The 288,358-nt window shown below is 36.0% G+C and overlaps 1 protein-coding gene across 2 annotated transcripts; it reads right to left on the bottom strand.

The window, feature by feature from the left end:
- Positions 1 to 3,726: 3,726 nt before the first annotated feature.
- Positions 3,727 to 165,729, bottom strand: ARID2 (AT-rich interaction domain 2). 2 transcript variants are annotated; one of them, XM_032420868.1, is made up of 21 exons: positions 165,503 to 165,729; positions 165,294 to 165,387; positions 164,131 to 164,228; positions 80,492 to 80,625; positions 73,670 to 73,888; positions 70,285 to 70,352; positions 60,961 to 61,027; positions 60,620 to 60,870; positions 60,202 to 60,298; positions 59,896 to 60,105; positions 58,877 to 59,044; positions 52,658 to 52,739; positions 50,638 to 50,772; positions 49,805 to 50,001; positions 46,670 to 49,533; positions 38,184 to 38,332; positions 20,946 to 21,084; positions 20,767 to 20,852; positions 18,316 to 18,439; positions 18,137 to 18,228; positions 3,727 to 7,188 (listed from the first exon to the last, which is right to left on the bottom strand). In XM_032420868.1, the coding sequence occupies exons 1-21, from the start codon at positions 165,592 to 165,594 to the stop codon at positions 7,044 to 7,046; spliced, it is 5,511 nt and encodes a 1,836-aa protein (XP_032276759.1). In that variant the 5' UTR covers positions 165,595 to 165,729; the 3' UTR covers positions 3,727 to 7,043. The 2 variants fall into 2 exon arrangements, with proteins under 2 accessions (XP_032276759.1, XP_032276760.1); XM_032420869.1 differs by lacking the exons at positions 165,294 to 165,387; positions 165,503 to 165,729 and adding an exon at positions 164,329 to 164,532.
- Between the last annotated feature and the right edge of the window lie 122,629 nt (positions 165,730 to 288,358).

Here is a 288,358-nt window from a genome sequence, read left to right on the forward strand (position 1 = left end):
TAGACATTTCTAAAATTAGCGCTGTAACATGGCTTTTTCTAAATCATTTCTGGAAGTCTTTCTTTTACACTTTAATAGCTGATAGCATGTCCTCCTTAGCTCTAGCAAGTGCAATTATGATTACCAATCACAGCAGCAGGGACTAACACCAAGTGCTTCTTACTGTCTCTTCATAACAACCTTTAAAGTAGATCCTATTATTAACCTCATTTGTCAAATGAGGATGAGGTTCAGTTACTTAGCCAGGATCACTCAGACCTCACAGAGGTGGCTGAGTCCAAAGTCTATGCCCGTAACTATGTCCCAATGCTGCCTCTTGGCTCATCACAAGATCTACCCAACCATATGTGCTCCACACTTACTCCTACTCACTCAACATACCCAGTCTGGGCACCAAAAATGGCTTGTTCATACTCACTACTTCTATTGTCCCTCTCCAGGGTACATGAAGTTCTTATAATCACTCACCTACTCAACTGTCTAACCAGCTGGTCCCTCTATCTAGTTAGTCTCCTCTTCCAGTTCATCCTTCAGACTTCTTTTAACCATTTAATTCCATTAATATTAAATACTTGGTCTGAGCAGTGTAATTCCCATATGCTGTATTGCCAACAAACTTTTTACAGAACACCTTCTAAACAAAATCTTGAACCATTATGAATGGGTCTGCCCAGGTTCAGGTGAAGGCAGCAAATCTGCTAAGCCACCTCTTGCCCATCCCCCAACCCAACTGACTTTGTGGCATCTTTGGATAGTTCCAGGATCTCTTACCACTCAACACGGACTATATCCATGATTTGCTAACTCTTGTAGGCTGCTCTGTGGTAGTATCTTAATAGATAATTAGATACAATTCCACAGCTAGGAAAATGGTCAACAGAAATGCATTCCCAAGTGCACCAAGAGACAAGGATAAGGATGCTCATAGTATCGTTTGTAATAGCCCCAAGGTGGAAACAACTCAAATGCCATCAATGTTGGAATACTATTCAGCAATGAAATAAAGGAACTGTTGTTACTTGCAACCATACAGATGAATCTTACAGCCAAGTTGAGTGAAAGATGATGGAAACAAAAGAATACAATTCCATACTGCATTTCTATATTAAGTTCAAAAATAGACAACTATATTATAGCATTTACAGATCTATACTTAGGTGATTAAAAAAAAAACTTTAAAGGAAGTGATTGTCCTTAAAATCAGGAGAGTGGTCACTGGTGTGGGGGAGGGAGGGATGGTGACTGGAACAAAAGCCCTCTGGGGAGGAGGGGAACTGCCAAGGTCTACTGCTTGGTCTGGGCAGTGGTTACAGAGCGATTTGCTTTACAGTAAAAAAAGCTCTACTTGTTATTTTATGCACTTTGTTATATGCGTTTGAGGTGGGGATTTCACAATAAAACTTTGTGTTAAGAAAAAAAAAGGTCAACAATTAGCTCAGAGCCCTTGTTTAGATTTGTGGTATTCAATCTACCATTCTTTATCTTTTCCTTTCTTTCAAGCCAGTCCCAATGGGGAAAGAAAATCATATGGGGGGAAAATTGCCACTGAAATAATTCTGCATCACATAAAGTATCCTTCTGTTTGGAACCAGAAAAATAGAGCAACAAATGTGCCAGAGCCTACTCCGTGCAAGAGTGAAGTCATTGTGTGTATACACTTAAAATTGTGCTTTCTGTATTAGATTGTGGCAGCTTTTGTTCTTTTCTTTCAGTTATTATTTTAACAAACTCTGTCAATTTTCAAAGGTTGCACAACTCAGAAAGTTGCCTGTTCCCAGTCCAACAAGAGTGAATTTGTTTAAAGGGTCAACCCCAAAATTAGTCATTATCTTTCACACAGTTTAGCTGTAAACAGGGCCTATCCCATCATTAAAATCAGTAAATCCTCCCTAAAGCCAAGGCTAAACATTTCCCCATCAGTTTAGGGAAACCATAGAGTACAGTCCAGAGATTCTGGAAACCCTCCCCCACCCCCCACCCCCCACCGAATGTGTTTCAACCTATTTGTTATGATTGATTTCCAGACTACACTTCATGAAGCCCTTTAGGTTCTCTGCTTGGTGGCCAAAGCATTTCTCTGCTTTAGCAACATCTAACACTGCCCCATTTAATCTATAACCTCTCTTCTTGAACAAGACCCCTCCAAACTCAAACACTCGCTCATCACTGTTAGGTCTGTCAAATTTCTATCAGACCTGAAAGTCTCCAAAAGACATTTTTCTTTCTCCACAAAGCCCATCCCACTTTGCCTTCCCCACTCATCAATTAAATGAAGTCTACCGCATGACTGAACTCATGAAACACTTTATAATTCTCATAACAGCCTGTGTTTTACCTTTGTTACTGGGCAGCCTTGGGAAGCTTGTCTCAGCTTCAGAGCAGGACTGTCTCCTTCATCTTCCGAACGAACAGCAGAGGTACTCCATCAATGCTTAAGCTGAATGAGATGTAAGGGAAGTATAAACAGAGGAAAAAATCCTATTAACATCCTAAAAAAGTTTAGAATAACTTTATCCAGAAGAATGAGCTAACAGTTGTTCAAATTATACACCAGAGTGGATAGTTGTTGGTTGGAAACTGTGGTTTCAGCTTACTATAAACCGTTGTCTTAGTAATGTTCCTTTGTTAAGGGAATTCCCCGAAAGTTTTTCTGGCTCTAAGAAGTTAAGTGATGCCAAATTAATAAATGGAATACTTGGGGAAAAAATCTGAGGAATTATAGAAAATCTTAAACAGTCAACATACTGCATAGGAAGAAAATATTTAATAGAAACAATGCAGCAAATAAAAAGATTTGTACCAAAAACAAGTGTCTCATGTCTGACTCCTCCTGGAAAGAATTCTAATTACTCTATAATTAGCTTCATGTGTGCTCATTAAATAGCTCCACTTACTTGCCATTTGACTTTGGTCAAGGTAGTCAGTCATCCCAACCCTCTCTACCCACCTTGTAACATTAGCTAACATTGGGTTTTTATAAAGACTGAGACAATACATGTAAAATGCTTAGTGTAGTGAATGACAGGAATTGTGTTAAGCAAATGTTAATGACCAGCATAATTAAAGTTTGGAAACAATTTAAATATCTGTCAATAAGGGGTCCAAATAATAAATCATGGTGTACCCATACAAAGGAGTACCATACAGCTGTAAAAAAGGACATGAGCGATCTTTATATACCAATATGGAAAGGTCTTAAGATACTAAACATTTTTTAAGTGCAGCAGTGTTTGTGGTATAAAATATTTTGCATAAAAATTACACACTCATATTTGCTCTTTTGTAAAATCAATACCAGAGGTGTACTTAAGAAACATGACCAGCGGTTATCTGGAAGTGGGGGTGGGAGCCAGGAGATGGGAAAGATGTGGGAGACTTTTCAGTGAATATCTTTTAACAACTGTTTGATTCTTGAATTGTACGGTAGAATTACCTATTCACAAAAGTTACTTTTTAAAAGCAGTTGATCTTTTGAATACATGTATCCAGTGAATTGTGTCTCAGACTGAAATCCACAAGAACCAGGACTTGACTTACCATGATAGCTTTTTCTCTTAATACTCAAGTGTACTCAGTATCAGAAGAAATGGGTCTGCTTACCTAGGAATATGACAATGTGCCTTAGCCTTTCTTAACTTGCACACAATGCAGTCCTGGACTAATTGTTACCAAGAAGCATCTGTTCCTTTCCTTCATGAAAGGAGAATCTAGGAATCCGAGTAAAGAGTCACAAATACCAAGGGAATGGAGAAAGTGAACATTGGTTGTAATGTAACTAGAAAGTAACACTGTCTTCGTTTTGCTGCCTCAGAAAAGGTAGTGAAAATTTTGAGTATTTCAGTGACTAAGTACTCTGAAGACAGTTAAAGTAAGATGAGCATGGCAAGCTCAAATTTCCCTAGGATAGACACTGGATTTTTTTCTCTTTCACCTTATTACTGTTTGGCCAAGATGATCCAACAGTCAAGTGTCAGGTGCCCCATGTGGTGAACCCGGTGACCATGCTCCTGCTTCTTTTCAGCTTCTGTTTCAGAGATGAAGAACGTCGTGTTTTTTGTTGGGTGTTTGATATTTGAATCACTGTGATTAAGATCGGGACAGAACACTTACCCAAAACATTCTCATTTTAAAAATCATTTTTATTGTCATTTTCTGGTTAAAAAAAAACATACATGGTATGACTATAAAGTAATGAGACGAGTTTTCATGTGTGGCTTATACTGCGGAGTCTCATTAGTATATAGTCACATCCTGTCTAGAGCTTGGAAGAAAAATATGCCTTGGCTATATGATTATCGATTTTGTTACTTAAAATTTATTGAGTGCCAACAGAGCACTAGGCACATATATAACACAGAATTGTACAGTCTCTATGTTGTAGACTATATTATTTACATAGATTTCTCAAAGATAACATTAAAGCATGTATTTACAGAACTTTAGACAAAATAACAATACTGGAAATCAGCAAGTTTCTGTCTAGCGAGGAGCACCTTTTCATGAATGAGAGGGTTATGCAGAACTTACTGTGCAAGAGCACTTTGATTCCATTACCCAGAAAGTCCATGTTATTTCATTATATAATAGTTCTATAAAGCTATATGAGAAAAACTTAAGTGGGAAGCCATAATTGGTTTCATTAGGTCAAATACATTTAGAAAATTCTCTGCTGAGACCAATGCTCAAAGGGACTACAGACATATTTACATATCATAGCACAGAAGCTAGAACTACGGCATGCAATTCCAATGAGGTGGATGAATGGTGAGTGTGAAAACCATTTTTCTGAGCCCGGAGTTTCTTCTCTTTTCTAATTACCGTGCAGTTTCTTATTTTGCAAAGAAACATGTACCTTTAAAACATACATTGATGTTACACAAAATTATTTTAGAAAAATTTGAGATTTTTTAGAGAAGTACAATGAATACTCTCCAACTGGTATCAACAACTGGGAGCCTTTTAAGTTTGGGGGAGTTGAGGACCATTTTAGTGTTATCCACATGATCTCTGTGGCATCTACTGGGTAGCCCCAATCTTGGGAGGTGGGCCAAGAATAAACCCCACAACCCTTGGAAATGATGGTGGCTGAAGTTGGCTGACAAAGTCTCTTTAGCGTTCATTACTACTCGGCAGAGTGTAGCTCCAGGGATCCCCCTGCAGGGAGAAATTAGATTTTCTTTCACTACCAGTTGAATCAAACTATTAAAAAAATTTTTTTATATCCAAACTGAGATCATCCTTTTACTCTAAGAATCTGCCCCTAAATTCAAGTAGAAGATTTGGTTGCGTTGTGGTTCTGAATGAACAATCAAAGAAACACAGTATCAAACAATAACCTGGCTCTGCTTTACATCATAACAAATGGAAAATACTCTCCATCTCCTGCTATCTCATGCAAATCTGTCATGTAAAGGACCTCTTTTATCTGTTCTCTATTTAACGTATCATAAATGGACATATAATTAAATAGGTGACTGCACCTTGTCTTCAGCTAAATTTGGGATTCTCTCTATATTTTTAAAGAATGTCTTCAGCATACTCAGAAATGAAGGACTCAAGAAAATGTTCAGTCTTTTATTTAAAAACTATAAACAGTCACCAAAGTAAATAAAGCCATTCTATAACATAAACTGTTAGGTCTATATTTTTTACTGCACATCCTAAGGACACAGCAGAAATGGTGGTTGGGAGGCCTTCCACATTTTTGGATGCTAATAGAACAGGCAATAGGCAGTTATAAATGGATACATTTCACGCTGGGGGGGGGGAGAGAAGACAATTTAAGGAAGTGAGCAGTTTCTGAGCAGGAATGTGGTACAGTATTAAGAATGGAAGAATAATACGATAAAATTCCACACTATATTAAGATAGAAAAAGTAGTGAAGAAAATATCATACCTGCACATAATGCATATATAACACAGGAGAAAACCTGTATAAAATTCCATGTATTTAAACCAATTTACAAATACAAAAAATTCTGTCCAAGCTCTGAGCTTGCACATGACAAACGTTTACAGTGGATACATGTTAGGGAAAACCAAAAAATACCTTCAAATAGTTTTTCTTCTACAAAAATGACATGAGATATATTATTCCATACTCTTTCAGCCAGCAAAATGAGTTCTACAAGGTGTATAATACAAAACAAAACAAAACAAAAGAAAAAAAAGGAAAAAAAAAAAGAAAAAAAATCACAGTTCCACAAAACTGTTTTGACTTTACAGCATCAGTACCTTTGCAGAAGTATTTACACAAATTTAAAGAACATTCATCCACTGCGTAGAATATATCACAATTACTTACAATTGACAGGAAAGTCTAGAAAACTTTAGAACCTACCAATAATGCTTCTAGGACACCACAGAATGTACTTCCAGTGGCTGCAGTGGCATGAAAGGTGTTCGTTCTATTCACAAATATTTACAGGATCTATTCAGACTGGTAAATTTTTATGATAATAAATAAGTGAAAATATATTGGCTCAAGTAAGAAAACCAAGCTACTGATTTCTAAACAAAACACACAATCCATAGTTAGATATTGGTGGCCCCCTCTGAGATCAGGGGGTATAGGGTGTGCTGAAATTTTTTTTTTTTTTAATTATTCAAACCAGCTTAAACGGTTTTGTAAATATAAAAATGTGCTCCTTTTTGGATATAGATAAAAATATTTAATGCTTCTATTTCATCTGCTCATGTAGGTTTTACAATATTCCATGTATATTCCAATGTGGATGGTACTGAATTCTGATCATACCAGTCTCCATCAGGATTTATCAGATCTGAGAGACATCCTGCAGATAAGCTGGTTGACAATCCCACAGCAGTTTTTTTTTTTTCTTTTTCTTTTTAGATTTTTTTAAACAGAGAACAAAGGGATTCGCTCAGAGATCAGAATACGAAGCTTCCTCTCAGCATCATGGGAGGAGATAAAATAATTCATTCTATGGTCTCTGTTCCATTAAGACTTGGTGCTTTCTTCAGTAACAGTATGTGAAATGTATGTGACTTTGAGTCCCCACTACAGAAGTGGAATTATTTTTCACTGCAGCATTTCTGAGTCTTTTTCTTGTTCTTTACTCTGAACTGTAAAATTAAGTTCATAAAGGCATTTGGCAAGGGTGGAGGAAGCTTCCATGTTACTAATGGCTAGCACTGATAAGTTGTTTTCATGTCTCTTTAACAATCTGGAAAAAAAAAAAAAAAACAGAGAGAGGTTCCAAGGTCAGTGATGATTCTTATGGACTTTGCACATTTAAAAACTAACATTTTTTATTTCATTGAGATATTTATTTCATGTGTTCAGCACACTTTGGTGAATGGAATACACTATAAACTTACTTGGATAAAAGATGTTTCCAAGCGTGACAGAATTTCCTTGTATCCATGTAGCGATTTTTCAGTGAACAAATGTTTTTACCACATACCACATACTGCTGCTGTTAATACACTCGGAGAAGTCGCATGTATAAAAGATGGTTCAAAGAATGCTAGTAGCAATGTGGTCAGTTTTCAGACCAAAATGGAATTAAACCAGGAATTAATAATAGAAAGTTGACTGGAAAATCCCCAAGTCCATGACGTAAACAACACATGGGCAACACAAAGTTATACATGGGTCAAGAAGAAATCTCAAAAGAACTTTAAAAATATTTTGGATTAAATAAAATAAAAATACAACTTATTAAAATCTGTGGAATTCCGTGAAAGCAGTGCTTTGAGGGAAATCTATAGCATTAATTGGATGCATATTATCAGAAAAGAAGATCTAAAATCAATAATCAAAATTTCCACCTTAGGAAACTAGTAACAGAAGAGCAAATTAAATCCAAAGTAAGTAGAAGAAATAATTCAAGCCAAAATCAATGAAACTGAAACGAGGAAATCAATGAAACCAAAAGTTGATTCTTTGAAAACATCAATAAAATCAAGAAGTCTTTAAGACATGCTATCTAAGGAAAAAGAGTGTGTATATAAATTACTAATACTGGAAATGAAAGAGGGAAAGGTACCAAAGATCCCTACAGATCCCATGGGCATTAAAGGCAATAAAGAATTAGTATGAATAACACTATGCCCACAAATTTGAAACTCCAGATGAAACATACCACTTCCTTGAAAGAAACAGGCTTCCAAAAGTTACACAAAGTGAAACAGACTATCTGAAAAGGCCTATATCTATTAAAGAAATTGATCAAAAAATAATAACCTCCCAAAACAGAAAGCACCAGGTTCAGGGGTTCTCTGGTAAATTCTGTCAAATATTTAAGGTTCCTCAAAAATTAAAAACAAAACAAAACAAAACACCATATGATCCAGTAATCCCACTACTGACTATTTACCCAAAAGAAATAAAAAAGCTAATTTGAAAAAGATATGTGCACTTCTATGTCTACCGAAACATTATTTACAATAGCCAAGGTATGGGAGCAACCCAAGTGTCCAACCACAGATCAACAGGTAAAGATGTGGCATATAAACAAACAGAGTATCACTCAACCATGAAACAAAAGAATGAGATCTTGCCATCTGCAACAACATGGATGGACCTAGAGGGTATTATGCTAACTGCAAAGTGTCAAAGAGAAAAAGACAAATACATGATTTCACTAATATATGGAATCTAAAAAACTGAGAAAACAAAACTCTATATAAAGTTTTTAAAAAAACAATACATACTTCCGCACCCAGTAATGCAGGAAGAGGAGGAATCTGGGAAATGACTAATTTAACCTATTCAATTTACAGATGAGGAATTTGAGGCTATCTTGAGGCACACCAAACTGAAATGACTTTCTAGCTCAACAGTAGTAGCAGAATTAGGGAAGATCATCTATTTGACTTTTCTCCGTGGTACATTTCTAAATATGGGAAGACTGCCAGGCATAATTCTGTAACAAGCTTCATGCATGCTTCCAGAAAATTCAGATCATGTTTCTACAGAAGTCAAATTCATAGAATCAAAGAGTGAAATGGTGTTTACCAGGGGCTGGGGGAGAAAGAAATGAGGATCAATGGTCATAAAGTTTCAGTTCAGCAAGATGAATAAGCTTGAGAGATGTACAGATGCACTGTACCTACACTCCACCATAACATATTATACACTTAACAATTTAAGAGGGTAGATCTCATGTTAAGTGTCCTTGCCACAATAAGGCAAAATTAAATAAAAATTCAAATCATGTTAGAAAACAGCTGGAGAGAAATAAGATGGTTGCTTTTTTTAAATTTATTTTAGAGAGAGAGAGAGAAACGGTGAGCACGTGTGTGTGTGGGGAGGGCCAGAGAGAGGGAATCTTCAAGCAGACCCCCTGCTGAGCATGGAGCCCGATGCAGGGCCCAATCCCACAACCCATGAGATCATGACCTGAGCTGAAACCAAGAGTCAGATGCTTAATCAACTGAGCCGCCCAGGTGCCCCTAAGACGGCTGCTTTTATATGAAAATAAAAATTATATTCTAGAGATGATTCAAGTTTCTTTCCCTTCATTAAGTGAAGCTTATCACCTGAATAAGACATTACTCATAAAAGCAGCTATTTCTTTTTAATTTGTAAACTTAAAAAAGAAATTTTCTACCCCTAAAATTACAATACTGATGTGGCTATGTATATAAAGAAGAGAAATTATAAAAGTGAGAACTGTCCAGCAAAAAACCAGAGTGATGCTGAAGGGTGGAGGAGAAAAGGTAAAAATAAGCCCAAAATGGAAAGATGAAATACTTATAAGAAAAGTATAGTAAAATGTCAATAAAAAAAGCTAGGTGATTGGTATATATAAGTGTTCACTGCAGAATTATGTCAAGTTTACCTTATGCGTGAAAACTTTTACGTTAAATGTCAGAAAAATGTCAGGAAAAAAAAAAATCAACCAGCATGAGATTATCTAAGAACTGCAGTGCCTTCATTAAAATAACCCTGGGTAAAAGAAACTGAAGAAGAGGGAGGAGCTTGACTTCTACATTTTGAACAAACATTGTAGGGAAACAATTTACGGGAAAAGACACAGAAATTCAAAGCCAAAATGAACGCATGGGGATTGTACCATTTTTGCCATTCGAAAGCAAAGGAAGAAGTAAAACACCTGTAAAAAAAAAAAAAAAAAAAAAAGGAAATTGGGGCCCTTGGGTGGCGTAGTTGACTAAGCATCCAACTCTTGGTTTCAGCTTGGGTCATGATCTCAGGGTCATAAGATCGAGCCCTGCGTCTGGCCCCCCACTCAGTGTGAAGTCTCCTTCAGAGGCTCTCTCCCCTTCCCTTTGCCCCTCCTGCTCATGCTCTCTCTTTCTCTCAAATAATAAATCAATCTTTTAAAAAAAAAAGGAGATTAAACACAAAGGAGTTGAGCATCTTTCATGTTTTTTGGTTATTTTGATATTTGCTTTTATGTAGTTTCCATACTGTAGATACCCCCCCCAATGGCTAAAACTAAAAATTAAAATTATACCAAATGTTGGCAAGTATGTGGAGCAACTGTGACTCTCATACATCGCTGGAGGGATTATAAATTGATAAAATCTCTTTGGAATTGTTTGGCATTATGTACTCAAGTTATAATATCCTATGAATCACCAATCCTTCTTAAAAGTCAACAGAAATATATATATATATGACCAAAAACATGTATAGAATGTTCATAGAACCACTATTTTTAATAGCTCCAAACTGAAAACCACCAATATGCCTACCAAAAGTAGAATGGAAAAAACAAAATTGAGTATATTCTTAGAACAGAATTCTATACTGCAATAAAGGAACAACATACTGCTACATGTAACATGAATGAATCTCACAAATAATGCTGAATAAAAAAGCTAGTACAAAAGAATGTACACCATATGATTCTACTTATATAGAGTTCAAAATCAGGCAAAATTCTATGGTGTATCATCAGGATCGTGGTCCCATTGAGGAAAATGGGATAAAGACAGGTGGAGAATCAAAGGGGTTCTGTGGTATTGGTGTTCCTCTATTTCTGAACTTGGATGGTTGGTTATGTGGGTGGTTCACTCTGTGATAATTCATTGAGCTTTATACTTCTGTTTTTTAATACTTTAGGTATGATCTACTTCAAAAATTTGTTAAACAAATTTTTAAATGAACTATGAAATTTCTACAATTTTTTCTGGAAAAGAAAAAATAGTCCTATAAAACTTGATTTAAAAATAACTTACATAATTTGAAAGATACATGCACCCCTATGTTTGTTGCAGCTTTATTTCCAATAGCCAAGACATAGAAGCAACTCAACTGCCTATCCACAGATGAATGGAATACAAAGATGTAATGTGAGTGCATGAGTGCGCGCGCACACACACACACATATACACACTGGAATATTAGCCATCAAAATGAATGAAATCTTGCCATCTTCAAGAATATGGGTAGACCCAGAGGATATAATGCTAAGTAAAATAAGTCAGAGACAAATACTGTATGATTTCACTCATGTAGAATTTAAGAAACAAAACAAATGAACAAACAAAGAAAAAAAGAGACAAACAAAAAACCAGACTCTTAAAAACAGAGAACAAACTGGTGGTTGCCAGTAGGGAGGTGGGTGAGGAAATGCGTAAAATAGTTAAAGGGATTAAAAGTACACTTATATTAACGAGCACTGAGTAATGTATAAAATTGTTCAATCATTATATTGTACACCTGAAACCAACACTGTATGTGAACTAACGTCAATAATAAAAACAATCACAAAGTGGGATCAAATTATTTTCCCTCTATAATTAATGAACATTTTGAAAAAGAAAAATCTTTCAATATGAAAAATTTCAAAAATTACAATAATTTTTCCACATGTTAAAAAGTATTCTTTTGGGCACGTGGGTGGCTCAGATGGTTAAGTTTCTGCCTTCGGCTCAGGTCATGATCCCAGGGTCCTGGGATTGAGTCCCACATCGAGTTCCCTGCTTAGCAGGGAGCCTGCTTCTTCCTCTGCCTCTCTCTCTCTCTCTTATGAATAAATAAATAAAATCTTAAAAAAAAAAAGTATTCTTTTATTTTTATGTCACATGGATAAAACTAGAAGACTAAATTTAAATCACCAGGATGATTTTAAAGTAACAATTTCTTTTTCTTTCTTTAAAAAAAAAAAAAAAAGATTTTACTTTTTCTTTAGTAATCTCTACGCCCAACATGGGGCTCGAACCCACAACCCTGAGATCAAGAGTTGCATGTTCCACCAACTGGGCCATCCAGGCACCCCATAACAATTCCATTTTTGATATAAATTAATATCTTCTACTTTTGGGGGTTTTAAAAAATAAGCACTCACTAGATAAAATATGCCTCTTTTGTTGTATAAAATGGTATTCTTTCAATTTCAAATTTCAAGGTTTTTTTGATATGTTTAATAAAGGATAAACATTGTGTCACTTTAATACACTTAATAGATAATGAAAAATAATTTGTAAGCATTAGTGAAAACAATTTAAGACACAAATTAGCAGTCTGAATGCAGGTTTTTCTCCTTTCCCTCCCAAAATAGTATCAAAATGAGTTAAAGAAAATTTTCTGAAGAAACTAAACCAGAAAGGCAAGGTGTAGGACATACAGTGAAGGTTGGGGGTGAGGGATCAATCAGACAAAAAACAGGATTGGGTGAAAGTAACATACTTAACATGGTAAGGTCCTCTTGGTCCCCTCTCCCATTCTGTTTCCATAACAGGATTTTACACTGACCCTCCTCCAAACTGCCTACGTCCAAAGGCAAGAAAATCAGAGATTTTTCTCTGGAGAAACAATCTCTCTCTAGAGACTGACATTTGAAGGACTTCTAATAAACAAATTGGTTCATTAGGGGTCACCCAAAATGGCAATCACCAGTGACAAGTGGAGATCATGCACTCAAAGCTTCTAATTGGCTTGCTGATATTTTATTCTTAATATAGAAAATGAAGCCCAACTGCTCATTTGAGGAATTTAGAGGAAACAGCAACTATACTTAAAGGGAGCAGAAGAGCAGGGTGTAATAAAATAGCAACAACTGGCACTCAGAAAGATCTCTGAGAAATGAAAGTAGGATAGCCTAAGTAAAAATTCAATAGATTTGAAGATAAAGTCAAGGAAGTTTCCAGGAAATATATTAAACAGACAAAAATGAAAACTAAGAGAGAAAGGAAAATTAGAGGATCAATCTAGGAGGGTCTAGCATCCAAACAACAGAAATTCAAGAAATGGGGAATAGAGACCATGATTGGCAGAGAATTATAAAAAGAAAAACATTCAAGAAAAATTCCCATTATGGAAGGACTTGAATCTCCTGATTGAAAGAATCCACTGAAATGAAATGCCCACTTGAGCGATCACAACAAAACACCTACACCAAGACACATCATCATAAAACGTCAGGATATCAGAAAGTAAGGTTAAAAAAAAAAAAAAAAGATCCTAAATGTTTCTAGGGGAGAAAATAGATCACAAACACAGGAAAGGGAACCAGGATGTTATAGACTTCTTAAGAGCAAAGCTGCATGCTGGAACACATTAAGAGCAATGCCCTCACAGACTTAAAACAACAACAACAACAACAACTTTTCAGTCTAGAATTCTATATCTAGCCAAACTATCATGAGTAAAAATAAAAACATTTTCAGATATGTGGGGTTTTAAAATTATTGGAGGATATGCTTTAGTATGATGAGGGAATAAATCAAGTAAAGGAAATAGTTCAGATTTAAGAAAAAGGGATTCAATATTGAAGGAATTCCCAAGATTGATATACTGTAAATGGAATTATTCTCTTTATCTCTTTATGTTCGTTATCAGTGTATAGAAAAGTACCATTTGATTTTAAATAAGATCCATGTATTATTTTGATAAAAGGTATATAAATCAAAAGGAGGAGAAATATATTGCAATTCTCCAGAGCTCAAACTTAATCAGAATGGAGATAAACTGGATTTAAACATTTTACATTATTCATACAATCAGATTCTGAATTCCAAATTTTAAATATGCTCACATTTCATATTGTTCAGTATACTATACTACAAGAATGAAGGTAAATTTCCATATATCTTCCTATCATCATGTAATTTTCTTATTGCTAACAGAGCTGGCTTTAGTCTTAAAAAAAAACAACATACCCTGTTACTTATTCCATTCTCATCTCTGTTGAGAAAGAAATCTCAATGGGGAATTATCTTTTGCAGCTATGTGATTTCCTACACTCTCTTCTTCACACATATGTTTTGCCAGATTCTGTCAGTATTCTTGCTAAGCAAAACTCCACATCACTGGAGATGTCTGAATGAAGTTCTACAGTTCAGCCTTCACTGGGAGGATGAATGGTAAGAATTTAATGGATTGTTTTCATTCTTTTGATTCTGCTATTCTAAGATCATAGTAACTAAAGATACCAGAAGACATCTGGAAGGTTTAGAGTTAAATATAAAATAACAAAATCAACAACAAAACAAAAACAGTAAAATGAAAACTTCTGGCTCAATAATTACATCTAGACAAAGTGGCTCTGCTATAAGCCTAAGAATGTGCAATTTGAATGTGAGGAAAAAGTGCTAAGAAAAAGTTATAAAATTACTTTTAGAATTCCAATTATCTATACAAATTCCAGATCAGAACTCTAGAAAAGAGTGAATTTGTGAGGCTTCTTTCCTTCCATCTATCAATAAAATACTTACTGAATTGCTAGTACATTTCAAACAAAATGCCAGGCACTGAGGACACAAAAATGAAAATCAATATTCAATCCCTGCTTTCAACTATCTCACCATCTAGGGTGGTAATATGGAATATGTGAGGTGGTAGGGAGTACCTATGGCACCCTAGGTCATAGGCAGGCTAGTGAGGAAGATGTCAGGAAAGGAAGAGGTAACCCCTGAGTTGAATCTTAAGGATGAATAGAAAGTAGAGATTATCTACTACATATTAAGTGCTGTGCTAGGTGTTCAGGCTACAAAGATTACTCAGACAAAGTCTACACATAGGTCAGCAGGAGAAAACAGCCATATATAAACTATTTTAAAGATTATTTATTTATTTGAGAGAGAGAGAGAGCAAGCAAGCAAGCCTGTGCATAGGTGGGAGGAGGGGCAGATGGAGAGAATCCCAAGCAGACTCACCACTGAGTGCAGAGCCTGACATGGGGCTTGATCCCACAACCCATGAGATCATGACCTGAGCCAAAACCAAGAGTTGGACACCTAACTGACTGAGCCACCCAGGCACCCCTAAAAACTATTTACAAAACGGTAAGATTAATGTTATATCTCTTCAACAAATGGTGTTGGGAAAACTGGACAGCCACATGCAGAAGAATGAAACTGGACCACTTTCTTACACCATATACAAAAATAAATCCCAAGTGGGTGAAAGACCTAAATATAAGACAGGAAACCATCAAAATCCTAGGGGAGAAAACAGGCAGCAAACCCTTTGACCTTGGCTGCAGCAAATTCTTACTAGACACGTCTCTGGAGGCAAGGGAAACAAAAGCAAAAATGAAATATTGGTGGGACCTTATCAAGATAAAAAGCTTCTGCACAGTGAAGGAAGGAAACAAAACTAAAAGACAACCAACAGAATGGAGGAAGGTAGTTGCAAATGACATACTGGATAAAGGGCTAGTATCCAGAATCTATAAGGAACTCATCAAAATCAACACCCCAAAAATAAATAATCCAGTTAAGAAATGGGCAGAGGACATGAACAGACACTTCTCCAACGAAGACATAAACATGGCTAACAGATACATGAAAAAATGCTCAACATCACTCAGCATCAGAGAAATACAAATCAAAACCACAATGAGACACTATCTCACACCTGTCCGAATGGCTAAAATTAGTAACTCAGAAAACAACAGATGTTGGTGAGGACGTGGAGAAAGGAGAACACTTTTGCACTTTTGGTGGGAATGCAAACTGGTGCAGCCACTTTGGAAAACAGTGTGGAGGTTCCTCAAAAAGTTAAAAATAGAGCTACCCTATGACCCAGCAATTGCACTATTACGTATTTATCCAAAGGATACAAAATGCTGATTCGAAGGGGCACCTGCACCCCAATGTTTATAGCAGCACTATCAACAACAGCCAAATTATGGAAAGAGCCCAAATGTCCATCGACAGATGAATGGATAAAGAAGATGTGGTACATATATACTATGGAATACTACTCAGCCATCAAAAGAATGAAATCTTGCCATTTGCAATGACGTGGATAGTACTAGACTGTACCACGCTAAGCAAAGTAAGTTAGAGAAAGACAAATACCACACGATTTCACTCATATGTGGAATTCAAGAAACAAAACAGATGAACATAGGGGAAGGGAAGGAAAAAATAAGATAAAAACAAAGACGGAGGCAAGCCATAAAAGACTCCTAACTGTAGAGAACAAACTGAGGGTTGCTGGAAGGGAGGTGGGGGATGGGCTAAATGGGTGATGGGTCTTAAGGAGGGTACTTGTTGGGATGAGCACTGGGTATTATAAATAAGTGATGAATCACTAAATTCTACTCCTGAAACCAATACTACACTATATGTTAACTAACTTGAATTTAAATTTAGAAAAATAATAAAATATTGAGAACTTCCAAAAAAAATGTTACAAGACAGGTTACAAAAATACAGAAGAATGAACTCGATGGGGAAGGGGAACACAGCATAGGAGGCAGCACACAAAAGCTACTATGTGAGCTGAGTCACAAAGGGTTTCCAGATATTCAGCAGGCCAGCACCCCAGGGAAAAGGGCATGCTAGGCAGGGAGAATAGTATGAACATTGGAACCAAAGGTACAAAAGTGTGACCTGAAAGAGTCTAACTTGATTAGGAATCTGTATGTGGCTTATTTGGGCTGAAACTGCAATGTAAACTATGAAGCACAAGGAAGGTGGAGAGGAAAATACAGTGAGAAAGGTAGTAAGAAACCATGTTATGAATGAAAAAGGAAGATGCTGGTGTTCTTGTACGGTGACTAAACCTTCATACTTCTTTCTTTCTGAAAAACGTTGCTTATTTTTCTATTTGAATGTTAAGAATTTTTCTTATTCACCTGTGAGAACACTGGATAGACTAAATACAGTAACTTTTGCATTGCAAATACTGTTTTTTAAACTTCAGTTTTAAGTTTTATTCATCTTTAATTTACAGAAGTTTGATATACTCAAAATCATTGCTTTTTTTTTTTTTTCTTTTGTTGGTCCACCGTTTTCATGGTGGGAAAATTCAGCTGGAAGGTTACCGCAAGAAACGTAAAAGAACTAATAAGGCAAGGTACAACTGGGAGTGGGGGAGGAGAAGTAAGGTAGATGGAGGATACATCTAGGAGATGGGACTATTAATATGTCCGAGGAGAGAAACGCAGAGAGAAAGTCACTAGCCAGAAGGCAGGATGTCTCCAAGGACAACTTCTCGACAAAAGAGCCTAAAATGAGTCAGTTGAAGATGTAGAAGGAATACTAGAAAATTAGAGACAAGCTCCAAGGGAGACAAAGTCCAAAAGGCATCAACAGGACTTTCCACATTTGCTCTCTCAGGATTAGAGTTATAGTTTCTACTTTCTACAGATGTATAAAATCCTGAGTTTCTCTTGCTTGATTAAATCCATTAAAAAGTATGTTTGGTTGTTTTGGAGCCCAACATGGGGCCTGAACTCCTGACTCTGAGATCAAGACCTGAGCTGAGATCAAGAGTCGGACACTTAACCAACTGAGCCACCCTGGAGCCCAGAAAGTCAGTTTTAAACTTGAGAGCATTATAGTGAATCTTAGCAATATCTATGACTTTGATGGCTTCATGAAAATGCCATCACCAGACTAAATTCCATCCTAACTCCACACGATTCAAATGATACACATTCATTTTCCCCAGAAACTTCTAAGGTTTCTCTTTAGTAAATCTACTTTTTGCTCTAAATTCTATGGTCAGCAAGAAAATTAACCTAATAAAACAAATTAAAAGATCACCTTTTGGTTGTTTTAACTTCTACTTCTTTGGCTTTTAAGAGATTATGATGGCCTGACCTTGGCATAAGCTTTTGGACATATTCACAAAATTGATGAGAAAAAACAGTGAATAAAAACACAGATATCTAATCTTATTGATTTACATGTAAAAGTAAGATAATCTAAATTCACTCTGGCTATGGAAAATAGATTACTCACCTGCGACCACATTCTGAATATTTACCAATATTTTTTAATATTAAGGCAGCTGTTAGTCGGATGTGTTTAGTTATTGGTCCCTCTTTTTCATCCTTAAAAAGAAAGGAAAAGAAAAGAATAAAGATCTAAATCATACAGTGCTCACACCTTTACAGATAAGGCTTTCAAGGCTTGCTTACTGTAAAATCTCGAAAGACAAGGTTTCTTGATCCTCTCCTAAGAGCCATCAGGGCAGCACTGGGATGATTCACAATGGCCTTCTGTGCTCTAGGAGTTGAGCTTGTGCCCCCTACAGCAGGCTGCCTAAATTGAGGAGAGAGTGAGAGAGAGAGATTGTTGCTACATGATGCTACAGAAAGACTGACCAAGGATGACCAACCTGCCAGCCCCTAGGGTGGTTACTTTGCAATAAATAAAAGCTCCCATTACCCAGCATTAATGTTTACTTTGTGTCAGCCCAGCCAAAGGGGCTCTTAGTATCAGGGTGAAGTTTCAAGTCTTTTATTTTCCAATCTAACAACTTTAAAGCAAACAACAGCTGTTCTAGTGTAGTCCATCTTTTAAAGTTACTGTGCCAGTAAACATGCAATCAAAATCAATACAACATGGTATCAAAGCTGTGGAGTTCATATCTTTGAATGTAATGTGAAGATTTTACCAAAGAAGAAAATAGTCTACAATTTCAGTTGCAAGTTAGTTTTGCTAAACAATATCTGAGAGTAAAATAGTATTACCTAAGAATGTGTTGATACAGGGATAGGTCATCCAGGAAAAGATAACCTAACATGATAGTAACAAGAAATTATGCTAACCACTGTATTTCAAACTATTACTTTGTTACATCATCTTATTCTTCATCGTTATTTGACAATATCAATCAATCCTTTCAGTATATTTCTACTGTCCTTTATGAAAGATACAGAATGGAGGGAGTACAGAGACAGATTTTATATAAAAGATTCAAACTATGCTAGATTTCCTTGGTCAAGGAGAAAAACTGCATCAATATCCATTGTATTCTCATGAGGCAATGGTGGGAAGAGCAATGACTCGCACATGAGGAAATGCAGTCTATTTCTGACACTCTAACTACCTGTGTGACTTCGAAAATTTCCATTTGCCCCTCTGTGCTCCAGGTTTCGCGTCTGTAACGTGGGGCAATTTCTGGCACTTTTAAATATAAGTAAACTAATTCTGAATGTAAAGCAATCTTAAAATTGTAAACCACTTCACATCCATATCTAGATATATGTCTACAGATACGATTATCTATATATAGATACAACTGTTATTGGATGTTAGGTATAAGTGACAAAGATTTTTTATTTGATTGCAATTGAGATCCCAAATATCTTTTCCTCCAAATTTAAGCAAAACCAAATACACTCCAACATATTCTTATACACTACATAATATATACAAATTAAGTACAGTGAAAATTATAGAAAAATACATTTGGCAGAAAAATGACTTTCCCTGCCTTTAGGGTACAATCCAAACTCATGACTATGGCTAATGAGACTCTCGGCTAATCACTCCTCATTCTTGGAGTCTCAGTTTGGATGCACTTTCTATCAGAAAGCCTTCCCTGGTCTCCTACATTGGTTGGCATGGGTCCTCACAGTGTCTTGAGCATGTCCTCATTTTAGCAGTGATTACACTAGATAGTAAGAATTACTTATATCTCTCATTTGATCTCTAGACACTGAACAGCAAAACGTACCTTGGGCACAAATACCTCATACCATACTTTAGTGCCTAGCACATAATAGATGCTCATTAAATAGTAATGGTATGAATGAAGTGTGTAAGCAGCTTGTGTTCTCATACTTCTAGTTCTTCTTCTAGAAGTTCAGTTCTGTGAAGTTATAAGACTAGATCTTGTTCTTAGACGTCTGTATCTCTGGCACAATGCCAAGTACACAACTCTATCTCAATAATGGTGACAAATTAATATCTCTTCACATTTTTTTTTTTTTAATATCTCTTCACATTTTGAGAGTTAAGCATATTATTTAGGTTACAGAATCTACAACTAAAGGTCTCAGTTAGAAACAGAATAGGAGATAAAAACTGTGTAAATCTAATAAGGCTCTTACAGGAATCTACACCCCACTAGAACTTGACTACATGCCTTACAAGTATGTGGCTCATGAAATAACAGGTAAATGAATAACCATACAGTAAATGTAATATGTATACAATTCTCACATGACACCCTGGCTTGTCCTCAGAGGAGTAGCTGTAGGAAGAAATCTCTTTGCCATTATCAAATACATACTCAATTACTCTCTCAAAGGACAAAGAACCATATACACATTTCCAGTTTACAAAGCATTTCTCAAATATCATCTGTCATTACCTCTAATGACTTGTCTACAAATTAGAATCAAAACATTACAGCTACAAAGTCCTAACAGACTATGCGTTCTAGCCAGAATGAAAAGTTATGCTTGGAGAATTTAAGCAGTTTGAACAGGGTCACATAGCTGGTTAATGGTAGAGCTCAACTGGAATCTAGGTCTTGGTCTCCCAATATGTTACGCTGTCTTTCACTGGTACTATGTTTTGCCTAGTTTCCTGACTTTTCTTTTTGTATGTGCAACGGGAAGTAAACTCATGGTCCTTACTTGGTAGAAGATTTTTGACTTCCTGCTTGTCCTGGTTCATCTTGTTTTAATCCTGCAAGCAGGGCATCTTTTGAACAGTGCTTATCCTTTTTGAGAAAGAGGAAGTAAAAGAATATGCATCAAGATCTTTAATGCAGCCAGGTGAGTTACTGACCAAATAGTATGAAGAAAGTATATACCTGTAAGTGGGTAATAAAAGAAAACCTCTGTCGCTGAAAAGGCTCACAACCTTCCCAAAGACATTGCCCTGGATATACATCTTTGCCTCCGTGTTCAGTTGCTGCATGGTAGAAAACCTGTGAGGGTGTCTGAAACCATCTACAAAAAATAAAAGTAGTAGAAATTTTCTGGCAGATTTGCATATATTCTTTAAATCAGAACACTTGCTCTCCTAATACAAAAGCCCCAGATCAATATACAAAAATACTACGCAAAACAGTGTAGGCAAATCTCACATTCATTTTATTTCAAGGAATATTTTGAAATTATTTTAAAAATTTGTTTATATTTCTAAATCAAATCATTCAACTATACTGAAGACTTTTGGTAATTTCTTTTAAGTTTATTATGTTTCATTCTCAATTCCCTACCTTCAGTGTAAGTCAGCTAAGAATCTCTTGAAAGTAAGTAATACGTCATTTTAAAACACAACAGAAAACTATTTTACAAACAAATACCATATTCTCTTATACTTTTAGAAGCTGCTTAAACATTTACTAGACCTCATATTACATATAATAAATTCTAGCATATTAGATCCAACAATCTAAATGCTACAAATTTTGGTTAAGTCTGGCTTTTTAGTTGAATTCACATTATTTGTCCATGTTTAAGAAGCCACAGCCCTCATTTCTCTAACATCATACCCTACTCATTCACACGCCTGGGGGCTTAACAATGTACAAATGTCTGAGTGGGTACGTGGCCAAGGACACGACCTAAAGAAAGTCAGATACTATTTTCCCTTATTAATTAGAATATATGGCAATAAAAGAGAATACTGGATTCCAGACAGCAAAAGGTTTCAATTATTAATTAGCAACTCAAATATTTGCATAATCAATATCCTTAAAGTTTACGGCAGAGCTCTCTTAGGACTTGAGTTTTTATGGATGTCATAAAAGTATGTCTATATTTAAGCCAGTTGTTGATGTGCAGTATATATGATAGAAATTTTAAAATAAATTTTAATCAAGAGTAATTGAATATTGAATTATAAAAGACAATGTCAGAAATCATTATACCATTCATATTCACTTATACAAATACATATAAAAGATTTATTGTGAAGCTGTCATGGCTTGGAAAAATTCATATTGTTACAATGTCCAAACTTCCCAAAGCAATCTACAGATTCAATACACACCCTATCAAAATTCTAATGGCATTTTTTGCAGAGAAAGAACAATCTTAAAGTTTATATGGAAACGCAGAAGATTCGGAATAGCCAAAGAATCTTAAGAACAACAAACCTGGAGGCATCATGCTGCCTGATTTCAAATTATATTACAAAGCTCCAGTAATTAAAACAGTACGGTATTGGCATAAAGACAGATACATACAGATCAGTGGAACAGTATAGAGCCCAGACATAAACCCACACATATATGATTGATTAATTTATAACAGAGGAGCCAGGAATATATGATGGGGAAAAGGGAAAGGACAGTCTCTTCAATAAATAGTTTTGGGGAAACTGGACAGACACATGCAAAAGAATGAAACTGAATAACTATCTTACACCATACACAAAAATTAACTCAAAATAGAGGAAAGACTTGAATGTAGGACCTGAAACTATAAAACTCCTAGGAGAAAACAGGTGGTAAGCTCTTTGCTTTCAATCTTAGCAATGATTTTTTTTAATTTGATTTGAAAGCAAAGGCAACAAAAAGCAAAAATAAACAAGTGAGACTATATCAAACTAAAAGCTTCCGCACAACAAAAGGAAAAAGCAACCTCTTGAATGGGAGAAAGTATTTGCAAATCATGTATCTAATATGGGATCAATATCTAAAATATATGAAGAACTCATGCAACTCAATAGCAAAAAATAAGCAACCCAATTAAAAAAGGGCAGAGAATCTGAATATTTTTTCCAAAGAAGACATACAGATGGGCAACAGATACATGAAAAGATGCTCAACACCACTCATCATCAGGGAAATGCAAATCAAAACCACAATAAGATATCATCTCACACCTGTCAGAATGGCTAGTATATTAAAAAAAAAAAAAAAAAGACAAGAAACTGACAAGTGTTGGTGAAGATGCAGAGAAAAGGGAACATTCATGCTCTGTTGGTGGGAATGCAAACTGGTATAGCCACTGTGGGGAAGAACAGTATGGAAGTTCCTCAGGAAATTAAAAATAGAACTACCATATGATCCAGTAATTATACCTTTGGGTATTTATCTGAAGAAAATGAAAGCACTAATTAGAAAAGATATATACCCCCTATATTAATTGCAGCCTTATTTACAAAAGCCAAGACATGGAAGCAACCTAATGTCCACTGATAGATGAATGGATAAAAAAGTTGTGTTCAATGGAATATTACTCAGCCATAAAAAAGAATAAAATCTTGCCATTTGCAACATCATGGATGGACCTAGAGGGTATTATGCCAAGTGAAATAAGTCAGAGAAAGACAAATACCATATAATCTCACTTATACATGAAATCTACAAAAAAACAAACTAAGCTCATAGATAAAGAGAAGAGACTGGTGGTTGTCAGGTGGGGGATGGTGGGTGGACAAAGGAGTAAAGGGGACAAAAGATATAAACTTCTAGTTATAAAATAAGTCATGGGGATGTAAGAAAAAGAAGAGCTTATTGTGTAATTAAAATTAGTTAAGTACATTTTTAGTTTTGGAATCTCTTAATTTTCAGTACAAACAATGCTATTTCATTAGTATGAAATAAATATGACTGGAGCTCTAATAACTGTCACAAGGGGGCATTTCTTATTGTGTTTTTAATATCTTACCTAAATATTATAAATTATTAATTGAAAGGTAAAGCTGTTTGCACACGCACACACCAAAATCCAAATGTACTACTACTAGTCACTAGTCAAAATGATACCTGAATTCTAAAATATTCCAGTATGTTAAATGAATCAAGTTTATTTACAACACACAAAATTGATGAATTTACCAGTCACAAGAAAAAGGGATGAAATTAGTGCTTCTTTAAATCAAATTACTAAATATATGAAACTGTATATATGCACAGTTTTAAGATCACAGGGATTTTTTTTTAGAATATATATATTTTTTAAAGATTTTATTTATTTATACGAGAGAGAAATGAGAGAAGAAACACAAGCAGGGGGAACGGGAGAGGGAGAAGCAGGCTTTCCGCTGAGCAGGGAGCCCGATGTGGGGCTCAATCCCAGGACTCCAGGGACTCTGGGATCATGACCTGAGCCGAAGGCAGACGCTTAACGACTGAGCCAACCCAGCGCCCCGATCACAGGGATTTTTAAGTGTTCATCACTTTACCAGCCCAGCACAGAGTCTATTATTTCCCTCTTATCTACTAGCTTTCCCCTCTGAGTCTGTTTACTATTTGTCTAACTACTCAAGTCATACAAACCATTCATTGACTGGTGATAGTACAAGTTCTAGTATAACTACGAATGGAGCTGGTTGTCATGATCATATAAGAGTAGAAAATAGTTTCCAAATACCTTAAATGGAGTATCTGGATTTTTAAAGCTTAAATGCAATTCCAATGCAAAACAGATACTGAGTTTGCAGAATGTTATTGATTTTTCTGGAATGGGATAGGGGAAAAGAAGAGGTGGGATGCCACTACTGTATACTAGTATGTCTAGAACTATTTTCCTTATTACTACTACCTTTCCATCAATAACCTACCCCTGCCACCCAAAATAACAAACATGTTCATTTAAAGAAAACAGAAAAATTCAAGAGTATCTAAATGAAAATAAAAATTCCCTGTGACCCAGACTGTTAACATTTTCGTGTATTTCCTTTAAGCTGCGCGCCCCCCCCCCACGCTGTGTGTGTGTGTGTGTGTGTGTGTGTGTGTGTTTACACAAAACTGGGACTGTTACTCATAAAATTTGATATACTGCTGCCACAGTAAGGCTATATGGTGCAATTAAAAGAATGCCCTTCACTAAGATACTTTACTGTTATCTGCTGAAAAAACATTGTAATAAATATACAATCTCTGACATGTCCAATGTGAATGGCACACGCCTCCCCTCCAGCTGCTGATGTGCACAACCACAGGTGGAAGCACCAGACAAGTAACATTTCTGAAACTCATTTTACTTACTGGTAATCTACCTTTCAGGGTGATTGTGAGGCTTAAATTTAATGATACGTGTAAAGCCATTTGGCAAATATCAGGCCAACGATAACTGAGAGCTACTACCATGATCAGTAGTAGTAGTAACAGCAGTCATAGCGGTGGCACTAGTAGTCTCTGTCTTTTCACCTGGTCTGTCCTACTAATCACCTACCCGGAGACTTTTCCCACAACTATTCCAAACTTACCAAGCCTTGCTCAGCAGTCTACCTCCAAGTTAATGCTCCCGATTATCAAGGGATTCTCATCATTACAACTTATTTTATTAATTTCTGCTCCTGAAAACATTCCCCACAAAACTGCTCCAAACTTTACAACCTTTTGTTAAACACTAAACTTCAATCTGATTGTTTCAGAGTTTGTCTTTCCCTATATAGTGTGAGTTTGTAAATTTAGGGATACTGCCTTATTGTTATGCATCTGAAAAAAAAAAAAGGCTTATTCCTGAAAAAATTTAAGTTTATTCTATTAGAGCTGCCCTAACTTCCTTTTTCTCTGTATTAAATTTTCTGTCATTATTCATAGTTCCCCCTTCTCTTGGATCTTGGCCGGAAGTAGTCACTATTTCCAGGGTGAATTCTTTCACTTATATTCTGGAATCTGTTACATACCTTCGTAAATTACCTCCTCCTTTGCATCTTCTATCTTTTCCTTTCTACTGAAGCCTATACTTAAGTATAGCAACATACATGCTACTCCAACTAAAAACAACAGAAACAACACTTTTCCTTTGATGTCATTACTGTCACAAAAGACAGGAACTAGATTTACAATATCTGGCAAAGCAATGATAAATTTAACCAATATTTAATACATTTATTACAGTAACTATATCTGACAATTTTTTCTCCATCATTGGCCATCTTTCAAAGGAACATATTATTTTCAATTATATCATCAATACAATTTATAATGGCTAGTCCCCTGCTCTTTACATAAGTAGTTGCAGCTAAAGCTCAGGATTAGCTTTTATTCCTTTATTTAAATCCCCTTCACCAAATTCTTTTTTCTTTCAGCTGTTTGTTTCAACTGAACAAATTATTTGCATAAGGTTACTAGGTGCAAGTTTGTGGACTCTAGTTACCCTAAGCAGCTGCTTAAGGCTACAACACTTTCCCCTTGAAAATAAAGCCAATAAGCATTACTTTATTGGTGTTAATTATACAATGATTATTACTATCACTTTTCCTACGGTCAATCAATTTCTTTGGCATCATAAACACATAAATAAATGAAGTAAATAAAGCACTTTTCCTACTACCTTAAAGATTTTATTATGTAAAAGCCTGCAATCTATGCAGGTTATATATATTAATAATACATATTATGATATTTTAGTAATTCACCATATTTAAAAGAACAATTTAGAAACAAACATCTGCGGCTACAAAGCTATGACTGTTTCCTTTGTTCTTAAAACATAAATAAAAGGGTTGAAAATGGCACTTTAGTTCAGATAGTTTCATTTAAAGTTTTCTTAGTTGTTTAAGTTCTTGAAGGCTGTTTTTCTTTAATGACCAAAAAGGATTCCATGTCCCTCTTAATAGCCCTCCTGCTGCAAAAACATTTAATTTGACTTAAAACACATGGGATGTATATTTTTTAACAGGAAAATTCTAGTTTAAAAATAAGATGTGCATTTACATGTTAATAAATGCACCTAAATGATAGTACTATATATCAAAAACCTGCAAAAACAGCTTTTAAAACAGTTATATTGTTAATTTAGAACAATTAACTTTTACTTCAACCCTTGACATTTAATTGCTTTACACAGATAACATTCTCTGGCCGAAGAAATCCCAGAGGTATGCATTATTTTATATTCAAATGAGATTTAGTAACAAGCTGATAAAATCTGGGGGGAAAAGCCCAAGCCAACACTGATGCTGGCAGACTTACCCAATTTTATTACATATCTAATTGTAGAAGTCCAAAATGGAAAAACAAAACAAAAAGACAGTAACTTCATTATTAAAAGAAATTAATTTATTGCCTTTACACAGGACTAAAAATTACAAGTGCAAACTGGACAGCCCCAACCAGTACTGGTGCCCTTGCAAAACGACATACTGTGGCTGCTACAGCCCTGTCTGCCATCCTCAGTCCAGATTCAAAGCCACAGGTAAGAGCAACTGATTGACTGGCTCAGCTGCCGAAGGTAATGGGGGAGTAAGCAAGTATTTGGCCTTTTTCTTTTTTTTTGGCTTTTGTAGAGAGAGATATGTCCTGCCTTCTAGTAAGACTCAAATTATGGGAAATATCTCAAACATAGGAAGGGAGTTCGGATGGAAGATAGTCAAAACCAAATGTCTTTGGCTCTATCTCCTTTCCTTCTAATAATAATATTGATAATATTATAATATAAATAATAGTAGTAGTAGTAATAATAATTACTAGAGGAAAGGACTTCTGTTTTTGCTTTTGATCCTCTAGCCCCAGCTCCTACTAACCTACTGGTCTGTGAAGCAGTCACATATTTTACACAGCAAAGTCGGAAATATATTCTCGGGGACCTTGCTTAAATAAATATGTTTTCAAAATCTGTACCCTCCACCAAAATTTTAGTTGCATCTGAAAGCAGTATAGAAGGACATATGCACAATTTAGGCATTTCAATAAATGTTATACTTAATTAACTAAAATAAGCTTTGAGATAAAATAAAAATGAATGATGATGTGTGTATTTGTCTGTTTTTAATGAGACAAATATAGCATACAAATGAATTTGAGACTGGATACTCACCCGGACTCCTTGAAAGATATGGCAGTATATCACTTCACACTGTTCCTGACAAAGCTACTCACAGCATAAAGTTTACCTCCCTACCTGAACTTCTGTTTGCTCATTACTTACTCTGTATTTGGTATATTTACAAACATCATCTTATTTGATTTCTATGATGGCTCTTTGTTAAAGGTAAAACTATCCCCACTTTACTGCTAAGGAAGACAAGCTTTCAAACAAGTAACTTTCCAGAGCATACAACTATGTGGTGGCAAGAGCTGGGGTTTGAAACCAGATATGTCTAAAGACCTTTTTTCCTACTCTACTATAACACATGATTGTTTACTTAGATGATATGCGTAAGTTTATGCCTAGGTAAAAACTGAAGTATCCTTTTATACACAGTATCTATGATGCTATAAATTTTTCCTTATTTTTAATGCTGGCAAATTCTGAAAGCATAGTAGGTTTAAGAAGTTAGCACTGGTACATAATTTTCTTATTCTGTGCACAATTTCTAAGGAATAAATAAAGTTTATTAGTAAACTGCAGGCTAGATTTTCACCTTAGTAAATTCTATTCCCAAATATTTTAAATAACTCTAAAAAGGACTTCAACATGATTTGGCAAATTTGTCTCATGGTACATAACCTTTTGGTTTTGGGTACCATCTTTAAAAACTCTTTGGTATCCGGTGTTTGGAAGAATGAAGTAAAAAGTTCTCCCATCAGCTGTGGAAGGAATTAAGGCTTTTCCTAATAATATATTTTTATGCATTATTAGTTAAGGCCCAAGGAATATACCTTAAGCTGATGCTACCAAAAAGTATTACATAATGTTAATCTCAGATTTATAAAGGCTTATTAGTTCAAACTTCAAGTATAATAATATTAACAAAATACCCATTGATTCTATAGCTTTTACATAAAATCTTTTATAAATGTAGAAACAGCAAGGTGATGGGCTGTTCACAGTTGAAAAGATAAGATGCCAACAGGCTAGGTCAGCAAAGAACTGCTGACTATAGAATCAAGCCAATCTTCATTAATTTAACTCACTCAACAAATATTAATTAAAAGCCCTTTACGTGCCAGACATTGTACTAATATGAAAAAAACTCCAGGGTGCAAAGCATCAACCCTCTGAAGATATCTTCTGGTCTTATGACCCCAAAATTTAGACAAAAGATGCTATAGAATGAATTCCAGGTTGTCAAATAATCTAACTACTGAATTAATTTCAACCTAAACTGGCAATTTAACTAGAATTAAGCAGTCACTGATATATCATGAATTTTAGTTTCTACTCTGAATATCTTACCCTATAATATTTGATATAGGGTAATATTTGATATCAAGATGGCAGTTTTATATATCACACTCAACTGATCTTTAGAAACTTCTTTACCTTAAAATAAATGTATAAAACTGCCATCAGTTTTTGTTAAATATTTTAATTTTTTTCTTAAATGAAAATTTAAGAAAAATTCCTTTAAAAATCCTTAACCTGACTACATTATTTCTGAAATTTCAATTACTAGAAGAAATTAAAGATTTACCATGGACTCTGGATGATACTTCTGGAAGAAGTAAAAGCACCTTTACAGAGAACACAAATTCTAGTTTTCATTCATTGGTCACCTATAGTGAGGTTGATGTTTCTTGTTGTTCTCTGTTATTTCCCATGAGACCAATGATTATTCAAATCTCATCTTGATGCAAAAGTATCTTTAAGGATTATAGAGTAGGAATAACGAAACCTTGTGTTAGAATCTTTAGGAGGAACTACAACTCTACACCTGCAAAGGAACTGCAGTAGGAACCCAGGAGTTTGAGCCTCAACATCACTTGAGGAGATTCCTAGGTGGTCAGGGAATATATCAATTTTATTAGTGCAAATAAAAGTCCCTAAGTTTCTAGAGAGAACAGCTTCCACACTGGAAATGTTTACTGAGATCCTCTAAATTCTGTTTGACTCTTTAATGATACAACTCTAAATATAAACACAATATAGATTATATTCTCCCAAAGGAAAATAATTTTCATCTTTTCTATAATAGCTATTAGCTAGATATCGATGAGAAACAATGTATTCTAAAAGTGGCTTTCAAATGTCTTTTATAGCTGCAGAAGCATCTTTTCAAACAAAATGTGACTTAGAGTCCTTATACATAAAGTAAAAAGCAGAGATCCTATGGTTAAAGGTAAGTTGGAGTCCTCTCTCAAACGTCCCCTTTATCCCAACATTGCTTATTCAAAGAACACGGTGGCCAAGAAACAGTACTAAAAACAATGAATGTAAATTCTTGGTTTACCAGAGGCATTGAGTCCTTTCCTCTAATTACACAGAATTAAAAGAGCAGTTCATGGATTTTTTTTAATTATAGAGAATTTTGGGGGTCCCATTTCTTAAGGATCAAACACAAAATATAATCACACATTACTTACATATTTCCGTTATAAACTAACAGTCCACATCATGCTGATGATATAAAAACAAGAATAAAGGACAAGGACCTTCCAAGTTTTTGTTCAGACATATAAAGAGTTTATAAGTTGTCACTCCCATCCTCAGAACAAGAAAAAAGCTGAACTGAAAATGAACAATTCTTAAATCCATCAGAGAACTGAGGTCACAAGGCAAACTGCCTCCCTGAAAATTGGAGACAGTCGAATATAGAGAATCACAAATAACTTCCAGAATCAATAACTGTTAGGAATACTTAAGCAGAAACTGATGCATTGATGGAGGTCTAGTATGGATTACCCTGAAAGATAACAACTCTGGCAGGGGCTGGGGGTAGGGAGGTGAGGGGTGCGGCTGCAGTCTCTGTAGAGAGCCCACACTTTTTTGAGTTTTTACCTCCAGGAATTTTACCAGGGTTCTACAGTAAAGACTGGAGGAAAAATTCCCTAGGGCTTTCCTGCAGAGGGAGAGAGAAAGCAATGAATTTTAAATATGCCCAGTGTTCTTTTCTCCTTACCAAGGGCCTGCCCTCAAGGAAAATTACTTTTAACAAAGCCTTATCTGGCCTAGGGGAAGGAGCAATTAGGTAACTCCGAGCCCTCAGATTCCCAGTCTCACATCAGGGGAGAAAAATAAAGAAAATAAAAGAAACTCGTCTTAAAGTCACAGCCCTTAGACTCAAGCCCACTAAAAAAAGTTAGATTTAATCATGAGATTACAGAATGCTTCCCATCTGCAATACCTTATCACCACATCAACAAGGCCCAGTATAGTAAGAGTGGATTACGACTGAGAGAGCTGTAAGATACAGACTCTATTTAAAAATGAGCTTTGGGGAGCGTGCGTGGTTCAGTTGGTTGAACATCCAACTCTTGGTTTTGGCTGGGGTCATGATCTCGTGGGTCTTGAGATCAAGCCCTGCATGGGGCTCTGTGCTCAGCAGGGAGCCTGCTTGAGATTCTCTTCCTCTTCCCCTCACCCCATAGGCACTAAAATAAATAAACAAATCTTAAAAAAAATGAGCTTCTAGCAAATCCAAAGACAACAGGGGAGTGGGAAAAAAGGACACTAGAAGAAACTGAAGCCTCTGACACCTATAGCTACAGCAAACATTAAATACAGCACAATTCCTAAGCAGGTAAACATAAAACTTAACACTAAAGGTCTCTTTACCTCAGTTCCTATTAACCAATACAACATATCCCGCTTTCAACAAAAACTTACAAAGCATGGCAATGTAAAGAAAAAAAAAAAACCCCAAAACCAACCAGAAACCAAACACCAAAACCCAACAATAAACCCAAAACGCAGTTTAAAGAAACAAAGCACGCATCAGAACCAGACTCAGATATGGCAGAGATTTTGGAATTATCATAATGCAGACTTAATATAGTTATGATTAATACGCTAAGACTCTAATGGAAAAAGTGGCAACACAGAAGAAGATATGGGTAAAGTAAGAGAAATGGAGATGCTAAGAATCAAAAAGAAATGCTAGAAATCAAAAATACTGTAACAGAAATAAAAAATGCCCTTGAGAAGTGGCTGGCTCAGTGAGTGGAGCATGCCACTTGATATCATGGTTGTGGGTTTGAGCCCCGTGTTGGGTGTAGATTACTTAAAAATTAAAATCTTAAAAAAAAAAGAATGCCTTTGGATGGGATCATCAATAGACTGGATACAGCCAAGAAAAGAATCAGTGAGTTTAAACATGTATGAATAGAAACTTCCCAAACTGAAGAACAAAGAGAAAAAAAAAAGTAAACAGTTAAGAACTGTGGGACAGTTACAAAAGGTGCAACATATGTGTAATGGGAATACCAGAAAGAGGAAAGAGATAAAATGAAGAAATATCTGAACTGAGCATTTTCCAAAATCAATGACACACCAAACCACAGACCTAGGAAACTCAGAGAATACCAAATAGGATATATGTAAAAAACAAAACAAAACAGAAAAACAAAAAAAATCCACCTAGGCATATTATATTCAAATTGCTAAAAACCAAAGACAAAAGATCTTGAAAGTAGCTAGCGGGAAAAGAGCAAAAACAAAACACCTTACGGATAGCACAACAAAGGTAAACTTACACTGGATGTCTCTTGAGTAGAATGAAATATTTTGAAGTTAAAAGAAAAAAATTTTACGTCTACAAAATTATTTTTCAAAAGCAAAGGAGAAATACTTTTTCAGACAAAAACTGAGGGCATATCTACACTAGAGCTGCTTCCTTATTAGCGAGCAAGGAGCCCGCTTCTCCCTTTGCCTGCCTCTCCCCCCACTTGTGCTCTCTCTCTCTGACAAGTAAATAAAATAAAATCTTAAAAAAAAAAACAACATATATATATATATATATTTCAAACTCTAGAACAACCATAGAAAGTTTTTAAAAGAAGTATAATTGATATGCTAAGAGGAACAAATGGAATCATAAATTACTCAGCTAAAACCAAAGAAAGTAAAACATGTGAAGACAAAAGATACAAAACACAAGTGAAATGAATAGAAAACATTTATAAATATGATAAATATTAATGCAACTGTATCAATAATCATTTTAAATGTGAAAGATCTAAACATATTAATTAATAAAGAGACTGGCAGAGCAGATAAACAAAACGAAACCCAACTATATGTGGTTAGATATAAAAACACAGATTAAAAGTAAAGTGATGGAGGTGGTTGGGGGATGAGCAAAATAGGTGAAGGGGATTAAAAGGTACAAACTTCCAGTTCTAAAATAAATAAGTCACGGGGATGAAAAGTACAGCACAGGGAGTATAGTCAATAATATTGTAATAACTTTGTATGATAACACATGGTAACTAAACTTAGCATAGTGAATGTTGTATAATGTATATAACTGTCAAGTGGCTATGTTGTATGCCTGAAACAGTGTAATATTGTATGCCACCTACACTCCAATTAAAAAATTTTTTTAAAGGCAGTTAGCAAAAGGACTGACTTTTATGAGGAAAACCTAGGGGGAAGAAGAGAAAATCATATTCAAAGTTGAAAGCTGGGGACTAATAATATTAATTTGAACATTAAAATCCATTTTATACTCCCTCCACCCCAAAAATAAAAGGACGGTGAAAGATATACCACACTAACAGTAATCAAAAGAAAGCTGGAGTAACTATACTATTGTCAGACAAAGCAGACTTCAGAGTACGGTTACTATCAGAAATGAAGAGGGACATTACATAATGATAAGGAGGTCAACTCTTCACAAAGACATACAATTCTTAAGGTCTGCACTCCTAACACAAAGCATCAAAATATGAGCAAAATCTGATAGAACTGCAAGAAGAAATAGAAAAATCCACTAATTATACTTGGAAACTTAGCACAACTCTATCAGTGATTGACAGATCTAGCAGGCAGAAAATCAGTAAGATGTATTTGAACTAAGCAGCACCATCAATCAATTGGATCTAACTGACATTTATATAACACTTCAACAACAGAAAAAAACATTCTTCTCACGCTCTTGTGGAACATTCACCAAGGTAGACTGCATTTTGGGACATAAAACACACCTTAACAAATTTAAAAGAACAGAAGTCACATAAAGTATGTTCTCAGACTACAATGTAATTAAACTAAAAATAACTAACAAAAAGATAGGTGGACTATCCCCAAATACTTGGAAATTAAACAACGCACTTCTAAAATATTTTGAACTAAGTGATAATGAAATTACAACTTACCAAATTTGTGGGATACAGCTAAGGCAGTACATAGAGGGAAAGTTATAGCATGAAATGTATCAATTAGAAAAGATCTAAAAATCAATAATCTAAGCTTCCACCTTAGAAATCTAGAAAAGGAACAATATGAATTTAAAGCAAGAAGAAGAAAAAAAAAAATTAAAGTAGAAATCAATGAAATAACAACAGGAAATCAACAGAGAAAAATCAACGAAACCAAAACTAGTTGTTTGAGAAGATCAATAAAATAGATAAACCTCTAGCTAGCTTAACCAAGAGAAAGAATGAGAAACGACACAAATTACTATCAGAAATAAAAGCTTCTTTCATTGCTAATGAGCCCATGAACATTAAAAGGATAATAAATGTTATAAATAACTCTATGCCACAAATTTGGTAATTTATAAAATGAATGGATTTCTCTAAAAGATACAATCTGCTAAAACTCATGCAAGAAGAATAATCTGAACAAGCTTATAACTATTGAAAAAAATTGAACCGGATTTATGGTTTCCCTGGTGAATTTCCCCAAACATTTAAGGAAGAAATGATACCAATTCTCTATAGTCCCTACCAGAAAATAGGAGAGTACATTTCCTGATTCATTACATAAGACCAGCATTACCCTAATACCAAAACCATACAAAGACTGAACAACTATAGACCAGTAGCTCTCGTGAACACAGATGTAAAAATCCTCAAAAGGGACACCTGGGTGGCTTAGTTGGTTAAGTGTCTGCCTTCGGCTCAGGTCATGATCCCAGGGTCCTGGGATCGAGTCCCGTATCGGGCTCCTTGCTTCTCCCTCTGCCTGCTGCTTCCCCTGCTTGTGCTCTCTCTCTCTGACAAATAAATTAAAAAAAAGAATCTTAAAAAAAAAAAAAAAAGCAATTACAACGAAAATGCCAACATGCTTTTTTTGGGATCTCTAGAAACATTCTAAAGTTCATTTGAAAGGATAATTATCTGTACATGTACCACGTCCAATTTATAAATCACTCTAATTTCAAAATCTAGCATAGTGCCTGGTATAAATGCTTGAAAAAAATTGAGAAACACCCTGAAAAAGAAAAATTAGGAGGGGGATCTTGCCATATCCAACATTAAAATTTAAAGTGATGGTATAGGGGCACCTGGGTGGCTCAGTCAGTTAAGCGGCTGCCTTTGGCTCAGATCATGATCCTGGGGTCCTGGGATCGAGTCCTGCATCAGGCTCCCTGCTCAGCCAGGAGTCTGCTTCTTCCTCTCCCTTTTCCCCTCCCTGTCGCTTGTGCTCTCTCAAATAAATAAATAAAATATTTGAAAAAAAAAAAAAAAAGTGATGGTATAATAAGGACAGAGACCAGTGGAGTAACAAGTAATTCAGAAATAGACAAAGCATACAGGAATTTAATATATAACAAGTGTGGAAATTCAAACACCCAAGGAAAGATAAACACCAATATGTTAGCCATTTGGAAAACAATAAAGCTAGATTCATACTTCACTTTATACATGAAACTAAATTACAGATGGATAAAAAAGTTAAAAAATTAAAGTAGTGGAGGGCAACAAAATGTGTATTATGTGATCTAAGAGCGGAGAAGATCTTTCTAAGCATGAAATAAAAACCATTAGTTTTTCTAGTCTGTCCACTAAAACGTCTAGAATAATAGCCAACTCAAAAGCAATGGATACTCCCTGGAACCTAGACTAAATACCATTTCCCATTAAAAGACCTCCTTGGACAAATTTGATTCCATGTATGTAGCAGGAACATTTTGTCTAACAGAGAACAAGGAAACTGTCAAAGACCTATTAAGATCTGCATTTTGGGACATAAATATGGGACACTTATATTAAGATCAACCAAAGGAACTGGGAACCAGCATGAATAGGCCTTTACTGGCTAAAGACGGGACAATTTGAACATCAAGAAATAATAACTGCAATGGACTAAAATACCTCAAATATTTTTAAATTCATAAGTTCATTTATAATGATACTAAAAACAAAAACAAACAGAATCCAAACTTCATGGGACACCTTTGAAGAATACAAGTAAATAATGCAATATTTTGAAAATTGGTAAATAAGAGCTATCATAAATAACCTATCTAGCCTTTTCTTTAGGAACTTACTATTTCTCAGAGAAATCAAAGAGTTGGTAAGAGGGGAACATTTACATTTTACAACTCTTAATGGAATGATGGATTTAGGTGATGACCCTCAATGGCTGTTGACATCACAAAAAAAGAGACAAGATATTACATATCTCCTGATGGAAGTACACAATGCCACTTTTAAAATGCTCTTCATAAAACTGAAATAATTGCGAGAAGAGCAAAGGGAGAGAGAATCTGAAGCAGACTCTGCGCTGAGCGCGAGCCTGATCCACAACTCTGACCGAACGACCACGAGATCACAACCGAGTTCGCCGCTTAACAGACTGAGCCACCCAGGTGCTCCTGTACTGAAACTTTTCTAACCATCCCAGCACTGCATTAACTGTCCGCTATGCTGCCAACTATCTTTTTATAGCACTTATTTATACCATAAATTTGTTTTTGGATGTGCTTCTTTAAAAGCTGAGAATGATCTTTTTTATTTCTAACTCCAAGCACATACACCCTCCTAGAGGGTACTTGGTAAATATTTGCAGAATCAAACTGAATTAAAATTGTAGCATCTAAAAATGGCTTTAAAAAATGACAAGCTCTGGGAAGCCTTGCTGAGTCTTATTCAAAAAAGACTTCCAAAGAGGAGGCACAGATCAAATTTTGTAGCAAGACGGGAAATCGTGTTGTGCATTTAGGCTCATTAACTCTTCCAGCAACTTTTTCTCTTGAAATACTATAAGCGCTTCATCTAAAGCAGCTATTCTCAAACTTTTTAGTCAACAAACAGTATTAGCTGACTACCTACTCCATCAGCTTCCATTTACATGGAAAGACAAAAACAAAATCTGAAAAAAGTAAAGAATACAGTTGACAATGGTGAAAATAGTTTCAAATTAACTTACAACATAAACAAAACAAGATGGTCAAAACAAACAAATCAAAGAAATAATCGGAGACCACCGAAAGCACGGACTTGTAAACTACCTTTTGACAAACAGATTTTACACTATAATCTAGTACACACCTGCCTATATTATATACATATGAAACTGAAAACAATAGTTACCTTTACTACCATGATGGAATCTGATATATTTTATTCATTTTTTTTTTATTGGGAACAAAACAAAACCAGCAAAAACCCGCAAGTAGAGATCTGACAAAATGATTTCATGACACCACTACTGGGTTGAGATTTAAAGTTTGATGAACACTGTCCAAAGAAATTGTGCATACTATTAATAATCCCTAAGCTACAGTGATAGCCAGAATCCCACAACAAACCTGTATATGAAGTTTACAGTAAAGTATGTAGTATATCACAAAAATTATGAATAGCAAATATAATTTTTTAAAGAATATGGTAATTTCTTCTATCAGCTAAAGTGAAATGGAAATTTGATATCCATAAAGTGAAGGGTATTATGTCTATTAAGACAAGTGCCTTAGTCCTATACCTCTAAAAAAGTGACAAAGCAAAGGGTCTTGGCTGAGCACTGTTAAAAGAACTATTTTATTTAACCAACATTATTCGCAAGTATTTTGCAAGTGTAAGAAAGCCCTATTTTAGGAAGTTCAATTCTACTCATTGTTCATCTTAGTTATTAAATTGTAAGATGATACGGCTTTAAAAATAATTTTCATGGGGTGTCCAACCCAAACTCAAATTTAAGACTAATCAGTCTTCCTAAAAGATTATTATCTTTAAGTTGCTACAATACAGAAATTCAATAGCTGCCACCAACAACAAAACCTATCTCTTTTCATAGTCAAATATGAAATCAAATGCTTAGCTGATTTTCTTTTGTTAAAAGCTAATACTGAAACACATTCCCCAATAACCTACCATTAGGCAATGAAGCTCTTTCTACCATTTATATAAATTTCTTAGCTTAGGTACCACTGGACCTACATAAACATCCCTCTTAACAGGAAGTATTTTTGCTAAAAGACTTCAGTGGTTTCAAAAGAAAATTTTCATGAAAGTATAGATGACAGAAATGTAAATATAAAAGCATTCCAGAACAAAGAGCATTTATGTGTATCAAATAAAATTGCCATTTACTTTTTACAAGACTGCCACAGACACATGAAGTTGTGTCCAGGTTTTCTCACTGGATCCCCTTGCTGACTAGATGCACTGAATGGAGAAGGCTGGGAAGTGTTAGGCTGGCTCTGCACTTGCACAGCTGGTGAAGGCGTCAGAGGAGTGTTCTGTGAAAAAACACAACCACGTAGTTTGTGAGGTGACACTGAAAGACATTCGTATTTTATAGTATAGGCATAAAATGATTATAATGACGATTATATGATTACATTGATAGTTATGCACTTCTAACATAAAATTTACATTTGTAGTTAATGATTTTTTAAAAATTCTTTAAAAAAGATAATTATTTTTATAAAGATAATTAGGAAGTCAGGTTCTTTTATTTCATCTGAACCACAAAGGCAAGATCACATTGTTATTGTTACAGGATATACATTATTTAGAATTAAGAATTTTTAGATTAATAAAATTAGGCAGAAACACAATTATAGATTAAAATGAGGACTAAATCTACTATAAATGCACCCATTTGATTTACTTACGTACATTCTGCACAAGAACAAATCAATTGCAAATTATTATTTCTTAGCATATTTTTCCTTTTAGATTTTTTAATGACTACAACATAAAACAATCATAGCAAAAAGCAAAGAAAATTTCTGATGTTAAAAATGAAGTAACCGTAAGCAGAATGTTGTAAAAATTATTTTATAGTAAGCCATTTTAACTTTAGTCTTTAAAGTTGTTCAGTTACAGCTTTTGATGGACAATACAAGTAAAAATCCTAATTGTACATATAAGTCTTTTAAATATAAGCTATGTTTTCTTCTTCTGTATTCCATCCCTTTCTCTCTGAAAAATACATAATTATAATAAAGCTTAAAAGAATTTGAGGCAAATATTTTCTTTGAACCTTAACTCAGATTTTATTCATTAAAAAAATGTATCACAAAGGGAAAAATAATATTGAATTTTTCATATAGAAATGATAGCATACCATTTTCAAAGCACTTTTTAATGGCAATAAATTTAAACTCTGGAAAATATTAAATATACTTGTTCACTTACAAGGTAATATTGGTTGCTGCAAACGTCAGATTAAAAGCCATAAAAATTAGGAAAAAGACAAAACACAGTAAGGCTAGAGCATAAAAATGAAAAAAAGGAGAATAAAATGCTGAAAAAAAGTTTAGAAATGTGAAGTCATAAGAACTTTTGAGTTCCAAGCTCTAAGAAAAAAAAAAATCTACTTTTGGGATGTGATTGAAGTTGTTTCCATAACAGGGTCCCACCCTTAAGATTTTTCAATATGGTCAGTGAGAAAACATATACATGCATATACATGCATGAAAAACAGGTGTCATGGATATGATGTGGACTTTCTAGTTTGACACATCAGTACTCAAACTTTCAATTTGCTCTTTAAACTAGTTATGTGACCCTGGGCAACCTGTTTAACCTCTGTGATCTTCAGTTTCCTCACCTATAAACTGTTAAGTAATGAAATCTAGGGTAAGGAATGGTGGGAAGAGACTAGAGAAACTATAGATGAAGAGCCTAGTTCTAGATTCTCAACAAATGGCAACAGTTACTATTATTATTATTACGCTAGAAGTCCAAATAGAGAAGGGAAACCATACTTTGGAGGAAAGATAATGAGTTTGCTTTGGGGACACTGACAGATCACCAACTACAAATGTCTATTAATAGAAGTTAATGCTGGAAACACGTATCTGACAATCGTTCACCTGGGAATTCTTAAAGCCATAAAAACTGATGCTGAGAAAGCACACAGAAAAAAAAAAAGGGGGGATCAGAGACAAAGGAATGGAAGGTAACATTAGAATTAAGTCTATCAAAAGAATTACTCAAATTGCTTCCCTGAAATGAAAATATTCAATAAAAATCCAGGAAATGCTAATAAGAGGGAGTAACCAAGAGGATCCATTTCAGCCAAATACAAATATTAAGAGAGTAACAAGTTACAAATACCCCAGAATTTTCATTAAAGGGTAAATCTGCCAGAAGCATCAAATTCCCTCAGATTGAACCTTTTGGTTCCCTATACTATTACTGTTTAAATTAGGTATTTTATTGAATATCTTGTCATGTATTTGTAGATTAAGCTTATTTTTATTTTCATAAGTGCTAACAAATCTTTATCCTTTTTTTTCCATTGTGGAACTCTTATTTGGTGTCACATAGAAAATTTAACAAGGAATCACAAGGTATTTTGACCCCAAATGTGAATGAGGGATGTGGCAAGGATGACTGAAATTAATCTAAGCTATTAAATTAAGAATGAATAAAGACGCATTAACCAAATGCAACGTGTAAAAAACTTGTGGATCTTACTTCAAACGAGTTGTTTAAAAAAAAAAAAAACAAAAACCATGTTGTTTTTAAAAGACAACTAGAGGGGCGCCTGGGTGGCTCAGATGGTTGAACGTCTGTCTGCCTTCGGCTCAGGTCATGATCCCAGGGTCTTGGCATGGAGCCCCACATCGGGCTCCCTGCTGAGCCGGGAGCCTGCTTCTCCCTCTTGTGCTCTCTTCCCCTGCTTGTGCTCTCTCTGTGTCAAAAATAAATAAAATCTTAAAAAAAAAATAAACGACAACTAGAGAATAATGAACTGGGTGTCAGATAATATTAAACACATTACTATTTCTGTTGGATGTGATTTGGTATTGGAGAGAGAGATCTAAATAGTTAAAAGTACTCAACTATTTGAGAAATGGATTCTGAATTATTATTGGCAAAATGCAATAATGTTTGATATTTGTTTTAAAGTACTCCAAGAAAAAAAAAATGATAGTGGTGAAGAACAGATGAAACTAAAAAGGCAAAATGGTAATAATATTTTAAGCTAGGTGATAGATACATGAAGACTTATTAGCTCTACTTTTGTATATGTTGGGGAAAATTTTACAATAAAAAGTAAACAAATGACAAAAAGAATTAAATAGGTCTAAATATATCACTGAAACAAAAAGAATTAAAGTACTTTTTTAAAAAAAAGATTTTATTTATTTATTTGAGAGAGAGAGAGCAGGAGCAGGGGGTGGGGAGAGGGAATGGGAGAGGGAGAAGCAGGCTCCCTGCTGAGCAGGGAGCCCGCAGTAGGGCTCGATCCCAGGACCCTGGGATCATGACCTGAGCCAAAGGCAGACACTTAACCAACTCAGCCACCCAGGTGCCCCAAGAATTAAAGTACTTAATAGAACATACCAAATGAGAAATTCCAAGAGTCATATTTCCTTTGACCGCAGGGGTTAATATTTTTAGGTTTCCTCTTGTTATTAAAAAATTACATATTCCTGGGGCGCCTGTGTGGCTCAGTCAGTTAAGCATCCTACTCTTGATTTTGGCTCAAGTCATGATCTCAGGGTCGTGAGCTCCAGCTCCGCAATGGGCTCTGCACTCAGTTCGGAGTCTGCTCAAAAGACTCACTCTCCCTCTTCCCCTCTGCCCCTCCCCCCAATAAATAAATACATACATAAATAAAAATTAATTAATTAATAAAAAGAATTAGGTCTTTTACATGATAGTGCAAAATATAGTTCTTTTAGGATGTGTAAGTTTACTTTTTCTTAACCTTATTATTGACTATGAATTGCTAGATCATTAGCCATAACCCTAACTCAAATGTAAATGTAAAAGTAGGTTTCAAAGTCAAAGTTTTTGGAATGATCCCTCTTGAGGAATATTCTCATCCACTCTATTGAGGAAGAGCTATTTTTTTTATATTACAGGTTTTTTTTTTTTTTCAAATCAAAGCCACAAATCCAGCAGTGAGTGACCAGAAAAGTAAAATTACACAAAAGATGCAAAACAACTATGTGATTCATTCTGCAATGTAATTAACTAAAAAAGTTAACGCAGCAGTTTTATTAATGCTCTTTTTGTTAAAAAAAGAAATTTTAACTTTGCTTTCTTCTATCATCTTTTCAAGAGTATGCTTTCCTCTGTCATCTTTTCAAGAGTAAATTATGGCTAAAAATTCTAGATTACAGTGATAATATTTTTTTAAGATTTATTTATTTGAGAGAGAGAGAAACCACACAAGCAGAGGGAGGGGCAGAAGGGAAAGAATCCTCAAGCAGACTCCTCGCTGAGCACAGAGCCCCAAGATCATGACCTGAGCTGAAATCAAGAGTCGGATGCTTAACCGAATGAACCACCCAAGCGCCCCTAGAGTGATAATATTTTCTGATCTAAGACTTGGGATTTGAGGCTCTTAAAGCCTTACGTTCTTAATACTAAACTTTAAAAACCTTAGAAAGATGAAAATTTAAACACTTCAATCTGTGTTAGAAGATACAAATTCATAGTCTCGTCTCAAAATTCTTTACTAGGTAGTAATGAAACACTGTGTTCAATTCTAGCTACATTTTGAAAGCCACTTATAAAATGGAACTCACTGAGATAAATAGGATGATGAATAAACCAGAACCCTGACACCTAAGATCCAACTGAAGAAACTGAGAAAGTATATTCTAAAACATAGGCAAGTAAGGAGAGATACTCTGAAGACGTCGTAGGGAACAAAAATTTGATTTACTCTAAATGTGACATAAAAGTGATTACTTAGTCTAAATGTACAGATCTTTTAAGAACAGAATTAAGGCAATTATAGAAATCACTGGAAAAGAGATCTTTGTGAGTGTGGGAAAGCAACTTCAATTCTTAAAAATGAGGGTTTGGGACAAGATAATATCTAAGATTCTTTCTGCTCTAATATTCCCTCATGTTCTTAAACTAGCAAGTTTTTTACTCTTATGAAGTATAAACCTCGATAATCAATACATACCAAGACTGGCTTATAAGGACACATTGAAATGCAAACAAAAAATTATGTTTAGTGGTAATGCCTTTCTTAGTTTTTACAATGTGCTACTACTCTACAAATCTAAGCAGTAGTACTCTTAAGAAAATATTGAAATAATTCCTGTGGCTCTTGCTAAAATGATCTTGGCTATGACTAAATGCTGCCCCCTTGAGGCTACAGATCTGCTTTCTGATGGGTTGATTAACTTCAAGCTCTTTATCAAAGGAAGGAAGGGACCAGGAAGATACCAAAATTGAGTGTCACACAGAACCGTATCAGCAATGATTCCTATGTGAAGGACACGGAACTGAGGAAAGGCACATATAAAACACCTTAAACAAATACATCCTTAAGTAAACTATTTTTATATACAAGAATTTAGCATGTCTTCAGATCATGGGATTAACAGCTATTGTTCTGTTCTGTTCAACATGTGTTTTACATGCTCCTGAAAAAGGCAAATCTTTAGGTAAATATTTATAATTATTTTTCTTTTTTTATTCATTTTTATTTTTTATGTGCCAATCTAGTTTTATGCCTCCAGAAGATACCAATTCATGAACAGATATCCTACAGCTTGCAAATACAACAGACTGAAAATAAGCAGCTACAAATAAAGAAGTTTGCCTTGAAATAGGTACAATTTATTTTGTATGTATTTATACGTACCACCCAGCTAAATACTACTTAAACACAAAATCTGTGGTTATATCATTTGCTTTCATAGATCTGTCTCCTTTTCTGTTAATTTTTTTTTCTGTAATGAAATTAATATAGCTGATTAATGGGAGTGAAAGGAAACAAAATTGAGAAAAGAAACATGAAATAACATGTTCAATGGTAGTAGGAAGGATTACCTGTTGGCCATTCTCAGCAGGGACATTTCCCTGCAGTCTTTCCAGCCCTGAACATTCTGCAAGTCTGAAAGTCCCTCCTTGGGGTCCAGGTGCCTCCTTAACATCCCTAGACCCCTTGCAATGGTAGAAATAACAAGCTTTGGCCGAAAAATCACATTTAAAATCCTCTATTTCATCTACCCCTTTAAAGCACCAATTCAAATAGTGAATAAAATGGTGTTAAACCAAGTTCTATATAAAAGAAACCTGAAGAATCTGGGCAATAATAGAAATGGTTTTCTATTAGTAGGCTCTTAAGAAGGCCAACAGCTGACCCTTCAAAAGGAAATTTATGATCCTACCTTGAACAGTTGATCTTTTTTAGCCTTTATAAGTACTTTATTCCCATATATGAAGGTAAAATACTGCTGTACTATTACTGAGTGCCTAACTATGTAGCAGTCACCCTGCTAAGTGTTACACGTAAGAATCCCAGTTTTTAATTCTCTCTCTCATAGACACACGCATGCTATCTCTTTTTTCCTTGCAAAGTTTTAAATTTGTACATGCCAACCAAACACTAATTTTAAAAATAAAGAATGTAGCCATTTTAAATGGACTATATTCTTCGGGACAATATATATTAAAAAACAAATTTTTCATATTAGGAATAAAATGTAATAATTTTTTTTTTTAAGATTTTATTTATTTATTTGACAGAGACACAGCGAGAGAGGGAACACAATCAGGGGGAGTGGGAGAGAGAGAAGCAGGCTTCCCGCGGAGCAGGGAGCCCGATGTGGGGCTCGATCCCAGGACCCTGGGACCATGACCTGAGCCGAAGGCAGACGCTTAACGACTACTGAGCCACCCAGGCGCCCCTAAAATGTAATAATTTTATGGCTTGAATTAGATACATATATGTCCAATGTGTAAAGAAAAAAGTTTTAGCATTCATGTCCTAAAATTATAATTTAATGCTACTCACATTCTGTAATATAATAGTTCAAATAATCAGTATGTTATATATAAAAGGGCTTTCTAGAACTTTTCAATGAAATCTTGTAAAATAGTGGAGAAATGGGTTAAGAGAATGAATCTTTGTTTCAGACACACACCCAAGTGGTTCAGTCCTAGAACCACTTCACATTAGTTGGTGACCTTGGGTGAGTTATTCTGTAGCTTGGAGCCTCATCTCTAAAACAGTAATAACAATTTTTACTTCACAGAGTTATTTTAAGGATTAAATGAGAAAATGCTTTAGTACCAAGTTCCTAACACAGGTCCTAGTCTTAACAAGTATTGTTGGTTCTTAAGTATCATTATTGAATATAATCACACTGGAAAATTAAGGACACACAAAAAAATGAGGGTTGATAATTCCACAGTAATGGAGTTTTTCTCTCATTTGGCTTAGTCTATAACTATTTAGGATTATAAGAGAATCTGAGAGGAAAAAACAGTCAGGAACATAATCAAGATGAACTGAGAAATTATAAATATAGGAAAAAAATACATAAAAATCAGCTTTACTGAACGCTTACTATATGCCAGACACTGCACTACTTTAAAAAATTTTTACTGTGTTTAATAAATGAAAAATTCAACTTGTAGCAGTTTGTCTGAGTAAAATTGCCTTGTTTTTCGCTAAAACTCAGTCCTAATTATTGCCATGTACACATCAACTAAAGAATACTCAATGTATTTAGGTACCTTGCAATAAAAATAAATCCAAGCAATACAGTACTAATGTATGAATTAAAATCTCCTTATGCCCCCCGACAGCACTGTCCAGTTTTATCCACTCACATGAAAAAAGATGCACATCAGTGGATGAACTGTTCTGAAGCAAGGGATTCTTTGTTCTTTCATCTTTCATTTTGCTCCTCCCTCCACCCCCAGATTTGGTACTATTGCCAACAATGGCCATAGATCTGCTGTAAACACCAAAAGCGCAGAGAAGAAGCCCAAGTCAGAAGAGTGCCAGCAGAGTTGGCAATAGTCACAGAAGGCTCTGGCTATGTAGTACTTAGGAAAGAGAATGAAGGAAAAGTCATCCAGGAAATTAGGTTAAAGACAACTGTTAAGCAAACCCCTAGTTTCAGTGGAAACAGCACACAAGATTGACCTGAAAATCTTTACAGGCAGAATGAACCCTCAATTCAGTAGCACTAGTCCTAGAAAACACTTTTATTTACTACAGGGTACAACAGAGATTGGATAGACTATTAAAGAGGGGATAACAGAAACATGACAGTAGGGCAAAGGAGTAAGAAACACAAAAGCAAGAATATCAGAACAGCTGAAAGAAATTGAAATTATAATACTTTTTAAAGAATAAAGGCAACTAAGTCAATATAAAAATATAACAAGAAAACACCTGATAAAGTACTTATGGGATTCATCTTTTTTACAAAAGAATGGTGAAAAGAGCCAGAAAAACACACTCGTGTCAAAATCAAATACAGAACCTCTGTTCTGAAGTGCTCTTAGTATATCCCGCACCACCCCCAGCCCCCCAAAGGAGACCAAAGGAGGCTAACTGACAATTAAAAAATTCTCCAAAAGATGTCAGATTAGCAAGTGCTCCTCTATCTTGGGTCTACAAAATTACTAATTTGGGTCTATAACAAAATTTAAAAGATTCTTTAAACCATGTGCTAAAGTTAACAACTGAGACGATTGTTTAATATGACAAAAAACACCGAAAAATAGGAGCGTGGGAGTCCGAGTACACTGGTGAGCTGACACAATTACCTTTTCAAGATGAGGCAAAGACCCAACAGTGCACATTCCCCTAAAATCCTATTTACAATGTTGACAGCAGAACGACTTACCTGTGGGACCACATTCTGTCCATATGGCGGCGGATGTTGCTGCTTTTGCTGAGCAGCACTTTCTATTGCTACTTTAGCTACCGTGCTGGGATCGGCTCCTGCCGGCACGGCAACCATTGTTGCGCTGCAGCCAGCATTGTTGGGGTCACTGATTGTAACAATCCTAACTCCTACTTTATTTGGAATTCCTGTGACTGTTTCCCTATCGTTATCCTCTGCCGGCCTCTTGACAGTTTTGCATTCTGCTGTGCCATTTGTAGACCGAACGTCAGATGACAGGGCCGGAGAATGGGACACTCTTGATCCTGAGTGGGGAACTGCTATGATCTGATGCCCCTGTATAACAGAGGTTGTAGAATGTGGAGAGACAACTACACTTGGGCGTTGCTGAGGCACATCTGAATTCAAACTTGAAGCTAGAGGTCCGTTAGGCAAGTCAGTACCACTAAACTGCGGTGCTGCCACATTTGGAGCCTCCTGCATACTGCTCACAGATGGCGAACCACCCAAAGTTAATATAGGTCCATTCGAAATTCTTTCTAGTTGATCACCTTTGGCAGTATCTTGCTGAGTGGCATCTAAAGTCCCTTGCGGTTCCATTGGAGATATCTCACCATTTCCTACATGATTGGAAGTTTTGTGATTTGGAATGTTTTTGCTTAAATGAGAACCATCTCCCTTATCAAAATCACAGATTCCATTAACTAGAGGTTTTTTCAAATCACTTTTGATATCCGGCATATCCATTTGTTCTGAGTTCTGTTTTCCAGATGTTCCATTCTCACCTAATTCTAACGATGGCCCATTACTGATTAGTGAGCACTGATTAGCCTCACTTTGAATTTTCCCTGAGTTTGAAGGAGGTAGACTTGAGTCACTGTACTTTCTCCCATTTAAAAGACTTCCCACCTGCATTTCATTTTCCTTTGTATCCCCATTGCTGGTGTTTGTGGTTCCTCGTCGGCAGGACGGGTTCTCCATGACTTCAATTTTACGTTCATGAACATGTAAACCTGTTGCTTCTTTTGCTTCTTCCTCCTTTTGGCAAATGATCTTATCACCTTTGAATGGGGGAGTAGCAGTAGTACAGGATGATTGTCCAGCTGGAGATGTCTGAGTGGCTGGAAGCGTTTGCACCTGAAGTCCAACTCCTGCCTGTGTTCCACTCATGGTAATTCCTGCTGGAGCAATGAGCTGAGTTGCATTTCCCTGACTCACAGTTGCAGTTGCAAAACTTGTATTTGGCACAACTGTTATGGTTACCTGGTTGCCAGAAGTCCCTTGGAAAATGGTGGCTGGGCTGTTCGAAATCAGTGGGCCTGGCAATATTTGTAAGTTTGAGATGGGCACAGTTTGCACTCCCCCTGTGGGTGGCATTGCACTTTGGACCAACTGAACGTTTTGCTGCCCAACCAACAGCTGCTGAGCTGAAGACTGCCCCTGTACGCCAAAACCTGCTGCTTGGTTATTGGCCACCTGGTATACCACCTGAGGGCTAGGAGCTCTTGCGTTATTAGGAGGAGGAATCTGTGGAGCCGGGAGAATTAGCTTACCGCCCGGTGTCGAAGGACCACGCTTTGGAAGCAGCAGCTGTTTTATCAGACTTGACTCACCAGAAGCAGGCTGACCAACACCTGCGTTCGCCTGCTGTGGCGGGACTTGCATCTGTACTTGTTGGGGCTGCTGAACCTGTACTTGTACCTGCTGTGGTGAGGGTGCTGGTGAAAGCTGCTGCTGCTGCTGCCTTTTCACGGACAGCATCTGACTGACAGTAGGAGGTGGTCCCTGTGACTGAGCGGTGGAGGAAGATGACATGGCAGTAGGGACTTGGTTATTAGTAGCTGGGACAGGTGATGGCGAGGATGATGGAGTTAGGTTTGGTTGCCCAGTTAGCTGAACTGTCTGACCAGCTGGAAGAGCTGCTGGATTAGCAAGAACAATTTGGTGAATGGCTGGTGCGTAAGTCTGACCTTGTTGAGCTGGCTGGCTTACAATCACTACACTTTGTTGGGCTGGCTGCTGTGGTTGTTGAATGGGCTGCTGTACCACCGTTGATGAAACTTGCTGAGAAGGGAGAGGTTTTGGTGCAATGTTCTGAAACCCTACCCTTGAGGGCTGTGGACTTGGGACACCAGCAATGGTAACCATCTGTCCCGTAGCTACCTGAAAATTCTGTACTGAAGTTGCTGAGACAATATTGGATGCAGAAGTTGTCACATACTGTGAAGGTGCTATGATAACAGTGTCTTGCGGCTGGCTACCAGCTGATGTCTGTTGAGATGAAGTTTGCACAGGTTGGGGTGATGTGGTGATTAACTGTTGACCCTGTGAAACTGTAGAAGTACACGCTGGGATGTTTTGTACTCTGCCAAATATATGACTCTGTGGGACAGCTTGCTGAATTACCGTAACAGGAGCGCCCGAAGGTATCTGTCCTGGTACCACTGTGTGCAAGGGAGACTGCTGTGGAATTACAGACGGATGATGAAGCAATGTCTGGGAATTTACCACGGTAACAGGCTGTGGCCCTGTGCTGTGGTTCTGAGCCACAGAACTCGGAGCAGCTCCTCCTCCCACAGCAATGCTAACAGGAACTGCTGTCTGGGAGAGAGAATTCTGGATTACTGTAGCCTTGACGACTTCACAAGGAATTGGAGCTTTGTTTTGAATGACAGTCACTGGAGCACTCTGCTGCTGGTGGGTATGAACGGCAGGATTCGGTGGGATTCTTGGAACAGTCTGCGCCACAGTGTGAACACCTTGTACTGGAAAAGACATTTGTGTTGCAGTCAAATTTGAAGACTGGTTGGTAACAGAAGTCCTCTGAAAATGGTTTCCTACAGTTTGTGGTCCATGAGGGATTCCTGAAAATAGGAGGGAAAAGTCAAAATTCATAATGAAATGACTGAAAAGCTGCATGTAGGCATTGTATTGGTTAATACAAGAAAGAATCGTTTTAAGAAATTAACATCTAACAACTTTGCATCATACAAATATGATAAAAGTAACAGAATAAGCAAATAAGCTACTGGAAACACGAGGAAAAATTATACATTTTAAATTTATACAATATACAGTCAGTTTCATTTTGCTTTTTTGTTAAATTAGTAATACTTAAAACTCAAAAATTAATACCTGCAGGTGAAGGACTTGGGGATACATCAGGAACAGAATCAACACGAACAACAGGAGTAGAAACTGGTTGCTGCTGATAGTACATCTGAATGGGAAGTGGTATAGCCCTCCGTTTTACTCCTACTACATGAATATGTGCCTGCCCGTTGCTACTAGAATCCTCCACTCTCTTCACTGTATGATTTGGAAAGACCGTTCTGTAAAGTACACACATACTTAGTTTTCTTAACTAGCACACGAGCAAAAAACAGACTTCTAACATTGTTTACATGAACAGCAGTAGTATATTTTATTACTACAAATGTACGAACCAGTATGATTCATACTGTTATATTCTGCAAAGGTGGGAAGCAAAGAAAAAATATAAAAGATCAGTTCTCCAATTTTTAAAATCATTATTTATTAACATTGTTGGGTTTTAAATAATTCTATACTCTATATAATTAACAAAAAAGCTGCATCTAGGTAGTGTCTATTTTATGAACTGCAAAATATCAAAAGCCTCGATATTTGAAGAGTATTAGTTATAGACTGTTATTCAAGATTAAAAAGGGCAAAAGTCATGTCTTTAACATATTAAAGTAGTGTAGAAAAAAGTTTCTCCCTTCTCTTTCTTTGATAAGCCTCATAATGTTCAAACACAAACACCAGGTTTGATTTCCAAAATCCCCTTGTATTTAAATTTCTATCTTACTATAACCTAGCCAATACGAAATTTCAAGTAGTAGAAATATTTAAAACTAGATAGATGGTTCGTATTTTCTCTAAAGAGCAAGAGATGCTCTAGGTGATATAAATCAACTTTGTTTAAAGTCAACAACTATGCATCCTACCTAAGACATTTATAAAATCCAGTTGAAGTTAGGATTCCACCACGAGCTAATTTACTGCACGTTGAGAGGTACTCAGAATACATTTCTGCTCGAGAGACAGAACAATCTGGATTTACTTCAAAATGAGCATTTAGCCTAAAAAGGAGAAAAATAAATGGCATTATGCAATATATTATAGGAGATTTTATATTTAAGTATAGTAAAACCATTTGAAGGCAATGTCTTATAAAATAATATTTATGCCTGTTAATCAAATTTCACTTTCTCATATTAGCAAAAAATGCATGCTAGGTTTTAGACTGATGAAACCAAATAAAAGGAGATTAACTATTTAATCATATTTATTTTAGTATTAAAAAAATCATTAACAACAAATATAAAAACTGTGTTCACACCCCAGTGAGAACAGGATTGGTCTGTTGGCAACAAATATTCTACAACAAATCAATATCTACTCAATTTCCTGTCTTGCAATAATTAAAATATAACAGAAACTCCCAATAATGAGCTATTTCCATTGGAGATGTGGAAAATGGAAGAAAAACTGAACTAAAATTAAACTTTTGTTGTCTCTTGGAACAAATTCCTTAAGAAAAAAAACTCACCTAAGCTTCTCCCATGCCTCACACTTCCATTCCCCCATTTCAGAAACTTCTATTCCTAATGCATTACAAATTAACTCAAACTTCAGGTTGTCTTTTTCATATCGTGACTTCCATCCATATATGTTAGGACTGGAGGCCGAATTACCTTCATAGGATTCTTTTCTAGGACTTACTATACATATAACAGGCCAATTTACAGCTGTTTATATAAACCGAATCAAATAATACTTATGATTAAATAATTTTAAAATGATTCTCTCCTCCTTCCTCACTAGAACTGGCAGAAATGTGCAAATGGGATTTAGAAGACCAAATCTATACCTAACACACACACATTTTACTGTGCATGTGGTACAAACTTTTTCAAACTTTCATAATTCTTTGAGTACTGACTTTTCAAAAGACTAGGTACAAAAAACCTTTTTTGGTTTTAGTGTAGAAGATAAACATTTCCAAGTATTACTGGAAGAGATTCATCAAGTATAAGGTGTAAAAATATAGAAGGGGAGGAAAAAGCAAATAATTAGAGATATTTAAAAATATAAACCCGATTTTAGGCAAAGTGGAAAAGTCTAGAGAAAACTGCCACAGGAACAAAGATATGAAAGCACCAAAAATATGGAACACAGAATGACAGGAACATGGAATGGGAGACAAATAATGTTAGAGAATGGGAGAAAAGGGATCAAAGAAAGAAAATTTTTAAAGTAATACATCATCAGAAAGTGATCTTTTCTATTCAATCTGTTAATCTTCTAAAGAATTTAAGCTGGAATTCGTAACTCTGTGGAAGCTACTATCCATGAGAAAATGAAATCTAACCAAGTCTACAATTTATTTTTTCAGGAAGTGGCTGATATATGACTAGTCAGTCTTCTCAATAAAATATTATTTTCAAGTTGCTTATTTCCATGTAAACCCACTAGCTATTGTATCATTTGACTCATTTTCCCTTACTGCGCCGAAAAAGGAAAAATTAACTATCAATGAACAAGAAGTACTGCTTGTGATGAAAAAGAAGGGACATTTAACAACAAAATCTGGTTTTATTTTCTTAAAGACAGTCCAGTTCAGTTTTAATAAAACATTAATTTAAGAAATAAAAATCCTATAATCTGACAAATCTTATTTTCTACAAAGTCAAAGATAACGCTTTAACACAAATTTTACTCCACAAAGAAGTTAAGTGGTGTAATTTTAATTCTGAAGATTCTGATGAACACTTCTCTTTCAAATTATTCTAAAATGCAGGTGAAATCGTTTTACATTGTCCATTCTTTGTGTAAATGATATTCTACTCTGACTAAAAAGAAATACAGAATAAAACATTCCGGATGACTGTTGAAATACATTTCCTTTTCTCTTTCGCTTTATTCTTCCCAAGGATAAAGCCTTAATAGAAATAAACCACTTACCACTGACAAGCAAACTTCTCACTATCTATTTCCACTATTCCTGGAGGTGGAGCAACATGCTGTGCTACAACTGCTCTGGAAGCTAAAGAAAAAAATACATTAGCTACATCATTTGTACAAACTTAGTCACTATATGCCATGTTTAGCTCATGGATACTGAAACAGTTAATATTCACAATGAGTATCTTTTAAAAAGGGTATAAGCATAATGAAAATATACAAATTTGAGAAAGGAGCACATATTATACCAGGCACTGTCTTTGATGCTTTATATAAACTCTTTACAATCATTCAAATAATAACAATAATATGGATTATATAGCTAATATAAACTTTTTTTCCCATGGGTCAGACACTGAGTTAAATACTTTATATATGAATTCTTCTGTGAGATGGGTACACATAAGGAAACTGAGACTCAAAGTGATTAAAATAACTAGCCCAAGGTCACACAGCTCAACACATCAGTAAATAAGAATCAGTTTGGTTATAGAAACAGATAGTATCAGAAAGAATCACTTCACTTCTGAATTTAAAAGATTAATATTGGGGCACCCAGGTGGCTCAGTCGTTAAGCGTCTGCCTTCGGCTCAGGTCATGATCCCAGGGTCTTGGGATCGAGCTCCGCATCGGGCTCCCTGCTCAGCGGGAAGCCTACTTCTCCCTCTCCCACTCCCCCTGCTTGTGTTCCCTCTCTCGCTGTCTCTCTGTCAAATAAATAAAATCATAAAATAAAAATAAAAATAAAATAAAAGATTAATATTAAACTCTGAAAGTGGCATATATATAACATTTCTGGGAAAGGGTGAACAAAAAGTCTGAACTAATTTAAAGTCCTACATTCAAGAAAGGATTTTCATAAGATTATTCTTCTGGGGAAAAAAAAATCTGTTGTAATAATAGTTTTCAAGTATACCTTTTGTCCTAAGAGAGGCAAGATGGTTGGGTAAAAATGTACTAGCTATTAATCTTAAAACACATACCAACTTCTGAGATTTTGCTTATGACATATTTTAAAACAATTCAAGTCCAATGTATAAATCATCTATTATTTTCTAACAAGTTGAACAGATCTGTAGGAAAATAAATGTTTTCTTTTCTGCTGTATATAAAGGAACTAATGAAAATATAAAAATATGGTAATATAAACTGTCATATTATGATAATTTAAATATGAATCTTAGATATTTATAAAATTAAAAATTATACTGTTTCATCAGCATTATTTTATAGTTTTTAAACTTATAAAATGGACCATTTTTCAAATAACATTTTAGCGAAACTCAGAATCCTCAAACAGAACAAATGTATTTCTAAACTATTGTTCGTTTTAATCTTATTTATAGGCCTAAATTTAATTATTCCCATTTTGCTAATGAAGAAAATAAAGCTCAGAGATTAAGTTTACAAAGGAACACATGATGGAAATGGCAGAGCTGTGTATAGCTGGAAAGCCTTCTTTTAGGGGTATTGGGATTTGAATCCAGGTCTGTCATATTTTAGACCCCATACTATGACATGCTATTTTTTTACAGAACAAAATAATTATAATCAAAACTATTTTCCTGGTGCAACCCCAGCTTATCTTTTCTTCTCCTAACTTGATGACACCATTAGAGAAAATATCTAAGCAGGGCCTGAACCTACTTGGAAATCTTCCTCCTTTTTCTTCATCAATTGTACTACGAGAGAATATACCCTATTCAGACTGAAATCTCCTGAATCAATTGATGACCAGTTGAGTGAAATATTAGAAATTATGTTGAAATGATAAAAATTTTACGAATAATGCATAAAGAAGAATAAAGCAGCCACAATTAAATTAAGAATATAAACTGGAAACATAGAATTACTATAAAAGTGGCTACAAACTGAGAAGCACTGCCTTCAGGAAAGATACCTAAAGACTCATTCTAAATGATTCAAAGGTACTTCTACTTTAAAAGGAATCAACTTCCAGGGGCACCTGGGTGGCTCAGTCAGTTGAATGTCTGACTCTTGATTTCGGATCAGGTCATGATCTCAGGGTCGTGGGATCATGGGATTGAGCCTTGAGACGGGCTCAGAACTCAGCGGGGAGTTTGCTTGAAATTCTCTCTCTCCCTCTGCCTCTGTCCCTCCCCTACTTTCTCTCTCTCAAAATAAATAAAAATCTTTAAAAGGAATTATATCCTAGATGCTCAACCTTTTATATATTCCTTCCTTTCTAAAACTGCTCTTCTCCCATTTTGGAACAGAAAGTTTTAACTCTCATCCATCCTTTATAGCAATGCAGGTATGATTAAATGCATGGCTCTCAAGCCAGAGTGGCTGGCACCAGAGTTCCAGCACTTACTAGCTGTGTAACCACGGGCAAGTTAATTAACCTGTCTATAAAGTGGGGAAAAGTAACAGTACACTGACCTCATAGGTCATTATGAGGATTAAAGGAGTTTATATATAAGCCACTTAAAACAAAGCCTGGCACATAGTTAGCACTATATAATTGTCAGCTATGATGATGATGATGATGATGATGAATGATGTAAAAACCTCTAGGACACCAAAGGGAGAATTAGAATCATTAGAATCCACAAAGCTTCTTTTAACCAAGGTATTATGGTAGGGCTTCCTGTCTATATTTTATGGTGTTTTATGTATTATAGTTAAGGGCAATGTTGGGCTTGAGGTATTGAGTATTCTGGCCCTTTGGTGTGTTCTGAATTCAGACAGAGAGTGATGACAATTTTTGCTTAATGTTCTTTCCTCCTCTATCCTTTAACTACTGTTAAAAAGGGCATTACTTTTGAGGCAGAATCTTGTATAAGTAAAGCACAGAGAATTTTCTTAAAGAAGTAATGAAGGTGGTGGCATCTTATTTCATTCAGATGACAATCTCATGGCTAGTTTAACTATCTTAGAATTTTGAAGTAAGGAAGGTGTCATGGGAACACCTATTAACCATACTTTCTTGGAATGAAAAATAAAGTTGGACTTTTTCTAAGTAATGGAAAGTGAGGTTGATTAAGAAAAATACTTTTGATAATAAAGACTAACTTTATCAGGTTATGTGGGAGACATTTTCTATTGCTAAAGGGGAGAAATCTGCAGTTCTAAGGTTTTGACAAAAAAGTACTCAAAGCACATGATAAAAGCACCTTATCAAAAAACTGTACTGGTCTTGAACAATATTTCAATTTTCCTAACCCAGTGGTCCTCAAAGTATAGTCCCCTGACTTGAAGCATCAGCATCTCATGGGAACTTGTTTAGAAATTAAAATTCTTCGGTCCACCTGAATCAGAAATTCAGGGTATGGAGCCTAGAAATCAGTGTGTAAGCCCACCAGCCAATTCTGATGCACCCTGAAGTTTGAGAACTGCTATGCTAATATTTCTTGACTATATCAGCTTAAACAAGGTGCATCTAAGCAACAGTCAGCAAGTATATTTTATAGTCATATCTTGTTAATATCTTTTTGACATATTGCCGATAAAACTTAAAAGTAAATGTAATGACTGGGCAACAAATTCTTTATGAGTCACATGTTAGTTCTCTGATTTCAACAAAATCAAAGAACTCAGTTGACAGATCGTTAAATATAATTTTAATAATTTTGGATAATTCTGAAGCTCAAAGAATTGTAAATTCTATCCTTAGCTATTCATTGATGTGAGCTAGATTTTCAAATTAAATCTATAAAAAGGAAAAATGGAGATAGGATTGATGTTGAACCCAGTTTCACTCTAGCAGTTAAAAAATATTCATTTTGGGACACACTGGAGTAACACTTTCCAGAGAACCACCTCATTAAGAGATGAACTTCCAATAGCTACTTTGTCATGTACTGTTGTTTCATGTAATTTATTTCAAAAACTTATAATGATAAAATTTTAAGCACTTAAAACTTTATAGAGTAAAAGGAAATTGAAAAAGTTAAATTAAAATGTCTACATTTATAGCTGAGAAGTACTGATAGGGTGGAGGATATGAGTTAAAGGAGAAAGAGGGTACCATGAAATTTCTGATATTAAGAGTCTGTGTATTTTTTTAAAATGGATGATGGAAAATATCAAGATTCCACTCGATACAAAAAGTATTTTTTTACTTTAAAATGTCAATTTAATATACACAAAAAATTTTATTTACAACTTTAAATTATAATGAAGAAATTTAGATGTCAAACTAAAAGTGGGTGAAAGGTTACATAAGTTTTTATCGTGATGAGAAGTGAGCAAAACTTTTGAAGACGACCATTCCATAAGAAAATGGTATTAAACAAATGATGGGGGGTGGGGGGATAAACTATAAATGATAACTAATCAAACAATTAAAAGTTGTCATTCATGATGAGCAAGTAATAAAATGCTCACCAGTTCAAAAGTTTTAGGTCCTTAGAGGTTTATTCCCACCTCTATCAATAAATTACTATTTATATGAACAAGTCACAAACTCTAAACATTTAATTTTGTCCATTTGCCAAATGAGGGTGAAATCTTAGTTGGGGGGGGATGGGTTCATTTGTTGAGGTCACTGGTCAGTGAGGAGGCAAAATCAGTATCTTTCATTAAAATTACCCTTAAATATCCATCAAATGGCCCATTTTATTTCAGTGTATTACTGATAATTTATTAATTCCTCTCTTTGTTGAGCAGAGTTTCTCTCTGGCCCTCAGTTAATTTAATCCTCAATTTCTTCTTTGAGGATAGGAATATACCCCTACCACCCACTTAACTGGCAAAAAGAACTCTTTCATTTCTTTGTCAAGGCTGAGAAAACATTACTATTTGACCACTGACTCCCCAGTATGCTATTACCTGTGGATGAAAGCTACTGAGTAGGTTAGTAGTCAAAATTACCTATTTTTTTCATGCTTTGTTTGTCCAATTCTGTTAGTTGATACCAAGGAAGTTAAACACGCACATGATACAACTCTACCATATACTTCAGAAGGACATAGTGGAAATCAACAAAATATGTGCTACATATTACATACTTGTCATGTGAATAGAGTATATAATTGTGATCCTATGAGTTAGTAACTCAATAGAGGAGAGACTGGGGCCATGATTAAATGAGAGGAGAACAAGTAGCTGAGAGATGTGATGGAAGTCTAAACTGAGGCATTGCACTGGCAACTGAAGAAGCCAGGGTATTTAGGAAGACTCAACAAGATTTGGTGATTAGATGGATGTGGTAGTTAAAGGTAAAAAATAATGAGATTTTTGAATTAAGGGTAGTGAGGGAGGTTGATGATCTAAATGTATTTCTAGGCTGAAAGGAAGAAGTAAAGAAAAAGAGGTTTGAGATATAGGAACGAGGAGACTGATACTCAGAGCACAGATTCAGAAGCTGACATCTCTGAAGACAAGTGGAAGTTGAAGGAAAATGAGTTCAGATGCTAATAAGTTTGTAAGTGAAGGGTTAAGAAGTTAAAGAAAATCATGCCACATAGCTTCCACATTAATTGCAAGTGAGAGGTAATAAGATCAACTGAGAAAAAGAGTATCCTCTATTAAAAAATACAAGGAAAGAGAAATGTCTTGGGAATGGTGGGAGGTGGAAAGAGCAGGTAAGGGGAAAGATGGATTGTTTTGTTAAGACAAATGAAGGTAGAGAAAGCACTCCCAGAAAGGCTGAGAGTGCTAAAGTATAAAAATGACTCCTAATGAGCCAGGAGAAAGAAGTCCAAGGACTGAAGAGAATACTCATTATTAGACAGCTATGAATTCTAATTAAAGACATTTGAGTTAAACAGAATTGACCCAAGGGACCCTAAGAAGGGTGCACAGGTGCAGGTACACATGCTTATATGGCTCTGATTCTATGGTTTTTGGTTCAAGTATTAGGAGATATTATACTTATGTACTTGGATGACCAGCTGGAATTATAAGGTCATATATGATTAACTTATTCTTGGCATATCAATTTCCAATGACCAAAATCACAAATAAGTTCATCGGGACACTTCATACTGCTCTCACAATTGTAAATATCTAATCCCTCATATGCCTCTAAATGTTTTTTAAAAAATCTATTATACTATTCTTCCTCTGTGCTCACTTTGGTCCTACTGCTCCTGTTATGTATAATATCTAAGAAATTAAAGCTCATACTCAAGTTCTGCTTTAGCCTATTCCACTATGGTATCAGTTCCCTGTACTGCACATTTACATTTATCTTTAGTATTAAATTTTACACACCAGTAACCATACTGAAAAACATTATGTAAAAACACTAACCTGGGGCAGATGCTACATGGGTCTGGGTTTGGACTTGTTCTACAGCTTGTGGCCTAATTTCAGATAAAACTTGATGACTGGAACTTGGATGTTCGACGAGTTTTACTGCAGCTAGTGCATCAGGGCCAAACATCTGAATATCCATAGAAACCAGACACACTAACATGTCTAAAATAAATTAAAAACCAATAGTTATTAGTAATATTATTAAACAGTGACATCGCTGAAAAACACATGCTATACAGAATAAGTACTTCTCAGATGGCAGTCCATGAATCATTGTACATCAGAATTATCTGTGGATCTTTAAAAATGATTTTTAGGCTCAATCTCTGAAGTCTGACTTAGTAGCTCTGGGATGGGGATTAGGATCTTTATTTTTGAAAAGTTTCCCAACTGATTCTGATGTGTAGCCAGATTTAGGAACCACTGATATGGAAAGTGACATCTTAATTTCTCACTAATAATTTCAAGCCAAATCTCTATTAACTCTGGTTTTAGTATTTATACCAAAGACAGAAATCATTCTAGTCAATGAGTAAATGTTAACGTGACATACTTTCATAATTGTGCTTAAAACTGACAACCCACTAAAGAGGTGGTAAGTTGATTAATTTTAAGACTAATACCATTACCAGCAACTTCTAGGAACACAAGGAAACATTTTCACTCAGCTTCAGTTGCTTAATAGTAGCAGCTGACCATTTGAAACAGAAAGACCTGCTCCTCAGAGTTATAGCAATTTTGTTGGTTGTTTGGTTGGATTTGATAAGTAGTAACAGAAATAAAGAAAGGAACAGGAGTTATTGATAACCACATACACCCTGGTCTCTATATGACAGAAGTTTCTTGCTAACCTAAAACAGGCAGAAAGAAAACACAAACATGTATGTCTGAAAGGGTAATGACTCCTCCAAATAAATAGTACACCCCAAATATCAATTGTGATTTAGTACAGCATCCCATCAAATATTTTTTCCTCAATAAAGAAAATAAATATTTCTTTCATTTAGTCTTACCTATGCTCTTTTCTACTTTTGCAATTTTTGTGCAAGCAACATCTCCCATTTCTGTGAGCATATATAGCACCTCGAGTGTTGAGATCACGAGCAGCACATCAGGTAAAGTGAGATGACAAATGATCTCTCTGTATGAGTCCTGATCAACATATTCACAAATCAAAACACCATTATCTTCTGCTTTGCAAAGATTTCCCAAAATTTCCATGCCTGAAAAGCATACACACACAAACATGTATTTATTTTTTAACAGATGATAAAAAGTCTGTGCATGTTATACAATGAGAAAATTAAGTAAGCACTTACCCCTCATCTTTAAAAATCTATCCCTTGACATTAGGCATTTTGTAACAGTATGAAACATCAGATGAGTAGTTTTGAAATCGACAGGGTCCAATAGAAGCTGGAAAAAAGAAAGGACACTACTGTTGACATAGCCCTCTTCAGTGTTGTATATTTCAGATTTAATAAAAATTAATAGAACAGTTTGCCCAAGTTTTAAAAAATGCTATTATTGTGGGAACAGCCATCACTAAATCTGGAGCATTATTTCAAATATTTTTTCCAAAAAAGTGTGTGATACCATACCATGTTAGGCAAAACTATATATAAGTCTTTCATATTCTGTAAGTATAGCAAATACAATAATGCTACATGCTAAAAATTTAAAGTAAATATCACTGCTAACTATCAAAACTGTTTTAAGTTACTATCACATGCTTACCTCAGCTGCAATATTTCCTAATGTGTCAAGGCCTAATTGCCTTAGAGAAATAAAATGACTATGTGCAGAAAGTAATAGGAAACGAAGACAGGTACGATTAGCTGCCAAGAGCTTAACATTGCCCTCTTCAAAGGAAAGATTTCGCAAAATCACTGCAATCTGAAGTACCCGTTGTCCTTCAATATCATTAATGCCCAGCTTTCGAGGTGGATGAAATAAAGATTCCCAAATCCATTCTCCTGATGTACCTTCTATAATAGAAAATATACATTTTACTCAAATTGATATTTCATTTATTATTGATATTTCGAAGTTATTTAAAATGTTTCTTATTGCCTTACCATGAGACTTGTTTCTGTCAGAAATGAGGTCACGTACTTCATTATCATCAACAATGTCTTTCCAAAACTGTAATTAAGAAATTATTATACTTAATTCTGACATTTGAAAGAACTATTCTATTACTTTAAAAAGTCACACATACTATAAAACTATAAAATTTCTACTGTTTATTTATTTATAGAGCAGGAGAGAGAGAGAGGGTAAGGAGGGGAAGAGGGAGACAGAGAGAGAATCTTTTTTTTTAAAAGAGAGGTGGAGAGTGGAAGGGGGAGGGGCAGACAGAGAGGGAGAGAGAGAATCTTTTTTTTTTTTTTAAAGATTTTATTTATTTGACAGAGAGAGACACAGCGAGAGAGGGAACACAAGCAGGGGGAGTGGGAGAGGGAGAAGCAGGCTTCCGCCGAGCAGGGAGCCTGATGCGGGGCTCGATCCCAGGACCCTAGGATCATGACCTGAGCCGAAGGCAGACGCTTAACGACTGAGCCACCCAGGCACCCCGAGAGAGAGAATCTTAAGCAGGCTCCATGCCCAGCAAGGAGCCTGACGCAGAGCTTGATCTCACAACCTTAAGATCATGACTTGAGCTGAAATCAAGGGTGGGGCGCTTAACCAACTGAGCCACCCAGGTGCCCCTAAAACTTGTACTTTTAAAAACCCATGTAGACATCAGTATGTGCTATATGTTTAATTAGTTGACATAAATACTTAACTTTCTATAAGTTTAAGGTACTTATACAATAAGGTATTATTTCAGACTAGGGATTCTTAACCTGGGGTCCACAGACTCCTAAATGGTCTGTGAAAGAAATTAGGGCATCTGTGAAATTAAATGGAGGGAAAAGGTGATATCTTTATGTTCATTAACCTCTAACTAAAATTTAGTATTTCCTTAGCAATTTCTTCAATGCTGAATGTTAGACAAAAAACCATAGTAATATTAGCAGTACCTGTGATAATGTCACCAATATGAATTACAGATATTTTCTGATTATTTTACAGCTATGGAAAATATCTAGAAATAATGTTTATGCTCATTAGTATTTGAAAATTATGATAATCATTAATCCTGTCATTAAACAGCACACAATCACAGTATTTCTGTTTACAGACATGCCTGAGACATTGCTGGCTAGCTACTGAGTAAACCTACATCTAGAATAAAATCAAATAGTAAGTGGTGAAGTTGTGTTCCCAAGTTTTTAACCCAGATATTTAACTTGCTTTCCAGTATTCCATTATCTACAAACTGTTTTTGATTCAAATGTGAGAAGAGATGAGTCAAAATCCACGGGCAATGTTCTTTTTCAGGCTAAGAATCAAGTGACTCTATACTATATAACTATACAAAATGAACTATAACTTCAACTTGTCTATGATATTTAATTGTATTATCTTGTTACTTTTCTACTAATAAAGAAACACATGGACTATTAGTTCACTTTTTTCCCCCTAAATATTCTGGTGTGGATATTTCAAAGTAACTGTATTTTATTTTTTGGAATTAAGATTCTTTTACATTTAAAGCCACTAGTCTGAGAAAAGGTCCACCAGCAAAAGGATCAATTGCTCAAACAACTCATGAAAAAGAATGGTAACAATAAACAAGAACTAGGCATACAAAGAAAAAAAGACAATGTTCAATAAATAAGAAAAAAGAGCCATAAGAAATTCAAATAACAAAGATATCAGGAATGGAATTTTAGATGATCATGGATAATAAATTCAAACAAATAAGAGACCGAAAAATTTGGCAAATAAATGAAAACTATAAGAATGAAATAGAAATTCTAGAACTGAAAAGAAAAACTCAATTTAATGACTGATTATATACAACTCAAGAAAGAATTAGTGAACTGTAAGTGCAGAAGAAAATACAATTTGGAAACACAAAGAGACAAAAAGATGGGGAAAAAAAACACAAGACACAGAACATACAGTGAAAGGTAGTAACATAATAACGAGTTCCTGAGAAAGAAGAGAGAGAATGGGCAGAAACAGTATTTGAAGAGACCGGGCAAAGAATTTTCTAAAACAATTCAAAGACATTAACCTACAATTTAAGAAGCACTCCAAACAATGAAAAAAGATAAATAAAGGTGTGTAGGAACATCAAAATAAAAGAATAAAATTCATGAAAAGCAAAGGCAAAAAAGAACCCCAACTCAAATGCAAAGACAGAAAAAAGAACAGATACTCTTAAAAAGGACAACAAACTAAACTGACAGCAGACTTTGTAAAAAAATAAAATAAAATAATGGAAGCCAGAAGACAATGGGACATTTTCTAAGTGATGGAAGAAAATGTCTGCCAAACTGAAATCTTTAAACAGTGAAACTGCCCTTCACTGGAAATGAAAACTGGCAAATGAAAACTGAGAAAACTCATCATCTACAAACCAGGACTGAAGAAAAATACATGAAAAGAGAGATGTGGTTTAAATCAAAATAAATAATGAATGAATAAAATATTTAAAAAATGTTTTCTGAGGTAAAAATATGCATAAAATTAAAATCTAAGCCTGGAAAAAGCTTTTGCTCAGGCCACAACGGAGTAACTAGTACTTTGGTAGTCATCTTCCTATCATAAACCAGTATGTATAAAACAACTGTTTTCAGAGACTGGAAAACATAATCACTGAAATATGGAAAACAACGGAAGTGAGTCAATCACTGCCCCATAGTTTTACAGGACACTCTAGACTATAAATCCAGGGACAATAAATCCAAGAGATCATAGTGATTTCTGAGCTGAGGAAACTGATCAGAGTTCAGCAAGGCCATCAGAACTAGAATTTGAGAGCAAATTTGCAAGAAAGAGGAGCAATGAAGAGAAAGAACTCAATGAATCTGTACAGTAATGCCTTGAGCTGATTGCTGAGTACTAAAACTATGCATATGCAAGGCTGAACTCCAAAACCCCAAGCAAAAAAACAGAGAGAACAACTAATGAGGAGCTATAACTGAACAATTCGCAAAATAGAGAAAACTCATTAAATACCCTAATTCAGTAGAAATCCAAATAAAGCCATGCTTTAGGAGTAGCGATAAACTGGTGCTAAAGGCTAATCTATCTCAATCATAACAAAGCTTTAAAACAACATTCTAAAGGATCAATATGTCACAATCCATATGCCAATTAAAAGCATGCCAGAACAAAGTCCTACATTCTTGAAAGTCACCAAAATCCAAACACTCAATAATGCAATATTCTCAATATTCATATTTAATAAAAAATTACTGCATGTACAAAGAAAGTAGGAAACATGACCCCTAACTAAGACAAAAATAGTTTCAACAAAAACAGACCTAGAAGTAATCGAGATAATGGAATTAGCAAAGATTTTAAAATATTTTTGAATAAAATTTTCGTTTTTTATTAAATATGGGTGAAGATTTAAAGGAAAGTATGAGCATAATTAGGAGAAAAATGGGATATGTAAAAGAGAATTAAATAGAATTTCCTGAGCTGAAAACAGTATCTGAAATTAAAAAGTATGATTAGATGGGCTTAACAGGATAAGAGAAAATGAAAACATTACAATAGAAACTATCCATGAAGTACACAGGAAAAAAAAAGGTCTAAAAACAATGAACAGAACTTCTGTAGGCTGTAAGACAGTAAATGGTCTAACATCTTTATAAACATAGTCTCAGAAAAATAATGGGAAAGAAAAAAATTTGAAGAAATAATTGCCAAAACTTTCCGATTTCATGAAAAATACCAAAACAGCTAAATAAATCCTAAGCAAGAAAAGTGAAGAAAACCTCAACAAAGCATATCCTAACCAAAATAAAAGTCAATGATTAAGAGAACACCTTAAAAGCAGTCAGAGAAAACACATCACACACAAGGCAATAAAATTAAAACTGACTTCTTTTCAGTAACAATGCAAATCAGATGGCAATGAAACATTACCTTAGAACTGCTCAGATAATACCCTGAAAACACAATTTTATATCCAGCAAAAATATCTTTCAAACATAAAGGCAAAATAAAATTTTCAGGAAAATAAAAGCTAAGAACCAAAATTCAACCACACCAGTAACTTCATAAAGTATAAATGGCCTGAATACACTGATGAAAAGGAAGAAACTGCACAAAAAGCAAGTTAAAGGAAATAAGATCCAAGTATAAGCTGTCTTTAAGAAACTGTATATAAAACCACAGATGAAAAGGGGCGCCTGGGTGGCACAGTCGGTTAGGTGTCTGACTCTTGGTTTCAGCTTAGGTCGTGATCTAAGGGTTGTGAGATTGAGCCCTGCGTCAGGCTCCATGCTCAGCGTGGAGTCTGCTTGGGATTCTCTCTCCCTCTCCCTCTGTCCCTCCTGCTCATTCTCTCTCTCTCTCTCTCAAATAAATAAATCTTAAAAAAAAAAAAAAAAACAAAACCAGAGATGAAAACCATAAGGATAGAAAAAGATATACCATGAAAACATTAATCATAAGAAAGCTGCTGTAGATAAATTACACCAATGAAGAGACTTCAGGAGATGGGATATTACTAGAGGTCAGAGGAATATTTTGTTATAATAAATAAAAGCTAAGTTATCAAGAAAATGTAATAATCCTAAATGCATATGCAACTAATAACAGAGGTTCAAAATACACAAAGCAAAAACTGACTACTAAAAGGAGATACAAACATTCATACCGTTGATGATTTTAACACTCATGTCTCAGGAAATCATAGAATAATTATATAGAAAAGCATAATAATACAATAATCTTGAACACTGTCAAATACCTTGCCTTGTTATTAATAAACACTGCACCCAACAATAGAGCATACATTGTTTTCAAGTGTGCATGAAACATTCACTAAGACCATACACTAAAACAAGTCTTGATAAGTTTAAAAGACCTTATATAGGGGTGCCTGGGTGGTTCAGGTGGTTAAGCATCCAATTCTTGATTTTAGCTCAGGTCATGATCTCAAGGTCGTGAGATAGAGCCCCACATCAGGCTCTGCAGTGGTGATGGAGCCTGCTTAAGATTCTCTTTCTCCCTCTGTCCCTTCCCTGCCCCACTCAACCTGCTCATGTGCATGCTCTCTCTCAAAAAATAAAAACTAAATAAAAGAACTTATATAAACTTACGTTCTCTAACAACAATGGAATGTGATTAAAATGAGTAATAATAACAATACTAATACTATTAATACTAAAAGCTACTTAAAAAAACCCCCCACAAATTAAACAGCATACTTCTATATAAGCCATAAATCAAAGAAGAAATCATGAGACATGAGAAAATACTTTGAACTAAATGATAATGAAAACTCAACATAAGAAAATTTGTAGGCTACAACTCAAGCAGTTTATAGAAGGAATTTATAGCTTTATGTACTGGCATTAAACAAGAAGGAAAGTTTAAAACCAATGATCTAAGATTCTATTTTAAGAAGTCTAAAAAAGAGCAAAGTAACGAATAATGAGAGCAGTATATATAAGTCAAAAGTGAGTAAATGGAGATGAGAGTTGTTCTAGTGTCCCTGCATTATCTAAAAAGTGGTAAAAGTACTAATCCACTAAATTAGTAAAAATTAAAATTATAATCCCTAGTGTAATCACTAAGAGAATAGAAAAAGTATATAAATACCAAACTAATAGTAGGCAGACTACTGAATAATAAACAATACTCAGTTAAATCAATTTTTAAAAACAGGTAAGAAAGGAAGAAGGGAAAAAAACAAAACCAAACAGGTAGGACATATAGAAACCAATTCAAAACACTGCAAATTTAAACACAATTATATCGAAATTACATTTAATGTAAATTGAATAAATGCACTAATTCAAAGACAATTTTTCACACTGGGAGAAAAAAAGCCCAAGTATATGTTGTTTATAAAAAAAACAAACACAAAATCATCTAAAATACAAGGATAAGTAAGAAAGGTTCAAGGCAAAAATATGAGCCATATAAACCACAAACAAATGGAAGATGATATTATATTGATAGAAGACCAAAAAAAAAATAGTAGACTTAAAAATAAAAAGGATACTTTATATGTTCAACTGACCAGAGAGATACAACATCTGTAATGTGCACTATATATCAGTCTTGAAATATAAAAACACAGTATTACAGAACTATAAGGAAAGTCACACCCCCAATCATACTGGGTGTTCTTAACACACCTCTTTCCATAAATGAAGAAATGGACAAAACAGCTAGTACTGATAGTAAATACAAATATCATGATTAACCATGTTGGCCTGACATACATAGAAATTTATACCCAACAACTTCAAAATATATATCATCTTCAAAAACAAATAGTGTTTATAAAATCTCATCAGTGCTAGGCTATGAAATAAATAAAAGTGAAAATATTTCAGAAGTTTAAGATTATACAAAGTATATTGTTTCTGCATAGTGAAATTCAGTTCACTTTTTTTACATTGTTCTTTTTTTTTTTTTTAAGTAATATATATAATGTATTGTTTGTTTCAAGGGTACAGGTCTGCGATTCATCAGTCTTACACAACACCCAGAGCTCATCACAACACACACCCTCCCCAATGTCCATCACCCAACCCTTCCCACCCCCCACTTCCCTCCCCTCCAGCAACCCTCAGTTTGTTTCCTAAGATAAAGAGTCTCTTATGGTTTGTCTCCCTCTCTGGTTTCATCTTGTTTCATTTTTTCCTCTCTTCCCCTATGATCCTCTGCCTTGTTTCTTAAAGAAAAATAAAACTGGAAAAACTGTATGTTTTTTGAATATTAAGAAACTTCCCTTCAAGAGAAGATATTTGCAAATGACATATCTGATAAAGGGTTAGTATCCAAAATATATAAAAATATTTACACAACTCAACACCCAAAAGCAAATAATCCAATTAAAAAATGGGCAGAAAACATGAATAAACATTTTTCCAAAGAAGACATACAGATGGCCAAAAGAGACATGAAAAGACACTCAACATCACTCATCATCAGGGAAATACAAATCAAAACTACAATGAGACATCACCTCACACCTGTCTGAATGGCTAAAATCAACAACACAAGAAACAGGTGTTGGTGAGGATGTGGAAAAAGGGGAACCCTCTTGCACTGTTCGTGGGTATTCAAACTGGTGCAGCCAGTCTGGAAAACAGTATGGAGGTCCCTCAAAATGCTAAAAATAGAACTACCCTAGGAGCCAGCAATTGCATCTAGTAAGTACTTACCCAAGGCATACAAAAATACTCATTCGAAGAAATACATGCACTCCGATATTTATTTATAGCAGCATTATCTACAATAGCCAAATTATGGAAATAGCCCAAGTGTCTATCAACTGATGAATGGATAAAGAAGAGTGGTGTATATATCCTTCTGTATCTATATCTATGTCTATATCTCTAAATATGTAGATTATATACATACAAAGGAATATTATTCAGCCAACAAATGAATGAAATCTTGCCGTTTGCAATGACATGGATAGAGCTAGAGGGTATAATGCTTAGCGAAGTAAGTCAGAGAAAGATGAATACCGTATGATTTCACTCATATGTGAATTTAAGAAACAACACAAACAAGCAAAGGGGAAAAAAAAAAGAGAGGCAAACCAAGAAACAGACTCTTAACTACAGGGAACAAACGGATGGTTATCAGAGGGAAGGTGGGTGGGGGTATGAGTGAAATAGGTGATGGGGATTAAGGAGCACACTTGCTGTGATTAGCAAAGGTTGTTGTATGGAAGTGCTGAATCACTATACTGTATACCTGAAACTAACATTGCACTGTATGTTAACTAACTGGAATTTTTAAAAAACTTAAAAAAAAAAAAAAAGAGAGACTTCCCTTCAAAATAATCCATGTATCAAGAGGATGTCATAATGGAAATTATAAGATACTGTAAGCTGAGTTATAATGAAAACATGAAATATCAGAACTGGGAGAATAAAGTTAAATATATGCTTAGAAAGAATTTTATGGCTTTAAATGTATGTATTAAAATGTATGTATTAGAAAAAACAAAAACAAAACTCAATGATCTAAGCACCAGCCCAAAAGATTATAAAAAGTGCAGTAAATTAAACCCAAAGAATATAGTATATAAAAAGAAATATAAAGAGCAGAAATTAATGAAAACATGTAAGAGAGGTGATCATCTAATCATCTTCAACATATTTGTGTCTTCTAGATTTCAAGTGATTAGCAATTATACTGACAACCCCCACTTCCCATTGTGATTGCATAAGTAAATGCACAATTTGTGCATCTTACACTTTAATCACCACTTTTCTGCAGTTAAGGAAATTATCTGCCTAACTACAACCAAGAGGCTTGGCTTTTAATGGATGGGGTGAGGACAGAATATAGGACTTTGGGTGAACCTGTGAAGTGGGGAATTAATATGCAACTCTGTATCATGGTGAGAAACCAGAAGGTCTAATACCCTCAAATAAAGAGAGCTCAAATAAAAGGAGTTGACTGTCTCTACTTGAGTTTGAGTTAAAAACAATTTCCTAAATATTTCACAACTAGCCTGCTCCACAGCCCCCATGAGTTTGGTTTTATTACCAGAATCATCAGAAAATCTCCAATAACAAAATTAATATAAAGTCATTCTGACCAGTTATTTCTTTTCAGGTGACTGGCAAATGCCAACAAGAAGTGAAGAAATGAACTCTCCATCCAATCTATACAAAAATCCCATAGAAAAGTCTGCTAAAATTTATAAACCAAGGTTATAAAACACAAAGGAATAACCCACCATGAGTCAGAGTGACTAGAATTAGAGTTGCAAGAGGCTTACATATCAGAATTGTCAGGTGTGTGTGTTTTTGTACACATAATTTTTGATTTATGTTTTATATATTTACATTTGTATATATTTAATATATACATAATTTGAATATTATTAAAGTATATTATAAATATATATTATTTGAATTATTAAAAGTATAAAAGATCAAAAGGGCACGAATTTGAAAAAAATACAAAGAGAAGTTCTAGAAATTAAAACACACATTTTTAACACATTTAACAAATGAGTCAAGTGAAATATTAGACACAACTAAAGAGTGATTAAGTGAACTGGAAAAGAACCCTAAGGAAATTAGCAAGACTACTGCTCAGTATCTACGTATTCTCAGATTTATTGCTTTTGTTATAGATTTATCATTTTCAGAAATCAATGTACAATAAAAACAGAATTTTATTTATTAGCCATTCTATTTTTTTACTAAGTCACAACTTTTACATAGGTATCTTTATATATCACATTAAGATTAAAGTATAGGTGGTATGTATATAAAATAAGCAACCATGGATCCTTGGCCCTTGGTGACACGTAATTCAATGATTCAATATTTTATGTGAGTTACCTTAACAAAATCTCTATCAGTCTTCTCCTTCCATTCTTCACCAAATACAGTAGAAAAGGATCCTAAAGCTAAAAGAATAAATAGTATATTCAGTAAAATGGAATTATTCTTTCACTTAATTCCTTAATAGACAGATGTGGAAAAAAACAGTAAAAATACATTTAAGTATCTTCTTTACTAAAAACTATTTCATAGTAAATGATACAAAGTCATGATAATCTCTTTTGAAATACAAATTAATTATAAAATTTAAAGAAACTTGTCTTTCTATAAAATAAAAATACACAACTCATTTTTATAATATTTATACAAACAATAGAGAAAAGAAATGAAGAGTACTTTAACAGTTACTCTGCATTAGGTTTCATTTGTAGAGGAGAAAAATATCAAAAAGTCAAACTAATGCTATTGCTATCAGGTTGCCAGATTTTTAAAATTTTAAATCTTTATATTAATTTCAAAAATAACTGTGTAATTCATATTTCAAATAATATAGGGCAAGGCATTCTTTGGAAATAATTCCCACAAATGAAATCTCCCTTAAGAAACATACTCAGGCCTATAGGTTCTTTACATTTGATAAAATTGTTTAGGAGAAAAATCAAATCATTCAATTCAAAACCTTAATAACACCCTACCCCCCAGTCCCCCACAACAAAGTCATAAGTACATGTTGTATCATTTTTTTTCTCCTTTATGTTGCTGGCTCATATTGTCAGTTTATGGAACCAGACAGTTAAGCAGTATGATACAAATGTCTTAAACTGTGACACAATAAGCATCTGCCTTTAGAAAATTGGGGAAGTGCTTTCATCAACCATGGTATTAATTCTGTAATGAAAGCTACTTCTTTTGGAATACAGAAAGAAAAGTATATCGTGGCATTTGTTAATAGAAAAACTAGTTTTGTGAACAAAATTCTTTAAAAAACAAAAACACATCCTTAATGGATATGTTGTGACCACCATAACAAATGGATATATTTTCTGTTGTAAAAAGATTCACTGAATCTTTATAATCTTATTATGCCTTTAAGTACAGACCTAATATTTCCTTAATATTGAGTAAAATAAAATACTTTATGAAGTATTTAGATTAGAACAAGAATTTTCATTGAAAAAATATTAAAAAGGATGAGGAGTAAATTTTAACATAAGTTTATCAATGATATTAATATTGATAATAGGGTCATGAGGAAATGATAAAAGAACAGATGTGAAAGTTTTTAATAAATAAAGTGACCTAAAGAATTTCATAAAATATCAAACTTACATATAAGTAGCAGCTTAATTAGAAAAATGAAGCCCACATACCACTAAAGAGAAACAAGGTTTTGTTTGTCCTGAAAAAACCTTATAAAGAAAAACTTCACTGGGAAAAGAATACTGGATGGAAAATAAGATGAAAAAATTAAATTTTTCGTCAAAGAGAATTTTTATTATACTTCTTCAAACACACAACATAAACATTCACACCTTATAAAGGAAGTATCATCTATGTTTATCTCATTAAAATTCCATGCCCTAAAAAGTAAATCAAAACCTCTAAAAAGCCTAACCAAATCAAATATACTGACAATCCTCAAAGTCAAAGGATTTATTTTCCTAATGTAAATCACTGCTTTAAGTATAGGTTCTTCATAAAGTCCCTATGTACTCTGGAACTCTAAACTTCTGACTGTTGAAATGATAGTAATATTCCTTAAATAGCATTTGCTAGATTGATAGTTTTAGATTGCTACACTGCATAATGATTAGGCTTTTAGATAAATAAAGGTGACTAAAAAATGCACAAAGATAAACTAGGTCTGAAGGATGTCATGCCTCAGTATACCAAAACTGGTAAGATAACTTTTATCATATATATATTATATATATTATATATATATATACACACACACACGTAATCCTTATCCAATGATTAAATGGTCAAGACTTAAATTATTCTGGTTTGAGAATATTTAATTTTTCTAAAAACTTCATTTTAAGGTTTCTAAATGTGAAAATTTTAAACTTTATTCTATATTAAATGCTGAAAAATGTCCTTAAAAGATCAAAACAAAATATTAGGAACCATAGAACATGAAAGTGAGACAGAAATCTACCAAATTTAGATCTCCAAAGTTACAGTACAAACTGAGAAGTACTTTGTTCCTCCCTCATGTAACCAAGGAGACTTTCAGGCAGGGTAAGAAACTAATTTTCACTTTTGTTTAAACATTTCAAAACTGTCTTCATAAAACCTAAGTACCTGTCAAATTCTAAGGAATCCTACTTAGACAATCCCAAATAAAATTATGTTTAAAGAGTATACTACTTGACCCAAATCAAATTGCAGAAAAATGAACTCATTTGCAAACACGTTGCTATTTAAAGATAAAAACAATAACTGTCATGAATCTATAAAATATTAAAGAAATTCTCAAACTATCTCAACTGTGCTATACACATAATTTCTATATGATAAAATAATTTCAATATGTCAATACCTTACCCTTTTTTTTTTTTTCCCCATATATCTGAATTGTTGAGAAGACATTATGGGCAGTCTAGTCTTGAACTGCTCTTTTCCCCAGGCAGTTTAGTCTTGAACTGCTCAATCTTAAATCCCTCTCTCCCTGTGACTATGTGCACCCAGAACCTCCTTTTGATTCATGCTATCTACCCTTTACTTTAACCTTTAATAGTATATACTTCTGGAAAAAAAGAAGTTACAATGGCATTGGAATAGAAGGAGGGTTGATTAGCAAGAAAAAATTTTATATCAATAGCATTCAGCCAACATATTTAAAAAGAAAAACCATGAGCAGGAAAAAATTTCAAAACATATTTTCTAAATTCCTTTTAACTACAATTAGAGAAATGAGCAATTTAGTCTTAAGAGTAACCTAGACTTAATAAGAGATAGTCATAGAAAATAAAGAATTTGACTTATACAAATCTACTAGCAAATCCTGTAAGTAAAAAGGATGTGAAATATTTGATAACTCTTATTTTATTTAGTCAGCAAATTTTTAAATACGTTGACAAACTGTTTAATTAAAAATTGTAACGACACACTAGGAAAAAAACAATTTCTTCCAGGTCCTAGGTTTTTCTATCAAGATTTTGTATCAAAGCATCTTCTAACATCAAGAAACCCTTATCACTACTCTAAGAAAAAACCCAAGATTTTTATTTCAAAAGTTTTACTGAGATCATTACTATTCAAATGTTTAAGGTTAAAAAAACCCCACACATTATCTTAAATAACACATTTAATATAATAAAAGCAAATAAAGAATGCTATATACCAATAAAAAGTATTTTTCTCCTTAAAAACCTTTTTTAACAATTCCTAACACCTTTATAGAATGATCGTACAATAGGTTCAGCTTAAAACTTACTGTCATCAAACACCCCGGCATTAGCAAGTAATAAAGTGATGATTTTAGGGTCTTTTTCAAGTTGCATGACGTGCTTGCTTTCATTTGATAGAAGAGTGCATACATTAATAGCAAAGTCCACTTCATTTGGGAGTCCAGATAACAGTGAAAGCACCAATTTATTATAATCATTTGGCGAATTGAAGTCCATAGATAGCCCATAACTTTGACGCAGATAATCTAAGATAAAAACAAAAACACCTTAAGTATATCAAGGATTAAAAACCATTATCATTAATATTTTACAAATCCAGGACAGAGGCTTGTTTTCCTTTATAAAATTTAAATTGAGTAGAAGTTTAGAGTTCAACTCTAAACTTAAGTTAAAATTAGTCTTCAAAAAGTATTAAAATACAAAAAAATGTACTACTATTCCCTCTTGGATATCATTACCAAATTATTAATGTATCATTATTTAAATTTACATACTCTACACTTCCTACTTTTTTTTTTTAAGATTTTATTTATTCATTTGAGACACAGAGATACAGAGAGACAGAGAGAGAGAGCATGAGCGGGGGAGAGGCAGAAGGAGAGGGCAGAAGGAGAGGGAGAAGCAGGCTCCCTGCTGAGCCAGGAGCCCGATGTGGGGCTTGATCCCAGGACCCTGGGATCATGACCTGAGCCGAAGGTAGATGCTTAACCATCTGAGCCACCCAGGCACCCCTACTCTTATACTTCAAGGGACTGTATCTGGTTTTTATATATTATAAGCCAGGGACACTGGTTCCTTTAAAATTTTTTAACAATATCATGATTTTAGAGACTTTGCCTACCTTCTTTACCAAACCGTATGAGAATTACTACTTTTTCGGTCAGATTTATCACAATATAATTAATGCAGTAAAATTCATGCTTTTTAGTCCTGAGTTTTGACAAATGAAATCTTTTATTTATTTATTTTTAAGATTTTATTTATTTATTTGACAGAGAGAGACACAGCGAGAGAGGGAACACAAGCAGGGGGAGTGTGAGAGGGAGAAGCAGGCTTCCCGCGGAGCAGGGAGCCTGATGTGGGGCTCGATCCCAGGACCCTGGGATCATGACCTGAGCCGAAGGCAGACGCTTAACGACTGAGCCACCCAGGTGCCCCGCAAATGAAATCTTTTAAAAAACCACAACCACAATGAAGATAAAGAATATTTCCATCACCCCAAAAAGTTTCTTTATGCTCTTCTGCAGTTAAACCCCTGTTCTATCCACATTGATCTACTTTGTTTCTACAACTTTATTTCAAAATGATAAATAAATGGAATCATACAGTATGTAGCCTTTTATATCTGATTTCTTTCATTTAGCAAAATGCTTGAGGTTAATATCTATGTTGATGCATGTATCAGTAGTTTGTTTACTTTTAATGCTATAGTAAGGGTATAATACAATTTGTTTATCCATTCGCTAGTTGAGGGACATTTGGACTGTTTTCATTTTGGGGGACTTATGAACACAGTTGCTATATATAAACATTCACATACAGAACTTCGTGCAGAAATATTTTTTTATTTCTCTTGGACTGCTGGACCATATTTCTGGGTAAGAAATTCTGCAAAGTGGCTTACAGCATCTTGCATTTCCACTGACAATATACAGAGTTCCTGCTGCTCTTCATCCCTGCCAGCATTTTAATACTATCCATTTTATATATTCTGAATGTGAGTTATTTACCTAGTGTTTAATAAATATTTTCTCCCAAACAGTGGCTTATCTTTTTACTTTCTTTTTTTTTTTTTTTTTAAGATTTTATTTATTTATTTGAGACAGAGAGAATGAGAGAGAGAGAGCACATGAGAGGGGTGAGGGTCAGAGGGAGAAGCAGGCTCCCCGCCGAGCAGGGAGCCCGATGTGGGACTCGATCCCGGGACTCCAGGACCATGACCTGAGCCGAAGGCAGTCGCTTAACCAACTGAGCCACCCAGGCGCCCATCTTTTTACTTTCTTAAAAGTGTCTTTGAAGAGCACAAGTTTTAATTTTGATAGAAGTCTGATTTATAAATTTTTACCTTTATGGTTCATGCTTTCGTGTCCTAAGAAACCTTTGCATAAGCCAAGGTAACTAAGATTTTCTGTAGGACAATTAATTAAAAACATCTTCAAAACTTTAAAGGTAAGGACGATGGGCTTGCAGAACACTAATATATTAGAGTATTATAATATATAAGAAAAACGTCATATTTCTAGAAATACTGACTCTTAATTGGGGTAGTGCAGGCCTTGGTAGCTATGCCCTCAGACATAAACCCCAAGTACACTTTTCTTTCTTTCTTTTTTTTTTAAAGATTTTATTTATTTGACAGAGAGACAGCGAGAGAGGGAACACAAGCAGGAGGAGTGGGAGAGGGAGAAGCAGGCTTCCCGCCGAGCAGGGAACCCGATGCGGAGCTCGATCCCAGGACCCTGAGATCATGACCTGAGCCGAAGGCAGACGCTTAACGACTGAGCCACCCAGGTGCCCCCCAAGTACACTTTTCACATAAAGATTAATAACTAGTTTAATGGGAAGAGGCAAGAAAACAAGAGAAAGAAAACTTCTAGAGGACACATTTCAGAAATACATGAATTTTTTAAAAGACTTTTTTTTTTTTAAACCTTGCTAAATGGATTGCCAGTAGAAATCTATTGTCACAACATGCCACAAGAGAAAATCATATAGGTAAGAAATTTATTTCCCACTGTAGACAACTGAGATGACCAACCTCTTCAATTCTTTTTTTTTTTTTTTTTTTTAAAGATTTTATTTATTCATCTGAGCGAGAGAGAATGAGAGACAGAGAGCATGAGAGGGAGGAGGGTCAGAGGGAGAAGCAGACTCCCCGCTGAGCAGGGAGCCCGATGCGGGACTCGATCCCGGGACTCCAGGATCATGACCTGAGCCGAAGGCAGTCGCTTAACCAACTGAGCCACCCAGGCGCCCCCAACCTCTTCAATTCTAAAATATTCTAGGAATTTCTCCCTAATATAATGATAAATAAGTTCCACAACAGAGTAATAAATTACTATGACACAGATTCTTTACATCATTTCAAACTGAATAATATATGTTCATTTTCTATAATCTTGATAAATAAAATTTCTAATAACAGAAGATAAACATAAAATCTGGAGAAATGGTAACAAAACTTCTGTGAATATAGGAACAGATTTTGATATTTCTATACTGTACACTGGAATTGATGATGAGACACCAAGTCTCAACAATAGTTAAGTTTATAGCTTCCTTGAAAATTTCAGACAAATCTCTTTAATAGAAAAAAATTGGAACCCACATTCAACATCTGTCACAGTCTTGTTTATGTGGGTTCAACATGACCTTAGAATTGCTGTTGTTTGCTACTGAAGAATGAAAGATGCCATCAGATACTCAATTTAGTGCATCCTTATCTGAGTGACTTTGCCAAAGACATCTCTAATTAAAATAAAATAAATAAATATGATAATTATGAAAAGTCCTTTAATTATATCAGGCTTGGTAAAGATTTCTAACATAATGTAGGAGAAATTGCTTATAAGATTTTAAGATCTTCCCTTCCCTTCCCCAAGGAAATATGACTGAACAGCTACAATTTTATAATTGGTATGGGATTAGAAATTTATTTTCAACATTCTTGACTCAAAGTTTATACAAACAGATCACTGCTGACAAACCTAATCTGAGGCAATCACTTCTCTTTGTTTTCAGTTTAGAGGAAAGGGAGAATTATTCCTGAAGTGCTGTTCACACTGTAGAGATTATACAATACACTCTTTCTATTATTGGCAGTGATTATCATAGTCTGTCTGTTAGAATATGGAGGATCTAAAGGAAAATCTTTGCCTAAATAAAACCGATAAAATTTTTTTAAAAACTTCCTGTATAAAACTTTTCCAAATTTAAGCACCAAAACGGAAAATGGACAGAGTGCTTTACCAAACAGATTAGACTGGTTTAATGATCACTAATATCCTCGCTAGCTTGGAAATTCTACAATTTCAATGAGTTGTCATTTGTCAACTTTGCCTTTCACAATTTTTCTACCAAATATATTGCATATAAGTTTCTAATTTTTATTTTAACTTAAAAATTAATTTTTTATTTTAATTTTAAAATGTAAGAGAAGATGAACAAAAAATTCCTTAATAATCTCCCTATAATTCTGCAGAACTGACTGCATCCAAATCAATACCAACAACAACAACAAAACAGAGAAAGAAGGAAAGCAAAGAAAGGATTAGGTATTTATGGTAAGGAAAAATATGAAAAACTATGCAAATAAATGACAATACTGTCATATATTGATGCTAATAATAATATTAGTGTTTAATAATCCTAAACTCCAGGCAAAATCTGCTCAACATTTCTTGCCACTTAAAGCCAGAGTAAGTATCTTTAAGGAAAATCTGGTCCCATATTCTATCAATGTACAATATTATAACAAGTAAAACTGCACTCCATGCCAAATGTCCTAGAGCTACTGTCAATCGAAATATATTATTTCAAAATATTGTTTTAGAATAGTTTTTCTTAATATCAACAATATAAATGTCTCTAGATAAATACACTGATCCAAATACCTTTGTCCAAACCTACAAAGAAAGTAAGGCTGTATGATCAAAGATGAATCACAAATCTATAGGTTCTAATTAAAATTTCCTAAAGGCTCTTAATCTACCACTATGTAATTCTAATTTGGTGATTATTTGAAATACACACACAAATTGACAGCTATGAAGCTTACTCTATTTACCTTAATGACAACTGAAAAGCATCTTAATAAAGGACTGGTTTTGTATACTGATAATCATATTATTTTTCAGAACACTGTCATAATGTTGCTATGCTTCCACCTAAAAAAAAGCACCTTCTGGGGCGCCTGGGTGGCTCAGTCGTTAAGCGTCTGCCTTCGGCTCAGGTCATGATCCCGGGGTCCTGGGATCGAGCCCCGCATCGGGCTCCCTGTTCCGCGGGAAGCCTGCTTCTCCCTCTCCCACTCCCCCTGCTTGTATTCCCTCTCTCGCTGTGTCTCTCTCTGTCAAATAAATAAATAAAATCTTTAAAAAAAAAAAAAAATAAAATAAAAAATAAAAAAAAGCACCTTCAAATTCATAAGTGCTGCCCTATAATACTACCTCTTTTCAGTTTGAATCAGATGTATTATAGTCTGATGATCCCTAGCAATTCCTTCTCTCCTTCCTTTCATTAGCCCCCAATCCTGATTTTGTTAAACATGCTACATACTGCTTAACTGCTCAGATTCTCCTTTTAAAAAGACACATACCTGACAGTGTATCAGAAAGGAGTTATTCTAACACCAAGTTAAGCAATTCTGTCATTCCCTTAACTTGTATAATAACTCTATCAATGACTTTTATTAGGCTTCTGAAAGACCAGAATTATTTCACATCTTTTTTCTTGAGGTAATCAGTTTAATTAGGGGAGGAAAGGAAAGAAAAAAATATCCAGGAAAAATTTCATTTTAAACAAGATCAAAAGTAGAAATGGGTCAACTTGGGGAGCTGTAATAGCAGACACCAAACTATATTAAGCTACAAGAATGAACAGTTCTGTTATTACTGTAATATAGGAAAAACACAGAGTCATAAAGTTGAAAATGGTCTTAAAGGTCATTAGTATAATGTCTCATTCAATGCAGGAATACCCTGTATAATATCCTTGAATTCAATAATGGTCATTAGCCCTTTTTAGGAACAGAGAGTGTATCACCTAACAAGTCATCCCATTTTATTTTATCAGCTTAAATTATTAGCAAGATTTTCTACTTGGTGACTTAAAATGTTCTCCTTTAATCTTGGTTCTTAAGGTAATAACTTCTCATTAAAAATAAAGTGAGGTTTGGTTTGTACTCATCACCACCAACTCCCACCCCCAGTATACAAAAGCATCAGATGATGAAGCCTCTTCTAGTAATGATCAGATTCTAGGAGTTATTACAGATTGGGGAAGAAATATGGAGTCAAATTCAACATGAAAGAAACTTTGAAAACAGATAATGGAAAATAAAATTAGTGAAACTGACACAATGAGAAAGCTTAAATCTAATGACTGATTATCTATAAGAGACTGGGACTAGCACCAATGAAGAATAATAAATATCTAGAAAATTGTAAATTTTGTCAAGAAAATACCTTTAAAAAAGAAGTACCTCCTCTTTTTTAGGCCAAATGTTGGTGAATGAAGAAAAGACATGCTTGTCTTTTCAGAGCCCTCTTCCTAGTCATCACAGTCCCAACACTCAAAGCTACTAAACAGAGGAACCCCTATTGACTCTGCCTCAACAACCTTCTTATTAAACTCTCAACCTAATTATTTTCAATTTGAGTCCTGCTCTTTTTAGCTGCAGACTCCTCTATAATTGTTATAGGAATGACTTAAATGAAAAAGAAAAATCTTATCCTTGGTACCATAGAAAAAAATACTCAAATAGTCAGAAATATTTCTGAGGAATTCTGATGCTGGAAATTCCAGTAATTGTAGAAAATCCAGTAGATGCTATCTGAGTATTCTTTGCCTCCCTAATCCTACACGATCTCCTTCTTCTCATTTTAGTGACTATTCAAATTAAACTGACCACTAGTTAAAAAATTAAGGAAAAAACTTCACTTGAAAGTACTGGTATTTGTAACTCTGAAAATTCCTGCAACTAAAAATCTTATACAGCCTATTACAGAAAGGGCCCTGACCAATTAGATGTTGATATTTGAAAGTTGCATGTGCAAAGTAAAGGATTAATTCATTGGATGAGGTCTATTTTCCTAATTCAAAGCTGGACAATCTCCAGTGATATTTACCTGACACACTGTGCTGCTGGTAATTGTAGGAAGATGGAATTGCACCAATAGGAAGCTGTGGCTTTGGATTGCCTGGTGGTACCTCATCATCATCCTCCCCAAAATGATGAACTTTCTCGTACTTTTCTAGGTAACTGAAATAGAAAAACAACACAAGAGAGTTTTACAAACAGATTTACATCTTATTTTTTAACTCCTACCACATGTATGTTTTCTTTCTCCAGAGGCCCTAAATAAAAAATAATAAAATACCACAAGCCTCTTATATTAGTGAACAGTCACTTCAACAGTGATACTGCAGACAGACTCAATGCAATGCTTCTAAGTGTTTTATATTTTCAGAAAAGACCACACCACTACTCAAATAAACATACAAAAGTAGGTAATATCAAAGGACAAACACATGTACATGAACGGAGGATCATTTGATTGATTAAAAATTATACACAGTCATTTTTTTTTTTTAAAGATTTTATTTATGTGACAGAAAGAGACATAGCAAGAGAGGGAACACAAGCAGGGGGAGTGGGAGAGGGAGAAGCAGGCCCTCTGCCGAGCAGAGAGCCCGATGCGGGGCTCGATCCCAGGACCCTGGGATCATGACCTGAGCTGAAGGCAGACGCTTAACGACTGAGCCACCCAGGCGTCCCTATACACAGTCATTTAAAAGCCAAGCGAAAATGAGAAGATTCTCTAACCCTTGGTCCACCTTTAACCCCCAGTCTCACTCACCAGAGATAACCACTCACCAAGTTCACGTGCATACTGGAATACATATATTTTCTGTGCCTAATTTAACAATGTATTTTAGAGATCTAAGTATGTCAATTGGTTAGTACTGCCTGTTTTTCTTAACAGCTATATAATATTTGATCCTATTCATACATCATAAATTAACTAGATCTCCAGTGTACATTTAACTACTTTAAGTTTTGCTTTCTGCTATTACAAATCATGCAGCAGCAATAAACTTAATCTGTGCACTTGTCTGAATATTTTCTCCGGACATTGGAAATGGTATGCTAATTCTAAATAAATTCCCATCCAAAAGTGACGGCCTAATACATTTTAACTAATTTATAAGATAGTTCCTGTATCCCCTACTGTATTAGCATTACTGGATATGATTAGTCCTCCTTTTTTATTTTTTATTATTTTTTAAAAATTTTATTTCAGAAAGAGAGAGAGAGAGAAAGAGAGAGATGGCAAGAGAGTGTGTGCATGAATGGGGAGGGGGAGGAAGAGAGGGAGAAGCAGACTCCCTGAGCAGGAAGCCTGAGGTGGGCTTGATCCCATGACCTGAGCAGAAGGCAGAAGCTTAACTGACTGAGCCACCCAGGCACCCCTAATCTTCTTTTTTTTTTTTTAAAGATTTATTTATTTATTTATTTGCGAGAGAGAGACAGAGAGAGCGCGCAAGCAGGAGTACAGGGAGGGGCAGAGGGAGGGACAGAATCTACAAGCAGACTCCTCGCTGAGCGCAGAGCCCCTGGCTGGCTGGATCCTACCACCCATGAGGACATGACCTGAGCCAAAACCAAGAGTGAGACACTCAAAATGACTGAGCCACCCAGATGTCCCTAATTAATCCTCTTGACATCAATTACAATTAAATTTCCAAATTCTCAATCTATCATCACCTACCAGTTTATAACAAGATTCCCAGGTAAACTTTTAAAATAGTGAAACGGGTCAAACTCCTGTCAAATACAACACTGTAGCTAACAAACTTGTTACTGTACTTCACAAATCAGAAGTTGAGCTGATTAATACAATGACTTATATTTACCATAGAAAAGTTCTAGATGTGATTATTTTACAGATCACCCCTTTTACCATTCCTGATTCAAGCAGGAACTAAGTCCGTTAGTAGCTATTTTCAAAGTCCTACAGCTACCCACCCCTTTGGTTTTTAGTTACAGACAGCTGAGATGAGAAAGGGGGGTTATCAATGAAGAATTACGATGATTACAGAAGTATTATTTTGAGTACCAAACCTTAACTTTCAAGGTGGGATAAGTGGAAACTATAATTTTATGACACGGAAAATTGTTACCATTCCTTATTTTCCCCTTTCAGTTTTACAAGGCACAATAATTCACATCTTTGAGGCTGGAAAGAAATTGAACCGTCCCTTTCCATTCCTTCTAAGTTCTCCATATAAACTCAATTTGAGCAAGGAACTCTTTCCTAGCTGGCAGTTTGATAGCTAATGAATCCAACGCTTTTCTTTACTGTTGGAGATACAGCATACTAAAGCAGAGACATATGTGCAGATATAACCCTTGAGCATTGAGGAGAGTACACAGCTGCACATTTCACCCTGATCCTGGGGATGTCCCCCAGCAGATACATTTATAGTCTAAAAACAAAAAAAAAACAAAAGGATGATTAAAAAAAAAGCCATCTCTCTCCAGGATAGACCCACAATGGACTTAAATAGGTAAAGAAATCAAGCCTGTTCTTTTTGGATTTCTAATGCAGATATCATAAAAAGAAGAGCATATATAACTTTAGACACAAACAGCTGCTCAAAAATTACGTGACATATTTTCTGCAATTGAGGGATTATCTACATCACTTAGGCAACAGTACTGACAGAGGTATTTAGAGAGTAGTCTTTCGGAATTGACTGAACTCACTGTGGAATGGTTAAAAAAAACTAAAGACAAATAATCTTTATTAAATAATCTTTATCGAAATATAGTCAAAACAACAATGAAGATACAGAATTTTATAATAAAAATCTTCATTTAGTAATATGTTTAAGATACTTTCTATAAATTTGTTAGTCATAATAAAGCACAGCAGATTTGAAATTTGTTTTTTATTACAGCCGGGAGAGAAAACAATATTACTAAAAGAAGGACCATAAATATGATTTTTCCCTCCCAAATACCCAAAATGGAGTGCAAGCAATATGGAGTGCTTGACAACAACACAAGCACTATATACTCATAATAAACAGTGTATTATATACATGAAACCCTTTACAATTCAAATTTTCTTAAAATATTAAAAATGACCTCTGGTTCCTTGACACATTCTACCCTTATTCCTCTAAACACATTCTTTACTTAATTTCACTCCTCCAAAATCTGTGGTTTAGGCAAATTATTATGATTTTTGAAATTTTTATGTTCCTGGTTTGAGGACCATTACTTGTTCTGTCATGATTAAATATTTCTAACCAAGACTCAACATTTCTTAGTTCAGCTAAGGTTTTGATATCGTATCTCTCTCAATAAACAAGCACAAAGTATTTGGCTTTTCAAGGAGTTATATACTTCTAAAAACTAAAAAGTACTAATAGATAAGAGAAAGCAGCTAAAATACAGAGTTACATTTCAGAGTCTAAGTTTTCTGATATAATTCTCTATCATGACCTTGAGCTTATACACTGAGAGATATCTGTGTTCACTCATTAAATTATAAATGCTAGACTGTAAATTTCACTCTCTTGTCAGAGTCAATGACATCACTTTGAATAGTTAATGTATTAATCAAGCAAGTATTTACTGAGCTCTTACAGTAATCTGCCTAGTACATTACATATTTAACTCCAGACTGGCAAAATACCAGAATCCAGATAGGAACAGATTCAGGTGGGATGAATTTTATCTTCTTTTTCTTCAACTTGGCCTTAACTTACTTTATGGTAGATTCTATGTCACAGGTTACAGACTTAGAGGAAGGCAAATATGAAAAGTTGGCATATAATACAGAAATTATTTTAAATGGTACGGTTTAATTAAAAACCTTAATAAATGTGACCGATACAAATATAATGCAGAAGGGTGGGTTGAGTCCATTTAAAATAGCATCAAGTAATATGGGTAGTATTATTATGAATATGGGAAAATTTAACCTCTTACAATATCTGGCAGATTAAGTACACAAAAAAATTAGGTTGTAGAAAATTTGAGTATAATCACCAATAAGATTGATTTATTAGACATACAATGATTTTCTTTTCAAAACTCCATGGAAATTATAAAACTGATCATATATCAGTTCACACAGAACACCATAATAAATTTAAGATTAAATATTATATAGGCCACATTCTCTAACCACAATGCAATTCAAAGAAAGTTTTTTCTAAGAAAGAAATTAAACTCTTGGAAAATTAAAAATAACTTTCATGATGTAAAATTCCAAACCCATATACAATTATCTTCACAATCCTCTCTTAGATTATTTTAAAGTAATTCCCAGATAGCATGTAATTTCAACTGTAAATATTCCGGTAGAATTCTTGGAAATTAAAAATGACAGTAACAACAACATTTAAGAAAACTCTTGATTATTCTTGGATCAAGGAAAAAATCAAATGTGTATGATTGGAACACTTCTATATAACAACTTTTTGAAATGTTTTTAGTTAAAGATGATAGTTCAAGGACCCATATTCATCTCTTCCCTTAAATTTAATTGCAATGACATTTAAAGAATAAAAATAGAGGAATACAGCATTATTTGTAAGTTAAAAACTTTTAGAATTCTGGTCCATTAAAAGAAACTTCAAGGATCCACAAGACTAAATTGCAAAACACTTCTTGAGAGAGTAATGTGATCTAGTGAAAAGTGGAGGAGATCCTAGGCCAGAAAACATATATAGGAAAGTCCAATTTGGATTTCCTTCAGCCACTAAGGGATGAATAGAAAGTGAGGGCGTGTCTGATAATGGGATCCAGAGAGTGTTAATTATTTAAAAAAGAACTTACAGAAAGTTGAATTGAGCTCAGTGGTTATGCAGGGAGGTAAAGTCCTTTATAAATTTCACCTTATAGGGCACATGCACCCCAATATTTAGAGCAGCAATGTCCACAATAGCCAAAATATGGAAAGAGCCCAGATGTCCATCGACAGATGAATGGATAAAGAAGATGTGGTGTATGCATATGCAATGGAATATTACTCAGCCATCAAAAAGAATGAAATCGTGCCATTTGCGACGACGTGGAGAGAACTAGAGGGTATTATGCTAAGCGAAATAAGTCAGTCAGAGAAAGACAAATACCATATGATTTCACTCATATGTGGAATTTAAGAAACACAACAGAGGACCATAGGGGAAGGGAGGGAAAAATAAGATTAAATCAGAGAGGGAGACAAACCATAAGAGACTCTTAATCATAGGAAACAAACTGAGGGTTGCTGGAGGGGAGGTGGGTGGAGGGATGGGGTAGCTGCGTGATGGGCATTAAGGAGGGCACTTGATATAATGAGCCCTGGGTGTTAATGCAACTGATAAATCACCAAATTTTATCTCCGAAACTAATAATACACTATATGTTAAATTGAATTTAAATAAAAAATTAAAAAAAAAATAAATTTCACCTTACAGCTTGTCAAAATGAACTCAAAGACACCAGGGGTGTGGGGTACCTATGAAAAGCACCAGCATGGAAAGACTGTCATCGAGTGTTATCAGGTAACTGGATCTCTACTGATATGCTCTATGAACACAGCAGGTACAAAATCAAATGTGGTGGCTTGGAAACTATAAAGGTAATGAAATTTTTTTTGCCCAGGATTATGCCCCCAAAAGGAGGACATGAAAAAATAGATAGGACAATGTAGAAAATAAACTGGGTAAGGAAGAAGGCAAGCTTGAGAAACTGTTCCGCATGGAAAAGAAAAAAAAAGAACTAATGAAACTGATGGATAAAAATGAGATATATATTATAAACAGGAGATCAAACAGAAATCAAAAAACAAAAAACAAACAAAAAAAAACCCCACACCTGGTGGTCCTGAAGGAAAGACCAGAAAAAATGGAACGGAAGTGATAATCACTGACATAATAAAAGAATTATTTTAGCTAGAATGTGTAATGTGTACATCAAAGAGCTCTCTGGAGTTGGGGTGTCAGGGCACATGAGTCACCAGGGAAAAATTAATGAAAAGGGAAAAACAACCAGGTATATTCTGATAAAAGATTTAAGCTTCAAAGATAAAGATTCCTAAAAGTTTTCAGAACCACTGCCACTCCCCAAAAGTTACATAGAACAGTTGGACTATACTTTGACTTCTCTTCAAAATTAGTAGCTAGAAGATAATGAGCAAATATTAGAATTTTGAGGAGGAAAGTTATTTCACAAGAAATCCGTACCTAATCATGTTGCTCAACTAAGACAACAGAAACTCATTTTCAGATACGTAAAGACTCAGAATAAAGCAAGAAAGCCCTCTGGGAAAAAAATACCACTCAAGTAAGTACAACTGACCCATGAACAACAAACACAGGGGTTAGGGGCATCTGCATATAACTTCTGAATTCCCAAAAACTTAATTACTAATGGCCTGTTGACCGGAAGCCTCACCAATAACAGTAGATTGACACATTTCGTATATATGTTATATACTGTATTCTCACAATAACATAAACTAGAGAAAATACTATTAAGAAAATCATAAGAGAAAACACATATACACATATGTGTACAAAAGATACACATATAAGTGGACCTGTGCAGCTCAAATCATGTTGTCCAAGGGTCAACTATACTCTAATGGATAGATGAATCAAAATTAAGAAATGGTTAAATAGCAATACAGGTGACTGATAACATGTACAGAAACTATTTAAAACATTAGTCTCAATCATAACTATTACAGTACCAAAGAGAATACAAATGCCACTGGTTACAAAAGGAGAACATAAAAAATGTAAAACTATTAAAATAATTTGAAAAACAGTACTCCTGATACGAAGTTCAAGAAATTTAAAAGAGAAAGAAGGAAAGAAAGAAGAGAAAGAACTTTAAGAGAGAAAGAAGTAGAAGGTAGGAAGAATTAAAACTTTGCTTATACTGAAAGACTGAACAAAATGGGTTAATTTTCACTGTTAAAATTAAGGAAAATATGTTCTTAGCTGTGTTTCTAATTTTTTCCAAGTGTTTAACAGCATAATTAAAATCAGATTAATTACTTTCCAAACCACTATAGGGAAATAAAAGTTTTAATGTATATAATATGCAGAGAAAAGGAGAAAAGAAAGATCACCCTGTAATGCAGCCAATTACATTCTTAGGCATATAGCCCAGTAAAAACTGGAAACAACCCAAATATCCATTAATGATAGTATAAATAAAAACACTGTGGCACATTCATGCAATGAAATATTATATAGCAGTGAAAATTAGTAAACTAACATGGATTGATTCAAATGGCCATCAACAACAAATTGTTAAAAAAAAAATCATTTCCAAAGATTACATTATGATTCCACTTATATAAGAGTCATAAACAAGGAAAAAACTTCAAATACATTATTTAGCAATAAACGAGTCCTAAAACCACAAAGAAAAGCCATATAACAATTATCACTTAGAAAATAAATTAGGGTTTATCCTTTAAAAGAGAAATGCAATAAAGAAAGAAACACAAGCAGCTTCAAAGTTATTAGTAGTTTTGCTGTTGTTGTTGTTTTGGTGTAGATAAACCTGCATATATTAAGCTTTTTTGTGTATTTCACAATTAAAAAAACTTTTTTTAAACATCAGAAAAAAAGTGTTATGACTTTCAAATAAAACAAGTATTTCCATTGCTATATAAAGTGTTTCCAATTATAGAAAAAGATTAGAAGCTCCCTAAAAACTGTAATCTAGCAAAATCTGACAAACTTTATAAAAACTACAGGTAAAAAAGACTACATATATAATGGAAAAAGCCATCTATTAATATACATTAAACACACACTCAAAACAAGATTTTGTTACAGAAATCCAGTATTAGTTTAGTATTAAAAATTTTATAACACTAAACTCACAGATAAAGAAAAAATGGTATCTAAACAAAGGATGCCAAAGGTTAGTTAATAAAATGAAGCATCCATACTTCATTGAAAAAAAATTAATTAATGAAGAATTCTAGAATACTGCTGCTTTTGGATTCTCATATGGCCCCTTTGGTTGTACCATACACAACAAAGAATTTCCAATCTACCTCCTTTATCAATACAGGCTTTCTCAGAATATTATACCTCATCTTGACCTAGGGTACTTGCTTCTGTAGAAGAGTACCCTTCAGAATGGGGCACATAAACAAAATATTCCGATAGGGAAAGATATTTATTTAATTTATGGATCCACACTACCTCCTCCCTCCCTCGCTCCATTAACAGTCCTTATGTTACTCATCTGCTATTAGCCAATGTGGAGGAGCTAAGAGCGGAATCCTCATTCATTCATTAGCCTTTGACATTAGGTGCTAATAATGTTTATGTATATCCAGGTTTAGGGAATTTAAAGATAATATTATCTAATTTTAATTAAACTATCTCTCACAAAAAAGATAAGATTAAATAGATTTCTTCAAAGAAGCCACAGTTTGAATAATGCAGCAAAATAAAACAAGAAAAAAGCAAAGCTGATACTTCCAATATGAACTCACTGTATTGTCAACAATACTATCAAGTAAAAACAATGGCAATTCGATCAGATATAAAAGAAGTAGGCCAAAAAATTTCTAAATTATCAAAACAATAAATACCTTAATGTGGATTAACATTGATGATGAACCTTGTCTTAGGTTAATGTTACACTTTTTATGTTACTGACGATTTCAAAGATGTTTAAAACTCCAGAATTTGAAGACAAGCCTCTACATTTTTCTCAGTAATATTTTTCAAGTCACTGAAACTTAAAACTTTTTAAAATTTAAAAATAAATATTATTTCAAGCAAGTGTACTGATAAATATTTGTAAGCGTCTTTCAATGGCCAAAATCCGTATCACTGGGGAAACATATCTTCATTTTCTCATGATAAAAATGGCTAAATTAATACATGGAAAGTATGTCAACAAAAGAAATACTGTTGGGAAATGGTAAGAAAACACTACTGAGGAGTTGAAAAAACAAGGATTAGAGCAAATTATATTGCGTGGGAGGTTTTCTATATAGCTGAATTCAAGTACAGATGTTTCTAACATATCTGAGCTTATGAGTATTTCCTAGATTCTCTTTCAAAAATGAAATTCACAAAGAACTACTTTTTGGTGAGTCATTAAAGGAAAGCTGTACCAGAGAGGATATATTCTCAAAAGCAAATGATTTTAGAAAAAAAGAATTTCAGGAAAACATGTTAATTCTACTTAAAGCCAAAATGAAGAAGCAGCTGCTTTAACTGGGAAAAGGAAGTAGAAGTAGGGGGGAGGGAACTGAGGAAGATGAAAGAGAAAGCAGGCAAAGGGAAGGGAAAAAGGGAAGATTATAAGACCTGTAAAAAGCATTTATTGCATCATTTACAGGCAGGATAATGCAGCAAAGAAGCTGAAGTCAGAAGTGTCAAAAAAGCTTCAGGATGATTTCAATGGGGTCAATTATATAAAAACAAGGTCTTTGAAATACAGAAAAATCTTCAAACATATTTCATGAGATGTGAAGTGATTAGGAAAAATATTTTGTACCAGAGAGGTTAAATGGATATCTCAGTGAAAAGTACTTAAGAGTGCTGCCAATCTTGAGAGTTATACACTTCACTTTTTAAAAAGTCCCAAATTTGCTGACTTTTCTCATGATAGCATTAGGTGATGAGCAGTTATCTTACCTAACAGATAATTTAGAAACAAAACAAAACGAAGACACGTAATCAACCCTTTAAAGTAAAAGAAAAATTTTAACAATGAATAGAAATTACTTTAAAAAAGAAACTGATGCTATGGAGAGAGCATTTTCTTAAAAAGGATGCTTTTTATTTTATTTTATTTTTTTAAAAGATTTTACTTATTTGAGAGGGAGAGAGAGAGAGCATGCACTCGCATGTAGGGAGAAAGGCAGAGGGGGAGAATCTCAAGCAGACTCCTGGCTGAGCAGAGAGCCTGCTGCGGGGCTTGATCCCACAACCTCCAGATCATGACCTGAGCCGACACCAGGAGTTGGATGCTTAACTGACTGAGCCACCCAGGTGCTCCAAAGGGATGTTTTTTTAAAAACGATTTTCCTTCCATGATATGATCTTGTTGAAAATATTGTGCATGTGTCATACATTAAAACTCCCATATCTACACTGCAGTAGGAAAAAGAATTTTCCAAAACTATTAAAAAAATCTCCACCAAACTCTGTGGGCTTTGAACCCTTAAAGACAACTTTTATATTGATATAATTCCATACTTAACAGTCATAAAAATACTACAGAATTCTTATGTCCTCAATCCAGATATACCAATTGTTTATATGCTGTTTATTTGCTTTATCATATTCTCATTTCTCAATCTCTCCTCCTCCCTCTGTCCACACATGCACACACCCACAGCACTGCAACCCTCCCACCAAGAGTTTTTCCTGAACCATTTAAAATTAAGTTATTGCTCCTTATTTTTAACAAGCTTGACTTTTTTCAAGAGTACAGGGCAGTTACTTTGTAGAAAGTCCATCAATTTAGGTTTGTTTGAGGTTTCTTTATAATTAAATTAGATACAGAGAATGCATCTTTGGCAGAAATACCACAGAAATACATACGTATCCTAGTGCATATTATAAGGAGGTATATCATGTCCCATTGATGGTGTTGTTAACTTCAATTACTTTGTAAACTTGGAATTACTAAGTTAAATCACTAAGAAGTTACTCTTTTCCTTTCGGAAATTAATAAGTAAGTTAAGGGAGAACACTTTGAAGCTATGTAAATAACCTGTTCCTTATCAAACTTTCACCCACTAGTTTGAGCATCCATTGAGGATTCTTGCCTGAATCAGATTATTACTGTAATGGTGATTTTTAACTCCATTATTCCTTCCACATTTATTAGTTGGCATTCATTCTACTATAAGTGAACTCTTTCCATCCTCTCCCATTTATTCATTTATTTATAACATCATGGATTATTTCATAAACATTATATTCCTATCATTATTTATTCTAATGCTCAAAGTGTCCCAGCTTTGGCCAGTGGGAGCCCTTTCAGGTCAGCTCCTCTATCTTTTGATGTGTCCCTATCATTTTTTGAGCAGTTTCTTGCTTTATAGCTTAAGACATAACAGGCTTATCTTGTATTTTCCCTGCTTCTATACTAGCATCACCCTTTTCTCCAAGGAACACTGCTTCTTTTTAATGAGGAATGGTATTTAGAAACCAGTATCTGGACACTAGGTATGCTCACTGCTTACAGAGGTATCTTTCTTCCAGGGCCTTTCAGTATATTTATTAGTATGTATACAAATCCATTTTTGTACCTCTATAAAAGGATGAGATCATACTTATACCTCTACTGCCAATTCAACACCACAGTTCTCCCCTTTCATATTTTTAACTTTCTTCTCTGATAGTGAGAAATCTAATGTTTTTCCCAATAAAATTGCACATTTCCTCAATCCTATAGCAAACAAAAGCTAGAATTCAAAATAATTTTTACAGTTCCTTTTGACTTTAGATCAATATCATTTGAAACACAGGTTCATTTGCTTCTGTTTGTATTCCATTTTAGGTTTATTCTTCCACATTCTTGATTTTATTAATTTTAAACAATTATTATTTACCCATTTTTATTAACTATCTATGAATGTATTTTCAGTATGAAAACTAAATTAAAAAAAAAAAGAAAACTAAATTTGTGGGTTGTAGCTGAAGCAGTGAATAAAGGTAATTTATGTATGTGTTTTCTTTGTTCTTTTGTTTTTAAATTGCTTTTGGCATTTAGGAAGGTCTATGTTTTTGTTCCATTGGTTACCTTTGTACTTACACATTTACATGTCTTAATGTCATTTTCTTATTATCACCAATATATCAACTTTCAATGGTATCTTCTCATTCCCAACTACTGCTTTTACAACAATCAATAAGCTTTTCCTACTTTCCTCTTTACCTCCTCCTTTAGACTTGCATTATTTCTCCTTTGTAAGAATACATAGGATTTACATAGTATTCTTTCACCTTTGTTGTCACCTATGTTCAGTCTTAGATCTCTAATTATAATATACTTAATAATAACCACGGATTCTTCTGCAAATGTTTTCCTACTTAACTCTTTGTTGGATAAAGCCCATCCTCTAGTGGATTCCTCAAGAAAGATTCATGTGTGTAGTATCCTGTTGAGTCATACATGTTTAAAGTATTTTTCTATTCTTGGGGTTTAAAAAACAGCTTGGCTTTTGTTGTTGTTGTTGTTTCCACAAAAATACATTTAATAAACTTGTCCTATAAAATCAGACATTTAACATTTTCAACATTTTATCAATTCAAACTCACTGATAAGTAACTGGGACTTCTTATATTTTGGGAGATTATCTAAACTAAAAATACATTACATATTCACAACACTTCTAAATATAATTGAAGAGCTACCTCAATTAATGTTAAATTTCACAGAATTCTAGAGATTTATAGGCTAAAATTCCCATAAATTTGTCTGCAATCAAATGTACTGTGCTAATTATGAACGTCTTAATAACTATTAAAAAGAAAAAATATTTGGAAGGAAATGGTTGGGTTTAAAGTTCTGCGACAAACTCCTAGAAGATAAAAAATATGTAAAATCAATTCAATGACCAAGATTTATTTATTTTTTTCTTCGTTCCTTCTTTTTTTTTTCTTTCATCAAGATTTCTTAATGAAGCCCTGATTGTCATTTTTGGCAGCTCAACCCGGTCTGTTGGGATGGCAGTGTGCTACATGCTGTTGGGAGCCCTCCACTGTTTCATCAAAGCCATGCTACTAAATGCTCTAAGAGCCCCAGTCAAAAGTAAGGAAATGATAACAACTCTGAGTGCTGTACACACCTTTCCCATGTAAGAACAGCTTGGCTTTACATAAAATTTTTGGTTCACCCGTTTCCCTGTAGTTTCTTGAAAACACTGCTCCATTGGTACTCTGCTTTGTATGTTTCTATTAATAAGTGTGTGCCAATTTAATTCTCTTGCCCTATCAGTTGTTTTGTTTGTTTACCTGGAGGTTCTCAAAGTTTGTTTATCTTTCAAGTCTAACACTTTTATAAAATATGACTCAAAATTGACTATGTACTATCAAGTTTCCCAGGTACTCTATGGTCCTTTCAATGTGTAGATGTAAGTCTTTTATTTCTGGAAATTTTTTTTTTACATTACAGTTTTAAATATTACTTGTTCCCATTGTTTAGTTTTTCTAATTCAATTATATATATATATGTCGAATCTCTTTTTGTCTCATTTCCATTACAACCACTTTCTCTTTTACCTGTTTTACTTCTTTAATTCATTTTCCTTTTCATGATTGTGTTTCTGACTTTCAATAGCCTTTATTAAATTCCCAGTTGAGTTCATTCTCTTTTGGGCATCTTAGAATTTAGAATTCGTTTCTAAGATGATTTTTTTTTTCTTTTTCTTCCATATCTTTCTTGGGTTCAACCAACTCTCCTCCCATTTCTTCCTAGGTTTCTTTGTGATTTTACGGGTTTGGGGCAGGGGATAATTTCTTTTCTGCCCCTTTGTTTTTAAATTTATGGTTCTAGTTGGTTTTTCATATCTGTAAATGTTTGTTCAAGGGTATTTCAGCCAGTCTGGAGAGCTGTGTTACAGTATTCTTCCACTGCGTGGTTGTTTTCTTTCTTGGATACAAGGGTGTTCATCTACAGAGATATTTTGATTCTTATGTTTTCTTACAGTGGTGACTTTCCATAGATTTATGAGACTTTCACCTATTGTGACTTTGAAGTGGTTCACAAGATTCCTATTTCAAGAGCCTCTCTTTTGTTAGTGTACCAAAGTATGGTTTCTTTAATGGATGATTTTTTTTTCCTAGTGGTGATGTTGAAAGGAAGGTATTTGTGCATCCTCTGTTTTGGAGAAAGGGGTTTCTATTTTATCTTGCAGGACCTTATATTCCTCCTTTTTGCTTCTTTTTTCCTTCACTATCCAATATCCAAAGGGTGCTTTCCTCTTCAACTTTCTTTTCCCCCAGAAAAAATACTTTCCAAAGACTGCCACCTCAAATCACGTACATTATATTAAGCCCAAAGACCTATAGTCAGTGCTCTGATCTACCAGGACTCTAGTACTTAAGATGTGGTTTCTCTTTCTGATGGTGATTTTAAAGCAATACTAGTTTCCTCCACAGTTTTTCAGAACTGCCTTTTTTCTCCACAAATGCTTGTGTCAGGGGAGAAAAATATCTCTGCTGAGATTTGGTATTTATTTTTCCACTTACAGGAAACTTGAAGTTTGTAGCATTCAGTCTTCTAGTTATGTTGAGAGTATGGATTTTGTACAGTTTTAGTTGTTCTTCTTGTTGATCTTTACTGATTTTGGAAGATTTATGGACAGAGTTGGATTTATCCTTACGTATCATTATCCTTACTTGCCCAGAAATTGATTTGAATCCTTATATAAAATGTGTAAAAATGTGACAGTATCCCAGAATTTGAAGAAAAGCTGATTTCAGGCAAGATGGAAAAATGTTAAATAAGTTTCAACAGAAAAATAATGCATAACTGACAGATGGACTTTTTTAAAAAGGAGGATCATAATTTATTGCTTTATTAAATGTACACAATGATGCATTTGTTCTATTTTCATCCATGTATACTTCTTCCACTATGGAAAAGTATCAAAATAAACTGAATATAGAATCAGACTTTTGAATCAATATATGACAAACTATTAAACTGACATTAAAAAAATCGGGGTTTAGGGTGCCTGGGTGGCTCAGTTGGTTAAGCGACTGCCTTCGGCTCAGGTCATGATCCTGGAGTCCCGGGATCAAGTCCCACATCGGGCTCCCTGCTCAGCAGGGAGTCTGCTTCTCCCTCTGACCCTCCCCCCTCTCATGTGCTCTCTCTCATTCTCTCTCTCTCAAATAAATAAATAAAATCTTTAAAAAAAAAAAATTGGGGTTTACTGCTCTCATTAAAATAGTATTCAGTCATTCATTAAGCAAATACTTATTAAACATTTACTACATGCTAGGCACTGCTCTAGATGCTTGGAATACTAAGTAAACAAAGCAGACAAATATCCTCATCCAAATGAGACTAACATTCTCATGGGGGGAGACAAACAATAAAATAAATACACTTTTAAAACACCAAAGCTTTTTATATGTTAATAAATAAAAATTTAAATATATTTTTTCACTATTATCATCATATTAAAAATTAACTTTTTGAACATTTCTATCTAACTATACTCAGGTTATATATTGGGCAGTATGCCCCCAACTTACCATTTTTAGGAATATAATCATAGTCTGAAGAACAGATGTCTAGAGAACATCACCAAGAGATCCTGAACTTACGGCTAGAAGGAATAACTTATGAAACATTGGGTTGTCTCTCCTTGGAGAGTGGATAATAAATACATTTACAGACACAAGAGAAATCATTCCAATTTATTAGGTGTTTATTGTTTGAATCAATTGTATGTGTGAGAAAAGGGACTGTATTTAGATATTAAGCAGCCAAAAATGAGGACTACAGGAAATGTTTGCTTGCTGATACCCAGCATTTAAGAACCCTACTAACGGGGAACTCCCCAAAGTGATAAGGAGAATATGACCTCACTAAACTTCCTAAAAAGGTGAAAAAAAGGTTTTTCTCTACTTCGTGTCACCTACGACATGGACATACAAATCAGTTTTGTCCAAACTGAACTTTGAATTTTTAGGGGTAACAAAAATGGGTTATTTAAAGTAGTAGCAGTAGGAGTTGAGAGATTTGCTCTTCCTGACTTCCTACAAATTCCTTTTCTTCAGAAATTAGGCAGGGCTAATTTATATTGTTTGCAAATAATTACAGTTTACAACCCAATAATTCCACTTCTAGAAATTTATCCTACTCTAGATTCTAGAAATTGCATGCTGGCAGATAACAGAATAAGGATGTACAATATTACTATAGTTTGTGACAACAAAAGACTGGAAAAGAACCTACATTTTGAAACAACAGGAAACTATTGTTTTAAATTCTTAAAATGGGCTACTATGTAGCTGTGAAAATAAGTTATACACTATGTAGTAAAAAGGATATCAGCTATATACTTGCATATGAATAAAGTATTCTGGAATAAAATAAAAGGACTATAATAGTGGTTACCTTCATTGTGGAAACTTTCTCAGCCTTTATGTTATTTGAATTTTCTTTTTTTAAAACAGTGCTCTTGATTACTTCTTCAATGAAAAGGCTACTTACAAATAACAAATCTATTAAAAGGTATAATATTAAAAATGGAATGAAGAGATAAATTAATGTAATAGGAGATAACCATTGTCCGATATAAAGAGGTAGCATTTCAAATAACTGTGGGAAACAAATAGCATATTCAATAATTAATTCTGAGACAACCAATTCATTACTGGAAAACAATTAAAAATTTTGCCTCGGGGCGCCTGGGTGGCTCAGTCATTAGGCGTCTGCCTTCGGCTCAGGTCATGATCCCAGAGTCTTGGGATCAGGCCCCGCATCGGGCTCCCTGCTTGGCGGGAAGCCTGCTTCTCCCTCTCCCACTCCCCCTGCTTGTGTTCCCTCTCTCGCTGTGTCTCTCTCTGTCAAATAAATAAATAAAATCTTTAAAAAAAAAAAAAATTTTGCCTCATATTACACAGACCAAATTAATTTCCAGATGAGTTAGAGATTTAAATGTAAATTTAAAAATTAAAGAAAACACAGAAGAAAATATAAGTTAATATATTTATAATATTAGAGTGGGGAAGGCACTGCCCAGCATGAGAGGAAGCACCCACAAATTAAGAGTAATGTTTATCTCATGAAAATTTTAAAACTTCTAATAAGGCAAAAAGTAACACAACGATAAATGACAGACAATAATCTGGAAAAATATTTCTCACACATGCATATATGTACACACACACACGCATGTTTAGATCTTAAAATATTTCAAGTCATTATGATCAATTAATTGTAAACACCACTGCACTCGGACCAGCCTCAAGTCATTATGAATAGTACCGATATTATAATGTTTAAAAATGAGCAAATGATTTTTTAAAAAAGAAATATTTGACATGAGAATTGCAAATTGAAATGCAAAAGGAGTTTAAAAATTATAACACCCAATTTTGGCAAAGTTTTGGGTAAGCAGAAACTCATACACACAGTAGAAATACATAATGGTCCATCTTCAGCAATATTCATTAAAAGCATTAAACATATGAGTACCATTTGATCTCAGAAATCTTTCCTCTAGCAAATTACCTTAACTAAACATATTATTCAAAAATGTATTCAAAGATATATTCAAAGCTGTCCATCACCATTTATAAGGATGAAAGACAATCTATCCAATTGGGCACTGGCACACTAAGTTTTAGGCATGAGAATTCCATGCAGTTCATAAAAATTGTGTTGCAAAAGAATACTTAACATAAGAATATTTGAGATGCTATAATAAAAAATTAGAAAATGCACTGGACAATTTTATTTGTTTAAAATACACAGTTCATAAATATATGCAAAGAAAAGTCTTAAAGCATATACAACAAAATGTTGAGAGTAATTAGTGTTAGAAGTAAAAATTTTTATTTAAAAACTGTAATTTATTTGTACTTACTATATTATCTACAGTAAATATGTTTTGCTTTTATTTTATGATGGAAAAAATAGAGTACAGGTATAGAAGCTATTCCTTCTAGCTCTAGAGTGAGGAGAAAACAAGTTAAGATATAGATCATTTTGAAGTGGAAGGAAAAGTAGTTTAAAAACAAATCATATATGCCAGTTTTCATTTTTTTAATATATTAGAAGGATATCTAAAAAGAGTATAGGGGCGCCTGGGTGGCTCAGTCGTTAAGCGTCTGCCTTTGGCTCAGGTCATGATCCCAGGGTCCTGGGATCAAGCCCCACATCAGGCTCCCTGCTTCTCCCTCTCCCACTCCCCCTGCTTGTGTTCCCTCTCTCACTCTCTCTCTCTCTCTCTGTCAAATGAATAAATAAAATCTTTTAAAAAAAATAAAAAAAATAAAAAGAGTATAGAAGGCAGCAGTGCAAATTGCAGAATTCAAGCTAAGTAATAAATTACTAAAATAGCTTTTTTAGAAAAAGAGAATGTGGCCATTTCTTTAGGTGGTACCCAAGGAGTAGCAGTGTTATCTGAGAAAGAGAGGTTTTAGTTTAAACTGGAAGGAAGAAGATTTGGGAAGATAGGAAGTACATTGGACAGAAAGAGGAACAGAAAGGATATGAATGGAAGGAAAAAAAAGTATAGGAAAACAAAGAGGAAATGGATGAGGAGAAGGGAAAAGGGAAGAGAAGAGAGAAAATGACTTAGGAAGTATGAAAGATGGGAGGGGGGTAAAGGAGTAGAAGGGAAAAAAAGGAAGACCAAGGAAGAAGAAAGCGGAACAGAGTGCTCTAAGAAAAAGCTGAGGATATTAGCAAGTTTATTACAAATGAAATGGGTCATCTAGAGACTGCAATGCAGTGTTGTAGTTAGCTAGAAAGCAGTGATTGCATGAGAATAGACTTGAGGTAGCTATACAGTGGGTAGAAATTATCCTTTACAGGATAAGGTTCTAGATGGAACTTTGATACTGGTACATGAATGACGCACAAGATGTAATATATCCCTAAACTAAAATACACGTACCTTTATAAATATCTGGACTTATTCCTAAATCATTACAGAAGATAATATTTACTTATGTTCTTAAAATAATCTAAGAACTCTTCCAGGTTTTAAAACCCAGTAGAATATAAATATTCCAAGGAAAAAAGGATAGAAGTAGAATATTCTAAGAAAGTAAGTTTTAGACTGAAATGGGAAAAAGACTGGGACTTACGGTGAAAAGTCCCCTGGAAACTAAGAGAAGAGGGGGTAAATATTATCATGTTAAATTATTCAAGACCAAAATACTATCTAAGTAGGCAGAGTATTATGGAATTCGTTTTCAGAATCAGTTCTACCATATAATATTTAAATTAATCTCATTACTGAATAACTGCACTTTGTTTACTGACCTAAGACAGTGAAAACTGACCAAATGAAGAAGAAAAGTCTATTATCCTGAAGAAGAAAAGTCTATTATCCTTAGGGGAACCTTGCATGTTTAACCAATTAAAGTACACAGGAAAAATGTCCCCAACCATTAGGATAGCACCATCAGAACAAAGAGCATACCTGGAGCTCTCCCTGGTGCTGCATCTGGTCCTGGCGATCTGAGACTTGGCTTAAAAACTAGGTTTTTTAATTACTGAATCCAAGTTTACTATTTGTATGCTGAGCTATCTGTATTCTCATTAGTCTTATTTCAGCAACTTACACACTCAACTGTGCCTCTGTAAGTCTATTATTCCAAATTTTACTAGGAAATGCATAAAACATAGACATAGAGCAAAGAGTTGTATGCTAGGTCATTTATGTAAGATGTTTTCTTCATATTTCCCAATAATTTTTTAAAAGTAATTAATAACCCAAAAAATAAAAGCATACTAGTACTAGTGGACCCATAAACGTATCCTGTGTGTGTGTGTGCGCGTGTGTATATGTGTGTCTGTGAGAGACAAAGTAAGTCACTAGATTAATCATAGGCTATATTTCTAGAGCTATAAGAGCTCTAGAAATTAATCTTTCTAGAAAAAAAATTACTTTTGAGAGCTTACTTCATTTTATTGGTCTACACACTCTCACAAAATCTGTAAATCTTTAAATGCTTTTCCCCCTTTCTGATCTATAATTAACTGACAGCAATTATTCCACTGTCTAAATAGTATACATTTTATTACACTTATTTCTTTAAGATTTTGTTTATTTATTTGAGAGAGAGCACAAGCAGAGGGGAGGGAGAGGAAGAAGACGACTCCCCGCTGAGCAGGGAGCCCGACTTGGGGCTTAATCCCAGGACCCCGGGATCATGACCAGAACCAAAGGCAGACACTTAACAGACTGAGTCACCCAGGCGCCCCTATTACATTTATTTCTTAACAAAAAAAACAAAAAGCCTCACATATTAGGAATCCCTCCAGAATCTAAGCACCTAACATGAATTCCTTTAATCACAATGTAGAAATCACCAAGATTAACTGTTTTGAATTTAGGAAATAGTTACCATTTCTTTTTTAGGGGAAAAAATAGATGGTAATTTTTTGTTGCATGTTGTGCAACAAAAGTACAACCCACAAAGAAGATACTATAATGTAAAACTTAGTCTACATGACTTGGGTATTCCAATAGACACCATGGTTTTAATAAAGTTTACAATGGAAACCTTACTGAATTAATAAACTAATAAAATTATTAAGTTTACAATGGAAACAAATGTGAATAAATAGGTTTAGGAAGGACTGACTGACCTATGTATAATTCTCTTCAAAGAATTCTTTGAAGAAACAATTCTCTTCAAATTCATTGTTTCAGTTCATATGACCTATTAGATAATTTAACTTTCCTCTGAACAATTAATACTCTACATACTACCTACTAGTCTAGAAATTATATGTCAAAAAACTTTTGGACATTTTTGTCATAAGCCATGTTTCATTTTTTAAATCATCTATTCCTGTTAAGAGTGAAGAAAAAATGATATAACTTCTGACAGAAAGAGTTCTTGTCTGAAAGCACAGCTTGTAAACAAGTAAAAGGAAAATTACACCTGCTAGAGAATTCTGCCCACTTCTCCTATCCCAATACCATCTCCTTTGTGGCTTAAGGTACTTTTGCAGAACAGTCAGCAGCTCCCTTAAGCAATCTGAAAATTACTGCCTTAACAATAGAACATTTTAAGTTGATTACTGAAATATATTATTACATAATGAATCAGAACAAACAGCAACAAAGGTGAATAGGCATGTAGTGCTGAAAAGCAATAAACATATCCATATCTAAGAATTAAAATTCTGTGAGGCAGTAAAAAGCTACTGTAAGAAACTGGCTGATCTAATTCAGTAATTCTCAATTCAGGGTGATACCATGCCAGAGACAGTCTGGAAAAGTGTGGGACCATTTTTGTTTGTCATAATGACTATGTAAGCATTATTGGTAATTATGAAGCAGGAGCCAGGGATGCTATACATACTACAAGGCACAAAGATTTGTAACATCCCAAGTACCAATAGTGTTGCCACTGAGAAACACCTATCCAATTACACTATAAAAATAAACATTAAGAATTTCCAATAAATTGGGAAATTCCCAATGAACATTTGACTCATGAATATCCTTTCTTAACAAAAGAAATGGGGACTCAAGAGTCCAGAGGCCTTGCCTCCAATGGAAATAAAAACCTTAGCATAACCGAATCATACCATCTAGAAAATGACTATACATTCTTTTATGCAAAGTTTAACAAGATGCTGCTTCCTAGAAGTATCTCTTTCCCAATCCATCCAAAAAAAAACAAAGCAAAGCAAGGCAAAGCAAAGCATGGTAGGAAGGGAGGGAGGGAAAGAAGGAAGGAGGGAAGGGGGAGGGGGAGGGGAGGGAAGGGGAGGGGAAGGAGGATAGGGGAGGGGAGGGGGGAGGGAGGGAGGAGGAAGGAAGGGAGGAAATAAAACACCCCATAAAGAATGAAGGGAGGAAGAGATGTGTATGCTAGCAACTGCAGGAAGAACTTAAAATACTTTTTCCATTAGGAAGAATGTTATTTGAAGCTGAAATTCTGCCACAACTAGTTAATAAGTAAGCATTGGAGGCCAGCCTAGGAATTATTATGACATTTCTATCAGAAGCTTCACACTTATTTCCAAGCAATTGATTACAAGTAAAGTTACCAAATAAAACTCATTTATAAACCGACTGCTTTTTACAGTGGCAAAGAATAATTGTCTTTGACTTCGAAATGATGATTAGATTTTTATATGTATAATTCTTCAGTTTGAAGGACAAACGTATTTACCATATGCTATTCTAAACCTGTTTGTTATTCAAGTGAGTGTGTAATCTTTTAAAAACATTTTGAATATATAGAAAAATAGTATCAATTACTGATTATTTTGCCTCAAAGTAGGAAAAAAATAACTAAATCCAAATATATCCTTGTAAGCAGTTATGAATTATGAAAAAAACTTATTGGAGAACTGTTAAATCATTAGAAAGACTGTACTCTGCTGAAAAACTGAGTACACATTGTCATACAGTCATATTAGTAAATCAATTCACAATTTCTCAAAATTAGAGTAGTGTTTGATAAAAGAAACCACTAAAATGAACATATGCAAAATTTTAAAAAAATTTATTTGAGAGAGGGAGATCAGAGCAAGTGAGAGAGAACATGAGTGGAGCGGGAAAGAGCTGAGGGAAAGGGAGAAGCAGACTCCCCCACTGATCAGGGAGCCTGATGTGGAGCTCAATCCCAGGACCCTGGGATCATGACTTGAGCTGAAGGCAGACGCTTAACCGACTGAGCTACCCAGGTGCCCCCATATGCAATTTTTTTACTATTACTATTTTATACATTAGACTTCTTTCAAATAAGATAATGAAAGGATATATTAAACTGGAAATTACAGATTATTATTTAATCAGAAAATGTTATTTAACTGAAGTGTCAAAACACTTGAGGGTGGGATTTTTTGTTTTTTTAAGAAATGCAAGATCTGAAATGGGTATTTTTACTTCCAGAAATGGTTAACACAGGCCATTTAAGACCCATGCTCCTACAGAGAACCAGAAAAGCTGAAAAATATGAATATTCATTTTTTATGTTGCCCAATGGCATCAGTGAATGAGAAAGCAGTAAAGACTTATTGGACCAAGATCCTAGATTTCTAACTCCTGTCATAAGCAACTACCAAAAAATTCTGGAGAAAAACAATATAATTTCAGGTCTCAAATTATCCCTATAATTGGTTTTCAAGTACAATCCAGTATACAATCAAGAGACAACAAGAAAAATCAGGAGGCAACAGACAAAAGAACCAATCAAAACAAAAGTCAGTAAAAACACAGTCAACTGAGCTTCATATATTGGGACTATTCAAACACAGACAGTATTTTAAAAAACTCGTACTTGCTTATCACATGTAAGAGTACTGAAAACCAAAGACAAAAGGAATTATTAAAGGCAGTCAGAAGAAAAATAAGACAGATTATACTCGAAGGAGCAAGATAAGAAATACATCCAAGTACCCACTAGAAGCAACAGAAAACAAAGGTAATGGAATTATATTTTCACTGTGTTCTAAGAAAATAAATACAAATTTAAAATTCAACATCCAGAGAATAAATCACTCAAAAATCAAAACATTAACTGATAACCTCTTTTGCAATGTCTGTCTTATTCATTGCTTCAAAACAAGTATGGTGGTTGGCACATGGTAGTGTATAAAGTTAACTCAGCTAAATTTAATTATTCCAGTCAGTAATTTCTCCTCTCTGTATTATTTCCACCAAAGTTTATATCCTATTGATACTCTGTAGTAACAATGGGGAAGAGCAGTAACATTCTGAACACACAGTAGGTATTCAATAAATGTCTGCTGAGTACAGAAATCAGGTTTTATATTTATTTTCTAGATTTAAAAAAATCTCAATTTCTCTAGTTTTTCCTCATATGGTCTATTATACAAACTTGGATTCTTTTAGATTCATTCCAAACTCCCCTTATAGCATTTTAGTTCTCCCCAAATGAGATACTATACCAACCCTGGGGTATCTAAATTTAACCTATCCACAAACAAGAGATAAAACTACCGAGAAATTCTGGTATTTTTATACTCCATTGAATATAAGTCCTATATAGAAAGCCATAAATACTTCTATAGACAGAATATCTTCAGACAGTATAATCCGCTGCCTGAGAATAAATACACAATTAGAAACAAAGTATTGTATTTCTTTTGTTTTATACTTTATTTGAGGCTGACTAGGTAATAATGATCCATTTCTAATTAAATCAAACAGTGATTATTTGATATTATTACAATAGTTCACATTTTCTAGTATATTTTGAGCTTTGACTATTATTATATTTATGCTTTTAAAATCAAGATACAAAATGATAAAGCAACAAAATATTAGCTATAGAAACATGATAACAATGTTCTTCTACAACCCAGTTACAGGCATAATTCTTTTTTCCTTCTTAAAATCACCCAGCTAGTGATTTATTGGCTAGTAAATGTGGCTAGTACAAATGACCAGCAGGAAAATAAAATATTCTCAATTTGATGTTAGCATTTCTTTGCCACCTCTCCAGCTCTAATCTCCCTTTTAACAAAGAGTAAATACCTAGGGAATGGGCTCACTGTTGCCTTTTCACTCTACTGATTTTTAAAGTGCTCTTGTTTTCCTGGTAGGTGTTACTATTTAATGTGACAATGTATTATTTACACGTTAAATACAGTTACTTAAGTAATAAGGGATCTAACTTAAAGAAAAATATTAAGGAAATAAGAGTAGAGGTGACAGAATAAAGTAGACACTGAATCTTCCACAATAACAAAATCCTCCAATTTTCACTGGTCACATGCCATCAGAATAAAGAATATACTTTCACAGTCTCCTCATTCTAGGTGTGGCCTTGTGCCTAAATTCTGGACAATTTAAGATCTAAATAAAGTTACCTATGGCAGCTTCCAGGAACCTTCCTTAAACATAGCTGGCATTCACCCTCTCAGCCGTCCTTTTTTTCATTCCTTTCTCCTTCCTGCTGGCTAGAACACAGATGATAACTGAAACTAAAGAAGCTATCTAGGTTTGTAAGGTGACCTTGGCAATGTCGGCTATGCATGGAAGAGTAATGAGATAAAAGCAACTTGGATCCCTGAGTACTTCGTTTAACAGAGCTACCATACAGCCCTTTTGAACCTACTTTCAGACTTGTAGGTGATGGCAAAATAGACTTCTATATTGGTTAAGTCACTGTTGTTTGGGGGGGGGGGGAGTCTCTGTTGTTTGAATCCAATTCTAACCCTAACTGCAAAATATGGAATATGAGAGATATTGTCAAAATGGTATGTAAATGATTCAAGTAGGAACAATGAACTAAGGCACTGGAATGGATCACTGTCAGTCCCTGGAATTTATCAAGTGATCCACTAGCTATTAGCAGTTTGATAGGGATGGCAATTTTGTACATATATATCACAAATTTGAAATGTAAAATTATTATTTCCACAGAAATCCTATTACACTCCATGTTCTTAAATGTTGAACACATGTTACAGTGACAACATTTGGTTCATCTTGACTATATTCAGAGTTTAAATTTATTACTTTTGGTTAAATTTGTACCTTTTTCATTATACCTGTTGCATTTCATTATCCCCATATTATAAAATTAAATGGTCATCTGAAAAATCCTTCACTGAAGTATAAAAATGTTGATGAAAACAGTACCAAACCCCACCACAGAGATTAAGAGAATGAATGTCATTAGGGAATGACTCTAATGATAGAGAATATGAATACTGTTGAGATAAACAAATCTTTAAGTATGATGATTTCACACACATCAGAAAAGAAAAACGTAAAACATAAGGTACAATAATTTTTAAACATTAGATCATATTTAACTGACTATCCATATGCCCCTAGAGCCCACTGTGTGGTCAGTAGTGACACTTGAACAAATAGTGAAATAAAGCCGCTGAAGCCTTAGTCATTTTCAAATCAAACAGTGACCTCTTTGTAAACTAAATTTCACCAGCACAACTCTCCACCCCCCAATCCTTTCCAGATGGAAATTGGCAGACTTTGTCTAAAAAACTGAGGAGAAACCAAGATTAAAGAGGCAGCCTTTGAAGTTATACTCCTCACCAGAGAAACAAGCATAATTTACTCAACTGCCAAGAAGTTTTTAAATTAAGCACATAATATTTGCCTCTTAACAAATATTGTGATTTAGAGAAAAACCAGAAGAAACTACTGGCAAAAATCTCCTTATCAAATGACACTATATACTGGCATATAATATCAGTGACATAGGATTTGGAAGAGCAACTACTAACCCATATGCATATCTGTAGATATATTAGAGTTTAACAAAACTATTGAGGCACAAAGTATGAATCAACTCAGCATACACAGAGAACTGTATATGAAAGAGAAATGCACAAATTTCAATTCTATTTGTTACTGAAAACCCAAGCTACAGAATAAAATTTCTTTATTTAGTACGCTGAAAACAGTTTTAACGTAATACTATGTTCAAGTGTATCAAGGAGGCTTCACATGAATTCAATTCCAAAATCTGCTTTCTTTCATAGGATCAATTAGAAACTAACAATATGTCTTTAAAAATTATTAATAAGGTAAAATTCACATAACATAGATGTGAACATTTTTATGTATACAATTCAAAGGTATTTAGAACATTCTTAATGCTGTGCATTCACCTCTATCTAGTTCCAAAATATTTTCATCACCCCAAAAAGAAACCCCATACCAGTTAAACAAGTCACTCGTATTTCTGTCTTACCCCTGCCCCACGCAACCACTAATAGGCTTTCTATCCCTATGGATGTGCCCATTCTCCATATTTCATATAAACAGAATCACATAATGGGTAACCTTTTGTGTCTAGCTTCTTTTACTTAGCATAATGTTTTCAAGGTTCATCCATGTTATCAATACATTCCTTTTTTATGGTCAAATAATATTCCATTATATGGTTATATTACATTTTGTTTATCTATTAGTCAGTTGATAGACATTGGGTTTTTCCCATCTTCTGCCTGTTCCAAATAGTGCTGCTATGAACATTCATGAGCAAATTGTTTGAATACTTGTTTTCAATTCTTTTCCCAACCTAGGAGAGGGATTGCTGGGTCCTAGGATAATTCTATGTTTAACCGTCAAAGGAACTGCCAAACGTTTTCTACAGTGATTGAAGAATATGCTTCTTGAGCTCAAATCACTGTTGAAGAAAACAGTGAAAAGAGTCAATCTGATCAATTGTGACCACTCAGCATACATCATGTCAGTGTTGTTTTCATAAAATGGCAATGAATAAAGACTTCACTTTTCTACACTTAAATGTAATCTAGCTGTCAAGGGAAAATACATAATATTTTGAAATGGTTACAAATCATTTAAATTTCATAATATTCCTAACTGTAAAATCATTTCTATGGTTTTATACATTGTTCAAGTATCATACCTTGGGTGACAGATTGAATATTTTGAAATGTCTAAGGCTGATATACCATGATTTTTAATGCTGAGGTTAAGTTAAAGATGTCTTAAGAAGTCCCAATATTACGCAAGGAACTTTAAAAGATAGCTAAAGTTAGTGCCGGGTCTGTAGTAACCCAGCACAAATCTTTTTCCAAGAAAATGATTCAGTTTAGGCACCTGGGTTTTCTGAATAGTAAAATAATGATGATGAGGTCATAATCAAAGATAACCAAACACACATGAAAATAAACCACCAGGAGTGCTGCACAGCATAAACAATAACCAATTCATCAGACATAAAATATAAAATAAACATGTAGAGAAAATTTAAAGAAATAAAATGTGGTGTCAAAAAATTGAGCAAGCAACAAGAAACTATAATAATAGTGTCTAAAACATGCCATCAGAATCCTCAAAGGATAAAATAAGTAATACAGCAAAAAGAGATTTGAAAAGATAATGGCTACAAATTTTCTAGAGCTGATGAAAGACCCAAATGATACAAGAAGAAAACACACACCCGGCAAAATAAATAAAAACAAATGCATACCAAGTACATTGTAATAAAACTCCACAAACCCAAAGAAAAAGAGAAAATGCGGATCACTGACAAGGGAATGGCATTAGATTGAAATAGACTCATCACCAATAACTTCAGGCAGAAGAAAGTGAAATGGTATCATCAAAGTTGTATTAGAAAATTATCAGTCATAGACACACATGTCCTCAGCAAAACTACCTTTCAACATGGATTAAAAAAGGATTTTCAGACAAAAAGTTTATCACCAAAAGACCTACACTAAAGGAAATGCTAATGGATGTACCTCAAGAAGGAAAACAATGCTAGAAGAAATGTCTTAGAAGGCCAAATCATGGTGAATAAACTGGTAAGCCAGCAAGCAAACAGAAAAACATTCAAATGCTCAAATATAAAATAAACAAGGACCTCTAGGTGATGGTTATACTTGAAATATTATATAGACTTTAAATATTATATATTGAGCTGTATACTCATGCTTTGTGTACTGTTTGTGAAATGTTTATTGACAAACGTTTGCTCAAATAATTAAATATTTCCCCCAAATCCCCATTGTTCATATAAAATAATGAAAATATCTTTTTTTAAGAGTAGACCTGTGCAAGAATAACAGCATTAAGATCCAAAAAAAAGGGAAGCCAGAATCAAAGATCTGAACAGAGATAATGAGAGTGAAAGTATGTTAAGATCCTTTTATTGTTCAAGAGCAGAGGAAGTTATAACTTAAGACTCTGCTAATACATATGGTAACATTTCCAGAGAAGCCTCTAAAAATAACAGAAATACTGTACAATTTCTATGCCAGCTATGTTTATAAATGGAATAAAAAACAAATGAAACATATATTATTTTTTAAGTCATACAGAAAAAGCAGGAAAAATAAACAATTTAAAGGTAGTTAAAAAATTCCAAATATACCAGTAATCACAAATAATAAAAATGATCATTAATGAATTCAAGAGTTTACAGCCAGATAATAAAACTGAATTAAAAATCAAAATAGAAAGATATTATTTATAAGATACCAAATTCTTAGGTATAGACAAAGGTTCAAAGGTTATACCAGTTATATTCTAACTATATAAACTGGGAGTTGCTATATCAGAAGAGACTAATAGGTTTAAAGCAAACAATATTACTTGGTTTATGGAGGGTCACTATATAATGATAAAAAGTTCAACTTACTAGAAAGATATGATAATCCTAAAACTAATACACACTAATAAAATAACCTCAAAATATATAAAGCAAAAGTTGTCAGAATTTACAAATTTACAAACACAGAGAAAATTACAAATCTACCACTGCAGCTAGTGAGATTTCAACACATTTATTTACTGATAGCTCAGACAGACAAAAAAAAAATAAAGATCTAGAGGGGTAAAACCATTAGCAAGCTTAATCTAATATTAGAGAATATACATTCTTCTCAAGCACGTGGGGAATATTTATAAAAACTGACCACATACTAAGCCCTAAAGTCTTAACACATATAAAAAACTAGGATCACACAGACCACCATCTTTGACAACAGTGCAATTATATTAGAACAACAAAAAATAATTACTGGCCCAGTGCCAGGGCTATAGTAGAGGAACCAGCCTGAAATCCCATGTCCTAACTTAAATATAATCTAAAATGCACCAGTCTTCCACTGGGCAAACAAAAAATTAACCTTACACCACCACTCCCAGGGGGTCAATCTGAGGAGGGAGGATGGTGTTCAATTTGGATTATAAAACAGTCATGTTGTCAACTAATATTTTACAGATGAGGAAAGTGAAACTTAAAATAGTGAGTTGTAGAGCCAGGATTTGAATCCAGGTTATCTACTGAACCCATAAACTTATCCACTATTTTGAACTTTGTGGTAGGCATTTAATAAGTGTTTGTTGAATAAATGAATAACAAGGTTATCAGGCTTGTTTGAAAATCAGACCAGTAGAATTGATTGAGAGCAAATGAACATAGTAGTTAAATTTTTGATGGGTGTTACTTTGATTGAGTTTGTAAAATGGAAAATTCCTTTTGATATCATACATAGTCCGTTGTTATTTATTTTTAACTTTTTTAATTTTTTTAAGATTTTATTTATTTATTTGTCAGAGAAAGAGAAAGCACAAGCAGGCGAGTGTCAGGCAGACAGAGAAGCGATGCTGGACTCGATCCCAGGACCCCGGGATCATGACCTGAGCCGAAGGCAGACGCCCAACTGACTGAGCCACCCAGGCATCCCACATAGTCCTTTTTAAAAATGGAACTATTTCAGGGTGCCTGGGTGGCTCAGTCGTTAAGTGTCTGCCTTCAGCTCAGGTCATGATCCCAGGGTCCTGGGATCGAGCCCCGCATCGTGCTCCCTGCTCAGTGGGAGGACTGCTTCTCCCTCTCCCACTCCCCCGTTTGTGTTCCTGCTGTCGCTCTCTCTCTCTCTGTCAAATAAATAAATAAAATCTTTAAAAAAAAAAAGGGAACTACTTCAAGATAGATGATTCTCCATCCAAACTCTATCATGACTTAATCATCAGATGCTGGGAAACCTTCAGTTTAGAGAATACAAAAGAAAAGAAATTTCCTTGAAACCTTTCAGTATGTGAGTATTGTAAGCACTCATACTCTAAACAAAAAGAATAAATGAAGAGAAGTTTCTAATAAAAAAATTAACGAGTTTCCTCTACATGTATTTTCTTGAAACTTTTTAGAGAAGTACTAAAGTTAGTTGATTGTTCCTGATAACACAGAAGAAGCCCTCTTTAAAAGAGAGGAGAAAAGAACTACATAAAGGCATGAATTCTGAATTCTGGTATTTGGCCAACAGCGGTATTGTGACAGGGAAATTTCAATAAGATGCGATGCATGGCATGAATCAGTACAATTGTCTTCTTTCCAGGTATTACTGGAAAGAAACTTCTAGGCATTAAGACCTCCATTAGAGATTTATCTGTAGTCAATACTTGATTCTCAGGAGTGCTATTAATGATGCCATTCTAAACAATAAATACAGGTTTTGTACAATAACTCCAAAGTTATTCTTTCCTCTTTTTTACAAATATCAAGTAACTATTATGGAAACTATTTTTGATTTTCTAAGGAATATAAAATGTCTCTGAAGCTTGTCTCTCTCTCTCTCTCAAATAAATAAATTAATTAAATAAATGGGGTACCTGGGTGGCTCAGTCAGTTAAGCACCAATTCTTGATTTTGCCTCAGGTCATGATCTCAGGGTCCTGAGATTGAGCCCTACATCAGGCTCTGCACTCAGCATGGAGTCTGAGTCTGTTTGTCCCTCTCTCTCTGCTCCTCCCCCCACTCACTCTCCCGTAAATAAATAAATAAACAAACAAACAAATAAATAAAATCTTTAAAAAAACAAATGTCTCTGAAGCTGATGAGACTTTTCTTCCAAAAGGAACCACAATGATACACTGTTCACATTCTTATGCATTAATAATCAAGCAAGCAAATGTTAGCTTTAAGAAAAGTTTAAACAAAGCCAAACATATTTAACCTCAAATGGCTGATCATAAAATAGCTTTATTAACTTATAAAACTGAATAAACTCAAGCATTAAAATACAGTATAAGGGGACTTGGTGCTCCATTTTATAGCTCTTAAGAAGAGAAAAATTTTTACATGAAAAGATATATATAAGAATGTTCTAACTATTGTTCAACTCCTAAGGACAATAATCCTTTTTCTTAATCAATGATAGTTAATTTCCTAATCAAACTCTAGTTCATTTCCCTGGCACATATTTGTGTATGTGTGTGTCTATAGAAGTAATCATTACCAATTATTTGGAAGACTTATATTACCCAGAAAGATAATGCAGAGAGAAAAAACTTAGAAATTTTTATATAGCTTATCTCCTGAAAGATTCCATAAATTTCTCTATTAAAATACAGACATATGGGGGCCATAAGAATACAATGCTTAACTATAAGCATGGGTTATGAAATTAAACCTAGATTTCAATACCAATGTGCCACTTAGTAGATATATGAAATGACATATATAATTTAACTTGTCTCATCCTCAGTTTCTTTATATGTAAAACAGATAGTATCTACCTAACAGTATTGTTGTAAAGGAGACGGCATACTGAGCTAAACACATGGTGCTATGCATATAATAGGTAGTAGCTGGTAATATTATGTTAATGTTCTCAATGGTATCTAATAAAGTAATGTCTTAGAACAGTAAAAAGATTATTCACCACAATAAGGTGATATTTATTCCCAGGATGCAACAGTGGTTCAATATTCACAATTCAATCAATGTCATATACCACATCAACAAAACAAAGGATAAAAATCATTATAATCAGCTCAATAGATGCAGAAAAAGCATTTGACAAAATTTAACATTCATTCATGATAAAAACTAGCAACAAAATGGAATTTAGGGAACATACCTCAACATAATAAAGGCCATATACAAAAAACCCAGAGCTAACATCACCCTCAATGGTAAAAAATTGAGAGCTTTTCCTCTAAGGTCAAGAATAAGACAAAGATGTCCACTTTTGCCACTTTTATTCAACACAGTACTGGCAGTCCTAGCCATAGCAATCAGGTAAGAAAAAGAAATAAGGGGCATCCATATTAGCAAGAGTTAAACTGTCACTATTTGCAGATGACATAATACCATAGATAAAAAACCTTAAAGATTCTACCAGAAACTACTAGAACTGATAAATGAATTCAGTAAAATGGCAGGATACAAAATTAATACCCAGAAATCGGTAGTGTTTCTATAAACTAACAACAAAGTTGTAGAAAGAGAAATTACAAAAACACCACCATTTACAATTGCACCAAAAAGAATAAAATACCTAGGAATAAATTTAACCAAAGAGGTGAAAGACCTGTACTCTGAAAACTATAAAATATTGAAGTAAATTAAAGATGACACAAATGGAAAGATATTCCATGCTCATGGATTTGAAGAATTACTACTGTCAAAATGTCCGTATTACCCAAAGCAATCTACAGAGTCAATGCGATCCCTATAAAAATACCCACAGCATTTTTTACAAAACTAGAACAAATAATACTAAAATCTGTATGGAACTACAGAAGACCCCGAATAGCCAAAGCAGTCCTAAGAAAGAACTAAAATTGGAGGTATCATAATTCTGAATTTCAAGATATACTACAAAGCTATAGTAAACAAGAGTATGGTACTAGCATAAAAATAGACACACAGATCAATGGGACACAATAGAAGCCCCAGAAGTAAATCCACATTTATATGTCAATCTATGACAAAGGAAGCAAGAATACACAGTGGGGAAAAGACAATCTTTTCAAAAAATGATGCTGGGAAAACTGGACAGCTACATGTAAAAGAATGAAACTGGACTACTTTCTAATACCATACACAAAAATAAACTCAAAATGGGTTAAAGGCCTAAACATGAGAACTAAAACCATAAAAATCCTAGAAGAGAACACAGGCAGTAATTTCTCTGACATCAACCATAACATTTTTCTAGGTATGTCTCCTAAGGCAAAAGCAAAAATAAAATATTGGGACTACATCAAAATAGAAGCTTTTGCACAGCAAAGGAAACCATCAAGAAAACAAAAAGACAACTTACTCAATGGGAGAAGATATTTGCAAATCATATATCTGACAAGGGGTTAATATCCAAAATATATAAAGAACTTATACAACTCAACACCAAAAAAACAAACAATCTGATCCAAAAAATGGGCAGAGGACCTGAACAGACATTTTTCCAAAGAAGACATATAGATGGCAATAGACCATGAAAAGGTGTCTAACATCAGTAACCATCAGAGAAATGCAAAATAAAACCACAATGAGATACATCTTACACCTGTCAGACTGGCTAAAATCAAGAAGACAAGAAACAAGTGTTAGCATGGATGAAGAGAAAAGGGAACCTTTGTGCACTGTTGATAGAAATGTAATGAAATATCCAGAAATGTTAGTGTAGCCACTATGGAAAAAACAGTCTGGAGGTTCCTCAAAAACTTAAAAAAAGAAATACTAATATGATCCAATAATTCCACTATTGGGTATTTACCCAGGGAAAATGAAAACAGTAATTTGAAAAGATATATAGCATCCTTATGTTTACTGCAGCATTACTTACAATAGCCAAGACATGGAAGCAACCCAAGTGTTCATCAATAGATGAATAAAGAAGATGTGGTATGGAATATTATTCAGCCATAAAAAAGGATGAGACCATGCCATTTGAGACAGCATGGGTGGACCTAGAGAGTATTAAGTGAAATAAGTCAGAAAGACAAATACAGTATGACTCCACTCATAAATGGAATCTTTAAGAAAAAGAATAAACAAACAAAAAGCAGAATCAGAACTATACATACAGAGAACAAACTGATAGTTGCCAGAGGGGAAGGGGGTGACAGGTTGGGCAAAATGGGTATAGAGGAGAGATACAGGCCCTCCAGTTATAGAAAGTTTAAGTCATAGGAATTATAAGCACAGCATAAGGAATACAGTCGATATCATAACAGAGGTGTAATGGGACAGATGGTAGCCACACTTGTGGTGAACATAGCATAATGCATAAAAACTTGCATAATGTAAATCACTAAGTTGTACAATTGAAACGAAAGTAACACTGTGTCAACTATACTCCAATCAATCAATCAATCACTTAGGGCAGAAAAAAATGTTATAGAAATCAAGCCACATATTCTCTCTAAAGTTTCAAGATTTTGTTTTTGTTTTTTAAAGATTTTATTTATTTATTTGACAGGGAGAGACAGCGAGAGAGGGAACACAAGCAGGGGGAGTGGGAGAGGGGGAAGCAGGCTTCCTACCGAGCAGGGAGCCCGATGTGGGGCTCGATCCCAGGACCCTGGGATCATGACCTGAGCCGAAAGTAGACGCTTAACGACTGAGCTACCCAGGTGCCCCTGAAGTTTCAAGTTTATAAATGCTTGCTCAGATCAGAAAAGCAAGGTATATAGAAATAAATTCTAATAGGCAGGGTAGAGAAACAAGAATAGAAAACTTTGGAGTAAGTTAAACCTTATTTCAAATTCTAGCTTTTTAATCCCTTAAAGTGATGTGGCTTTGGGTACACAGGTTAAAGGGGGATAATAATCTATACCTATTCTATTCTATTCTATTCTATTCTATTCTATTCTATTCTATTCTATGATTATTCTGAAGCCTAATCAGGGTAATACATACTAAAAGCCAAGCTTTATATTACATCTATTCATTTAAAAATTTTCCAATCTAAAGAGAAAAAAAGTGAACTTCACGCACCTTGAAAATTTTTAAAACTAATATTGGTAGAAGTATAATAGCAATGATATTATAATTACATTAATGTGAATACTATGTGGATCAGGAATCAAAGGTATACAAAGTTGACTCTTTTCTACAATTATAAGTTCTTAAACTTTGTACATTTTTTAAAAAATTAAGTTTAAACTGCTCAACAAGAAACAGTGCTAGGAGTACTCTGAGTATTTCAGAGCACTGTAAGGATTAAATGAGACAATATATTTTAAAAAATCATGTGTTAAACTCTTAAGCACTATACAAATTAAAAGCATTACTATCTTCTTTTGGAAAGACTGAGAAGTACTACCATTGCTAATATCACTTATACTTGACAGTAATTATATCTTCCATATTTTATAGGGCAATATTGATTTCAAACATTAAATCATGCTGTCATACTACATCAGACTATGTATCCCAAGATTTGGTTTAAAGAGTATGGTCACCACACTTACACAGATTAATCAACACCCTTTCCATTCTATGCAGCTTTCTGAAGGATTCTTTACTTCAGGCTAGATTCTTCTTATTTTAAGTAACCAAAAGGATCAAATGAACTTGTGTATTATCTTTATTTTTCATTGGTGATGAACTAGAAATAGAAAAGGTATATTTTACAGAGCAAAAAATATGTATAGTACATATTTATAAATATGAATTATATAATAATATATAGTTATAAAGGGTTATAATTGTACATCCTTTATGGTGACTCAGAATTTGACAGTATTCCTCCACAGAGCTATGTGATATCAGGCATTCAATGTTTTTTGAAATAGTTTTTATTTTCACAGCCCTCTCTATATTATAATCATATATGTTATATATTAACATCCATTATCTCAATGGATCTTCATATTAAGATGATATTTCTATTTTAATGATAATAAAATAGAAGCCCCAACTACTAGTAATCTGCCTAAGTAAGGTTTTTCCCACTAATCCAAGGCCCTTGAACTCAGGTCCTCTTGAATCACAGATTATCGCTGTTTGCTATCGCATAAATTAGCAGGTATGATCATGTTCCCTATGAAACATGGAAAAGAGGCAAAGTTTCCTATGCCTCTGACAAAGAACTCAATTCTAACTGAATCCTCTCACTTAGTACAAGTAATGATGATGATGATGACACTAGTTACCAATTATGAAACACTTGCTATGAGGTAGGTATTACTAAAACCATTTAATAAGTTAGAAAACTAAGACAAAAGTTAAATAATTTGCCTGAGGTCAAAACTAGTTAAGTGATAGAATCAGGGCTTAAACTTGTTTTAACTTTAGAGCAGTCTACTGCTTTTATTTCTATAATTGATTGCCTTCATATCATCTTCCATTACCTCCATTCTGGGAGAAGAAATAAAGAACACCAGAAGGCAGGCCTAAAAGCCTGAGAGACTTACAGGAATTCTCTGGTTAGAACGTTTTCCCTTCTTATGTCCATTACAAATTTCAGCTGTTTACTCTTAATTAGGTAATCTACTGTAATGGAAAGATCTAGGCTTCAAGTACCAGCTTCTTAAATAACTAGTTGTATGGTATGAGGCAAGTCACAACCTTTTCAAGCCACAGTTTCCCCAGCTAAAAAAGGAATGAAATTATGGATAATACTGACTTATGGGGATTAAGTAACATTTGTGTGTAAACTAGCTGTCTAAAGAACATTGAGTTTAAATAACTTTTCCTTCCTATGTAGTTCACTTTTGAAAGAATCAAGAATGTTACAATCACAAACAAAACCATTAAACACAAATATATACAAAAATAAGATAAATATAGAATGGATAACATTTCATTTTCTTGCAAAATAGCAAAAAAGGTTAGTATTAGTAACTTTATCAATTCAGTATTTAAACTCATCAATATAATTTCTAATGCTGCTAAGTTCTTTCTATATCACATAACAACCTATGTTCTTTATTAAAAAATTAATGTAGAATACACCAAACTCCTTTAATTTCATAATTTCAATTTATAGCTAGTCATCTTTTTAAAGCTACTCCTTTTTTTTTTTTGGAAACTTACTAGCATCCTCCCTTCATCCTCATTTTTTTTCCTTTAATTCCCTACAACTTCTATGTTAATACTTTTTACATCTCTCCTCCACTGGTCATTTAGTAATAATGAGGAAGCAGGGTTTCATCTTATTATTAGAGTAGTACTTCCAAAACTGGTCCACAAAATATTTGGTCCTCAAGATCTTAATAGAAATTCTACCAAAAAGGATTCCATGGTAAACTAACTTTCAGATATCGGGTTAAATAGTTTTCTTCAGCTTAGAGCATTTAATATGCTAATATGCATAGTGAATCTCTAAGTAGGGTACAATATGCAGCTTTTCTCAGATTCACAAATCCTTCTGGAAATCCCCACCCTCGAAAACCAAGCATATCTTGCAGGGCAATTTGTGAAATGCTGTGCTGGGAAATTTAAGGCCAGAAGGAGGTGAATCATTAAATCTGCAGAGATCACCTCCATTTTTAAATCCTGAAAACCAGAATTACGAATCCGAAGTATAAAGCACTTCTAAGAAAAATGAGCTTGTAACAGCTGAAGCAGAGGTATCTTATCTTGTCTGAAAATATATCCATTAATCTTCTGTACTTGCTACTTAAATGAAGGCTAGCAAATACTGATTGCTGATAATGTAAACTTTTTCAAATTTTAATGAACATTTTATACTTTAAAGGTTTAGTTTTATTGGGCAAAATATTCAATTTTGATAAAATTTAAGACCTGAGAGCTATCCTTACTTAAAAAAAAAAAATTCCAGAGAAAATTCAAGGTAAAGCAAATTTCAACTATATGAATTTTATTATCTCATGTGTGTTCACCATGAAATCAAAGCCACCTCAAATAAAACATTCTCACCTAGGAGTGGAAGAATTTGTGTACTCAAGTTTAAAAGCTCCAAGAAAAGTCATGCAGACATTTAGGGGCTAAACATACTCACCCCTAAATTTTGCATCCCTTTATTTCAGTGTTATGCCAAGAAATATACCTTTTCTATATGCCTTCAGACAAGCACGAATTTATAAGTACATGTCTTTCTTACATGCTTACAAGTATATCTGCCTTAAAAAAGTGCCTTTCCCATATACCAACAAGTTAAGTCCCTGCATAGTGGTACAAGTTACAATCAAGAAGACATTTCTTTTTAAGTTTTAATACGTTGAAAACATATAGAAAGTTAAAATGTAAAATACTGAAAATAATTTGGTAAATTTAAAGTTAAGCATTAAACATGAAAGCATGGGACAAAAATGTATGCCTAAATTTGAAATTCTATTAATCACATTTTTGTTATATGCTATACTGACACTTTGTCTTCTCTGAAACTAGCATATTACATCTAACTTAACTTCAGAATTAATCCAGTAAGTGCATAATTACTTATAGATTGTGTGTGTATATATATACATTTTAAATTTCAAAAGTAAAATTTATGAAATATGTAATCCAATATATAATGGCATTATCCTGGCAGATTAGTTATCTTTTATTAGGTCTTCTTTCTATTACAATTTTGAAGGTGGTTTTTCATGTTTGATCAAGTGCAGTGGTATACTAATTAGTTCTTTGTAAGAATATTCAACACTTCTCTATAATAGTGACTCTCCACTAGGGCCGATTTTGCCCTATAAGGTGCATCTGACAATGTAGAGACATTTTTGGTTATCATAACAGAGTTGGGGTGTTACTGGCATCTAGTAGGTAGAGACCAGGGATGTTACTACACATCCAACAATGCACAGGACAGCCCCGCAAACAAACAATTATCCAGCCCAAAATGTTAACAGTGCCAAGATTGAGAAACCCTGCTCTGTATAGCAAAGTAGTGTGTCCATTCTTAAAAGGAACCATGGTTACATCATTATACAAAAAGTACTCTATTAAAGACCTATTACTCTTCTGTTTAAGGCTGCTGTACTAAAGAATGTAACCAAATTATGAACATTTATAGCACAATACTTGAAATAACTTGAGCTAATGAAGGTGTCTTTGCATTAGGAATCTTCAAAAGTTAGCCACCAATCCTCCTGCCCATACCGTGCTAGTGATTTTGCATGAAGCTTATGCTCTAGTAAAATTCTTCAGGAATAGTGGATGGGAGCAACAATCCCTGAGTTTTCTACGTATCAATAAAGATTTTTCACAGCTTTCACACTTCAAAGTAATTTTGCTAAAAATAAATCCACATATCACCCCTTGACTCACATTTTCTTTCCTTGAGTATCTTAAATATGTTACTCTATTTTCTTCTGGAATAAAGCATTACTGCTAAAAAGTCTGATGACAATACGCACTTTGATTTATAGCAGCATTATCTACAATAGCCAAACTATGGAAAGAGCCCAAATGTCCATCAATTGATGAATGGATAAAGATGTTGTATATATAAACAATGGAATATTACTCAACCATAAGAATGAAGTCTTGCCATTTCCAACGACAGGGATGGAGCTAGGGAGAAATATGCTAAGCAAAATCAGTCTTAGAAAAACAAAGACAGTATGATTTCACTCATATGTGGAATTTAAGAAACCAAACAAGCATGGGGGAAAAAAGAGTGAAAGAGGCAAACCAAGAAAGAGATTCTTAATTATAGAGCACAAACTGATGGTTACCAGAGGGGAGAGGGGTAGGAAGATGGGGGAAACAGGTAATGATTAAGGATTGCACGAGTTGTGATGAGTACTGGGTGATGTATGGAAGTGCTGAATCACTCAATTAAACACCTAAAACTAGTATTACACTGTATGTTAACTGGAATTTAAATAAAAACTTAAGATAAATTGGAAAAATAAGTAAGTTATGCTAACAGACAAAAAAGTCTGATGACAATCTTATTTTAAGTTAATCTTTATGCCTGGTGCCCATAGGTTTTTTTTTCTTTAAAGTTCATTGATTTTACCAGCATTTATATCAGTTGTCATTGTTCTGGGTCAATATTCTTGGGTATACAGTGTATCCTTTCAATATGCAGTTTCAAAGAAAAACTTTTTTTTAATTCAGGACTTCTTTTGCATTAGAGCTTTTAGTATTTCTTCAGTTTCCCTACTATTACAGGGACGTATGTTATTCATATATTGGATTGTCTTTGTTTTCAATATCTGTCCCTTTCTCTTAAATCTTTTATCAATGTTTTTTTTTCCTTTTCATCTTGTATCTCTTTACACATTACCAGTGATGTTTATTTACTCTTAAATTTCTTCTGGATTACGGTTCATTTTTGAAATTTTATACTTTTATTCTGATTTTTCCTGAGTTCTATCACCTAATTTCTGAGTTTTTCTAATTCCAATTTATGCTTTCCTTTAATATATAATTTTTAAAATTTTATTCAGCTTGTTTTGAAATAGATTATAGTACTTATCTGTTGTGTGGATACATCTTCCTGATTGGCATTTATTGTCTTTTAAGAGGTCATTTTGCTCCTTATTCTTTCTCCTTTATAATAACTTTGTTCAGTATTTTTCTTCTTTATTTTGTTATTCATGTTTAAATGAAATTACTTTTCTTCAGCTTTTAAGGAGGCATGGTTCAACAGGGTTTTTCTAACATCTCCAAGCTCATTACGTTGTTTTTGTGTGGTGTTTTAAGTTAGCAGCAGCTTGCTCAGGGTGCCTGGGTGGCTCAATCAGTTAAGCTACTGACTCGTGGTTTCGGCTCAGGTCATGATCTCCAGATCAGGTCCAGAGAAGGACTCCATACTCAGCACAGAGTCTGCTTGTTTCTCCCCCTCTACTCCTCCCTCTGTGCACTCCCTCTCTCTCTTAAAAAGAAAGCAAGCAAGAAAGCAAGCAAGCAAGAAAGAAAGAAAGAAAAAGAAGAGCAGCAGCTTGCTCTCTCAGATCTCCTAAGAACCCTCCCTTGCTTTTATCTGAATCTTCTCCTTTAATCTCTATGGTCTCTGCACTGCAGTTTGGACTTTTTTCCAGCAATTTCCTCTCAGTGTGGGTTTGTCCTGGAAGGGAGCTTTGGCTGCCATTTTGCAAGTTCATAATGCCTAGATGATCCAACCACTTAAACCTTACCATGTATCATTTGCACCTATTCTTTTTTTTTTTTTTTTTTAAGATTTATTTATTTGAGTGAGAAAGAAAGAAAGAGAGAGAATCTCAAGCAGACTCTCTGCTGAGCAAGAAGCTGACACTGGGCTTGATCTCACAACCCACAGATCATGACCTGAACCGAAATCAAGAGCTGTTTGACACTCAACCAAGCCATCCAGGCACCATTCATTTGCACCTATTCTAGTTGCACTTAATTGTCTCAAATTGGTCTGTTGCATTTTCTTGTAAATACTTAGAGAATATTTTGATTTGTAGTGTATTTTAGGGTTTTCCAATTTCCAGTCTGTCAGATGATCCATTGTTTCTCTATAGACTCACAGACTGCTCAGTTCTTATAGTTGTGATTTGACCACAGCCTCTGGTATTTAGGGCTCATGAGAATATCTTATCACTTAGTTTTTCATAGATGCTGTCCATGGATGTTTTACTTTGCTCTCTATGGTAGGCAGCTTCTAAAAAGACTCCCAATGATTCCTGACTTGTGGCAGTTATTCATGTCCCTGTGTAATTCTCTCTAGTGTGGACTAAACTTACTACTTTGCTACTAAGATCAGAATACAACAGAAGTGAGGGGATATCACTTTTGAGATTAGGTTACATAAAGACTCTGGCTTCCATCTTGTTTACCTTGTTCTGTTCTCCCACTTGCTTGCTCTGATGGAAGCCAGTTACCCAACTTTAAGCTGCCCTATAGAAAAGCAAGAACTGACGGAGGCATCCAGCCAACAAACAGTAAGGAACTGAGGCCCTCAGTTCAATGGCCCATGAGGAACTGAATATTGCCAACAACTAACCACTTAATTTGGAAGCAGACTGTCCTTGAGTCAAACCCTGAGATGACTGTAGCCCAGGCCAACACCTTGCCTGATGTCTTGATCGAAACAGACTGACTGTGAGACTCTTAGCCAGAGTATACATCCTAATTGCATCCAGATTCAGAACCCACAGAAATTTTAAGATAATAAATATTTGTTGTTTTAAGTACTAGGTTTTGGGATAATTTGTTATGCAGCCATAGATAACTAGTACATTCTCTTCCAGCTCTCTATGGGATTTAAATATTCAAAACTATCTCATAAGTCATTTTAAAGACAAATACTACTCTTAAAAGTAAATATTACATTTCTCTCTCATTTTCAAGACCAATTTTATAACACTGTGCTATTAGCTAAGCAAAGAAAACTAATACTTTCTATTTATATATTTCAAAATATACATGTACTCAGCTGTTCAGTTTTCAACAACGCAATTCCTTCTTCCTTTCTCAAAGAAATACTTACAGCATCATTAATTCCAACATGCATTACCATAAAAATTAGATGCTTTATTTTCCAGCAACTTGAGTTTGCCAAGTAAAGGAAAGCACAGATACTAATCACATTATGTTGCAAGTGAATAAAAATTAAACAGAAAACAAAACAAAATAGTACAAAGGTATTCCACCCTCAACAGACAGAAGTCATTCTTTGCCTATTTTAGTTATAGGGAAATTTATTCATATGAAGTCATTCATTCCAAGTTTCTAAAACTCTCATTTGTAGTTATTCTATATTATAAGGTATTATCATCCCTCTTGCCCCTAATTACACTATAATTTTCATTAGGGATTTGTTCATTTGTTTCATGAATGTATCCTCAATGTCTGGAAAGTGTGAGGCATGCTGTAAGTGCTCAACAGATATCTGTTGAATAAATAAATCTATCAAAATCTGCCAAATAATAACTAGCATTTATTTGGCATTAACCAACTGCCAGGCACTCTGCTTTGTACTTTACACATACTATCTTTTATAATCCTTAAAAGAAATTCTTTTTAATCTTCATTTAATAAAGAAACTGAGACCTAGAGATTAGATAATTTATCCAGTATAAACATAGTAAGCAAGAGCCATAATCTTTTTATTTTATTAAAGATTTTATTTATTTATTTGACAGAGAGAGAGATAGCGAGAGCAGGAACACACGCAGGGGGAGTGGGAGAGGGAGAAGCAGGCTTCCCACCGAGCATGGAGCCTGATGCAGGGCTTGATCCCAGGACCCTGGCATCATGACCTGAGCCAAAGGCAGACGCTTAATGACTGAGCCACCCAGGTGCCCCAAGAGCCATAATCTTAATAAGATACTAAAGAATCTAATTTCAAGGCAGTGCCCTTAAAGTCCTATGTTATTATAGCTATTCCCAAAAGTTGATAAACAGCAAGCACTTATTTTTTCAATGGTAGAAAAATATCTCCTCAGTATACATTTCCTCTTGCTTTTAGCTGCACTGTTTCAATAATAATAATAATAATAATAATAATAATAATAAGATGGTTCCCAATGACCCTCAGACCATTATGATGACCCAATATTTCCAAATTTCCTACTGCTGACAATTTTCTACTACATTACATTCTCGTTCAAATTGAGAAAGTCCAGGTATGGTTTTTCTAAAGTCCAATTAATCTACTGTAAACAATAACATAACAGTAACTTCAGTATTTGACAGTATTTAATAGAATAAGATATGATTTTTCATGAAGAAAATGGACAGTGATTTTTTAAACGCAGTAATACCTTGTGCTGACAAGGGTATTCTTTATTAGGTATCTTATATACTGTTGGTGAAAGTTAAACTGGATCAATGGTTTTGGATGGCAATCTGGCAATACACATTAAGAATCTTGAAAACATTTATATTCTCTCAGTAATTCCCAATGTAAGAATCTGGAAGGAAATAATCAGATACAGATAAAAGACTGACAGATTTATACAGATAAAGATTTATGAACAGGAAAGTTCACTGCATGATTTTTATAATACTAAAGAAAAATGTTAAATGTTTGACAACACAGAAAACTTAAATTTTGATATAAAAATACTGCTATTAAAGTTAAAGACTTAAGTACATAAAAAATTTCTTGTAACTACATTAGATTAAAAATATAATAAAGGTTATTAATGATCTCAATTTTAAAAATTTATTTTTTAAAAGACTGGGAAGAAATATACCAAAACATTCTATGTGATTATTTCTGAGTGGTAGAATCATCTTCTAAATAATTTTTCAAAATTTTCCATCTTCTAAATAATTTTTCAAAATTTTCCATCTTTTCTATAATTAACCAGTGTTAACTTCAGGATGAAAAAAGAGTCCATTATTTTTTAAAGCATTAAATTTGGATGATTAAATAAGAGTCTGAATTTTAATTTTGAACCACAACAAATTATTATTTACTAAATGAAGTCATTTCATTTAATAAAAAACTATTAAGTTCAAATACTTAATAAAGTACAAATCCTGAAAAGACTAACATTCTTACTGAGCTAAATACATTGAGCAATAAACATTTACTATATATAACTTCAGAGCAAATACGGATCAATTCAGACCCTGTAGTCTTTTTAAGATATTTCTCTCTCCCTCCCCTTTCCATCCTCCCCATCTCTACAGCTCTCTCTGCCTTCTCTATGTACATTACTAGTATCAAAACCAACTCGAAGTACTAACAGACATTCAACTTATGAACATTCTTTTTTATACTGAATGTAAATATCCTTGGCCTCTATCCAGATATGGAGGTTAGATGTCCCAAAGTAAAATGAAAACAGCAAATTAACAACATACAAGGTTACCCCACCCTGCCATCTATATCCTGAATCTATAATAACGTGTTCCCTAAAAAAAGAAAAAAAGAAAAAACAGGCTGTATCTGGGATTTTTTTTTTTTTTTTTGGTGCCCCTTTGTGTGGGATTTTAATCACTTATTAGCAAAATGACTGAAGAGTCCAATTTGTTAAAACCTTATCTGTGAATATAATATAAACTTTAGAGATAAAAGTCTCTAGACATAGGACCTAACAATTTAAGACCTCATGAAAAAGGCTAAAGTATGAGCTAAACTAACAGTTAAGATACGTATTAGTTCATCAACAAAGATAAATAAAACACAATACACATGGCACCTCTACTGAAAGAGAACTAGGGGATAAACTCAAGTTGGAGTTTAGTAGTACAATCTGCATATGAAAAAATATTAACTTACTGAGAGAAAATTAAGGTGGCTAGTTAAAATACCTCAATATTCATGCACTGCTTGTGCAATTAGAAGCCCAAAGATTTGGAAGCTACAGATAGCACAGCTTTGTAAACTCAATGTTGTTATATCTCCTATATTTTATAGGTAACAGACTATCATTTCAATGGTGATTCAGTCATTATGAATACATTAATTAGAGCATTAATACTAATTAAACTACAATTAAAATATAACTATCCTCAGATAGGCTAGCAGTGTTATGATAGGTAGCCAAATCAGAATTTTTACCTCTTTTAAAATAACATCTCTACACTATATATATTTACTACACCATGACTTTTTAGAATATAGTTTAAGACATTTTTTTCCTTATACAGTTACAGATTTCAGCATACCCCCTCTTTGATATCTATTATCATCACCCTAATTTCCATTTTAAAAGTTACTATGGGAGCATGTGTGGGTTTTTTTTTAAATATATATTCCTTGATTTTATGTCTCAGAAGTCTGTTTAACTCAGCAGTCCCTGAGTACCAAACAATTATATTCCCACAATGCAGGATTTTGAATTAAATCTCTTGAGGGCTTTACTTTATGGTGATTTATACAAATATCTATCTTGATCGCTTGAAATAATATTTCTCAAATCTGCCTAAGAAGTCCTTCTTTAAATACTTTATATGTGCTCCTTGAGTTTGGTCAATAATTTGGACACCTTATCTTTCCACAAATAATACAGGTTTAAAATGTAATAAGAACAAAAAGAGAACAAGTGCATTGCATTTAAAATCAAGTGAACTAATTCAATAAGACACTCTGTAGAGCAGTTCCCAAACTTTACCAAGTATAAGAATCACCTGGAAGACTTGTTAAACAGATTCTGCAACCCCAACGTGAGTTTCTGATTCTTGTGGGTCTGAGATGGTCTGAGTGGGTCTGAAACTTGGCATTCTGACAAGCTCCTAGTTAATGGTGATGCTGCTGGTCTAGGGGTCTCACATACAGAACCACTGCCATTGAGTCTCACGAACTGTACTGTCTGAAATAAAAATTTTAACTTATGTGACAAGTTCTCTAATTAGAACTAAAATACAAATCTAATATTTGTAAGCAAATACTGTTGCCTAACTGTATTAATTAGTTACTGGAAGTAAATTCTTTCAGAGAAGGATGGTATCATTTGAATTTTCACCAATCACTACTATAATAACAGAGGTTAATAACATTCTTCAAAAAGTTAACAGTTTACCTGTTAGATATTACTGAGATAAACACCAGCAACGAAGTACTTGTTCAAGCAGAAGATACAAAAAAAGAGTCCTGAATAACTTACAAAATAAAATGATTAGTTCTTTAATATATTTAAACTATAGTTGCATCTACCTGATAGAATACAGTATGCTTTTTTACTTTTATTTTAAAGATTTTATTTATTTATTTGACAGAGAGAGAGGGAGAAAGAGAGGAGAGCGAGCGCATGCATAAGCAGGGGGAGCGGGAGAGAGAGAAGCAGGCTCCCCGCTGAGGAGGGAGCCAGATGTGGGCTCAATCCCAGGGCCCTGAGATCATGACCTGAGCCAAAGGCAGATGCTTAACCGACTGAACCACCCAGGCACCCCACAGTATGCTTTTACATCGATATAGCTAAGGCTGAATCATGCCTTCACCAAACCATTTAGTTCATCAGACATTGGCTAAGCTAATATGACTTAATATCACTCTCCTGCTTCACATGCAGACAGTTCCAATATGGCAGAGCTTTGTAACACTTCATAATGCCTTCCTTCCATGAAACTACTGATGTTTAAAGAATCAAATTATAAAAATAGGAATGAGTAAATTTTCCTAAGCAGTCAGAAGCCTCTGAGAGAGAAGAAACTGAAAACCTAAAATTATTTTGTCCCTTGGATTCAATGATTAAATTCCATCAAGTAGGGAAAAAATTCCATCAGGTGGAAGGAGGGTGCCCTGACCAAAACCAGACAAAAGACAGCAATGAGGTCCTGGATTGAATCAAGTCACTCTGAGGGCAGAAACAGATATTTTGGTAGACTGGGTCAGGTATGGAGAGCAATGATCTAAAAACAGCTGTTCTAGGTTTTCCCTGAGATAGCACACACCTAAACCTTTCCAGAGCTAAACATTCTGGTGGCCAGCCTATACCCTGAGGAATACTGACCTGAAAATATCATAGTTGAACCAAATACTAGAAGAAAGTATTGTTTTTCCTCAGACCTTCAAGAGTCACTGCTCACAAGGATGAAGGCAAAAATCACCTTAGCCCAGGGATTCTCAGCCTCAACACTATTAACAATTTGGGCTAGATAATTTGCGGGAGGCTGTCATGTACACTGTAAGATGTTTAGCAGCATCCCTAGCCTCTACCCTCTAGAGGCCAGTAGCACCCACTATGGCAATCAAAACTTCCAGACACTGTCAAATGTTCCCTGGGGGCCAAACTTGCCCCTTCTTGAGAACCACTGCCCTAGCTTAAGATCAAGAACAGCAGTAAATTCAGAATCTTTTCAAATAATCTAGGTTTTAGCTAGACAATTCTCTGACCATATGACACTTATATACTCACTCAGTAAATGTTAGCTGTTACTATTATTACTTTGCATAAATTGGTTGTATGTGCACTGGCAACAATTACAATCTGAACAACCAGCTTCCTATAATCGTTAACAAAAAGGTTTACTGGCATGTGGAAGAGAAGGGGCTTCATATTAATCTAAAGAGTTTCAGCACTGCCATATACTGAAACACTAATAGAAAGCCACTGTTTATATTCCAACTGGTAAAAAAGTATGCCACAGTTCATACGTTTAAACACATACATTCCAAACATATGCACACATATGCATACATACACACGAAGAGAAAAAAGAGAATAGCTGACCTACTAACCTCAAAATTTTGTGAGACTCAGATGAGATAGATACAAATGATTTTTGGCAAATATGCTACATAAACTTAAATAAGGTCCCTTGGAAAAAAGTGTTAAGCTAGGATGTAAAGAAGAAAACACAAATGGAAATAAAAAAATCAGCAAAGTCAATCCTAGCTTATACTGTGCAACCTTACCCAAAATGATGCAAGGAACACATAAAGGAACTTTATTCTTTTTTTTTTTTTTAAAGATTTTATTTATGTACTTGACAGAGACACAGCGAGAGAGGGAACACAAGCAGGGGGAGTGGGAGAGGGAGAAGCAGGCTTCCTGAGGAGCAGGGAGCCCGATGCGGGGCTCGATCCCAGGACCCTGGGATCATGACCTGAGCCGAAGGCAGACGCTTAACGACTGAGCCACCCAGGCGCCCCAGGAACTTTATTCTTATAATAGATCCTAACATCAAAAGCTAGATCATTAAAAACCTGAAAACAGAAAATTTACTAATGCTGTCAGACTGATATTATAAAATTAGAACCAGTAAGTACAACTAATATTTGTTATTCTCTTGTAACGCAAAACCTCACTATTTGGAAATAAATTCAGATTCATTCATCAATGATTCTGCCTTCAAAGGGTTTGCCTCATTCAGGCCATACAATATTCTTTAAAGACCTGTATAAATTGAAGTCTTATAAACCAGACAGAGCATAATGAATCCACGAGGCCACTATATAAAAAGAAGTTTCTAATCAAAGTAGGGATGCATAATGCTCCCTCCAGTCATAAGAGAAACTAAGTATCTTACTACACTGCCTTTCCCTTGATGCTCTTGTCACCCTCTCCACTTCAAGTGTACAGGGTACACATACCCCCAACTAACTCTTATTTTCCACAAGAACTTGTAAAGAACTGGTATTGATTTTTCTTTTAATGTTTAGTAGAACTCACTAGTGAAACCATCTGGGCCTGGGGTTTTCTTTGTGGGTAGTTTTTTGACTACTAATTCGATCTTTTTACTTGTCATAGATCTATTCAGATTATTTTTCTTGAGTCAATTTTGGTAGTTGGCATCTTCTTAGGAATTTGTCCATGTCATATAAATTATCTCATTTATTGGCATATAATTGTTATTCCTTTACAATCTTTTTTATTTCCTTAAGGACAGCAGTGATGTCCCATCTTTTCTCTCTCATTCTGGTAATCTGTGTCTTCTTTTTTTCTTAGTCAATGAGAAAAACCTTTCTAGCTAAAGGGTTTGCCAATTTTCTTGATAATTTCAAAGAACCAGCTTTTTGGTTTTACTGACTTTTTCTATGGTTTTACTATTCTTTATTTCATTTAATTTCTGCTGTAATTTTTATAATTTCCTTCCTCTTCCTGGTTTAATTTTCTCTTTTCCAGGGTCTTAAAGTAGATTAGGTTACTGACATCTTTCTTCTTTTTAAGTATAAAGTTATAAATATTCTCTTATGCACTGCATTAGCTGTAGTTATGTTTTTGTATGTTGTGTCTTCATTTTCATTCATCTCATAGTATTTCCTAACTTCTGATTTCTTTTTTGACCCATTGGTTATTTAAGAGTATCTTGCTTAAGTTCTACACATTTGTCAGTTTCCCAGGTTTGTTTGATATCTAATGTCATTCCATTGTGGTTTGAAACTATGCTTTGTATTAATTCTATCTTTTTAAATGTATTGCAGTGTTTCCTGGAAAATGTTCCATGGGCACATTAGAATACATACTCTCCTATTACTGGGTAGAGAGCCCTATAGATGTGTTAGGTATAGTTGGTTTATAATGCTGTTTAAGACAAATTTTTTCATAATCTTCTGCCTCGTTGTTCTATCCAATAGTAAAAATGGAGGTGCTGCAATTATTGTCTGTTTCATTTCTGTCAGGTTCTGCTTCATCTATCAGGGCTTTGTTGTTAGATGCATATATGTGTAATTATTATATGTTCCTAATGAAGTGACACTTTTATTGTTATCTCCAATGACATTTTTTTTTAGATCATTTTAAAGTCTATTTTGTCTGATACTAGTATTAACCACTCCAGCTTTCTTATGGTTGCTGTTTGCATGATATTTTTTTTGCCTTCCTTTTACTTCTGATGTATTTGTATCTTGCATCTAAAGCATGTCTCCTATAGAGAGCATATAATTAGATTCTGTATCTATTTTTTATCCATACTGACAACCAATGCCTTTTGATTGGTTATTTAACCCATTTACATTTAATGTCATTATTAATATAGTTAGATATATGTCTGCCATCTTACTTTTTGTTTTCCATGTGTCTCATGTCTTTTTGTTGCCCTTTTCCTCTTTTACTGCTTTCTTTGGCATTAAGTGCATATTTTCTAATGTATTATTTTAATCTCTTTAGTGATTTTTTTAAAGTTATTCCCTTCATGCTTGTTCTAGGGCTTTCCATACATATTTTATCAGATTCAGCTTCTGATTTATACTAACTCCAGTAAGATATAAAAACATTATTCCTATATAGCTCTATTCCCCTTTTGTGCTATTGTTATATTACATCTATAAATGTTACAAACTCAACAATAAAATGTTATCACTCAAACTATAAGTCTTATAATTGTTATAACTGTTATAACTATTACCTCATATAATTATGACCTTTAAAGAAGAGAAGAAGAGAGAGCAAGCATATGTTTATAGCTTTTATTAACCTCACATTTATCATTTCTGGTTCTCTTGATTTATTCCTATGGATTCAAGTTCCACGTGGAGTCCTTTCTTTAGCTTAACACAGCTTTGCTCCCATAAATCTCCTTTATGCTGTAATGGGCATATATACTACATTACTATGTGTTACAGGTTCAAAATACATTATACACCTATTGTTTTACACAACTGCTTTTAAAATAAGTAAACAGAAGAAATATTTCTTTTATTATTACGTAATTGCCTTTACTGATGCTCTTTTGCATGTGTGTGTATTAGAATTACTGCATGGGGTCAACTGCTTTCAGCCTAAAGAACTTCCTTTAGTGTTTCTTGTAAAGCGGGTCTGAGCAACAAATCCTCTCAGTTTTGTTTGTCTAAGAATTTTTTTATTTAGTCTTCCTTTTTTGAAAGATAAGATTCTTGGTTGGCAATTTTTTTCTTTAAGCACTTCTGATTGTGTTATCCCACTGCATCATATCCTCTGTCTGATGAGAAAGTAACTATTAATTTTACTGGGGTTTCCTTGTAAGTGATGAATTGTTTTTCTCTTCCTGCTTTCAAGATTTTCTCCTTATCCTTGACTATCATCATTTTAATTTTGGTATGTCTGTGAGTCCTTAAAATTCATCCTACTTGGAGTTCATTGAGGTTCCACAATATGTAGATTAATGTTTTTCAACAAATTTGGGAAGTCTCACCCATTGTTTCTTAAAGTACTTTTCCTGCTCCTTTCTCTCCTTTTCTTGATACTTCCATTATGTGTATGCTGGGACATTTAATGGTGTCCTACATTTCTCTGAGACTGTTCATTATTCTTCATTCTTTTTTCTGTTCTTCAGAATTCATAATCTGTATCAATATAACTACAAGTAGACTAATTCTTCTGCCAATTCAAGTCTATCACTGAGCCCCTCTAGTGAATTTTTCATTTCATACTTTTCAAACTCAGAATTTCCAGTTTTTTATAATTTCTCTTTATTGATATTCTCTATTTGAAAGAAGTTGTCATTATACTTTCCCTTACTTCTTTAATCATGGTTCTTTAGTTCTCCAAACATATTTCTAACGGCTAATTTGAAATCTTTGTTAAATCTTATATCCAGTCAATTTCACTGGCAGTCTCGGTTGCTTGCCCTTTTTTTCTGGTGTATGGGTCATACTTTCCTGTTCCTTTCCAAGTCTTCTAATATTGTTGGAAATTTGACATTCTAGATATTATACTGTAGCAACTCGATACTGGCTGCCTCCCTCTGGGGTTTGTTATTGTTATTTGTTTACTGTATTTATTCACTGGCTAGATCATTTCACTGAAGTCTATTTCCTCATCCTCCCTCAGTGTGAAGCCCCTGATGTTCTTCATCAAGAGACACAGCCTTGGGTATTCCCAAAGTTACCATAAGATGACAGCAGTTTTGGCAGGGCTCCCTGTCTCTTTCCCTGACAAAACCCAGCTTTTAAGCATCACTACTTGTCAGCTCACTGCTCTATTGTTTTCAATGATGCTCTGAAGCATAAATTGCTCCACAGACTGATCCAAACAAATCTTTGCTCCTTTGAAGAGAGGTCAGTGTTTGAGATTTAGTCTGACCCCAGGAGGTCTCCTTCCAGCTCATTATTTCCCTGGTTCCCTCCAGCAAGCTAGCCAAACTGTAGTTTATTTATCTCTAATGCATCTACCACTCTCTTCCTCATTACCTTTCACAATCTCCACTGTTTTTGAGAGTACTCTTAAGCTTGGACTTTTCCACAAATTGTTGCAAATAAAGTTAGTTATTTTGGAAAGAGATGCAGAATTCTGTTTTATAATGCTCTGAGCGATGGGTCTGGGGGCGGGGACAGTGATGCACTATAGAATGACAACCCAACTTTGAGACCAAAATGCCTGGTGGAGTGGAGGGAAGGGAACTGTAGCCTCAGGTCTTCTCAACTTGTTTCTTACTCCCAGTGTGGAACTGCTACCTTAAGAGCTGAGGCATGATAATTCTCAAAGGCACTGCATACAAGGAGAGTCTCTGTGCCATGAGTGGGATAACAGAAGTAAGCCCCTGCCTCTCAGCCCCACCTGCCCAGAACTTAGCCTCAGCAACAAGTAGCTGGGGGCAGAATGAGAAATCCTGACATCCTGCTCCTCTCAGGAAGATACCCTTCCAACTAGGCGGTGGGGAGAGAGGGAATCCTGTGTTCTTGGCTGCACCAGTCTGGAATGGAGTTTCCATCTTGCTGAGCTAGAAAAGGGGAGAGAGGAAGCAAGTCTTGGTTCAAATACCACAGACTTTGGCTGTTCTTACCAAGTTTTAGCAGATTTTCTTTCTTCATCTGTGATATACCCTTAGGACCATTTCCAGAGACTTTAAAGGACTGCTATAAAAAGAAATAATTTTAACCAGTTTCACTGGGAAGTGGGTCCACAAGGATCCTTATGCTGTCCTTCCAGAAGTGGGCTGTCCCAGCAAAATCCATTCCTCAACTGTCTCTTAATGATTTCTTAATGCATCTTCCTCACCATCCCCTTCCCCTAAAACAGGAGAGGACTACCAGCAACAGGGGTAAAGAAGTTTTTTCCACACACTGCCAATGAGAAAGATATATGAACTATATTTCCACAGATACATCCTATAGCACGTATCACCACCCTCCCCAGAACCCAGTTTGTTGGTGTTTTTAGTGATTTGTCATTCCTGCCCAATCATTAGAGATTTCCTCATTTACTGGATTATTCAAAAGCATGGAAAAATCTTATCTTAAAGTAACTCTAGAAGAAACCATTTAAACAAAAATTAAAGTTATACTCCCCTAAATAGACCTCTTTTGTAAATAGAGGTTTTCATCCACCTCATTTCCCCAAAGAAGAAAATATCCATTTATTGAAGCCAGGTTTATAGGTTGTCTTTAAGTCATTTAAGATACAATCATTTGAATTTAATTACTAAGGGAGATCTTAAATATATAAAACTGCACTTTGTATAATAAACTAGTATCCAGAAAAAAAATAAACTAGTATTCATTTCCACTAGAAATTCCAATTTACCAAAAGGACCTAAATGATCAGCAAAAATATATTCAACAGGATTACTTTTCTGTATATAACAAAGGGAGAGGGGAGGGAAAACAGCAAGGATGTTATTTTGAAGCTGAAGTGACACATTAGTCTTATGTTAGAATATTAGAGTTAGCTGAACTTAGAGTTACCTACAAGATACTAAATAATTTCAGTATTGAAATATTAAAAGCAGCAGGTAAGTATATACATCAAGGAATAAATCTCATTCATTTACACTATCTTTAAAGAATGAAAACTATCTTTAGATGTATGATGTAAAAATTCTTGGGGGAAAAAAACCCTAAAAAGTATGCAGTTAGGGCATCTAAAAGTATATTAATTGAAGCCCATCCATTAAATTGTACATCATAAATCCTCAAAGCAAAGAGTGGAAAAGCTGGGACTTCTAATTTCAGCCAAGATAGAATATAGTGGTCAGAGTTTATGGAAATCTGGATCTACAACAAAAAATAAGAGAACTGTAAATGGTAACAATGTGAAAAAATACATGAGAGTTCTAAAAAAAAAAAAAAAAATTTAAGTCTCTTTAAATATTTACATCTTTTTAAAAGATAACTTTTTAAAAATTAACTATTATGAGTGCTTAGTTTACAACATAATAAAAGTAGAATATAAGAAAATAAAAGTACAAAGGCCAAAAGAGGAGAAATGGAAGTATACTACATGTGTAATACTATTAGATGGTAGACTACAGAAAGTTAAAGCAACCTCTAAAACAAAGAGTTATAGCCAATATACAAACCCAGGAAATAAAACTGAACCATAAAAATACTCAATTCAAAAGATGGCAGAAGAGGAAAAAGAAAACAAAGAGTAGGTGAGACAAAAAAATCCACAGCAAGATGGTAGATTTAAACCTAACTAGATCATCAGTCACATTAAATGTAAATGGTCTAACTATCCCAAACTAAAAGGCAGAGATTATCAGAATAGGAAAAAAAAGGACAACCCAACTATACTGTGCCTTTGAGAAATGTACTTTAAACAAACAAACAGTTTAAAAGTAAAAGAATGGAAAAAATATAAATACCATGCTGACATTAGTCAAAAGAATGAGGAATGGCTATGTCAATATCAAAGTAGATTCCAAATCAAAAACATTACCAAGGATAAAGATCATTTCTTGGTCATAAATGGGTCATTTTACCAAGAGGACATACAATCAGAAACACCTATGTGCCTATTAAGAGAGCTTCAAAAATACATCAAACCTACTAGGATAGCTAAAATTAAAGACTGATCATCAAATGTTGGCGATAATGTGGATCAACTAGAACTCTTCTTTTACATTGCTGATTTATGTAAAATGTTATAAAAACAGTTTGACATAAAAAGTTAAACATACTTATTACCTAGCCATTTACCTAGTCATATTAGCTAGCCATTACCATATTATCTAGCCATTTCACTCCTAAAGAAAGTATAAATCCATTAAAAAAAGATCTATATACAAAAGTTAATAGTGGCTATACTCATAATAGCCCCAAAGCAGAAATAACCCAATCATGGCATATGGCATAGCCATATAATAGAATGCTACTCAGCAATAAAACAAGAATGGACTTTGATACACACAACAACACAGATAGATCTCAAAATAATTTTGCTGAAAGAAGATAGACAAAAAAAAGAAAAGAAAAAAGTAATAGTATATGATTTCATTTATATAAAATTCTAGAAAATGCAAACTAATTTGTAATTTTTAAAAACTTAGTGGTTGCCTGGGATGCGGGTGAGTTGGGGTGGGGAGGGAAGGATTACAAAAGGGCACAAGGAGACTTTTAAGAGTGATGGATATGTTATCTTGACTGTGGTGATGATTTCACAGATGTATACATATGTCAAGGCTTACCAAAATGGATACTTTATACATGTTCAGTTTACTGTATATCAGTTATTTCTCAATAACTTTTAAAGAACACACCGAAGACAGAATAAAAAAACAAGCAACAGTTTGTGAAAAAAAATATGTGCAAATCATGTATCTAATAAAGAATTTATATCCAGAATAAAGAACTCAAAAAATGCAATAAGAAAACAACCCAATAAAGAAATGGGCAAAAGACTTAAACAGATACTTCACCAAAAAGGATATACAGATAGCAAAGAAACATGAAAAATGCTTAACATCACTAGTCATTTAAGGAAATGCAACTTAAAAGAACAATGAGAGACTATTACACATCTTTTAGGATGGCTAAAATTAAGAAACTAACTAACAATAGCAATCCCTAGCAAGGATGGGGGGCAACTGTAACTCTCATACATTGTTGATGAGAATGTAAAAATGGTTCAGCCATTTGCAACAACAGTTTAGCAGCTTCTTGGTATTTACCCAAATGATGTGAAACTTCTATTCACACACAAGCTTATATGAGAATGTTTATAGTATTTCTAATCACCAAAAACTGGAAGGAAAAAAAAAAAAATCTCCCTCAACTAGGAAATAAAAGATCTGCAGTATATCCATACAATGTAATATTACTTAGAAATGAAAAGGAATGAACTATGGATACAGGCAATATATGTGAATCTCAGAAGCACTGTGTTAAGTAAAAGAAGCTGGCCTGAAAGGCTACATATGGTATAATTTTGTTAATACAATATTCTTAAAAAGAAAAAATTATAAGGGTATAAACCAGATCGGTGCTTAGGACAGAAGATGGAATGCTAGGCTACCTACAAAGGACACAGAACAATTTTGAGGGTGATGGAAATGCTCTCTGTATCTTCATTCTGGTAGTGCTTATACAACTATTCTCATGTGTCAAAACTTACAGAGCATAAGAGTAACTTTTACTGTAAATTATATTTAATAAAAAAAAAACAAAAAATGGTTGCACTGCTTAAATAATGTCAAGCAAAAAAAACTCTAACTACATAATTCCAGTAATTTTCTAATCTGTATGTCTTTTCTTTTTCATTTAATACAATCATTGCTTTGGGTTCCACCATCAATTATAATCAGAAAGTACAGACTCTGAGGCAAAGGCTAGGATCTAAAGATTTATTACTAAAAATAAATTTAAATAGTTAAGCACACTAGTCTTTCAGATAAAACTAGATGAGAAATAATGATCACTTAAACTGGTTTAGGAAGCTGGAATGATTTATTTTCTATTATCACATCTGAGTGCAAAACACACAAGCATACAGTAAATAGCTGTTCAGTGATCATTTCTATTTGTAATATTCCACAAATATTAAATACTCTAAAAACAAAAACGTTCTGTGTAGTCATCCCAAATATACCCCCCCCAAAAAAACCTGAGAAAACTCATGAACTATATAAAAGTGACAAATTCTGTCTCAGTTCTCTCATTAATAACAATCTCTAAGTTTCCTTCTTCAGTTATTTCCCTACTATTCTGCAGGCAAAACATTTTATGACTTAAATGGAATTTACTGTTGTTAAACTATGTGAGTATAATTTTTGTCTTATAGGGTCAATAGTAATCCACAATTCTCAAAAACCTATTAAGTTAAAACTTCCCATTGGAGAAATTATCCTGGTCGTTCCCCCACAGTACATATATAAAACACTTAAGTGTACTACCCAGGACACAGTAAACACTCAATAAATGGTAGCTATTATAGACCACAATATGTTAGAAATCAATTATTCTATTATAAATGGTATTCAAAATGCGAAAGACTTATGCGATCTGAAAATGCACTGTAACCAGAACAGCACAAGTTTATGCATGAGGAAAGAGACATAAATTGTTAAAGATACATTTATTTTCTTCTTATCTATTCATAAAAATACTCAAATACTCTAAGATGTTCTGAGAACTTGAAAGAAATTTAATAATTACGTACATGAAAAAGTAAGATAGGGCTTTTGGTTCCTGAAAAGGTAAAAGGCCAGCACCATCTGCTGGTTGTTGGTGCCTTCCTATGAACTCAACGCTGGAGCTGACAGTAGATGCTAGCTTGCTGTATTTCAGAATATAGTTCAAAAACACTTGAGCACACAGATAATGGTAGGGCATGGTTAGGGAGTCACAGAGCATATGAAAGCCAGCATCCACTGACGGGGAGAATAAACTGGGGTTAAGAATTCTAGCTATGTGCCTTTTTATTAGGCTGGATTTTCTTAGGTAGATTATTGCCCATGCTACCATTACCTTAGTGTAGGAAAACAGCCGAAACAGCCAGACATCAAGGACTAAAACAAATGGAAGAGAGGGAGGCACCTGCTGATATAAGTAGTGCCTGCAGAGAAGTATCCCTAAGAAACAGAAGCCATGTGTGGGTAAAATGCCAAGAATGGTGGAACTCAGTGTATGTCCATCTCTCGCTCTAAATTCACCAGCATCTCAGGATTATAAAAAGAGTATCAAATAAGAGAAAAAATAAGGAATATTTGAGAATCATTAATAGAGGAAGGGAAGACACCCAAACCCACATCCACACCTAAATGCACAGAAAATAACCCTTGAAGCAGAACTAACCTAAAGAAGAATTTTAAACATTCATAATATATAGACTTGGAGAGACATGAAAAAATATTAGAAGCATAAAGCAGGAATACGCAGTTAAGAACAAAGAAAATACTGGCTATTAAAACATATGTAATCATCAAAATAAAGAATTTTAAAATGGTTTGGATGACAGAATGGAAAGAACTGAAGAACAATGTAGTAATCTTTAAAACTAAGTCCAGGAAACGTCCCCTAGAGCAGCAGAATGAGATAAAAAGATGAATACTAAAAGTTAAAGTCAATGTGATACAGAGAAAGTAGTATAAATATCAATATCTACCTCACAGAATTCTATAAACAAAAGAATAAATGAAGAGGAAGAATTTGAAAAAATAATGGCCAAGAATTTCACAGAATTCAACATGAGATCTCAGACTGAAATGGCTTAGAGCGCTAAAAATATAAGAAAAAGAGGCACCTGGGTGGTTCAGATGGTTAAACATCTGCCTTCGGCTCAGGTCATGATCTCAGGGTCCTGGGATCAAGCCCCACGGCGGCCTCCCTGCTCAGCTGGGAGTTTGCTTCTCTCTCCCCACTCCTGCTCGCTCATTCTCTCTCTCTCACTCTCAAATAAACAATATCTTTAATATATATATATATATATATATATATATATATGTATATATATATAAAGCCTATACCTAAACATGTTAGAGTGAAAGTTAAGCCTTTCCAAAACCAATCTATATATATATGACATATATCTCAATATATATATATTGAGAGAGAGAGAGAGAAAGAGAAAGAGAGAAGGGGGCCCTTCCAACAAGGGGGGGAGGGAAGAGGTCACATACAAAAGAACAAGATTAAATATGATTTTTTTTTTAAAGATTTTATTTATTTATTTGACAGAGAGAGACACAGCGAGAGAGGGAACACAAGCAGGGGGAGTGGGAGAGGGAGAAGCAGGCTTCCCGCGGATCAGGGAGCCCGATGCGGGGCTCGATCCCAGGACCCTGGGACCATGACCTGAGCCGAAGGCAGACGCTTAACAACTGAGCCACCCAGGCGCCCTTAAATATCAGATTTTTCAAGAGCAACAAACACCAGGCCAACAAGAGGACAATGAAATCTTACTCTCAAAATATTGAGAGGAAAAAACCCTATACTTAGAATTTTCTATCAAACTAAATTATCACTTAAATGTGAGTGATAAAGATATTCTAGGCATACAATCTCTCAAAGTTTACCACAAAAAGACCTTCTTTCAAAGCTTCTGAAGAATGTAATCTGGCAGGAAGAGAAATGAACCCAGACAAAAGCAACAAAATATGGGAAGTAAGGGAAAGTTTTAGAAGATTTATCTTCTTAAAAAAAAGTATAATTCAGGGGTGCCTGGGTGGCTCAGTCAGTTAAGTGTCCGACTCTTGGTTTTGGCTCAGGTCAAGATCTCAGGGTTGTGAGATCAAGCCCCACATGGAGCCCACTCCATGCTTAGTGTAGAGTCTGCTTGAGATTCTCTCTCTCAAATAAAATAAAATCTTTTTTAAAAGTGCAATTCATAAAAATAAGTAAAATTATCACATCACCCTATTCCAAACTAGAGGTGACAAGGGGAGAGTATGCTAAGGTTCTTGGTATTTATTGGGCAGGAGAGGAGAGGATACAGAGATTAAACTCAGACACTGAAAGGATACAATATAAAATGGCAGAGATAAACTTTAATATATCAATAATCACATTAAATATAAATGGGTTAAACTCAAAAAAGACACATTCTTAGATTAAATGTAAAACCAAGATTCAACAAAAATAAAAAATAAAGGGACAAAGAAAAGTATCTGAAAAATATGGACCAAAAGAAAGCGACGATTAATATCCAAAGAACTAAACTTCAGTTGGGGGGGGGAAGCCATGAGAGACAAGTAGATATATAGCGGTAAAAAGTAAAAATGAATATGAATATGAAGCCTCAATGTACATGAAGCAACAACTGAAAATTTTGGTGCATAAGTAACAGACCAACAATTTTAACTGGAGGCTTTTACATGCCTTTGAAAAAGTATGAAGCAATAAAAAAAGATCAAAGATTTGAAAGATTTGAAAAATACCACCTTGAAAGCCTGATGACATGACATAAATGACATTACAACATAGAATATATTATTTTTGAGCTTACACAGAACATTTATAAAAATCAATCACAGAATAAGCCATAAAAGATATCTTGATACATACCCCCCCATCAAAATACAGACTATGTTTGCAAAGTTTAAGGCATTAAAATTAAAATCAAAATAAAGATAACCAGGGCGCCTGGGTGGCTCAGTCGTTAAGCGTCTGCCTTCGGCTCAGGTCATGATCCCAGGGTCCTGGGATCGAGTCCCACATCGGGCTCCCTGCTCGGCAGGAAGCCTGCTTCTCCCTCTCCCACTCCCCCTGCTTGTGTTCCTGCTCTCGCTATCTCTCTCTCTGTCAAATAAATAAATAAAATCTTTAAAAAAAAAAAAAAATAAAATAAAAAAAATAAAGATAACCAAAAGAGAATTTTAAACACCTTTTACCTAGAAATTAATCTGTGGATTAAAGAAAAAATTCTAAATATAATACTTAGTAGAGGATGATAAACATATGTCAAAAAATGTAAAATTTGGCTAAGACTTAAACAGAAATGTAAAGATTTGAAAACATTTATCAGAAAATAGGAATTATTAAAAACAAGCTCCAGAATACTATCAAATAATATCATATACATGAAAAAAATGCTTATTTGGCTATAAAACTTCCTAAACATAAAGTATTACTTTAAAATTACAGTTAAAATTGTTTCCTAATTTAATTGCTTTACTTGGAACTCAAAATAAAAAGTATTACACTAAAAGAACTGTCATTCATGTTCATGTTTTTATATACCAAATATTAGGGGGTCTATAAAAATTAATGTATTTATCTGAATAGATACATTTTCCTTTATTTAAATAAGATGTATATACCAATTATCTTCACAATTTCAAAACTATAATAATTTAATTTTGAAATAAGACTTAAAATCTCCCAGATCATACTGCAACTGAAGTGACCTATTACACCAAATCATTTTTTCCTTTCATAGAAAAACAACTAAAATCAAAAGTACTCATTTTAATAAACCCCTACGTGACTTTACTTTTTTGATAAAGTCTATAAATCAAGTATTTGCATATCAAATCATATTATATTCCCGTACATGAATATGTAAATCACTGATTAAGTAATTCAATACATACTCAGACATCTTTGGGAACTGAATGTCTTCATTTAAATTAATACACCATAAATTCTTAAACCCATAGGTTACTTATTTACAGAGAATCAGAATACAATGTACTTCACTTGAAGTTTTATGAAGTACAATCTATTCTTTTGGTGATAACTCAGAAGGCACTTCAGCATCTGGAAAACTACCTCAGAATAATGAATGACAGAGGCTGCTAACTGTCTACACATACACTCACGCATTCTATGTATACCACATACAATGTATATATGCATATATAATCTATGTGTGTGTGTATCTGTGTGTGTTTTCTTTTATCTCTATGCAACAGAAATTTCAGCAAGACATTATCTGTCTGTGACTTTTGGGGAAATGTATGAAAGTGTCCCCAATGGCTCGTTATATAATCAGTTTTATGAATGTTCTGTGAAAGCTCAAAGACTACATACATATTCCAGCCTTCCTTGTGTGACATGGTTCTGACCAATGGGATGTAAATGGAACAGGCATGTGCTCTTAAGACAAAGTTCCTCTTCTCTCTTTTTACTCTGTCCTGCTGGCTAGAATGAGGAGGATCTATCCACCTATATACGGTACTATCTATATATGGAGCAGCCATCTATATATGGTACCATGAGACGGAAGCCATATGTACAGGATAGTAAAGAATGGGCTGAAGGCTTTGTTTAGAGCTACCTTATCCGTCCTGGAGTATTTATGTTTGTACTGTTTCATTTGAGAGAAATTTATGCCATGTGTAAGCCACTGTTATTTTAATGTGTATAAAGGAAATGAAACCAGTCTGGAACATCAATTGTTTATTGTAGTATATTAGAAAGTCTAAGAAATTGGATGAATCTACCCTGACTTAATGAAATGTCCTCAATGTTTGTTTTCCCTACTAATAATTCCTAATATATGCCCAATTATTTATCTTTTACATTTTCCTCAAGAAAGGAATATGTGCTATGTCAAGAGACAACGTAAGTTGTCTGCTTATACAGATTCCAGAAAAACCAAAAGTTGTGTTGTCTTCAGGGATCACACTTTGTCAATGAAAATACAGTTCTTCATAAGGAACTGATAAATGGAAATTCATTATTGTGATCTTTGCATATTCACTTAAAGGGCTGTATTAGAAAAATACTGCACAGCAAACATCTTTTTCATTGGATGTCCTTGCTAATATTAACTGAAAGAACCACCAAGAATATTAAGACAATTTAACAACTTAGAGGTCTAATTGAAATGCTTTCTCACATTGTGTTTCAGAGGACAACAGGAAGAATCTGTAATGAAGTGTTAAAGTCTAATCCTAAACAACTCTCCATACTAAATATTTGCTAAATCACTTATCAAGCTTCCTAACCTTCAGACTTTAAAAGCCTCTTCTCTCAAGACACCCTATTCTGCTTTAGTATAGTAACTCCATCTTAAATCAAAGCCATTAAAACTTAGCTTCTCTCTTTTTTTCAACCAAGCTATCTATGATTAATCATGTTTCCCATGCATCCCAGAACGGGGAAGGCAATGGGCTTTCACATCTATCTTAGTAAGTTAAGCATTTTTCAAGACTATCCCAGCTGGGTCTATTTTATCTAGCAAGTTTTTTGCTGACAGCAGCATTTTCTAAACTTCACAGTAACCCTGTAAGCAGATATGCATGCTGGGGGCTGGTAAGACCAGGAGTAGAAGGGATCGGACAATATGTGTTCAATGTGTTTGGAAAATTCCATAGACTGTCATAAGACACATTATAAGCACATTAGTTTTGAGAAGTGTTGCAGAAAAAAAACCATGTTTAACTCTTCTAACAAAGTTTCCAAACTGTATTTAAGTCAGAACACTTTTTCCCATAGCCCACCTAATTAACAGTTTGAGAATACTGGCCTAAAGACCTTTGTGAAGACAACCAGTCCTCAGCCAATCATCCCAAATTGTGCAATGAAAGAGGACTTGATATTTATTTCTTCAGGAGTGTAAACTCCTTCTCATAATAATGATGCAGAGAAAGGACTGGACTGAGCTATTCTCCTTAACTTAGGCTGCGGTTTGGAAGGCTGACTCCTCCCTGCTGGGCAGACAGGGGAATATTCCTGAATTTTCTCTGAATATTACGGAGAAAGCTCCATATTTTGTCCATGTCACGACTTCCTCTGCTCTTACAAGCAAAAGTAAACCCATTCCTTGGACGTTACAGGTAAAGAAGCACCTTCATTCTAAATACTGGATTATCATCATCATTCGGGAATACCAGTCCTCTCTTTATTTGTAGTCAGAATGTTGTTCAGTTACATATTTCTTCACATATTAAAATGAGTTAGAGTGAAGGCAATTTTTACTAGTCCTAACCTCTGTAATCACTATTTAAAAATCACTTATAAATGAATACAGAAATGGCCAAACCAAATCAAATCAAATCAGTTTATCGTCAAAATAAGACTCCAAATAATGACAAAGCACTATCAGGAGAATTTTGATAAAGATATGATCCTATGCACATCCCACCAGACCATTCTCCTCACTCCTAAGCACCTTTCCAAAATAATTTCTTTTTCTTAACCTCACATAATAGTCACACAAATGTGTGTCCAAGAACACCCTAAATTAGGAAACACATTCTAAAGAACTCTAAATCTAACAAATATGTTCATCTATCTTCAGTTCAGCCTGTTTCTGTCATGAGTATATCTATTTATCCCCACTAGACCCTATCTCACATGGTTTTAGAAAAATAGAAAGGAAAATGTTGCAATTATTTGAGCAAATAAACAGAAGTGCTAAGTTCCAGAACTTAGGGAAAAAAGTGAACTCAGAGAGGAAGTTGTACAAAGTTCCTTCCAACATAGAGATAGAAGATAAACTGAATTTACATATAAAGTGAATCTACATATAATCTAAAATCTTACACGACTGTGAACTAATGATGGACCTACACTCAAATAAATAAAATGAAGTGCAGCAATAGTCAGTTTATCAAATTTGCCAGGAACCGGAATTCTCTATTAACCTGCTCTTCAGTAAGTTGACAATTCAATGAAAAGTGGTATTTATAACAACCGTAAAGATACAAGATTCTGAAGTACTTTCTGAATATGACTTCCTTGTCTTATATTTTAAGAAGTAAAAAGTTTCCCCCCCCAAAAAAACAAACACACTAGTTTGAGAAGATAAATGAACCCCATGTTCACTGCAGGATTATTTACAATAGCCAACATATGGAAACCACTTAAATGTCCATCAACGGATGAATGGATAAAGCAAATGTGGTATATATGTACAATAGAATATTATCCAGCCATAAAAAAAAATATGAAATCTTGCCATTTTGTGACAGCATGGATGGACCTTGAGGGCATTATGCTAAATGAAATGTCAGACAGAAAAAGATAAATACCATATGATCTCACTTACATGTGTAATCTAAAAAATCAAAAAACAAAAAACACCCTGAGCTCATGGATATACAGAACAGACTGGTGCCTGCCTGAGGCAGCAGGGTGGAGTGGTAGACAAAATGAGTGAAGGAAGTCAAAGGTACAAATTTCCAGTTACAAAATGAGTAAGTCAAGGGGATGTAATATATGACATAGTGACTATAGTTAATTCCATACTGTATATGTGAGAGTAGCTAGGAGAGGAGATCTTGAAAGTTCTAATCAGAAGAAAAAAATAGCTATGTATGGTAGCAGATGACAACTGGACTTTATTGTGGTGATCATTTTACAATACAAATACTGAATCATTACATTAAAACTAATATAATGTTATGTCAATTATATCTCAAATTTTAAAAAGGTGAAAAAAAGAATAATTCACATTTATCTGAAAACACGATAAAAATAATATCCCATTTTCTGATCAAACCGGACAAGTGTTTGCCATTTCTGTCACTATTTGCCCCTATCTCACATCTATCCCAGATACCAATGTAAGATTAATGTTCCCCAAATATCATTTTCATCAAGAAACTGTTCTGTTAAAAAACAAGTAAACAATACAAATCTCATATCCTCACTATATACAGAACGATAAAGGTCAAACATCTTGATCTGATTTTCAAAATCCTCCATGATATACTACCAAACATTGGTCTCCATCTTACCTTACCCCAAACACATGCACAAACCCTCTGAGGAAGCAGGGTTCATGAATATAATTAAAATACATTGTGCATACCCTCATTTCCTCTTTTCCTCATACCTAAAAATCCTCCATCTTCCTTTTTTTTTCCCCATCTGAATCCAACTGGTCTTTAGGTGCCAAGTTCAAGACCTCTTCCATAAACTCCCTACCCTCAAATCAAAGTGATTTCCTTCTTTCCTTATTTCCAATGACCCTTTCTCCTGTGTTCATTAATTCCAGTAGCCACACATTAACTCCTATGCACTAATAATCACTGTGTTATGATGATGTGGCTACAAAGCTACATAAAACTAAGTCCCTATTTCCTTGAGCTCAAAGTGCAATATGGGAGACAGACCTGAAAGAAATATATTACAGTGGTGTCTGTAACAGAGGTATTAATGGTAAGAAAAGTGGGATCATAAGGATCACTTCAAGCAGTTTGGGAAGATAAAAAAAGGCTTTTCAGAGAAGGTGAAATTTATGTTAAGTTTCAAAGATGGGTAGGAGTATGTCAGGCAAAAAAGAAGGGAAAGGAATTCCAGGCAGAGAAAACAGCACATGCAAAGGGAGAGAGGCGAGAAAAACTTGGCATGTTTAGACCACTATAAATAGATGAGCATGGCTGGAGTTCAGTGCACATTAACTAAGTCTACCAACACTTACTGGCTTCCCATTCACCAAGTTAAAACAAATGAAAAAGCGTGGTATCTCTTAAAAGAAAGTATAAGAATATGGCACCCAACTGGTTGGCACAATTAATCCAAACAAAACAAGCAGTATTGAACACTTATTATGAACTATGTACCTAAGACAGAGAATAAAGAGCATAGCTCTTGCTCTGAACGAGCTAACATTTTAGCAGGAGAGAGTCAGCTTTTGGTAGACAGATTTTAAGGTTTAATCCTTATGACAAAAGACTAGGAGAAAACACACTACAATATTAATTGTGCTCAATATTTTCCCCTTCTTTGTATTTCCTAGATTGTGTACAACGAGCAAGTGTTACTCTACTTTGATAATTATGGAAAATAGTTTATAACTGAAATAGTACAAAAGTTGACACCTGATGGGTTCTCAGTAAGTCTCTGAGTAGGTATCTACTGATTAAAGTCTCAAAAATTTTAGATGTGCAACTTTAGATATCCAAAATATGGCTACTTATCACCACCTTAAGAGCTACGATCCTTGTTGGTACAAACCACCATCATTTCTCACCCAGATTATTTAATTAGCTCCCCAACATGTCTCCTTGCTTCTGGCCCTGACCCCCTCCCCTTCATCTATATATAACAAAGCACCTTGAGAGATCCAGACAATGGCACATCATCCTCAAAATCCTCCAATGGCTTCAGTAGAAGGCAAAGACCTTACAAAGGCCCTACAAGATCAGCTACCAGCTCTCTATCTCTGGTTTAATCATCTCCAACTTCTCTTTACTAACTTTAGCCACAATGGCCTCTTCACTGTTTCCAGGCATGCTCCGTTGCTGTCTGTTCACTCTTATCCCAGATATCCACCTGGTCTTCTCCATCTCCTTTGAGTCTTTATTCAAATGTCACCCTCTATTATAAAGACTCTTCCTGCCCACTCTATCTAAAGATGTTACACTCTCTCCATCCAAAAACTACCTCCTTTATTTGCTTTATTTTTCTCCTTGAACTTTTCTAATATACTGTTTTTACTTATTTGTGTACTATCAGTCTCCTTTCCTGAGCTCCAAAGAGGAAGATTTTGCTCTGTTTTCATCACTGATTTATGTCCAGTGCATAGAACAGTGTCTGGCAAATGAAAGATGATCAACTGTTATTCACTGAACTGAATAAAAACAGTATTCTGCCTAGTGGTTACAAGTTTGGTCTCTAGGGGCAGAAGACCGCGATCAAATTCTAGCTCCACCACTTTGCAGTTGTGTGACCTTGTGAAAGTTACTTAACCTCTCTAAATCTTAGTCTCCTCATCTATAAAATGAAGATGATGGTTATCAATCTTATAGGATGGTTTTGAGGATCAGAATAATGCAGGATAAGCACAGTACCTTGCAAACAGTAAATGTTCCATAAATGTTAGCTATTACTATGATAATAATGAACATTCCTGACTCTCAAAATGTTTCCACTGAGTTATTACATCATTTCCAATATCTATTTTTTTCAGGAATAGCAGTTACTTTGCAAAATCCTTGGATTTTCACCTGCTAGTCTGAAAAAAATCAATATTACTCTGGGTCAACTCTTACCTTACACAAGATTCTATTCTGTTGTAGTTTATAAAGAGAGATAGGGAAACATTAGAGTCTATTTTACCTAAAAAAAAAAATAATAATAATAAGTGCTATATAAAACAGCACAAAATGCCACATTTATCACAATGTTAATATATACTCTACAACTAGAACTGACTCTTGGTACCTGTTTCATAAAACCACACAAGAAAAGGTAAAGCTTAGGGGATCAACAGAATGCTATACTTCTAATTCTGTATTTTAAAATTGTTCAATTCTTTCAGAATTTCCAAATTAGATTTTCATTTGGCTGAGAGGCCCACCATACCCACCTGGGTTCACAAGGATCTCCCCAGCGGCAGAGGATCTGATTTGGTTCAACTATAATGTATCAAATATCGAATTAGGGGCTTTAAGAGATATATAAAAGTAAAAAAAAAAAAAAAAAAGTCCTTGACCCCAAGACTTTGGCAGTAAAATAAGAGGACGAATTATAATTCGTGAAGCTAAACTCTAATCCTGATACCACTACTTATTATCAATGGTAAAGGCAATTTTCCTCATCTAAAAGACAGGATAATACCTAACTTGTAGAGTTGTAGAAATCTAGAAATCCAGTAAGATGAATATTTGTAGACATAAACTATACTATAAATTGTACTGCAGCACACAAGTTCTGTTGAAAAGAGACACATTAAAGGATTTTTTAAAAATAAAAGCCACAATCCCACACCTACCTCAACCATTTTCATACTTTGCTTATTCCCTTTAAGTCCTTGTCTTCATATACTTTTCAATAAAGTTGTAATCATGTGTACTTGGGGGAAGACAACATAGCACACCTTTTCTAGAGCCAAACGGCCCAGGTTCAAAGACTAGCTCTGGAACTTACTGTGTGACCTTGGGTAAGATTCTTAAACCTCTTTATCTTATATTCTTTTCTATAACATTGATAGAATAACAGTGCCTATGACATAGGGAAGTGTGAAGAAAAAATGAGTTATAGTAAACCATTTAGCACAGTGCCTGGCATGTGACAAATTCAATAAACAGCTAAAAAGCAAAAGTCAAATATAAACTTAGTATTCTGCTTTATAAAAAACTTAAGATGATGTCATAAAACCAAAAGTATACTATTATCTAAAGTGCCATAAGAAAGATTCTTTTAAAAGGACTCTAGGATACTCTACATTGACTCTGTCTTAAGTAAATCTCCTTGCCATCCCTTTGTCTAGATATTTAATAATGTATAATGGAATCCATCTATTGCTTCATACTTCCAGTAGAGGTCTCCATCTAAAAAATAATGTACCAGACTGAAAACTTTAAATTAGTATTCCTGGTTATTAAAAAAAAAAAAATTATCAAATATGTAAGTTTAATTTTTTCCAAGCAAAACATTTAAAAATAAGGAATATCTCTCAAGTAAAAACTGATTTTCCCAGTGATTGCTGTATGTTTTGCTATGGGCTTTCCAATAATACTCACCTGTCTTGTAAACATAATCCTTTGAACAGGAAGGGGAAAGAGATAAGACTGTTGATACAAATGACAAATCAAGTACATAATTATCACTGCTACTGGCCAACAATTTAAAACCTATGCCTCGTAGATGGTGTAAGTCAGTAGAATCATCTTAATGTAAAAATAAAGGTCACATTTTATAGTAGCAAAGAAATTTCTGACAATCTTCTACATACATTCCTTTTAAGTCAGAAAAGAGTAGCTAGAGTAATAAAGGCAGCTCTGGCTTCTACTTTCCCCTTCCATCATTCAGTAATAGTGATCTTAGGCAAGTTAATTATCCTTATGCAGGCCTAACAGAAAAAAATATCTTTATTTTTAGCTTACCAAAAAACATGGGGTTAGACCACTTTCTTAAAATCTCTTCTAGTCCTAAGAATAGTGATGCTATGAATTGATAGATTAGGTAGCCATCTCCAATTTGAACTACATACTTCTTGTTCCTATCTTTAGGAATCTAAAGCTATATTACTAGGCCTCTAAATGTTACATTTGCATATAGTATCTAATGTCTATCTCAGCTTAGCACCTTAAATGTGTAAGACTTGGTAATATCTATAAGATTTGGTATGTTCAAGAACTGACCAAGAAATTATCAAGCCGTTTGCTTAAAGCTAATACATAGTATTGCATGTATGTGTGTGTGTGCACATGCACACATACATCCATTTAAGTTAACCCCCACAGTTTATAAAGAAGGGGATAAAGAAGGAAGGATGTTCTAAGCAACTCTCAAAATAACAAGACTTTAATATCCAAATTATATCTAAACCTGAGGATCAGATATGCAATGTAAAAACATAACATTTAATTTAGTGGTAATGGATTTGAATGGATTCACTAAAATGGGCATATAAGATTTCTGATTATAACTAAAATATGAATTTGCTTTTCATCTCCACAGGGTGGATAACCTATAAAGAAGACTTTTGACAAAAACAATTACTTCTCATCTTGAGAATATAAAAATTAAGCAATGATCAAATCATGGTTTATACTAAATAATATAAAATCAAGCAATGAATTAAATTATTGTCTTGTTTTTATACGGCAGGTGATGCAAGAGCTAGCAAAGAATGAAATAGTAAAAACTTTTTAATGGATACTTAGAAACAGGAAAGGTAACCTTCCTCTGAAGTTGTCATTTAGCATTGTAGCTGATGTTTATTTATATGTTAAATTCCTAGAACATGAGAAATATTCACATTCCAATATAAGCTGCGAAATGGGACTTAAAAATTGTAATATTCAGTATTATCTCCCCTCCTGAATGCAGATAATAAAGAAATAATTACAGATTTTAAAAAAATGAATTCTAGTAGATAAAACATATGAAGGATATCTCTAAATCTGCCTTCTAAGTCTAACAGTATTGTTCATTCAATAAATAGATACAGAAATACTACCTTAGTAGAACATATAGAGTTAAGACTGCATCAAGAACACAGCAGGGGGCACCTGGGTGGCTCAGTCGGTTGAGCAACTGACTCTTGGTTTCAGCTCAGGTCATGATCTCAGGGTCATGAGATTGAGCCCAAAGATGGGCTCTGTGAGCTTGCCAAGAGTCTGCTTGAGATTTTCTCCCTTTCCCTCTCCCTTCTCCTCTGCCCTCTCCCTGATGAGGTGCGGGCTCTCTCTCTAAAACAAATAAATAAAATCTTAAAAAAAAAAAAAGAACACATAGCAGGCAGTACCTTAGTCAATGAGGAAATGCTAGAAACATCAAATTAAGGTCATCATCAAGGCAAAGACATCTTCATCTTTCCAACTATTTAATAGTGGCCAATACAATTAGACAAAAGAAAATAATTAAAGGCATTAAATAATGAAAGGCATAAAATTTAGGAAAGAAGTAAAACCATCTCTATTTGCAGATGACATGCTAGTAGATCTAAAAATTCTTAAAAATCAATGATAAAATTAATACAAACAGTAAAACAACTGGGGCACCTGGGTCGGTTAAGGAGCAGACTCTTGATTTTAGCTCAGGTCATGATCTCAGGGTTGTGAGATCAAGCCCTGAGTGGGCATGGAGCCTGCTTAGAATTCTCTCTGTCCCCCTCCTTCTGCCCCTTCCCAACCCCCCCAAAAACAAAACAAAAAAAGCCCCCCAAAATCAGTAAAACCATTGAGTAAGGCAGATTATAATATAAAAAAACTTTCGTGTAAATAAATGATAACCAATTAAAAGATTAAAATGGAAGAAAAACCACATTTGCAGTAGGAACAGAAATGATAACACATCTAAGAATAAACTTTAAAAATGTCCAAAACCTATAAAAGGAAAATTTTAGACTCTTGCATAACACAAAAAGATTTGAATAGAAAGACTTCCGTTGTTCTTGGATAGTTCAACTCAATACCATCATCTCAGTTCTTCTGCAATAATTGATAAACTTAATGCAATCTCCATTCAAAAAAAAAAAAACCAAAAAGCTTTTTTCTAGAACTAGAACAAACTGACGCTGAAGTTCATATGGAAAAACAAACATAAAATAGCCAAGAAAACTTCCTAAAAAAAACCAAAAACCAAAAAACAAAAAACCCACAACACTCTGAGATGGGAATATAGGGCTCCTGGGTGGCTCACTAGGTTAAGTGACCGACTCTTGGCTTTAGCTCAGGTCATGATCTCATGATCATGAGACTGAGCCCCCAGAGTGGCTAGTGGGGAGTCTGCTTGTCCCTCTCCCCCCACTCCCGTGCCCCCTTTCCTGCTCACACGTGCATGCATATGTGTGCTCACTTTCTCAAACAGATAAAATTGTAAAACATGCTATATATGCCCCAATAATTAAAATATAGTGAGATACCATTTTTTAACCCCTCACATTGGTAAAACTTAAAAAGCTTGACAGCACATGGCAAGGCTGTGAGAAATAGGCACCTTCATATACTGTGGTGGGAATATTAAATATTTCTTCCCCACAAAGGGAATTTGGCAATATTTAACAAAACTACATATGCATTTATTCTTCGATTACTACATCAACACCCACTTTAGTAATTTACTCTGAAGATAAATCTCCAAAACTTTAAAAATAGGTTTGCATAAGGTTACTAGATTTGCAGAAGATTACTCATATAGCATTATTTGTAATTCTAAATATTGGAACCAACCTAAGTGCCATTATGTGGGGGATAAACTAGGATATAGCCACACAATGGAATACCATGCAGCTGTTAAAAAGAATGGGACTTTATGAATTTATTAGAGTGATAGTCAAGATCCATTAAGTGAAAAAAAGCAAAATGCATTCTTCATTTTAACAGAAATTAAGAATGCATATATATATAGAATGCATACATATATATAGAATGCATACATATATAAATATAGAATGCATATATATATATAATTTTTGCAAAAAGAAATGCAGGAAGGATAACCAGACACTAAGGAAATTGGTGACCAACAAAGCATGGGGGGAAAGGGGGTAGAAGAGAAAGGGAAGGGAAGAGGATAACCTCCAAGTATCTTAAATTTTGATTTTAGAATTTTATTAAGTGTTTTACATATTCATAAATAAAATTAAAGAAACAAAAGTGGAGAAAATCACAAAATTGAATACAAACAGGAAAAATATGAATTTTACTATATTTTAAGTGAATAACAGTAACGAGAAAAAAAGAATCCAACCACTGCGAATTTTTTAACAAAATACCAATACAGCTTCAGTCTGAACACAAAAAGAACTGCAAAGAATTTGTAACTCTACTTAGCAGGTTTGCTGTTTGTACTGGTACAGGTATAACAATTCTGAAATTATACTGTATGTACTACAAACCTGACAACATGAGTAAATATACTGGTGTTGGGAAATAGGGTTCTCAATGCAGGAGAAGGAAGATACATGCATGGTATGGAAGAAGGGAAGAAACTTGTATGGATTTGTAGCCAGAGATATCAGTATATACAGCACTGTGATTTTTAACACATGTATATTTATATTTAAAATAAATAAACTTCCTAGCTCTTACTCTGAAAAAGCCCGGAAGAAAGACAACCCAATAACAATTAGTACACCTACCAACCAGATCTTGGTTTCTGTATACCATTTCATGCTAAAAAAAAAACCCAGGACACTACTTGGAGAAATAGCTGATGCTAGAGATGGGTAAGCAAAACACAAGCTGACCCTGGAAAATCTTATTTTATCAGAAAGCACAGACGAGCTTAAAAATGGGAACATGTTAAAGACACAGGAGCCAGCTTGAAAGGGCTCTTACCGGCCAAATTTAAGCAGCAAAATGCATAATAATAGATATTAATCCATTGTCTAAAATAAAAATAAATAATAAGAATGAAAAATTTTCCTTACAATAGACTGCTAACTAAGAAATGCAGAAGGAATGATAAAGTTAGAAAATAAGCACTGTACATCCATTATAATTAACTGATTCAGGTAAGAATCATCAATGGATGTTAAAATTATTGGGTAAAAGTTTAACGGTGAGCCAGGTATTAATATGTCTCAAAGTATCCCCACAGGTTAATTAATTACAAAAGAGAAAATGGAAACTTTATAGTAGAGAAACCGGGAAGACATCACCTTAAACCAAAGTTAACATCAACAACAGGACAAAGTGACATTTGGCCTCCAGCCAAAAATGCGTAACCTAAATCTAATCCTGGAAAACCATCAGACAAATCCAAATTTTATAATACAGTTGGCCTGTACTGCTCAAAAATGGTAATATCCTGAAAGGCTGAAGAACTGGATATATAAGTAAACCTAATACAAGATTATGGACTTGTGGGGGTGGGTACAATATGCTATAAAAGACATCTTTGGGACAAGTGGCAAAATCTGAATAAAGTCTATATATAATACAGATAATATGATTGTATCCATGTTAAGTTTTCTGAATTTAATAACTGTACTGTTGCTATATTAAGAGAATGTTTTATTCTTAATATACGCTCATATTTAGGACATTTTTATCTATAATTCCTATCAAATGATTACATAACAGTAATAGTACCTGTATATATACATACCATCACATATAAAGAGAAAAATATAAAGCAAATGTGGCAAAATAAAAACAATTAGTCAACAGCTAATGAAGTGTAAACAAGAGTTCACATTATAATCAAAAAAATTTGAACAGTTTTTAAAAAAGAAAACATAGCAAGGAAGGAAAATGATTCGGTTTACCATTTCTCAAACAGATTTTTTACTACTAGATTCAATTAATGATTTGCAATGTGGGTCTACCTGGAAAAACTACTCACAAATTCAGAGGTTTGACTTTTTAATGGTATAAACTAAAAAGATTATACCAAACCACTTAAGAACACGTCACCTATTACTTGGGAGTGCACTCAGAGGTACACAGCCTGCTAAGGTAGGAGCTTCTGTTTATGAAGTATGAAGTGGTCTTATCTGAGTTCAGGTAGAGTGAATATTCACTTAATCTATGAACCATTATGAAAAGTATAATCAACCTGGGCATTATTACTGATGATTTTTATTTTATAAGATTTTATTTATTTATTTGACAGAACACAGCGAGAGAGGGAACAAAAGGGGGGGAGGGGGAGAGGGAGAAACAAGCTTCCTGCCAAGCAGGCGGCCAGATGCAGGGCTTGATCCCAGGACCCTGGGATCATGACCTGAGCCAAAAGCAGACACTTAACGACTGAGCCACCCAGGCGCCCCTTATTACTGATTTTAAATTTAGTCCCATCTCTAAAGTACTACAAGTTAGGTATTTTCTACATAGAGCCCCAACTTATGGTCTCTTCTTTGTCCTATTTTAACAGATGAATGTTCCTACTCACCTCATGTATGTTTCTACTAACATTTTACTTACTTAAAATTAACCAATGGTCTAGGAGAGGAACAAAACAAAGTTTCATCTGAAAACACTTCACCATGAATGATATGTTATAATTACATAATAAAATTCATCTTTGTGCACAGAGCAACTGACCACTGAATGATATAAGTAAGAAATAACCAAGGACAGGGGCACCTGGGTGGCTCAGTTGGTTAAGCAACTGCTTTCAGCTCAGGTCATGATCCTGGAGTCCCAGGATCGAGTCTGGCATCGGGCTCCCTGCTCAGCAGGGAGTCTGCTTCTCCCTCTGACCCTCCCCCCTCTCATGTGCTCTCTCTCTCTCAAATAAATAAATAAAATCTTAAAAAAAAAACAAAAAAACAAGGACAAAGGTAAGAACTCAGAAAGGCCAGAATCAGATACTTGCCATATTTCACAATAAGATGTATATGCAAACAATAGATTCTTATACAAATTTATTTAAATCTTGCTTCATAAAAAGCAACATTTTATTTTGGCCCCACCAAATGGTAATGAAAAAAATCATTTACTGATAGAAACAAAAGGTAAACATACCAAGAACATGGAATATACCTGAAGGTATTTCACAACTGTGCATAATGATAGGTGATAAATAAGACAATGCTTTGTTAAAGCAAGTCTATCACTAGGGAAGGAAACAGAAAGGCAAAGGGGGGAAAGTGTGGTCTGAAAATATATTTTAAAAAAGCCACTTTTCTAACTGGCCATTATGGCTGACACTTGAGTTTGAGAGTTGGATATAACCTACAGCCTTTTTTTTTTTTTAAGAAGTAGCCCATATGCTCCAAAAGAAAAGAGTTTGAGTGGTGTAAAGAATTTTTTTTCTAAGTGTTATTTTTTCTAAGATTAAATAACAGCAATTACTTCTAAAATTTGAAATAAAAATCTCACATATAAAAATGGTTTGAAAAATGAAGACAGTGCATTAAAAAACAAGTTCTTGTTAATGTTGTTATTTGCACAGGAATTTATAAAATATAAGTTAACCCCCCTCAGCAGTACTGGGACAGACCAACAAAATCCTCACAAAGTAGAAAAGCATTCAATAAATTCAATAAAACAAATGGCATCTCATTTGGGACGAATATCATAAAGTCCTATATAGAAAAAAAAACCCAACTAGATATTAAGGAAAACTTATTTTTAATGACTTTTTAAAATCCAAATTACACAAATACAGTTAGGATAAGTTTGAATTGGTAATTCATGTGCCCTTTTATTCCCCTCAACTGAAGTGGAGCCCTTGTTAGCTTCTCTGGAGCCCAGAGACAAAGTGTAGGGTGTGTCCAGGCTCTGCTGAGAGATGACAGGTGCAGCTTTGAGCAGGTGCCCCAGACCAGATGTTACCTAAAGGTTTTGTTCTGGATGTAGCCCTGGCCAATATGTTGATGCCAAGTTAAACTAGTTATCTCAGGAAGCTGTTCTCAAACTTCAGCACACTTTAAGAATCACCTTTGGCACACTTTTTAAAACTACAGACTATTATTATTTAAAATCACTCATCAATCTCAACACCACTAAAATGGGACAACATAAACATGATTATGTCTCATGATTCGATGAAAAGCACATCACTACACATCAAGTATGCCTAAAATACTGAACTTGAATGGTATCTAGCTTTAAATCATCAGTTTTCAGGGAATAAATACAGGGGATAGAGGAACAAGTTAACTGACACTTGAAGGAAGCAATCAACCAAATCCAGAATTTGGTACAGTCTAAAGAACAAATGACCTCATTCCTCCAACAAATCAATGGCATGATAGGAAAAGAAAAAGGAAACTGTTAAGAAACTAATGAGATAGAACAGCCAAAACAAAAGATTCAGCCCAACCACAAAATCTCGCGCAGTAAGGCGGGGTGGACCCTGTAAACACTGACTTAGATACTAATGGAATTATGGCTCTATCATTCTGGGGCAACAATTCAGAATGTTGATAGCTACTCCTGGATATCACAAAGAGATTATAGTTCCAGCAACTATAATCATAAAGTCCTACATAGAAAAAAAAACCCAACTAGATATTAAGGAAAACTTATTTTTAATTATTTTTTAAAATCCAAATTACACAAATACAGTTAAGGTAAGTTTGAATTGGTAATTCATGTGCCCTTTTACTCCCCTCAACTGAAGTGGAGCCCTTGTTAGCTATGTTATTGCAACGTACTTAGTCAACAGGGTATATATCTTATAGAAATGAATTAACTTCCACTCACAATATAATGAATATGCAAAAAGTATCCAGGCACAAATGACACTTCTTTATATTTTGAAACAGAAAAGTATATATTAGACTCTGATATTAGTTAACACAATTCTTGGAAAGCTTAATGAAATTCATTGATAATCTGAACATTACTGAGAGTGACATTTGCTCTAAACCATCTCTTTATTCTAGGTCCCCCAAAAGTTTTAATTCCAAGTGAAAGCATCAATAAATTTTATGGTAAGTAACCAATACCAATATCAATCAGCATATATGCATCTTTGTGCACTTCTGAATAAACAGAATCAATCTGCCTATTTTCCTTGGTTCTACTATGAATAAACCGTACTAACCATGTCATTTAAATTTATTTCAAATTCACATTGCTTTTCATAAAAATTATGCTTTTAACCTCAAGCCATAAAATATTTGAAGATAATCTTTAATGCTAACATCCCCATTTTCAACTCCAGTAAGCGTGGTCCTTAAACCAATATTTACTTCTAAACAGCTTTTCCTAACGTCAAAATTCATGATAGGACTTCTCAGTTTTTAAAGTTACAGAACTAAAGTCAATACAAATTTTTAACAGAACTACCACCATATTTCAATAAAAGTATTAGTATTCCATAAAACAATGTGACCAATAATTCTGCTATAATTCTTTATAGAGAGGCTTGTACAAATTTAAAAAACAAATTTAAATATAAATATCCTTTTTAAAAAAAAAAAGCCTCTAGTTAGAATGATGGACAGCAAGGGAAATAAAGGGCAGTTACTTGCTTTTGGGGGGCTGCTGATTCAAACAAGAATTTTAAGTTAAAAGACGACTAAGTGGTCAAATAGAATCATAAATTCCTTTGTCATAAAGAATATCAAGTTAAGGGCGCCTGGGTGGCTCAGTCTTTAAGCGTCTGCCTTCGGCTCAGGTCATGATCCCAGAGTCCTGGGATCGAGCCCCACATCGGGCTCCCTGCTTGGCGGGAAGCCTGCTTCTCCCTCTCCCACTTCCCCTGCTTGTGTTCCCTCTCTCACTATGTCTCCATCTGTCAAATAAATAAATAAAATCTTAAAAAAAAAAATATCAAGTTAATATATGAACCACTGCCTAAGACTTAAAAATCTTTATCATGGTCATTTTTTTTTTTTTTTTTGGTCTTTTGTCCTTCATCACATTATAGTTTAAATAGTAGAAAAAATATTGTTATGTATCTACAAGGACAGCTTTCTCCATTCCAGACCAACTAAGGTCACTGCTTATCTTGAAGGTTCAACTTTTCTTCTTCTATTTGGACTGCAATATTTCTTTACCTTTCTTTTATTGGCGATGAACATGAGATAACTTTAACATCCCCCTATTTCAAACAAATATTTAACAAGTACTACCAATGTAATTTTGCACAGCCATTAATAAAGACATGCCAACAATAGCTCCTAAAAATTTACATTCATATTTATATATCTCTATATAAATATACATAATTACCTCTCATTTCTCATTTCCTCATTATTTTCCATATTTAAAATTTCTCTTCCTTAACCCCCATTTCTTCTAGATCAGAGTTTCCCCGAACTGTGCTCTACAGAACTTAACAAATGTTCCTCGAACATGGGGTTTCGCACCACACTCCTGCGATGTGTGGTAGTGTTTGGGAAACACCATTTACTATGGCTAGAGGGAAGGAAGTAATAAATCGTGTTTCTCCAATCTAGAGATCCACATGCACATTAACAAAATAAAGTCTCTAAGAAGTCCTGCAATAAAGTAACCCAAGTTTAGCTTTACTGCTCAAATTCATCTGGCCTTTTTTCAAGGAAACATACTGACATTTCAAGAGAACAAGTATTTCATAAAGCACAAATTGGGAATTTCTACTTTAATTGATCCTAAATACCAAGAGTATGGTGATGATGGTGGTGGCAGATCAAAGAAGGAGAGACAGAGAAAATCCCCCTCACTCTGCCCCATATGTCCTCTAATTCCCAATTTGGACAAGACGCATTTTTGTCAGTAAACTTCAGTAAGGTCTATACCATTCTGAAAAATGCTCATTAAGTAGACTTCTTCACCAAATATTAATAAAAGCTCTAAACACTTCACCTAAATATATGTATTAAATACCTGCTTGCAGACTAATGCACCTAAATTGCAATGAATTAAAATGTTTGATCCTCATTCCTTTTCCAACTTCCAATATCATTCAGTTTGGCAATAAAAAAGATTCACAGCAGTGATATGCTTTTCTATCAAAGTTACAGTGGATTTCACACACACCCAACTATGAAAATATTGAATCCACAACAGAGTACAGGTAAGATTATAAAAGAGTGCTCCTATTTAGAAATAGACGTTTTTAGTTAACTGCTAAGGCAGAAAATGTAAATGTAAAAAAGCACAAACATTTTTGGGAGTTATGATGAAGTTGCTAGTTAGCAGCCTCAGTAAAATACATATCTTTAGTGAACGAACTATCTTGGAGTGAGTTAGATTTATTTTTACTTTGGGGCAAATTTAAGCTATTTGAACACGACTTCTAAGACACAACATTAACCTAGCTGAGCCCTGATCAGTCTTTCAACCTTCTCTACTTTCTTTCAACATGTCTGCATGCCCTTTAAAATGTAACAGAATATCAGAAGATATCAAAATCAGGTTTGTTCAAAATGAAAGGACACAGTTTATAATACTAAATTTAAAATCCATATATGAATAATTTATTTAAATACAGTTGTCCTTCCAATCTCCACATTACTTTTATTTTTCTTCCTTGAATAAAGCGAACAATGTCTGCTTTAACAATTCTGTTTAGCCAGTTACAAAGTCAGTGTATTACTTTTTTATTACAATTGTGAAGCATTCATTCACTGAACATCAAGTGATTCATAAAACACTTCTCTTAGAAGAGGTAGTCTACATGGTGTACACTAACTAGAGAACATGAGTGTGTTCATTCTATTTAAATGATAAATGTAAACTCTTTAGATTGGTATAATTTAAGGGAGGACTTTATTCACCAAGGGGGGAAAAATAGAATAAATTCACAAAGCAACTGAAAATTCACTCTGGTGGATACAATGCTACAATAAAGTTGCTGGCTATTCTAAAGGTAGATACATGTAAAAAAAAAAAAATCACTTAATATTATAAGAAAATCAGTAATACATAGTTTTGTACAATAAATTTTTAATGTCCAAGATATTTCACCTCCTTTCCAAAAAATCAAGTTTTATAACAGGAACATCAAGTTAACCTTGACTATTGTTGGCATAAGCTACAACAAAATTCTTCAACTAAGTATTTGAAATATTTACCTAAATCTTCATACCAAGGCTTCAAATTTTTAATGGAAATAAGAGTAGTAAATTGTGCCCCAACCTTTGCACCAAAACAGAACAAAAAATAAAATTCAATGAGTAAATACAGAACACACTGTGTATAGCTATACATTCATATTGGGCATACACTTAACCGTATGTAACTTCCAACCACATTTTAATATCTTATAATCATTTGTGACTAACTGAATTCATAATAGACTGATTAAATATTACAGAACATGTGTCAGGAATACAACTTTTTTGTCCAATTAACAAATGCCTCTAAAGCCATTTGGATATTTTTTGCACTTTAATTTCTCCAACTACAAAAATGTAGAAAACATTACCTTATCTTTTTATACTGATAGGGATATTCTAGAAATAACCATCTGTGGAAGAAATGGAGATGTGCAGGCCAAGAAAGGAACTAAGTGAAAACAAAATATATGGACATGATAGAGGATTAATACCCAATTTTTAAATAGAGTACTTTTACACATTACTAGTAGGCACTAACATTTAAAACATTAAATGCCGGTGTTTAATCAAATCATCAATCACATCAATTTTAGACTTTGAGAAATTTTTATATGCAATCTACAACTGAATAAATGTATGTTTGATACAATCAAGCAAACTTTTTGGCAGACCACTAAACTCAAGTCTCTACATTCAATGACTGTCTATGTTTGTATCAAAACAAACACAGAAATGTTAGAATATATACATGGCCAGTATACTAGTTTGCTCCTCTTTATTTAAATGTCTGTAATATCATAAGATGTATCATATCTTCATCCTGGCCATACTAGGCTAATAGCCATCCAATTAATACTGAAATAAAAGAGTAATGTCAGCAAATATTAAACTTACAGAGTAAATGAAAACTGGTATGTGTAATAGCAGTCTTACAATAGGTCAAATGAAAAAGCAGTTATTTTAAAAAATTCTACCTGTGATTTATAAAACACAATGCATTATCTGCTCCAGAAACCATGATATTCAATTTGATATATCAAAGAGGAAACTCACAAAGTCACTCGATTACTACTTCTTACTATAAAGACGCAGTCTTATGGTTAAGTAACAGAATTACTGTGAAAGCTTGGCATCCTGTCTGCCAGTTAAGATTTTTCAGAGGAAGGTGTAAAACTCAGCATAATACATGTCCTCTAATTGTGCAATATTTCACCACTATGGAAAAAAAAATCTTTCAAGGTAGTACCCAATTTTTGACCAGCATATTTCTCCTGTATTTCTTTACAAGCCATGCAAATCTTCACATGGCTTTATTTTCCAAAACAAATGCTTCAACTTTTTTCCTAGTAGCCTAGCTACAACCCTACAAAAACAAACCTGGAGAGTGACATATGGAGGAAAAACAAGTTTAGCTAAGGACATAGTTCAAAAAGCAGCTTCTAATAGGAGCATAAAGCTCAAATTGACCTGAGAACAATGTAAAGAGTTGCAAACAACCCTGAAGCTATATACTTAAAAATAGTACTTATAAGTACAATCAGTGAATGATATGATCTCAGGATAGAAATTACAAGTGGAAAAACAGTATTTATGTAACTTGCAAAAAAACTGGAATTCTAGACATTCAATTGATTATGCTAAAATCCTGTTTGTATGCGTGTTAAGTTCTTCAGAATAACATCCGTCTCATGAACCATAGATACCATTCAGTACCTTTTGATATTAAATTTCAATCAATCAATCCAATAAATATGAGGCATAACTTTAAAATGTGTCTTAAACAGTTTAAAATCCAAATAGTTCACACTGATTACCAGAAAACCAGGACCTATATTAATAACATTCCTCTCAATGTTATAAATGGAAATGAGCAAATGAGTATCATCATAAATATAAAATTCTCTACTTCTCACCACATTACTAAATCAACAGTTTGGGGGGTTAATTTCACTGTTTATTGCTTTAGACCTTTATTTAAAAATGTACCCTGACACACATTGCCATCACACACACACTAGAAAAAATAACAACTAGCCATACTTAATATTTTCTAGACTTCTGTATAACTCAGTAACTACCCACAAAGTTCTGTGAACTCTTCAGCTTCAAGCCTGAAGTCAATCTAAGATAGCCAATAGAAAGTACACCTGGGCAATTACTGCATTTCCTACTTCAGAAAGCTGAACTTAACACAGAATATCTACATTTGGATATTGCATTTGGAGCAATGATAAATGCCAAACTCAAACTATGCAGAAACTACGTTAACTAAAAAAAATAGGTATCCCTTTTTTATATCCCTTTAATTATATCATTATTAAAAAGCAATAAATATGAAGAGCATTATTTTAGTTTTAAATAAACCACCACCAACGAAAGACCCTCTATGAGAAAGTAAGCATTAAAAATAAAAGAAGACCTCATAATACAATTATCAGAAAAAGAAAAAATAAAGCTTAATCAGAAAATATATTATCTAAACTGCATCACATATCAACTGAATAAGAAATTTACTTTGTCATATACAGTCAAAAAAGGAGGGAGAGAATGAAAGAAAATTCAAATCATAATATTCCATTTCATAGTATCCTTAATCTTCCTACATATATAATAATCCTTTTGAACGTTTTTAAGTCACTCAAAAATTCCAAAGAACTTATTCTAAAAACAATCCTGGTCACCTAAGGCACCAACATATTATGCTGTGTGGAAATATTTTACTGAAAAACCACTCCGTTACACGATTCCACACAAGAGGTTTCATTTTTTTTAAACCTTAAAGAATTTAAAAAAGGCAAAGGAGTTTCCAAAGCAAAGTAAAAAATTTCCCAAGGGATACAAAGTTTCATTAACTATCTTAACTCTTTTACTAAGCATCACCTCTCTGCCCCTCCGTGGATATCAAGCAATCAATAACAATGTCACAAAAGAATGTTTACCAAGATGGGGGGTGGGGTGTCACCTGTAATGATCCTGTATGAAAAATGTAAACAATCCTAAAATAGGTGAGGAACACTTTCACCCTCCTACAACCTCACTCGATGGATATTTGATGTTTCTCAGACTGAAAAAATGAATAGAAGTTTAGAAACTGGTGTGCAAGGTTTGTTTGGGGGTTCTTTTTTTTCCCTAAAAACAAATCTCCCCTTAAGTCCCTCAATTCCAAATACTGTGGAAGAGTCACTACTACTCACCGCAAGTAATACTGTTTTAAAGCAAAGGCAGCGTTAGAACAACTTCTGGGAAAGTTGAACTCTTCAACAATTTCTCCCCACTGATTCTTCTCAGAAACCTGTTAAAAACACAGCCACACTTGTCTGAGAGTGCACCATCCAAGAAAACTCTAACCTAACTATGAAATAAATACCCATTCTACAGAGATCTGTAGATACCTCAGGCATCAGTGGGTGTTTCAGATCGATCCGTAAGAGTAACTAAGCAAGGGCTGCTTGAATCACTGTGTTTTCACCCGAGAGCCCAGGATTTAATAGCACTTGTTTTGTTTGGGGGGCGGGAGGGGGGGTGGTGGTGGGTTTGTTTTGTTTTTGAAGCCCGGACAATAACCAATCGCAAGTCCCTCTGTCGCCCCCTTTTAAATCTCAACGCGGTCCGTTTACACTAAAAAAAAAAAAAAGTTCAAAAGGATCAATACTGTTCCGGACAGCGACGTCCGCAGGTTCTGGGGGGGCCGGGGCCGGGGCCGATTCCGATCCCTCTCCCAGATCTATCCATCTCCATAGGCCCTTCTTTGAGGCCTACAGCTTCTGCCTAGCCTTGAAGCCTAAGATGGCTATTTGGAGACAGGTCCTGGTTTCTTTTGTTAGCTGTATAAACCGAGGGCGACGGGGCCGAGGCTGTGCCCCCGGCTGCCGGGATCATTTCGCAGCCGATTATCGATGTTAAACCTGCCCGCGCTAATTTTGAGTTGCACGAAAACTGCTCTCAGAGTCTGTGTGTCTCTGTGTCTCCGCCTGTGCTAGAGCGGCAGCGGCGGCAGAGCTGACTCGCGAGCGAGCGGGCGGGCGGGCGCGGGCGCGGGGCTCGGGCGGGCGCCCCGCACGCCCGCACTCCCCGCCGCGGCGCTCAGACCCCGCCGGGCCGGCCGGGCACCGGGTAGGGCGCGAGCCGGCGCCGGGCCGCCCGCCCGCCCGAGCCCCGCGCCCGCCGCGCGCACGCGAGCCACCAGGCCAAAAACAGCCCCGCCGCCGTCCGCCTCCGTGCCACCGGCTGGGAGCGAAAAGAACGCCTTTTGCCCCCGCGGGCCACCCCCCCGGCCCCGAGCGCCCACTCCGGGGTCAAAGGAGACTTTTTGGAAGAGGCCAGCGAGAGGGAAATACAAATTAAAACTTCCACTCACCTTCGCGAATCCGCCTAAAGTAGTGACTCTGGTGTAGAGACCGTGAAGATCCAGCTCCTTCCCACCCACCGCAGGGATTTTTTTAAAAGGCGACCTGCGGGAAAGAGAAAGCCCCGCACTTGTCAGCCGGGACCCCGCGCCCGGCCCGGGCGGGAGAGCCCCGTTCGCCCCGGCTCGCCCCGGCGCTGCCCCCCCGGTTCTGCTCTCACCCTCTGCTGTGGTGGAACTGCCGCAGCTCGTCCAGGAAAGCGAGTCCCTTTCTCCGCTCGTCCGGAGGCGCCTTCCCCGTCGAGTTTGCCATTATTTTTTCAAAGGAGGTTTTTAAAAAACCCAGATCGGTGTTTTAAAAGCGCCCCCCGCTCCCTGCGCTTCCTACCAGAGCCCGGAGCCCATTCCTCGGCCGGCGGCGGCGGGGCTCAGTCATGGGCCGGCGGTGGCGGCGGCGGCGGCGGCGGCGGCGGCGGCGCAGGGAGGGAGGGAGGGAGGGGGAGGAGGAGGAGGAGGAGGGGAAGGAGGGAGCAGGAGGCCAGGGGGAGAGGAGGGAAGGAGGGAGGGGAATTTCTAAAAAAGTTTAAAGAAATCGGAGCGAAACTAGAGGGGCAGGCGACTGCCGGATCCGCGCGAAGCCGCGGGGCGAGCGCGGCCCCCACCCCTTCCTTCCCTCCCTCCCCGCGGCCCGGCTCTCGCCCGCCTCTCAGCGCCGCCGGCCCAGGCGGCTCGGCCTGGGGACGCGATTCAACATGGTGCTGCTGCCGGGGGCGCGCGAGCGGGCGAGGGGAAAGGCGAGCCGACGGTGAGGGGCCGGGGCGGCCGGAGGCCCGGGAGTTTCGGCGGCCGCGGCGGCTGGGCTGGGGCAGGCGGGGCTGGGGGTGGGGAGGGGGAGGTCTGTGTGGTGGTTTGTGGAAAGAGGGGTGACAGCGTGTATTCCGGCCGCAGCTCCGCGGGGCCCTCGCACACATTCACGCGCGGCCTCGGCCGCGGCGGCTGGGGCGTCCCCGGGCAGAAAGCACCGGCGGCAGCCAAGCCGCTGCGCGCCGCCCGCCCGCTTCCTTCCCCGCCAGCCTCCCTCTCTGCCGCCGCCAGCGCCGCCGCCACGGCCGCGCAGCCAGCGCCGCACAGCGACCCCCGAGGGCCGGCCGCGGCACTGCGCCTGGCTCCACACCGCCCCGGCAGCTCCTCGCGGGGAACAATAGACTCGGCTCGCCGGGCTTAGGGTTCATCTGCAATGTGCCGCACATTTCACACGCACACAAAGCCGGCGGAAAGGGGGGCGGCGCGGGGAAACGGCCACTACCGGTTGTTCCAGGGTTAGGGGTGGAGGCGATGTTCGCGTCCCCGGCCCGGCTGTTGGAAGGGCCACCTCGGAGTCCCTGCCAGCCCGACAGAACCAGTCTGGCGCTCGGTAGGGAAGGGAAGCTCCGAGGAGCAGCTCCTCACGCTACGCATCATTCACAGATCGGAATAAAGTCAATTTGTTACCTTTTTTTTTTTTTTAAGGTCTAAAGGAATCGGCTTTTCTGAGTCTTGTGCTAGTATTTTGGAGCCTGATTAGCACATTTTCCATGAATTATCCACAAACTAACTTTAGCAAACTGTAAATTAAATACAATGTGAACTGTCCTAGTTCTGTGGAAATACAGTAGTAATGCTCTTAATTCGTTTTGCCTTTGGTTGGTTTCACATATCAAACTAGATTATTTTATGCTGAGTTATACAAACAATAATTAAATTGGTTGGGAACCAATCTTTTGAACTTTGACAATAATTAACGTTTATATTTTTACATTAAGATATCTTAAAGATAGACGCGCTTAAATATTGAGTAAGACCTTGTTTTTCCTTGTTTTCAAATGTCTCAAATGCCATCCCCGCTTAAAATAATTTGAAGGTTAATAAAAAAAGGCTGCTTAAACGGAAACTAATCATCTCAACAAATACTCCCACCTCAGTTTGCATTTACAAGGGGCGTTGGAGTCGGCCCTTTGCTACGAATGTTAATTAAGCTTCACAGTGTGTGAGGCGTATCATTATTCCCATTTTAGTGATGGCCACTATGGGCAAAGTCACCGAGTAACCCAAGGTCACAGGCTTATAAAGGTCTGGATGATTATCATTTCAGGTAGTGGTTCCAATGGGAACATTTATTTGGTGGTGAAAAAAATTATGTAATATAGCCCAGCATGCTTCCGGTGCTCACTCTAGGAAACGGATTTATTTCCCAAGTAAAGTTTGTCTCTTAAATGGGGTTGGAATAAGGCTGTGGCTAGGAAGTTCCTGACACCCAAGGGCCAGTGAGTGTCTCGGAAGCAAGTGAAAGGCGGAGACCCGGCTGGGGGAGTGGAGAAGCTGGGTCGGGGCCGGCGGCAAGGGGGGGCGGGGTAGGAGGGAGACCAGGTCATCCGTCCCTTCCCCCACCGGTCCTCTTAGGGGTGGTGGAGATGTGGGCCGCAGAGCTGCGTGGCCGGGGCTGTGCGGATTCCCTAAACGCCGCACTTGCGCACAGCCCCTTACGTAACTGTCAGCGCCGGGGATTCCCTAGAGGGGGTCATTCTATTCAACCATTACACACACCCGGGGCTGCTGCCGCCGCGCCGCCGCCGCCTCACAAAATGGCGGCGCCCATAGAGGAGATAGCGGCCGCCTCCTCGGCCCCATTTTGTGGGAGGCGAGAGATCTGTCAACATGGAATACCTCGGTTGAGGATGCATCCGAGTTTGGAGATTCTGCTTAAGGGATGGAGCCGAGGGGACCTCATTCAACGGAAAACGGCAGCGACTATTACCTCCACGCCTTTTTTTTTTTTTTTTACTATTTTCATTTTCTCGAAGGAAGCGCCAGAAGCTGCCGGGGTAATTTTAACTAAGGGGAGAAGGGAAAGCTTCGGCTGACTGCTCGGGGGACTTGCCGCGGCGTCTTGGTAGCTTTGGTTGCCCTTTCTCCTCCCGGCAGCTGACCGCGATCTCGCAGAGAGTCGCCTGGGCAGCCCGGCCCGCTCCGAGGGGACGGGGACAGGGCGACGCGGAACGAAAGCGGCGGCTTCAGTCGCGCCACTTGTGCAGCGAGACTTTTCGATAGTTTTTAAATGTCAGAGTCCACAGCACCGTCGGTACTCTCATCAGGGTCGTGGGCTTGGGAATCTCGGACGCCCAGCTCCGGGAACTCGCGGTCGGCCGGGAGCCGGAGAGCTGGGAAGCCGGGTTGCGGGGAACCGGCGATACTGGGGGATTCCGGCAGTCCTGGCCCGCCGGGTGGTCGCGATCCGGACCCGGGTCCGGGATGGTGCTGATGGGGCAGGAGTGGCAACGAAGGCACGTACACTGAAATTTAGGTCGTCCGAGTCGGGATTTAGGGTTGTGTGTTGCTAGTGTCTCAGGTCAGACGTTAGAACATCTTTTCTAGTATGCTACTCTGCAGTGGGCAAATCTGTTTGTCTTACTTCATATGGAAGGGCGGAGTGGAGGGGTGACATTTTTTATTTTTCAGGGGGAGGTTGCCACTTTTAAGACACTGTTTGCTGTTAATGTGTATTTGTGTGTATACACACATGCATATACAGTAGTGTGTTTTGCTTTTAAGTACAAATTTCGAAAGGTAAAGACCTGGAGTGTGATACGTTTTAATGACCTTAAAAAAAAATTAAGATGTGATATGTAACTGGAGAGTTGACTCTGAAAAAACAAAACAAAACAAAACCCTTTTCTGAAAAGAAGCTGTCATCTTCAAAATGGAGTCCTAAAGTATATCTGATGAATAGAATTTAAATTCATAACATTTTGTATATGCTCTAGGCAAAGAAAAAAAAACCCATAAAATTTAATGTATAACAGATTACTACACGGTCCAACTTCTCCAAAACTAGAAAAATGTGAACCAAAAGCTATTAAGGGTATTTGCTTTTAAGAGGAATGCATAGGTTTAAGAGAAGAGGAGATACATCTGATGAAACTTAAATATGCATTTTGGGAATAATTTATTTCAAATGTTTTTTTACAATGGCAGCAATCATTTGTATTTCCACGAGGGGTTTTTTTTTTTAAGTGTTTTATTTAGGTTGATTTTGACCCTCATATTTCCTCTTTAGTGCAAAACTGCATTTTTCTGCAGGCTACGCCTCAATCACTAAGTTTCATGCCTGGGTCCTCTGCCGCACCCGATTGCTACTCCTGATGTGTGGATTACCAAGATACAGCTTCTGGTACTGTCTGTTCCTACTGATGTTCTTTATATTTAATAAATTTAGTTACCACTAATCAGTCTGTACCTCTTGCAAGAATACCCTATCTTAGACCCCAAGTACCCAGGGAATATTTTTTTATGGGATTGCACGAACAGTAACCTTAGCGTATAGTATTATATTTCTTTGTACCATATTGCATTTCCTATAGTGGGCAGCATAGAGCAGGTGGATCCTGGGAAAAAAATACTAGGAAAGTGCAACAGTTTTACAATATTCTCTAATTTGATGATATAAATAAAATGTAGTTCATAGTTTTCAAGCATTAATAGAAATTATTCCTATAAAAATTACCAATGACAATGGAAATTGTTGAAACTAAATTTGTATAGTTTACTGTTCTGATGAGAAATATTCACAAAACCTTTTCGATGTGAAAAAATGCAAAAGTGGGGTTTTTAATAGTAACTGCAAACCCGGAACATCATAATTAGAGGTTTCTGTTATTTTATATGCATCTCTGATTCTTATCATCAGTTTTAATATTATTTAATCAAGAAGTAGTAATGTTTAAAATGCCCTCATTCAAGTAAACTAAAAAATAAATAAATAAACCAAATTTCAAATCAAGCATGTCAGGTTATAAAATTACAGCAGCTGAACTAACTTAATTGAGGAATTGGTACATTGATTAATTGGAGAAAGTTTTAGATTTTAAGTTATGGTTTAAAAGAATTGGTTGAACAAGGTATTGAACTTACATTTTTATTTCTTTAAAGATGATCTTAGGAAGAAAGCAATTGGTAAGATAAGAAAATGCTTTCACCACTTGCTGCTCTTGCCCGTGTCTACTGCTGTACTTTTTTATGTGGGCTAACTTATTTGAATCTTTGATTACAATATCAAATTATAGATAAGGTCTTTCTTCAGATGGTGACTCTTAAGGAGTACTGGTAACTAAGCTTTTAAAAAGTGAGAAGGTAGTTTGTTCTACTGCAGATTTAGATAATTGAAAAGTAGAAGTTCTGAATCTGCAATTGACTGAGATTTGAATGATTTGTCCCTAAAGAGTCTGATAAATCTTGGGGGAATTTTTTGTTGTAGTTTCTTTTCAATAGATATTAAAGGCTATGCTTTGTACATAAATCTAGTGCAGTTTGTTAAAAACAAAAGATAATTTCCAACTATTAAAGACCTTTTAATAAGACTTAATAATTAAAAAATCATATTTTAACCAATTACAGTTTTCTTTCGAGAGCCATCCCTAAGTGTGCTTTTGACAGGGAATTCTCATTAATTGTTTAGGTCAGTTAACCAATCTTGAATTTTTAAAATTGTTATTATGGGTTTAATGTGCTACATTTGTGCATTATTATTTATTTCCTCTAATTTGATCACTGAAAAGAACAGTAGGCCCCAAACTGTGCTCTTTATAAAGTATCACAGTTTATAGTAGCTTAACACTTTGTTTATAGTATTTAATAACTTAACGAAAACTAGGAGAGCATAAATACTAAACCAAGGAAATATTTATTTTTATCAATGAAGATTACTAAATCACTGAATAAATATTTATTGAATGCCTACCTTGGGCAAAAGGTAGGAGGGCAAGAGAAAGTGACTTGGCTCTCAAGGAAATTATACTCCAGTACTAGATTTTTTCTTAACTGCTAGCTTTAAAAGATTATAATGAACTATTCAGACCATAGGGTTCTTAATTTTTAATACTTAAGTAGGATATTTAGCACAGAGTTAAATTCAAAATTCTATTTAAAATAGAGACATTTAAATATAATTATGTACAAAATAGCATTACATTACTGTTAGGATCAATGTAAGATTAGTGTTATTCAAAGTGCTGTAAAAATATTAATAACAGGATTTAAATCACATTCTTTGAAAACTCAGATCCACAAAAAATATGATTCCAGTAATTAACTTTTTAATTATGGGAAAAGCAAGGGGGTGTAAAAAATATACTACTGAGCAAATGAACAGGAATTGTTTTAATGAAATTCGATTTTCTGTTTCAATTTTTGGTACATTGACTCTTCTGACATTGCACTTTGCTATTAATTTAAAAAAATTAAACTCCAAAGACACATTAATTCTGTATTTAATGCAGATTTAATTCTTGACTAGATGTAAAGCTTAAAGAATTGGCAGTCTTGTTGGTGAAACAATAAAATAGGAATTAAGCCAAGATGCAAAACTATGTAATAATTAGGTTTTATAAATATATATATACAGGTTTTCCTTTGTAGCTATATGAATCAGAGTAGTATTGACTTAATAATAATTTAGTTTTTGTTTTTCTCTGAAAACATACCGCAAACTACATATCAAAATAGAAAGTCAACCAGGGCCGGTGTAAATTATTGAGGCTTATTGCTATATGTTAAGGGAAATTCTAACCAACAGGTCAATGGCAACAATTTTTTAAAGGTGCCACGGTACTTTGATGTAATTCATAGGATATAGAACTCAAAAATATTCTAGAATAATCTTTATGTGATAATGTACATGAGAAATACTTCTAATATGTTATTTGGGGGTATAAAATAACTGATTTACTATTTTATAGGTAGCTACAATGCTTGCAGGTATTTTAAACATAGATGAAAATTTTAGGAGTGTTGTACTATATCTTATAACCAAATTTCCCTCTTATTAATAATACTGATATTAAACAGCCATTAGTCATTATTGATAGCCTAAATAAATATAAGTGTAGGTCCTGTTCTAATGTCTAGTAATTTTAACTGCATTGAAAGATAGACTGCCTCAAGGTTAATGGAGGGTTAAACAATGGTTCTCTTCTTTGGGAGACTGAAAAGAAGCTTCCCACTCTTTAGGAAATGCTGGAATTTGCTCTCTTCCCACTGAACGAGATCCATCCTTGACATCGCCATTTGCTAGCCTCAGTTGTTTTTTCTGCTCCATTGAAGTTGGGGCCACCAAAAATAGTAATGATATCAGACTACACCACCCTGGGTGGGTTTGTGCCCACTGCAGATACTCTCCTTCCTACCTTATCCTTGTTCTCAGTGTCAGTTTCTAAAGAGACTTTTGTAATATTACTCTTAGTATATTACTAAACTGGATAAGAGAAATAACTTGTGGTCTATATATGGTGTTCAAAGAGTCCACTAACCTTGTGAAACAATGTGTTTATTCATTCTTCTAGGGAAAGGGTCTCAGCAGGCATGGTCATCTTAAAGGGCCCTGTGATACCCAAAAAGCTAAAGTTCTGTTTGCTAAAGGCTCAGGCACTGCTTTTTATTTTGTGTGGGAGCCTCAAGGAAAAGGCATTTTGAAACTCTAGTTAAGGAATACCATTGTAGTTCATCAAAGTACAAGAATTGCAGCAAACAAGGGGTGCCTGGGTGGCTCAGTTGGTTGAGTGTCTGACTCTTGATCTTGGCTCAGGTCTTGATCTCAGGGTCATGAGTTCCGGCCCCACATTGGGCTCCACGGTGGGCGTGGTGCCTACTTAAAAAAAAAAAAAAAAGAATTACAGCAAACAAATATTTCTAAAGAAGAATTACAGATTTTTAAAGAAAGTGTAATTAAATGCATTTAACCATCTTTCAATTTGTCCTCTACTGAAAATTAAGTGGATAAGAAATTAAGTTAATTCAAAATGGGTCCCAAATATAATTCTTCAACTAACTGATTGGGAATGTCTGGGGATATATATGCATTTATTATAATTGCATACATAGTAGTGTGTGCTTTGTGTTCCTGGGTGACATTGATCAGAATGTTTCCAGTGATGTGACCAAGTCACACTGCAGTCTTCTTGTTCTCCTTTGTGCTTGTTGTTCTGCTCCTCTTTGCTGCAGTTTCTGAGGAATGTGCCTAGGAGTAGGCCCAGACCTTGCTTTTGTAGAGATCTGTCAACAGGGCTACTTTATCTCATAGCAGGTTCTCGTAGCTTATCTGTGGGCCCAGTGTATGATAATTGGAACTTCAAGGATATTAGTCTGACTGTAGTTCATCACAACCTTTTTTAAAAATGCTAAACTATTTGAGTCCTAAACTGTGCATATTCTAAATTGTTCAATGGATATTAGAAATACGTTATTTCTGTGCCCTTTTTTGTCTATAGATCCTTATATGCATAATTATTATTTAAAATCTATAATTCCATGCATTGTCTGTGAGGGTGGGGGAAGGGTAGCATCCCATCATGTTTTATATATACATTAACAGTAAGATTTTGGCCCACTCCCTACTGAACCAGCGAAAAAGGGCATGTTTGAGAGAAAATATGTGCTTTACTCAGACTCCAATGATTAGGCTGATGCACTTGATTTATGTTACACATTGAGCTCATTCTTAAAAGGTAAACATTTTACAGTATGCCTCCTGGCTCACAAATCAGTGCTTTTTCTACTAAACATTCCTTCTGTCTTGCTAATAAAATCCAGTTTCCAGAATCATAGTTAGTTGCTAAGCAAATATGCATAAAACCATAAATTTATCCAAATCATTTATTATTTAAAGAGTAGTATATAAAAGTTTAAACAGAAGTCATTGATCAGTGAAAGCGACAGAAAATAAGCAAAATAAAAATAGAATTACGGTAGAATAAGCTAAAAGACCTTACCTTAGGGAATTGTTGGGAAAACTGACCTCAAATATGAGGTCTGGGGCTTCTTAGGCAATACTTTATCTTAAATTAGAATCTGTAGGAATCCCCTTATCACTTATTCTTTCTTTGCCAATGTGTACTACTTATTAACCAGGTAAGAACATTTGAAATGAATCTTTAAGGCTACAACTTATATAACATAAATATTACTGCTACATATGGACTAACAGTTTTAGCCTCATTGCAATACCTTGAACGGTTTTTGTAACTGCTAAATGCCCTATAAAAGGCTACCAACCCATGTAAATAGGTCTTAGCTCTTAGTCTGGTACAGCTTGGCAAATTCTTTTTGACATAGCTTGAATTGCCAGGAATGTAGGGTAATCATTCCTTGCCAATGAACATACATCCTTTGCTGTTGAAGGTGAAATCTGAGCCAAGTAATTCTGCAGGACCTAGTGCAATGGCCATCCTCTCAGCAGATTCAGAGAAGCAGTCTTATTGATCTCTTATTTTACTAATTTTTTATCTTTCTGAGATTGTGTATGACCTCACCTGGAATGTTATTTCCCTAAACCATTGTGCTTCACAGATGTAAATATTTCCCATTGGGAAATACTGGAAGATACAAAGCCAGGCCAAATGAAAAGACCATGAGTGTGCGTGAGCTTGACAAGTGAAATAGTTATCTTTGAAATCATCATACTCTTTTCCTTAAAGTCAATTTAAAGCTGGAGGTTTCGGGGCACCTGGATGGATTAGTTGGTTAAATGTCTGACTCGATTTTGGCTCGGGTCATGATCTCAGGATCATGGGATCCAGCCCTGACCTATTGACAGACAAGTTAAGTGCTATCTTCTGGAGATTTTAGTTATTTCATGATGGATTCTCTTGGAACAGGTCTGGAAGGTTTTTCAGACATGTATGACATATGAGGTTGAATTTTCCTGACCAGAAGACCAGGGTTAGGATAGAAGGCCCACCAGCTATCTAGATAGACCCAGCACTACCAAGAGTTATCTGTAAGCTGCTACTACTAGTCTGGTGCTTTAAGTGGGAAGTGTTCAAGAGTTCAAGAAACTCTCTTCTATACGTTGTGTCTATAAGAAACTAAAAATAATAGGAAATCTTTTGATGGGTGAGATAATCATTTTAAAACATCCAAGACAGGAGACTTTGAACCTGACAGATAGTCAGGAATATTTTAAAAGGCCCCCTTAGGTGAGGTTCAGGTTACATCTTCCACTAAGGAACTTAGATGGAGATAAGGTGGTAAATACTTGGAAATCTTATAGGCTGTTAATATTTTATGAGTTTAAAAAACATCCAGTCTGGTTGCTGAAGATTTCTTAAAAATGGCCAATATGCTTGGGCACTTTGATTGTTTCTTTAGAACCCATCTAGATGTTATACTGTCCTTATTGTTTCTAGGTGGGGGGACAACAGTTTTGAATTGTCAGTAGGACTTTATAAACTTCTTTATATCTTTATTTATATCTTCTTTAAATCGATCAGAAAAAGAGTATTTCCTGATTATTACTAGACAAAATGATACTGTGAAGCTTTAGCAATAAAGACTTGCCAACAGTCATGTCACTCTTGCGTATAAGTATGTTTCTACCTATCCTGCAAAGGTACACATAATCACTGAAACATACTCTTGTGAACAACACATACAATATTAACCTGAATATTTGCAGGGCACTTCTTAGGGGTATGATTTTATTTAGTTTGCAGCCTCATCTTGAAAAACAGTAACATCTGAATGAGTTAACAGAGGAAACCAGTTGGTTGATAAAGATAAGAGTAACGATGCCTGTGAACAAGAGGTCACGACAGCCTTAGTTTAGTAATAGCCACAGCTCAAGACCATAAGGACTCCTAGATATTTTAGTTCCTCCAGAAGTAAGGAACCTTTATTGTTATTACAGTTATCTAAAAGAACTACCCAAAAGCTTCAGGAGAATCAATCAGTTGTGATGTTTGAGAAGTAAAAGTATAATCTCAGGTAAGAACAGCACCTTCTGCCAACTAGAAAGAATATGGAGAAAGGAAAAGTTTTTACTACTTTGTGTTGAAAGCAGACTGCATATGCAGAGACCAATTTATGTTTTTCTCTGAGCCATCAGTTCCCTCTTCTACACTTAAGTGTCTGTTTTGGTCATAGCACCTATGTAAACAAGATAAGTTGGTGAAAACTCTTTAAATAAGATACACATAAACGGAGATGTGTGTGTGACCCTATATTTGCAAGGGATGTGCCAATGATTTTGTTCTCGAAATAAATTTGCAAAAAAACTTTCAGAAATCAAAATGTTACTTTAAGTATTATTAACAAGGCCACAAATTACTAAGACAAACAGAATTATAATCAGAATTACAGCCTATAAAAGTTATGCTATTTTCACAGGGTATAGCAACACTGAAGTCCCAAGTGTCTAACAGGACTAATTTTTAAAAAATCATATTTGCAAAGGCAGTTTTATCATACAGAGTAGAATTTTATCTGCTTTTCTGCAGCTACGGGGAAGAGAGCACATGATTTCCTCATTTAAGCTTCCTAACTTTTTTTCAAGCCAGCAAATAGAAGTGCCTAAGTACTAAAATTCCATTAGTTATTATCAAGAGAGAAGAGCAGGTACAAACTTAAAATTCAAAAAAGAGCAGAAAGATAGTGAATGTTAACAAATGGAATATGGAGCATGTAACATCTTGTCTCTACATGTAATAACATAAGTAAAGTTTATCACAGATTAAGATGTTTATTTGAGAGAGTCTAAACAGTGTATTTACATAAGGTAGACTTTAGTAAAAGGCTTATATATTTAAATCACCTGTTATTAAAACTTTATGAATATTTTTAGTCTTTATAAAACATAGTTTACAGTTACAGATAGTTTTCCATGGTTTGGGAACGCTATTTGTTATTTTCTTCCTATCCCTTGACCCATCCATCAAATTATTTTTGTAATTACCAAGAATTTGCAAACAGAGGCTCTATTTTTCAGGTATTTTCTGAAAATGTGAAAAGTGTTAAAAGTTTGTGTTTTCAGTGCTTTAGGAAATATTTAGGAATACATTTTTTAAACTCTGCATGCAAATCAGCATTTTTCAGAGTGTGCCATGATCTGCTTATAGGTTGTTAGGAGAAAAAAAAAAAGCAGTTACATAATTTTGAAAAGTACCAAGTTAAGCAAAGTTATAATTCTTTTTCCATAAGACTTCTCAGGGCCTTTCAGATCCTCCTATTTTATCCTGTGGGTATTTCCTATTTTCTAAATAAACCTGGCCTTCTGATACAGTTGATAGTCTATCAGAAATACTGAAAAGTGGTCTAAACTTTGTTAAAAATTGAACACAAATGTCAAAAACAAGAGGTGCTGATTCTGTGTTTGAGTGTGAGCTTATTGAGGGCAAGGATCACTATTCTTTGTAACCCATATTGCATAAAACCAATATAATATGCTAAGTATATATTATTAAATAAGTTAATACAGAACCAAAAACTCTTGAAAGTCCACTTTTAAAGTCTATCCTAATTAAGCTTCTGATTTGCTAAAGTTAATTATATAAAATAACATATATTTTCTTATGTGTTATTTTTTCTTCATACCTGAAAGAACTAGAATATTTTTAAATGGTCTATTTTATAGTTTTATATTTAGGATGGTGACCAGTTATTTTATCTCTGTTGAAGAGATGTAGACCTAACCACATAATAGATCTGTTCATAAACCATGAAGCACTTCAAAATTGCTAGGTACAGAAATCAGAAAATTTACTCACACCTACATTTCATTTCACCCTAACATTTATTCCTCTGGGAATCTGAAACTTTTCCCATATCCTTCTTTAGTCTTGCTCCTACCTCCCAAGAAAACAATTTGTCTATGTTTCCATTCCTTTCTTGAGTCCAAATAATTTACCAGAATTCATGGAATCCCCTGCCATTTCCTATTGCCTCATTAAAGATCTTCTCCCAGTGTTTTCCCATTAGATTTACTTCCTCACTTACCAGAGGCTCCTTGGAGGTCTTGAGGATTTTTTGGATGTGCTAAAGAGTACTGAGTACACCTAATCCAAAATGAAGAGACTTCATTGCTATGCTAGTTGTAATAGGTCCTCACTCTAGAGGGAGAACATTTTGGAGCATCTCAGTTACAAAACATGGTGCATATTTATAGGGAATCTAGTGAACATTGTCACCTTTTTTATTAGAGAAAAGGGAAATTTGAGTGTTTCTTGGAGATTTAGGGGCCTTTAAGGTACTCAAAGAATTTTGTAGATTTCAGCTAGAGATGTAGTTGATATTAAAGACCATAGCCATAATATAGTGTCAGGAGCAAATAGGAAAAAGAAAAATATATGAACAAGTTCTTTGAATTAAAAAAAAAAAATGGGAGTGGCGCCTGGGTGGCTCAGTCGTTAAGCGTCTGCCTTCGGCTCAGGTCATGATCCCAGAGTCCTGGGATCGAGCCCCGCATTGGGCTCCCTGCTCAGCAGGAAGCCTGCTTCTCCCTCTCCCACTCCCCCTGCTTGTGTTCCCTCTCTCGCTATGTCTCTCTCTGTCAAATAAATAAATAAAATCTTTAAAAAAAAAAATGGGAAAGAATATTACTATCTATCATTAAATTAGTTTCAAAATGGACACATTTGAATGTCAGGCAAAACATAGGTTTTCTTAATTGGATTATTCTTTTTAGAGGACACTTACTAGGTAGTGTGAAAGTTATATTTTAATGATTTAGGCATCCGTTTTGCAGAATCTTGTAAGAATTTCCTGTGTAAGAAAGAACCTTTTAACAAGGGCTATTTGATAAAAAATGTTTCTAATGAAAATTACAAGATTTCCTGCCTTGATTGCCTTTTAAAATAAGAGCTTTTCGAGGAGTAGCTTAAATGAATCTGTCTTATCTTGTAAATAATAGGAGAGTTCCCTAATGCCCCTTAGAACCAGATGTTTCATTGCTGTTTTCTTCTATCTCCATTCAAACTACAATTTATGGAAGGCTATCAGCCAGACAACATGCTAAGATGGGAAACTTTAAAGAAGGTGCAGGGCCTGCCTTAAAGTTTTAGAGTTCATGAGTGATAGAAGGAAGGAGTGGACATAGAAATAGACTATAGTAGATCAAGGAGTACGATGGAGGTGTTGACTTTGCCTGGAGAAATCGGAGAGCTATATAGAATAAGGGATATTTGAGTGTATCTTATAAGAGTGTTCATAGTTGGTGGTGGAGAAGGGAAGGCTAGGGTATTGAAAGGCTTAAAGGCATGAAAATATATGGCACATTTTGGGAATGGTGACTAGTCCACTGTGGGTGAGCCCATTTCTGGCTTACTTAGGCCAGTCTGGGAGAAGCATCTATGATGTTATGGAATTTGGGCTTTTTTCCCTCAAGACTATCATTCTCAGCCATTTTTCTTTTGCCACATAAATGATAGATGTACGTATATGCAAAGACATGTGAATTCCTAGGCTCTCGCTTTTCCTGCAGTCATTTCCGTCCCATTCAAGCATATAGGAATACAAGAAAGGAAATTTTATTATTATAGAGAATTATAGAGATATACAGACTTGACTTTTTAAAATGTGTTTGACTTACAATTATTTGTGCACAACTGGTAAAAATGGTTATCTTGACTTAGGTTTAGAACAGAACAATATAATAGGTGACTGGAAATGAAGCTTGAGGATGGATTTGAGAAATCATGGGGAAGTACAGTTGTGAGGACAAGGGTAATTTCCAGGACTCATCTGTACTCTGCATGGGTCAATTCTAGTAATACTGCTTTCATATTCCCCTTCTTCACACACTCTTTGTCTCGCTGTCTCACATACACACGCTAACTACACATCTACTGCCTCCACATTGCTGTGGCCACTACCTCATCACTACCGTTCTCCCATAAATCAGGACATTTTTCAGTAGCTGTTTTGACATGGGGTCATGTCTCTTTGAAATGGCTGCTTAAAAATACACATTTTAAAAAAAATTAATAGGTATGCAGCAGATATCCTTGGCCCTCATATTCCTTATCCTTGACCATCTCATCCTTCTTATCCATCATTTAGATGATGAAGTACAATTTAGAGATGTGAGGATAAGTAAGATTATCTGTTGTACATATTACTTGGTATACTTGGTTAAAAACAAAACAAAAACAAAAACACCTTTTAGGCATCTTCACAATGTCCCTTGCATCAAAAGAAATACTTCAGAATGTTATGTACTACTTCAGTAACATTATCTTTTCCAAAAAGATGAATACTGATACTTATTTTTCTCTTCCTCATTCAGAGGCCCATTTTTCCTCCAAATTCTCCGCTAATATCCCTTTTATGCACTCACTCCAGCTCTCTGTTATCTTTCAAGAGAACAACACCTGAAATTGCCTGTTGATCCTTTGTGTGGATACACCAGGCTTCGGTACAAAAGTAGAACGAAGCTTTCTGGTTCTTATATTCTTAATGCTAAACAGCTTGGCTGGTATTTAGACTTTAATATCTCATTGATTTGGTGGTTTCAGACAATGATTTATAATGACTGATAGTTTACAGTTCATCATAAAATATAGAGCTTAGAGATCAGCTAATCATACCTACACATTTTATAAATGAGAAAATGGAGATCAAGAGCACTTAAATATTTATTCCTGATAATACACAAGTTAGGCCTAGAATGTCTCTTGATACTGTGCCAGTGTCTTATGTTTTCTTCCCTTTCCTTTTTCTCTAATTTTGAATTGCATAATATATCTATATTTTTCTTGTAAAAAGTTAAAATATTATTGGTAGCTTAAGGCTTTGCCCCCAGAATCACAGCCTTCTCCCTAGCAGTAACCACTGTTAACCACTTTGATGTATGTTCTATTAGCACTTTTTTTTTGCATTTGCTTATGTAAGTGTGTGTGTGTCTGTGTGTGCATATATGTTACCTAAGTGGTATTTTTTCTATTAGTGAATTTTTCAGTGTACCCAGTCATCATGTAAGCATAGTTGGATTACTTCTTACAAATGTGTACTTTCCACTGCACACAGGGACACAAATCTGCTGCTTATCTGTCCTTTTCCTTTAGCCTCATTCAATGTTTGTCCATTTATTCATTCAATTAATATTAAGTGCTCATTACATACTACCTTCCAGGATTTTATATTACACTTACAAAAGTAAAACATGTACAAAGATAACTAATATTAAATATCAAGTTCCATTAAAGATGTATAAGAGATCATTCTGTTTTTTATCTCATTACCTGGAAGATCTGAATAGCATAGGAAAAGAATTTTAAATATATTATAGAAATTCTTTGATGTCATTTGTTAAATTCAGTGTTTGTTTAGCTTAAAAGTATTTTGACAAGACTCCACTTCAGCTGACCATAACTGGAGTATTAGAGCATCATAACTGAGACCTCAACTATTTTTGAATTTATGTAAGCCTAAGGCATAGCTTTAAATTAAAATGTCTGTCTTAACAGCTTTTTTTTTTTTTTTAAACTTCAGAGCCAGGTAGAATTGCAGAAGCTAACTGCAACCAACAGTCATCCACAATAAAAACATTGTCAGTAAAAACATATACTTGTTTTAGAATTGGGTCAGACATGAGCAAGTGAGAAACAAAAACTTCTGGGTGTTGATTGATTTGAAAGTTTGCTCTCACTACCCCCTGATTCAGTTATGGCATCTGGATATCTGAGCAGAGGAAATCCTGGATCTTGTGACTTAAAGAATAGAATCTAAATTCAGATCTAACCATGTACACAGAGCGCCTACTTGTGCCAGGCACATTCACATATGAGGTTTCATTCAGTCACTCCTAGATGATTGAATCAGCTCTAAAAAGTTAAAATGGTTTTACTTGAAATGAGATTAATGTTCCCTGAGACCCAGCACGATAAAATAATTATTTTTCCAGTATGGTCATTTATTACAGCTAAAAGGAAATGTTATAAAACATTTGGATATTCCTCATATGCTCCTCATTTAAAGTGAACAAATTTATAGCTCTTTCAATATGATCAAACCCTACAGTTTAAATCCTTTCTTTTGTAATTATTATAATTTACAATAATTTTAAGAATAGTAAATATTTAAATATTTAAATATAGAAGAATTGTCCAAAACTAAAATAGGAATTCTGGATCTTATCAGCTCCAGAACTAGTTTATTTTGAAATCTTGAGTGAACAATTTCAGATTTCTAACCTTATTTCTCTTTTAAATAGGGAAAAGACTTTCTACTGAATATGGTAGATTGAATTGCCTAAGAACCCTAGGTACGAGATACTGTATAAGTTTGAAGTGGTAACTGCTTAAAGTATATCCTGGAGGGAAGTGGTTTAGGTTGGAAGATGTAAAGTGGGCATAAAGAACATTCAACCTCATTGGACTTTAAAAAGGTATTCTCTTGCTGGGAGTGATAAGCCGTTAAGAACTATGTTCTTAAAAACAAATATTGCTCTTCATAGTTCTTTTAGAGAAAAAAACATGGGTGTTTGTATGTGATTCCCATGTATTGACTCTACAGTGGCAGACAAATCATCTCTTATCATTTGGATCTGAAGTGTGTCAAGACATCAAATGTTAATTAGGGTCTTTGTGTTTCTATATTTAAAAGCATGGAACATAGGGGTGCCCAGGTGTCTCAGTCAATTAAGTGTCCGACTCGATGTCAGCTTAGGTCATGATCTCAGGGTCATGAGCTCGAGCCCTGTGTCGGGCTCCACACTCAACATGGAGTCTGCTTGAGATTCTCTACCTCTCCCTCCGCCCCTTCCCCCGTTCATGCACATAAACACTCTCTCTAAAATAAATAAAATCTTAAAAAAAAGAAAAAGCATGGAACATAGCTCAAAAAAAAAAATAGTCTGATTCTCAAGGTCTTGCACCAAAGCTAAAAAGAAAAATAAACATTGGTAAATCAATTTGAATACAAAACATGTAAAATTCAGTTATAACCCTTTCTTACATATTTTGCTATTCTGTGACCTAAATTTAAAGTCTTGTCTGTAACTGTAAAAATGCTAATATGCAGTGTTTAATATTATTTATACTAGGTTAGGAAAAGTACCATGGAAGAAAAAGTCAGAATATTTTAAATAAGATGAAGACTGCTTGGTATACATGGAAAGAGATTATTTTGGTTTTTTGAAGGAATGGAGAGGGAAAGACAGAAAAAGTAGAGTTTGCCAATAGACTTGAGAGAGGTAAAGGCAGGAGAGAAAATAGGTGATATTGAAGTTTTTAAGAAGAAAAAATAATTGATATGATACCTAAGAGAAACTTGTAGTTAGTAGTTTTTATATACACAGAGGAGAAAGGAAAGCTGGAAGCCAGTGAGGAAATGGTAGCAGTTGATAACAATATAACAGGTATGGGGAATTTAGGTAATAGGACATTGAGAAAGGAATGGATCTTTAAAGTGCTATGGAGGGATGCCTGGGTGGCTCAGTCGGTTAAGCGTCTGCCTTCGGCTCAGGTCATGATCCCAGGGTCCTGGGATTGAGTCCCGCATCGGGCTCCCTGCTCCGTGGGGAGCCTGCTTCTCCCTCTGCCTCTGTCTCTCTCTCTCTCTGTCTCTCATGAATAAATAAATAAAATCTTAAAAAATAAATAAATAAATAAATAAAGTGCTATGGAATTACTGTCAAAAATTAATCCAAGGTCCACTGTCTAGTACCAATGACCAAAGAGCCCAGCACTTCAAGATACAGTGACTGTAATGCTATCTCATGAATTTTGCCATTTCCTGACTTCTTCCTACCTTTTTCGGATAACTCTATCTAAAATATCTTATTATTTATCTCCTACTCCCATACTGCATTAGAATATAAACTCCATGAGGTTAAGAATTTCTCTGTCTCGGGGCGCCTATGTGGTTCAGTCGTTAAGCGTCTGCCTTCAGCTCAGGTCATGATCCCAGGGTCCTGGGATGGAGCCCGGAGTCGGGCTCCCTGCTCAGCGGGAAGCCTGCTTCTCCCTCTCCCACCCCCTCTGCCTGTGTTCCTCTCTCACTGTGTCTCTCTCTGTCAAATAAATAAATAAATAAAATCTTTAAAGAATTTCTCTCTTTTTACAACTGTATCCTCAGTGCCTAGGATAGTATATAAAAAAAATGAATTCCAGATTGAACCATCAGTGTGTTGAAATGTAGCCTCTCATTTCAATATTTAGGATCAATAAATGAAAATCAAATAACTTAAATTTGGTAGGGACCTCAAAGGTCATACAGCCACTGTTTCTTCCACTATCTGTGGGGTCTTTTTTTTTTAAGATTTTACTTACTTGACAGAAACAGCGAGAGAAGGAACACAAGCAGGGAGAGTGGGAGAGGGAGAAGCAGGCTTCCCGCCAAGCAGGGAGCCCGACGTGGGGCTCGATCCCAGGACCCCGGGATCATGACCCAAACCCAAGGCAGACGCTTAACGACTGAGCCACCCAGGCTCCCCATCTGTGGGATCTTTGAGGGAGATTTTTACTACTCTGAGTCGTGCCTTAGGTTTGGGAATGACAGTTGTGATTTAGTGCTTTTCTCCTCTTTTCCTTTCTCCATTTCTCTTTTTTGGGGCTTCAAAGTAGATAATTTAACTAGTTTTTCCATGTAACAACACTGATCTGGTTCAGATCCCCCAATTAATGCAGGAATTCCTTATGTGGCATATAGTTCCAAGGGGCCCTTCTAGGAGTAAAGATTACACCATCGGGGTGTGTGTGTGTGTGCATGCACACATATGCACCTGTGTTTCATCCAAGAAATATTTATTGAACAGCTTTTATGTGCAAGACTAAGGATATAATGTGATGAAAGATACGTATTATGCCCTGCTCCCACAGAGCTTACAGTGTGGTGGAATTTTACAAACAACAAATGAAGTCTCTAAACTCTTTCCCTACCTTGTCTTTATTCTCAAAGTTGTTTAGAAAGAAAAGGCAGATTAATGAGAATAAATCAAGAACCATGGGAGTTAAACTTCCAATGAATGGTAGTAAGGGCAAATACCCATTTTTTAGTTTGCAGGGCCTTTAAATTCAATCCAGTTCATTCAATAAACACCTGCTGAGCATCTCTAGCCCTTGGCTGGATTCTGAAAAATGAAAGCAAAGTATGATACAGCCCCTATTCACAAGGGAGAAAAAAGGCAAATGTATACTCTTCAGTGTTTTAAGTGCCACATGTAACTGTCTTTTGAGTGATCCATTTCATTGGACAGTTTTACCTAATACAAAATCATTCAGACTAAATTAAAATCTGCCTCTATTTAATTTCTGTTTTCTGGTTCCAGTTTTGTCCTCTGCTCTTCATTCATTTATTCAACCCATAAACATTTTTGGGGGAACCACCATGTGCCATATGTCAACAGGTTTTCTTCATAAACAAATAGGACAGATCCTTGTTCTCAAAAAGGTTAGGATATAATTTTGTGACTGAGGAAGTTGCTTAACCTATAAGCTCACTTTCCTCCCCTGGGAATCAAAGATAGTATTAGTAATGACTTCTTAGGATTGTTGTGAGGATTAAATGAATAATGCATGCAATGCACTTAATACAGAGCCTGGTACACAGCTTTCAGCAAATGTTAGCTATTATTATTGGTGCGTTTAAAGAAGGATCCCAATAAGTAAATTTAGTGGTTGCACGGTTGATATGAATGCCCTAACAGAAGTAAACCCAAAATGCTACAGGAATATACCAGAGAACACCTAACCTTGTCTGGAGAAGCTGGGGAAACACCCTGCAGGAGGAGACATCTGAACTGAGTATTGCAGGACTAAATAGTGGGGGTAGGAAGGGCACAGAGAAAAGTGAAAGAGAATAGTGCATTCTGGGTGCTTCAGGTTAGATGCTACTTTGGGAAAGCTACAATATGAATGGCTTTGGATGCCATGCTAAATAAAAATGTGTCATGAAGATAATGGGGAACTATTGAAAGCATGCTGCACAATTAAACTTTCTAAATTAGGGCAATGATGTAGGAGAGTAGAAGACTGAAGAGAAAATTAGGACTTGATGACCAACTAAATGCAAACGTAGGGGGAAAGGAAGAGAAGGTGTCAAAGATAATTTCTAAATGACTGTGTTGAGTGAGTGAAGGGCAATGACATAGGGAGAATGGGGGGGTAGATAAGTTCAATTGCAGACATGTTGAGTTTGAGGACCGCTAGGCACTTGAATATTCAGATCAGGAGTTTAGAACTGGTCTAGGGCTACAGATTTGGGATTTGTGAACAGGTGTCAGTTGAAGCCAACGTGTATATACTAGGTAGAGGAAAGCCAACATTAAGGGGTGATCAAACAACTCAAAAATTGATTGAAAATGTCCAGGCATGTTAGAGGAAAATCAAGAAAGAGCACTATCCCAGAAACTAAGGAGAGAGTTGTAAAGAAGTTAACAGTCACCAGTACTGTGAGGATAAGAAAAAATTGTTCTTTGGATTAAGCAACTAGGAAGTCATTGGGCAAGAGCTATTTCAGTAGTGAAGGGACCAGAATGTAGATTGCCAGAGATTGTGGCGTGGATAGGAAGTGAGTGCAGAAGACACTGCCTGCAGGCCCCCTTTTCAAAAGCTGTGAAGAGCAGAGGAGAGAGAGTGTAGAAACTAGAGGACAAAGAGCAAGTCTGGTTTATTTAAAGATCATGGAGACTTGACCTCCTTTCTGTGTCCACAGGAAAGAGCCAGGAGAAAGGGAGAGTTGAAGATACAGAATAGAGTGTAAATAAATAATAAGGAATTCCTAAGAAGGCAGAAGAAGTGACATCCTGTGGATTAATGTGTCTTGAACAAGAGAAAGGATACCTCTTCCACTAACCAGAGCTATGTGAACACAGGTACATCTAAAGGGGGGAGCAGACTTGAATTGTTCTATGATGTCCTTGAGGCCAGGTCATCTTCTGAGAGTTGATAAGGGGAGTGGGGATGGGACCGAGCTACAAGAACTTGAAAATGTCCCTTGAAAGGAGAAGAAACCTAGAAATAGTGGACAATGGTAGCATTGCCGTTTGGGGCCCCATGCTTTGTCAATGTCTCCCTTTAGTAACGGAGACACCCACAGTGAGCTGCACTAGATGGGATCTGACCAGCACAGTGCAAGGTAAGACTACTATCCCCCTTTAACTGTTAGTTCCCTGGTTTGGAATCTTGTACTTTTACTAATGTAGCTTCTGATTGGATGGGCTGTTTTTTAACAGGTCCTTCAAACTGAAAGGCCAAGAAAACCCATTTCTTCAGAAGCCAGGGTCAGAGAAAATTTTGAGTCAGTAAGAATTACTGTTCAAAGAACGAGCTACTTATAAAAGCCAAGAATTAACTCAAATTTTTGTTCAAATTTAATTAGAAACTCTCCTAAATATATTTTCAACATAGTGACAGACACAAGCAAGAATTAGTTGAAAAGTGAAGGCCTGGTTAATGTTTAAAAATGTCTGTTGAATATTGAATGCAGATGGCATAGGCATCAAATAACTATGCTCTCTGTATATGTCATCATTCCCAACCGTCAGTCACTGAGTTGGAAACTAGATTCAACTATAGATTGATTTTGTTTCTCAAAATATTGTTTTAAAATGTTCTATTCACTAACCATTTCCTCTTTTCTACCTGGCTACTTGACAGTCTTACGTTCATTCCCTTGCCGCTGAGCCCATTTGAGTTTGTTACTCCTGCTCCATTGTGCTCTACAATCTACCATCTCCCTAGATCAGCTCAAAGTTAAAACCAGTCATGTTACGTTAACCTCAAATACAGCTGCTTTTACTGAATCGCTAATTTGTGTGCAATCATCGGCTTGTACTGAGGGATGCAATAATAAAATATCTTCATAAAATACGTAGTTGTGATACTATAAGTAGTATACATTTTGATTTTGGGGGCACAGTCTCCATTTATAACCCGTTGTCCCAGCATAATGTCTAATAGTTCCCCTTCCACTGTCAAAAAATGCCACAGTTACATGATCAGGATATTGTTCTTTTCATTATACAATGTCCTATTTATGAGGTGCTTTGTGAGGAACTTTTGATCCTGTTCATAGAGATCAGTCATATCTGTGCTTCTGAACAATTGGGTTGTTTTTATTATATACACATGGTGACTCATAACTACTCAGGTAGCCCTTTTTAAGTTGACCTTAGAAAGCCAGATTTACCAGCTGTCTCATAACAAGCTCAATGGTAGACATTTCTATTTTAATCTTAGTTCTCTGTTTTTCCTTCTTGTTTCATTTCTCCTCACCTATTTCTAATTTGTATCTTGAATTTTATGCATTCTTGTCAGCTATCTTAAGTTCTTTCTGAGATAAGGCAGTGAATAAAGCATAAAACAAATATATTGCTTCTAGAACTTATCTGATATTCTTGAATGACTGAAAACAGCTTTTTTCAACTTGCCTATTTAATGTTTCCCATTTTTGTCTCTTTCTTTGATCCGTGATAAGTTTTGAAGAGATTGTCAGATTTTGACTAAATTTTTGATACATTGTTAAGAGATGAAAGTTCCTTACTACAAAGTTGATCTCTGATCAATTTGCACCTTAAAACAAAATACAGCTGGTAACATTTTTCAAATGGTTTTATCTTCTGTGATTGCAGAGCTTGAATAGAGAGGCAGTCCAACTCAGTGGGGGGAAAAAGCACACAAAAGTTTGTTATCAGATAAACCTATCCCTGCCACTTACTGTGTGACTCTGGGAAAGTCTCTAAGTTATCTAAGTCTCTCATCTTTCACCTGTAGCTTATACATAATATTACCTAATTCTTAGAGAAATAAGACAACATGCATTCAGTACCTGGCAAATAGGTATACAGTAAATTTTACCTACCATTATTGTTGTTATCATTCCAATTTACAAATCACTGACACTAAGGGTTTTGCACTTGGTAAGAACTCTGACTTCTTCTTCTTCTTCTTCTTTTTTTTTTTTAAGAAAAAAGGGTTTGAAAATTAAACTATTTATGACTTACCCACTGGCAGCATAGCAATCCAGAATATTTTTGAAAAGGCTCTCCCATAGCTAAACACTTAGGCACTGGATAAAGTACAATAAACAAACATTTTTAATTTATTGTGTAGCTTGCAAGAAGGTAAGGAAAACCCTCAAGATTCCCACCCTTCCCCAACAAAAATAAAGCACCAAGCTGAAATCAGAGGTGATTAAATGAGGAATTGTGGATACTTTGGGGTGACATGCCAAGATCGGGAACCTAGCATTTTGCATATTATAAAGCATTTGGGTTCCAAAAAAGTAGGTCTCAACGTCCATACAAATAGAGGGAACTAATTCTGAGACACACCCCAACACTGAATGAAACTGAGACATGTGAAGAGGCTATAGCCTCAGTGAATGGATGACCTGAAGAAAATCCCCTGCAGTAACATAGGCAGATAAAAGACCGGTTTATCATTGTCATGACTTCAAGAGGAAAACAATAAAAATAATAGAATGTATAATCTATTATCATATGTGTCTGGGTTGAAATTTATACATTCCCCATGGCCAGAGCCAAGAAATTAAAATGATCCCAGGTTGGTAGCCCCTTTTGACACCCAGCAAAAATAATCAAATCTTTTCCACAGGAAAGCATTCTTTAATATAAACCCCTCAGAATTTCCTGAGAATAAATTCAGCCAAATATAAGTTCACTGTAAAAAAATTAAACAGCGGCACAAGGAATAAAAAACAACAGATTTAGACTTATAAGGACTTCAGATATTAGCATTATGAGATGCAAACAAAAATATAAATGTGAAATGTTTAAGTAAAAGAATTGAAAATATAACAAAAAAGGGACTATCAGTATGTGACCAGGCAGATTTTAAATGGAACCACATACAACTTCTAGGAAGAAAAATATAATCATTGCAATTTACAAAGCAATAGATAGGTTAAATGGTGGATTAGGCATAGTAGAAGAGAGAATTCATGAATTGAAAGATAAATCTGAAGATATTACCCAGAATGCATCAGAATTTTAACATGGAAAATATGAAAGGGACATGAAGATAGAAGAATAGAGAAAATAGGGAAATCAAAAATATCTTTTTTATTGACGTAAAGTTGACATACAATGTTACATTAATTTCGGGTGTACAACAGAGTGATTTCACAACTCAACACATTATGCTATGTGTACCGTAAGTGTAGCTACATCTGTCACCATACAACGTAAACAGTACCACTGAGTGTATTCCCTACTGTGCCTTTCATCCCTGTGACTTAATTCATTCCATAACTGGAAGCCTATACCCTCCACTCCACTGTACCCATTTCCCTACCCCCTTCTCTCTGGCAACCATCAGTTTGTTCTCCATATTTATGGGTCTGTTTCTGCTTTGTCTGTTTGTCCATTTGTTTTTTAGATTCCATATGTAAGTGCAATCATTATTAGTCTGACTTAATTCACATAGCATAGTATCTTCTAGCTCCATCCATGTTGTTATAAATGACTAAATCTCATTCTTTTCTATGGCTGAGTAATATGGGAGAAGAAATACTACAGTATTATATATATATATAAATCCAGACTTCAGGAAAACATTGTTTTTCAGGTTCAGGAGGCCCCGTGAATTACAAGCAGGATAAATATAAAAAATCACATTAAAAAAAAAGAAAGAAATTGCATTTAGACATATTGCAAGGAAATTGTATTTATTACCTCCCAGATAAATAGATACATTGGTAGAAAGCCAGAGAAAAGAAGATAACCTTTAAGGGAGCAACAAGTAGATTAACAGCCCATTTCTCAACAGCAACAATAGGAATAGGAAGACAGTGAAAGCATATCTTCAAAGTACCAACAGAAGATGACTTTCAACTTGTAACAATCTACCCAGCAAAATTATGTCAAAATGAAAGTGGAATAAGTATGGTTTCAGATAAAGAAGAACATTTTATGACCAAAAAACCTTACTGAAAAAATTTTTAAAGGATGCATTTCAGAAAGAAGGAAAGTCTGAGATGCAAGCAGGAAAGATTTCTAGAGAAATTGGTGTGCATGTGCACAAATTTAAACATTGAATGTAAAAATAGCAAAATGAACCAGCCAAAAATAAGGGCCACAAATTACTTTGCTGTTTCCTTCTCTAAATTTTCTAATTTTGATGCTATAAAAGTTCTATGGATAAACTGTACAAAAAAATAAAAACAGGTATGCTGCTGCATGTCTCCTGGTGTATATGGTCAAGAAAATTAAAATTTATAAAATTAAACTGTCCTTTTGAAATAGCTGAGGTTTCAACATTAAGACTCTTTGTTTTAGGAAAGTTGTAACAATACCAGCTAGAAAGTTAGGAACTATTCTAGCTTCTAAAAACCATGGTGAAATGGAAAAGAGGAAACTGTTGTGCAGCATACATGTTCTCTACAATTTTTCTAGCACATACCCCTTTTTTGAGCCTGTGGTGCTCTCTTTTAAATACCTCTGCATGTATATTAGATCAATAAAAATGTAGAACATTAATTTTGTAGAGCACTAAGCAAAATTATAACCCAGCAATCAGGAATGATGCACACCACAATAACTCAGGAAAATTATTTCAAATTTGTCCTAATAGATTTAAAGGATAGTTACAGTCAAGATTTCATTTGAAAAATGTGATATGCCATTTGAGATAAGTAATGATTTTGGTATTAGCAAAACACTTAGCTACTTATTCATCTTTTCTTAATATATAATTCTTTGTGATAGCAGAAACTTCCTTATTCAGATGGAACTTAAGTTGGGCACTCGCTAGAATTTTCTAGTGAATACCATTTCTCTGCGAAATGTAAGGAACAATCCAAAAATGTGCCTTTGTTTTTATTATAGAAGTTATGTGCGTATCTCAGTGGGAAGGGGAAAAGACACAAAGATAACTTTGTATCTTTTATATAAAATTACACTTTCATTTGGATGTGATACCTGGAGATATTTTATGGTGACAGTGTGCTTACATAGTGCATCTGTTACATGAGGTAAACTTTCTAGCATTATCAATGAAGACTCTTAGGTTAAGCTTTCAATGACCTAGGAGCAACAGTAAGAGACTCGGGCATTTAACAAGCAGGATGTTGACAATAGAAGAAATAAAAGAAGAATATAGGGAAGCAGTGTTCAAAAAATGAAATGGATACTCTTTCAAATTCCAGACCCTGACCCTTGCTTCAGCTATTATTTGAAACCCTAAAGAAGGTGACAGCAAAGTCAACTTCTTTGAGACTTTTGAATTTAAGATTTGTGATACTAAATTGTGAACAGCTTGAGGTGAAAGATGAGGTGGTTTTCAACCATGTTTGTACTCTCAATTTATATTTAAAATGTTTGCATCCATATTTATAAATTATATTTTTTCTAAAGTATTCTTATCCAAAACAAATACAAATAAAAAAATAAAGTATTATCCAGTTTTTCAATAAAACATGTATTAGTCCTATATGTAATCCTTTCTATATCTTAAGGATATATCATGATTCACTGTGAGATTTTCTACATTTTGTTGGTAAATTTTGCTAATAAATTTATTTATATAATGGTTATTGGTCATTTGAGTAAATATGTTATAATTATTTTTCTGGGAATTATAATTAAATCTAAAGTTTTAAAATGTTTTTACTGCAAATAATATTTATTCCTGTGTTATTTTCTTTTTTGATCAATCTTTCCAGTGTTTTGTGTTTTTACCTAATCATATAAAAGCTTTAAGATTATGGACACTGTTGATAAACCTCATTCTTCTTAAATCACTGTCATACTGATTTCTGCGCTTATATTAATTAAATTTCTTTTTCCCCAAAAAAATAAATAAGTTCTGTGATACTATATATTGTTTTTACAATGAACAGTTGGGGGGGGCGGATTTGGATGAAACTGGTCAAAAGGTATAAACTTCCAGTTATAAGATAAATAAATTCTGGAGTTATAATCTACAACATGATGACTGTAGTTAACATTTCTGTATGATATATTTGAAATTTGCTAAGAGAGTAGATTCTAAAGGTTCTCATCACAAGGAAAAAACTTTTTGAGGGGTAACTATATGAGATGATGAATGTTAACTAAACTCATTGTGGTGATCATTTCATGCTGTATGTGGGTCACATCATTATGCTGTATACCTGAAATTTGTACAGTGCTGTATGTCAGTTACATCCCTTTAAACCTGGAAAAAATATTCCACTATGGAATATTATCCAGCTTTTTTTAAAAAAAGGAAATCCTGCCACTTGCAACAACATAGATGAACCTGGAGGACCTTATGCTAACTGAAATAAGCCAGACACAGAAATACAAATACTGCATTATCTCACTTATATATGGAATCCAAAATAGTCAAACTCATAGAGGTAAAGAGTAGAATGGTCAATACTTTGGGGATCAGGGAAGGGGCAAATGGGGAGATGTTGGTCAAGGAGTTCAAAATTTTAGTTATGCAAGATAAGTAAGTTCTGGAGATAGAATGTACAACAATGTGACCATATATTATATTGTATACTTGAAATTTACTACATGGGTAGATCTTAAGTGTTCTCACCACAAACATTTTTTTAAATTTTTTTTTAAGATTTTATTTATTTGTCAGAGAGAGAACACAAGCAGGGGGAGCTGCAGGCAGAGAGAGAAGCAGGCTCCCTGCTAAGCAAGGAGCCTGATGCAGGACTTGATCCCAGGACCCTGGGATCATGACCTGAGCCAAAGGCAGACGCTTAACAACTAAACCACCCAGGCATCCCTCCACAAACATTTTTTTAAAAAGAAAATGTAGTGACACCACCAAGATGACACAGCAAGAATGACAACATATTTTTGACTTTACTCTCCCACACAAGAACAACTAATAATTATTCAAGAACAAGACAGCACTAGAAGATGGGGGTGAGGCTGAAGCACCCCCCTGTACCTGAGAGACCAAGACAGACTGCATTACAAGGGTAAGAGCAGCCCTACATGTTGACTGCATTGCCCCTCCCCTAGACCAGCACAGGACCATACAGAGAGGTCTGTCCTGAACCTCTGATTCCCCCAGTGGGAAAAGAGAACTCAGGGGGACAACCAGCCTCCCCAGCAAAGTGGGTCATTTTGTGGGAGCCTCTAATCTGATCTCATACCATAGGGATTGCAGAAGAATGTGCAAGGCTCAGCCACTGGGAATCTGAATGTGAAAGGAGAGGAATGGGCTTGCAACATCCAGTACATGGATCTTGGCAGACTGAGTTCATACTGGCAGTGCCCAGGTAGTAATCCCAACCAGCAACTTTGCTTACCCACAGAACCAAGTTGGGGATGGACTCTCACCCAGGAACTTGGAAGGGTGCGGGTGTGCCCAAATTGGATCCTCAAGCAAAGAGTTTTGCTGGCCCTAGAGCCCAGTTTGTATATGCCTAAGCAAGGTGCTGAGTCAGAGCCCTACGTGCTGTGGAGAGTGGCTCCATCTGACAAGAGGGCTGGTGACCACTCCTGGAAGTTGTGCAGTCCAATGGTGCTCTAGCTGAGAGGCAAGCAGGCAGAGCTGATTGTCCCCAGAGCAAAGCCAGTACAGAGCATGGAGTGTTCCCTTATTGTGCACAGGCAGGGGGAGTAATTCACAGACAATGCTGAGAGTAGCTCCATCCCCTCCCAACCAGAGTGCCTGTTTGGGAAACTGAGGATAGCTTAGAGCATCTCCTCCCTCTCCTACCCAGGCAAAGGGGCTGAGTCATAGCCTCACCTGCTGTGGAGAGTGTCTTCTAGCCCCATCTGACCATAAGTGCGGGCAAAAACATCTGAAAGTTTTGTGGCCCAGCAGTACTCAAGTTGAGAGACAGGCAGACAGAACTGATAGTTTGAAGAGCAAAACCAGTGGCTCTGTTTGGCCAGGGAACTTGGCATGTGGGTCAGCTTGAGTTAAGACAACAAAGAGCTTTACCAGCTTTAGAGCAGCCTCTCCCCACTGTGCCCAGGCAAGAAATCTAATTCATAGCCTCATTACTGAATACAGCCTTTAGCCTATCCAACCAGGAACTTTAACCAGAGCACATGGGAAGCTGTGTAGCCCATTCAACTGTCCTCAGTACAATGACTCTTGAACAGAGAGCACAGTCTGTGGTTTCTCCATCTGCAGAGCAACACAGATGGCCTCACCTGACCAGGGAATTAAGTGCACACTGAAGCCTGATTTGGGCCCCCAAACAATGAGCTGTATAGGCCCTGGGCCCTGGCTGCTGTCCTGCCAGGGCAGGGAAGCTAATTCCCAGCCACATCTATGACTGAATGTAGTAGCCTCACTTGGGTAGGGAACAAAGCCAGCAGTCCTACCTAACTGTTCTCTAGTCAGTAACCCACCACCCCCAACCCATCCCCAACCTTAGAGCTCAAACCATTTGCCTTGTCCCAAAGTAGACCATAATAGTAGACCCCACCTGCTGAAAAACATTACCAACAGACATATCCAGAAACCCAAACTGACCTGACAGGTAAAGAATTGTCTCTGTCAAGTAAATCTGTAAAGTCTGGAAAAGGAGCCTGATTACTCATGCACAGATACCAACATAAGGAATCAAAGATCACAAAAAATCAGATAAATATGACACCACCCAAAGAAACTAATAGAGCACCAGTAATTGACCCTAAAGAAATGGAGATCTATGAACTGTCAGATAAAGAGTCCAGAATAATCCTCTTAAGGAAGTTTAGTGAATTATAAGAAAACGTAGACAACTAAATGAAGTTAGAAAAAAGTGCAGGAACAAATGAGAAGTTTGATAAGGAAATAGCAACCATCAAAAAAAAAAAAAAAAAAATCCTAGACCTGAAAAATACAATAACTGAACTGAAGAATTCAACAGTTTTAAAAGTAGACTCAACCATGCAGAAGAAAGGATCAGCACCCTGGAAGATAGGACATTGGAAATTACTTAGAGGAGTAAAATAATAATAATAATGAAGAAAGCCTATAGGATTTATAGGACACAATGAAAAGAAACAATATTCACATTGTGGTAATTCCAGAAGGAGAAGAGAAAGAGAAAGGGACAGAAGGTACGTTTAAAGCAATAATAGCTGAGAGCTTCCCAAACCTGGGAAGAGAAATGGGTAACCAAATCCTTGAGGCCTAAGGGACCCTAAGTAATTGAACCTAAATAGGGTGAATAATATTACATCAATACACAATATAATTAAATTGTCGAAAGTCAAAAGCTAAAGAAAGAATTTTAGGAACAGGAAGAGAAAAGAGAGAAGTTACATACTAGGGCACTCCCATAAGACTAGAAGCAGATTTCTCAATGGAAAATTTTCAAGCCAAGAGAGACAGGAATGACATATTCAAAATATCCAAAGAAAATAACTGTAAACCAAGACTTCTATACCTGGCAAAGCTGTGCTTCAGAAATGAAGGTTGGATAAAGACTTTTCCAAACAAAAGCTAAGGGAGTTCATTACCACCACATCTACCTTACAAGAAATAGTAAAAGGACTTCTTTGAGTGGAAGTAAAAGAACACTAATTAATATCATAAAGACACAAAAAGGTAGTGTAAATCTCAGTGGTAATGGTAAATATACAGTCATAGTGAGATTCTGCAATATGATGCACAAGCAACTCTAGTTTAAAAGTTAAAGAAAAATTAAAGTAGCAAAGGTAACCATAATTCAATAATTGATTACTAGTTACACAATATAAAAACCATGTAAAATGTAACAGCAACAATCTAAAATGTGAGAGGGAAAAGAAGTAAAAGTGTAAAGTATGAATTCTATTAAAGTTAAGTTATTATCAGTTTAAAATAGGGTGTTATGAGTTTAGGATATTTTGTGTAAGCCTCGTGGTAACCACAAGGGAAAAGCTTTAGTAATTACACTAAAAAACACAATAAAGGAATTAAAACATACTGATACCTAAAGACATCAAAACACAAAAAAGATAGCAGGATAAGAAACAAGGAACACTGGATCTATGAAACAACCAGGAAACAATGAAGAGAATGGCAATAGTAAGTACTTACCTATCAATAATTATTTTATTTAAAGATTTTATTTATTTGAGAGAGAGAGCGCAAAAGGGGGGAGGGGCAGAGGGAGAGGCAGACTCCCTGCTGAGCAGCAAACCTGATGTGGGGCTCGATTCCGGGACTCTGGAATCATGACCTGAGCCAAAGGCAGAGCTTAACCAACTGAGCCACCCAGGTGCCCCTCAATAATTATTTTTAAAATTAACAAATTACATTCTCCAATCAAAAGAAATAGAATGGCAGAATGGATAAAAAACAAGACCCAACAACATGCTGCCTACAAGAGATTCACTTTAGCCTTAAAGACACACTTACACTGAGAATAAAGGTAGCGAATGGTAGCAATAACAACAAAAAAAAGGGTTAGCTATATTTATATCAGATAAAATAGACTTTAAACTAGAAATGGTAAAAACTAGACAAAGAAGGTCATTATATAATGAGAAAGGGGTCAATCAAGAAGTATAACAACTGTAGGGGCTCAGTAGGTCAAGCATCCGCCTCTTGGTTTCAGCTCAGGTCATGATCTCAGGGTCATGAGATCAAGCCCCAAGTTAGGGTCCATGCCCAGCACGGAGTCTGCTTGAGATTCTTTCCCTCTCCCTTTCCCTCCCCCTCTGCTCCTCCCCCATCTCTCTCTCTCATAAATAAATAAAATCTTAATGTGTAACAACTGTAAGTATTTATGCACCCAACATCAGAGCACCTAAATATATAAAGCAAAAATTAATAGAGCTAAAAGGAGAAATAAACAGTAATACAATAATAGTTGGGGACTTTAATACCTCACACTCAACAATGGATAGATCATCCAGGCAGAGAATCAATAAGGAAACAGTGGATTTGAACAACACTATAGACCAAATGGACCTAATAAAATATACAGAGCATTCTATCCAACAAGACACACATTTTTCTCAAGCACAGATAAAACATTTTCTAGGATAGAACAACATACATTAGGCCACAAAAAAATCTTAGATAATTCAAGAAGATTGAAATCATATCAAGTATCTTCTCTGACCACAATGGCATGAAACTATACTTTGTTGAACAACCAATGGATCAAAGAAGAAATTAAAGGGAAATAAAGTTTCTTGAGACAAATGAAAATGGAAACACAACATGCCAGAACTTACTGGATGCAGCAAAAGCAGTTTTAAGATGGAAGTTCATGGGGCGCCTGGGTGGCTCAGTTGGTTAAGCGACTGCCTTCGGCTCAGGTCATGATCCTGGAGTCCCTGGATCAAGTCCCGCATCGGGCTCCCTGCTCGGCAGGGAGTCTGCTTCTCCCTCTGACCCTAACCTCTCTCATTCTCTCTCTCAAATAAATAAAATCTTAAAAAAAAAAAAAAAAAGATGGAAGTTCATAGCAGTAAATGTCTACATTTAGAAGCAAAAAATATCCCAGATAAACAACATAATTTTATGCCTAAGGAACTAGAAAAAGAAGAACAAACTGAGCCCAAAGTTAGCAGCTGAAGAGAAATAACTAAGATTAGAGCAGAAACAAATGAAATAAAGAAATGAAAAACAATAGAAAAGATAAACCAAACTAAGTTTTTTGAAAAGATAACAAAATTGAGAAACCCTTAGCTAGACCAGCCAAGGAAAAAATAGAAAGGACCCAAATCAACAAAATTATAAATGGAAAAGGAGCACTGGGTGTTATACAAAAACAATGAATCATGGATCACTACATCAAAAACTAATGATGTATTGTATGGTGACTAACATAACATAATAAAATTAAATTAAATTAAAAAAATAAAATGGAAAAGGAGACATTACAATGGATACCACAGAAATTCTAAGGATCATAAGAGGCTGCTATGAACAACTATATGCCAACAAACTGGACAATCTAGAAGAGATGAAGAAATTCTTAGAAACCTATAACTTACCAAGACTAATTCAGGAAGAAATAGAAAACCTGAACATACCAATTACTAGTAAGAAGATTAAATCATTAATAAAAAATCTCCCAATGAAATAAAACCCAGGACCAGAAGACTTCATTGGTGAATTTTACTAATTTATTTAAATTTACTTTTAAAGAAGAATTAACACCAATCTTCCTCAAATTCTTCCCAAAAACTGAAGAGGAGTAAACCTTCCCAAACTCCTTTTTTGAAGCCAGCATTGTCCTGATACCAAAACCAAAAAAGAACACTACTTGAAAAGAAAACTACAGACCACTATCCCTAATGAATATGGTTTCAAGAATTCCCAATAATATACTAGCAAACTGAATTCAGCAGCATATTAAAAGAATCATTCAGCATGATCAAGTGGGATTTATCCCTGGGACACTGGGATATATCACATTAATAGAATCATATGCTCATCTCAATAGATGCAGAAAAAGCATCTGACAAACTTCAACATCCATTCACAATAAAAACTCTTAACAAATTAGACGTAGAAGGAATATATCTCAACATAATAAAGGTCAAATATGACAAGCCCATAGCTAACATCATACTCAATGGTGAAAGGATGAAAATTTCTCCTTGAAGATGAAGGATAAGACAAGGGTGCCCTCCCACCATTCCTATTCAACATAGTCCTGGAAGTCCTAGCTAGAGCAATCAGGCAAGAAAAGGAAATAAAAGTTATCAGAATTAAAAAGGAAGAAGTAAAATTTTCTTTATTTGCAGACAACATGATTTTATATAGGGAAAATCCTAAAGAATTAAAAAAAAAACTGTTAGATCTAATCAATGAATTCAGTAAGGTTGCAGGATAAAGGATATACAAAAATCAGCTGTGTTTCTATACACTAGCAATCAAACTTCTGAAAAAGAAATAAATTGTTCCCATTTGCAATAGCATCAAAAATAATAAAATACTTAGGAATAAATTTAACTGAAGAAGCAAAAAAAAAAAAAAGTCTCTTCACTGAAAACTCCAAGACGCTGATGAAAAATATTGAAGAAGACACGAATAAATGAAAGGGCATGCTGTGTTCTTGGATTGGAAGAATTAACATTGCTAAAATGTTGATACTTCCAAAAGCCATCTACAGATTCAATGAAATCCCTATTAAGATTCCAATGGCAGGGTGCCTGGGTGGCTCTGTCTTCAGCTTGGGTCCTGGGATCGAGCCCACATTGGGGGGGGGGTTCTCTGCTCAGCAGAGAGCCTGCTTTCTCCCTCTCCCTCTGCCTGCTGCTCCCCCTGCCTGTGCTATCTCTCTGTGTCTTGTCAAAAATAAAATTAAATAAATAAATAAATAAATAAATAAATAAATAAATAAATAAAAGATTCCAATGACATTTTTTATAAAAGGAGAGAAAACACTTCTAAAATTTGTATGGAACCACAAAAGACCCCAAATAGCCAAAAAAAAAAAAAAGAAGAAGAAGAAAGAACAAAGCAGGAGTTATCACATTTCCTGATTTCAAGCTATGTAATAAAGCTATAGTCATCAAAACAATATGATAATGGCATAAAAACAGACACATAGAGCAATGGAAAAGAATTGAAAGCCCAGAAATAAATCCAAGCATAATGGTGACTAATATATGACAAAGTAGCCAAGACTACTCAATGGAGAAAAAGTTTATTCCATAAATGGGGTAATTGGATATTCACATGTAAAAGAATGAAACTGGAACCCCATCTTAGACCATTCACGAAAATTAACTTGGAATGGATTAAGGATTTTTTTTTTTTTTAAGATTTTATTTATTTATTTGACAGAGACACAGTGAGAGAAGGAACACAAGCAGGGGGAATGGGAGAGGGAGAAGCAGGCTTCCCACGGAGCAGAGAGCCCGATGCGGGAATGATCCCAGGACTCTGGGAAGGCAGACGCCTAACGATGGAGCCATCCAGGCGCCCTGGATTAAGGATTTAAATGTAAGACCTGAAACATTGAATTCCTGGAAAAAAACATAAGAACAAAGCTTCTTGACATGATCTTGGTAATGATTTTTTGGATATGACACCTGAAGCACAAGGAACAAAGGCAAAAGTAAACAAGTTGGGACTACATCAAACCAAAAAGCTTCTGCACAGCAAATGAAACCATCAACAAAGTGAAAAAACAACCTGTAGAATGGGAAAAAATATTTGTGAACCATATATCTGATACCAAAATGTATAAAGAACACATACAACTCGGAGCGCCTGGGTGGCTCAGTTGGTTAAGCATCTGCCTTCGGCTTGGGTAATGATGTCAGGGTGCTGGCTCTGGTCATGATGTCAGGGTGCTGGGATCCAGCCCCACGTTGGGCTCCCTGCTCAGCGGGATCCTGCTTCTCCCTCTCCTCCCCGCTTATGATCTCTCCCGCTATCTCTGTCACTATCTCTCTCAAATAAATAAAATCTTAACAAAAAAAGAACATATACAACTCAATGGCAAAAAAACCAAATAATCCAATTTAAAAGTGGGCAAAGGACCTGAATAGACATTTCTCCAAAAAGATATATGAAAGGCTGACAGTTACATTGAAAAGATGCTCAAAATCACTAGTGATTAGGGAAATGCAAATAAAAACCACAGTGAGATATCACCTCATACCTATTGGAATGGCCATCAAAAAGACAAGAGATAACAAATGCTGGCATGGATGTGGCAAAAAGGGAAGCCTTATGCACTGTTGGTAGGAATGTAAACTCATACAGCCATTAAGGAAAACAGTATGGAGGATCCTTAAAAAATTAAAAATAGAACCATATGATCTAGCAATTCTACTTCTGGGAGTATACCCAAAGAAAATGAAAACGGTAACTTGAAAAGATATGTGTACCCCCATGTTCATAGCAGCATTATTCACAATATCCAAGACATGGAAACAACCTAAGTGTCCACTAATGGATGAATGGATAAATAAGTTGTGTAAGAGAGATATATATAGTGGAACCTCATTCAGCCATAAAAAATGAGGAAATCCTGCCTTTTGTAACAACATGTATGGACCTTGAAGGCATTGCACTAAGTGAAATAAGTCAGACAGAGAAAGATAAATACTGTGTGCTCTCACTTATATGTGGAATATAAAAAGAAAAAATTTAAAACCCCAAACTCACAGAAAAATAGATTAAACTTAATGACTGTCAGAGGTGGGAGTGGGAGAAGGAGAATTGGAGGGTGGTCAAAAGGTACAAACATTCAGTTATGAGATAAAGAAGTACTAGGGATGTAATACACAACATAATGAATATAGATTTCACTACTGTGTGATATGTAGGAAAGTTAAGGGACTAAATCCTAGAAGTTCTCGTCACAGATAGAAAAAATATTTTCCCTTATTCTTTTTTCTTTCTTTTCTTCTTATTGTATCTGTATTGAGAAAGTGGATGTTAACTCAACCTGTTATAATTATTTCACGATCTATGTAAATCAAACCATCATGCTATACATCTTATAGAGTGATGTATGTCAATTATTTCTCAATAAAACTGGGGGGGGGAAAGAAAAGGGTAACTTTGTGAAGCTATGCTTGATTAATATGTTAATTAGCTAGATTACTTCACAATGTATATCAAAACATCAAGTTGTATATCTATATATAATTATTTGTCAATTACATCTCAAAGCTGCAAATTTTAAAAAAAAATATTGGCACTCAGTAAGTAGAAACTAACATATCACCTCATTTCGTAGACATATTCTTTTCTTTTTTTTAAGATTTTATTCATTTATTTGACAGAGAGAGACACAGCGAGAGAGGGAACACAAGCAGGGGGAGGGGGAGAGGGAGAAGCAGGCTTCCCGCTGAGCAGGGAGCCCGATGCGGGGCTCGATCCCAGGATTCTGGGATTATGACCTGAGCTGAAGGCAGACGCTTAATGACTGAGCCACCCAGGCGCCCCTCATAAACATATTCTTAACTTGAAACATAGACAGACAGTCTAGTCTCTAAAGGCCTGGCTAACAAAGCAGGAAATATAAGTATAGTAACAAACACAATACTAAGAACAGAAGTGCTTGATAAATATTTGCCATTAATTATTACTCTGGACAAGTCATCACTAACTTTTTATGCCTCTGCTTTCCTCTCTAAATCATATAATAACTTCTATAATGTCCTAATTAGCTAAGCATCAAGAGCTAATGTGTTAGTAGTGTTTGAAAGTGCTCTTGTCCTAGCCTCCAAAGAACAGAACTAAATGAAGAATTATGCTTGGATTTTTTTAAGAGAGAAACTAAAAGAGCTGAGAAAAGACATACTTTATCAAGTTTGTGTTGGACCCTGAACAAAACAGGCTTTCTCTGAAGGATCAACAAAGATCAAATCAAAAGAAGCCACAGGATTGCAGAAACCTTAGAAGTCACACGCCTTGGAAGTAATAAAGTTAGTTTGTGATTTGAGGCAGAGGAAGAAAATCTAGTATCTCTGTTGGATGATGTCACCCACTCCCAAATTGCTAGTGTTTTTCCTACTATGTTGAAGCAGGTCCTGCAGAAATTTTTCAGCGACTGCAGTTTCCTTGAGCATGCCACTGAGTGCGACTCTTGCCCGGTCTGAGGGCAGCTGGTTTCCACCTATCACGTGCATACTGTGTGAAAGTCTATTTTAAGAACCCCTTTTGAAAACTTTAAAAGCAGTCGGTATATTTGAAATGGTGAAAACCTTTTTGTCAAGCAAAACTTCAACTGTGCTTCTAACCTTTTCCATTATGTCCACGGCCCATGCTAAAAAGGGTAATTTTTATATGGTAAAATGGAACGAACATGGGGGTTGCTTACAGAAGAGACTGTCCCCATCCATTTGCCCCAAGGATGGAGGGGATCATTGTGTTGGGACACCTGTAACCCACTCAGGCACAGAGGCTAGGACGCTCTACGCTAGAATATATGTGGTATTTGGTGAAGAAAGGAGCTCCATGCATCAATGAGTCTCATTTTTGATGCTCTGTCATCAAAGCCTCAGTCAATAGTCCTGGAAGAAGTCTTACCTATTGCTAGGAAAGCCAGGGAGTCCCTTAAAATAATTTTGTCATGAAATGTGAATATATGACATTTTTCTCAACGACACAGAAATTGGCTGACTCTCCCCGAGAACAATCGTGAAGAATGTAATTGAATTTTAAATGTTTTAAAAACTTTTGTTACTATTTTTGGAAAGAAAACAAAGTCCATTCTAAGAAGAGTATGACAGGGAAAAGCCCATTCAAGTCTTCCTTGGTACATTACTGGGGTGAATTTTTAAATGTTGCTAATGATTATGAGAGAAAAAGTTTAAGATAAACAGCTATGTAAACTATCCGATGATCGAGGAAATGTTTCTGCAAATAAAGTGGGGGTGGGTGGGCAGGGGTAAGCTTTATCAATTTTTCTGAAGGCAGTAATCCACAAAAACCAAGAAACAATGTAAAGCTCTTTTGAAGGTTGCTTCCTCTGATAATCTTAAAAATTGTTACATATGTTACACATGACATGAATGTTGCTATGGGTAAAGACTACCCCTCAGTGTCAACTTTGCAATGAAGACAAACAACCTTCTCAATGAAATTTTCTTTTGAGCAGAATTAAAGCTAACTTTGTTTTCTCCAGTTTACTTTTTTTTTTTCCAGAATAAAGCTGTTATTCTTTGTGTGAAAAAACAAGGACATAAATCTTAGTAAAGATTTTTTATGTTTGTTATATAAGGAAAATCAATATTCAATGTAATAAAAATAATTGTATGTGAATATTTTGGTTTTATGTTTTATGAACATTTTTTTCCAGAGAGAGTATCTATAGTTTTCATTTGATTCACATGAGGGTCTGGCTCCACTTCTTCTACCTCAAAGTTTATGAATTACTAACATAGAGTATCAGAATACTATTCAGATCATACAACCTTTCCTTTGAACTCCCAATAACTTAATTGTAATCAACACTCCCGTGGTGTCTTTAATATCACTTTTAGTATTGAATATATTTTTTAGGTTTATCTCATGTTTATAACATACATCCTAAGGGTAGAGGGATGCCTTTTCTCCCAGTGTAACAGGCTGTACATGGCAAATTTTTATTTGTTTGCTAGCTAATTTTTTAAAATTCTATTTTAGGACCAAATAATGTGGTGATACATTAGTGGACTGATGCATGTATTGTACTGATAAGAAAAGTGTGCTAATTTTGCACTTTTGAGAATTTGAATTACATTGGCCACAGATGAGATCCTAAGCACCTACTTCAGTTGTGTTTATCTAATGTAAGTTCTAAGTATTTTAACTTTATAGTATACCTTCCTATTCCAGTAAGGGCAAATTCCCCCTGATTTTTGCCCAGATTTTCCTCAGCACCTAGAATTTTGCTTTGCACATAGTAAGTTCTCAACAAGTATTTATTAAATGGGGCAATTGTAACAGTTCAATGACAGATTCAGTGACAGGTGGGTTGCCCAAAAAATGTAGGCCTTTCCTTTAATAATATAGGTGCAAGGACAGGATGAAGAATGCATAGTACTGATTTTACTACTAACTTTGCCTTACTTTTTCTCTCTTCCTGTTCAAGTTTTTGAAGGGATAAGCAGGACATAAAATAATAAAGGTTAAGGGGCACCCAGGTGGTACAGTTGGTTGAGTGTCCAACTCTTGCTTTCTCTCAGGTCCCAATTTCAGGGTCATGAGATCGAGCCCTGAGTTGGGCTCTGCATTCAGTGTGCAGACTGCTTGGAACTCTCTCTCCCTCTCTCTGCCCCTCCCCGCCCCACTCGCTTTCTTGTTCTCTCTCTCTCAAAATAAATAAATAAAAAATTTTTTAAAAGATTTTATTTATTTATTTGACAGAGAGAGACAAAGTGAAAGAGGGAACACAAGCAGAGGGAGTGGGAGAGGGAGAAGCAGGCTTCCCGCGGAGCAGGAGCCCGATGCGGGGCTCGATCCCACGACCCTGGGATCATGACCTGAGCCGAAGGCAGACACCTAACGACTGAGCCACTCAGGCGCCCCAATAAATAAATATTTTAAAAAATAATATAGATTGAAAACTGTGACTAAAAGCTCTGTCACCATTGACCCTGGTAAGGATATTGGTATTTCTATACCAAACTCTATTTATACATCAAAGAGACTTTTTTACTTCTCCATCAAATCTAGTCATATGTACAACAAATACAGTAACCAAAGCTAATTTTTTTTAAAGATTTTATTTATTTATTTGACAGAGAGAGACACAGCGAGAGAGGGAACACAAGCAGGGGGAGTGGGAGAGGGAGAAGCAGGCTTTCTGCCGAGCAGGGAGCCTGATGCCGGGCTGGATACCAGGACTCTGGGACCATGACCTGAGCCGAAGGCAGACGCTTAACGACTAAGCCACCCAGGCGCCCCAAGAAGCCCATTTTTAAAATGTCTCTATTCTATTTAATTACATCAGAAATGGAGCGCTGTGAATGTAACAGAGACCCCGAAGTCACACAGCTCCAGGTATGAATTCTGGCTCTGCGTGAGCTTGCGCAAATGATTAGCTACCCTCAGTCTCCATTTCCTCATCTATAAAATTGGGCAGCATGACAGTGCCACCTCCGGGGGGGGGGGGGGGGGCGGGGGGGGGGGGGGGGGGGGGACGGCGGTGCGGGAAGGCCAGTGAGACAATCTCCCAAGAGGTGGCACTCATTATGTGGATACATTTATTGTAGACAGGGCCCAGCTCTCAGCCTGACGGTATAAAAAACTCCCGTTTCATCAGCACACGGAGAAGAAGCTATTTCCAGATAGAGGCCCGCATGAACCAACTTAGAAAGGCAGATAGATAAACCAGAATGCCAACTTATCAATTTACCATAAGAAATTATTTGGAGTAGGGGCGCCTGGGTGGCTCAGTCGGTTGAGTGTCTGATTTCAGTTCAGGTCATGATCCCAGGGTCTTGGGATCGAGCCCCGCATCCGGCTCCCTGCTCAGCGGGAAGCCTGCCTCTCCCTCTCCCACTCCCCCTGCTTGTGTTCCCTCTCTCGCTGTGTCTCTCTCTGTCAAATAAATAAATAAAATCTTTAAAAAAATAAACAAATATTTTAATCATCTCATTTAATAGTTAAAACAATCATGTGAAGTAGATGCTCTGATTATCCCCGTTTTATAGATGAAGAAATAGGACTTAGAGATGGCTAAGTATTCCACCTATTATCACTCCCATAAGGTGAAACTGGGATTTGCATCCTGGCACATCTGAATCCAGACCCAACACTATTGACTACTGCAGGTCCTTTCATTTTAAGTTGAGGCATGACAATGGCAAGGAGCTGTCTCTGTTTCTGTGTTTAACAAAGTCAATGTCATACTTTTCATTGGCTAGTGAGAACTTTGAGGGACAAGAAACTTTTCTTTCCTAAAGCCTTTTGTGTGTGTGTGTGTGTGTGTTTAATGTGGAAGATTAATTCCTTAGTACTGCCTCATATTTTAGTGTGTGTAGCTGTTAATAAAATGTGGAGCAGTATTTGAAATTGAAGAGTTGTGCAATGTCATTTTTATCCTTATTTTTTCATTTTAATAGATAAATTTCAGATATATTTCAGGATTACCGTAAATGTCCTTCTTCATGACTTTAAATGGTCAATGCCAAGTACAGTTTTTTCAAGATTAGGATTTTCAGCATAATATCAATTTCCTATTATTCCATTTGAGAATAATAAATTGAGAACCTCACAATAGTATGCTTTGATTTCTCCCCTCCAGTCATTTATACATTGTTGAGTATGTTTTTCTTGTATGCATATTAAACTTATACATGTACTATTTAGGTCTACATATATTATAAACCCCCAATACGGTGTTATTGTTTTAGTTTAAATGGAATATTTTTTTAAAGATTTTATTCATTTATTTGACAGAGAGAGAGAGACGGTGAGAGAGGGAACACAAGCAGGAAGAGGGGCAGAGGGAGAAGCAGGGAGCCCGACGCGGGGCTCGATCCCAGGACCCCGGGACCATGACCTGAGCCGAAGGCAGACGCTCAACGACTGAGCCACCCAGGCGCCCCATAGTTTAAATGGAATTTTAATGCACAGAGATTTACATGGGAGGCTAAGTACTCAATAAATCTTAATATTCTTTTTAGAGTGTGTATTATATGTTTTGCCTCCCTGAATAGTTTAAAAGTAACATTTTGTATAAAACACAATAAAATAAACCCCTCAAAAAAGATACTCAAAAAGAGTCGAGTTCTGATACACACTATTTTAATAAAAATTAACTAAACATATATTAAAGAAGGTTTAAAAATATTAAGTTTCGGGGGGGTGCCTGGGTGACTCAGTCAGTTAAGTGTCCGACTCTTGATTTCAGCTCAGGTCATGATCTTAGGGTTTTAAGATTGAACCCTGAATCAGGCTCCACGCTCAGCAGGGAGTCTGCTTAGGATTCTCTCTCTCCCTCTCCTTCTGTCCCTCCCCCCACTCTCTCTTCCTCAAATAAATAAAATATTTTAAAAAATATTAAGTTTTGGCACACACACACACACAAACCTGGAATGTACTATAAGAAACTCTGCATTTTTATTATGATTTTTTAATTACATCTCTGTTCTTTCTTTACCATTGATTTGGCATTTGAAGTATTCCTTCAAAGTAGCTGTGACTTAATATTTTGCAGGAAAACAGTGTCCCCAAACATGCTACAATGGAGGAAATTCCCTCCTTTCTCCTCAGACTCAGGAAAAGTTGGGGGGAAATTCACTGAAAGTGGCCACTTAGTGGCCCAAAATCACACTAATAACACCAATAACTAAATCTGCTCCTTCTCACTATCATCCTGATACTGTCAAGTATGAAACAGGTCATCATATTGGATCTATGAGATCTGAAAAGGAATTGCACAATGACACATCAAAGGTATCTGATGAAAATACAATTCCTTTTCTTAATCTACGGAGACCTAAAAATACGCACAAATACCGTATTTGGTTTGGTTTGTACATTGTATAGGCATGTGAAGACTATCTATTAGTAATTGATTTCAAAGTAAGAATTCGGCCTGCTAATCTGGCTTGCATAATTTCTGAGAAAGAGGTCTACAACGATATTATTCCTGACAAAAATAGCACTAATTCTAAGTAATTTAAAGACAGGGAACATGTGGTATTATTCTTTATATTCTCCACAGCACCCTGGCACAATGCTCCATGTGGAATAGGTTCTTAGTATTTGTTAAATACACAGATCAGCAGGTCTCTTGTACATGCTACTGCTATCTGGTCTGTTTCTTTTTATTTGCTTATTGATTGAATTTATTAGCTATATTTGGAAAAATTCTTTCAAAACATTAAACTTAAAACATTAAAGTCCTCTTTATGATTCTGTAAGACCTATGGATCTTAGATATTTCTGTATTTTGTACAGGGGCATATATAGGGCAGGCCATTGTAAAGACCCAGCACTTACTTTCATCCTGATGCACCAAAATGGTTTTGGGCAAAGGTAAGATTTTGATAGGATTTAACCATTTAAGTGTTTTTGGTTTATTTTGACCTAATTCCACAGGTGAACTCAAGAATTTGATCATGCTAAATATTCAAATTAGAGTCAGGTGCATAGTTATAAACAGATGCTCAATAAATACTACACTTGATAACAATGCTAAAAAATGGGTGATATAAGATTTACTCTGTTGAAGGTGACCTACCAACCATACAATTTTCGTCCTAGGTTTCCAGTGGATTCTTTTTCCTTAGTTGTTATAATTCTTTACTCTTGTAAAACCCTTTTAATATAAAACAGGGATTTCCAATTTGCATTTATCATATTCATGACTAAGGAATGACATTCCCCCCCTGCCAGTGAATAATCCAATTGAAAAATGGGCAGGAGACATGAATGGACATTTTTCCCAAGAAGACATACAGATGTCCAGCAGACACATGAAAAGATCACTCAACATCACTCGGCATCAGGGAAATACAAATCAAAACCACAATGAGATACCACCTCACACCTGTCAGAATGGCTAAAATCAACAACACGAGAAACAACAGGTGTTGGCAAGGATGTGGAGAAATGGGAACCCTCTTACACTGTTGGTGGGAATGCAAACTGGTGCAGCCACTCTGGAAAACAGTATGGAGGGTCCTAAAAAAGTTAAAAATAGGATTATCCTACAATCCAGCAATTGCACTACTAGCTATCTACCCACAGAACACAAAAATACTAATTCAAAGGGATACATGCACCCTGATGTTTATAGCAGCATTAAGTACAACAGCCAAATTATGGAAACAGCCCAAATGCCCATTGACTGATGAATGGATGAAGATGTGGTGTGTGTGTGTATATATATATACATACACACACACACACACACACACACACAATAGAATATTACTCAGCCACAAAAAAGAATGAAATCTCGCCATTTGCAAGATTTCGCTTATGCTAAGTGAAATAAGTCAGGCAAAGATAAATACCATATGATTTCACTTATTGTGAATTTAAGAAACAAAACAAATGACCATGGGGGAAAAAAGAGAGAGAGAGAGAGAAACCAAGAAATAGACTCTTAACTATAGAGAACAAATTGCTGGTTACCAACGGGGGAGGTAGGTGGGAGGATGGGCTAAATAGGGGATGGGGATTGAGGAGTGCACTTACAATGAGCACCAGGTATTGGATGTAAGTGTTGAATCACTAAATTGTACACCTGAAACTAATGTTACACTGTATGTTAACTAACTGGAATTTAAATAAAAAGTTAACCAAAAAAAAGAAAGACATGTTTCCATCTTCTTTCTTATTCTGGTTGCTGTAGAAATGAAGATGTTAATATATCTACAGAGCTGCCATGGATGGTTCCACAGGTTGAGCTGTGTATAACTCCAGGGGGTGTTACTCATATAGACTACAAGAATGAAGCCCTCCTCCCTTCCCCGTCATAATTTGGGTTCCCACAGAAATAGACCTCAAGACAAGGATTTGAGAGTGAGAGTTTATTTGGAAAATAGGGAAAACAATAGGGCAGGAAAGTGGGTGTGGGAGTGTTGATTCCTTGGCACCTTGGCCTGCTGGATGCAAGGGCCGGAGCTTTCTATCTTCTGGGATGGTGGGAGGAGTGGAGGGAAGGAGACTTCAGGGGCAAAGACTCAGACTGGGAGTGGTCCAGGGCACTGCGAAGTGGGCTACTATCCCCTCGAGTTGGATAAATACGGTCCTTACAATAGCAGGCTGTGCTTGTATATATCATTATTTAATCTGATATTCTAATTCCATGTCGTTAATCCAATTTTTCCTTTTTATTCTTTTGTGTCTTCTAGGCAAGTTATTAAATGTTGTATTTATTTTGTATGGTTGCCAGGCACTGTTCAGTGTCCAATTATTGTTTGACAAATGTTGCATTATGCAATACTATCTGCTTGGAGTAAATGTGTTAAGAGCTGTCATCCTGAGTTGTGACATATATGGCCTACATTTTAAAAGTTTCCCTTGATTACTTTTTTCCCTCTGTAGAAATCTTAAATATGTCTTTTGAATTCAGCCCTACTTAATTCTCTAGGGTATAACCATGGTTTCATTACCTTACATTTCTTCAGCATTTCTCCTCGCATCCTCAAATACTTAGTAAAAATGTTATATATATGCTCATAATAAAGAAATAAAATCAAATCAGAGTGTAACCATTAGCCTCACTCCAATTCCCCATTACCATCACCCCTCAGAGGTAGGTCTGCTTAATGCTCTGGCTCCAAAATGTAATATTTGTGTGACTCTGGACAAACTATGTTACCTGTCTGTGCCTCAGTTTCCTCAGCTGTAAAACAGGGATAATGAAGTTTCACACCTCATAGGCATGAATTTATGGAGAGAATTTATGGAGATAATTCAGGTGTAACTCTTAGGACAGAGGTTAGCACGTAATGTGTGTTTTATAAATGCTAGCTACTCTTATGTCTCTTTCCCACATATGTAAATGCATGTCAGGGTTCTTTTTTTTCATACAAATGGGGCTATACAATACAAGCAGTTTTGACATTAGCTTATCTATACATCTACCTTGTTCTTTTTAATAATTGCATAGTATTCCAGGCCTCTATTAATGAACCATTTTCTAGTTTTACAATGTTTGTCACTATATGCAAGGTAATTACCTACATAAATTGAAAAACAGGATTTTTATATTGCTTTTTTCTCCTGATACTCAGAATTTAGCATTCATTCGAGTTTTCTCACTTTGTTATAATTGTCTGCCTCTGGACTCTGATGGTTATTGCTTATGAATATTTGGACTACAAGATGATAGATAGATAGAATCTATTGCATCAATTAGAATTAGGTTTGTTTGCAAGTAACAGAAATCCAAAAGAACAGTGGTCGAACAAGACAGAATATTTCTCTTTTAGGTGTAAGTCTAGATATTCTGTGTGAATGCTACCTTCAAAGTTGCACAAAGCCCAACTTATGAGGTCCAGGAAGACTGTTCGGGCTCCAGCCATCGCATCTGCATTCCAGTCAGCAAGAAAGAAGAATGAACAAAGAAGAGAGGGCAAAAGGCACACCAACTACTTTTTTTTTTTAATGTGTATGATAAAATACACACACATAAAATCGACCATTTAAACCATTTTTAAATGTATGGTTAGGTTAGTGGCATTAAAGGGCATTCATATCGTTGTGCAATCATCACTAACATCCATCTCCAGAATTACTTTTCCATCTTCCCAAACAGAAACTCTGTACCCATTAAACAATAACTCCCCATTCTCTCCTCTCCTCAGCTCCTGGCAACCACCATTCTACTTTCTGTCTCTATAATTTGGCTACTCGAGGTATCTCATATTAGTAGAATTAGATGGTATTTGTCTTCTTGTGACTGTCTTATTTCACTTAGCATCACGTTTTCGAGGGTCATCCATGTTGCAGAGCATGTCAGAATTTCCTTCCTTTTTAAAAAAGATTTATTTATTTATTTGAGAGACAGAGACAGAGAGCAGGGGGAGAGGCAAAGGGAGAGAGAGAGAATCTCCAGCAGACTCCCCGCTGAGCATGGAGCCCAATGCAGGGCTCTATCTCACGACCCTGAGATCATGACTTGAGCCAAAATCAAGAAATCAAGAGTCGGACACTTAACCGACTGAGCCACCCAGGCACCCCTCCTTCCTTTTTAAGGCTGTTACATTTTGTTTATCTGTGTACCCATCAATGGGCAGGTGGGTTGCTTCTACCTTTTGGCTATTGTCAATAAGGCTGCTGTGAAATATGGGTGTCCAAATATCTGTTTGGGTCCTTGCTTTCAATTCTTTTGGATATTAACCCACAAGTGGAATTGATAGATCATATGGTAGTTCTATTTTTAGCTTTTTGAGGAATAGCCATTCTGTTTTCCATAGTGTCTGTACCATTTTACATTCCCACCAGCAATGCACAAGGGTTACAATTTCTCCACATCCTCACCAAAATTTGTTATTTTCCAATTTTTTGATAATAGCCATCCTAATGCACATGAGGTGGTATCTCATTATGGTTTTGATTTGCATTTCCCTAATGATTAGTGATATTGAATATCTTTGCAGGCCCTTACTGGCCATTTGTTTATCTTCTTTGGAAAAATGTCTATTTAACTCCTTTATCTATTTTTTAATTGGATTTTTTTGTTGCTGTTATTGAATTGTAAGAGTTCTTTATATATTCTGGGTATTAGTTCATTATCAGATATATGATTTGCATGGGCTGCATTTTCACTCTGTTGATGGTGTCCTTTGATGCATGAAAGGTTTCAATTTTGATGTAATCCAATTTATCTATTTTTTCTTTTGTTGCTCGTGCTTTTGTTGTCATATTCCAGAAATCATTGCCAAATCCAATGTCATGAAGCTTTTTCCTATATTATCTTCTAAGAGTTTTATAGTTTTAGCTCTTACGTTTAGGTCTTTGATACATATTGGGTTAATGTTTGTACATGTTAGGTAAGTGTCCAATTTCACTCTTTTGCACATGGATATCTAGTTTTCCCAGCAACATTTGTTTGAAAGACACCCAACTACCTTTTATTAAAAGGGTTCTGTAAACTGCCACAAAATACTTTTAATTACATCCCATTGGCCAGAACTTAGTCACAGGGTTCACTTAGCTGCAAGGAAGGTTGGCAATTAAAGTAGAAAAAGCTATTTTAATTAAAAATAAAATTAAAAACTTTAATCTTTTCCTTTTCTTCTTTGATTATCTCAAAGATGCTACAAAATAGTGTTGTACAATGATGCACATTCAGGTGTCTGCATTAATTCTGAGAGCAGGATAGTTGCATTTTTTTAAAAAAATATTTTTATTTATTTATTTGACAGAGAGAGACACAGCGAGAGAGGGAACACAAGTAGGGGAAGTGGGAGAGGGAGAAGCAGGCTTCCCGCGGAGCAGGGAGCCCGATGCGGGGCTCGATCTCAGGATTCTGGGATCATGACCTGAGCCGAAGGCAGATGCCTAACCGACTGAGCCACCCAGGCGCCCCAGGACAGTTGCATTTTATATACGTGATATATTCGTAAATATCAGTATAATATCCCAATAGGAATTAATGTAAAATAAATGGTGGTGGGGGAGCTGGTAGGGCTGGAATGCTTTAACAGAGCCTGTAAATCTATTACAGTGATATTGATCTTGCTCCTGAGGCACCAGTATTATTATTTCCATTATTCTTGCCCAGATACGCAAGGATTTTTAAAGGTTAAAGATGTATCTGCTACATTTAAGTGTCTCGGCATCATTTCTAATATTTTACAGTGTGCTCTATTCTCAACAAACAATACTGGCTGTTGTAGAGTTTGGCCTTCTTCAGAGCAATTTGTCACATTTAACTTTTCCTACAAAGTTATTGATATGGGAGTGTTTTCAAGCACCAACATCAGCACTTGATGGCACTTTTTTGTGGCTATTAAAAACAGTTTCACATTAAAATAATGGTGCATGTTAAGCAGCAAAGTGGTCACCAAAATTATTCCATTCCAAACCATATAACTGGGGTGTTGATGGACAGCTAGGCATTTCTGTTGAGTAGTCATAGTGACAAAAGCACGAAAAATATTTACTTGCCTACTAGCTCTGAAATTGTGCAATTTTTAAAAATTACACAGTTCTTGATAATTTTTAAAGCAATTTTAATTTAGCATCTAAAATGAGACTTTATTAATGTTTCTGATGTGCTATTTCAACTTTGCATAAAGTGGTGCTATATTGTGTCTTGGTGTATCTTGTGTTTTGGTCATGTGACTGATGAAAGAGAAATAGATACATGAAGTATATAAGTTTAAAAGCCCTATTTTTAAAGGAACCCAATTTGTTTTAAAATACGGGGGTTGGAGCTGGGAGGTGAGGGGGGATATAGATGAAACAAAATTGGCCATAGATTGTAATTATTGAAGTGATGAACACATGTGAGTTTATTATATTTTTCTCTTCATTTTTGTGTATGTTTGAAAATTTCCATGATAAAAAGTTAAAAATAAAGAAGGCTTGTTCTGTTAACATGAAGTTATACCTAATTGGATTGGTCTCCTCCATCTTCATTTTTCTATCAGAAAAATAGAAAAAGGTGGGGAGGGGCAGGGTAGCATACCTACATTTGTCAGAGAGCTCTTTTGAAAGGGAGGGGTATTGTTTTTTTTTTTTTTTTTAAGATTTTATTTATTTATTTGACAGAGAGATAGAGAGAGAGCACAAGTAGGCAGAGAGGCAGGCAGAGGGAGAGGAAGAAGCAGACTCCACCGAGCAGGGAGCCCAACGCAGGGCTCGATCCCAGGACCCTGGGATCATGACCTGAGCCAAAGGCAGCCGCTTAACCGACTGAGCCACCCAGGCGCCCGGGGATGGGTATTGTTTATGAAACTGACCACCTGAGGGCAATGAAATTTTTACGCTAAATCTAAACTTGAATACTCTAAGACCCTATAGAGGTTTCCTGTGGAAGGAGGTAAACCCCATTGACAGTGTGTGGCATCCTGAGACTAGAGGAAGAACTTAGCTCAGTGTCACAGCATCAGGTGGAGGCCTGTGAGTATTCCTGATAGGCAGAAACCAAGGAAAGAAACTATATTTAATTCCTGGGATTCACCCTCACAGCTTTCCCTCTAGACTCAGAGAATTGTTTCTTCTCCTGTTCAAAGTTAACTCCCACACCTAAACTGTTGATCACATTTATTCCATCTCCTGTGGGATTTTACTACACCAGTTGTTCTTATTCCCTCTCTCATATCTTCGGCTTTTCTATCGACTGGACTCTTCCCCACAGCAGGAAAGTATGTTCAGATCTCCTGTAACTTCCTGTCCACATGTAGCCAAGACTGCCCGAAGGGGGCACCTGGCTGGCTCAGTGGGTATCATGGGACTCTTGATCTCAGGGTCATTGAGTTCAAGCCCCACATTGGCCATAGCGTTTACTAAAAAAAAAAAAAAAAGACCCCAGCCCCCTTTCTCCTTCCATTCCTAAATAATTCCTCAAAATAATTGTATGTACTTCTTTCCTTCTAGGTCTTAAACTTTATTTTACTGTAATTAGACCAAAACCACCATATTCCTAAAACTGCAGTGGTTAAGACCACTAATTACCTAATGAAGAAATCCAATGACCAGTTTTAATTCCTTGCCTTATTTAATCTCTCTAATTGCTTTAAAAAACAACAACTATAAGCCAGACACACCTTTATGTGCTTTATAAAATTTAGCTCATTTAATCCTATAACAACCCTATGAGGTAGTTACCATTATTATCTCCATTTTGTAGATACACAGAAAGATTGAGTAATTTGTCCAGGATCACCACCATCTACTCCTTTATTCTTTTAATGTTTGTGTTTGGTTGATTGGTTTCTGAGATGACAGCTGGGGTAGTCATAATAGTGTACCCCCCAACCCCCTACGACCTAATCCCTGGAACCCGTGATTATGTTAGATTACATGGCAAAGGGGAATTCAGTTTTCAAATAGATTAAAATGACTAATCAGGTGATAGGGAGAAGAACCTGAATTATCCAGGTGAACCCAATATAATTACAAGGGTACTTAAAAGTGGAAGAGGTAGAGAGGCAGGTAGAGAGGTAAAGAGGTAAAAGGAGAGCCTGGAAGAAGGTGGTATGATGGCAGAAGCAACAGTGATGTGGCGCGATATGATGAGGACTGGACTTGCTGTTGCTGGCTTTGAAGACCGGAAAAAGCCAAGGAATGCCGATGACCTCTACGAGCCAGAAGAGGCAAGGAAATGGATTCTCCTCTAGAGTCTCTAGACTGGAATGCTCTTCTGCTGACACCCTGGGTTTAGACCAGCAAGACAGAGGTTGGATTTCTAAAGCTACAGAACTGTAAGATAAGTTTGTGTTATTATAAGCTCCTAAAGTTGTGGTGATTTGTTACAGCATCAAGAGGAAGCTCATACAATAGCCTATCTTGGCTGTCCTACTTTGTCCATTTCTTCCCAGGGTCCTTTCCTGGTTCGTCTTACTCTGATACTCTAATGGTTGTTGTTCCCCAGAGTTCTGTCTTTAGCACCTGTTCTTATCACATACATTTCCTCTGGGTAATATTACCCGTTCTCATGATCTGGACCACTATTTATACTCTGATTTTTAAATCTCTAATTCTAACCCCCCAAAAATCCTGAACTTGAGACCTTTATATCTGGAAGATTCTAAGATCTTCTACCTCAAAATCTAACAGGCCACTCAAACTTATTTTATATCCTCCTTTTAAGAAGCATGAGTTCCTCCTATATTTTCTGTTTAGGATATATACCTCAATCTATAGATAGATAGATTGATATTAACCCAGAAACTCAGAAGTCATTGTTATGTTTCGTCTTCCTCTTCCTTTAAAACCCACCAGTAGGTAAGTCCTGTTAATTTCACCTGTTTGATATCCGTGCAACCCATTTCCTTCTCTCCATCCCACACCACTCTCCTCCATCATTACTTGCCTGGTTCTTATTACTTCCCTGGACTATAACTGCTGCCTTCTGACTTTCTGCCGAGCCTGGGCCCTGTTGCTCACCCCTCCCTAACTTTTTTCCATATAGCCACCACAGGTACTTTTCAAAACACAAATCTAATCATGTTACTTCATTGCTTAAAATTCTTTAGTGTTTACTCACTCCCTCAAATGCAAAACAAGGCAAAATAAGATCTGGCCCCAGCCCAGCTCTCCAGTCTCATGTGCTCCAGTCATACTGAAGTACTCAATGGTTTCCTGTCGAGCTGTGCTGTTTACCGCTTTGTGCTTTTGCAATACTATTCTTGCTGCTTGGAACACTGTCCTTGTCTTTTCTACCTACTGTTGGCGCAAGCATTACCTCATGTGTGAAGCCTTTCTTGTTCTTCTCAGGTAGAATTAAACACACTCTTTTGTTCTTCTGTACTTTTCTCTTAGAGTAACTTTTAGTCACTATTGTATTTCTTCTCCTGTCTACCTTCCCCATGAAACCGAAGCTCTTGATGAGTAAGGAGGTTTTATTCACCTTTCCATTCCTGCCATCTAGCATAACGTCTAGTGTATGTATAAGACATGTATTAATTGTTGAACACATGAAAGACTTCTTGAGACTAGACTCAGAGGGAGGCAGAGAGGTGAGGGGCTCTTAGAAAACCTCTGTGGCTGCCAGAGGACATAAAATACTGCTGAAGCAGAGAATGTTGTGAACTTGAGTTTAAGAAACCTTTGTGGTCCAGTCACTAATTTGGAAAACCAGTCCATACTCCCTATGCCTAGGTCAATATCTGGCAGAGAGTACAGACAGTACATAATTAAGAAATATGTACTAAGTGAAGGATCGGATATGTAAAGGGGTGAAGGAGAGACCACGGTAGGGGGTGAGGGTAATTGGAAAGGAAGAGTAGAACTTAGATACTATTGCAAGGAGCAATGCCAAGAGCAAGGTATAGATGTGGGAATGTAGCAAGTTAGAGAAAAAAGGAATAGAGCCGTTAGATAGTACAGTGTATATACAGGCACTGAAGGATGTGGGGGGAAGACAGGGAGATGTGGAAATGAAGGAGAAAAACCTGGCAGACAAGGAGACCCAGTGAAATGTCTCAGTGGTCCAAGTGTGAGGTGTTGAGGGCCTAGACCAGGAGGTGGTATGGGATTAGAATGGAAAAGAGCTGTGTGAAATGAAGGAAGGCTCATCAGGAGAACTTAATGAGTGACTCCATATAGAAAAGAAAGAAAGGAATGAAGAATGATTCCAAGATTTTGAATGTCAGAGACATGACCAAGTTAAGCAAGCCAAGGAAAGGGAGCTGGCTTTGCAATAAAATGGAAGACTAGCTTTCCCAAAGTTTTAGACGATTGTGATAGGAATAGGAGGCCTCATGGCCCTTTTAAAAACTTGATTAAGATAAACAGATTTTTCCATAAACTCTAATAGTTATCTTGTGTAATCTATAAATTAAGCATTACCATAGTTTTCTTTACTCTTTTCTCAAATTACAAAATAAATACATGACTAATAGAACTTGGAAAACACACACAAAAAAATTATCCATAATTCTATCATACAACTATAACAATCAAAGTAAAAATTTGGGGATACATCATTTGAATAATTTTCTGATGGATTAATGCCTCTCACACACTGTTTTTCCCTCAGAAATACCAGTATTTCTTCAACATTCATATTCTTTGAATTATTTTTTAAAATTTTGTATATATTTCCCTGTTCTAAAAATACTGATAGTTCTGAATTACTCTTTACACAGGATTATATTTACATAAGATCTCTCCATTCTAATCCCCGTTCAACTCTACCAATCCCACTCTTCTAAAGGAACCACTGTTAACAGTTTGTGCACCAAAATAATTCTGAAATACAATCACATTAACACATACTTTGTATGTACAAATGTATTATCTATACAGATGTATAGACATAGATCTCTATGTGTACATATGAATCTCATTCATACACATGTATACATTATAATGGCTGTATAGTGTTCTATATTAGGAGTGTATCATAAATTACTCAATTGTTGAACATTTAGATTTTCATTTCTGTGCTTTAAAAAATGATGCACTAAAGAGTATACTTGTCTCAATTCTGACTTTATTGGAAATTCTTCTAGTGTTTCACTGTTAAATAGGATATTAGTTTAGATAAATATTCTTTGTCATGGTAAAGTAGGCCTCCTTTATCCCAGTTTACTGAGATACTTTTTCTTTAATTATGAAAAGCTTCCACATTCTAGAAAATACCTTTTTTGGATTCTACTGAAATAGTATTACTCCTTTGACTTATTAATGTGATGAATCATTAATACAGATGACCCCAGACTTAACGATGATTTGACCTAAGATTTTTTGACTTTCCAGGGGTACAAAAGCAATACACATTGCGTAGAAGCTGTGTTTTGAATTTTGAGCTTTTCCCAGTCCCGCAACCTGCAGTGTAATAACCCTCGTGATGCTGGGCGGCAGCAGCAGTGAGCCACTGCTCCCAGTCAGCTCTGTGATCACGAGGGTAACTTACAACTATTCCGGTTTTCACTTTCAGTACAGTATTCAATAAATTACATGACCTCTTCTTTATTATGAAACAGGCTTTGCATAAATGATTTTGCCCAACTGTAGGCGAATGTAAGTGTTCTGAGTCTGTTTCAGATAGGCGAGGCTAAGCTATGATGTCAGTAGGTTAGGTATATTAAAGACATTTTCAACTTACAATATTTTCAACTTTATGATGGGTTTATTGGGACATAAGTCTATTGTAAGTCAGGGAAGCTCTGTACATCAATAATCCTTCCTTATTACTGGATCAACCCTTCCTGGTAAATGTTATTATTCTTTTAATGATAAACTGTTGAATTTCCTTTGCTAATATTTTACTTAGGATTTTGAATCTATATTCATTTGTTGATATTTTTAACTTGACCAGAAACTGGCTTCTAGACATTTAAAGGATGTGTCATTGCAAATATTAGAGGCTTGAAAATAGACACACACACCCAGTGGCCTAGGAATCTGGGATGTCTTTCACATAGCTCTTATAATAAGCAACTGCTTTAGTCTCTATTAATAATAGGGGAGAGAACTTCCAGCACCTCCTGTCCTAAGTGATTCTACCTCTTCCCCCTGACCTCTACTTCGGAGGGCTGAGCCACAGAGAGACAGTCTGATCAATGTGCTCGTGACTATATATAGTTTGATGGGGCGCCTGGGTGGCTCAGTCGTTAAGCGTCTGCCTTCGGCTCAGGTCATGATCCCAGGGTCCTGGGATCAAGCCCCGCATCGGGCTCCCCGCTCTGCGGGAAGCCTGCTTTTCCCGCTCCCACTCCCCCTGCTTGTGTTCCCTCTCTAGCTGTGTCTCTCTGTCAAATAAATAAATAAAATATTAAAAAAAAAAAAAAGTTGGCCAACTCAGAGCCAATCACGTCAACTTTTTGATAAGAAACATGATCTAAACAAATTTAAAACTAAATTAAAACAGCAATTCATTTGGATATCTTGAATCCTTATAGCTTTTATTTTTATTTATTTATTTTTAAAGATTTTATTTATTTATTTGAGAGCGAGAATGAGATAGAGCATGAGAGAGCATAGGGAGGGTCAGAGGGAGAAGCAGACTCCCTGCTGAGCAGGGAGCCCAATGCGGGACTCGATCCTGGGACTCCAGGATCATGACCTGAGCCGAAGGCAGTCGCTTAACCAACTGAGCCACCCAGGCGCCCCTTATAGCTTTTAATATAAAAAACTGAAGACGATTCTTAGTTTTTAAAACTGAATTAATATAGAGATGTATTCATTTTTATAAATTATAATGGAAAAAAATAACAATTTAAAAATTTCACTTATTTTAGAATAATTCTCTTCCCCATCCCCAGGACTGGCAGAGCTAGAGGGGAGTTATTTCTAGCTGTTTGCCATCAGCTAGAAAAGGCCCACTTTGTGGATAAGATAGATTCTTAAGAAGGATGTGGTTGTGATACAGTCAGGTTATGAGACTAGGTTTGAAGAATTCTGACACTCTCTCTGTTGGAATATGGGAGCATGGCCTTCTTTACTCTTTCCACCCCTACGTGTAACCGTGGCACTCCTTGTTCCTAACTTCTCTGTCAATTGCGGCTTGTTGAGAAGATGAAATGAATTAATATAGGTAAAATATTGGGATTGTTACCTGGCACATAGGAAGCCCTCAATAAACATTAGCCACTGTTAATTATTATGGGGGTAAGCAGCTCTGACATGATTCCCACTGATTCTCACCTCCTGGTATTCATGCTCTTGTGTAATCTCCTCATCTTGAGTGTGACTAGACTAAGTGACTTGCTCCTAATGAGTAGAATATGGCAACAGTGATAAGCTATCTCTTCTGTGATTACGTTACAATAGATTGTGACTTCCACCTTGCTGGACTCTATTGTCTTCTCAGTTTGTACACTTCGCAAACTGCCATACTGGCACAGAATTAGTGTAGTTTCTGTCCCACTGCCTGCAAGAATCTGAATCTTATCAGTAACTATATGAGTGCGCTTAGAATTGGAATCTTCCCCAGTCGAGCCTTGAAATGATTACAGCTCCAGAGGACACCTTGATTGCATCTTGTGAAAGACCCTGAAACAGAGGCTCCAGCTCCATGGTCTTCAGATTCCTAACCCAGAGACACTGTTGCTATTTTAAGCCCCTAAATTTTGGAGTGATTTGTTACATAACAATGGATAATAATACAATTTCTATTAATATTGTGATTATTAGCAGTATAGCAAATTTAACACCATCGACTCTGGAGCCTGATTCTGAGGTTTGAATCCCAGTTCTGTCACTTATTAGCTGTTTGACCTCGTATAAACTACTTAATCTCTCTGCACCTCAGTTTCCTTATTTGTAAGATGAAGATAACGAATAATTGTGAAGAATAAATGAGAATACACCTAAAGACTCTGGCACATAGTAAGCGCTATGTACGTTGGATGTTATCATTTATATGAAGAAGAAACTAGTGCATAGACTTTCACTGCTCACATTAGCCATCAGCTCTGGTTTTCTACTAAGGTCTATTGCAAACAAGAGTGCCTTCTTGTTTTAGTTTGTAAGTACATTCTGCCCAGTGCTGAAGTGAGAGTGAAACAGAAGGAATAATGTTTTCTACATTACGTCCTGAGGAGAAATTGGATTTCCTTTCAAGTACGTCTTCTTAAAGATAAGAAATTGGTTTATTTCTCTGAAAAAGTGTAATTCCATGCCACCTTGTCTTCTACCCTCAAATACTGAATATTACTGGATGGGTTACGGTGGGTAGAGGAGTGTGCTCTTAGTCTACCCTCACAGTTCTTATATGGCAGGTTCAGCATAGGCCTAAAATTAAATTGAGTCAAATGGAAGCCAGAGAAATAATGAAGTTCTAATAGTCCAAGAAAGAGCTGGGCAGAGGCAAGGTCTAAAGCAATAACTTCAATAGGTAAGAAATTCAATCTTGAATCGATGTAAGATCAGACAGAAACAAGCTTGAGAGAGGTCACTTCCTGAGTCAGGAATTAGGTGCCACAGACCTCTCGAGAGCAAAAACTATACATTTGTTCAGCACTTGCAAGTTTACCGAATCTTTTCACACGCTGTATTTCATACAGTTATGTTTGAATCTGCACTAACCTGTTATCCTCACTTTGTGATGAGGCAATGGAAGCTCAGAGGGGTTGCGTTTCTTATTTGAGTTCCCCCAGCCACTAAATGGGCTAAGATTCAAAGCTGCACTCTGATCTGTGTAATAGGACATTTGGTCTGTCATAGCTGTTGGGTTATTTTTATCCATTTCCGTGTCATTCAGGATAGAATTATTTAGGACTTAACATTCCTGACTGGGAATGTGCCCTACATGAGCTGCGCATGGCAGACACCCCATATGTGAGCTGGGATTTGGAATTCTAAGTTTCAAGTAGGTTTATTTTACTCTAGTTAACAAACACTGCTTTTCTCCATACTATTTCTGCTCAGCAGCTATTCTGTGACACCTATCCCAAAGATTTCTCCTGAAATCTCTTGATGAATGGAAAATGTTATATGGGCATCCGAAAATGATGATTCTCCATTTTTAAAACTGCCCTGTACCACCTACCTGTGCCATTTTCACAATATTCTATGGTATGACATTAGAGGTGATTGCAATACAAGCACCATTTGGTATAGTGAGAACGGCCCTGGATTATATTTTTAAAAACTGTACCCATGGTATAGTATTGTAATATGAGGGTTTTTATCTAACTTTATGTTCAAAGCAAACAGTGCATTAACTTTATCTTTGTCAAATACTATGCATCAGTAATCTTTATGAATGATCCATTATTAAATATGAACAATGTACCTGGGACCCAGGGTCTTCCCTAGTAATGATGTTAAAAAGATGTAAAGTTGTCAGGTCCATGTTGAGAAGTTTTGCTCTCCTAACAATCAGTGCCCTCATGGTGTAACTGGCTGGGTTGTTTCTCACTGGTACATTCTATTCAGATGTGCCATTCTCTGGAACAGTCTCAGGATTCCAGATCTTTCTGCTACTCACCTGATCCACTGAGTGCCGGATGCTCTGTTAGGTTCTCTGGGGGAATATGGTAAGACTATGCAACACCTTTATTCATTAAACAACTGTTTGCTGCCCTCATAGAGTTTACATTCTGATGAGGGAGACATCCAATGAACACGATAACAAGATAATAAAGTAAAATGTATGGTATAGAGTGAGAAGTGCTAAGGATTTAAAAGAGAAAAGGTGTTTTGAAATTTTAGATAGGTGGGCTGAAAAGGTTTCACTGAGAAGGTGAATTCTGAGTAAAGGCTAAGGAGAAAAGGCATAACAATAGGGTAAAAGCCGGGCTACAGTGGAAGTCTGTAGAAGGAATTTCAGGAACACGTGAGGACGGTGATGCCGCTGATGCAGCCAGCACTCCCATAATACATGTCCTGTTTCAGGCAGGGTTGGGAACCCTTCAAATAGATTAATTCATTTAATCTTCACGACAACCCCAGTCTAAGGGAGCCATCACCTGTGAGAAAGCAACTGCAGGGAGGTGAGAATGGAAAGGAGATCAGGGAAGGCTGCCCAGATGTGATGACATTCCCACCGTCCCCAAATGATGACTGTAGTGGGAAGGGGGAGCTCCTGGGTGCAGGAACGGGAGAAGACTGTAGTGGGAAGGGGGAGCTCCTGGGTGCAGGAACGGGAGAAGAGAAACAGATGAAGGGAGACATACATGCAAAGCGCAGAGACAGAAATATGTTTGGTATGACCAAGGAATGTGTCTGGGAGTCAAAGTCATTTTTAAAAATAAATAGGTCTTGATATTTTTCTAAGAGGAAAAAAAAATCTGTTTTATTGAAGATAATAGCATTAAGGGGTAGAGGAGGAAGACTTTATATTTATGAGGCACAAAGGATCTTTTTATGGTCTAGGACTTTATCAGAGTGGGGTTGAGAAAGACTTTCATCTCCCGCTGCTGACTTCTCTCAGGGAAGGCCAGGATTCAAGAAATGAAACAGTAGAAAAACTCTTGTCTCATTCCCAACATCCCTTTTTCTAATCAGGCAGATATTATTTTAGTATATGTGCTACTGAAGCGAGCACTTATCAGGCAGATATAAATGACTCTCAAATCATTTAAGTAGCTACCACTTTGCCTAAATACTGGGCAAATTTGGAGGTGCCACATGGTATACACAGAATAGCTCTGCCTTCTGATTTGTGGACATGTCCTACTGATTTTCTTTTTTTTTTTTTTTTTTAAGATTTTATTTATTTGACACAGAGAGAGACAAGGAGAGAGGGAACACAAACAGGGGGAGTGGGAGAGGGAGAAATGGGCTTCCTGCTGAGCAGGGAGCCCGATGCGGGGCTCGATCCCAGGACTCCAGGATCATGACCTGAGCCGAAGGCAGACGCTTAACGACTGAGCCACCCAGGCACCTGTGTCCTATTGATTTTCAATGTCCAAGAGAATCTTTATGTTTTTAAAGACTTATTTATTTGAGAGGGAGAGAGCACATGGTAGGGGGGTGGTGGTGAGCAGAGGTAGAGGGGAGAGAGTCTTAAGCAGACTCTGTGCTGAGCATGGAGCCCAATGAGGGATTCAGTCTCACAACTCTGAGATCATGACCTGAGCTGAAACTAAGGGTGGGAAGCTTAACCAGGTGCCCCTCTAAGAGAATTTTTAAGTGCCTCATGGATTTTCTTACATAATTTTTCTCCAAACTAACATCAAGGTATTGTGTGCCTCTTGCTAAAGAAATTCAATCTCCACGCTTCTTTAAAAATTCCTAGTACAAAAGATAATGGTAATTTGAATATTTTAATGCCATTTCATTAGTTAGAAAATTACTTCATGACACGGCAACAATTTTTATTACAAATATGAGCGAATGGAAGGAAGTTTTTCCTCATGAGGTTACGAGGCTGTTAAAGGACAACAGATTTTTCTGACGTTGTCTACAGAACTGCCCAAGGCCTTGTAGTATTTCAGCAAGTACCTTTAACTATTTAAACAAATCTTTCTTCTGGGTGTTCTTATTTTTTGAAGCATAAATGCCTCTGTAAATTAATTCAAATCACATGGGCACTAATCTATTGGCTGTACAACAAAAACCATCATCAATGACATAAGTAGGTGACTCTTTGGAATGAAAATAGGGAGTTTGACCTTATGTCTCAGTTTATGAATATGCTAATAACCATTAACTTGCTCTGTTTTGTGGATTTTTGTTCTAGCAGCTCTTTAAGAACTTTGAAATGGCAACTTGCCAGGTGACTTTCTCTCTCTCTCTCAAGCAGGGCACAGTTGTGATAATATTTGAGTAATAAAAACAATAGTGGACGAGAGGAAGAAGAGGCACGGAGGAAATCATTCAAGGTTCATCTGTGTCAGCCTATCTTAATTAAACGAAAGGTACAAAATGACCATGATTTGTGCAATATGTCAGTTACATGAACAAATAATTGAAACATATAAAAGGATTAAAGTATTAGCCTTGACTTATTGTAAACAACAATAGTGTCAACACTGCATATAAGTTGCTAAAATTAAATTAAGGAATTCTCTAATTAGAGTGAAGAACTAAGTTATTAAAATTAAATCAGTGGAAGAAATCTACACCAAATAAGCCACAATTTGATATTGAAATGAGCCCCCACAAGGGGGTCCCTTTCTCCTTCTCGGTCCCTTTCTCTTCTCCCTTCTCTGTTCCCTGGGCAATTCTCTACCCATATCTGTAACTATCATCCGTGAACTAATCATTGCCAAATCTCATCCTGACCTCTGATTACTGCCATGAGTTACAGACTTCTCTTTTTAATTACTATATCATTCCAGGTTGGGGAACCTAAAAGGCAACATATCCCCAAACATTCTCCTCTTCTTTCCCCTCCCAGTTTTTGTCACTGTGGTTCACCCCAGTGCTCAAGTCAGAAACCTGTGAGTCATCCGGGGGATTCCCCTCTCCATTCATCTCTACATCCCATTGGGAACTCTCTCCTTTTGGCTATTCTATCTTTTTAATATCCCCATTATTTATCCCTTCTCTTTCCCCTGCCACTTCCACATTCAAGTCCTCATCACTTCTCACACGAATTCTAACTAGTGTCTACTCCTTGCCCTTCCAAATTATTAGCTATACTTTGGCTGGACTGATCTCTCTAAAATGCAGATCTGATCATGTTCTTCTCAGTCTTGTCATCCCAAGTCTTGTCGTCACTTACAAGACAAAGCTAAAATATTTGAGTGCAGCCTGGCCTTTGTCCTCGTTCCAGGCTCATCTGTTGCTACGCTGTTGCACTTTGTGTTTGCAGCCATGTTGAATGACTCATGATCCCTCAGATGATCCTTTCTTTATCTTTACAGGTCATCTTCTGGATTGCTTTTCCTCTGTTCTTTATTCAGGAAATTTCTTGGCATACTTTAAGACCCCACTCAAGTACAGCTTCCTTCAGGGGTCTACTTTGTACTACATGAGGAGTTAAGCACATTCTCCTCCATCCTATTCTCAGAGCTTGGTTTGTATTTCTAACATATGGTATATCTCACCTTGCTGTAATTATTAATTTATATATTTCTTTCCCTAAAATTGGACTTCTGAAAAGATGGAACAGTGGTCCATGCATTGTTTCATCTCCAGTGCCTAGGATATAGCCAACGAGTTTATAGAACCACATTATATACCAAGCACTATAGGAAGGGCTGGGCTACAAAGGTAAATAATACCGATAGCACAGGGCTTGGTATATTCCTATATCTACCCATATATCTACACACCGATCCTCCCATCCGTCCTCCCATCCATCCTCCCATCCATCCATCCAATAAATGTTGAGTGCCTACTAAATACCGATACTGAATTCTCTAACAATAAACAAAGGAATGTGATTTCTCTTCTTGTGAAGTGTATAATCTAAGAGAAATAGACATTAAGAGAAGAAATACACTATTCCAAATTATGAAAAGTCTATGAAGGGCAAGAACAGAATATTATAAGAGAAAGTGATATAGGGAATCTTCTTTAGATTGGGTCACGAGGGAAGGTTGCTCTGAAGAGTGGCAAGTCACTAGACAGTAGGCTATATGTGTTTGGTAAATACATGAGTGACCTAAAACAAAGTTGTAAATGGTTGTTCAGGAGGAAGCCTATTATTTTGCTGTGGCATGTAAGAGGCCAGTAGTTTCTAGGGGCCGAATGGTCATAGGTACTGAAGCTTCTGAAAGGTGGAGACTGTTTTCTGTCAGGGCCACGGCCCTCGTCCATGGAGTTGGTACACATACAGCTGTGGGTAAAAGAGAAGAGGAGGGTGGCTCCTTTCCCTAAGGTTTGAGTCCGTGAAGAGCACAACAGAACCGGAGAGGATCTCCCCATGAAGCCTTCTTCAACCAGACCACCTGACCAAGGACTGAGACCACTTGCTGGTTTAGAGTTGGATTTCTTTACTATGGGACTCTCTCCTTTCCCTTTTCTTCACTTGTCTTCGTACTCTAACTAGCTCAGGATCTTGACTCTATAGAACAATTTCTTGCTGCCACAATACCTGCTCTTTGACTTTTTTTCTATTTCTTCTTCAGTTACCTTCTATCTATTTACTCTTTTGTCTCCTTGTTTTCTCCTTGCCTTACTTCACCATAGGTCCTCATTTCCAGAGTTTAGGGATTTTTAATTCTATTTTATATTCTTATGATATTTTATTTTCTGATTTTTACTTGCACCTTTTTTTGCTTTTTATCACTTACTTTAATGTTTTAACTTTTAAACTATGGTCCAATGCCAAAATAAAACCCATTTATTTTTAACCTATCATTTAAAATTCTTGACTTTCAGAATTTTAAAGTTTTTTGAATTATTTTAGTTTAACTCTCATTTTATCTTATATATAATTCTTAGTTTTTAAAATTAAACTTTCTGAATATAAAGAAATTTGTTTATTAACAAAATTTGTGAGACCTATGAAAGTACAAAGCAAGTAAAAATTACCTGTAATTCCACCATCCTGAGCTAGCCATTGTTAATATGTATATATACTACATATTATGGAGGAGTATAATATGCACATACAAGCAAATATATGCATCTATGCATGTGTATTAAACATAAGATTAGTGATACATGGAATTTTATATTTAATTTTTATTTAAGTTTATATTTAGGGCATGTTACTACATTATTAATATTCTTTAAACATTTCCTGGTGGATTCCAATATGAGCTCTTGGGCAAGGAGAGCATTTTTGAACATTCTGAACTGGTCTGGACACTCTATTTCCCATTCCTTGAAAAGGATTTGACTTGTTCAGACACCTTCTGAAGAAGATAACGAATCTTCCTAGTGGGTTGGATACTGAGGATTGGAGCTTACCAGATCCCCTTATCAGAAATAATCCCAGTTCTCCTCTCTTTCCTAGATGTCTTAGATCAGTGTTAATAAGAACACACGGGGAAATGTGAACCCATCTGGTTTTTTGTAGCCTCTGTTCCAGCATGTGGGTTTGTTGAGCAAACAGTTGATGAACTCCAGTTTTGTCACCGTATGGGAGTCTGTGCACTGCTTATGCTATGATACTTGTGCCTATCTTGAAGTCCAAGCCACTGTTCGGTAAACAGATCTTTAGCTTCCACTCTGGGAAACTTATGTCTGATCCCAATTCTTAAGTGTTCCCAATATTATTATGATAGGATGCAACAAGGAGCCTCTACAAACCACATTCATTGTCTTGGCCTAGGTGGAGTTTTGGTTCAGGTGTAACACCTCCCCTGGCCTCAATGCAAAGCTGCCTTGGTCAGCTAAAGGTGAGTGGATTTCCACAAAGCTTTCTGGGCAGAGGATATCGTGGAGCAATCTAGGACCACCTGGAAGTTTTAGATGCCTGGTATGATGGTAATCTTGGATGATGGTAATCTTGACATGTTCCAAGAGAGGATATCAGCTGAGATATCATGAGAAATAGGTGCAGTTACAGAGGTTTCTAGGACTGAGTTGTCCTGGGAGGCACTGAGCTGCAGGTATCTGTTTTGACCGTGTAGGACAAGTCTTTTTGGGACAAGACAAGATAAGAATAAAGGTAAATAAGGTTTTTAGGTTTTTTAGTCCTTAGTTTCTCATGGCTGTTAAAACAAATCACCATAAACTTAGTGACTTAAAACAACACAAATTTATTCTTTTACAGTTCCAGAAGCCAGAAGTACAAAATCAGTTTCATCAGGCTAAAGTCAAGGTGTCAGCCTTCTGGAGGCTCTAGGAGAGAACCCATTTCTTGCCTCTTGCATGTCTAGAGCCTGCTGGCATTCCTTGTGGTAGCATCATTTTAATCTCTCTCTGCTTCACTTGTCACGTTTCTATCTTATCTCCTGCCTCCCTCTTATAAGGAACCCTATGATATGTTAGGCCCACCTAGATAATCCAGGATAATTTTCCCATCTCAAAATCCTTAATTATATCTGCGAAGTCCCTTTTGCCATATAAGGTGACATTGTCAGGTTCTGGGGATTAGGATGTGGACATCATTGGGGGTCAATATTCATCCTATCAAAGATTCTAAAATGTGACAACTTCTGAAAAATCCTAGAGGCACTCTATGTCTCTATGATTTTATTTGGGGCAGTCAGAATAAAAATAGGAAAAAATAATATGCAAATTGTAGGTCAAATTCCAGGAAATGAGAATCTTTGATTTTCTGGAGAGTAGGTAAAGAAACAATTTTTATTCCAAAATTCTTGATAATTTGTTTGTATCATGTAGGCCCTCTAGATAGGATAAAGCAGATAAATTCAAATAGGAGTCTCAAATACGGAAGTTTACAAGATGTTATGTCTAGATATTAAGAACCTAAGAAGTCACGTGGAAGGTAATGTGGCCATTTCATAGACCAAGCACCATTACGGTATACTCACATGGATTAAGCATGTTCTGAAGGCCATCTTCCATTCATCACTTTCCTGGTTCAGAAAAGTTATAGGGCCTCTGGGGTATAGTTTGTTAAAGCTGGTGTCCCATCAAGTTGAGACAGGAGGCTAACGAGTAGGTAATGTGGATAATGGTTACAGATTGTGACTGTTTAATGCCATGGTGGTCCCTGTGTAGAGCTCCCCATTCTTCTTCCTTATGAAGAACATGGGGGAGTCCTACAGGGACAGTTAGAGGAACCCTTGCTTCAAGCTGGTGTGAAATACCTTAGCTCAGAGAAAGGAAAATGAGTTCTTGGGACCTAGGCTCGACATCAGCTGCAAGGTTGTCCCTCACTCAGAGTTGGGGTGACAAACAACCAGTTGTTTCTTTTTTTAAATTTTTTTTAATTTTAATTTTTTAAAGATTTTATTTATTTGACAGAGAGAGAGTGAGAGAGCACAAGCAGGGGGAGTGGCAGGCAGAGGGAGAAGCAGGCTCCCCGCTGAGCAGGGAGCCCGATGCGGGGCTTGATCTCAGGACCCTGGGATCATGACCTGAGCCGAAGGCAGACGCTTAACCGACTCAGCCACCCAGGCGTCCCACAACCAGTTGTTTCTTATGTCTGTGAAAACAACCAACCCAGGCAGAAACTTGGAACCATCTTTGACTTGTCTCTTTCCTGCTAATAAATCAAGTCCTATCAATTCTAATCTCAGTATACCATTTTAACCATCCACTTCTCTTTACTTCCACCATCTTTGTCTTGGCCTTGATAAGATCTCACCTGGATTTCTGAAACAGCCTCCTAATTTCTCCTCTATATTCTATCTCACCACCCTTATTCTACTCTCTATTGTAAAATGAGACTTCATGTCACTCTCTGGGTCAGTTCAAGTCCCCTGGGAAGCCAATGCCAAGACAGGCCTAGAAGTGCAAGAGATTTATTTGGTGGGTGGTGGATGGTGGTGTGGATACTGTGAAAGATAAAGAAAAGAGGGAGGAGTCTGATGAGAAGCCTGAGAGTACAGATCTCCCATGAGATGAGTCCATGGCATGGCTCTAATACCTCCACTAAACGGTGCTCAGTCATGGGTTGGAAGCAGCCCGAGGGAAGTGTGACCGTCCTCAGGGTGAAGACTGGTGGATGCAGTGTGGCAGCCAGAAGCTATCAGTTAACCACGTTCCTTGCAGCTGATTCTCTCCAAGATTTGAGTGGCAGATTCCTTGACTATCATGTTCTCCTTTGTAGAATACTTCCTTAGCGTCTCCTTTGAGCTCCTTATCATGGCTCACAAGCCCTGGCTCTTGTCTGTCTCTCCAAACTCATTTCAGTTTTCCCTTTCTACATTTCTCAGCCAATGAACTGCTTCTGTGCTGGGCCCTCTTTCCTCTTTCTTCTTATGTGAATAACTCTTACTCTTTCCCCAGGTTTCTGCTTAAATATCCTTTCTTCCCAAAAGTCACGCACCTCTCTATTTACTTCCATTCATTTATCTGTCCTTCCATCCACTGACCCAATTCTGATTTTAAAGTAAGACATGTACATGATAAAAACAAAAAACAGCAACAAAAACAGTCTTCAAATGTAGCTCCTTTTAGCTATTTCTGATTTTAATCTAGTAGTTATCATCATAAATTCTAATTATACCTCTGCTTCTTGGTTTATAAAATTTGAGCAGTACCGATTGACTTTATGCTATGAGAGGTAAAGAAGTTAGAGCACTTATATTCATCATCCCTCTTCTTTCCTTTTCTACCTCCAAGTTCAGGTTAGGTATATTTTTATCTATGTAAGTGTTTACCTTTGTAAGTTTGGATATTTTATATTTGTATTTAATAATTCTTTGCTCTAAAAAGAAAATAACTCTTTGTTCTATAAGATGAGGAAATAAGCTCAGCTCTCTACTTCCCTTGCATATACCTCTCCTGTCCCTTCTTTTTTTAATCTTATTCAATTTCTTGTATGTTAACAAGGCTTCTATTTTCTTTCCATTCTATAGAAAATACACTTGTTTTCTATGCTTCTCCTATAATTCTAAAAATGGAAAACCAGCCAAGGTATGTTTACAGTATCAAGTATGTAAATATCATACATTGGAGAAGGAACTTGTGTGATTGGACTCACATCGACAGAAATATTTGTGTGACCAACTTCAGAATGAGAATGTTCCAAGCATTCTCTTTTTTTTTCGCTCCAAAACATGGCTCAAAATTGAGTTTCCAATTGCCTTTCTTTTTTCTTGTTGACGGGAAAAATACCTACCATCATTTTACTATTAAGGGCTTCTGTGTTTTAATCATACAATTTGTACAATAGAATCTCCTTTCTGATTTTCTATTTTGATTTCCTTGGCATCCTGCAGAGCTGTCATCCTGAAACCTCTTGATTCCCAGGTCACTGCCATTGTCTCCTGAATTTCTTTTTCATCTTACTGAAGTATATCCTCAAGTAATTTTTTTTTTTTTTTTTGAGAAGGCTACATGGGACATGAATTTTCTGAGTGCCTGAACAACGGAGTGACACTATCGTGTCATAAGTAAGAGTGTGTACTCTGCAGCCAAAATCCATGGGTCCAAAGCCCAGCTCTGCCTCCTATGAGTAGCACAATCTTGGGCAATTTTCTCATCCTATCTATGCCTCTCTTTTCTCATTTGTGAAACCAGGGATAATAATAGTATCAAATTAATTTGATTGTTCTGAGGATTAAATAAGTTAATAAAATTCAAAGTACCTGGTTCATAGTAAGTAAAATAAATATTAGCCATTACAATAAGCCTGAACATGTCATTATTTTCCCTTACCCTTGACGAATAGTTAAATTAATCTGAGTACAGAATTCTAGATTCAAAGTCCTTTTAAGTTTCTACAGAAACTTAAGTGTTGCTAATTAGATGCTTAATTTTACTTCCTTTGTAGATGGCCTGTTTTTTTTTTTTTTTTAATCTTTTAACCATTCTGGGGTATTTTCACCTTTTCTGTTTATGCTTGAAATTCTAAAATTTCATGAGGATATATCTAGGTATGATTTTTCTTTCATACTCATTATTACTTGAACTCCTTCATTCTGAGAATTCTAGTTTTTCTCCCAATGACCTTCTGTTCTATTAATATTATTTCTTTTTCTTCCTTGCATTATCTTTCTTCAGTTATATTGACCATTTCTGCAACTTTATTTTTAACACCATTAATTTAGTCTTTAACCTTGTTCATTCTGTTAATTCTATTACTTAGCTTTTCTATTTTTTTCTTTTAACAGTCATATTTTAAGGTCTCTTATTTTCTCATTGACCTTTTTAAAATTAAAAATTTTAAAACGATTATTATATTCTAGAGAGTTTGCATGTGTGAGTGCGGGGAGGGTTAGAGGGAGAGAATCTTCAAGCAGACAAGCAGACCCCCACTGAGCTCGGAGCCCGACTGGGGCTCCAACTCATGACCCATGAGATCATGACCTGAGCCAAAACCAAGAGTCATATACTCAACCGACTGAGTCATCCAGGCACCCCTTGTTGATCTTTTTTAATAGAAGCCTGTTTTCTATTCTTCAATATCCTCTTAAATCTCTTTTGGAATACTATTTTTAATATATGAAAGTTCTTTTCTGTTCCTTGCATCTTCTCTTTCTTCTTGATCAAATATTTGTTGCTCATTGATCTTTTCTTCCATGCTTTAACTTTTTCTCAGATATTTGGCTGTCTGTTTATATTTAAGGATAAAGGACCATGTTGGTTAGTATAGGTAGGCAGCCTGGGCTTTTACAGATCTGAGACCAGTTGTATAGGTCTGATTATCCAAAAACCCTCTCCCTTAATGGAGGTCTGACTTTGGCTCAGGGCTGGTTCCTGTGGATTGGGCATTCTTTACATTCATGGGCAAGGGATGGGCAGGCAATAAGTAAAGTAAGGAGGCCTTTACTCTTGGGGCAGAGCTGGCTCTGAGCTCAGCCAATCAGTGTTCTAGGAGCCTCCAGACATTCCCCCCCCACACACACACACTTGTATGTTTTCCTCTCTATTTTTATTTTTGGGAGTCAGAGTTACTTTTGGCTCTTTTCTGCCTTTTCCCTCCAATCCCAACAGCCATATCCAAGTGGACATGAAATGCCGTGATCAGCTGCCCTCTATTCATATGAGAAGGGGATAGGGAACTTAGCTGCTTCTCAGAATTTCTGCCCTTTCATCCAAATGACTTGATCTTTGTACCTGCAGAATACTATAGACTGGGTGACTTATTAAGAACAGAAATTTATTTCTCACAATTCTAGAGGCTGGAAAGTGCAAGGCACTGGTAGATTTGATGTCTGGTGAGGTCCAGCTTCTTGGTTCATAGATGGTGGTCTTGTTGCTGTGACCTCGCGTGGTGGAAGTGGCAAGGGAGCTCTCTGGGGTCTCCTTCATAGGGGCACTAATCTCCCAGAGATCCCACCTCCTAATACCATCACATTAGGGGGTAGGATTTCAACCTATAAATGTGTGTGTGTGTGCGGGGGGACACACAAATATTCAGTCCATTGCAATCACCTTGAACTAGGACTTTCCCACTAATTTTTAAGAATGAAATTTAAAGCTTCTTTCATCTTTTGAAAGGTAATATATTCACATCATTTGAAATCACAAGACATAAAAAGTACTACCATACTTTTAGTAAAACCTCTCTGGCTTAAGTACGAGGCAGTTCCTTGAATTAAAAATGGCAAATTTATTTACCTATGAACAACAACAGAAAAAGGTCTTGATTTTCATAAAGGTTAGTTGTGAATCTGAACTTCCAATTTTTTTTTTTTTTGGATGGGGTCAGTTGTAATTAGGAAAATTCCTAAGCAGTGTTTTTTTTACCTTTGCCTCATCTGCCCAATCTCTCTCTATTCCTCTAAAAGTTTATTACTATGAGGAGTGTAAATACAGTTGACTCTTGAACAATGAGAGTTTAAGAATGCCATCCCCCACTCACCTGCACCGTCAAAAAATCTGTGTATAACTTTTGAGGAGCACTGGGGTAGCTCAGTTGGTTAAGTGTCTGACTCTTGATCTTAGCTCAGGTCTTGATCTCAGGGTCAGGGGTTGAGGCCCCGTGTTGGACTCCATGCTGGGCATGGAGCCTACTTAAAAAAAAAAAAAAATCTGTTTATAACTTTTGACTCCTCCCAAACTTAACTACTAATAGCCCACTCTTGACTGGACACCTTACTGATAAGATAAACAGTTGGTTAACACATATTTTGTTTATTATATGTATTATATACTGTATTTTTACTATATTTTGAACTAGAGAAAAGAAAATGTTATTAAGAAAATCATATGGAAGAGAGAATACATTTACAGTACTGTACTGCATTTACAAAAAAATCCACATAAGTGGACCTGTTCAGTTCTAACTCCTGTTGTTCATGTCAACTTTGTGTGTGTGTATATACATATATATATCTTTATTTAACCCCAACAGAACATATTCTACACACTGTTCTATATTTGCCTTTTTTAATAATGTATCTTATAGATATTTTATTTTCTTTTTTGAATTTTATTTTATTTAAATTCAATTAACATACAGTGTATCATTAGTTTCAGAGGTAGAGTTCAGTTACTCATCAGTTGCATATAACACCCAGTGCTTATAACATCATGTGCCCTCCTTAATGCCCATCACCCAGTTAGCCCATCCCCTGACCCACCTCCCCTCCAGCAACACTCAGTTTGTTTCCTGTAGCTAAGAGTCTCTTATGGTTTCTCTTTCTCTCTGATTTTGTCTTATTTTTCTTTCCCTTCCCTTATGATCTTCTGTTTTCTTAAATTACACATATAAGTGGAATCATATGATAATTGTCTTTCTCTGATTGACTTACTTTGCTCAGCATAATATCCTCTAGTTCCATCCACTTGTTGCGAATGGTAAGATTTCATTTTTTGATGGCTGAGTAATATTCCATTGTATATATATACATATATGTATATTTTAAAATAGCTTCCTCATTTTTTATAGCCATATAGGATTCAGTTTTATGAATATGCTATAATTTAATCAGATTCTTACAACAATGCTTCAGTGAATAACACTGTACATGTGGTATTTTCCATGTGTGCAAGTATACTGTAGGATAAACTTAAAGAGGCACAACTTTTGGGACAATGGATACATGAATTATATATATATATATATATATATATATATATATATATATATTTTTATCCTTTTTTTTTTTTTTTTTAAGATTTTATTTGTCAGAGAGAGACTGAGAAAGAGCACACAAGCAGGGGGGAGCGGCAGACAGAGGGAGAAGCAGGCTTCCTGCTGAACAAGGAGCCCAATGCAGACTTGATCCCAGGACCCCAGGATCATGACCTGAGCCAAAAGCAGACGCTTAACCAAATCAGCCAGCCAGGAGTCCCCCTTATTACTTTTCTTCTAATCTTCTTTTCAGAGGAAAGCACTTAACAGTTTGATGTATATTCTTTTAAACTTCTTCCTTAATGTTTATTCAAACTATACATACAGTTTTATTTTTTATTTTATTTTTTTAATATTTATTTGACAGAGAGAGACACAGCGAGGAGGGAACACAAGCAGGGGGAGTGGGAGAGGGGGAAGCAGGCTTCCCACGGAGCAGGGAGCCTGATGCGGGGCTTGATCCTAGGACTCTGGGATCATGACCTGAGCCGAAGGCAGACGCTTAATGACTGAGCCACCCAGGTGCCCCATCAAACTATATATAGAGTTTTAAAATGGGATCTTATAAAATGCCAACAACATTTTTCACAGAACTAGAATAAATAATCCTAAAGTTTGTATGAAACCACAAAAGATCCCAAACAGCCAAAGCAATCTTGAAAATGAAAAACAAAGCTGGAGAGATCACAATTTCAGATTTCAAGTTGTACTACAAAGCTGTAGTAAACAAAACAGTATGGTACTGTAACAGAATTTCTTTTCCTTTAGTGCCCGCTGTTCTTGGTCACGCCATGTTGAAGAATGAAGAGGTAGACCAGACAAAGAGTGGTGGGCAGCAAAGCCAAGTTTATTAAGCTATAGTAAAGTTTATAGAGTACAAAGCTCCCAAAGAGGGAGGGGACCCGAGAGGGTTGCCTGTGAATTTTATATTTTGCTAGCTATTGCAAATGGACTTCTATAGGTGTTGTACCAATTAACACTCCCATTAGCAAGGTTTGAGAATTTTTTTCTCCCCAACACCCCCCAATACACAATACAGTGTATTATCAAACTTGGAGATCCTTTTACTGTGATGTGAAAAATAGTATCAGTATAGTTTTCATTTGTATTTTTCTTGTTATGAGTGAGGTTAAACATATCTTCAAGTAGTTAAGAGCCGTTTTATTTCCTTTTTTGTAAATTGTCTTCACAAATCTTTTGCCATTTTTCTAATTGGTTTTAAAATTATTTTCTTAATTTTAGAAGCTTCTTATACGTTGTCTGTGATAGGAGTTGCCAATTTTTTGGGCTTTGTTTTTATATGTTGCTTATGGTATTGCTGTGGTCTGGGTGTTTGTGCTCCCCCAAAGTTCATATGTTGAAACCTAACCCCCATGGTGATGGCATTAGGAAGTGGAGTCTTGGGGAGGTGGTTAGGTCATGAGTGTGGAGCCCTCATGCATGGGATCATAACAGAGGCCTGAGAGAGCTCCCCTCTACTTTGTGAAGTTGCAGTGAAGAAACAACTGACTATGAGCTAGGAAGTTTGCCCTCATCAGACACTGAGTCTGCAGGTGCTTTGGTCTTGGACTTCTCTGCTTCCAGAACTGTGAGAACTAAATTTCTGTTGTTTATAAGCTACCTAGTGTATGGCATTTGTCATAGTAGTCTAAGAGGACTAAGACAGATCTGTTTTGCCATGCAGTTTTTTTTTTTTCAATATGCTTAAATTCACTCTTTTTTTTAATGGCTTCTGAGTTCTGTGTCATAGTCAAAGACAATCTCTACATGAAGTTATAAAAATTTTTTTTTTGTTTTAGTCCTTTCAGTTTTTCCTTTTTACATTTAAATGTTAAGCCATTGGGTTTGGCTTCACGTTAACTGTGAGGTTTTAATCCAATTTCATTTTTTTTTCAGATGGCCACCCATTTGTCCCAACCACGTATGCACTCATTTGTAAATGTGACATCAGGATCCTTTCCCTCAACAACAGTCAGTCTTTTAACATTCCAGGTATAATCTGAGCAAAATGGTATAACTTCTTTTGATTAGAATGGCTTGGGAGCCAGGAGCAAGGCCAGCAGAGGAAGACAGCCACTAGACTTTGAGCCAGTGAATCCCAGCTCTGGGAGCCCAAGAATCAGTTCACTGACCATGTCCTTTTAGACCCAGTAAACTCCCTTCACATGACTTAACAGTAGAGTGAGTGCCTTCACAGTAGACTTTCCTAGAACATAGCTAGTTGCCCTTCTAAAGGTAAGGGTCCTTATCCATTGGGTTTTCTGTTGGTTTTTAATATCATATGCCCAAAATAGACCTGGATTTCAGAATATTCACCTTCCCATATTCTCATGTATCTTGAACTTTTATCTCTAGCTATCAGAGAAAAACCTTTGGTCAAGGGTAACAGTTAACCTTAGGGGGGCATGGACAAATTCCCTGACTTATATGTTAGGAAGGTTTCTTTGATTCTGATTATTTTCTTGGCAAGGTGAATGTGATTTGCCTTCATACTTACATAGTTCCTGTCAAGGGACACGTTGTCTAATTTGATATATGGCACATTTTTATGTTCTTTCAACTTTTACTTATTCTACATACTCTGTAAATGGTTAAGCTGCTTCTGGGGACTGCAGTGCTAGGACTAGAGGTATGTTCAGTGGAACCTTACTAATATGGCATTTTTGGAGTATGAGAGGGCTCTTCCTGAAAGTATTTTAAAAAATACAGATACATTTTCTACCCCCAATTTTTCTCCTCATATTTAGTAACCTAATCTGTTGGAGTTAAAAGAAAGAACATGGGGTCAATCTGGGGGAATTTATCCATAATGTTTTTTAGAAACTAGTATCCTAGATTAGGGTGGTTATTGTTCCTATATCCTAACCATGACTATTTTAAATTTCATGAAAAGTGATGATTTCCACCTCATTATTTTCGCCTCAGAGTCTGTCTGTATTTGTGATTAGACCAGGGGACATTAGAAGATAAAGAGTAGCATGAAACAAAGGGCTGCAAATGATGCAAATTACTTTCTGAAAACTTTTAAAACTTTAAAAAATCACTCTCAAGTGCTTTGAGGCGAGGTTTCTTATGCCATGTTCTATTATCAGGTGACTAATGATTTAAAACTGATTTAAACTGCACTATGGTCTAGCAAATTCTTCCTCCTACTGCCTGGTTTGCAAGAATGCTTAGCCTGCAGACAACTCCATAGTAAGGTAGCATATAAAAAAACATAGTGGGGAAACATATGAAAGGGAAATTAGAAGAGGTCACCCAGGATTTTATGAAATTTAAATCATATTATAAATTTTTTATTATCTGAAAAAAAATGTTCTCAGGTATCATAAATATGAAAGACCTAAATTTGACTTAACTCTCCAGTGGTTATGGCAGATTCAAGGGCAAAGCCATACAAGGTATGAATTTGATAAGTAAAGTCACAGAAGTATAGATTTCATTCATTTTCCAAGTGCCTCACTTTTCTAAGTTTATAAACCAAGGTTTAGTTCTCTAAGCTTTGTAGACTCCACACCAAGTTTCGCCTGGAGTGTAAATAATACACATCTAGATACTATAATCGTTTAAACAAAAATACCTGAAGATTTCCTACTTTCACCATGATTGATAAACAACTCTCAATGAAGAGTTTTGAGGCTTTACTATTTGTTTGCTTTTATTAAGGTTATGAATATGCTTTTCTTACTTGAGTTTAGACTATGACTTTTCTGCTTTGGGGAGACATAGAACCTCTTTTCCCCCTCTAAAATATTGACCTATGGGCTTCTAGATATTCCATTCAAAAATCCATACTAACTCCCTTGTTAAATTCTAAGTCTGGGCCTCATAGACCAAAATTGTACTTGACGTGCAGGTTGGCTTTAGGCTTTACCATCTCACTATAGATTCTTTTACATTTTATGAGAAGAAAATGTTAGTATTACCTATGATTATTTATGACGTATGACCTTTTATTTACATTCCGTTGCACTGGTGTGAATAAGCTATGTGCTAAGATATATTATTAAGCTAGGAGCTTAATAAAGACTCTAGTGTGTTTATGCTTACGCACAACATGCAAATTTGCCAAACTCTGGGGCCAAATTTATATGCAACCGCGGAAAGGGTATAGAACTTAATGTCATACATTTTGTGTCCTAATCTCCTTGAGGGTTTCATCTTGTTTTTATGACACTTTCTTTCCTTCCCCTTTTCTTTACCTAATTATCTTCCTGTTGTATTTAAATCCCCATCTTCAATAAGTTTGCAAAGAGGTGATGTGTAAATATTTTAGTATTCTTCCAAAATAGGTCAGTTTTTGTTTGGGAATCGTTCTGAGAGGGTTAACATTTGATGTTAATAGGTACCTATACTCTGATTCTATAATACTATCCTATGGAATTATAGTGGTGCCGTGCTGTGTACAAAACACAGTTCTTTGTGGCTGACTCTTATAAAATGGTGTGATCAGCATTTTTGTAGTCCATAAGCTGCAAGTAATGCAAGCTTGAAAATCAATTGTGTGCAATTTTCTGTAAGACTGATTTTATCTAGAAGACTTGTATTCCTTTTTTAGGTATTTGATATATAATTTCTTACTTAGGGGAGTTTATAGAATAGGCGTTATAAATAGAGCTGATCTTATTTTTAGGTTGGTATCCTGTTAAGACACATCTAAAGAACAATAATTCTCCTTTCACTAAAGTTGGCATACATTATAAAAAGACTTGTGGCACTTCTTCTTAATCCAGTTTTAGTACTCATATAATTATACTGCCAACATGTTTTTTTTTTTAAATTCCAATTCTTTTTTGGGGATGAGAGCACATGGTAAGCTTATTTATTTACCTATTTATTGAATAATTACTTACAGATGGTCTATTATGCCATTCCATGCTAAGTTCCTGTAATTCAGTGATGAATTAAGGTAAATTTCTTGGTCTGGAGGAATTTACCAGCTACAGTAAAATATTCAGACAACTAATTACAATGTAATTTCATAATTTCTATATGGATATACAGATAATCTTTAATGGGAGCATAAAAAGAACACTTCAGCCTGTCTGGAGGTAGCATTTTAGCTGAGGCTTGAAAAATGAGAAAAGTTTTCCAAATAAAAAAGCAGCAGAAGGAATATCATGTGCAAAGAAAGGAAGTGTGAACGCTTGGTGTATTCTGGGGGAACGAAAGGAAAGTAGCTTTATTATAGATAAACCTGGATTAGATGATGAAGCTTAGATGTACAGTCATACTAGGCTTCTTAATACTTCCTTCTGAATTACATTCTTGTCCTAACCTGCAACACCCCTTCCTCAAAGAGACAGAGCCTGTCCCTAAAAAATTACCTTATAGTTGAGCAGCAAATGGAGTATGTCTGCAGATTGGCTGAGTCTGGAAAGTTAAGCCAGTGTATTCCCTGAAACTGACCAAAAAGATCAGTCAGGCTCCATGAGAAGATGTGAGTTGGGGGTGATAGGCAATTTAAAAGAGAACATGTGTTACTATGGCAGAAGTCTCCTAAGCATGAGACCAAGGGAAAGAATGGAGATGATATGCATTGAAACGTTTTGAACTGGGGTGTGTAGTTTCCATTTTCATTATGATGACAGTATTCAGTATGAGGTATGAAGGAGTCAAAGAAGGAAAGACTGGAGGCAGAAATTTCTTAGGAGGCTATGGTAGCACTCTGGAGAGAGATGATCTGGGCTGGAGCAAGTGTGGTAGAGATGGTTAAGAGTTAAAATTGGTGGGAACTGGAGTTTGATTGCCTCAGAAAAGCAAGGAAAAAAAAATCTAGAATGACTCTGAGATTTATGGCTAAGGAAGTTGATTGTAATTCATTAATCTAGGTAATATAAAGTGAAAGCAAAGGGACAAATTCAGTTTGGGGCATATTGAGTTGAATATGGTTGGAGGAAATAAGAGTATAGGTATTAGAAATTGGATAGATGGATCTGGAGGTAAGGAAAGGGATGTGAACTAGGGATAGAGGGATGTGAATTAGGGATAGAGATTTGGGGTGATTAGCAATTTGGTTATAGTTAAAGCCAAAGGCATGATTAAGTGAGTTGGGGAAAGTTTGTAGAATAGGCCAAGAAGGTGGTCCTACCTCTTCATTCCATGGGCCCGAATTAGTTGGGATGGATATGGGGTACTTACAGAGTCTACCTATCCTTTCCATCCTACATAGCACCATGTTCTCTCTCTCTTAGAATATAGTTGTATAATTTAAACTTGAACTCAATCTCAGGTTAACTAAGACTTTCCTCTTGTTTCATACAAGTCGATGTATTATCAGAGCGTAAATTAGAGGCACAGTTTGAATTGTAAGCATTCAGACATAACTAATTCTGACAAAATTTTTAGCTGTAATAAACTCAATTGATTAAAGCCCAAAATAATTATTTAGAGATTGAGTAGGATGTATAGATAACACTTACCAAGTCATTGTTCTAAGTTTAGTGTGTGATCTAAGAGCATAATTCTAAAGCATGCATTCTCAATGAAGGCAATAGGTGTCCCCTCCTGGGGAGGGGGCAAAAATTGGTTCTTCTGGGGCAAAAAACTTAGCTATAAGCATGGTGGTCCTCCATAGCTCAACCCTACCTGACAAAAATCTTACTTGTTAGTACTCAATTTTTCTGGTTATGGAGAATTTAAATTAAATTTTTTCTCCTTAGAGGCTAATAATGAAAAAAGAAAGAAACTAGGAAACACTATTCTCAAGACATTAAGAAAATAATTTGTAGAAGAAATTAATTTTAGGTATCTTCCCTATGGTGTCTGAGATGGACTGGCTTGTCTTTTTATTTTTTTCTAGAATTCATTCACTGAAGAGGATGGAACACAATCACTTGACCTAATTGTAAAGTTTTTGCCACTATTTGGTGTAGGGCTTCCAGGAGGTATGGGCATCTAACTATATAACTATATATATAACTATAACTATATATTTTTTGGTCCATCTGACCTTAAAAATACCTGATTGTTTTGGGTTTTAGCCAACATCCTAAATAAATATGTATAAACCTATCACTGGCAATTTGAATATTAAATCTAGACCAACTCTTTGGGTTCAGGGATTGAATCTCTTATGTGATGGTGTGCATATTAATCAGGACTTTTAAATTGTGAAAGTAGAAATGTCCTCTGCATAGAAGTGCAAAAAGAATCCAGGGGAAGGGTGAGAAGCCAGCCTTGAGCAGGTTCCAAGCAAGATGAGGCACAGCCAAGATCCCGCCACAGGCTGCCTCTGTTTAGGAGACTGCCACGGGCACAGTGGCCACTGGATGCTGCCACAGCTGCTAGGGGCACTGCCCTGCATGTGTGCCATCAAGAGACTCCGAGCCAAGCCTCTGCAGCTGCCACGATGCCTCTCTGCCCCTGTGCCTTGGGTTGTCACGGTCCAGGCAGGAGCCTCTGCTTGCGTCTGCCCTACGGGCCAGGAGGCAGGGAATATTTACCCTTACTCTCCGTGGGAGGGGAGGTGTGGGCCCTGCTCCCATCTTGACACAAGGCCAAGCATTCCTCACAATATCAATAACTAAGATTTGAATAATGCTTTGCAGTTTGGAGAGTGCCTTGGAATGTTTTCCATTTGACTCTTAGTACAACCCAAAGTACTTTCAGTTTTTGAGATGAGAAAGCTAAAGTTCAAAGAGGTTAACTGACTAATCAAAAGTTGCAATACCAAGGAAGAAATGAAAATTTTTGAGTGGCTGTCATATACTAAATGTAGTCCTCGATGCTTCCACACACAGTATCTTTTTAAAAATATGTATCTTTTAGGGGCATCTGGGTAGCTCAACCAGTTAAGTGTCTGCCTTCGGCTCAGGTCATGATCTCAGGGTCCTGGGATTGAGCCCCATGTCCGGCTCCTTGCTCAGTGGGGAGCTTGCTTCTCCCTCTCCTTGTGCTCTCTCTCTCTCTGTCAAATAAATAAATAAATAAAATATTTAAAAATATGTATACTTTAAATATTTTATTTAACCTTATATGTTTAAATATTAGCTTTTGAACGTGTAATCAATATTAAATTGTCAATGAGATAGTTTATTCTTTTTCTCCTACTAATCTTGAAAAATCCAGTATATGTTGTCTACTTACAGCACCTCTCAATTAAGACACTAAATTTTTGTTGGATATACTTGGCTCTGTATTTATATTTCATAAAATGTACGGTTGAAAACAAAGATTTATATATCCAAGTTCAAAATTAATTTTTTGTATTGGCCTTATATTAATCTTTTATATATATAAAAACTGCATATATATATATATATATATATATATATAGCTTGATGGGTTTGGAGATAAGTATACATCTGTTAAAAAAAATTACCGCCATCTATGCTATCAACCTATCACCTCCAAAGATTTCTCCCTGCCTCTTATTTTATAATTGTTATTATTTTATTTTTTTGTGAGAAGAATACTTAAAATCTACCCTCTTCGCATATTTTAAAGTATACGATACTGTTAACTATAGGCTCTATGCCATACAGTAGATCTCTAGGGCTTATTCATAATTGAGTAACTGAAACTTGATACCCTTTGACTACTACCTCTCTGTTTCCCTATCGTCCCAGTCTCTGGCAATCATCATTCCATTCTGTGCTTCTGAGTTTGACTATTTTAGATTCATCATATGAGTGGTATTGTGTAAGTATTTGTTCTTCTGTATCTGGTTTATTTCACTTACCATAATATTCTCCAGTTTTATTCATGTTGCAAATGGCAGGATTTTTTTTAAAGCCTGAATAATATTCCATTGTATGTATATACCACATTTTCTTTAACCATTCATCCACTGATGGACACTTAGGTTGTTTCCATGTCTTGACTGTTGTGAATAATGCTGCAAGGGACATGGGAGTATAGACATCTCTTTAAGATCCTGATTTCAGTTCCATTGGATATGTACCCCAAACAGGATTGCCAGATCATATGACAATTATGTTTTTAGTTTTTTGAGGAACTTGTTTTCTATAGAAGCTGCACCAATTTGCATTTCTACCAACCGTGTGCGAAGGTTCCCTTTTCTCCACATCCTCACTGATATTTGTTACTATTATTTTTGGATAATAGGTGATATCTCATTGTGGTTTTTGATTTGCATTCCCCTGGGGATTAGTGATTTTGAGCATTTTTTCATAAGCCTATTGGCCATTTATATGTCATCTTGGGAAAAATGTCTATTCAGTTCCTTTGCCCATTTTTAAATTTGAATTTCTTATACATTTCAATATTAACCCTTTATCAGAAAATGGTTAGCAAATATTTTCTCCCATTCTGTAAGTTGCCTTTTCATTTTGTTGATCATATCCTTTGTTGTGCAGAGGCTTTTTAGTTTGATGTAGTCCCACTTGTCTATTTTCCCTTTGGTTGCCTGTGCTTCTTATGTCTTATCCAATAAATCATTGCCAAGGCCAATGTCAAGAAACTTTTGCCCTATGTTTTCTTCTAGGAATTTTATGGTCTAAGGGTTTAATCCATTTTGAGTTAATCTTTGTGTATGGTGTAAGATAAGGGTCCAATTTCATTCTTTTGCATGAGGATATCCAGTTTTCCCAACACTATTTATTAAAGAGAATATACTTTCCCATTGTGTATTCTTGGCACCCTTGTCAAAATCAGTTGACCATATATGCATGGCTTCATTTCTGGGCTCTATTTTGTTCCACTGGTTTATAATGTATTTCTGTTTATGCTAGTACCTTGCAGTTTTGATTACTGTAGCTTTGTAATATATTTTGAAATCAGAAAGTGTGATGATCATTGTTCTTTCTCAAGATTTCTTTGGCTATTTGGGTTATTTTGTGGTGCCATACAAATTTTAGGATTGTTTGTTCTATTTCTGTGAAAAAATGCCACTGGGATTTTGATAGGAATTGTGTTGAGTAGTATGGACATTTTGAGTAGTATGGACATTTTAACACTTTGAGTAGTATGGACATTTTAACAATTTTAATTCTTCCAATCCATGAACATGGGATAACTGTTCATTTATTTGTGTCTGCTTTAATTTCTTTCACTAGCGTTTTACAGTATTTTTGTGTATAATTTTTTTCCTTCCTTTAAGTTTATTCCTAAATATTTTAATATTTTTGATGGTTTTGTAAATGGGATTGTCAATTTCCTTTTTGGATAATTTGCTGTTAGTATATAGAAGTGCAACTGGTTTGTGTTGATTTTTGAATCAATTTTTGCAGAGTCTTTAGGGTTTGCTAGCTATAAGATCATGTCAACTGCAAGCAGAGATCATTTTGCTTTTTCCTATTCTATTTAAATGCCTTTAATTTCTTTTTCTTGCCTAACTCCTTTGGCTAGGACTTCCAGTACTATGTTGCATAGAAGTGGCAAGGGTGAGTATCCTTGCCTTGCTCCAGATCTTAGTGTAAAGGCTTTGTTTTTCACCATTGAGTGTAATGCTAGCTGTGGGCTTTTCAAACCTGGCCTTTATTGTGTTGAGGTTAAGTTCCTTCTATACCTAATTTGTTAAGAGTTTTTATTATGAAAGAGTATTGAATTTTGTCACATGCTTTTTCTTCATCTATTAAGATAATCATGTGATTTTTATCCTTTATTCTGTTAATGTGGTGTATCACATTATATTGAACCATTGTTTCATCCCAAATCACATTTGGTCATGCTATATGATCCTTTTAATGTGCTGTTAAATTTGGTTTGCTAATATTTTTTTTCTTACATTTTTTTATTATTATGTTAATCACCATATATTACATCATTAGTTTTTGATGTAGTGTTTCATGATTCATTGTTTGCGTATAACACCCAGTGCTCCATGCAGAACGTGACCTCTTTAATACCCATCACCAGGCTAACCCATCCTCCCACCCCCCTCCCCTCTAGAACCCTCAGTTTGTTTTTCAGAGTCCATCATCTCTCATGGTTCGTCTCCCCCTCCGATTCCCCCCCTTCCTTCTTCCCCTCCTGCTATCTTCTTCTTCTTCTTTTTTTTTTTTTAACATATAATGTATTATTTGTTTCAGAGGTACAGATCTGTGATTCAACAGTCTTTCACAATTCACAGCACTCACCATAGTACATACCCTCCCCAGTGTCTATCACCCAGCCACCCCATCCCTCCCACCCCCCACCACTCCAGCAACCCTCAGTTTGTTTCCTGAGATTAAGAATTCCTCGTATCAGTGAGGTCATATGATACATGTCTTTGCTAATATTTTGTTGAGGGTTTTTGCATTGGTGTTCATCAGGTATGATGATGATGATCTATAGTTTTCTTATGGTGACTTTGGCTTTGATATTAGGGTAATTTTGATCCTGTAAAAGGAATTTGAAAGTGTTCTTTTCTATTTTTTTGAAAAAGCCTGAGGAGGATAGGTATTAATTCTTTAAATGTTTGGTAGAATTTGCCTGTGAAGTCATCTGATCCTGAGCTTTTCTTTGTTGAGAGATTATTTAATTAGTGATCTAATATCCTTATTTGTTATTGGTTAGTTCAGGCTTTCTATTTTTTCCTGATTCAGTCTTACTGGATTGTATATTTCTAGAAATTTATCCATTTCTTCTAGGTTGTGCAACTTGTTGGCATATAATTGTTCGCATATTTTTTTATAATTTTTTTCCTGTGGCATTGGTTGTCTCCTCTTCCATTTTTCATTTTATCTGATTCTTCTTAGTCTGTTTGTTGATTTTGTGTATCTCTTTAAAGAATCAACTATTAGTTTTATTAATTTATTCTACTTTTTTATTCTTTATTTCATTTATATCTGCTCTAATCTTATTATTTTCTTCCTTCTGCTAACTTTGGGCTTAGTTTGTTCTTTTTCTAGTTTTTTAAGGTGTAATGTAGGGTTGTTTATAGAAGGTCTTTCTTCTTTTTTTTAAAGATTTTATTTATTTATTTGGCAGAGAGAGAAACTACAAGCAGGAGGAGCAGAGAGGGAGAAGCAGGCTCTCTGATGAGCAGGGAGCCTGATGTGGAGCTGGATCCCAGGACTCTTGGATCATGACCTGAGCTGAAGTCAGATGCCTAACTGACTCAGTCACCCAGGTGCCCCCCTCTTTTTACAGATTTATTTATTTATTTGAGAGAGAGAGAGAGAACGGGAGCGTGGAGGGGCAGAGGGAGGGGAAAGGGAGAGAGAAAGAAGCAGACTTCATGCTGGGCACGGAGCCCATCACAGGCTCAATCTCATGACCCTGAGATGGTGACCCGAGCCAAAATCAAGAGTCAGACGTTTAACCATCTGAGCCACCCAAGCACCCCTTTCTTCTTTTTTAATGTAGGCATTTATCACTGAAATTTCCCTCAATACTGCTTTTGATGCATCCCATAAATTTTGATATATTGTGGTTTTGTTTTCATTTGTCTTGTGATATTTTATAATTTCCCTTTTTGATTTCTTCTTTAACCTAATGGCTGTTTAAAAGTGTTTAATTTCCATGTATTTGTGATTTTTTTTTCATTTTCTGATGTTATTGAGTTCTAATTTCATTCCATTGTGGTTAGAAAAGTTCCTTGAAATGATTTTGATCTTAAATTTGTTGTTGTTTTATGACTTCGCATGTGATCTATCTTGGAGAATGTTCTGTGAGCACTTGAGAAATGTATGTTCTCTGTTAGGTGGAATTACTATGTATGTCTTTTAGATCCACTTGGTATATAATGTAATTAAGTCTGCTCTTTCTTTATCGGTTTTCTGTCTGGATAATCTGTTTTATTATTTTAAGCAGAGTACTGAAGTCTCCTATTATTTTATTGCTATCTATTTCTCCTATTTCAGGTCTGTCAATGTTTGCAAAGCCTATTTTGTCTGACATAAGTATAGCCACTCCTGCTCTCTTTTGGTTATCATTTGCATGGAATATCATTGTTCATTCTTCTTTTAGCCTACATGTGTCCTTCAATCTAAAGTGGGTCTCATGTAAATAGTACATAGTTGGATCTTTTTTTTTTTTTTTCCATTCTACCACTCCATCTCTTTTGTGAGTTTAATCCATTTACATTTGAAGTATTGTTGATAGGTAAGGAGTTACTATTGTCATTTTGTTGATTGTTTACTGTCTGTGTTGTATTTTTTTGTTCTCTTCCTCTCTGATTTGGTGATTTTTTTTTTAATAGTGATACACTTTGATTTTTTTCTCTTCATCTTTTTTGGTATCTGTGGTATGCTTTTTCTTGGTGGCTATCATGAGGCTTGCATAAAACTTATTGTTGCAAAGATCTTTTTAAAACTGATAACAGCTGAACTTCATTTGCATAAAAAATTTGACACCTTTCTTCCCCTCCAGACACACTTTGTTATTGATGTCAGAATTTGCCTTTTTTATGTTCTATATTCATTAACCAATATTTTGTGGTTATAGTTCTTCTTAATACTTTTGTCTTTTAACTTTTATAGTATGGTTAAAAGTGATTAATGCACATTCATTCAGTATTATATTATTCTGTATTTGTCTATATATTTGATTTTACTTGTAAAATTTGTACTTTCATGTACTTTAATGTTGCTATTTAGCATCCTTTTTATTTCAACTTGAACTCACTTTAGCAGACCTTGTAGGCCAGGTCTAGTGGTGGCAAACTCCATCAGCTTTTCTTTGTTTCAGAAAGTCATTATTTTTCCTTAAATTTTCAAGAACAGTTTGGCCAGGTGTACTATTATTGGTTGGCAATTTTGTTTTTCTTTCAGCCCTTTGAATATATCATCTCACTTTGTCCTAGCTTGTAAATTTTCTGCTAAGAAATCTGCTTATGCTCTAAAGGGATTATAGGGACTCAACTTGTATATGATGAGTCACTTTTCTTCTGCTTTCAAAATTCCCTTTGTTTTTGACAATTCATTTATAATAAGTCTCAGTGTAGATCTCTTTATAGGTTCACTGTATTTGGGATCTTTTGGGCTTCATGAATTTGGATGTCCATTTCCCTGCCCTAATTTGGGTAGTTTTCTGCCATTATTTCTTTAAACAAGATTTCTGCCTTTTCTCTTTCTCTTCTTCTTCTGGGATTTCCAAATGCATATATTGATCTGCTTGACGATGTCCCATAAGTCCTGTAGGCTTTCTTCCACTACCTTTTTTTCTTTTTGTTCTCATGACTGGGTAATTTTAAATGACTTGTCTGAAAGTTTGTTTATTCTTTCTTCCACTGTTGAAGCTCTCTATTGAATTTTTCAGGTTAGTCATTGATTCTTCAGCTTCAGAATTTGTTTGGTTCTTTTTTTTAATTTTTATTTCCTTGTTGAACCTCCATTGTCTTCATCTATTGTTTACCTGATTTCATTTAGTTGTCTGCATTCCCTTGTAGCTCACTGGGCTTTTTAAAGATGATAGTCTTGAATTAATTGTCAGGCAGTTCTTAGATCTCTATTTCCTTAGGGCTAATTACTGGTGTTTTATTTTGTTCCTTTGGTGGTATCATGTTTCCCTGATCCTTTGTGGTCCTTGTAGCCTCATTGTGTTGGTGTCTGCATATTTGAAGAAGTCATCACCTTTTTCCATTCTTTAAGGATTAGCTTCTTCAGGGAAAACCCTTCACCATTCAGCCTGGCCAGAGATTTTGGATAGATCAGTTGGTAGGGTCTGCAGGTATGGTGTGCCTGGTGCCTGAGTCCTTATGCAGGTGGATGTGGTGCCTAAGCTCATAAGGACCAGTTGGGGACCACTGGAGTGGGTCTGGAGTAGAGGTCTATGGGGAGCAGGCCTGGAGCCTAGTACACAGTGACAAGCCTGCCACTGGGGTCCACTGGGATGGGCCTGGAGCCTAGGTCTACAGGCGCTGCCCTGCTGCTGGGTTTCACTAGAATGGACCTGGTGCCAGGTTCCATGGCAAAATCAGACACTCTTTTCACTCTTTTCCCCATGAGAGAACTCTCGGGCAAAGGGGATCTCTCTCAGCACTGTAATGCATGGCCTTGGGGGAAGGGTGATGCAAGTAAAATGAAACTGTCCCTCTTAGCCTCTTCCATGCATCTTTTTCTCATTTCCATATTCCACCCAGGTGCTGTAATCTCTCACCTGGATTCTGGGGCTCTTGTGAAGGTACTTTTATCTCTTGGTGGTTTTCAAAGTGGAATTTTTGTGAGGCCATGAGGGCTGGAAACGTCTGTTCTGCCATCTTGCTGATGTCACTCCTACACACAGTATCTTATTTGATTCTCACAAAATTTTATGTTGTAGTATAATTATCCTATTTTCCCCCAGATGGTACTAGCAAATGGCAGAACTGGGATTTGTTCCCAAATCTTTTGACTCCAAATCCTATTCTCATTCCATGGCCCAATGAGGTTGCCTTATTGAATTCTTTCCCTCCCTCTTCTGATATCTTCCATGTCGTTTTAGTACCAGCTAATATCATACTACTCTTGTATCTCAGAAATTTTTATTGAATAAATTCATCTGTAAAACTTTTCCCAAAGCATGGTCATGGAAGAATATTCTGTAGTTGTTTTTGGACAGTTTTTCTCTAGAATGTTGGTCAATATAAAAATACAAAATGGAAATAGATTTGTGCCTAGGGAATATTTCTGTACTCTGGAGATCTTTCCATATCAAATATGTCACAAAAAATGTAAACATTACCAAATGCCAAAAATGTTAAAAAGTGAAGTTTATTTGTGTGGTATACATTATATGTAATCTGTTACTCACCATAATAGCTTCTACTATCCCTTCTCCACCCATGACCCCCAGAAGCCCTATTATGTCACTTAAATTCCTTATGTTTTGAGGAGGACGTCTGGCAATTCCAGCCCTGCAATAGGATAATGGCTAACTGGCAGTCACCTCCTACTCTCTTTCTACTATGATAAACACCTGAGGGTCCAAGGATGCCAAATTCCAACAGAGTCAACCTCATGCTTTGGCATAGAATTTAGCTTTATTTCCTGTTGTTATTCTTGCTGGCTCTCTGCATTTCCAGATTTTAGTGTAGAGTTAAGAGGACTCGATGGCTTACCCGTGCTTCCATGCCTTAGTTTATTTTTCCGGATTAAGTCCTTGACCCCCTACATCTCTAGGATTGCTCAGAATTCTTTGGCTATATTTCCTCACCTACATTGTCATTTTGATTTTCTCTTATAAGTACTCTAATTATTTCTGGGATTTTGAAGTATAAGAGTCTGATCAATTGGATATCTACTCGAAACTGTGGAAAAGATTTGCTTGGGCAGGTCTGTTTGGCTACTTTTCCTTCTATTTCTCCAGCACTTGGGTTTTAACTTTATTTGGTATACCTAACCCCATTGTTCCTTCTTCAAGCCATTCAGATGAAGAACAGTTGAAGATATCCCAGAAAGTTTGTTAACCTCTAGATTATAAGAAGGTAACTTGAAGAAAAGCCATTTGACCTGACCAGGGAAAAGGAGTATAGGGTTAGCTTAATGGATAAGTGTAAAGGTATTGTAAAGGCACTTGATGCCACTACTCTTTAAAAGTTTCCACTTTATTTTGTTTTTCTGATAGAACAGATACACTAACTGGCTTTAGATCTGTGGTTTCATTGGTTTCCTGAGAGCAGATCCTGGGATTCAGAGAGGCTTCTCCCCACTGCTATCCTTTTCATTGCATAGTCCAGTGGATTCTATGCCTCTGGGATAAAGAAGCAGCTCACAGAGGAAGTAAGAACCTAAGCCCTATAGAACTGAGTTTTGTTATAAACACAACTAGAGGAACAAAAGATGAAGGCTGTCTAAATGTTGGTGGTTAAATTACAGCCCTAAAGAAAGATGGGAAGTGTGGTTTTAATTATTCATTTATTTGTTAAACATTTATTGATTTATTGTTGTGTCAGACTTAAGATAAATAAGATCAAGGACCTCTTCCTACAGTCTTGTTGACATAGATTCTCAAATTGGTAAGTCACAATGTAATATGGCAAGAAGTATAACAGGATATGTTAACTAATAGGGAGATGACATTCGAGAAGATCTTAAAAATATCAGACTTCACTTAGGTCTCTGTGATCAAGTTTTCCTTCAGAATTTTTCAGGCAGTTAGGCTGAGATAACACAATGGAATTTCAACCATTGTTGACACAATCAAAGCTTGGGGTATGAGTGTGGGTGGGAAGCTGGAGCTTGGAGAAGAGTCTAGGAGGAAGTCTGGATTAGAGTGATGTCTTGATCTCAAGGTCATGAGATGGAGCCGCATGTGGGGCTCTGTGTTCATCACATCTGCTTGAGATTCTTTCTCTCTTCCTCTGCCCCTCCCCCACTTGCACACATACTCTCTGTAAAATAAAAAAAATAAAATCTTTAAAAATAAACTGATGTCTTAATGGAAGAATGTGTATTTTTATATATAAGAAAATCTTGTAAATAGTTTTATTTTCTAAACATCAATATAAGGATTTAGAATTTGAAAATATAGGGCAATTATATATATACATACACACACATTCACACCACAAATATAAATATATATATATATAACATTTTTTTCACAGAATTACTATTTCAACCCTGAAACTTCCTTTTCACAACATTACTAAATATGCAAATACTAATTGGCTTAGATTATTATAAGTAAGTGTGCTAATAAAAAAATAGTCTATATTTGAATCTTGATTTGTACATATTAAGAAAGGTTATAATTTAAAAGATTGTGAAATTTTGTCCCATGAATTAGAACATAACCCAAAATAAAGTATGACTAATTTAAGATGTCTCCTGAAAAAGAATTTTCATATATTCCAGAAATATTTTTTTTACAACTCAAAAAGAATATAAGATATCTACCATACCCTCGTCACTATAAATTTATAGTTTTAATTGTTGGGAAATATCTGTAGTTATATAAGTGCTGGAAAAATGTCTTAACTAGAATTCAGAATCAGAAATACATGGATACTTTAAAAATATACTTTCCTTGGTCCTTCCCAGACCCATCGAATCAGATCACCAGGAGCAGGTATGAGTATGTACATGTAGATTTTTCAGACAGACATCCCTGTGTAAAGTACCATTGCTGATAGATGTTAGATGTTATTGATTTTAAACTCCATGAGGACAGGAGCTCGGTCTTATTTATTTTGTCCCTAACAACTGACATATAATAGGTACTCAATTTGCAGAGTGGATGGATGGGTGGATGGATAAATAGATTGACTTGCTCTGTTTCAGATTCATTTAATGTTTTTTTTTCCTATTAAATTCAGACCCAGTATCAACAACAAATTCTTGTTCTAGCACTAGGAAAAGAGTGTTTGATCTAAGTCCTTTGAGCACATCTAGTCTCTGCTAAAAGATCTCATTCTGTGGGGGCTTTAGACCTTGGCCTTTGTCCCTGTGAGGCTCTTATTGTTATAGACTAATGAGCTGCAGCTGCTCCTGCATTTCCTCCTTTTCTACGCTTCTCCCTTGAGCTGTCTGTGCTCTTCTATCCCCTATGCCATGGCCAAGGATGTTTTCTAGCTGGGGCTGCAGGAACTTACATGTCTCAACTCTATCTCCTCAGACTCCTCCCCACAGCTACACAAAGCACTTTCTTCCTCTTCCTATGTGGCAGGAAGCTACCCTTTTGTCACATCCTGCATCTACCTACTCTGTGGCTTATGAGAAGACCTCTGTTCTAGTCCTCCAGACTTGGTCCACAGAGAGTTAAAAGATCAGCTTTGGGAGATTTCCTAAAACAAATGAACCAAATGGCACCTATCCTCCCTCAAGTGCCTAGCTCTTAAAATTTAAAAGCAGAATTTTCATGATTATTTCTTCAACTTTGAATTCTTTTAAGATTTATTTTGCAAACAAAAGCTAGAAAGTGATTTCTTTGTTTTAGATTATTGCTACTCAAAGCGTGATCCACTTTGAGCAGTAGCATCTCAGCCTACCCCAGAGTTTGTAAAAATATGGCATCTCAGTCCCCATCCTACCTGCAGAATCAGAATCTGCAGATTCAGCCTCCCCTGGTAATTTGTATGTACATTAACATTTGAAAGGGAACCATTCTTGGTGATTTCTGCTCTGTTTCTGAAGGATCATCTCAGCTACAATAAGGAGCTCTAGTGACAGCTTTACTAAGAATTAAAAATGCACCAGAAAATTATGTGTGTCGCTTCCCCAAAGTCAGAACCATACTTAATGAGAAAACACCTGCCAAAGTCAAGGATAAGACAAGAATGGCCAATATCATTGTTACTATTTAAAATCATTTTGAAATTGTCATCTAGTGCCAACAGAGACAGCCACATGAATTAGAAAGAGGTAAAATCATCTCTATTTACAGATTATATATCTGGAAAATTGAAAAATCACTAAAAAAACCCTAGCAAAACACTTAAGAGAATTTAGTAAAGTAGCAGGCTATAAAATCAATATGTAGAACTCAACAGCTTTCATATATAAAAATAACTGGTTGGAAGTTAAAGACCCCTTTTATAATTGCAACAAAAATAACAAAAGTGCCTGGCATCCCTCTATTAAGGGATGACTAAAACATAAATGAAGAGTTTTTAAAATATGCCAGACTGACATGAAAGTAGCCATAAAAAAATAGTAAGCCATGCCATGAATTTGGATAGGAAGACTCAATATTATAAAATCTTTTCGGATAATACACATTTTTTCCTTTAAGCTAAAGAACAAATTGATTTTTATATTTCATTTGTAAAAGCAACTAAACATAGACTGGAGAACCTTAAAAAAAACAATGAAGGGGGGCTATATCTTAAACCAGATGTTAAAACATATTACAAAGTCTCTATAATTAGAAGAAAATTATATTGGCAAGTGAATAAACAGACAAGCTAATGGAACCAAATAGAAAATCCAGAAATAAACTTAATTGCACATGGAAATTTTGACCATGATAAAGGCAGCATCTGAAATCAGTGGAGAAAGACTTTTCAAAAAGCGATGTTGGGACAACTGGATAGCTATATGAAAAAGATAAAAATGGATTCACCTGCATATTGTTTACTGGTGTAAATTCTAAATAGGTAAGAGATCTGAATGTAAAAGATGAAATTGTACAAATACTAGAATGTAAAAGATGAAATTGTACAAATTGTAAAAAACATGGGTGAATCCTTCATCACATATGAGTGAGTGAAAATTTCCCAAATTAATGGAAAAGTTTGATAGCTATATTTTTAAAAATCCTGCATGTCAAAAAGCCATTCGAAGTAAAGTAAAAATACAAGTGGCATGGGGGGAAATATTTACAGCTTCTCTCACAGAAAGAGTTAATATCTCTAATATTTAAAAAACTTCTACAAATTGAGAAGAAAACAAAGAACCTTATAAAACTGGTCAAGAAATACATATGCAAGTTCACAGGAAAAGAAATGAAAACAACACTTAAAGATACAAAAAGATGCTCAAACTTGCTCATAATAAAAGAGTTGAAAGTTAAAACTACATTAAAATACCATCTCTTGGGACACCTGGGTAGCTCAGTCAGGTAAGTATCTGCCTTTGGCTCAGGTCATGATCTCAGGGTCCTGGGATCCAGCCCTGCATCGGGACTCCCTGCTCAGTGGGGAGCCTGCTTCTCCCTCTCCCTCTGCCTCTCCCCCTGCTTGTGTTCTCTCTCTCTCTCTGTAAAATAAATAAAAAAAAAATCTTTAAAAATAAAATACCATCTCTCATCTGTGAGATTGGCAAAAATTAAAGATTCTTTTTTTTTTAAGATTTTATTTATTTATTTGAGAGAGAGAATGAGAGAGAGAGAGAGAGCACAAGGTGGGGAGGGTCAGAGGGAGAAGCAGACTCCCTGCTAAGCAGGGAGCCCGATGTGGGACTCGATCCCGGGACTCCAGGATCATGACCTGAGCCGAAGGCAGTTGCATAACCAACTGAGCCACCCAGGCACCCAAAATTAAAGACTCTTAACAGTTGCATTCTGTTGGCAAGAGTGTAGAGAAATAGGTACTCTTCCTGTACTTTGCTGAAGGGAGTACAGCCCTGGTGGAGGGAACTTGTCCATATCTAGCAATATTACATAAGAATTTATGCTTGACCCAGCAATCCCACTTCAAGGAATCTTTCCTAAAGATTAACTGGGAAAAGTATGGAATGACATGTACAAAGCAATTCATTGTAGTACTAATTTGTAATAGCAAAATAGAAAGCAATTCATATGTCCAACAATGAAGCTAGTTGAAATAAACTATGGTACATTCACACAATGGAGGACCAGGAAATAGTTTAAAGAAATGAAAATTATGTCCTTCTATGGATATTTTTAGGTGACAAAAATAAATGGCAGAACAGTGTCTGCAATACGCTACCTCTTATCCAAGGGGGGAATATAAATATATATTTGTATTTGCATATATTAATAAAACATTGGAAGGATAAACTACTAAAAATGGTTGTCTGATGACAGAGGTAACAGGATGATGGGAATAAAAGTGGATGCTAGACTTCTTTAAATATAGTTTGATAATTTGAACTTGGAACCATGAACATGTTTTTACCTTGCCTTAAAACAAAATTAGATAAAAATGAAAACAACAAAGAATGCAGATTCATAAAATTGAAAAAAAATGAAGCACAATAAACAAATGTATTTTGAATTTGTGGATTTGTGTCTTAGTAACATAGAGGATTATTTCATGTCCCTTTAGAACACATGTAATTTAAAAATACATTCTTAGTGAAATATATCCTAAGGACAAAAAGAACTGCAAAGAAATCTTAAATTGTATTTAGTAATTATATTGTTAGTATTAACATTGTTTTGAAAACATGTATGTTATAGGATAAATAATGATGTTATGTCATTAGGAACCAAGATTTTCAGGATAAAAGAGATACATATATAAAATTACAGAAGTTAAATTAAAACCTGTATTTTGGAAAGATGATATGTACTCATGATATATTTTTCTCTTAAAAACCAAAAACCAAAAACAATAAAACTGGTTTCCTAGCTCTGTACTTCAAAAGGCCTAAAAACAATCTCAGAAGCAACTAGTATCCCTGCCTCTCAGACTGTGGTCTCTAAATACTGTTTCCTGAGGCTCCTGGGAGAAGTTGCAGATTCCAAGTCTGATGCAGGACCTATACAAGATAAGCCTGGAACATTGTGTGGTGCCAGAAAGCAAGGAAACTAATATAGACTACCATGCTTTTTAAAAAGACTCAGGAGCTAACTTGAAGGGATGCCTACTGGCCACAGATGGAACCATTTGAACATTAAAAAGAATACTAAATACAAGTTGAAAAAAATCAAACATATTAACAACCCATGTTTTTGGGTTTTTTTTAAAGATTTTTTATTTTTTATTTGACAGGGAGAAAGAGAGTACAAGCAGGGGGAGTGGCAGGCAGAGGCAGACGGAGAAGCAGGCTCCCTGCTGAGCAGGGAGCCCGATGTGGGGCTCGATCCCAGGACCCCGGGATCATGACCTGAGCCAAAGGCAGATGGTTAACTGTCTGAGCCACCCAGGCGCCCCAACAACCCATGTTTAAAACAAAACAAAATAATTGGTAATCTTTCAAAGTTGCTAGGCACTAACATATTATTCTAATAACAAGGAAAGAATCAAGCATTTTTCCTGACTTCTTAGACAAACTATCTTAGAGTTACAAATACTTTTGCTGAAAAAGTTGTCTCTATAGCAGAATACAAACTAGTGAGTTCTGAGAGAATGATAGAATTAGAAAATCACCATTTTGCATCCCATAATGAAATAATGGCTATAGGTCATCAATGATCATCAATGGCTACTAGAATTATTGGGTGAAAGGTTGATGGAGAATCTTATAATGGTTGGATCAGGCTGACAACATGTGAATGCACTCAATCTTAACATCAGAAAGAGAATGGCAATCATACATCAGTTCCTTCCTGATGTGATCCAATAAGAAGCACACAACATTACCTAGAAAGTATCACTGCCAAAAAACTGAACCTGAATCTAATCAAACCCTTACTTCTAGCTACTAGACTACAGGAGATAGAAGAACATGTTAAATGACACCATAAGAATGCAATCAGGCAATCCAGAATGCAAACCAAACAACTTGGTCTCTTCAACAATAAAAGGTAAAAAAGCAGTAGGTGAGAGGGAATTGTTTTTCATTAATAGAGACTTTCAAGACCAGTCAATCAAATGCAATATGTTGTACTTAGCATAATGTCTTCAAGGTTTATCCATTTGTAGCATGTGTCAGAACTTCTTTCCTTTGTAAGGTTGAATAAACTATATTTCGTTTATCCATTTATCCATCTATGGATACTTTTATTGTTTCCACCCTTCCAGCATTGTTTCCATGCTGCTATGAAAATGAGTGTACAAATAATTGAGTTTCTGCTTTCAATTCTTTTGGGTATATACCCACAACTGAAATTATTCAATCATATGGTAATTCTATTTTTAATTTTTAGAGGAATCACTATATTGTTTTCTGCAATGGCTGTACCATTTTACATTCTCACCAGCAATGCACAAGGGTTCCAACTTCTCCACATCCTCACCAACACCTCTTATTTCTGAGTTTTTGCTAATGGCCATCCTAGTATCTCCTTGTGGTTTTGGTTTGCATTTCCCAGGGATTAGTGATGGTGGGCATCTTTGTGCTTATTGGTTATTTGTGTATCTTCTTTGGAAAAATTTCTTTTTTAACTCCTTTGTCCATTTTTTAATTGGATTGTTTTTGTTGTTGAGTTAAAGAAGTTCTTGATATATTCTGGATATTAGCTTCTTATCAGATATATGATTTGCAAATGTTTTCTCCCATTCTGTGTGGTGCCGTTTCACTCTTTTCACACTGTCTTTGTATATACAAAAGTTTTCAATTTTGATAACGTCCAATTGGTTTATTTTTCTTTTGTTGTCATATCCAAGAAATCATTGCCAAATTCAATGTCAGAAAGCCTTTCCTTTATATTTTCTTCTAAGACTTTTGTAGTTTTAGCTCTTAAGTTCAGGTCTTTGATCTATTTTGAGTTAATTTTTGTGTATGGTATTAAGTCAGGTTCCAAACTCATTCTTTTGCATGTGGATACCCAACTTGCTAAAAAGACTATCCTTTCCCCATTGGATGGTCTTAGTATCCCTATTGAAAATCATTTGACCAATATGCAAGAGTTTATTTCTGGGCTCTCTATTCCATTCCAGCAATTGGGAAAATTTGAATAATGACTAGATAGTTGATGCTATGAAGAAATTAATAGTAATTTTATTAGGTTTGAAAATGGTTTTATGGATGTGTTATAAAAGAAATGTTCATCTATTAGGTATATACCAAAGCATTTACATAAAATATAGATAAAATGCTATAATGTCTGGAAATTTCTCTGAAATACACCAACTGGGTGGAGTGAGGTGATAGGCGGGGCAACTGTATATTGGGGAGAGAGATGAAACACGATTTGCCAAATATTGATAGTTGTTGAAGCTGGATGGTTGTTATATAGGAATCTACTATATTATTCTCTACTCTTTGGCATACATTTGTAATTTTTCAAAATAAAAAGTTAGAAATTATACAAGAAATCATCCTTAAAATATCATCTTACCAGAGATGCTTAATAGGCATCTCAAACTTTATATGTCCCTGCCCTTGCCCTCCAAACCTGCTCTTCGTCAATAGACCTTCATCATCTTAGTCAATAGACTTTCATCATATGGTTTTTCAGGCCAAAACCATGGAGGAATCTGTGATTTCCTTCATACTTCACAGTAAATCCATTTATCAAATTCATCTTGGCTCTACATCCAAAGCACTTAACATTTTTGCTGGTGCCTCCCTGGTCCAAACCACCATCATCTCTCGCTTGGACAACTTCAGTAGTTCTTGCATTTCTCTTTTCTTCCATCTTCCCATACCCCAGGCCCTACAAGTCATCCTCCACATCACTGCTAGAGTAATCTTTTAAGAAATTAAATTGAATCAGATAAGTCAAATGCTTAAAACTTTTTAATGGATTTCCTTCACATAAATAAAATTCAGACTTCCACAAGGCTCTCTGTGAGCTGGGCCCTGCTTACTCCTCTCTCACTTTGTAGCTCTTCTTCCTGAAATATTTAGCTCTGAGAGGCAAGTCAGGTCTCAGCCAAGGGTAGTTTCTTCAGAGAAGTCTGTCTTCACTACTCTCTGGGAAGTCATCAGTTCTACTCCCAATGCATTATTCCCCAAATTTATTGTTTTTTCATAGCACTTCTTATTATCACTTGTTTATTGTCTCTTGCCACTAGAATGTCAGCTCTAGGAGAGTAGGAACATTGTCTTAATTACTTCTGGTTCACATTGACCTAGAATAGTGCCTGGTGCTTGGGCAGGTGCTCAATAAATTTGTATTGAATGAATGTACTTCCAGGAGTTTCTGGCATTGTATGAAATGCATTTTGCTTGTCTCTGGAGAGGGGAACTAACCAGAAATTGGAAGACTACTACTATTACAGTAGTCTAGGTAGAAGGTTAGTAGTCTAGGTAGGACAGTAGGCTGAAAAGGTCCCAAATGGAGAGAAGATGGAAATACACAAAGGAAAATCAACAGAGCTGAGTAACTGATTGTATGAAGGGGGAAAAAGATAAAGAGGGGAAAAGAAATTTTGATCCAAAATGACATGGCTGGGGAATGATAGTAGTATCTTTAATAGGAATGGACACTGGAGGATGAGGAGAATTAAGGATCCTGTTTTTTAATATATTAGGATGGGATGCTATGTTAGCAGGGAATTCGATATGAGGAATGTGACCCAGGAGAGAGGTCACCTCTAGAGATACCACTTTGGGAATCATCTACTTGAAAGTGCTAATTAAACCCGTGGGGCTGATTGGAAGCTGCCACAGAAGAGAGCCCAGAGAGAGAAAAGGGTGAGACAGACCCCAAGCTGCCAGAGGAGCAGCTCAGGGAGGAGGGATGGTCCAGTGTCAAATGTTGCAAGGCTGTGGAGGATGAAGGATAGAGGGCCAGTGAACGTTGGTTTTGGGTCGTATCATTCTCTGCTTTGTAAACCTCATTCTTTTCTACTATAAAATTTGTTTACCTTTTCTTTCTAGTCTATCAGCCTACAGAAACTTTCCCAAAAACCCAATACAACAAAAATTCAGCTTTTCTCTATCTTTACAGTCCATGTCACATTCTAACCATTGCCTCTCATTGGTTTTTCCCCTTTTCTCAGATTGAATATTACATTGCCTCGTTCTCTATTTGTCACGGATCTGTCTATAAGCAGCATGACAGTAATAAAATAAGCATATGCCATCCTTATGGGAAAGCCCATATTTTCTTTCTTTTGTTTATTTTTAATTATACAGTGATAAGTTCATCTTAGTAAAAATTTAAACATTCAGAACCATAAAGAGTAAAAAATTATGTTGTCCTCAAAATCAACCAACTTCCCTCTCCAAAGTTTACTATTGTTTATCATTTGGTGTGTATGCTTCCAGATGTGTGTGTATGCATATATTTTAGAGAAAGAGAAAAATTGTGAATTTCAGGACACAGACTCAAGTGTGTAGGAAATATAAGTTAACTTTTCTATAATTGAATTTCATTTGTATTTTAAGTCCCTTTATCCTAGGTGGTGGGGAAAGAAATCTCAAGTGAATTCAGAGTTGTCCTAGTCACACATATGCCCTTCCCCTACTGCCCTATCTTCACCCAGGATTGCATCTAAATTCTAGGAGCTTTGGTGTGTCAAGGTTTTGGGGGTGAGGGGAAAGGGCTTAGGTGGTCATGGGTCATCCCTTATCCACCCAGCTGGTCCTTGACTATCCATTTAGGTTGATAAGGCATCCCTCCCCATCTAGTCCATACAGGTCACTGTTGTGTCTTATGTTCAATTTCAAGACTTCTTGGATCTGATTCTTCAAGCTCCTCTTGGCCATGCAGAAAACATATAACATTCCTCCTGTGTCATGCAGAAAGCAGCCAACTGTTTCAGGTGGTCTCATGTTCTCTTAGCCTAGACTTACCACAAACCTGTTTCTATTACTGTTCTGCACCATATTGCCTTGCATTACCAAGGCATTTTATCACTTCTTTAGGTTTTATCTCACAGTGAAAGCATAAGTCCCCTTTGCTTTTGAATTTCCCAAATCTGTTTTAGGTTTCCATTATTCTTCCTTTGCAGAGACTCGTTCTCCAAGACCCACATCAGCATCAAATTCTTTTGCTTCTCTTCTAATTCTTCCCCTATTCCAAGTCTGTGAACCATTTATGTAATCTGAGAGTAGGGTGACCAACTATAATGATTTTCCTGAAATGAAGAGGGCTCCAGAGGTGTGGGATTTTCATTGCTAAAACTGGAAAAGTTTGGGCCAAACAGACACCTTATCTGGGAGTGGGAGTGGGGATGAGTGGTGAAGGAAAAAACTGGCTTTGATTGATCAAGAATTCTTCAAAATCTTTTCTTTTTGGCATAAACTTTACACTCTAAATCTTTCAGGAATTAGATATTTTTTGAGATGCACAACAAAGAATAAACTATTTTCATAGTTTGTTTCTTTATCTCCTTCTGGATTTTTCCATGCTTGCCCTTGCTCCTTTGGACTGGCAGCTTCTTTAGAAACATTGTCCTATTTTGTGTTTTAATTTCGTTCTTGGATAGTGCCCTTTGTGTCACTTTCCTGGACCCTTTCCTCTGTAATTCATGGACAAATCCCTCCTTCCTTGGAGCCCAGAAGAGTTTTCCCAGGACTCACACTGCAGCCTGAGCTGGGGACCGTCAGTCTCTGCTTCTCTAAAAGAGGTGCCATAGTGGCACACAAGATCATCAGGGTGGGCAGGGGTATGAGCATACTGGAAGAATGTACTTGAACTTGCGTTAAGATTTACATTTTATTCTAATGAAAATAATTTGTTATTAATATCATTTTATGAACTGACACCAACACTCACACTCAGTGTGATATCAGATGGTCACAGAACATATATAATATGTGATATATCCTGAAGGAAGAGTGACAGCTCCACAATGTGGAGGGGGATGACAGTGGCACCTTCCTTTTTTGTTTATTTTTCAGCTCATTGCAAAGTACTGCAACTTATGTATGCCTGGGTAAGTGGATTATGTTGATTATATTTCTACATTCAGTTAAAGCAAACATTATAAAATATTCAAATGACTTGAAATATCAAAGGTTATACCAGGAATGTAAGCACAAGAGTAATAGGACCCACCACCCACCCCTACTCACTCTTCAACATTCACACCTGGTCTTGCTTTTCTTCAAACAGTCTGGCCACATCCCATCTCAGGGCCTTTGTCCTGGTTGGTCCTTTTGCCTGACATGCTCTTTCTTCAGTTATTGGCAGGACTCACTCCCCTACTTTCATCAAGTCTTTGTTCACATGTCACCTGACTATAATTTGCAATTGCAATGCCTACCCTTGCAATTCTCATTCCCTTCATCTGCATTGTTATTATTATTTCCTTATGCTAGCACTTCTCATCTTCTAACATGTCTTATAATTTACTTTTTTATTTTATCTATTATCTGCTCCAATATAAGCCTCATGAGGACAGGAATATTGCCAGTGCTTAGAATAGTGCCTACCACATGGCAGACCATACAGATATGTTGAATCAAGGTAAGAAAATTGCAGAACCAACACCCTTCCTACTCTTAGTACAAGTTCTTCAGTAGCCATTGTATCTGAAAACGTGCAAAAATGCACCTCCATTTATTTCTAGAAATTTCCAACATGATGCCTCACAAGTGCTCACACCACACAGTCTATTTTGCCGGCTGTGCTCACACTTAGCTTCTGGCCCTAGTACTCACTCATGTGAAATCACTTGGAGAAGCCTCACTGCTAACATGGCCCTTGGAGAAGAGCGATGTTCTGTCTATGCCAAGTACTTCCCAGGTTGTTTTCTTCCCCAGACTTTCTTTATAGGGGGAGCTTCATGGCGGCAGTCTGAGTGGAAGAGGGAGCTAGGAGAGTCTTGAGCTACATCTGCACAGCAAACATCCCACTTTTTACTGAGATGCTCTGTTTATTTGGAGTGGTTGGAAGCCTTGGGAGCTTTTGGGCACCAGTTGGTACTGAGGTCTTAATAGTGGGGGGGCAGGGGAAAGAATGGCTATAGCTTTCTGCCATGCTTTGTTGCCTGCATTTATGGGCCATCTTTGTGTCCAGAATCTCACAGGTCACTCTTGAAGAGATCTGTCAGATTGTCTTTACCTCCCTCTCTCTATGGAGGGCACAAAATTTGTTTTAAAAGGATTAGATTTTTACATGCTTTTTCCTTCTCCATTTTTTGTTCTTTCCTCACCAAACAGTGCCTTTCTTCTTTCAAATGTAAAACATATCTTCCATGCTTATGAATATGTGTGAATGTCCATTTGTATGTGTCTGTGTTGGCGGAGGGGGAGGCAATGGTAACAGAGAAGAGAAGTTATATTAGCAAGAGCCAGCAAAAGATGACCCAGTATATTAATATTGTTCATTTCTGAGTGAAATATGATCTTAAGCCCTGTAGATGTTACACCCCAAACGTATCACCACTTCCTGAACTTGTGTGTTCTGCCCTTCTCCACAAGATATACTCCTATATCCTATCTCTCTCATGATCCAACTCAAATATCATCTCCTCTATGAAGCCTTTCCAGCCCTCCCAGGAAGGGAAAACTTAATTATTGACTTGAACGAGTAAAGTTGACTAAGTGAAAGCTTAATGGAGAAATCACCTTATTATGCTGGCTTCTCAACATGTGTATGAGTAATGCACAGAAATAAAGTGCTGTAAGAGGATCAAGTAGCTTTGAAACCACCAGAAAAACAACTGCTAATTGCAGAGGGCTAGTTTAAATCCATTGGAAAGGATGCACCATTGATGAAAGTAGGAAATAGTTTACTTTCCTATTACCATAATGATGAATGATTTTACTCCTCTGTCCAGGAGAGGTGGCATGTTGTAGCGTGGGAAGAACCTCCAAACTCTTGGTCAACTAACCTCTACATCTCTGCTGGGACAAGAGACCCCTTTTTACTTCTGGGAGTTTTTTTGTTTTTTGTTTTTATCTTTAGTTTATATTTTAATGTTATGGCCACTCGTAGTATCTACTGTGAATCAAGAGAAAGTCCTCTAAAACATATTTTGTTCATGACTTTTTTTTTGAGACTTGAACTTATTCAATCACTGGCCTGTCTAAAAAAAGTTTTGATAATAGTGGTGGGTGGAATTTATTGAGTGCCTGTTATGTATTTAGGGGTGTTCTAAGTGATCGACATGTATTAAATCATTTAATACTAGAGCAACTCCATGAGGTGGGTATTATTATTGTTGTTGTTGTTATTTACAGATAAGGGACCTGAGATACAGAGAGGTTAATTAACTTGCCCAAGGCCACTCAGCTATGAGATATGAGCCCAGGTGGTTTGTTTGCTCTTCACCAGCATGGCAATCTACTGCCTCCCTTTAAGAAATGAACCCTTAACACGGCTATCCAAGTTTGCATTTTACATGATAAATACAGAAAAATGTATTTACTATGAAAACTATAAAAATGAATCTATCACACACACAATATTTGTACAGTTTATAATGATTAGGCTGGTTTTAGAGGGCAAGCTAGCATCAGGAAACACAAACCCTTCCCCTTCTTATTGTGGTTAATGGTTCCATACCTCCCCAAGCCTCTTAAACATGACATTATTTTGTTTTTACATTACATTTATTGGTTACCTTCATCCCCCTGTAATGTAAGTCTCATGAGGTCTGGAGTCCCATCTGTTTACTTCTGTCTCCGTGAAGGCTACAACATAGCCTGGAATATAGTGGGTGCCACATAAAGCAGATTCAGCCTTTCTTTATTATTTATTACATATTCATTATATTGTTACATATATTACACATTATATATTTATCTTTATGAGCTATTATAAAGATAGAAATTATATATTAAATATATGTTAAATAAATGCTTATATATTTAAGTATTATAAATATATTACATGTAGATAAAAATATAAAATTATCATAAACAAATTAATAAAAATCCTGACAGCCCACCAATATTTGTTGAATTGAATGCTTATTTTTTGGAATTGTTCTTTACTGCCTTTTGTTGGTGAACAATGTTACAGTTCTTATTTTGTGTGTAGCATTGCATTATTGGAGTTCTTTAGAAAAGAAGACATAGTCAACAACTTAAGTAACATTTAGTAGACTATGACAATTGTGTCTTTATAAATACATCCAATGCAGCATTAATAAACACCCATCTTCACCTTGTGTTTCAGCCTCAGCAAGCACCAGCAGTCCCAGACCATCCCTGGTCACATGTCCCTTTCATCTTGTACTTGTTGAATTTTTGCTTTGTTTTTAGGACTTTGCTTCAATGTTAGTCCCCACAAAGGCTCCCCCCGCCGCCCCCTCCCCCACACACTTCTCTATAAGAATACTTTACTTTTTCCCCCTGGGATCTCAGAGCACTCTGTAATTACTTACTTGTTTACATGTCTGCCTCTCTGACTACTTTTTGCTCCTAGGGGGAAGGATTATGCCCTATGCATTTTTGTATGCATTTTGTATCCGTGGTACTTGGCCCATAATAGCTACCCAGTAAATGCTGCATGAATGAGTCAACTTAATAAAATCAGAGGGGAAGTCAGACAGACTACCTAAACAGTAAGTAGGATAATGAAGATAACATTTTTATTTTGCTAGCCTCTATTTGAAATACTGTGCATAACATTACATTGTAAGTGGTAGGAGGCTGGACTCAAACTATCCTTAAAATATTCTAAAAGTTTGCGATCAGATGAGTTAGTCATTATTTGCAAGGATCTCACATTAAAGTTCTGAAGTTCAGTTGAAGTTCAACTGAAGCAAAAAAATGAAAATGTTGTATGTGTTGGGCCAGGAGAAGCCCTTCTCAGTGTTGACAGCACACGAATGAATTTATTCTGGGCGATTAGTAGGACACATCAGCAATGAATTAGAAATTTTCCCTTGCAAAAGCAGCTCTTTCTCACTAATTTATATACAGGCAAAAGCCACATCCAGCACAGAAAACAAGATAAAAATAACTGCATGTATTTATAAGCAACTACAGTTACAAATCAGTACATTCCCCTTTTAAGAAAATAGTGTAAAATTCAAGCGTGGGTGGTATTTGATTATGGAGATCTGTCATCTGCTTTCAGATACATTTCAAGAAAAGCACTGGCTAATTAAATTTATTACTCATCTTCTTCCTTCGAAGTAAAGCCTATGCAAATTATCTGGGGCAGATCAGATTCCTAAGGAAAAAGCACCATCCTCTGAGGTGGCCCCAACTCACAGCTCTTTCTAGTAATAAGAGGTACAGGTGAACTGGGGAGGAAAGTGTTTTGGTAGAATTTTCCATGGAAAGAAGACCTGTTCTTCAGCCTTCTTTCCCTTAGCAGAGTTAGGAATCTTCAATGCTTTCAAATGGAATAAAAGTCACAGCTTTTTAGCTGCAAAAAGAAACCCCAGTCTTCATCTCTGTAACACTGACTACTAACAAGAAAGTCACCAGCTCTTCTTCTGTGTATTTTCTTGGAGTTAAATAGTCATGCACATCTGGGTTGGAAATTGAGAATTCTTCCTCTCCTAGGTTAACGGCAAGAGTGAAATAAGAAAGGTAAATCAGCCATCTGCTGAAGAGCTCACTAACCAGACTACGGGGGGTGGGCAACATTTACCACTCAAGGAATCTGGATTTCAAATTATTTACAGTAACCTGTTTGTCTTCCTGATGCCACGGCATCCTCTGGAGCCTGGCTAATGATCTACTAAACATATGGCTGGGTCTGCTCTCCTTTCCCATTTGCATTACGATTTAAACTTCTGGAGGGCAGGGCTATGCACCCTGTTTGTGTGTGTGTGTGTGTGTGTGTGTGTGTGTGTGTGTGTGTGTGTTTTGTTTTTGTTTTTGTGGCTACAGAACACCTGGAATACTTTTATGCTCAATTATGGGCAATATTTCAGATGATAGCTCCGGATTGGTCTTGAACAATTTCATTGAACAGTGCGAATTCCCTCCTGCACCAAAATTATTGTTTGATTGTGTCTTTTAAGAAGTGCTACTGATAATACAAGCAATGGCTTTTTAAGGTTTGCTAATACAAGAGATTTAGTAGGAAAAACCTCTCGGGCGGTTTCCTAAATTTTACGCATCAGGAAAAAACAAGCCCATCATCAGTTACTGGGGAAGGTACATGCATTTTGATAATAAAATATTTACAGAACTTCTTGGTATTCTGGGAGCATGTAATTAAAATCCTAAAACCTTGAATACTTTCAATACTAATCACTAATCAATACTAGGTCACACTAGAAGTGTGGACCTAACCTGCACATATTTGATCACTTAAAATGACCAGGGAAAAGATGAAATTGCTCAGGTGTACCTTATGTTACTGTTTTTCACCTTGTATTTACTAGTTGCAATTGAGATTTGAGTTTTGCTAAATAAATTTCATATATTTGTAAGTATAATGGTCAATGCTATTGCTACTAAGAACTATAATTTTTGCATCTGCCCTTTAGAAGAAGTTTATTAAGGGACCTGTCTCCCAAAAAGAGAGCCTGGCCCAGCAGAAAGGCATTGAGCTATGGTTATGTTCCTTTCTAATTCCAGCTCCATGACTTTCTTTTGTCTGAGCTGAGACTTACTTAACCCTTCCAAACTATAGCTTCTTTATCTACAAAATACAGTCAATAATTCCCACTTAAGGGGTAATTGTGAGGGTTAGACCAGAAAATTTATGCAGAGTAACTGGCACTGAGTAAACACAACAAATGGTAACTATCAATGAAAAAAATAATAGAGGCATTAAAGATCTTTTTAGAGGAAAGCAACAATCAAGGTTTACAGTGTATATTTTGAAAAAGGTAAGTTTAATTTTTTAATTTTTTTTATTATGTTATGTTAGTCACCATACATCATTATTTTTTGATGAAGTGTTCCTCGATTCATTGTTTGCGTATAACACCCAGTGCTCCATTCAGTACGTGCCCTCTTTAATACCCATCACCAGGCTAACCCATCTTCCCAACCCCCTCCCCTCTAGAACCCTCAGTTTGTTTCTCAGAGTCCATAGTCTCTCATGGTTCGTCTCCCCCTCTGATGAAAAAGATAAATTTTAAATCAGTGGGCAACATTCCTCAACTTTGCCTTTATTCAATTCTCCATTCTGAGAAATTCTCCATATATTCTTGAAGACAGCTTATATTAATTAACTCTCCCTAGTCCTAAAAATATCCTTAATTGTAATTCTGGTTTTCACTATAACTTGCTCCAGATCATCCATTTGTTTCTTCCTTTCGTCCATTCTTCTCATCCAGCAACCCAAAAATCAATTTTGAGCTTATTCTTTGCACTGGGCACATTGAAACATAAATGCTCCCCACAGGAGAAGGCAAGTCAGAGCCAGGTGTGGCTCAGAGATGATCAAACCAGGGAGTGAGTGTTATCTTAACTTGCCATCTTTGAGGCTCATGACACAGCCCTAAACTTTGTCTCATCAGGTTCTTCATCCATCAAATGAAAATACCTTCCCTCCATCTAACAGGATTGTTAGGATGTCCAAATGAGATAATGTGTGTAAAATCATTTTATAAATAATAAATCATGATCAAATACTTAGTATTGTTAATAATATCAGCTGGCTTTAGGTCTCAGGATTATTTTGAGAACTTCTTTCCTGGGAGTCCAGCATTTCTGCATTTGCTGTTTATAAATTTAATCAATAATTGTGGGTCTCTTCCATCCAGTTGGCCTTTCTCCTTTCAGCTACATTGGCAAGTCTCTTTGCCTTGCACTTACAAGAGCATACAGATGAGGCTGTGATTCTGACTAAGCCCATGTGGAGTTTAGAATTAATGCTCATATTCATTCTTGATACCACCTGAAATCACATTTTTGGTTCGGTGGTGAAGTTGTGGCATGTATGTATGGGGTGGTGGAGTAGCTCTATACTTTATAAAGACCCTCTTACATTCTCCTTTGTGTAAGAATTAAGAAACAAAAAAGTACCAATTGCCTAGGACTTGCCTAAAGTGTGTTTTTTTTTTTTTAATTTTATTATGTTCTGTTAGTCACCATGCAATACATCATTAGTTTTTGATGTGGTGATCCATGATCCATTGTTTTCGTATTGTGGTTTTTTGTTTTTTGTTTTTTACAGAATTTCTAGTGGCATATGAATAATCTGCAACTTCTAAATCTGCATATTTCTAAAATATTTCTGAGGAGGTATCTTAAATGTCCAAATAACTTTCTAAGCAGAGGCTGATAATTTGACCAATGCTTAATGCAATTTCCTGTGAACGAAGTATAGAACTTTCTAGCAGAAAATTTGGCATCCATTTATAGCACATTGTATGGATGGGAGCAGAAGTAATAACCTTCCCCAAGAGGGCACACCTATGCTCATGAGGATCTTGTAGGATATATGCAGGGTTGGCCATAAGCAAAGCAGAATGAGTGACTGCAGCTACTGTGGGATGTGATACTGGTAGAGTCAGGTACTTGCTCTCAAATGTCACCCCATCCGGGGGTAAGAGATCTTGAAATGCCACCACTTGGAGAGAGAACGCATGGTTCTTTGGGGGAAGATGTAGAAGCAGCTTTACCTGAAAAATAGTCCTTCATCAATTAAAAAGGTATACTACCTCTATCCCTAGCACACAGAGAAGCACTTAGTACCTGGAATGAGCTTAAGGAATAGACAGATAGTTTATAATGAACAGTAAAGCAGACCGAGCCCCTTCTTCCTTCCCATGTAGTCCACATAATTTGGGGGACACTGATTCCTCGTCCAGCTCCAGGGTTCAGTCCTAAATCAACCATGGGAATTCCAGTCTCCTTGGTCCTAAGTGGTCCGGAGCAAAGTTGAAGCCAATCATCATGTGACATTCTGCTGCCAACTGTTGCTACTTGATCTAAGTTGCCTCTGATAGACTGAACTGACAGATTTTTACACCAGAGTTGGGGATAGTTTTTTTTCCCCCCTCTTTCTTTCTTGCTAGATATGACCAAGAAAGCATGTTGCCCATTGTTACTGGCTGTCCTAGCAGCTGCTGGAGGACAAGGACAACCCACTGAAGAGCGGGGGGCCAAATGAATACCACAGAAACGAGCCAGAGACCCGTGCCTAGAGTTTGGACCTCCTAGTACAGAAATAATAATTTTCCTTATCGTTTAGAAAGTCAGTTGCCCGTATCTTTTATCCCAAAGCATTCTAACTAATCTAGCCCTCAGTACATACTGGTTAAATAATTTATCAAGTAAATGAGTAAGGGTAAAAGTGAAGGGGAAGACAGCCAGGGAGGCTGGGGTGGGCGGGGGTGTCGGTCAGTGATGAGCTCTGACACCCGTGCCCAGAATGGATTCCTGGACTGAAGCCTTGGCCACTGAGCTGCTTTGCGCTGGGGTCTGAGAGGAGCCCTGAGAGGATCGCTGTGAGGGGCTGCCCGGGAGCTGTGCTGGCCCAGTGCCTGCCAGGAGTCCGCAGGAGTGGAGCGGAGCGCGGCCTGCGCCCCAGGCTCGCTCCAGGGTCGGGCTGCAGGAGCACGAAGTTCACTTCCACTTGTTTACTTATTTACTAGTATTGCAAATCCTGTGAGGTCAAGTGCTTTGTCTACTTTGCTCACTGCTGCGTCCCCTCACCGCCTAGAAGAGGCGCCGCCACACGTGGGACCGCAGTACACATTTTGTATTTTTTTTTAAAATAACAGCTTTATGGAGATATAATTCACATGCCATAAAATTGACCCCTTCAATGTGTACAGTCCAGTGGTTTTTAGTCTAGTCACAGAGTTGGGCAACTGTCACCACTATCTAATATCAGAGTGTTTTCATCATAACCAAAGAGAAACTCGTTAGCAGTCACTCCCCATTGCCCCTACCACCAGCTCCTAGAAAGTACTAATCCACATTTTTTTTTTTTTTTGAGGAAAGGAGCATCTTTATCTCTGAAGACAAAGGGACGCTAAGAAGAATCCTAACAGTTCTTGCTCAGTTTGCCCCATCACCTCATACTCTTTGCCCTGTCATATTCCCCCATGACTGTCCACTCTCCATCAAACCGGGCAAAAAGCACACAGGTATGTTTCTTCCTTATGAAGGCTCCCGTGTCATGTACACTAAATAAATTCATGTGCATTTCTTCTGTTTATTTGTCTTTGTCCGTTTGATTTTTAGACTCAGCCAGGGACCCTAAGAGGATCGAGGAAAACTTTTCCTCCCCGACAGTATCAAGACTGAATTTTTAAGAATTTGCGATGCAATTCACATACCATACAATTCACCCTTTCAGTGGTGTTCAGTACATTAACAAAGTTGTGCAACCATCCCGTTGTCTAATTCTGGAATATTTTCATCACCTCAGAATGAAACGCCACACACCTGAACAGTCTCTCCCCATTCTCTTCTCCTCTCAGCCCCTGGCACCACTAATCTAATTTCTGTCTCTGTGGATTTGCCTCTCCTTGACATTCCATATAAATGGAATCATATAAGTGGTGCTTTGTGACTGGGTCTTTCACTTAGCATGATGTTTTCAAGGTTCATTCATGTTGTAGCAATTAGCATGTATCAGTACTTCATTCCTTTTTGTGGCTGAATAATGTTCCGTTGTATGGAGATACTGCATTTTGTTAATCCATTCATCAGCTGACACTTGGGTTATTTCCAGTGTAGGGCTATTATGAATAATGTTCTTACGAACATTTACGTACAGGTTTTTAGGTGGACATGTTTTTAATTCTCTTGGGTGTATATCTAGAAGTGGAATTGCTGGGTTAATGGTATGTCTATGTTTAACTTTTTGAGGAATTGCCAGAACATTCTCCAAAGTAGCTGCAACATTTTACATTCTCTTCAGCAGTGTATGAGGATCCTAATTCCTGTACCTTCTAAGCAACTCTTGTTATTTGTCTTTTTAATCATAGCTCTTCTAGCGGATGTGGAGTGGTATTTAATTGTGGTTTTTTGAAACATTTTTAAAAGAACCAATAAATCTGGGTCAAAAACCTCATTTGACTTGTGTCATGAGGCTTTTTGCTGCCCCCTTCTGCTTACCTTGAGGAGGATATCTTCTTGAGAACTCCCAGAACCACTGGAAGGTCAGAGGTAATCCCGGAAATCTAGTGAACTGGTGGGCATGAATTCTGTCCACGTAAGTAATAATTCATTTTATGTTAATCAGAAACTCTGACCATTCAACATCCCTTTGATTATTAAAAATGGAAAACAAATAACACACTGCTTAGTAACTACAGTTTAGTAAGAAATTTCTTTAGAAAATGAGCTTTGGAGAGTAACTGAGGCTAGAATAAGTGATCAAAAAAAGGTCTTGGCTAAGGCAGTATTTCGTGATGTGAAGAGTGCAGCATCTGGACACTGCCTGAGTTTGAATCAGCTCTCCCACTGCCTAACTGTACAATGTTGGGCAAGTTATTTAACCTCTCTGCTTCTCATACACCTATATCCATCTGCAAAATAAGGAAAATTTTTCTGCCTATTAGTGCCGTGAGGACTAACTTAGTCATTGAAGTGACTGACACAGCGCCACGTAGGTGCTGTTATGATGATCATTCCTGGCCAAACAGTTGTGGCACAGCTCTCGTTTTAGAAACGAAGACATAAAGGCCCAGAGCAATTCGAAGACTTGTTCAGATTAAAATCAAACTCCACTTCAACCACCAGAACACGCGTGTCTTGACCCTCACACACACACTCTACTCCACTGCCTCCTTATTTGAGTAAGAAGCCAGTAAAACACAAAGAAACACAGAAATTTCTGGACATAGCTTCTTTCTCCCGTGACTGTTTCTGCACCCAGCTCTATCAGAAGGAGGAAGGACTGTGGCAAAGGAAGATGTAGTCTTCATTAAGAAGTCAAGTACAATCATCCTATTCCATTCAGCACGACCAAATTGAGACTGTCAGTGCTCTGGACATGCTTCAAGGTTGGGGATGGGTCAACAGCCTCTGCCTCACTGATTCTAGACGAAAGGAACTCGGTCAAAGAATGTGAGGTCCCTTTCCATTTGTAGCAAAGTTTTCCCTGTTATCACTGTGCTCCTATAATTGAAATCATAATGATGGCTAAGGATTGGGATGGATTTCTACTGGGTTTTAATCAACTACTTGGCTGGGTAAACTTATGTTGCAAAGAAAGTACATTTGGAAGTAAGCCTGCCTTCCAGTAATCTTGACGGAAAGAGAACTTGACAATGCACTTCAAATAATGGTTGGTTCTTTGGGAGAGGCTTGTTTTAAGACCGCAACAAATGCACAGATGTCTTTTTCTCTGAAAACACAGTTACACCTCATTGGAAGCCAGAGGCTAGATCAGAGCAGGAACTTTCAACCTTTTGTGCCTGTGACCCACAGCAAAAAATACATTTCTATCACAACGGTACACACACACAAACACACACGTACAGTGAATGTTTAGAAAACAGTTTTGACCCTTACTAATTGGAATGCATTCTGATATTTTCTATTTTAGTCTATTTCATTTAAAAAATACTGGTTGTAATCCACTAAATTGATTTTAGGATCCACTTATCAATTGCGACCTGCAGTTTGCAAATGCCATATTAAATGGATCTTGGGGTATCCTCCTTAGTTCTAGATAATATAATAATATAATATTATATATTATATTAACTTTTATTAGTATAATAAAGGTTATAGTAATAATAACCTTTATTAGTAAGAATATTAAGAATACAACTTTGATAGTCTTTGCCCTCCATGCTTCATCTTAAAATGTTGAAGGGCCTTGTGTTTAAGGGTATTTTTATAGGGAAAGCATTTGCTCTTCACATATTCTTTACTTCCTTCTGGAGATTATTCCATCCCTCAACTTGAAAAAAGTATTTGTACAGCCTGAAGTGAATCTTGATATGTATACTGTGCTTATTAATGACTCAGAGTAATAAACTTTAAGTAATATTATGAGAGAGCTTAGTTCTAGTGTCTACTATATTATAATTTTCACTGTACACAGATTCATTCTTTAAAAAATATATTAAGAATTTTAAGTGAAAAAGAAGTTGCACAACAGTCTTTATCTTATGTTATTGTTTGTATTTCATAAAACTCTTAAGTATATGCTTATATTTACATAGAGTGTTTTTAGAAAATAAAATTTTTTTTGTACAGTTTTGGGGAAAAATGCCATATTTACTTTAAGAGAATGTTAGTGCATGTAGTTAACACCTCCATAAAACAAATGAATTGGAAGAGAATGCTCTCCAAGATTCTTTTCATTCTAAAAGTCTAGGATTCTAAGCTCTGACTGTGTGTTCAGATAGGCATTCTATATCCAAAGGAAGTGGAACATAACCAGTCCCTGCTATTGAGGAATTTATATTCTCAAAAGGTGGGGCATTGGTGTACAGATGTCAAGGAGAACATGAAAAATATACTGTCATTTATAGAGACGTTTGGCTATCTTTTGCAGATCAAGTTGTTCTAGACAGTTATTTTGAAAATAACTTTGCTATTTTAAGCAACAAAAATTAAAAAGTTATGTTAGATGGAAGCCCATCTAAAATGTATTATACTCTTCACTTCGCCAGGAAATGATACGAATACGATGGACACATCATTATGAACTGCACTTACTAACTGGACAGTGACATGGCCCAATAGTGCCGTCAGAGTTAGCTGAGGGACATTGGGCTGTTTGTCCTGAGTTTAGTGATTTCACTCTGCAGTAATTTTTAGTAGTTTTGTTTTTCTGGATTCCTCTGTAGATTACACTGTTGATATCTCTCAGAATGTTAACCTGGAGGAAGAAATTCTTTGTTCCATTTCAAATTCACTGGCCTAATATATTAGACTTAGAAAATAGCTAATAGCATTTTTTAGAACAATATGTCAAGTGTTAATGGGCCCTGAGTTTGGACCTCACCTCTGAATAGCATACATGCATTTTAATGGATGGACTTTGTAATATCTACTTTAGTTATTTAGAGCTCTTATTTTTAGTGGTTCCCGGTTCTTGTCTGTGTTCCTAATAGTGCAACTGTCTAGTAGCTTGGAGCATGGCCTAGAAATATCTAAAAGGATGTGCAAGAAAGGCCAGGTGTGGGGCACCTGGGTGGCTCAGTCGTTAAGCATCTGCCTTCAGCTCAGGTCATGGTCCCAGGGTCCTGGGATCGAGCCCCGCATTGGGCTCCCTGCTCCGCGGGAAGCCTGCTTCTCCCTCTCCCACTCCCCCTGCTTGTGTTCCCTCTCTCGCTGTGTTTCTCTCTGTCAAATAAACAAAATCTTTTAAAAAAAAAAAAAAAGGGCCAGATGTGGAGGGAAGAACTCCATGGCAAATATTGAAAGTGAAAAGCCCAAATATGGTGAAGTTAAACAAATAGTCATAGAAAATTTACATCTTAGGGATTCTGTCAAGAAAGCTGCAAATCACTTATTAAAGTATATATTGAAGAATAGTTATAATTTTATTCTTTTTCAAGAAAAGATTAAAGATAAGTAGAAACTGGAAAGAATAAGATTCTTAGCCACATGACATAAACTGCTAAAAGGGAAAAATAAAATTGGGACAAATAGCCATATTTTTTTCTCTTTAACAATGTTAAATTCATATTATACATTTATATCAATTATCTTATTTGTTCCTTATATAATCAGGGTTATCAATGTAACACCTAAAGACTCAGAGTGCCTTAGGATTGCCTAGCCCCAGGGGCACCAACCACAGAACCCTGGAAATGGGACACATGACTGTTGAGCATCCATTCCTAAGCTTTCTTCCTCGAGGAAGTTGGCCAGCTTTGTGACAGTGTGGAGATAAAGCCAGTGAGCTTGAAGCCTTAAAGCAAACCCTGGGAGTAGAATTGGTAGAGAGAAGCATTAAGAATAGCCGTGGGTCGGGGGTGGGGGTGGGGGTGGTGCCCCGGGTGGCTCAGTCGGTTAAGCGTCTGCCTTCAGCTCAGGTCATGATCCCAGGGTCCTGGGATCCAGCCCCGCATCGGGTTTCCTGCTCAGCGGGGAGCCTGCTTCTCGTGCTCTCTCTCCCTCTGCCCCTCCCCCCCACTCATGCTCTCTCTCTCTCTCTCTCTCTCTCTCTCTCTCTCGCTCACTCTCTCTCAAATGAATAAAAATAAAAATCTTAAAAAAAGAGGAATAGCCGCAGGGTTAAACCCCGCCCCAGCAACTGTGCAGGGGGCTTTCTGATCTGTCAATTGAAGGAGATGCTCCACGTTTGTGAGCTATTTCTGGCATACTTGTGAGCTCCCCAGATGTGCATTTGACACAACCAAAATGAGTCACATCAAGTTATAATATCATCTGAGGGAGGGATGCCTAAAACCCTAACCCAAACAAACTCCAAACTAAACTAAAGGAAACTGTAAAAAAAAACACAAAAAAACCCCAAAAAACCAAACCAACCCACACACCCAAACACCCAAACACCCCATGAAGCAAGATCAGATTTTACAGAGGTTTATTTATGGAGGGGAGATGGGCCAGTGATGGGAACTTTCTAGGACATTTGCATTATATCCAGACTTGAGCAAAACATTGGACTTGCCATGCTGTATGATTTTCCTGGATATGTTAGTTCCGGCAGCCTTGGTAATACCACAGCCATGCGGGCTGGAGGGGCTGAAAGGCCACCTGCAAAAGGTAACAGGAACAGCACTGTGCGAAGTCCTGAGGGCTTGTCTCTTTGTGAGTCACTGTAGTTTGTATTTTTATGTAATCCATAATCCGGAAGAGGGAATGAACAGAATGTTAATGACAGTCGCTGAGATGACTAAATTGGGAGCTGTTACAAGCTTTGATAAATGGCCAGGATATGAACAGCAGTATGGTTCACAAAGACCAAGGCAAGTCAGAAATATGGATGAAAAGAAAAATGAAATTGCTCTCAGAAAGATGCAAACAAATATCTGGCACAAATCACATCAGAAGCATTCACGGGAGAAGAGAAGAGAATCTTGAGAAGTGGGATTGCTAGAAGCAACCTGTGACGGAGAGACGTAGACAAGTTGAGAGTGAATAGGAAAAGAAGGATCGAGCAGAACTCTTTGAGGCACTGTTGTAGCACCAGGGAAGGAAGTTTGTAGTCTCTCAACAAGTATGGCTGAAAGTACTCTGAGTCAACTGTATTCAGTTTTGATCACCTAAATGAACAAACAATGTTGACAGTCTTGGATGAAACCCAGAGATAAATAACAAACATAGTTAATGGAAGGGACACATTGATTTATGAAGGAAGATTTATGGAGTATATCGTGTGGCTAAGTGGTGGCCAGAAACAGCATGGTACAGTCTAGAAATGATACCAAGACTTAACTTCATATTTAGGCGTTGAAATGTAAGGGAAAAAAAGAAAATGGAAGGATAAAATAGGATAGGATTAATTAACAAGAGGGGAACATAAGATTGAAATTTAAGTGCTGCTTGAACTAATGCTGAGTCCATTACCTATTTTAATGGTGAAATGTTCAATTATGAATCGACTTTTAAAGGAGAATGCTGAATCCACCGTCAGTTATGACATCTCCAACCAGAAAGGTCACTGAAAGGAACAATTCCGTCCTGGTGGTAATATGGATAAAACAAATGGGTCTCATTTACTTCTAATCTCTCTGTTTCTCTTCTGTGAACTATAAGCAAACAAGCTTGCTTTTAACAGAATTCTAAAAAGTGCTGCCTTTGTCAGTTTAATAAGGGGAAATGGCAAGAAAAAAGAAGCCCTTTATTCTTACCTTAAGGAAAACTGTAGTATTATTTTCTATACTTGTGTTTTACTGAAGGACCTGCCCCTGCATCCAGAAATTATGTGTAAATGGAAAAGAAAGAACTCAAAGGCTTTATATATTTTTAAAAGACACCTGCCTTCAGTTTAGTGGACAGGATTTCTTTTAAACCCTTATTGGGATTTTCTCTGTCATTGATTGAAAAGACAAATGTTTTTATAAACTACGTGAGTGGTCATCCTAACATGATCTTTCAAAACTGAGAAAACAAGATAACCCAATTTTGTTCCCATTTTCTCTTTACCATATTAGAGGCAGGTATTATTTGTTGAAGGAAAATAAGACATTCGGCATAGAATCAAATACAGAAAAAAATAAGTAACCCGTCCAAGGGTCTCCAGTCTGATATGAAATGCTTAAAGAAATGAGGCCCATTTCGGGATAATTGTAAGTGGCACTTAGCATATGAGTGCAAAGTTGAAGAATTAAGCCAGGATCTTAAGAGGATCTGGTTATGCTGTTAAATGTATATTAGAGTGAACCCTTGAGTCTTAAGGAGAATGAAGCTACTTAGTGAATGGCAAGATATATTTAAATGGTAAAATAAAAAATCATCTACAGTTTAGCTTGAGCTTAAACTTGAACTTCAGCTCTGACTCTTTGTTGGCATATCTGTGTGGAAATCATGACAAATTATAGTGATCCTGTGTTTCATGATATCAGGCTACTGCAGTGGCTAGTGATTGCCTAGTACATAACTGGCACTCAATAGATGTTTGCTGAATGAATGGGGGGAAGGACTGGCCCAACTATATTCAGTAGTTGACCCTAAAATGATCCATGTGTCAAATCTACCTATAACCAGCTCTCATTTCCTCAGGATACATCAAATGTGACTATATTTCATCTTCCCCCTCCATGTTTCTCTCTCATTCTTTCAAGTCATGTTATTTTTTCCTTATCAGTCTCACCGGGCATTTGAGAGCACCTACTCAGTGCTGAGTACTGGGCTAGGTGCTGGGGCTGGGGCACAAGATGAGTAAGACAATTTCTCTTCCCAAGGAGGTTATAGTCGGGGACGACAGCCAGCTAAATCTTATACATTTTTACATTAATATTAATATTTTACATTATATATGTAAAAATATCTATATAATAAGTAAATCATTATAGTTCACTAGATCAGTGTCACGGTAGGGTTTTGTGTCAGGAGCCAGGGAAGCACAGAGAAGAGAGTATCTAAATCCTCAGTATAACAGAAATGTGATCAAAGTGCTGGGACTTCTTTCCCCTTCCAAGGATTCTCTTTACTTTCACTTTAACCCGAATCTATGTCTGTGTATGCATTTGGAAGATAGGATCATTAACTCCAGACCTCATACTTTTCTGTCCTCTACATTCTATAACACACAAGGACATCCCTTTTTACAGGGAAGTTTGGCCTTTAGTGTTCTTAAAATTACTTGCCTATAAAGGCAAAAAGTTCTGCTTAAAATTCATTTGTGATTTCTCTATGCAATGTTAACTTGTTTGTGTTGGTCTCTTTCCATTGCAACCTCAAGAAATTATTTAACATGAAATCAATTTGTAGGAATGCTTGATTTCATGTGTCAAATATAAAGACCCACTAAAAATTGTTTATTCTCAGCAGGACTGTAGCATGTGAAATTGCTGGTTTGCAAAAATCATTTTACTCTATTATTTTTCTAAGCATATTTTGTTGTCAGTACATAGTAAAAGGTGCACTGGATAAAAGTACAATACAGGCTGTAGTCTGTAATATCTAAAAAAAAATGTCTACTTAGCAACATATTAGGTGTGCTTTATTCAGTCCACATAACACTAAGGTTTTTAATTTATGTTTCTGTTGACTGAATGTAAATAAATAAAAAGGAGGAAGTTCTTTGCATACCACTCTCTCAGGGGAAGGCGGTATAGAGAGAACCTGCACTTTGATCATTTTATTTTACAATCAGTATCTTAGATGGCAGATTTAAGACAGGTTCTGTAGATTGCTGTTCGGCTTTTATTACGAAGGCCTGATGTGAACAGGATATATACCACAATATAATATTACTATCCATCTTGTACTTCAACCGCATTTCAGTGCACAACAGTAAATCACCTGTAGCTAGATACTAGATAATATGTTGGGTAAATCCCCCTTCCTTGGTCTGTGTATGAGTTTAAATATAAACATATTATCATGTTGAAGTACAATTGGACTATCATAAGTTCCATTATCTACCGCCATTTTCAAAGTAGGAGTAGTAATATAGGAAATGAACATATGTATCCTTTTTCCTTTTGAAATCTGTCAATCATATTACACGGAAGCCGATAGAGTTGAAGCCTGCTGCCTGCCAAACTGCCCCAACACAGAAAGAAATCGGTAAAAGGATACTTCATGCAGTGTATATTCAGAGAAAAGCACCACCATGCCTAACGGAGAGGAAAGAGCACCAGATTTTCACACAGGTGGCACATGTCCTGGGGGATCTGGACTCATCATTTGGCTGCCCAGCTCTCAACCGAGGTCTGGTCTAGCTGGGGCATCTTAGTTATGGTTTTTGAAGCATTTTGCATATTAGGCACAATAACTTGTAATTCACTTTATTAGCGACATTAGACAGAAATTAGACATTAGACATCTGATTAGAAATTAGACATTTCTTTAAGTAGGTTAATATATGTAAAGTGCATAAGCAGCATCCAGAACTTAGTAATTAATTAGTAAAAGTTGGGGCTGGTGATGGGGATGATAGAAGAAACAGAGGCATTTTTATCAGGGCTGCAACTAGGCAGGAGGCAAGTGGCATGCAGGGGCCGGAGATTGGGGGCCTCCTCAGATTCTGCACCCTCAGCTCCTTGTGTGTTTCACCCTCCTCCTGGCCTTGATGTTTTAATCAGAAAAAACCAATCCCGTTTTAAAAATATCTCATAACATTGGGACACCCGGCTGGCTCAGCTGGGACAGCATGCGACTCTTGATCTCTAGGTCATAGGTTTGAGCCCCACGTTCTGTGAAGAGATTAAATAAATAAATAAACTTAAAAAAAATCTCATAACAGGATAATTATAAATTATGCAGCCTATACCTGTATGCTCTGCTGATAACCATTACGTACTAGTTATAGACAGCTGTTAGATCTTCTATTTGGGACATTAACAAGAGAAAAAAAATTGTGAATATATGAGTATGTGCATTTAATAGACATTTACACAAAATTAGGCGTGTACATAAAATATGTATACATCATATTATTTACATTCTCTGATATAATTTAGGATCTGTTTCTATAAACATGATCAACTTATCAACTTATGTACATCATGTGTATGTATAAAAACTCACAAAGGTACCTGTATTGGACCCGTATGCAAGCCCTTTCTGCCTTCTGAGGACTCAGCAAATTCAAAGTTACCTATTTAAAGGGACTGACAGTGTTTTACATCATCTTCTCTGCCTCACCGATGCCTCAAAGTTAATCTGATTTGCCAGGACCACAAAGCAAGCCCAAGGAAAAGCTCCGTTTAGAACTTCGATCTTCAGCATCCCACATATTGGAAGTGAAAACCGTCACCTAGGACTTTTTTATTGCTTCCTGCAGGCTGCTAGTGTTGAGATTCCAGCTGAGGAAAGACTGGAAGGTGCCGGCTCCGGAGCGGGGGCGGGGCGGGCGGGAGGAAGACGGGCGGCTGCGCGCGCCAGGGGCTCAGCCCGCAGACCGGCTCTCCCAGGAGACGGGGTGTTTGTGCGCGCGCTTTCCTAAATAGGTAAATTTAGAACTTCGCGTAGGTGTGCTTATATAAATATACCTCTGCCTCATTTTTCAAGGCCCTGAAGAAGACAGTGACAAGACTGGGATATTCTGTGTGCTTAGGCTTTCTTTTTTCTATTCTTTTTTTTTTTTTTTAATTGATAACTGAATCCCTGTTTGGAGTCAGAAATCCCAGCGACCCAGTGGCAATTGGACAAGCAGGGAATCTGGCAGGGGCCATGTGATTACTTATTTTACTTTAAAAAGATGATCTAGATAGTATATGAATTCCTTCTCCATGTAAAAATCTGAGGATTACAAATAAGGCCAATATTCCTTTAAACCACTTCCCACTTCCCCATCCTGGTTTCCTTCCCAGTTTGCTGTCTGCCAGTCTAAAACTTCCTCTACACATTTACATTATAAATATATATATATATACACACACACACAGACACATTGTATTACATATACATATATACATTACATTATGTGTGTGTGTGTTGTGTGTGTGTATATCCATACAAAATATGCATTTTGTGCATGTGTGTATGCAATTTTATAGGAATGGTATCGCTCTGGATAACCTGTTCAGCAATTTCTTTCTCCCACTGAATTCCACATCTTTGGAGATTTTTCCATGATCAGACGTATAAATATATCTAGTTCTCTTTAGCCACAGCATCATATTCTACAGTGTGTTTATACAGGAGTTTATTTAATCAAGCCCCCCCCCCCAGTACAAGGAATGAAACTTAGTATGTGCTTAATAGGTATTTGTTGAATACATGAATAAATAAATTTTCTTAGCTGGGCAACAGAAGGGAAAATGTCTTTAGAAATGGATGCATACTTGTGATGTATATAATCAAGGGATGACCATATCCTGTTCTGAGTCATAGAGTAATTTCCTCCTATGAGACCAGTAATAACAAACATTCCCTTGTCACAGACTATGTGTCAGACACTGTGGACGCACTTCACATGCATTTCTTCATCTCTGGTGCACGTATTCTTATTATCCTCATTTTACTAATGGGGAAATTAAGGCTCAAAGAGGTTCTATAACTTGCCCAAGGCTCAAGGGGTGGAACCTGTTTTCATACCCAAAGACCAAAGGCTCAGTAATTACCCACTCTGGCATTACCCTACTTTGACAATTTGAGAGAAGAGTGAGAGCGGGAGCGAGAGAAGGCAGGAAGGAGGAGGGCATGTTTTGTGTTCTCTGCTTCTGTTTTTATCTCTTGCCTTCTACATTAAAAAAAAAAAAACTTGAAGATGAAGAGTGTTATAGGATGGGATGGGAAGGAGTAGGAACAGAAAGGACGAGAAATAAAGGTTACACAGGCAAGAGGAAGTAGTAAAGGTAGTGGGTAGAAAAAAGGACATAGAAATTCCCCAAATTTCAGGCTGGAGCACCCAAACAATATAAAATAAACCGACAATTTTTGAACGAATATGACCAAAATGTTTAGACCATTGGAAACTTAAAGGCAAGTTAGTGGGGAAGGGCAGTAACTTTCAGGGACGGTGAGGGTTCAGAGAGATGTCCCAGAGGTCACATGGGCTGGGATGGGAAGGCGTCATAAAGCAGCCTCGGGGATCTGATAGTCCAGAGAGAGAAATCCAGAAGGGTAAACCACAGAAGGATGATACGTCATGGGGACTTCCTCTTTAGGTAAGTGCCCTGGATGACTAGTTGATCAACACCCTAGCTTAGGGGCAGTGGGGCACAGCTGAAAGGAGGCAGCTGACTAGCTGTGGCAGGGGTTATGGAGAAGGATTTGGAGAGCAGAGCCTGAAGAAGAAACCAAGTCTGAAGAAACTAAGTGTCAGTGGATGAGGCTCAACCTTTGCCTGAACACAGGTGGTTCTCTCTACAGCATCCCTGCCACTCAGCCTCTGAGTCAATTTCACTGGTGACAGAGAGCTGATTTTTTTAAGAACTGTTGATTGAAGCCTGGGTATTTTCAGAAATTCTTTATTTCACTTAGCTAAAATCACCTTTCCTACTTAAACCCACCTTTGGCCCATTTTCTTCCCTGGGATACAACATGGAACAGCTCTGTATGAACAGCTCTAGAGGACCCTTGTCCTCCCAGCCTACCTCCACCACCCTCAACCCTGGGCTAAATATATCTTCCCTTATTCATCATGTTCTCTTCACCATCCTGAATTATATTCTCTGGGTACACTCTGATTTGTCAACATTCTCCTTAAAATATAACTCCTAGAACTGATGATAAAAGACCAGACACCATGTGCCCAGTGATGGTTACAATGGGGCTTTTACCGTCCTTGGCATGGACAGCCTTATTAATGCGACCGAAGATTGCTTACACGTGTAGCCCTGAAAGTTAATTGCAATTCCTGTCTGGGCTTTTCTAGCTGTTGCACTCCCCTATGCCAGTAAGATCTCTTCGTAAGATTTCCTTGAATGGCTTTTTCAAAGTTTAATGAACCAGTGTTTTGAGTGGTGGATTTGGAGGTGCTTTCATTACATTATTAAAAATAACTAACAAAAAAAAATTTAAACAAATAAAAAATAAAACTAAATAAATGAGTTAACTAATTCCATTGGGCCATGCATGCGTCATGAACATGGATTGTGTTTGATCTGATTCTATGCACCTGAAAGAAAAATTGAAAGTTAATAAAGGTCTGCTGGATGTGGGGCAAGGGGGTCAGATGTGTGTTTATGTCATGCATTCCCTCCATCTTCCAGAACTCTGGTCTTCTCAAGTAGTGCTGGACCTGCAATGAACCTGAAAATTTCCTCATATCTAGCCCGTGGCCAGGTTATCCCACGAATTATTTGTTATATTTCTAGAACGCTCACTCAGAGGCTTCTCTTCATCCATCTATCTCTGGTTGTTATTGAAGAAGGTCCCTCAAAGTAGGAGTTGGGGATTTTCTTCAATAGTTGCCTTTTCCTCTCATTTCTGTCTACACTTGTCCGATATTCAGTTATGTAACTCATCACACCCCCTTTGGCTTCTGTGATACTGAGCTCTCCTGGTTTTCCCCTCACCTAACTGGACCCTCTGTTTGGTCTCCTTTGTGTCTCTTCCCCCTTGTGGTGTACGCTCCTTGGTCACCTCATTCATTCCCATGCTGGTGACTTCCATGTGTGTGTCTCTTCCTTCTGGATCTTCCATATCCAACAGCCTACTTGACATTGCAATTTAAATGGTAGTAAGTGTCAAAAACTTAACTTATTCCCAACCAAACTCTTGCTCTTCAAGTACCCCCCTAACTGCTCATCTTGCAGTTTTTGTTTTGTCATATGGTAAATAGTATTGTCATCTGCCTTGTTCTCAGTCCCTGATCTTGAGACATATATTGAGGCAGCGTAGATCATGACAAAGGGCTAGGCTGCCTGCATCACGGTAGCTCTAATCACTTACTAGCTGTGACTCAGGATACCTTGCTGAGCCTCAGTTTCCCCATCTGTGAAATGGAGAAGACAAAAATATCTCATAGGACTGTTGTGAGAATTAAAGTATGTTTAAAGGGTGCCAACCAGTGTCTGGGAACAGTAACTGCTCCGTTAACCTTAGCCCTTGGCTCTCCTAGAGCCAGCGGCAGAT

The sequence above is a fragment of the Phoca vitulina genome, unplaced genomic scaffold, assembly GCF_004348235.1.
Source record: "Phoca vitulina isolate PV1807 unplaced genomic scaffold, GSC_HSeal_1.0 scaffold23, whole genome shotgun sequence".
NCBI lineage: Eukaryota > Metazoa > Chordata > Mammalia > Carnivora > Phocidae > Phoca > Phoca vitulina.

What these genes read in the sequence shown, in the direction of transcription:
- ARID2 (XM_032420868.1), bottom strand. Translation starts at nt 165,594, where the DNA reads ATGGCAAACTCGACGGGGAAGGCGCCTCCGGACGAGCGGAGAAAGGGA. An exon ending in TGCCGGGGTGTTTGATGACA is followed by an intron (nt 70,353 to 73,669) that starts GTAAGTTTTAAG and finishes TTATTCTTTTAG; the next exon opens with CTTTAGGATCCTTTTCTACT. An exon ending in CCATGTAGCATCTGCCCCAG is followed by an intron (nt 52,740 to 58,876) that starts GTTAGTGTTTTT and finishes TTTTTTCTTTAG; the next exon opens with CTTCCAGAGCAGTTGTAGCA.